The sequence below is a fragment of the Cupressus sempervirens genome, chromosome 8 (assembly GCF_028749045.1).
Source record: "Cupressus sempervirens isolate cs-2001-9-10 chromosome 8, ASM2874904v1, whole genome shotgun sequence".
Lineage (NCBI taxonomy): Eukaryota > Viridiplantae > Streptophyta > Pinopsida > Cupressales > Cupressaceae > Cupressus > Cupressus sempervirens.
The window spans coordinates 501,820,962-502,109,319 of NC_143125.1; the positions used below are offsets into that span (position 1 = coordinate 501,820,962).

General features: G+C 36.7%; 2 protein-coding genes across 3 annotated transcripts; both read right to left on the bottom strand.

Annotated features, from left to right (window-relative positions):
* Positions 1-1,165: 1,165 nt before the first annotated feature.
* On the bottom strand, positions 1,166-241,377 carry LOC149543389 (uncharacterized). Of its 2 annotated transcripts, none has more exons than XR_016355631.1 (7): positions 241,183-241,377; positions 149,049-149,517; positions 148,720-148,839; positions 148,528-148,581; positions 73,106-73,240; positions 1,931-2,131; positions 1,166-1,847 (listed from the first exon to the last, which is right to left on the bottom strand). XR_016355631.1 is itself a non-coding variant. In XM_089798187.1 (7 exons), exons 1-7 carry the CDS (start codon positions 241,185-241,187, stop codon positions 1,622-1,624), a joined length of 1,215 nt encoding a protein of 404 aa, XP_089654313.1. In that variant the 5' UTR covers positions 241,188-241,373; the 3' UTR covers positions 1,166-1,621. The 2 variants fall into 2 exon arrangements, 1 of the variants encoding a protein (XP_089654313.1); XM_089798187.1 differs by having other exon boundaries at positions 1,931-2,107; positions 73,077-73,240; positions 241,183-241,373.
* On the bottom strand, positions 74,395-75,087 carry LOC149543390 (uncharacterized). Its single transcript, XM_089798186.1, has 2 exons — positions 74,898-75,087; positions 74,395-74,792 (listed from the first exon to the last, which is right to left on the bottom strand). The coding sequence occupies exons 1-2, from the start codon at positions 75,081-75,083 to the stop codon at positions 74,466-74,468; spliced, it is 513 nt and encodes a 170-aa protein (XP_089654312.1). The 5' UTR covers positions 75,084-75,087; the 3' UTR covers positions 74,395-74,465.
* Positions 241,378-288,358: the final 46,981 nt, after the last annotated feature.

Below are 288,358 nucleotides of genomic sequence, written 5' to 3' on the forward strand. Positions count from 1 at the left end.
TCTGGTCCTGCTAATATGTGCCATACTATTATTTTCACTCATTTGTTTTCCAAAAGCAGTGTCACTAAATATTTTAGATTTTGCAGTGTTTGTATCTATAAATTTTGCTTCAGTCAATGCATTGCAGCGCTCTTGTCACTGACTCGCTAACTTATTGTAATTATATATCCTGCACATATTGTAAGTTGGGATGGGTTCTAAAATAAAATAAATAGACTAGTTTCTTAATATTATTTCAAGCGAAAAGTGTTCTACAACGTATTTGATTGCAGTATATCTGGCATGGACCAAGAGTAATGGCATTACATTGACTGATAAGGAAAATAATCTCTTACATTTAACTCTATTCAGAGATTTATTCATCAACAATTCAGTTTCGCTATTTTCCATTGTGGATGTCATATTTGTCATATGAGTATTATTCAGGTGTACGAGGTAGGTTAAAATTCTTCACCTGCATGTTGAAAAGGATTTTCTATTTCTGAAAATGGTGATTGCTTGTTCATTCTCTATCCATAAAAGTAAAAACCATGAGGCACTTTGTTGTTTGTGGAAATTACTAAATATGAGAGTGAACAAAACAATGTCTCAAAGCGAGATAGATAGGAATTTTAGTAAGGTCATCACTTTGATTCTCAAATTTAAACTTTTAAGGAAAAATTATGAGCACACCCAAAACATTTTATAGAGAAGAATATTAATGCAAAGTTCAAACAATCTTCATATCAGTCGCACATTCAGCCAATTGGCTAGGGCAAACTATTCACTGGGTAATAAGTGGGACTACTTAATCTTTTAACATTTGCAGGGTTCGTGAACCTCCCTAGAATATCCTGCAATGCCTGAGTCATCACTTTCAAACTTTGGGCAACCGGTGTCCCTCTCCTGTCCAAGAATTTTCGCATTTGGTCTTTGAACCCAGGTTCCCTAAAGCACCAACTATAAAAAATGAAAAGCATACATAGATAGGATTTAATAATTCTTATTCTTTTAATTTAGCTTCATTTAATACATTATTGACATGGTTTCCCAGTAAGGTAAACTGATGGAAGGTGCCATAACTATAGCTACAATAATTTATTCAAGCTAATCCAAAAACTATATTAAATATCTCACGGATCATAACTAATTCAAGCTAATCTAGTAAGTTATAAACTCCAAGGGATTTATCAAGCTAACGAAAAAATTATTAAGTAGTATATTAGTTTTCTTTACATGTAAATTGTCACGAGCAGTCTAGCTCAAAAGTGATCCTGAATCTCAGGGATCATAGGTAATTCAAGATAATCTATTACGTTACAAATTTCGAGGGACTTGTTAGTTAACTGACAAGTTATTAAGTAATATATTATTTTTTGTTCCATTGTAAATTGTCACAAGCATTCTGGCTCAGTGATGTCTGAGATATGTCTTGTTTTATTTTATTGTTAGCTTGAATAAGTCATCAAAAATTTATTATTTTTTGTTGGAACAATGGATTATCTTGAATAGTTTACATTGCTTTCAGAAAGTGATTGAATGGAAAGAATGTCATGTCACATATTAGCAAGTTGAACCGATTGCAATTCAAAATTGACTTGTGAATCGTGACAATGATAAACAAAAGCCTCAGAAATATAGATCAGTCTGGTTTGATCCTCTTATAGAATCTGGCAACCCATGGTGCAAGTTCTATATTCTGTGGATCTCTTTTTTGAGTACGGTAGTATTCAGACCAGTAACTAGGTAACAATTCATTGTACAAACCCCCATTCTCAGAGTCATATATGCAAAATGGCAGCCAATCTTCACCTCCATTCATTCTTCTCTTCCTTTCTCGAGGGTATGCCAAAGGTGCTTGGATATATCTGCAAAATGGTGAAAAGGTAATAATTACAAAACTTGAAATTTCTGTTTGAACACTTCAATGCAGCAAAAAATAAAATGCTACCTGATCCCATCCAACACACAATCCCAGCAAAAATGAGTGTGTCCGAAAACATGGCAAGCTGATTGGTTTCCATTAAGTCCATGTATTTTTCTCACCCAGGCCTCTAGAAAATCTGAACCAATGATCTTTGGAAGATTTGGGTAGAACAGCATTCTTTTCTCTGGGCAAAGTTCTTGCCTGTGTCCATCCCTTTGTCAAATTCTGTAAAATATACTTCTCTATACTATTTTTTTGTAACAGAAAATTCTTGAGAAATTAAAAAAAAAAATTATTGTTGAAAGGCTATTATCCGAATTTCACGATAAAATCAAACTAATTTTAATTGGTGAGTTAAATGGAAGCATGTAGATCTACTTGATTGATTATAAGAGACAGAAATTTGCACTTTTAGATCTAGCAAGTGAAATGATATATTCCTCAATTAAGACTGGAAATTTCAATCTGTAATTTAAAGTGAACTGTAAATTTGATGTGATACTGTCTGAGTTTTCAGATAAATAGACCATCAATATTGTCTGAGTTTTCAGTAAATGGAAATTCTAGGCACCAAACACATTTCTCATATTATTACTGTAACACCAATACTGGGGTATGTCAGGACGCCGGGATGAGTTTCCAAGACAGGGGGACGAAGGACCTCGATTTCGGGACGATAGGGGATGACAAGGGTGGGGGTGTTGTATACCATACATATAGAACTTGAAATGCTAGTTATTATGAAATGACATTTCATTATAACATACCGAATAGAAATACTTGAGCATAGAAAAAATTGCAACATGAACCAGAAGCATTGGACATTCAACATAGTAACATAGTACATACTCAATAGTAACATTGAAAAATAAAAATTCAGATTATCAGAAAATATGATTAAATTAGTTCACTTCTAAAGTTCTATCAAATATCATAAAGATGATTACAATGAGTAGCATGATATGAATCAAATGAGTACAAAATCATGTCAAAATGGAGTGAAGGGAGGTCTCTAATCATTCCCCAAGCCAAAATCCTCATCACTGGAACTAGTAGACTTCTCATGGTCAAGATCCGCCAAAGGAACACCAACCAGCCCTACATCTGTGTTTGTTACAGTCTCGTCCTCATCAAACTAAGATGGCTCCTCTAGCTCTACATCCTATCATGTTGATGGGCTTTCCTTGTACATGTACATTTTTGCGATCCATGATACACAAGGCATCGTGTAGAGGAAGTAGCTTCTTTGCTCTCTTAGAGGTAATTTGTTTCTCATAATAGAGTGGATGAAGCTATAAGTATACCTATTCCTCTTTGCAGCTGAGGACCTAAAAACCTGAGATAACACTCTGTAATGTCTTCTCTTCCAGTCTATACATTTTAACCTTTTAAAGACTATGTATACGTGCAACTCCTAAATATCTTGTTGTTATGCCACAATTATTTTATGAAGAGTTTGTTTATACACACACACACACACATTCAAATGACAAAATCCCTTCCAATAATTAAAGATGCTACGTAAACGAAATCTTAAATAAAGAAGATATATTAAACTTCAGAAGTATGGATTTTTTATGAGTATTAATTTTGATATTGTAAAGATTGTACTGATCTAATAGCAGTCACTATGGATGTGGTTGATTGAATAGCAAGTTATAGTGATCCATCTGGGTATATTAAGGGTTTGTACTTGGTACGATTGCTTTTATAGTGGTATGAGTAAATGAATCTAGATATCAATCTCTTTTTTATGTTTTCATGGCTAAGCTTGTTTGCTGACATCCACTTTATAATATACGAACTCAGTTTGTTAGCTATTTGTAAGCCTTATGTTGATATGAGTTTGTTCTTCTATGTGTGTAGGAATACCTTGTATTTGTGACAGTAAGAGTATGGCAATAGTGAATCCAAGAGGGCAGATTTCTCAAGGACTGCTGTATTTCGTGTTCTGTTTGCTGCTTGTATCCACTACGATCTCTACAAATGTTTTGGTTTGCTCCTTTGAAATATCTCTTCTGTTTTAATGCAATCCTTGAATTATATGCCCACAATTATGGCTAGAGGAGATTTTCTTATAAATATCTGATCCAATCTGCATTAAGTCACCACTAGTAATATCCCCCTTTCCTGAGGGGAAGTGCCAACTTATATCTTGTTCCTAGATTGTGAAGCGTCATTGTCAAGGGGTACATCTTATGCCATAATTGTGCCTCTTCAAGACTAACTGGTTTATTAGCATTGCTAGACTTTAATCACATGTAATATTTATTTTATAATTCTTCATTATTAGTCCCTGCCTTATTTATAAGGCAGGGAACTAATGTTCCTAGTTGTGGTCCACAATTTAATTTGTAAAACTAAAGTAATCCTTTTTCTAAAGTTTAGAAATGATTTATTTTTAAATTAATTTTTACATATTAATTGCTTAATTTTGATTGGCTGACCCCTATTTTCCCAGGGGTAATTTTGATTTATCCATACAAGAAATTCAATAAATTAAATTCTGGAAACTTCGTCGAAATCTGTGGAATGTTGTTCATGGTGCTGGAAGCTTTCCTCTATAACATGACCTCCTCCTCCAATGAAAGGTGTACATTGCTTTTAGATTATACTGAACTGAAAGCAAAGAAAGCTTTGGCATAATAGCCATGAAAGTACGAAGAAAGCCTTGAATATGAGTAAAGCTTAGATCACCGACAATAAAATCACTATTCGTCCCATAATTTCTAGGCACTTGTAGAGAAGTAAATCCATTATGAGACAAAGTTAATTATTGTAGTGACGGATGATTGAAAAACCTTGACTATAAATCGCTGAAAAATTAGTTGCTGCTGAAGTCCACACCCTGAAGCATCTCACGCCCTGTTAAATCTAGCTACCAGGTGTTAGAAATCTAGTTATTTCTCAAGCTAATATCCACTAATGGTGTCCATAAGATTCTACTGTAAACTGTGTGATTTGCCAATTTTTGCACTCAGCTTGAGTGATTTTTCAGAGTCACTTCTTCTCCTCAAAACCATAGTCATCGGTGGAGATTTCTTCCTAAAATCTGAATTACCTTTACTTTTATATTTACCATGTCCTCAGCTTTAACCTCGCAAGCTCTTCCAGGGGCAAATCTGCAGTGCATCAAAAGCAAAGCACTGGGTGGTGGAACGGCCAGTGTTTCACCTTCAACTTTAGGTCCCGCATTCGTTGCTTCTTTTGCACCTACTCCTCTTTCTCGTCTTCCTCTTCATCATCCATTGAAATAGTGGGCACTCCAAAGCATCCAAAATTGACACAAAGATTCCACCTATTGTCCTGCATTTTGTCACCACAAAATGTAGGTAACAGTACGAAACTTTTTCAAATTAATTTCGCATTTCTTTGAGTTTATTTCATTATTTAATTGGTTAGTATTGATCAACCAATTGGTACCAATTAATACAATGAATCTTTTTATTGAAGGCCTTCGTCAAGTCTTTTTTGTTTTGCTTTTTGTCGAGCCTTTGCTTGATTTTTGAAGCCTTCAAAGTTCATTTTTTTCTTTTGAGTTTGTGTTTGTTTTTATTTAGTCCTTTGGTTTTGCTCATGTTATGCCTTTCGATTTTTCCTTCGATTCGGTCTAACTTAGAGGTCAATCGGAGTTATCAGTCAAGAGATATGGTCATTTTAGTGCCTCAAAAGTGGACATTTTAGGTGCAACAGCACGATTTAAAAAAATGATGTTATATTTTCATTTTGACATTCACTTTTTCAAAAATATAACATTTATTCACTTTTTGTTATGTTTTGAAGTTACTTTTCATTTAAATTTATAACTTAAAGTGACTATAGTGCACTTTATGTTATAATTTTAAGTTGAGTTACTTTTTAATTTTTCACTTAAAGTGACTATAGAACTATATAGTTACTTTTTAAATTTTTTATTTTTAAATCAAATACTTATATAAATGTCACTTTAATATAATGTTTAAGTATTATATTGATTAATATGATGTATAAATGTTATTTTTGACTCATATTGATGACATTTTTATAAAATTAAGTGAAATACATAACTTAAATGCCTAAAAGTGGACATTTTATGTGCATATGTATGTAAAAAACTATGAAAAATGGAAACTTTTCATGCTAATGCATATAAAAACTCATTTTGAAGACCTTTTTCATGCCATTACATCAAATGCTTGTAAAAGTGGACCTTTTTGATGCAATGACATGAAAAGTTGAGTTTTTATACTCGTGCATCAAAAAAGTGAAAGATGTTTATAAAATATGTGACTCCAAAAAGTGAGATTTTGGAGACTTGCACATTTTAAAATATGTAATGGGCTTCAAAAAGTGAGATTATGATCAAAGGCATATTTTAAAACATGCATTGGACTCTAAAAAGTCCGATTTTGTCTTATTACATGTTTTAAAATATGTAATGAACATAAAAATGTCCTATTATGTGAAGAAAACATGTTCTTGCTCCAAAAATCTCTAATTTTGCTTATAACTTTTGATTTTCTCCTTGGATTTGGATGAAATCAGTTGTATTCAAAACGTTTTGGAGAAGTGATCATTTTGCCCTCATCAAAAATCAGTTTATTGCACCCAAAAATGTGTTCAAAACTCCCAAGCTAGGGCACAATTTTGCACAAAGACTCCATAAATCTTCAAATTTGGAACATGTTTTTGTTTGGAATCAAATCGTTTTGACCTTATTTGCTGATTCCATTACATTGTCATCATTATTTTGGTGTTAAAACACCAAATCGTTTTTGCTTGGAGAAACACATTTTTGCTTAGAATGCCCGGAAAATTGGAGTTTTAATCCACTTTTGTGTTTTAAAGCAACTTTTGTGCATTTGGATCCATGTATATCCATTTGGGGAAGTCGTTTTTGCATTCACAAGTCAAAAATGACTCAAAAACATGGAGTTTTTGGCCACGTTTTTGCAAAAACGGCCCAGATTTTTGAATTAAAAAGTCATGTTTTTGTTCAAAAAACTCAAAAAATTGCATTTTCAACCCATACATTTGATCAAAAGGGATTGTTTTTGAGTTTTAAATGCATGATATTGTTTTTGGAGACCATTTATTCGGCACTTTCATGTCAAATCCGACCATTGAATTCCATTACATGCAAGTGCAGAAAAAGTCAAAAGGTTGTTTGAAAATCCGGATTTAAGGGAGAATTGGTCTAAATACTATAAAAATTGCTATTTTAGCTCTTTCTCCTTCATTTTTAGCACTTAATCTTCTTGTAAGTGGACCTCTTCTTTCATGCATTTTAATTCATGCTTATATTTGCTGATTTTATGCATGAAATCATTGAATGAATGTCATTTGTAAGAATTTTTGCCTTAAAATGTGCATTTTTCCTTTAAAATATGAATTTCTCCTTCATTTTGATGTTTTTGGTTCTTCCCCAAATTCCAAATTCGAATTTCATCTTTGGAGTGCATTGCATCTTGGCATGTTTTGAGTTGTTTTCAAAGGTATGTTGTTTTTCTTTTGTTTTGGTTTTGTGTTTTTGTTTGCCAATTTTTCTCCATTTGGAGAAGTTGCAAGTTTTTTTCCAAAAACTTGTTTTTCCTTTACTACATGCGAAAGCATTATCTTTTCATTTTTCACATTCCATTTCCATGTCATTATATCTCACATCTCATCTTACAAATGTGATTACATGTTTTTCACCATCATTCGCCATTCACACGTGCATGTAATCCCATTTTCCATTTCCATTTTCATCCATCTCATTTTTCGCTTTTATTCGCACGACACGATTACACGAAATGTCTTAAGTGTAATTGCATCTAAAAGGTCCAATTTTGACTAAAAGTCACTTTTTGAAAAGTCAAAAAGATGTCATTTTCTCCTTTCCATATGCATTCACACCTCCATGAGCAAATGCATGTTTCCGTATCTTTCCATGCTTTCCATCTTAGCCTTCATCCGCATATGCATGTAAAGCGTATCTTTCACTCACACTTGCATCTCATTTCACCCTCCACCTTCCGTTACATGTTGCATTTACATGTAATCCGTTTTCCGTGCAGTGACATCTTGAAAGCCCAAGTAACTTTTTGAAAATCGGCAATCTCCATTTACATGCATTCCCATGCGCCAAACACTTTACTTCAAAAAAAGAAAAAAAGAAAAAAAAAGAGTTAAAGGTGCTAATGGAAAGTTGTTTCGAGTGTACATTCGAACATTGTCAAGAAGGTTTTCAAAGTGTCAAAAACTCCAGTTTGTGCTAATCTACAAAAGAGAATTCACGACAACTTGAGTGAGAAAAGATGGATCACATCAAGTTTCCACATGATAATGGACAATTCATCAAAGAGAGCTAGAAGTTATCAAAAGACACAATACTATGGTTATCAACATGAATGTAGCAGTACAAGGTACAGGAACTCCCAATCCTGTTATCATCTAGGATTGCATCGTCAAGTACAAGGCCTTTTAGAATTGTTCTTTTCTCTTCCGTCTTCTTTCTTCTTCTTTCATGTTTGTAGTTGGAGAAGATGCATTACATGAAAAAGTATAATTACGTGTAATGTGAGTTACATGTGTATGTAAAAGATGTAATGTGAGTTACAGGTGCAGTTGCATGTAACCCTATATTTTCTCTTGTAGTTAGACTTGGTCAAAGTTGGTTGAGTTGCTCCCACTTTTTCCTCCCTTTTTTTCTCAACTTCTTTGCCTATATAAAGGAGTGCTCCCTCATTGTAAAAATTATCTTTTGTTGTATGCAAGAAAGCTCTGCCACATTTGTGCAAGCATAACTTTGATTGTGTAGTACGAATTTGGAAGAAAAGTGAATAAAAGAAGCAATTGGATTCGAAGCTTTGACTAGAAGCAATTGTGATAGAACAAATTAGAAGCTTTCACTATAATTTGTGCCTATTGTCTTGATTCATGTTATTATTGTGTGTTCAATAAAAGAGCATAGAGAGTTAAAAAACAATTGAAGCCCGAGCTTTGACCAGGAACAATTGTGAAAATCCATAGTTAGAAGCTTTGTCTGCGGTTTGTATTTTCATCTTAATTCGCAAAATAGTTAGACTGTTCTTACTTTTAGGAGTCATTGTTCCCTAATTGTAAAACTTTTACTATATAGAAGTACGACCAGACTTAGAGCCAAACCAGTATGTTTTAGCTAGCTTTTGAGTTAGAGAAGATTTATCGGTATCACTATTTCCAACTCTTGATAGAAGTGTATTTAGAGATTTACCTTGCCCATTATTCGTTCTATGAGTAAGTGGATCCTTTCTTGAAAGTTAAGAAGAAAGGATATTAGTAACACCTTGTTTAAGATCTCTCAACTTCTTGCTTACCTTGAGTTGATCCAAGGAGCGGTGAGAAGGGGGAACCTTCCCTTTAAGGTAGGAGAGACTCTGTCTCACACGCTGTGGCTGGTCATCCTATTTTGCGACTGAATTTTTACCCAAAACTGTCGGTTGAAAAATATCCACCCAACACCACCGAGCAATAACGAAAAGGAGAGTATATTTCTTAAAGCCAACAATTTCAGCGAGACTTTCCTGACGATGTTAAAGCCTTATGACTTTGCTTATGACTCTGAAGCTTCTAAATCTCCGCCTTTAAAGGCTTCTAGCTAATGCACTTCTCGCTCAACTTCACTCTCATTGACCCCATGTAGATTCAGTGATGTTGGGTACTCAGAATTATTTTATTTTTTGCAATTGAAAAATGTATAAAAAATAGGATGAAATTAATGTTGTTGTCAGAAACAATTAACTATTGTCAATCACCGAAATAACTTGTCAATATTCACTTTGGTAGCGGCTGGAATATCACCAACATCAAAAAAAAAAAATCTCAAGCACGAGAACTTCAGTTAAGTCATAACTAATAAAGAATTTAGTTTAATGAGCATTCACTCAGGATAATAAATATTGTACTTTTAGAGCTGATCCTGCCTTAAATGAAAAGTTTGGATCATATCTACAATGTATTTGTAGAGATATGGAAAATAGTTTAATATCAAAAATTATATGTACTTATATCTTCCACCAAATTTTTTGCAAAATTTGCCTTTCCTTTAGCATTATCTCTACATGCGGTATAAAAATGAACGAGGTAATTTTAAAAAAAAAGAGATTTGTTCAAGAAATTGGAAAAAAGTCTTTTCATTTATATTTTATTTCAAATAAAACAGATTTGTTCAAATAAATACAAGCAATTGGATTTTTTTTTTCATTTATATTTTGTTTGAAAACTAATGACTTAAAATTAGTTTCTTTGATTTTTTTCTTATATTTTTATACTAAGTAAAATAATAGTCAAAATAATTTTTATTGTTATTCTTAAATATTAAAATTTTTTATTACTAATTTCTTATAATACGAGTAAATGACATAATCAAAATAAAAAATAAATTTATTTTTTACATTTTAAGTTTAATTTTACTTTTACTATAAATAAATAAATAAATGATTTTCATAATTTTTCTGTTATTTATTTTTCAACTTGCTATTTTAATATGATTTTACATTTTCTATTTTAATATGATTTTATTTTTTTCATCTAATTCATGTTAAAATATTTATAAAGTTTAATATTTAATTGATCTTTGCGTCACTTGCAACAACTATGCTAATGATGAAATCTTCTAATACTAGGTTCTTCCATGTAAATATTTCAAATGATCCCAAAAGGTAGGGACTCTAGCGACCCTGTGGAAATTGTATCTGAGTGACTGAAGTCTTATTTTCATCCATTAATGCCTTGGATGATATCAATACTTTCCATATCTCCATCACGATCCAATGTGGACTGTCGTATTATATTATACATGCAATCAATCACTTAAGGATTCGTAAAAAAACTCCATCTGGTAATTTTGGTGCAGTATGACATGATATTACTATGCTGTGAACAACTATGTGGGATAAATCATTTTTTATTATATTCTTATTGAGGGTCTGCATTGTTTTTGAATGGTCGACTCCTTGCGATCGGTTCTGCGTTAGCTATTTTGTTGTATATCAAATCCTTTCTAAGTTTAAGCTTTCATTAGATATTATTTATTTGCCTATCTCAATATTAGAATATATATATTATTTATTATTAATATTATATTTAATAAATATTATGTTATAATTTATAATTATTTATTTATTTATTTTTATTATTCACTTATTAAATCCTACTGTAGAGAAGGGGACATTACAGTTTGCCTTTCCCAAAATTGCTTGTCCTCAAGCAATGCAACCATTTGGTGTGACTCCAATCCTGAAATGACAATTCCAATTTGAGGTTAGAACAACAATATATAAATTTATCAATTTTGAAAATAACAATATTTCATTTAATATACTAAGAATAATTCAAAAAGATAATATTATCTTTATATATTGTAGTAATTCCACGCTCCTTATTATGCATTGCCTTGTCCCACGAAGAGTCCTAATGAGTATACGTTATAATTTCTTGGAGAGACTTTATAATGTCCAGGACTTGATGTATACCCTTTTAAGACGCATCTATCCTTTAATCCATAGGAGAGACTTTATCTCTACCTTGGCCTCTATCAACACCCCTTTAGGATGTGTCCATCTCTATAAACCTTGGGAAAGACTTTATCTCTTCCCAACATTCTATGGATATCCCTTTAGGATGTATCTATCTTATAATCGTTGGGAGAGACTTTATCCCATCCCAGGCCTCTATGGATATCCCTTTAAGACAATCCCTATTTATAATTCTTAAGAGAGACTTTATCTCATCTCAAGCCTCTATGGATATCCCTTTAAGAATATCCATCTCTATTTAATCCTTAGGAGGGACTTTATCTCATCTTAAGGTCTCTTTGTATATCCCTATAGGATTATTCATCTCTATTTAACCCTTGGGAGAGACTTTATCTCGTCTTAAGGTCTCTTTGTATATCCCTATAGGATTATCCATCTCTATTTAACCCTTGGGAGCGACTTTATCTCACCCTAGATCTCTGTAGATACCCCTTTAGGATTATCCATTTTTATAATTCCGGTAGAGACTTTATCTCTTTCCAGGCCACTAGAAATGTATAATCTTTCTTTAGTGTCATACAAGGGATTTTGAGAAGATTTTGAGTGTGATTTCTCGTCCTGCATTTTGTCACCACAAAACATAGGTAACAGTATGAAACTTTTTCAACTTAGTTTTACATTTCACTGAGTTTAGTGCATTATTTAATTGGTTAGTATTGATCAAGCAATCGACCCCAATTGATATAATGATTCCTCTTATTGAAGGCTTTTGTCAAGTCTTTTTAGTTTTTCTTTTGTCGAGCCTATGCTTGTTGAAGCTTTTAACATTTTTTTTTCTCATTTTTGAGTCTGTAATTGTTGGTTTTTGGTCTTTTGGTTTTGCTCAAGTCATTGCTTTTGGTTTTCCCTTCAATTCGATCTATCTTAGGGCTTGATCGGAGTTGGCAATTAAAAGATATGACCATTTTAGTACTCAAAAAGTGGATCTTTTAGGTGCAACTGCACAAACTAAAATATTATGTTATATTTTGAAGTTGACATTCACCTTTTGAAAAATATAACATAAATTCACTTTATGTTATGTTTTTAAGTTACTTTATCATTTCATTTTTTTACTTAAAGTAACTATAGAGCACTTTATGTTATATTTTTAAGTTGAGTTGCTTTTTAATTTTTCACTTAAGTGACTATATTAACTATATAGTTTGATTTAATTTTTGAATTTTAAATCAAACTTCTTAATAAATATTACTTTTTGAATGATATTTGCATATTATATATTTATCTATATAGTGTAAATATTATTTATGACCCGTTTTAGTAATATTTCATCAAAAATTAAATTGACATGTGCTTAATTCATCACTTAAGTTGTACATAGCATGTCTACAAGCACATTTGCATCAAAATATGCACTTGCATCCAAAAGGTGTGATTTTGAATGAAAAGACAATTTTAAAACACAAAACATGTGTTTTAAAATATGCAATGACTCCCAAAAGGTGAGACATGCATAATTGAGTGTTTTTAAAACATGTAGTGACCCCCAAAAGGTGCGATTTTGCACTAAGAGTCATTTGTGAGAAAACTTTAATATGTGCATATGCATCCAAAAGGTGTGATTTTGCTCATGGACTCCATTACACATGTTTTAAAAACATGCACTTGCATCCAAAAGGTGCGATTTGAATGGGGAGACTCTTATACATATTTTAAAACATGTAATCTCTTCCAAAAGGTGCGATTTTCTTTTAATACATGCATATCCCCTCATAGAATCCGAAATTGAAGATTCAAGGGTAAAAAACTTGATGTTTTCCTCCTCCAAGAACACGTTTTTCATAAAAAATGCTTAGATCTACCCATATAATGGCATTTTGATCACTCTTTGGCTCAAATAAAAGTCATTTTGAGATTTCGAATCATATATATACTATTGAAGAACACATTTTTGCCTTTAGATGTCAAAAAAGCTTCATTTCATGCCTTTTATGAATCACGTTTTTACTAAATACGCCCACAAAATTGGGGTTTTAATCCATTTTTATGTGTTTCTAAGTCACATTTTTGCATTTGGGTTCATGTATATGCATTTGGGGAAGACGTTTTTGCATTCACAAGTCAAAAACAATCAATTTACATGTATTTTTTGGCCATGTTTTTGTTAAAAAAACTCAAAAAATGGCATTTACAGCCCGTACATTTGAATCAAGTGGGGCATTTTTGAGTTTTAATGCATGCTATTGCCTTTAGAGACCACGTTTTTGGCATTCTCATGTCAAATTCAACTCTTCATTGCTCATTAATATTTGTTGAATGCAAGTATGGAAGAAGTCAACTTATTGTTTGAGAATTTGGATTTGGAGGAGAATTGGTCTTCAAAGTCTATGATTCTTGCTATTTTGGCTCTTTGATCTCCAAGTAAGTGGACTTTTTCAAACTTGCTCATAAATTCATGCTTATTTTGTTATTTCCATGCATATTTTAGCTTGAAGTTGCACACTTGTCCATATATATGCCCTGAAAAGTGCATTTTGCCTTTAAATATGACGAAAACTCTCATTTTCACTTTTTTGGATTTTTCCCAAACTCCAAATTTGAATTTGCATTTCATAGCAACTTGCTTGTTGACATGTATGAGTTTAAGACCAAAGGTATGTGTTTTTGTTGTTTGTTTGCTTGCTTTCTCATTTTTCTTCATTTGGCAGAAATTGCAAGTTCTTTCCCAAGAACTTGAGCACATTTCACTTCACTCCATTTTCCACCATCTCATGCAAGTGCATCATTTCATTCCATATTCACTATTACATGCCAAGGCACATTGCATCCATTCCTTTCATATGCAATTACATTTCAAGAGCAATTACATGTAATTCCACTTTCCATGTCATGACACACTACATCTCATTCTCCACATACGATTACATGTAATCTCACCCTCCATCCACATTTACATGCAATCTCATCCTTCGTTCCCATTTACACGCATTTCCATCTTCCGAACCTAAATGCATGTCCGTTTTACATGTAATCCACTATTTGTGTAATGACATCCAGATAACCCGTTTTTGACAAAAGGTCACACTTTTAAAGTCAAAAGTTATCATATGCATCCCAACTTGCATTCTTGACCATGCCCTCAAAAGCCCATCATTGCCCACATGCAATCCATCTTTCCAAGTCCGACTTTGGCCCTTTCCATCCAATTACATATGCTTTCCAATTCATTTCGAGCCATCATATGTATTACATAAGTGTCTAATCCATACGTCAAATACCCACCCCTCATGGATTCGTCATTGTAACTCAAATCTCAAAGTTCTCAAGGATTCAATCTCATTGGAAGATGTTATCATCTTCATGTTACGGCATACTCTTCAAGATATGTCAAAACTTCTTCAAAAAACAGAGATATCCTGTCAAGAAGGCATGTTTTGATTCTTAAGCAGTAATTCATTTGATCTTCATTTTCCCAATGGTTGTCCAAGAACTTGAGTTCGTGTGGGAATGCGCCAAGCACTTTGTTTCAAAAAAAAGAGGAAGTTGCAGATGCTTATCGAAAATTTGTTCCAATTTTACCTCCAACCATCATTGAGAAGGTCTTCAAAGTGTCAGAGACTCCAAAATGTGCTAATCTACAAAGGAGAATTCATGACAACTAAAACAAGAAAAAGCTTGATCAAATCAAGTTTGTAAATGACAACAGACAATTCATCAAGCAGAGTCAGAGGCTATCAAAAGATGCAACACCATGGTTATCGAGGTGCATGTAGTGACACAAAATACAGAAACTCCCAATCCTGTTATCATCCGAGATTGCATCATCAAGTACAAGGCCTTTGCCGACAATTTACAGGATTGATTCATTCGGAATCAATAGTTTTAATTCTCTTCTATCTTCTTCCTTCTTTAGTTTCCAAGTTTGTACATGAACAAGATGTATTACATCAAAATGTGTAATTACATGTAATATGATTTAAATGTCCTAATGGCATGTAATCCAATATTTTCTCTTGTTAGTTTGATCGGGTCAAAGTTGGTTGAGTTGCTCCCACATTTCCCTGCATCTTTTTTCTCAACTCCTTTGCCTATATAAAGGAGTGCCTCCTCATTGTAAAAATCATCTATTATTGTATGCAAAAGAGCTCTAGAGAAATTGTGAAAGCATAAATTTGATTGTGTAGCATTATTTTGAAAGAAAAGTGAATACAAAAGAGTCAATTGAAGTTGAACTTTGATTGAGTGCAATTGTTACTTGTGCAAGTTGGAAGCTTTGATTGTGATTTGCATTTGTTGCCTTTGTTTCTTGTGTTTTTTGCATTCTTGATAATTCAGTATAAGAAAGAATTAGGAAGCAATCGGAGCCGAAGCGTTGACTGAGAGCAATTATAGAGATATATAGACTAGAAGCTTTGACTGTAGCTTATATCTCTTTCTTGATTCACAAAATAGTTAGAATCATTTACTTTTGGAAGTCTCTGCACCCCAATAGTAAAGATTATTCTTATATAATAGATTACGACTGGACTTAAAGCCAAATCGGTACACTTTCAGCTAGTCTTTGAGTTAGTGGTAGTTTATTGATATCACCATTTCTAGCTACTAGATAGAAGTCTAGTTAGAGATTTAATCTTGCCCATTACTTGCTCCACGAGTAAGTGGATTCTTTCCTAAAAGCTAAGAGGAAAGAATATTAGTAACATTTCTTACAAAATCTCTCAACTTCTTGCTTACCTTGAGTTGATCCAAGGAATGGTGAGAAGGGGGAGCCTTCCCTTTAAGGTAGGAGAGACTCTATCTCACATGCTATGACTGGTCATCCTATTTTGCAACTAGATTTTACCCAAAACTGTCAGTTGCAAAATATCCACCCAACATGAGTAAATACAATTAAACATTCGCATTAATATGTTTGTAGTTGTTTATTACAAATCTTCATCTTGATTTGATAATCAATTACTTGGTCACCGAGTTACTTGTTGATCCTAATAAAAAAAGGTAGGGATAGTTTCCACTAATTTGAAGTGAATAAATTCCTAATTTATTATTCCATTTTATTTTCCTTCTCTAGTATTGGTTGCTAATTCAAATCTCAAATTTGTGTATCAGGTTGAATTTCTTCAAAATTCCATCGATTTTCCCCTTAATTTTGTGATTGGATGCTATTGAGACCTCTTGTATCATGTCTTGCTTTCTTATGAGACTCTTCTATTTCTCTGTCAAATATTGCTTCCATTCTATGGATTTGGTTCCTTTTGCCACACTTGTGTCCTAATGCCCATGGCTCTTTGCACTTGAAACATAAGCCTCTCTTCATTATATCCTATTTTTGCTTGAGAGTGTCTTTTCCTTGGCATTGATGCCGAAGACTCCACTATTCTTTGCATAAGAAACACTATTTTCCCTTATAATCTTTTCTTGAGTCTTGATGTCTATATTCTGTTTTGGCTGAAAAATTCTTATATCTTTCTTTTGAAGGATTTGATTCAACCTTTCTTTCTTTTCTGATGGTTTCTTCCAAGTTTTAAGGTTCAAACGGTTTTACAAAGCTTCTAGTGGTGTCGTTAAGTCCTTCTATAAACATATGAGTAAGTCCCTTTTGAGAAAGATCTGGGACCATTATTGATAACCCTTGGAATTTGCAGGCAAATTCTTGCACTGCTCTAGTTGTTTGCATTGAGTTAGTTCTTGGAAATACCATTCAAGGTCCTTATCATCAAATCTGCTCACGAGTCATTGGAAGAATTCTCCATAGGATTTTATATTCTGATGCCCTAATGAGATACGTCCATGATGCCACCAATTATGTGTTGCTCCTTCAAGATGGAGTATCACAAATTGGAGAGCATCTTCTACTATCATGTAGCTTAGATTAAAAAATGTGCTTAATTTTTCCAACCATGTGTGGGCTGTAATCTTCCCCAATCCATCAAAATTTGGAACTGCTAACTTTCTCACTATGTTTGAGTTCATTTATATGCCTCCTAGGTGTCTCTATTGTTTTATCTTCACAAAATTTCCTAAATGATACTACTCTAATCTGAGGTTCTAGAGCTGCATAAGCTCTTGCAATTTCTTCAATTCTAGTCATTGGTTGTTTTATTCCTTCTTCTTGTCTTGGCATCTCTCCTCTAGGCAAGAATGGGAGTTGGTATATTGCAGCCCTGGAAGATACATTATTATTTTCTGAGTGTTTTGAGCTAGTGTCGCTTGCATGGGTAGGATGACCTTTTAAATTATTAATTGAACTTACCATATTTTGTAGAGCTTGGAGAAGGGCCTGATTTGACTCGTCAAAGTTTGGTTGGTTTTCTTCATAAAGGATCTCATCTCATTGGCTAGTTCATTCATGGTGGTTCTCTTTGTTCTTCTCTCGTAAGTTCGCATAAGCTTTTACTCACAGGATGGCAGGATTATGCACTGATACAATTGTAAAGTCCCCTCTTCTGCTCTATACTTTTTGTTGAACAAATGGTAGCTTCTATTAGATATAGGAATGATGATCAATTTGATAATATGTGTGTGTAATGATGTCAGTATGTACTGACATATGTATACACACATATATATTTAATTGTATATATATTCATGTCATCATTTGCAATAAATTCTGGAAATTGATAATCAGTCATATAACTGATCGAAATCTACTTTATTCCAAGTATATTACCAATCTGCATTTAGAGGATATTGTGTGCAGCTTATTGGCATTTCATGTTTCATATAGGATCCCAATCAAGAATTATTATCGGTGATCATTTTCATATTGCATATTATTTCTTTGTGCAAGACAAATACAGATCAAACTTGGTAAACATTTATGTTTATTAAGTGACAAACCCCAAGTAGAGATCAGGTGTCTAGTTAAGATGAAAAGGCACGATTCATGGGATGTGTCTCTTCTATGTATACTTAATGCATATCCAATCCACAAAAGGAGACATCAAAATCAATAAATGCTCCTCTTGTAGATCGAATGCCCTTAAGAGAAAATTCAGACTTGTGAATTCATGATCAGTATTTCTCAATATTGATTTAGTATCACCTTCATATTTGTCAAGTTCAATATTCTGGTTATAATCTGCAAGAAAGTATAGTGATTGGTAAGAATCATATTCTGAAAATAGAAAAGAACAGATAGATCACATCTGAAAGAAATTTTATCATATTTAATATGGTATCAGAGCCTTGCTAGGGAAGATCTGATTAAATTTGAGATATTAGATTACTCTAAAAACACATTCTCTCTTGAAATTGCAATCACATTTCATTCTTCATAATGTCAATTGTAACCAGGTTTGAGGATCGTCTTCAAGGAAAACAACTTTACGTCTTGGAAATTTATAATCATAATCATGATGATACTGAGAAAATAAGTTACACTCATTTGTCAAAGAAAACAAAATAGAAACAAAGAATGATCCAAAGAAAACTCAATGGATTGAGAATAGAGAGAAAGCTATGACACTTATAGTAGATACAATTAGGGACCATATATTACCTATATTGTCAAAACATGAGACTGCATACCTAACTTTTAAATTCCTTGAAAGCACTTTGAAATAAACAACACTAGTATGACCTTTGCTCACAAGGGAGAATCCATTAATGCATATTTCATGAGAATCACTAAACTAAGAGATCTACTGTCAATAGTTGGATATCAAATTGATAGAAAGGAGTTAACACTACTTGCTCTAGGTGGCCTACCAAACTCATGGGAGTCATTTGTCCAAGGAATTAGTGCAAGATCAAAACTCCCTAAATTTGACAAGCTAAGAACATAGTGCTCACAGGAAGAATTGAGACTAATAACAAAAGGAAACAATCAAAAACCCATAGATGAGAATATTCATGTATTAAACACAAATTCTCGTAAGAAAGGTAAGAAGAAAAACTTTAAGAGAAGGAGAATACTTATGGAAAGGGATCATCCAAAAAGAGGAAAGACATCTCCCAAATACAATGTTTCAGATTTGATCAATATGGGACACTGTGCAATCAAATGCCCTAATAGAACAAAACAGCAAGCATCCTTTGCTAAAGTTGGAAAGACAAATATAAAACATGATTATGAGAAATTTATTTTCTACTCAGTATCATCAAGTCAAGTATCAAACAAATTCAATACTTGGGTGATTGATACTAGTTCATCAAGACACATCATAGGATTGAGAGAACACTTAGATACTATGGTACAAGAAACTGATGAAGTAGCTATTGAGGATGATTTTGCACATCTAATAAAGGGGGTTGGAACTTGCGCCATAAATTTTAAGTCTAGCATCTCTCTACAACTCACTAGAGTATTGTTTGTACCAGAAATAAAGAGGAACCTAATATCTATTTATGCTTTTGAAGACAATGGATATAGGGTTACCTTTATGGATGGAAAAGTTCTAGCATGGCCAAAGAACTCCACCATAAAGAAAGCACAAACTATAGGTATAAGACAAGGATATCTTTACAAACTTTGCACTAACATGAATTAGGCCCTTATTCATAAGACCTTTGACTCAAATGAAATTTGGCATAGAAGATTAGGACATATTCATTTCCGTGCCCTACCTTCAGTAGAAAAATTGGTAACAAAGTTGCCCAAATTGAAACGAATTCATGAAGGAGCATGCAAAGGGTGTGCCATAGGAAAGAATACAAAGGAGACCTTCCAAAATAGTTTTAGTAAAACCAAAAAAGTATTAGAATTAGTCCACTTTGACTTATGTGGACCCATGTTTGTACCCTCCATGGGAGGATTCTTATATTATGTAATATTTGTGGATGACTTTTCTAGAAAGACTTGGATATATTTTCTTAAGTGTAAAGAGTCAAAGGAAATCCTTAAAAGGTTTAAGGAGTTCAAAGCTCTTACAGAAAAATTTTCCAGGAAGAAAGTCAAAGTACTAAGAACAAATTGTTAGTGGGGTTGTCATTACACCAAAAGACCGATATGTCAATGCCCGATACAACCACTCAACTTATAGTACACATGAGGCGGTTAAGCCCTTGTCACAAATCTCGAGGGGAGCGCTGAACAAATTTCTAACAATCTCCCCCTCAGCATTGCTTGAGGGTCTAAGGATTTGAACCTGTGACCAATCTTTGATACCACTTGTTAGAGTGGGGTTGCTGTTGCACCAAAAGACTGATCTGTCAATGCCCGATACAACCACTCAACTTATAGTACATAGGAGGCAGGTAAGCCCTTGTCACGAATCCCGAGGGGAGCGCTAAAGAAATTTCTACTACAGATAATTGGAAGGAATACACCTCAAAAAAATTGAAGGAATTTTGTATAAATGTCGGGATTAAGAGGGAGTTTACTGTGTCCTAGAATCCACAACAAAATGGTGTTGCCAAGAGGAAAAAAAAAACTATTGTAGAAGCTGCTAGAGCAATATTGTATGACCAAAATATAGAAACATGATTATGGGCAAAAGCCTTTAAGACAACTGTCTAAATTCAAAATAGATGTCCTCACTCACATTTAGATAACAAAACCCCTAAAGAAGCGTTCATCGGTGTGAAAGGATTTTTGATTGCTTTGTCTACATTCATGTGCCTAAAGAAAAGAGGTCTAAATTAGAACCCATTGGAAAGAAATGGATATATGTGAGCTATACTAAAACCTCAAATGCCTACATAAAATACATACCTAGACAAAAACAAATTGAACTCAGCAAAGATGTCATTTTTGAGGAAGACATTGCTTTCAACAGATCAAAGTGTTCTTATAAGATAGAATTTCAAGATTCCCCTCAAGACATGGAGGAGGATCATGTCCCTGAGATTTAGAGGGAATCTCTTGAAGAAACCATAAATGAAAACTAGACTACTCTAGAAGAGAATCCTAATAACAACAACAAAAATGTAATAACCCCAACAGGTTATAACTTCTTCAAACACCAAAAATCTTTATACTTCAGTTGTTTGACATTCCATGAAACACTTTGCAAGCAAGCTCTGATACCACTGTATTGACCCTGCTCAAATCCGACCTTAAAATGCTGATTGAAGGCTCGAAGAATTTTGTCAAACACTTTGCATATAAGGGGTCATATGACTGATATAACTTTTCATATTGCTGCAATGACTCTTGTTTCGATTTGCATCAAAGAGAATGCTTACAAAAAGACTCCAGATTGTCTAAACAATGACCTAATATGAATGTGCAACTAATTTTGGCAATATTCAATACATGTATGAAGCTACAACAACTAGTAATTATGACAAATACTTTGGATGCAACCTAGGATGGCATTAATGCACTTACAACCAAGTGGCATTAATATAAACACTTAGTATGCAAAATTATAACATTATTTATGCCAAAAAGAGAGCTTACAGCCAATTAATATTTTGATAAGTAGGAGATAATTTCCACAGCTAGTCAAATTGTGATATGAATATCAGGATTTAACTGTGTGATTTTGAGTCAAACTCGATGACCCATGTTTCATGAGTAGTGATTCAACATGAATCCATCTCTCATGAGAATAAATGGAACACTTAGCACTCATTGGATCTAGGTGATGCTCACAGGGGTGAAGCACCGGGGCTTCCCGGGAGGTCACCCATCCCAGTACTACTCCAGCCTGAGCGCGCTTAACTACAGAGTTTCCTCCATAGTTAAACCCAAAGCTTGCAACCCCATTTGCAAAACCTTCACCAAGTGTTGTGCCTTATGAACCATTCATTAGAAAGCCCCTTAAGCTCATCAATTGATAAGTAGGAGATAATTTCCACAGCTAGTCAAATTGTGATATGAATATCAGGATTTAACTGTGTGATTTTGAGTCAAACTCGATGACCCATGTTTCATGAGTAGTGATTCAACATGAATCCATCTCTCATGAGAATAAATGGAACACTTAGCACTCATTGGATCTAGGTGATGCTCACAGGGGTGAAGCACCGGGACTTCCCGGGAGGTCACCCATCCCAGTACTACTCCAGCCTGAGTGCGCTTAACTACAGAGTTTCCTCCATAGTTAAACCCAAAGCTTGCAACCCCATTTGCAAAACCTTCACCAAGTGTTGTGCCTTATGAACCATTCATTAGAAAGCCCCTTAAGCTCATCAATTGATAAGTAGGAGATAATTTCCACAGCTAGTCAAATTGTGATATGAATATCAGGATTTAACTGTGTGATTTTGAGTCAAACTCGATGACCCATGTTTCATGAGTAGTGATTCAACATGCATCCATCTCTCATGAGAATAAATGGAACACTTAGCACTCATTGGATCTAGGTGATGCTCATGAGAATTAATATTTTGTCAAACAATTGGCATGCAAACCAATAAGCTGATCATCAAACTCTAGGGTTGCAATATAGATAGTCTAAAAATTACAACGCTCTTTCAATTGCAAAATCCTAGCCTTCCTTTGATACCAATAATGCCAAATGGCAAACAAACACAAGTACAATGTAAAATAGTGAAGTGCTGAAGCTATATTTTGTACTCAGCTAAAAACTTACATTTCTCAGAAAATATGCCAAATGAGAAGTGGAGAACCTGATTGTAGATGGCTGCAATAATTTTTACCAACGCTGAAGATGCCAACACTCAAGCCAAAGTCACTCCAAATCTGAAAATGTACTTCCTTGCAAATTTTTGAAAATGTCTAAGAGTTTTGAAAATTCTGAAAATTGGATCAGACTTGTAGCAAAAACGAACCAGCAAGTATAAATCTTTTCTCCACCACAAATTAAGCCTTTTAAAGATGTCCTACAATCAATTCATGACTGAAAATGAATAGACCTCAGAAAATGCCCTCCTTCTATAATTTCGGGTTTGCTGAAAGAAGCCTCCTAAAATTTCGGATCTGCTAAAAATGGCTTCTTATAATTTCGGACCTGCTAAAAATGACCTTCAATAATTTCGGCCCTGCTAAAATGCCTCCTGAAATGCTGAAATGCTGAAAATGGCCTTAGGCCCAATGATGCCCTAGCTGAAGTGACTGAAGTATCACCTCCAATGTGCAACCCTTCAAAAGATATTTCACCTCCTCAGTTATGCAAAATCCTTGGGAGTTTTCGTTCCCAAAGATCAACTGACTATCTGAAACCACTTGGCTCCACAATAGACTATGTGACTGAATCACAATTTGATGTCAAGAGAGAGATAAACAACTGGATGATTAGAATGAAGCTCAGGGTGCCTATTTATTCTTTTTTCTCCACTTTCTCCAGAAACTTCTAGAACATTATTTTATTTTATCTATTAAGTGACTTTATAAAAAATATTTTAAAATTCAAGTCACTTTATTAAATTAATTAAATATAAAGCTACCTTTTATTATTTATTTATTTGATAACTTTATAAATAATTAACTTAATACCACTTATTTATTTAATTAAAATAATTAATTAGTCATCCTCATAAAATATTCATTATTTTGGACAACCTAATTAATTAAATTAATTAAATCAAATTGCCTCCAAAATGGGGACATGACAAAAAAGAGACCACTTTGGGACAGAAAGATGATTGAGAAAGTTGAGAACTATGCAACACCCAAAGGAACCTTTAGAGAGAGTAGGAGATCCAACAAATTTTCCAGCTATGTTGCCCTAATGAGTGAGATCATTAGTTCAAACCAACTAGTGTTACAAAAGCACTCAAGCATCAAGTACGCTAAGATGCTATAATAGAAGAGTATCAATTCATTTTTTAAAATGATGTATGGGATATAGTATTAAGACCAAAAGAGAAATATGTTGTCTCTTCCAAATGGTTTTTCAAAATCAAACATGTTGCAAATAGTGGTATAGAGAAACACAAAGCTCGTTTTGTTGCCCAAGGTTTCTTACAAAAGGAGGATATTGATTATGAAGAGAAGTTTGCACCTATTGCCTGGTAAACCTTGGTTAGAACAGTAATAACTATTGCAATAGCTAAAGGTTTGAAGATCCACCAAATGGATGTGAAAACTACATTCCTAAATTGAACCATTGAAGAAGTCTAATTAGAGAAACCTAAAGGCTTCAAAATACATAATGCAGATTCGCATGCATGCAAACTGAAGAAAGCCCAATATGGACTTAAATAGGCCCCCAGATCATGGTATGAGAGGATTGGTTGCTATCTCATGGGCCTAGAATTTTCCAAGAATGACGCATATCCAAATCTCTATTTTAAGGTAATTAATGGTGATATGTTAATATATATTTTATATGTTAACGACTTGCTAATCACGGGAGAAGATCTCCTTATCACTCAATGTAAGGACCTGGCCTCTGTATTTGACATGACGAACTTAGGCATTTAAAACTACTTCCTTGGTTTGGAAGTCTGGCATAAATTATATGGTATTATGCTTAACAAGGAAAGAACACAATTAATATCTTGAAGAGATTTGGGATGATGAACTGTAGACCCATGTCTACACCTATGGAAACTAACTTACATAAATTAAAGGAAGCAACAACAGAGTCAGAATTTGTAGATCCTACTCTCTATAGACAAATATTGGATCATTGATGTACTTGGTTAACACGAGACCGGATATTTTCTATGTAATGAATGCTCTAAGCCAGTTTATGTGTGAACCAAAGGAAATACACCTTGTTGTTGCAAAGAATATAGTGAGATACCTGCAAGGCACTATTGGATATGATCTTAAATACAAAAATATAGATCTAGATCTACATGGATACTCTGATTCAAATTGGGTTGGAAGAGTAACAGATCAGAAGAGCACATCAGGATGTTTCAATTTAGGATCAGCTATGATCTCTTAGATTGGTAGGAAACAGTCTTTAGTAGCACAAAGCTCAACAATAGTTAAATATATTGCAACCTCTATGGGAGAAAGAGAAGCAGTATTGGCTCCGAAATTGCTTGTGGGATTATTTGGCGAGTCCCTAAATCCTACTATTATCTACTGTGACAATCAAAGTTGTATGAAGCTTTCAGTGAATTCAATGTTCCATGATAGATCAAAACATATAGGGATTCCTTACCACTACGTAAGAGACATGGTGGAAAGGAATGTGATCTAGTTGGAGTGTATTAGTACAAGTGATCAAACAGTAGACATTCTCACCAAGCCTCTCTCTAGATTGGAAGTTGAATACTTTAGGAAGAAACTTGGTATGGTTGAAATATAAGTTATTTTTGAGATTGAGTCTCAAATTGTTGATTTGTACATACATACATACTTGCATACATACATACATACATACATACATATATATAAAAGATGTTTAATGTGTAAACTCTTTTGTCATGTGTGTGACTCCATGACTTTATGGGCCCCTTATGTACATTATTGAAAGGTGGCAATCTTTCTGATAATGTACACTTGTATTTGACATTGTAAGGTGACAATTTTACAATGATTAGTTTCACTATCATGATGGATATCATGTGACTTGATACCCATGGGCATCTCATGATAGTATCTCTTGGACATTTTGATAAATAACATGAGACTTGATATTAGTTGAAGATCATTATGATCCTTATAAGATAATCATCGTGGATAAGTGTATCTGTGGATATACCATAATCTATTATGGTAGACATCATTAGACTTGATGTCAGCAAACATACCATAATGAAGAATGTTATGTGACTTGACACTCTTAAGAAGCATACCATATCATCTGATATCATGAGTAAGGTGATATCATTGGTTACTTGGTCAAATCTTCATCTTGCCAAGCTAAGAGGAAGTGTTAAACAAATGGTAGGTTATGTCAGATATAGGAATGATGATCAATTTGATAATATGTGTGTGTATATTGATGTCAGAATGAATTGACATGTGTATACAAACACATATATTTAATTGAACATATATTCATGTCATCATTTGCAATAAGGTCTAGAAATCGATGATCACTATATAACTGATCGAAATCTACTATATTCCAAGTACATTACCAATCTGCATTTAGAGGTGATTCCTTGCAGATTATTGGCATTTCATGTTTCATGTAGGATCTCGGTCGAGCATTATTACCGACAATCATTTTTAGATTGGATATTATTTATTTCTGCAAAACAAATATAGATCGAACTTGGTAAACATTTATGTTTATTAACAAACCTTGATTAGAGATCAGGTGTCTAGTTAAGATGAAAAGAGTGAATCCAAGAGGGGAGATTTCTCGATGACTGTTGTTTATATCCACTACGATCTCCACTATATTCTTTGTTTGCTCCCTTGTAATATCTCTTCTGTTTTAATGCAATCCTTGAATTATATGCCCCCGATTATGACTAGAGGAGAGTTTCTTAAATATATCTGATCCAATCTGCATTATGTAACCACCGGTAATATCCCCCTTTCCTGAGATAGAGTGTCAACTTATATCTTGTTCCTAGATTGTGAAGCATCATTGTCAAGGGATATGTCTTGTGTCATGACCGTGCCTCTTGAAGACTAACTGGTTTATTAGCATCAGTAGACTTTAATCACATATAATATTTATTTCGTAATTCTTTGTTATTCATTAGAATAGACCACCATCACTCTTCTTCAAATAATCAATATTGATATCATTTTTTTGAGTAAAGCAAGGTAGGGCAATATGTAACCCCACGGAAATTGTATCTGACTGACTGAAGTCGTATTATCATCCATTCATGCCTTTGATGATATCAATACTTTTCATATCTTTGCCACAATCCAATGTGGATTGTTGTATTACATTATACATGCAATCAATCACTTAAGGATTCACAAAAAAACCCTATATGGTAATTTTGAAGTAGTGTGACATGTTATTACTATGTCGTGAACATCTACGTGGGATAAATTTTTTTAATAATATTCTTATTGATGGTCTATGTTGTTTTTGAATGGTCAACTCCTCATAATCGGTTGTGCATTTTTTGAATGGTTTTCCAATCATTAGAATATATCTTTTATTTATTATTTATTATTATTATTATTTACTTATTAAATCCTACTCTAGAGGAGACATTACATAATCGAATGGCTAGTTTAGTAATCTTTGACCTCTATAATCCATGACGTTTCCTCCACACAATTGAATGCTTTTGTGCCATCATTCTAATATCCATCTTTGCTACATTTGGGTCACTTGTAACATAGCAAAATTCATCATGAACCAAAACCATTGAACATTCAACATTGTATTAGTACCATATTGTCATAAACACACCCAATAGTAACTAAAGTTACTAAACACTAAATAGTAAATAAAGAATACTGGATAATGAATTATTGTAAGAGTGGTGAATTTCATCCACTTGAAGTGAATCTTGCCAATTGTATCAGCATTATACATCTTACCAATGCACCTAAAGAACTCTTCCCTCACCTCATCATCCTAAAGTTGTGTAACTCTAGTAGGCCTAGTCATGTAGCTGAATGTGCTCATTGTAGAATGTTAAAGTGGGGTCCCCTCTCTCTCATAACAACTCTCATCTAGCCAAACATAGAATTGATGCACTCATAAACCTCTCCAAGGGTAGGTGCATCCCCATCACTACCTTTGATCACCTGGAAAACCAAAGTAATAATGAAGACTCTATATTTTGCCTCACTCCAAACCTGATCACTCTTAACTATTTTCTTCACACTCCTCCCTTGCTCTATCTGGCTTGAACCCACCAATTCCATTCTTGTGCATAACCATGAGTTATAGTGGCTCTTGTAACTCAAGAATTTTCTCCAAGAGAATGTAAGACGATGCATATCTAGTTTAAAATGGTTTCAGTAACTCCTTCACAAACCTCCTAAAGAGTGCATGTGAAGTGTGGTAGTTGCAGAAAAAACATTTGCACATCTCTCGCATCGCTGACTAGTCCTCTAATCGATTCAATATTCCTAATGTCCTTGAGTGCATTGTTTATGCCGTGCACACAGCATTTAGTTCACCAAATATGTCTATAGGCTGCCTTAACAAGCTTCTCTATAGCTTTGCACACGTATTACATTTGTCACTACTTGCAACATGTTTTGTGGCCCAACCTCCTCAATAACCTCCCTAAGGATGAGAATCTGAAAATCAATACCTTTGTGATGCTTGAACAATCAACTACCCTTAGAAAGTATGGGCCCTCTGTACATGTAGCCATAATGTTGATGAGTGCACGATGGCTAATGTCCATCCACCCATCCATAACTATGTTGCAACCAAACTCTATCCAACATTCCTTCAGCTGCTCCATCAAAATATTAACCTTGTTATAGTGGTTATCCAAGACCGTGGTCCTCAATTTGTGCTCATAGCATGGCACAAATGATACCCCCCTTTCGCCACCAAAGACATCATCTCTTTATAATAAGGAGATCAAGCTACATGTAATGATATAGCATTGGCAAAGAACCTACCAATGGCATCCCTAACTAATCCTTCATGTGCACACATTAAACAAATCAGCTTTGGGGTTAGTTGTTCTTCTTGCCTTGCATTCCCCCTTGCTCCCCTCCCCTGCTTACCTCTAAATGGATGGTCTTGAAGTTGATTCCGACACAGTTCCTTCTCCTTGAAACATGATATAAGTGTCTTGTTTTTCTTTTGATTGCTAAACTTCTTAAATCTGTTTCCTAGCACCCATAGACTTAGGCACTGGAATGACTCTATTATTAGGAATGTCCCAATGCTTGTTTACATCAATTCTATCCTTGACATTTTTAGCATCCATCAAAAATAGACATGGACTCACACCATATCCTATCCTAAACAACAAGTGGGCATTAGCTCTAGTGATGCTCCCAAGCTATTCTACACCACAAAAATTGCATTTTCAATTTCTTGTGCCACCACTTGTTAATGTTGGGGTTGATAGTCCTCTTGCAAAATGTTTGAAAGGAGACTTCTGATGATAAGGGTCCCTGGAAGAATCTACCAAAATCTGAGAGAGGCAATCTGTAGAAGCTGGCCTTGCTGCAACATAGCTAGAGTTGACTTCTAGATCAGTCCCATGGAAACTTGCCTCGTGCTCAAGTTCATAATTTGATAGACTAGCACCCTCATAATTAATTTCCATCTCATCTTTGCTATATTGTTGACTAGGAGAGGCCACTCTTGACACAGTATTTTACAAAATCAATAAATTTCAGCCTAACTAGTAATTCAAAAAAAAAAAAAAAAATATGAACGAAAATTCATCATTGATTTACACATGCAAATGGTGGGCGAAGAAGCTCTGTCATCAAATTCCGAAGAAGAGGATGAAGGAAAGCAGCGAATGGAACCAGATTAGGAAGGAGTCTACGGTTGGAAGAAGGATCAACGGACAATGATTTGGATTCGGTGGACGGCCTTTTCCACTGGCAGATGGAGGACTATGAGCTATTCTAGAGCTGCAACATACTAACAATAGAGGAAGGACACAACAGAGGCGGATTTCCAAAAGAATTCAGGGAAATAAAAGAGGGAGACACACCGCTAGATGAAACACCGACACATGTATTTGGTGAAGGGAAGCAGATAAAATATGATGAAGCCATGGTAAAAACCATGAATTTGGGAGATGAGGCCGAACCAAAAAACATACTGGTGGGGGATAACTGGAATCCAGTACTGAAAGCAATGACATTTAAAATATTTTTGGAATACAAAGATGTATTCACGTGGACATATAAGGATTTGAAGGGAGTACCGCCAGAGCTGTGTGTTCACCGCATTCTGCTGGTCAAAGGTGCAGTGCCTGTACAGAAGCAGCCTTACAGGATGAATAAAAACTACGCAGCACAAGTTACAGAAGAAATTAACCGAATGCTGGAGGCTGGTATTATTTTTAAGGTTCAAACCAGTGAATGGGTGTCGCCCATAGTCATATCCCTGAAGAAGGATACCACCCAAAACTGGATATGTGTCGACTTCAGATGCCTCAATGCAGTAACAATCAAGGACCCCTTCCCAATTCCATTCACAGATAGTATATTAGAGGAAGTAGCGGGACATGAGATTTATTCCTTTATGGATGGGTTTTCGGGATATAATCAAATTTGCATAGCAAAGGAGGACAAACTGAAAACAACATTTTTCGTAGAAGGCGAGGTGTATACATACAACTAGATGCCATTTGGCTTGTGCAATGTGTTGACGACGTTCCAAAGAATCGTACTCCACATATTCGACAAAATGTCTGTCGAAAATTTCAAAGCATTCTTGGATGACTGATCTGTATTCAGCATCGAAGACAAACATCTGGCAGCGTTGGGCGAATGCATGGACAGATGTCGAAGGGCGCGACTAGCCTTAAATCCAAAGAAATTTAGATTCATGGTTCCACAGGGAAGATTGCTGGGACATATAGTTTGTAAGGAGGGATTGAAAATAGATCTAGCCAAAGTTAGAGTCATAATGGAAATGCAACCATCCACAAATGTAATGGAGGTAAAGTCATTCCTTGGACACATAAGCTATTATAGAGATTCATCAAAAACTTTGCCAAAGTATCATACCCACTAGACAAGTTAACATGCAAAGGGGAATCGTTCAAACGGGACAAAGAACAGGATGAGTCATTTGAAGGGTTGAAAGTAGAATTGGCCACAACACCTATATTGGCGTACCCAGATTGGAACAAGGAATTTCATGTTCACGTAGATGCATCCAACTATGCAATTGGAGCAACTTTGGTGCAAACGGGTAGCCACGAGCTAGATCACCCGATATATTTTGCCAGTTGACTACTATCAAAAGCAGAATAGAATTACAGTACAATAGAACGGGAAGCCTTAGGAATGGTCTACGCCGTGCAAAAGTTTCATCATTACTTGTTGGCGACACCATTCGTGTTTTATGTCGACCATCAAGCTCTATTGTATCTGGTCAATAAACCTATCATCTAAGGAAGAATTAGCCGGTGGCTACTTTTGTTGTAGTTCACCTTCAAGATCATTGTACGGCCCAGGAAGAATCATGTCAAGGCAGACCGTCTATCAGGAATTAAAACAGGTGAACCGATGGATGGAGTGAATGATGATTTCTCTGATGCACAATTATTCAAATTGCAGTATTGCTAAAATGGTACACAAGTATTGGGGAGTACCTTTCCACGGGACAACCACCGAAGGATATGCCACAAAGTGAAAGACGAAAATTAGTAATAAGGAGCCGTACATTTCAATTGATTAATGGATTACTGTACAAAATAGGGCCTAATCACATCTTGCGACCGTGTCTGTTAGAGGAGACCCTGAGGGTGTTGAAGGAAGCACATGAGGGTCTAGCAGGAGGACATATGGGACCTAATACCACAGCACAGAAAATATTACTGGCAGGACTATGGTGGCCAACAACGTACAACGACGTGCACGAATGGGTCGTCGGGTGTGACACTTACCAAGAGGCTGGGAAGCCGCTAAAGAGAGACTTCATGCTGCTTAACCCCTCACACGCATAGGAACTCTTTGAAAGACGGGGATTGAACTTCATCGGACCTCTAAAGGTGAGCAAAACTAGAAGGTGCCAATACATTGTCATAGCGACGGAGTATCTGACCAAGTGGGTGGAAGCATGCGCACTATCGGATAACTCGGCAATAACCACAAGGAGATTTATTTATGAGAAAATTATTACTAGGTACGAGATTCCACTACAGTTGACAAGTGATAAGGGAGGAAAATTATTACCAAGTACGAGATTCCACTACAGTTGACAAGTGATAAGGGAGGACACTTCATTAATCATGTTATCTGACTACTCACTACTAAATTTAAGATCTATCATTCATTATCGAGCCTGTACTACCCAAGAGCAAACAGACAGGCTGAGGCTACGAACAAGATCCTGGTAGCAATCATCTACAAGTCATGTGTGGTTGAAAGTGAAGACTAGGAGGAAAAATTGCCCTTTGCCCTTTGGGCATACCGCACCGCGTACAAGGTGACAACGGGACACACATCGTTCTAGTTGATGTTCGAACAAGAGGCAATGGTACCAGCAGAATTTATGGTATCAAGTCTGAGGATCACGCTGGAGAATAAGTTAGGCGACATGAAAAGCCTGAGGGAAAGGTTGCATAATCTGAACAAACTCAAGGAGAGGCGGCTATTGGCACAATGGGCCATGGAGGTGACATAGAACAGGCACAAGGCATGGCATGATAAAAACCTAAAATTGAACAAGTCGAACTAGGACAGTTGGTGTTGAAGTATGATAGACGAAACGGAATCAAGCTAGGAAAGTTTAAGGTCAGATGGGTGGGACCGTACCAAATATGGGAAGTAGGCAACAATGGAGCAATAAAGTTATGGACATTAGACGGACAAGAAATACTAGAGGCAATCAACGGTTCAAAGCTAAAGATGTACCATGCCAGAACGACACCCTCGTTGTGAGAGAATGACGAAACTCAGAGGGAGAAAAAGATGAACTTTTTTTAAAAAAAATGGATGTATGTCTCGTGGACACCTGTCCCGTGGATAGGGTGCTTTGCGAACTGTTCCGCGAACACCTGTCCCGCGGACGAGGTGTTCCGCGAGGTGTTTCGCGAACTGTTCCCGCAACTTTGCCTTAAAGCCCATGGCTTGTCTATCCTCCATGGCTTATCTCTTTCCGCGGTAAAGATTTCCACAGGCTGCGCCTTAGATCTTTGCAAGTTATGTTTTATATTCCCGCAGACAACATTTTATATCCACGTGCATGTTTTGGCTACCAATTTGTCGGAGGAAGAGCAAAATGTTTGGAAGCAGCCAAATAATTTGGGATATAGGCTCTGGTTAGAGTTCACCAAGGAGTTTGAGGCAAAATCGCTTGTGGTGGTGAGTCGATGGCAGAGGTATTTGATGGTGGTGGTGTTCGGTCAATCAAATGTGAGGTGATGAGAGTAAATTCAGCAACATATTTGCAGTGAATTCAGTAATATATTTCAGCAGCTTGTATTATGTTCTAATCTCCTGTGGCCTCTATTTTTCTCCACGGACGTGTCTTAGATTCCCACAGTTTGTGTTTTTCTCGCGCATGAGATTACTTGTGTTCATGACAGGCTGGGTTGCAAACTCCACTAGTTAAAAGAAAACCGTTAGGAAAAGAGAGAAGTAACGGGGAAAAATAAAATAATATATTGAGGCATATTATCCGCGGGAAGGAAAAAGCGCAAAAAGGAGAAACCCTACATTATAAAGGTAAAGCAAGAAGCCGTTATTATGGAATCCGTAGGGAAAAGGAAGCAATGGAAGAACTAGTTGAAGACAAATATAGAGAAAAATGCCAGAGTCTTGGCTTCCGGAATCCGAGTTGCAAGGCCATCAACATCCACCAGTAAGACGCAAAAAGTAAGAGCTAAACTCTCACACCTTACGGTTCAGTTTGAGGGACTCAATGGTAGCATGTGTTGGAAATGTTGGCAAGAAACTTTGGATATAGAGGTAATCAAACAAATTCTGGTACGAGCTCAGGTGCATTGGGCCATACAACTTCTAGTATTTTCCATTCGATTATTTAAATTGATTTTGCGAACCATGATAGAATCATATAATAGGAACAACAAAACTAGTACATTTTTGTACAAGAAAAACCGCATGACAGTTTCTTTCAAACCGAAGGATTTCGCTAGGGTTTTTGGCATCCTAGGCCAAGGAGGTCGGAAAGTGGAGATTAAGAACCGCAAGCTATCACAAGAACGGAAAGAATATTGGGTGAAATTAGTAGGCTGCGATCTTACGCTAGAAGAAATGGAGTCGGTGGTAAAGGGTGCCAAATGCAGAGGGCTTCGGCGAGATTTTATTCGGGAGGGCCACTGGAGATGCATCATGGATGTCATCAAAAGCAGGTTGACAGGGGCAAGTTGGGCATCGGATATAGCTTTTCCACAAATCGCATTCATGAATGACATAGTGTACGATTGGGCCATGGTCCTCGCCGACAGGATGGAGGAGTTTATGACACTCCAACACCAGGTGTTCTTCATGTTGCACCATGCCATTGGGTTGTTCTTGGAGGCAGTAGTTAATTAGGTAGCACTTGATGATTTTGAGGTTCCATCGAGGGGAAAGTTGGCGCCAGATGAGCCTCCAATATTCTATTGGAGACATTTAGACACGGGTGGTACAGTAATTGGGTAGAGGAAGGTATTCCAAGAATTGGAGACATACAGAGACATGGACAATGGACGGGAGGACACTTCAGAGAGTAGCAGGGCTGAGTTGAGGAAGAGAGTACTTCTGCGAAAGTTGGCAGCGACATAGCGGGTAATGAGTCCACATTCTTCACCCCTCCTCAGTTGCCAACTTCGGCGCACTTGACCACCACCACTTCACTCATTCCTCTGTTTGGCTAGCATCATGCACCGGTCATTATAACTCCATCGATGGTGGCAGATGTTGTCCCATGGGTAGTGGCAGATGTCTCACAGACGACGGCAGATGTTGTTTCACCGATGGCCACTACAGATGTTTTTCTGACGGCCATGGCAGATGTTTCTCCTATGGCCACAACCGAGGGCATGCCTTCCTAGAGTTGTTCGCCACACTCCATTGCACCAACAGAGCTAGCCCTAGAGATGGTAGAGTTACTAGTGCCAGAGCCCGAACCTCAGGTTCGATTAGATGTGATTGGCTCTGATACTGTGGTCACTATTTCGTCCTCCTTGTTGGCGGACACGCAGCCAACACAGTCAGCACAGCCAGCACAGCAAGATGAGAGCATTGAGCCAACACAGACAGAGCAGCTCGAGAAGATGGAGGTGATGGACAAAGCAAGCACATTCTTGTGGCAACAGTTTCGACTCATTCCTGTAGAGGTTGGTCTGTCCATTCAGCCCTTGAGGCATGGAGGGGTCTCTCAAGGACCAGTTGCCGTATCGGAGCCACAGGAGGTGGCAGTTCTACAGTCCAAGGATGTGCCCACGGAGGAGGTGGCACCAGATGTGGACATGGCTACCGCAGGAGTGGCAGAGATGGATAGTGATGGAGAGTGGACAATGGATGATGTGGCGAAGGAGGATTATGGGTCAGATCAGGAGAGATGCAGGGACTACCTCAGAGCCATGCAGGTTGCGTTGAAGAAAGGACACACCATTGCATTATAGGCTTTGACTCGTCGAAGAGAGTTGCATTTGATCCGGGCTTATATACGGGGAGTTTGTCCTAAGCAGTTTCACTCCTGCTTTAAGGATAAGGGTTGGCCAGTTGTTGAGATACTAGAGATGTTGGCTGATTGGGCCACCGAGCCTGAGCTGGGACCATGCAGCACTTCGATGGAGAAGCTAGCGCACGAGATAGTCAGGTTGTACAAAGATGTCTATTATGCTCACAGGTGCGTAGAGCCAAATAGGGCATTAGAAAAGATTACAGCTGAGAGATCTCTGACAGTAGAGAGGGAGACTAGAGAGAAGTTAACTGCGACTTGGCCAGCTAGCAGGCAACGTGGGCAGCTGAGCATGCAGCACTGTTGTGGGACAAGGAAAAGGCCGAGCAGGAATTGCAAATAGTGAAGGCCCAGGCTATGGACACAACACTTCTTCTGAAGGAAGCCGTAGAGGTTAATATGCGGACTCAGAAGGACTTGTGCATCCGAACGGATCAAGTATACGAATTGCGCCGGCACCAAAACTCTTCAGGGACATAGCCTCCTCTTTAGTATATATTATTTCTATATTGTATGTTGTTGTCTCCTATTTTGTTAGTTTTTAAGTTGCCAGGAGACGACTTTTCTTTTTGGGGGGGATGATGTCGTCGGTAGATATTGTAGCCGACGAGTTGATGTCATCGGTAAATATTGTGTAGCCGACGGGTAGATTAGCATGTAGTCATTAATTTTTATGTAGTCGACAGACCCCTTCGGGAAGGTTTTGCTGAAGTATATGTACCCCATCTGAGATCATTGTAATCATCATTGTAAGCATTATGTAATCTCTTTGGCATATGCCAATAATAAAAGGAGTATTGTTGTTCTTGTCTATTGTCTATGTGCATTAATCTATTTACCCCGTACGGTAAATAGTTTGAAGTTTCAACTTAATTTAGAAATTCAAATAACAAAAAAACAAGTTACAAATTGAAAACACAAGAAATCTTGAACAAAATAATGAAAACACTTTCAACAAGAAACAATGAAAAGGAAACAACAATCCATTCAGCATTTAGTTTTCGAAATAAAAATCAGAAAATAAAATTTAAAAAATTGAAAAACCCTACCTTGTGCTCGATGATGGTCACCACCCAAGAATCTTTCCCACCTCAGGGGATTTATGGGCCTATGTGGTTTCTACCAACGCTTTGTGAAAATTATGAACCTCCATCATCATCGAATCTTGAAAATGCTGAAATTTCCAACAAGAAAAGACCATTATGGGCAAGAAAGATGATTGAAGAAAATAATGTGGAACCTAATGAAGTATTTAGAGAAAACAAGAGAACAAGAAATCAAATATGCTATGTTGCACTTATGATTGAGCTTACTAAAACTGAACCATCAAATGTTGAAGAGGCTTTGCATGTGAAGCTTGGAAAGATGCAATGATCGAGGAATAGCAATTCATCCTGAAGAATGATGTTTGGGATGTTGTACCAAGACCTAAAGGAAAATCAGTTGTATCTTCAGAATGGTTATTCAAAATCAAATATGCATCAGATGGTAGCATTGAAAAACACAAAGCTAGATTTGTTGCCAGGGGGTTTTCTCAAAAGACCGGAATTGATTATGAAGAGACCTTTGCTCCAATTGCCCAATATACTTCTATAAGAGCCATTATTGCCATTACAGCATCCAAAGGGTGGAAGATACACCAAATGGATGTCAAGACTACTTTTTTGAATGGTGTTATTGAAGAAGTATATATAGAACAACCTGAAGGATTTGCCACTCTTGACAAAAATCTCTATGTATGCACACTGAAGAAAGCTCTTTACGGTCTTAAGCAGGGTCCCTGGGCTTGGTATGAAGGAATAGACAACTATCTCTCCAAACTAGGATATTTCAAAAATGAAGTTGATCCTAACATATAGTTCAAAATATCTAATGGTGACATGTTAATTCTTGTTCTTTATGTTGATGACTTATTAATAACAGGTGAAGATCATCTTATTGCCAAATGCAAACAAGAACTTGTGGCTGAATTTGATACAAAGGATCTAGGGATTTTGCACTATTTTTTGAGTCTAGAAGCATGGCAAAAGTAGAATTACATTTTCTTAAATCAGGGAAAATACACTTCTGATATCTTGACTAGATTTGGTATGATGGGTTGTAAACCTCTATCTACTCTGATGGAAACAAATCTTAATAAACTTAAAATTGAAGCAGGTGACTCAGAACCTATAGATCCTACCTACTATAGACAAATTCTTGGATCTCGTATGTACTTGGTAAACACTCGCCCTGATATATGTTATGCCACTAATGTGTTGAGTCAATTTATGTGTGAACCTATGAAGATTCACCTAATGGCTGCCAAGCATATTTTGAGATGTTTACGTGGTCCTATTGGACTTGGCCTAAAGTATGAGAATGTTGAGATACAACTTCAAAGGTATTCAAATTCTGACTGGGAAGGCAGTTCCATTGATCGTAAAAGTACTACTGGGTGATGTTTTAGTCTTGGATCGACTATGATATCCTGGTTGAGTAGAAAACAGTTAGCAATTGCTCTAAGTTCCACTGAAGCTGAATATGTGGTTGCTTCCATAGGACCTCGTGAAGCAGTGTGCTTGAGGAAGTTACTAGTTGGACTATTTGGGAAGCCCTTGAATCCCACTGTGATTCACTGTGATAATCAAAGTTGTATCAAACTTTCCATAAATCCAATCTTTCATAATCAATCCAAGCATATAGAAATTTTGTACCATTACATAAGAGATATGGTAGACAGAGATGTTATTAAATTAGTCTACATCAGAACTGAAGCCTCTTGGGAAGTTGAAAGTGGAGTACTTTAGAAGTAAACTTGGTATGATTAAATTGTAATTGAAATTTCTGAGATGTAATTTCTATATTAAGAAATTAATATATTCATGAATATTTTGTTGCAATATTGCATTTATGTGGTATGTCATGAAAGTTGACAATCTTTCATGAAATGTTTGCGTAAGCTCGCTATTTTAAGGTGACGACCTCAACAATAGTGTCACTTGTTATTAACTTGTTCCCCTGAATTGTGCCAGAATTCATGATAACTACTGTATCTAGATTGACTACATTAAGTTGTTGTCCAGAATGTGTCGAATATCTTGATACTGTATATAGTATGTTTAATTGTTATCACTTAGCATCTCTCCAAATTATGTTTGTGATTGTGATAGCATGCATATCATGATTGACTCCTTTAAAAGGTTGTGTCCCGAACTGTGCTGGATATCATGATATTGAGATAAGTTATTTTTTGAAGTTTTTGATCTATGACCATGACTGACTACAACATCTGCTGTCCTGAAATGTGTCGGATGTCATGATCATTTATGTATCAAGATGGTCTATATATGTTTCCAAGATTGTAATACCTGTAATACTGAAGACTTAATTGTCATCAAGGGTGATATCTGATTGACTTCCTTTATTGTTGTCCTGGAGTGCCGTAAATCAGATAACTCAATTTTCTTTGAGATAAAAATGTATTCAATCTGGAAACATTATTGATTTTAAGATGTTGTCCAATCTTCTCTTGCTAAGAGGGAGTGTTGAGGAAGTACTTTCATTCAGATTGAAGAACATAGAAGAGTGACTTAAATAATATGTATAATTAAAGTGACAGATTACATAAATATATATATAATCATATACTTGTATAAAGTTAAATGTAATCTAATACATATTATCTCTGCTTTCAGCAGAGTGAACTTTCTTTAATCCTCCCAATGGCTTACGATATTTAAACTGAAGTTGCCTTTGTTGTTGTCGGTCTAACAACAACTAAAATATCCACATAGGGATATGACCCTACGTGACTCATGCCACGGAAGGGTCATACCCCTATGTGATGGCACCCGTTTGAAATTATATTAATACCATACAATGCCTTGTCTTGAGAAGCGATCGATACACACAGCAATCTCAGTATCAACTCAAAGCATTTGTTAGTGGTTACAGACCGAACAAGCAGCATTACATTGGCTGTGAAAATAATATTCTGAATACTGTCAAGTATTCTCTGTTGCATTCTAATCATATACCATCTGAGTTATCTAAAATCTCAGATTTCACTGAGATCTAGTGGTAATTAAGATTGAAGTCTGAAATACTTGGACTGTAATACAGTCCCTGAGACATATTCAAAATATTAAATTATTATTCTGTCTAGATCAGATCCATTTTCTCAAACATAATTTTGTGTCTCTTCTTTTCCAATCTTTATAAGTTCTTAAAAATGTCGCTTGATTAGATGGGAGTATTTGTCCTTGGGGCATTGAATAGATGATGTTTAAAAACTTGATTTCCCTCCTCCATGGCCATGCAGGACCCTTACATTTCATAGGGGGTCGAATGTATTTTCTTCCTCACTATAGGTGGATTTGGTATATTCCCTTACTTGGTTTGGTAACACTTCCTATGCATTTGCTGATATCATCGTAAGAAGTGCCTTTTTTTGGTTTATTTTTATTACATATTTTCCCTACCTTATGGTCTATCATTTGTGCATTTTTATACTGCTCGTACCAATTGATGTGGCTGATCAACATGGTGCCGACATGCTTAGGTCATCATATTAATACGTTCTACTTTAGTTTAGGATCATAGTTTGATTTGTTTAGATATTAATTATTAAGTATATTAATTTCTTTAGTTATTATTTAGAGTATATACAATGATATTTAATTATTACTTTAACTTCTTTTATTAATTGATTATTCATTCTCTCAAATCATTTAGTTATTATATTAGGCTAATTATTTGATAATATTATTTTAACAACCTAGTTGACAACTTAATCACCTAGTCATTCAATTTTATTCAATTATGTAATTATTTCAATTAGAAATATTTGGCCATTGTGATTTATATCAAATTTTATTATCAAAGGGGATATTACAAGTACCAAGCATCTAGTCCAGATGAATGATAATACTGGACTGATGCCATGACACATTAATTACTCTGCACTACGTGGGGACTGTAATGACCCCAACTGTCCTCTGACTGTAATACTGTTTTGTGAATTATGAATTTTATTGTATTTAATTTCTTTTGGGGTTTTGTGAATTTGGATGCCAGAACTTACAAGAGAATGAACCACAGTTATTTAAAGCCACACCAAAGCAATTGTATTAAACACTTATTTTAGTAATTTGCTTACATAATCCAGAATGAACAGTTTAAAAGAACCTGGCAACTGATGCCAATTGACTGACTTCTTTGTGAAGACCCAAATCGCAAGGTTTAGAGTGCTGAAACAAGCTTCTTGGTAGCAATTTTGAATATCCTCAGCTCGATGTTATTGCCAAAGTTCTGAATGCAAACTGTAGATGATCTGAAACTGAAATACGATTTGTCCTTGCAAATTCATAACACACATTGAACAGGCCGCAGATCTCCTTAGCTGAATCCTATTGCCTAAATTTCCACATGTGGATGTTGGTAGGGTTTCCCACGCTGCTGGCAGAGTACGCTATCCATCGAGCCCTGTGAAAGGTTTAATTGATTCGAAACCCACCAAAGACCACAGCTCAGCCAATGTTATATTCCAGAAGTCAAACTGCTACCTCTAAATGCCACTAATTCGAACTTCCAGACAGCAACACATCAATGTAAGGAAATGTTCGTTTTCTTTATTAATTCCCAGAATGTTTGAATTCAATCTCCAAGCTACAGAATACACAGTAGGAGATTGTGCAAACGTTATACCTCAGCAACGTATTGCAATTACTTCTCAGAATAATTCTCAAAGAACTTCTCAAAAACCCTCAGCCAGATAATCAATAAGAAATATATTTTTCAAGATTATTCTCCTTAGCTACAGGAATATAGTAGGAGAATGTTGGCTAATTGTATACTGCGGCATAATTGCCAAGAACTTCTCAGATGAGACCCTTATACTTCAACAAGGGCTCACAAGTCAAAAATCAGGAAAAAAACCACAAAGGCACCAAAAATATATATATATATATATTCAAGTGTGTTTTCCCAATGAAATAAGCTCTCATTTATAATCCTTCGTTGGCCAAAGTTTCCTAAAAAGTTCCAATTCAGAAATTGTGGAAATTTCTCAAAAGAACTCCAACACTAGAAACTTTCCAACACACTTTTTAGAAATACGATATATCACTTAATATCATTATTCTAATAATATAAACATTATTATAATAATGCAACTTAATAATTAAATAAATAAATAAGAGCTCAAGCAATTATTAACTTTATTTACTACAGGTGACGACCAACTGCCGAAGCCACCCACTGCACTGCCAAAAATAGACCTACTAAAAATAATAAATCTACAGTTGTGACCCCAAAAAAACCTTGTCAGCTTACAAGAGTAGCTATGATGAGCTAACTCCATCAACTGCATAGACCTGCCAAAAATGGGGATATTACAGTCCTCCCTCCCCAAGATTGCTTGTCCTCAAGCAATCCGACATCATACAACAACCTCCACTGGGATTCCATAAGAAGCAAGTGATGTCCCTATCCTCACTGAACCAACAAAATGCCAATACTATCAACATAACCAATAACATGACCTGCAATATAACACTGAACACTTGTGCCCAAGTGTCACTTATAGTCAAATCCATAAAAGATCCCTGTATGTCCTTTGCACTAACCCAATCATTTCGCCAATCATCGGACTTAGGTACAAACAAACTCTACACAACATACGACTCCTACACAAATTTGAAGTAGTACAGACTCCCCATAAAATATACCTCACTAGAATCCTGATCATCTCTAGTAACCCTTGTAAAAGATAAGCCACAGGAGAACTAGGTGTCGTATGTGGTTCTTTGTTGCTCTCAACAAATGCACTCACCTCCATTGTATACACAATGCCCACATCCTCATCAAAATCGGCAAATATAGAAACACCACCAACTGCCACTATAGGAATTTGAATTGTATCTGTAGATGGTGTAAATTGAGCCCAACTCCACTTAGGTGAGTGATCATTGTCAACCTCAAAATCAATAACATGCATACTATCAACAACACACTTGAACATCTAAGGTACTACTGCTAAGTGCCTTGCTAGATGGCTCATTTATCACAGAAGTAGCTATAGATATATCATCACACACACTTACCCCTATTACCACTGCATCCCTAAGCGAAGTACGCCCTTTGCGTGTATAATATCTACTTGGAATGAATCTTCTATCACCATCCATAATGTTGGTAACCAAATCACAAAATCAATCTAAAAATCTTCAAAGTCAGCACCAATAATAACTGAGCCCAATTCCTGCAGGCCAGCAGGAACCCGCTCTGATACCACTCCAATGCCCCCAATTGTCCTCTGACTGTAATATTGTTTTGTGAATTATGAATTTTATTGTATTTAATTTCTTTTGGGGTTTTGTGAATTTGGATGCCAGAACTTGCAAGAGAATGAACCACAATTATTTAAAGCCACACTGAAGCAATTGTATTAAACACTTATTTTAGTAATTTGCTTACATAATCCAAAATGAACAATTTAAAAGAACCTGGTAAATAATTATCCGCAACTGATGCCAATTGACTGACTTCTTGGTGCAGACCCAAATCGCGAGGTTTAGAGTGCTGAAACAAGCTTCTTAGTGGCGATTTTGGACATCCTCAGCTCCACATTATTGCCAAAGTTTTGATTGCAAACCATAGATGATTTGAAACTGAAATATGATTTGTCCTTGCAAATTCATAAAACACATTGAACAAGCCACACATCTCCTTAGTTGAATGTTATTGCCTGAATTTCCACACGTGGATGTTGGCAGGGTTTCGCACATTGCTGGCAGAATACGTTATCCTTGTCACTTATACTGTCTAGCCTTGTGAAGGGTTTAATTGATTCGAAACCGACCAAAGACCATAGCTCAGCCAATATTATATTCTAGAAGTCAAACTACTACCTCTAAATGCCACCAATTCGAACTTCTAGACAGCAACACATCAATGTAAGGAAATGTTTGTTTCCTTTCTTAATTCCAAGAATGTTCGAATTCAATCTCCAAGCTACAGAATACAAAATAGGAGATTGTGCAAACATTATACCTCAACAATGTATTACAATTACTTCTCAGAACAATTCTCAAATAACTTCTCAAAAACCCTCAGTCGGATAATCAATAAGAAATATATTTTTCAAGATTATTCTTCTTAGCTATAGGAATATCGTAGGAAATCAAGGGCTCACAAGTCAAAAATCAAGAAAAAACCACAAAGGTACAAAATAAAATAAAATATTCAAGCATGCTTTTCACAATGAAATAAGCTCTCATTTATAATTCTTCGTTGGCCAAAGTTTCCTAAAAAACTCCACTTCAGAAATTGTGGAAGTTTCCCAAAAGAACTCAACACTAGAAACTTTCCAACACACTTTTTAGAAATATGATATATCACTTAATGTCATTATTATAATAATGCAACTTAATAATTTGTAAGAAATGATAATATTGAGCAAGGAACGAGAAACAATCCAAGTAAGTTAAGTGTGAAACAATGTTACCATAAGATAAGCAAAATCCAAGAGCATACACCAAGATGGTTCAACAATGGAGACAAGGATTTATAAGGGGAAAGCAAAGAAAACCCCTTGTGAGTATTATGAATGAAGGCAAATGCCTAGAGAAGAGAGAGAGAGAGAGAGAGTTGGAGCAAAAATAGCTCAATACAATAACATCAAGTGCTAAGTGTGAAGAGGAAAGAAGTAGGAGCATCTCTTATATAGAGATGAGAAAGGAGTTGCATTTGTAACTCCCATTTCTATGAATGCCACATTCATAATAGGTGTGTGCAAAGTGTCACAATCCTCTTAAGGAGGATAAACTAAATAAAGGAATAAAAAAGAGTTGTCCTTACATGTGGAATAAAGAACAAACAATGACATGTCCTCCACATGTATACAATAGGACAAACTACATTTAGGGATCCTTGGAATATCCTAATTAATATATCCAAGGAAAGATTAACCTTTCTAACACCCCCCTTTAATCTTTACTTGGGGAGTTTACATCAACGGGTTGTAAACCCAAATTTTTACAATGGAACTGAAATCTCTCTTTAGAAAGTGGTTTGGTTAAAATATCAGCCACTTGATCTTCTCCTTTACAATAAAGAAGAGTAATTTGCTTGTCTTCAACTTGTTCTCGAATGAAGTGATGTTGAAGTGAAATATGTTTGGTTCGTGCATGATAAACTGGATTCTTTGCCAAGGCAATAGCACTTTGATTGTCACAATGTATAGGGGTAGGTGATTGTTGAGGTAGACCCAAATCTTCAAGAAGTCTTCTAATCCATAAAGCTTCCTTAGCTGCATTGGTACAACCTTTGTTTTCAGCTTCAGTTGAGCAAAGGGAAATAGAGTGTTCTTTTTTGCTTTTCCAAGAAATTGCACCTGAACCAACAAAGAAACAATAACCACAAGTGGATTTCCCATCATTGAGATCTCCACCTAGATTGGAATCATTATAGCCATGTAAAATAAAGTCAGAATTTGCATCATAAAATAATCCCATATTAATAGTTCCTTTAATGTACCTTAAGATTCGTTTAGCAACTTTAAAATGAGTTTGTTGAGGTTTAGACATAAATCGAGAAACTAAACCAACACTATAAGCAATATCAGGTCTAGTAAGAGTTAAATAATTTAAATTTCCTACCAACTGTCTAAACAAAGTTTCATCAACAAAAGGAGTATTCATATCAGTCATTAATTTAGTTCCTAATTCACATGGAATTGAAACATGGTTAGAGTCATTCATCTTAAATTTTTCTAAAAGATCATAAGCATACTTGCTTTGAGAAAGAAAGATACCCTTAGAAGTTTGGCAAATTTGCATACCTAAGAAGTAATGTAAGATACCTAAATCAGTCATCTGAAATTTCTGTTTAAGTTGAAACTTGATATCAAAAATCAAGGCATCTGAACTAGAAGTGAGAATTAGATCATCTACATAAACAATAACAATGATAATATCATCGTTAGTATGTTTAATATACAAATTAGGATCATTCTTACTTCTAGCAAAACCTTGAGAAATAAAGAAAGAATTAATTTTAGAATACCATTCTCTAGGTGATTGTTTAAGACCATAAATAGATTTGTTCAATTTGCAAACCAGATTTTCACTACCTTTCTTAACAAATCCAGGAGGTTGAGCCATATAGATTTCTTCATGTAAATCACCATTTAAGAAGGCACTTTTAACATCCATTTGATGAATGGGCCAATTCATTTTAGATGCTAAAGCAAGAACTAATTTGATAGTAGGCATTTTAGCAACAGGAGCAAAAGTTTCATTATAGTCTAATCCTTCAATTTGTGAAAAACCTCTAGCAACTAGTCTAGCCTTAAATTTACTAATTTCATTATTAGTATTCAATTTTGTTTTGTATAACCATTTACATGAAACTATATTCTTGCCATGAGGTAACTTGACGAAGTCCCAAGTTTGATTAGCCATTAAAGAATCATATTCCTCTTGCATGGCTTTCTGCCAATGAGGTTGAGAGTTAGCTTGATCAAAAGACTTAGGATCGTTAGAATTCATAATAGTAGTCATCAAAGCATAATTACAATAATTAATCCTTCTATGTTTAATTCCACCAAATCTAGAAATGTAATCATCACCTTCATTGATTAAGTTTTGAGCCCATTTAGGTTTACGTTTAGTTGCAATGGAATTATCACTAGAGAAAGAATCATTAGCAATAAAAGCATCATTAGTAGCTACTTGAATATCATGAGTTGTAGGAGCAGAAATAATAGGTGGTACTTGAGTTGAAGGGTTAAGAGGAGGAGTAGGATTAAGAGAAGGAGGTTGGTCCTCCACCAGCACAATTTTAGTGCCACTGAATTCTGCATCATGTGTAGCAGAACAATCATGGACTCCATTTTCTGCAATACAAACATCTCTAGCAACTTGAACTTTGTTAGTAGTGGAATCATAAACACGATAACCCTTAGTGTTTTCATCATAACCAACAAACATACAAGGAGATGACTTAGCATCTAATTTATGCCTTTTCTGTTTAGGAGTATGAACATAAGCAATAGATCCAAAAATCCGCAAATGATGTAAATTAGGTTTCCTACCAGACCAAGCCTCTTCTGGAGTAATAACCTTGAGAGCTTTGGTAGGAGTCCTATTAAGAATATAAGTTGCACAAAACATGGCTTCAGCCCAAAATTTATAAAGCAGATTCTTAGCATGCAACATGCTTCTAGCCATTTCAACAATGGTTTGATGCTTTCTTTCCACCACACCATTTTGTTGTGGTGTATAAGGAATAGTAAGCTCGTGTTTAATTCCACATGATTTCAAATAAGAATGAAAAGCATTATTCACATATTCCTTTCCATTATCAGTTCTAAGAATTTTAAGTTTAAAACCAGATTGCCTCTCAACATACAACTGAAATTCAATGAATATATCAAGAACTTGATCCTTGCTATGCAAAAAATAGATCCAAGTTCGTCTAGAAAAATCATCAACAAAGGTAAGTGCATACCGAGAACCTCGGATGGAGTTATTCTCCATGGGGCCCAATAGGTCACTATGGACAAGATGCAACTTATGAGTTGCCCGCCATGATTTTCCACTTGGAAATGGCTCCCTATGCATCTTACCACTCATACAACCTGTACAGGCAATCTTAGAAGGAATAATGTGAGGCAAGCCATCAACCATATTGTGCTTTTGCATGAAAGTAATATAATCTGAATTTAAATGGCCAAGTCTTTCATGCCATATATTGAAATCAATAGAAGTATGTAACGAATATCGTGAACTAGCAAATTCATGGAATTTAAACAAATTGTCATTATCCATTTTAGCATGAGCAATCACTTTTTGAGTTTGAGGATCTATGACACAACATGTATCTTTGTAGAATTCAACTTTATAATCCTGACATAACTGTGAAACAGAAAGCAAATTAGTTTTCAAATCAGGTACATACAATACATCATGCAATTTACCATTAGGAATAGTTACATCACCTAAACCTTCAAATTTACAAGTCTGATTATTAGCTAACTGAATAGGAATGTTAGCAATATCAGGTTGTAGAGAATCAAAAATTTCTTTATGAGAAGTTACATGTTGTGATGCACCACTGTCAACAATCCATTCTAAAGGTCTACAAAGATTAAAGCTACAAGTAAAAGCATGACGAGAATTAGTAGAGTTATCTTTTTTATGATTTGATTTTTTATTATTGTTACTATTGTTCATAGGTTTTTTATCATTTTGCTTTTTAAAACAGTTATTGATAATATGACCATCTTTGCCACAATAAGAACAATGAGGTTTGGAATTGGAATGATTCCTTTGATTATTAGTATTATGATTGTTATTAGGATGATTTTTATTATTGTTATATTTCGCATGAAATTTATTGTTGGAATTATTTGAATTAGTATTATATTGTTTGTTGTTATTATTATTATTATTGGAACGAAAATTATTATTTGAATTTCTAGATACAAATGCATGTTCAGTTGATTTAAGAGTACCAAACTGAATTAGTTTAGCTTCTTCCTGTCTTAGTAAAGTTTGAAAAATAACATAAGTTAACTGAGAAGTTAAAGTAGGAATAGCAAGCTGGGCATGAACATTAGTTATAAACTGTTGAAACTGTCTAGGAAGACACTTTTTAAGAATAAGATGAATTAAACGAATGTCCTCTAATTGAACACCTAAGGCAATAATTTGGCTTTTAAGAGAATCAAATTTTAACAGAAATTCATCCATACTCTTAAAATCTGCATACCTGAGATCTTCAAGTTGATTCTGCAACTGTATTTCGCGGTATTCATCTCCACTGTCATACTTGGTTTGCAAGATGGACCATGCATCATGAGCTTTAGAATAGTGAGCAATTAACACATATAAATCTGGAATAATGGAAATACCAATTAAACCTAAAGCTTCTTCATTTTTAGATTTCCAAGTATCTTTCTCGTCTTGGGTAACCGCTGAACCAGGTTCAAGAGAAGGATCAGTGGCTATTTCGAAGAGGTGTTTAAAACGAAAAATGAATGAGATATGAGTTTTCCAGGAATGATAATTAGAATAACTAAGTTTTATTTCTAGAATTAAGGTTGACATGATTACAAGATTGATGAATTTAAAAAAAATTCCTTGATTTGAAAATCAAATTAATTGAAAAAAAAAATCTCGTCTTTTATATATAAAATTAATAATATATTTTTTTCTCAAAGAAAACAAATTAGAGTAAAAAAATTTTATGAAATGAAAAAGTTTTTAAAAAAATTGAATATAAATTTTTTTTTTGTTTTTTATAATAAACTTTGTAAGGTTTAAAGGGTTCTTTAAAAAAACTTCTAAAAAAATAAATTAAACAAAATACTAATGTTGAGATTTTTTAAAAAGGCGTCGGTGAAAAGGCGAGCAGACTGAGCGGAGATTTAAAAAAAACGCGCGGTCTGAGCGCAGTCAGAGGCGGGAGCGGTTGGACTGGCCGCGCAGGCGGCGGGTGACGCGTGGCCTGAACGCAAGCAGCGGCGGGGGTGGTAGGTCTAGCCGTGGAGGCGGTGGGTGACGCGTGGCCAAAGTGCAGACAGCGGCGGGTGACAGGTGGTCTGTGCGCAGGCAGCGGCGGGAGCGGTGGGTCTGGCCGCGTAGGCGGCGGATGACGGGTGGTTTTTTGCGCAGGCAGCGGCGAGAGACGCGTAGGCAGAGCGCAGGCAGCGGCGAGTGACGTGCAGGCTGAGCGCAGGTGTCGCGCAGGTGGCGCGTGGGTGGCACATCCGCCCAACGCAAAGAATTTGAATTAGAAAGACTCGCGCTACACGCGTTTAAAACAATTAAATGCAATTATTCTAAATTTACTAGAATAAATATTTAAAATTAAAAGATTGCACAATAAATTAGTGCTATGAAATAAATGCTCCTTGTTTTGGCGGCACGCCTTCCAAAACAAGAGCAAAATTTTGAAATTTTTTGAAAAGGAAAACCCTTTAGCGGCAAGCCTTCCAAAGAGGGTTAGTAAAAAAAATTTAATATGAAACCTGCACACACAAGAGATGTTAAAATGATCTAAAACCACAACACAAACTTTCAAACTTTCAAACTTCTTCTCTCAATAACGTCTCCAAATAAGGTGTGCTCCAATGAATGGCAACCTTCAACACAAAAACTTAAAACAAGGATTAGTGACCAAGCTCTGATACCATGTAAGAAATGATAATATTGAGCAAGGAACGAGAAACAATCCAAGTAAGTTAAGTGTGAAACAATGTTACCATAAGATAAGCAAAATCCAAGAGCATACACCAAGATGGTTCAACAATGGAGACAAGGATTTATAAGGGGAAAGCAAAGAAAACCCCTTGTGAGTATTATGAATGAAGGCAAATGCCTAGAGAAGAGAGAGAGAGAGAGAGTGTTGGAGCAAAAATAGCTCAATACAATAACATCAAGTGCTAAGAGTGAAGAGGAAAGAAGGAGGAGCATCTCTTATATAGAGATGAGAAAGGAGTTGCATTTGTAACTCCCATCTCTATGAATGCCACATTCATAATAGGTGTGTGCAAAGTGTCACAATCCTCTTAAGGAGGATAAACTAAATAAAGGAATAAAAAAGAGTTGTCCTTACATGTGGAATAAAGGACAAACAATGACATGTCCTCCACATGTATACAATAGGACAAATTACATTTAGGGATCCTTGGAATATCCTAATTAATCTATCCAAGGAAAGATTAACCTTTCTAACATAATTAAATAAATAAATAAGAGCTCAAGCAATTATTAACTTTATTTACTGCAGGTGACGATCAACTGCCGAAGCCACCCACTACACTACCAAAAATAGCAACTGCCAAAAATAGACCTACTGAAAATAGTAAATCTATAGTTGGGACCCCCAAAAGACCTTGTGAGCTCACGAGGGTCGCTATGATGAGCTAACTCCATCAACTATGTAGACTTGCCAAAAACGAGGACATTACAGGGACATTACTCCAAGCATACCTCTGAGATACTCAAAGGTGTCCTTAGCCATTGCTGAGTGAATATATCTGCTATTTTCTCTTTTGTACTTACATACTCCAATCTGATTTTCTTCTCTGCAAGCTTCTCTCTGAAAAAATGATACTTAATTGCAATGTGTTTAGTCTTTGAATGTAAAATAGGATTCTTAGATATGCTAACTGTACTTGTGTTATTACAATGTATAATAGTAGGTTCAGAAAAATTAATAGCAATATCCTTTAGCATTTTCTTCATCTACATTATTTGATTATAATTGTTAGTTGTGGCAACATATTTTGCCTCTGTTGTGGACTAAGAAATACAATCTTGCTTCTTACTTAACTAAGATACTAACCTTCCACCAAGAAAGAATGTTTCTCCACTTGTGCTTTTTCTGTCATCAACATTTCCTACAGAATTAGAATCAATATATGCATACAATGTGAAATCATTAGATCCGTCATTTCATAAGCCAAAATCCAATGCTTCCTTCAAATATCTAAAAATTCTTTTTAACTGTTGCAAAGTGCCTCTTTAGGATCTACTTGAAATCTTTCTACAATTTCAACTGCATTAGCAATATTTGGTCTTGTATGAGTCAAGTATTGTAATCCACCGATCATTGATATGTAACTTGTTTGCATAGCACTAGGTGAATCATCTCTATTGGACAATTTAAGTCCACTTACCATAGGTATTCCGACAGGTTTGCAATTTTCCATACCGAATCTCAACAATAATTCTTTAAGATACTTAGTTTGATATATGAAAAAACCATCTTTAGTTGTGTTATTTGCAACCCCAGAAAATATTTCATCTCACCAATCATAGACATCTCAAATTCATCTTTCATTTCATCACAAAACTTGTTACTTGCCTCATCGTTACCACCCAAAATGATATCATCAACAAATACTTCAATGATTAACAAGCCATCAAAATTAGTTCTGAAGTACATGTTACTATCTACATTTCCTTTCTTAAAACTCGAACTCCATAAATGTTTATCCAATCTAGTATAATAGGCTCTAGTTGCTTGCTTTAATCCATGCAATGCCTTCTTTAGCTTACATACCATGTATTTTTCTTTAGTCAATGGAAATCCATCAGGTTGTTCAATATAGACCTTTTTCTCAAGTTCGTCATTTAAGAAAGCTGACTTAACATCCATCTAATACACTTTCAAAATTTTGTTAGATGCATAACCTAAAAACAATCTTACAACCTCTAATCTTGGTATAGGAGCAAAGTTTACTTCAAAATCTATACCTTCTTATTGTGAATAGCCTTTACATACCAACCTTGCTTTATTTCTTACAACTTCACCTTGCTCATTCATTTTGTTCCTGAAAACCCATTTTGTACCAATTACATTCTTATCTTTAGCTCTAGGGACTGATTCCCATGTCTTGTTCTTTTCTATCTGCTCAAGCTCTTCTTTCATTGCATTTATCTAAAATTCATCCTTACGTGCCTCTGTAAAATCAAACAGATTTCTTCTCTTGCCTTACCTCTTATCATTACTCCTTTGCTAGCATTAGCATTAATCTGATTATCAAGATGGTTCCTTGCAACATATTTGGGTGTTCTTTGTTCTTCTCTAGGTTCTTCAATCTATACATGTATTCCATCGTCCAATTCGAAGAATTGTTCTTGTTCTGTATTTTGATTTAGTGTTGGTTTTTGACATGTACCAGCCTGATTTGAATCATCATCAGAGTCATATTCAAATGTTCTTTCATGTACCTGAACTCTCTCATCAATCCTGACATTTTCGCTCTCAACAATCTTCTTTAGCCTCTGATCATAACATCTATATGCCTTACTCTTAGTAGAATAGCCAAGTAATATATCTTCAACACTACTGGGATTAATTTGCCTACCTCATCTTCTCTTTTGATATAACATTTTCTTCCAAAAATTCTCAAGTATTTAACAATAGGTGTGTGACCAAACAATAGTTCATAAGGGGTTTAACATGTTCTATGCCTGATCTGGACTCTATTCATAGTATATACTGCATTATTAATTGTTTCTCTCCAATGTACATGTGATAACTTTCCCTCAAGCAACATCACTTCAGTTGCTTCACTCACTGTTTTGTTCCTCCATTTTGCTATAACATTTTGATGTGGTGTCTTAGGTGTTGAAACTTGCCCTTGAATACCATTATCTTCACAAAATGCATTGAACTAATTAGAAGTAATCACTCCACCTCTGTCAAACCTCAGACATTTTATCCTTACACCGGATTCATTCTCAACTTTTGCCTTAAATATCTTAAAGTTGTTAAAAGCTTCAAATTTCTCTCTCAAAAATGCAACCCATCTCACTCTAGTGAAATCTTCAATAAAAAGAAACTACCTCTTACCATAGAAAGCTCTTTTTTTTTGTAGAACCACATAGATATGTATGAACAATTTCTAATTTTTTTGAAGTAGTGAGTGTCTTTCTACAAAAAGTGATTTTCTTCTGTTTAGCCATCACACAGTCCTTACACATCATGTCAGTCAATTTCACAATCTTTGGTAGATCTCTTTCGGCATTTGTATTACTTACCTTTATTGTGTTATCAAAATTTATGTGACAAAATCTTCTATCCCACAGCCAACTATCATCAACTTTTGCAACCAAACAACTAATCTCAGTAGGATTCAATTGAAATACATTACCTCTTGTTCTTGTACCTGTGCCAATCAATCTTTCTTGCTTATCCTTGATTGTACATGTCTTATCAGAAAATTGTAAATGATATCCCTTATCAACAAGAGGTCCAACACTCAGCAAGTTATGTTTCAAGCCATCAACAAAGTATACATCTTTAGTGTTAGTTTTACCATCAAGAGTAACAAGTCCCTTTCCCGTAATAGGACAAAGTACAATGTTACCAACTCAGACTACAACTCCATCATAGCTTCTAAACTCAACAAGTTTATCTTTGTCACTTTCCATTGGATGTGAGCATCCATTGTCTATAATCCAGTCTGATTTCTTATCCTCTACATGTGGAATAAGTGTTTTTTTTCTTTAACAGGACTCTTCCTTAACAAAAAAAAAAATCCAATTTCACATTCATCATCACTATCTAGAAAATTAATCTCTTTAACTTCAATTTCATCATCACTCACATACAAACACTCAATAGGAATCTTTGATTTGTGAGGTCTAGTTTTCACCTTAGGTTCTCTCTTAGGACATTTATAAGAAAAGTGACCAATCTGTTTGCAATGCCAACAAACAAAAGGAGCTTTGTTTCTGAAAATACCCTTACCTTTACGTTCTCTTTTGTAATCAATGAATCTTCTTCTCTTCTTCTTGAATATCTTCACAATCACTTGCAAAATCTCCATAGCTTCCACTGGTGCTTGCATTTTTTGTTAGTATACTCTCTTATCCTTGTGTGTACTAGCTCTAAAAGTAGTCTCAACTCTATGCAAAGCATCTTTTCGTATACTGGTTTCAAAAGCTTGTAATTTCCCAATCAATGTTTCTCTATTAAAACCTTTCATAAGAGGAATAACTTCTTCAATAGCATTTACCTTGTTGTAAACAGAAGTCAAGGATCTCAAAATCTTTAAATGGACTTCATCCTCAGATATAGTTCCTTTAGAGCTTTTTAGAGTTCTAGTAATCTTAGTAATTCTTTGCACATATGTTTTAATGGTTTCATGTTCTTGCATTCTAGCATTCTCTTAACTTAGATCTCCAATTTTGCAACCTCGCTTTCTCAGTATGTTCATCACCTTCATACAATCTTTCTAAACCGGTCCAAATATCATAAGCAAGATCAAGACCTTTTTACCTCAATGAATCCAGGCTCTGAAAGTACACTAATTAGAGCTTCCGTTGCAATCATATTACACTAAAAATTCTTCTTTTCATCATTTGTGATTGAAGATAGGTCACTCTCTTTCTTAACCTAAATTTTTTTCTTTGTAATCAACAAGTAGTCAATTCCCATGTAGAGCAAGTGTCATGTTTTATCCTTCGAACAATCATAGTTTTCACCTTCAATCTCCTCAAGCTATAAAGCTTCCTTCCCAAAGAGGACTTGATGGTCTGATACTAATTATTAAGAAGTAAAGTCCATACACAACTAGGGGGGGTGAATCAATTGTGACAAATTAAACTTAAATCCAAACTTATAAATTGTAACTCCAACAATTAAAACAATGATGCACAACAAGAGAAAACAATACACCATAACATAATGATTTGTTTACTGGGGAAACCCTTGATCAGAGGCAAAACCCCAGTGGGGATGGCACCCACAAGATACTGTACTAATAGATATGTTCCTTATGAAAGGATGCAACCCTACTAGGAGCCAATTATAGTGCATTCAATACAATGGTCCTTGTTAGAGGACAAATCCCTATTAAGAGACTTTGAACCCTTGTTAGAAGGTTCTAAACGTATTAAAGGTTACTAACGAAATAAATAGGCCTACTCTCTAAGTGCTCCAGCAGCTGTGAAGATCAAACTTCAGGATAACAAATCCATATCAAGTGAACTAATTGATCTACAACTTACTTGCCATAACAGTTCATTTGAAGTACAACACAATCAACCAATCAATCTATTCTTTGTTTTGATCATCCAGCCTTCCAGATCGCATCAACTAACCACATACATTACATACATGATGATACCCAGCCAAGGAAAACAACTTTCCTTTATACCCTTACAAAGAATTAATTAGATTCGCCAATTAAAGCTTCCCTAATGTACATTTAATTACATAAGACCATACTAAGGCATTCACACCCTCATAAGCATCTTTGTAATCATTACGTTAAGGTTCCCACACATTACAATACAATTATTACATTTTACAATGATAATCAACATGTTTCCTCAACCCAATCGACTATCAGTAAAACATATTGCACGTTTCACAACAGCAATCATCTCTAAACCTTGCTATTATGTGTAATGTCCCCAATTTTTAATAAAGTATTTTAATTCGGGTCATTTATCCCAATTTTTATTAATTATCTGTACATGTTTGTCATGTCGGCGTTCTTTGTAAACCCTCAAAAGTTTTCTTCGAAGGGGTATTTATATGCGACATGTAGGAAGTTGTTATTATGTGATTTGGATTATTTCTTTGTACTGTGAATTCCCGTTAGAATTTAGTATTGATTGCCATTTTGGAAGTGGAAGACCTTCCCTACTTGGTTGTTCTAGTTTCGATGGGATTCAACCCTCACCCTATTCCGTTTATGTATTACTTTGCTCAAATCTGGCAAATCGGAGCACCATCTTCATCTACAACTATATTTATTTCTCGGTGTTAATTAGCGAATTTAACCAGTATTATTTGGCATTCATCTTGTTTGTGTTAATCTAGAGTTATATTGGTTTTGGACATTTAAGCCATTGGTGGTCTATGTGTAAGTCAAATTTGGCGAACTTGTTGGTGGGAAGGTCACTCTGTGCATGAATTGCATACAGTCTAACTTCCTCTTGTTTACACTACATTTTCATACTCCTCGTCGTACTGCCTACACCCATGTTTGTACGAACTTAGCCAACATATTTTGACACTATTCCATATCCATACTGTATGCCAAACTCTAACACCATACGACCTTCAAAAATCACCCGCCATATTGGCTCCAAGAACACTGTACAACAACCACACTCTAGACCGTACGAACCAATTTGTATGTTGTGTGATCATTAGCTGCCACTATACGGACATTGCACTACAGTGTACAACATTGCTCCTTGTCATGTAGGGACACTAATTCCAGCATACAAATAGCTTCCACACATTCTCTGAGTCTCTCAGGTCATGCCAGTCTCTCGGGATAACATACTCTCAGTCTCTCAGATAACATACTCTCAATCTCTCAGGGTCAGGAACATTACAATGGTATCAAAGCACTTCTGGACAAAAAAGACCTCCAAACAAAAAAACCTCCTGACAAAAATCACCTCCGCACAGAGATCTATGAACAGAAATCGATATCAAAACATTAAAGTGGTATCAGCGTTGGCAATCTTGCCATCCTATTGGGATGATTGAGAGATTTTGGGACTTGGATCACGCTATGGCGCCCACTAGCGATGGAGAGTGGTGGTTGATGACATTACAAAGTATTGGCAAAGAGCTCAGCAAGGGTGTCGATCTTCCATTAGATATATTGGAAGTATACTTGTGCAAGGTGAATCAATTACCTTCAAAATTTAAACAGAGAATCCTTTCGCTGATTAAGGATGCCTTAAGTCAACTCAAGCTTTTGAGACACCATGACAAGGGAAAAAGGTTGGGAGTTGCAACATGTCTCAGTGAGGTCTTGAGAATTTTGGCTCCTAGAGCAACATATGATGATAACACAATGATAGAGATCTTGCATTTGATCGTTGACAACTTTCAGAGCCTAGATGGCATCATTGGTGATCCTTTTGGTAGGAAATCTATAATCTTGGAGAATTGTGCAAATGTCAAAGTAGGTAGCCTCCTCTTAGATCTCATGTTGCAAAATTTGGTCCATGATATGTTTCATCACTTCTTGGTCACCATCAAGGAAGATCATGATACTAAGGTTTCAGTTGTTATGGAGAGTCTTATGATTTCGTCTATTGAAGAGATGGATGAAATATCCCAACCTATCACATCTATGTTATGGGTTGTTTGTTATCTAGAATGTGCCCCCTATAACATGTAGATTGGTCAAATGTAATCTAGAATCTATCCCCTATAACAACATGTAGATTGGTCAAATGTATTTTCAAGCATTGTGAAGAAAAACAAATGTCTCATTTGCACAAGTGAGAGAAAATGATGACAACGATAAGGGTGATGCATTAAGTGAGGAGAATGAAGGCGTGATTACAGGGTTGCTCCAAGAGGATTTGCTAAATCTTTCTACTAGAACAACAATGAGAGAACACCTAAAAATGAAGAGCTTGTTTGCATGGATCTTGTGAAGACAACATGGGAAAACAATTTGTGCCCATCACCAAATGTCATGTTGCTTATTTTACCCCTTAGAATTTAATAATAAAGAACAAAATAATGAGTTGATTTAATAATAAATTATATTATAATTTATTATCAAATAGTGTTAATATAATAAAATAAGAATAATAATATAAAAATATAATATATAATTTTAAGATAAAATATTGTTATATTATAATATAGAATTTTATATTTTAATAAGAGCAATTATATAAAATAGATAATTAAATAATTAGTCGAATGAATCATCACCGTCAAATATATCTTACTAATATAATAAAATAAATATATTACAATTAAAATATATTATTAGTAAAATGCACATCACTAATAAAAATAACAATAAATAAGTTATTAATATACTATAATCAACTATTAAATATAACATAATAATATATGCTAAATCAATATCTAATACGATGAATCTATAATTATAAATTAGTATAAATCTAATGCTAAAATAATGAAATAATAAATAATAATAAAAACTTAACATATGAAAATCTATGATTCAGCCGACTATGAATGTTACCTGTGCAAGAGAAGAGACACGACTAGTCAAACTGCTGAAGCCGTGTATAAAGACACAAAGGGAAGTTTTGGAGAGAGGACACGGGGGACAGAACATTATTGGCGGCAAAACAAATACTACCGAGAAAATATTCTGTGCAATATGAGCACAATGCACCTCCAACATACCGGCGGACATAAACAAGGTAGGATATAGTATATAGTCTTCATACAAATCAATACAGGCAACTTCAACGCACATAGGGGATAATATGGATATTCATCAGTGAAGCAGAGAATTTTAGTATAACTCCAGCGACATAGCAAACGGGTATCTTTGAACGCACTCAGAGCAAAAGTCAAGATATAGTCTGATCCATGGAAGAGGAATCCTTAGAGGGTCAAATGCCAGCAAACGGTAACATAACAATACACCCTCCGTAGAAAACCAAAGACATTGCCATCTGAGACACCAATACTAGGAGTCCACACAAACATTAAGAGAATAAGAGCAGAAGGCCGCCACCTAGGAGAAAGAGTTCATAACAGGGAACCATCGAATAGGGAAGAGATTGGGAGAATAGAATTAAGGAAGATGATATAGACTTCAACATAAGATATCAGATGATTATTCACAACATCAAACGTTAATTAAGCTCCTGCCAGTTATACACCAGATTTTGAATACCTCATTCGAATTTATTGAAAGTCAGTTGAGTTGAAGATTTAACTTATTTAATAATCAAAATAGGAATATAATTGCCACATGTGATTATTAGAGAATCTCATCTTTTATATCCTTTCGGTCATACCTGATGCGAAAATAGCTAAATTAGATTGATACAAATCACCTTTAACAACCAACTTGTTAAGATTGCATCCATTTGACCATACTTGAGGAAATAAGGAGCATAAGTATTAGTCCTTTATATATCATCGGGATTATAATTCCAATTCAAAAGTTAATAGTGAAAATCAAGATTATAATTCATAATAAGAATAAGTTGTTATAAGTGTCTCCTAATCCTAAGTATATTCAAACTAGGGTCATTATAGTGGTATTAGAGCATCAATCTTGCCATCCCATGAGTGAAGGCTTATGGAAACTTACAAGAGAAGGACAAATAAAACTACAATGAATGACTTAGCAAATGAAGTGAGAACATATATGGAGCAAACCAACCAAACCAACCGAACTATATTGAATCAAATGGAGAAGTCAAATCAAGCCCTCCTGCAAGCATTACAGAACATGGGGAACTCCATTAATAACCTAAGGAATAACTCTTCCCACAGGAAAGATATGAGTTCAAATGAACCAGATAACGAATCATCATCAACTAGAATTCCGAGACCTCCCTTCTTACCTAGAGAAGAAACTCAAAGGGAAGAGGAGGGAATAAACCAACCTATCAATAGCGCAGTGGAGAATGCAAGAGCCTATGAAAACCTTGAACTCGAAATTAGGGAACTCATAACATTTGCAGAGTTTTGTGAGGGTCAAAAGCACGAAGTTCCTAAAAGAACAAGAAGATATATTAATAAAGATTTGAAACACAAGGTAAACAAAGTGATATTGCCCAACTTTGATGGGTCAAGAAAAATGACAGCCCATGCTTGGCTCCAAAAATTAAACACATATTAGTCCACTGACAGAGGAAGACGCACTACAATTTGCTATACTCCACTTAGAAGGTACGACACATGAATGGTGGCACAATGGGCTTCTCTCCTTAGGACATCCAAACATAAACTCCCAAGAATTGATCAAATGGTTCAACCAAGTTGAACGTGGATGGTACTTCAAAGAACTGATCCATTTAAAGCAATATGAAACGGTGGAAGAATTCTCTAATGAATTCCAAAAACTTGTAGTCATGGTCCCAGATTTATCTCAAAAGAGGCTTACATACTTATTTGTTAAAGGCCTAAAGGATTCTATCAAAAATATAGTTAACCCATTAGAACCTCAAACGGTGGAATAAGCCATTCAGAAGGCTAGAAAAGTGGAATCTAATTCATCAAAAGAAAGGTCTAAGAATTTCTCGACAAAGATGGAGCATAGAAATGAAGACTCGCGCAAAGACTAGAGAGAGAAAGAATGTTATTTCTGCAAAGCGAAATTAAGTAGAGGACACCAATGCCTGAGTAAGGAAGCCCAAAAACAAAAGAGGACACATTGAAGAAAGGCATATGTTTCAGATGCAAAGGCGCTTGGGAACCTAAGTGTGACAAGAAAAGTCAACTCCATAAAATAGAAGCAACACACGAAATAAATAACGAAGAGGTTTCAAAACAAGAGTGTGAACGGTGATCAAGAGAGGGTATGGGACTAGAGAATCATTGAAGCTTCAATGAAGTTCAATGTTGGTTATACTCTGATCTGGAAATGTAATTACCAAACAATACATATATGTACATATTTTTTATAATTATTAATAGAACCTTAAATTTAAAAGAAAGAGTGGCAATTAAGGGAGAACTGCTAAGGACACCCTATTGTTAGCACCTTCCTAAGAGGGCAATTAAGGGAGAATAGCTAGGGCACCCTATTGCAGCAGTATGTAGGGAGAACTGTGGCAAGGACACCCTATTGCTCTGTAAGGGAGAACTGCTAGAGCACCCTATTTGCAGAATTAATTAAGGGAGAATAGTTAGGGCACCCTATTGTAGTAGTATGTAGGGAGAATCGTGATCAGGACACCCTATTGCTCTGTAATGAAGGGAGAATCGCTAGAGCACCCTATTGCAGAAATAGTTGAGGGAGAACCGCTGAGGGCACCCTATCATAGTGATAGTAAAGGGAGAATTGCTAGCAGGGCACCCTACTACACTGTGATTATGGGAGAACTGCTAAGGCACCCCACTACAAAGAAAACATTTTAGAGATCTTAGGATGAGATAAAGTCACACCTAAGTATTATAGAATGGGTAATCCTAATGGGATATCCCCAGTAACTTGGGACGAGATAAAGTCTCTCCTAAGGATTGAATAGAGCCCTGGGGCAAAGACAAAGTCTCTCCCAAGGTACAATTGTCAGGAGTCATTAGGGAGCTCCAATACTTCAAGATAAGTTCTCTTTAAATAGATCTTAGTAATTCAAATTGAATCTTGCAATCTTTAAATTTATATTTATAATGATTTAATCACAAAGTTGAAATTGTTTTTTGCAGGACTATAGTGAGGTGCATCGACTAGATCACAAGGAGAAAAAATTGAATTGCTTGAGGACAAGCAATTTGAGGAAGGGTGGACTGTCATGTCCCCTATTTTACCCCTTAGAATTTAATAATAAAGAACAAAATAATGAGTTGATTTAATAATAAATTATATTATAATTTATTATCAAATAGTGTTAATATAATAAAATAAGAATAAATAATATAATAATATAATATACAATTTTTAGATAAAATATTGTTATATTATAATATAGAATTGTATATTTTAATAAGAGCAATTATATAAAATAGATAATTAAATAATTTGTCAAATGAATCATCACCATCAAACATATCTTACTAATATAATAAAATAAATATATTACAATTAAAATATATTATTAGTAAAATGCACATCACTAATAAAAATAACAATAATAAGTTATTAATATACTATAATCAACTATTAAATATAACATAATAATATATGCTAAATTAGTATCTAATACGATGAATATATAATTATAAATTAGTATAAATCTAATGCTAAAATAATGAAATAATAAATAATAATAAAAACTTAACATACGAAAATCTATGATTCAGCCGACCATGAATGTTACCTGTGCAAGAGAAGAGACACAACTGGTCAAACCGCTGAAGTCGTGTATAAAGACACAAAGGGAAGTTTTGGAGAGAGGACACGGGGGACAAAAGATTATTGGCGGCAACGCAAATATTGTGGAGACAACATTCTGTGCAATACGAGCACAATGCACCTCTAGCATACTTGCGGACATAAACAAGGGAGGATATAGTATACAGTCTTCAGACAAATCAATATTGGCAGCTTTAGTGCGCATAGGGGATAATATGGATATTCATCGGTGAAGCAAAGAATTTTAGTATAACTCCAACGACATAGCAAACGGGTGTCTTTGAATGCACTCAGAGCAAAAGTCAAGATATAGTCTCATCCACGAAAGGGGAATCCTTAGAGGGTCAAACGCTAGTAGACAGTAACATAACTATACACCCTCCATATACAACCAAAGACATTGCCATTTGAGACACCAATACGAGGAGTCCACATAAACATTAAGAGAATAAGAGCACAAGGGCACCACCTAGGAGAAAGAGTTCATAACAGGGAACCATCAGAGAGGGAAGAGATTGGGAGAATAGAATTAAGGGAGATGATATAGACTTCAACATAAGATATTAGATGATTATTCACAACATCAAACATTAATTAAGCTCCTACCATTTATACACCAGATTTTGAATTATCTCATTCGAATTTATTGAAAGTCGGTCAAGTTGAAGATTTAGCTTATTTAATAATCAAAATAGGAATATCATTGCCACATGTGATTATCAGAGAATCTCATCTTTTATATCCTTTCGGTCATACCTAATGTAGAAATAGCTAAATTACATTGATACAAATCACCTTTAACAACCAACTTGTTAAGATTGCATCTATTTGACTATACTTGAGGAAATAAGGAGCATTAGTCCTTTATATATCATCGGGATTATAATTCCAATTCAGAAGTTAATAGTGGAAATAAAGATTATAATTCATAATAAGAATAAGTTGTTATAAGTGTCTCCTAATCCTAAGTATATTTAGACTAGGGTCATTACACCAAAGTTGTGCCTGAGGTCGTCCTTGTCACCTAGGTTGTGCCTGTTGCCAAAGCACTACTAGGCACGAAGGTTTTGTTAGTTGTTGAGGTTGTGTCCATAGTAGAAGTTGTGTATGTTGTTGAGGGTCAATCTGTTACTAAGGCCATGTTAGTCACCGAGGCTCTGTATGTTGTTGTTGTCGAGGTTGTGTTCGTCACTGAGGTCATGTTTGTTGTCGAGGCTATATGTTTGTCACCGAAGCTATGTCCATCGTCATGGTCATGTTCATCAACAAGGTTGCATGTTCATCAACAAGGTTGCATGTTCATCATTGTGGTTGTGTCTAATGCCATCATTGTGTCCATCTTTGTCGTGTTTGTCACCATCGTCGTGTCCATCACCATCGTCGAGTCTGTATCCATTGTTGAGTCTCTACCCATCTCCTTAGTTATGTCCATCGACGTCCGTCACCAAGTTTGTGTCCGTCACCATCATCATAGTTGTTGTCATCACCATGTTCGTTGACAATTTGTGTCCATCATCATTGTTCTGTCAATTCTCATCATTATTGCCATTGTTGTCTTCGTGGCTATGTCTATTATCATCATCATAGTCGTAGTTGGGCCCGTCATCGTTGTGGCTATCTTCGTCACCTTTGTGTGTCCATCATTGTCTATATCTGTTGTAGTGGCTACGTCCGTAGCCGTGTACATCACTAAGGCGTTCATTGTCGAGGCTTTCTCTATCATCAAGGCTTCAATCGAGGTTCTATCCACAGCTGAAATTTTTCTTGCATCCAAGGTCTCGTCTACCATCGAGGTACTCTCCATCAAGGCTCTTTGTGTTGAGGCTCCCTTCACTGGGGACTCATGGCCAAGGTTCCCTTCACCAAGTTACTCTCTATTGAGATTCCCTTCATTGAGGTACTCTTCATTGAGGCTCCTTTCATCAAGGCACCCTGCGTCGAGGCTCCTATCATTGAGGTACTCACAACCGAGGCCCCCTTTGCTAACATACTCTCTACCGAAGCTCCCTTATTTGAGGCACATTGGTTGTTTGACCGTATAACCTACCTATTGTATGAACTACATATCGCCGTCAAGTCTCTCCATCGAGATTCTGTTCAACGAGGTACTCACAGTCGAGGCTCCTTTTGACAAGCTACTCACGACCGAGGTTCTCTTCACTGAGATACTCTTCGTTGAGGCTTTGTCCGCCGAGGTTTTGTCCATTGGGAATATTCTACAAGGTTTATCCAAAGGGCATTTGCAGTCAGTAATATAATAGTAGACATGGTCATATCAATGGCTAAGTTTGTGCCTATCACCATACCCAAAGAGATTTTTGAACATGATGATGTAAAGGATTTCATTGATTGGCATCATTGGCATCGTACTAAAGGGTACGACAATGTTTATATCAGAATGGCACAACAGAAGTTGGATGACTGTGTACGGCAACAGAGGTTTGATTTCAACTCACGTGCTCTACTTACGTGTTTGATTTGGGATTTGAGAGCTGATGGTGTGGATTAGATAGAAAATTGCTTGAGGGCAAGCAATCTTTGAGCGGCAAGGATTTGTAATGTCCCTAATTTTTAATAAAATATCTTTAATAGGTTAATTAATTAAATGCTCCTAAAAACTAAACAAGATCACAAGGACTTATTTAATTAATTGATTTAATTAATAAAGGGGCCCAATTTTTATTAATTATCTGTAGGTGTTTGCTGTGTCGGCATTCTTTCTAAACCCTCGACAGTTTTCTCCGAAGGGGTGATTATGGGTGGCATGTAGGAAGTTGTTAGTATATGATTTGTATTATTTCTTTTTACTACAAATTCCTATTGGAGTTCAATATTGTTTTCCATTTTGGAAGTGGAAGACATTCCCTACTTGGTTGTTTTGGTTTTGGTGGTATTCAACCCTCAACCTATTCCGTTTATTTATTACTTTGCTCAAGTCTGGCAAATCAGAGCACCATCTTTGTCTACAACTATATTTATTTCTTAGTTTAATTGGTGAATCTAATCAATATTATTTTGCATTCATCTTGTTTGTGTTAATTTGGAGTTATACTGGTTTTGGACATTCAAGTCATTGCTGGTCTATGTGTAAGTCAGATTTGGCGAACTTGTTGGCAAGAAGATCACTTCGCACACGAATTGCATAACGTCTAGCTTCCTCTTGATTACACCATACATCCTACACTGCCTACACCCACATCCATACAGACTTACCCAATATCATCTGACACTCTTCCATATCCATACCGTATGCCATACTATAACACCGTATGGACCAAGTTGCATGTCATGTGACTATTACCTGCCACAGTACAAACATTGCATCACACTATATGGCATTGCTCCTTGCTATGTAGGGACACTAGTTCCAACATATGAACAACTTCCACACATACTCTCAGTCTCTCGGGTCACCCTAGTCTCTAAGGATAACATACTGTCAATCTCTCGGTTAACATATTTTCAATCTTTCAAGGTCGGGAACATCACAGTGGTATCAAAGCACCTTCGGACAAAAGACACCTCTGGACAGAAATCACCTACAGATAGAGATCGGCTTCAGAACATTACATCATGATCATAGGTTCACGATCAAGTCTTCTCCCACAATCCAAGCTCGTTGACATTAATTCAACCTCGCTGATGAGATATAACAAATATGCTACCATCTATTACTGACATTATTCTCTGCATATTGGTCTGTTACCAGTCTTCACCAAATGAATTGTAACTCATCCTGACCTCTATATAAAATCCAACGAACACAAATATCATATCTATACTCATCCTTCTACACCAAAATAAGCTCACAAAGCTTAACATGTTATATGCCAACTTCGTCATGCCAACAAATACCTTGTAATATATAGAATCTCTATCTATCATTGATCACATAAACATATGTTGTCATCAATGACAAAACCTATCATCAATAAAACACATAAACAGTACATCCAAGTGCTGACCAAACCTCTATTTCTAACACCAACTCCAACCATAAATACATAAAAGACAGTTAGATTGTAGAATAGAAATAAAGTTTAAACACAAGTTAAATGTGATATGACGTCTCCCTAGACAATGGGCTCTCGTCCACTGTCTTCCGACTAGAGAGCTTTCGTCCTCGAGTTGGTTTAAGTTGGGCTTCCAATTCCTCAAGAGAAGAAATCTGAAACCAAAACCAATATCCAAGCATAGCCCAAATAAAACCAGCTCCCCTCCTTTTAATGTCCAATGCCATGACTCTTTGGCTTCCCCTACCCTCCATGTCTTTTTGCCATTTTGTCTCTTATTAACCCACTTTATAATGTTAAATTAATCTTTTTATAAATCTATATTAAGCTCACATTAGCCAATTTAATATTTCATGAATTTGATTTTAGGTTTCCTAATTCCCAAAAAATGGGACATTACATTTCTAAAATCTGCAGGTAGTACGATCTCCCATTGTTTTTCTTAGTAGGACTCTATCTATCATTGATCACATAAACATATGTTGTCATCAAAGACAAAACCTATAATCAATAAAACACATAAATATTACATCCAAGTGCTAACCAAACCTCTATTTCTAACACCAACTCCAACCGTAAATACAAAAAAGACAGCCAGATTGGAGAATAGAAATAAAGTTTATTAGTGAAATAGGATCTGTAACTTGTAATAGCACTTGTGGATATTTGATGTGTTTTCCAAGTTACTATTCCAATGAATATATATATGATATAAAGAGGCATGCCTCTTGAAGAGACATGTCTCTTTAATATATTAACTTACATTAGTTATAGTTATAACACAATTAATATACTCTCAATATATATATATATATATATATATATATCACTCTTAATATAAGTTAATTATTCCATATATAACATTGTCATATATTATATATCTCATATATATAAAATACAATTTATCCGATAGGATTATAACATTAACACTCCCTCTTAATGAAGAAGGATAAAACACATAGATATTACACTATAGGTAATATTTCAAAAATAATATATATAGGAAATCTTTGATCAAAAGATTTCTAGAATATGATATCATGTAAGTATTGGCCTATCAGAATATCAACATATTATATTTACCAATTACTATTTGATATCATATTTGGTAACATGAGCACTGGCCTATCAGAATATCAATCAAATGATATTCACCAAATACTCTAAGTAATGGCCTATTAGAACATCAACTAAATAATATCCACCAAGTACTCAATGTGATACTGGCCTATCAGAATATCAAGGCAAGATATACACCAAGTACCGAAAATATATCTATACAAGCAACTTGTAGATAATCAAATTAATGATATCAACTGCCTAGTTGTTGATTTATAAGATAAAGCCTTTACATGAAACAATTTCGCAAAATTGAATCATGCTACAAGTTATTGTAAGGATGTCACTTTACAACAACTTCACCTAATACAAGTGATAATCATTTAGAAGTTGTCACTTCTTCATGATGTACACAAGGGACAGGCTCATACATGTATGACATCAAAAGTTCGCATGAAGTCTCCACGAATACTGTCATGTGGTGTTGTCACAACATTCACCATAAAAACATATCAGAGAATAAGATTTCTCCCTCTTAGTTTGATATCAACTTTTCTGACCTTTTAGCACAAGGTTCTTTCTGATGAAGTATCAGACTTCCTCTGAATCTATTATCATCCTTCTAACCTCTTGGTAGCAAGTCATGTCATGCTTCCTTAGTTCAATGGTTATCCTGATAGCATAAAGCCTTCCAGCCTACATACATGAGACTTTATCCCATGAATCATAGTCTTTTAGCTATTATAGTTTCTGACTAGTGTTGAATCCATCAACAAGGTCTACTCCTTCTGAACCAATATCATCAAAAGTTTGATTTAAGCAATTTTATTTTCTGCTCCCTCTCTTTCTCCAAGGTTGCCTCTAATGATCTATCAGACTCCCTCTCATAATTTCAATCAACAAGGATATTTGCTTCAAGAAACTCACATTATTCAACATAAACATCAGATGATTAATGAATCACAGCTTCTTTGGAGCTGCTATCATAAGATTGAGTTTGTACAATGTTCCTATCTTCTTTCTTGCAAGGACATCCTCAGAGACAAAGGAAAAGATTTAGGAAAATGACTCTTTATATCACATATAGAAGTGCAAATAAGAGAGAGACTAAAAAAAATAGGTAAGTGTAATACTGAAAGATGAGAAATACTTATCTGCACATGAAGGTCCATATCCATCAAGTCAGAAAATGCCTCCATATATAATCATTTGTCAAACAATGAGAATGGAACATTGGTTTATATTCCCCCTACAATGTAAAATTCTCACTCTTACATCGTCAAATGATTTTACATTACATCAATTTGTGACAAATCAACTTGATTTAAATTCTTGTAATAAAAAGCAGCCCTCCTTCTATAGAAGCCATTTCACATCATTAATATGGATTGAACACTAATCTCTCACAACTTCTGATAAATGAGAGGAACTTTTGAACTTTGTCCTCCAAAATGTAACATTAGGTGATTCACATATAACATACTTTTATAGCATAAGCATAGTCAGATTTGAAATACATCTCAAACTTGGAACCTCCTACATTGTCACGATATTTCACAAGGGTTTCTTCCTAAGTCCACCATAACACTCTGGATGCCTTAGAAATGAAAGATCTTATGGCACTTCTCTCATCACGACATTCATTGAATCATTGATCGGTATTCCTGAAGGTGGGTGTACATGTATGATAGTCTCATAATTTCTTATTACATCTTCCAAGGAACAAACTAATCAATTGTATTGTTCATGTTTGGACCTTAATTGAATTGTTCATGTTGATGTTTTAAAATCTTGTTTCAAGACATCTGTTATGTGCTCTGGCTATTCCTCTTGTTCCATGCATTGAAATGAGAATAATTGATCCACATCAATGTGAAATCTTATGCACATGGATTGTATGCAGAAAATTAAAATGATTACATTAAGCTTTGATGCATTCATAAAGTCATTGCGAAGATGATTTTGTTCTGGGCGTTCCATTTCGAAACGATCTTGGATAACATTTGCAAGGAACTTTGGATTCCACAAGACCACATTTCACTGCTTCATCTAGCAACCATGATTTGACGAGTGATTGTTCTTCTATCAAGCAGTCGAATTAAGATTCAAATAGAATTTTCTGCTACTTCCTTCGGTAATAGAACACAGCTAGGGATTACCACTGGTTTCAAAAGTTCAAAGCGAGTGAATGATGGCTGACACATGGTTTTCTATTTGTAAAATTCTCAGGCTTTAACAATGAACTTCTTTCACCTGGCTTGACAAAGCACAGAGTTGCTTATGGATAGTCACATTATTTGACTAAAGTTGCATGCTTCATTAATGGCCAAGTTGCTTGATTTGAGAGCATAGGTGTTGCTATTTGTTCCATCCTTTGTGGATGTTGGGTGCCTGGTCTCATTCGAAACCCAAAATGATTACTCATATTTTCCTTTTCACCACCTATTCTACTAATGTATGAGTTTAATGCAGCGCTATTTTCAATATGAAGGGGAGTAAATGGTGTGCTTCGGGTAAGGTTGGTCTAACAAGAACACTGGGGAAGTAATTAATTTCTTCAAGAGTAATGCTCCAGCAATCAAAACTAGTGTAATCAAGCTAGTTGATAAGCAGAGATGAAAATGTTCTGTTGTGCTCAGCAGATACTCTGTTGCTTGTCAGTCATATACAACATTTTATTTTGTTTTTCATTCACCTCCTGTGTGTATGCTTGCCTGATAAAATCCTTATACTGAGAACGTCCAAAATAACGATAAAATTCCCTACTGTGTGTCTACTTGGTAGGATGCTGCTCAACAATACTTATGGGCAATGTTTATCATTAATAAATAAACATATAGACACCATGTCATCCAACTCAACATAGACGTATACCTTTCTTCAATCTTGGCAGCTTGGTTCAGATAATCCTCTAGCTTTGAAACATGAAGAATTATCACTGTCAACTAGGTATCTGCGATTATCAATATGAACTACAAGAGAATGTATATCATCATCTATCAATTCACTGTTCTGATGCATATGAATGAAGCATCCCTGTGAATATCACGAGCATCCTCTTCACTGTGAAATTACAAATATTTTAGACAAATATCTGCATCTGACTATTACTGCCATTTTGACATTAATGACTTCACTGTTCAGCAATTTTATTTTTATTTTTTTTAAAACGACACAAAAAATACCATCTCAAAGGTCACGTGGGTAGAAGATAGCAAAATCACAAGTCCCAGGATCGGAACCTGGCTCTGATACCATGTTAGTGAAATAGGATCTATAACTTGTAATAGCACTTGTGGATATTTGATGTGTTTTCCAAGTTACTATTCCAATGAATATATATATGATATAAAGAGGCAAGCCTCTTGAAGAGACATGTCTCTTTAATATATTAACTTACATTAGTTATAGTTATAACACAATTAATATACTCTCAATATATATATATATATATATATATATATATATATATATATATATATATATATATATATATATATATATATATATATATATAAGTTAATTATTCCATATATAACATTGTCATATATTATATATCTCATATATATAAAATATAATTTATCAGACAGAATTATAACATTAACAAAGTTTAAACACAAGTTAAACGTGATATGATGTCTCCCCAAACAATGGGTTTTCATCCACTGTCTTCCGATTAGAGAGTTTCCGTCCTTGAGTTGGTTTAAGTTGGGCTTCCAATTCCTCAAGAGAAGAAATCTGAAACCAAAACCAATATCCAAGCATAGCCCAAATGAAACCAGCTCTGCTCCTTTTAATGTCCAATGCTATATCTCTTTGGCTTCCCCTGCCCTCCATGTCTTTTTGCCATTTTGTCTCTTATTAATCCACTTTATAATATTAAATTGACCTTTTTATAAATCTATATTAAGCTCACATTAGCCAATTTAATATTTCATGAGTTTGATTTTAGGTTTCCTAATGTCCCAAAAAGGAGACATTACATTTCTAAAATCTGCAGGTAGTACGATCTCCCATTCTTTTTTCTCAGTAAGACTAGGTTAGAAACTCATTCAAAATGCCTAATAGGTTTGATGATATCTCCCTCTTTCAACTTCATTAGTTCCTTTTGTATTTGTGGATCTTTGCTTATGTCTAAAAGGCTTTGCATTTGGCTGGAGGGTAATAGTATGTTTAAGCAGATTTTCCCTCTAAGTTTTGAGCTCGTCATAAGTCAATACAAAACACTTTCTCAACTTTCTCAACAATGCTATTAACAATTTTTTTTCTGACAGCTCCAATCTCTTCCACATATAAATCATTTAGGGATTTGCATGTGCTCCCACGTTTACACCTTCAACATCATTTTTTAAAACTGACTTGCTCATGTTCTTGTAATAACGTCGACAATCAAACATATTTTCTTATGCAACAAGCCTTTTAAAAGGAGCGTTGGTTTCATTCCACTATCTCTTACTAAACAATGTTTCTTTTTCATTCTCAACTTCAGCCATAGGTTTCCTCAAATTTTCACTTAATGAAGCTAACATTTCAAGGCACAAACAATATTGCTGACTATGAAACTTTATTGCTAAAGCTGAACATTTCTCATAGGCATGATATTAGGTCCTTACATACACTTCTAAACTATTCTTTGTAATTATTAAAGTGATACATACAGTTGAGGAAACTATATATTTTTTGGCTATGACAAATTCTTGCCAACAGCAAATATTATATAGAATAGTTGGCCTTGTGAGAGTCTCCATATTGCAATGATATGAGGTAGAAAAAAACTTCCAAATCATATTTATATGCTGCAGCTGCTAGAGCATCAATCTCTACTTTTCTTGACCTATCCACCCATTCGATGGCAAATGCTCAAACAGCTCCAAGCTATCCCAAACAGCATCTTTGTATGCCTAATATATTTCTTCCTTGGCTGCTTCAATGTTCTTTAATTGTTACACTATCAGCTCGTAATCTCCCTTAATTTTTAAGGACCTAACATCATGCCTCTGAGAAGTATTCAGCTCTGGAAATAAAGTTTCATACTCAGCAATATTGTTTGTGCCTTGAAATGTTAGCTTCATTAAGTGAAAAATTGACCAATACACCACTTGGTGGAACTAAGAAAACCTCTGCACCTAAACCATCCTTTCAACAAGCACCATCAATAAAACATGGTCCATGAATCATTCACATTTTTTGTCATCCATAAGGTGGTGAGATCAACCTTCTTATTCTCTTGTTTATCGCAAAAACCAAAGAAATTGTCAATAACAGCATCAAATAAATTTCTATTATTGGTGATTTTGTACCTATCCTGCACATTCTCCATTATCTCTCGTTCTTTGTGTAAGTTGACATTTACCCCATGCATATCTAGAGCTGAACATTTCTCATAGGAATGATATTAGGTCCTTAAGAACTGAGGGAGTTTAAGAGCTAATAGTGCAATAAGTAAAGAACATTTAAGCAGCCAAGGAAGAAATATATTAGGCATACAAAGAACAACAGATAATGGAGAATGTGGAGGATAGGTACAAAATCACCAATAATAGAAATTCAATAAGTGAAAAACTAACCAATACACCACTTGGTGAAACTAAGAAAATCCCTGCACCTAAACCATCCTTTCAACAAGCACCATCAATAAAACATGGTTCATGAATCATTCACATTTTTTGCCATGCATAAGGTGGTGAGATCAACCATCTTATTTTCTTGTTTATCACAAAAACCAAAGAAATTGTCAATAACAGCATCAAATAAATTTCTATTATTGGTGATTTTGTACCCATCCTCCAAATTCTCCATTGTCTCTTGTTCTCTGCGTAAGTTGACATTTACCCCATGCATATGAATGGTAGCATAGAACAGATCTATTTGAAAGCAACCTCCAATAGATGCTACCTGCTTTCTAGACAACAATATACCTATACGAGAGGACAATGCACAATGATTATGTCCATCAAAATAATTTATTTACAAATAGCAAGTTGAATTTAACATTGTCCATACCTTAAGCCAAATGCTTGAGCCCATATGAATTACTCCAACAATGGTGTCCTATTGAATATCTAATCCATATTTATATATCTATTAGGTTAGAAAAACAAGTCACTGATAGAAACTAGAAACATTTACATGAATAAAACAAAAAATCTATATGACATGTACAATGAAGAGCACTACAATGGAAGACCAGGAAAAAGGAACGAAATCCAAAACCAAAATAAGAGAATTTCCATAATCACAATTTAGAGCAGCTGAGAATTCATGAAACATGATTCCTTTCAAAGATACCTTTTACAAATAATAAATTACCTAGGAAGAAAATGAGAGAAGGTAATCACTTGGGAACTTGTTTCCTTTATCTCCTGAATTGTATCAAAATGCTTATAGTTCAGTTCATTGAAGTATCTAGACAGAGAAAGACTGGAAGTTGATAACGTTGATGGCCACTTGCAAGCATGAAAGTCCTTACAAGCCTGCAGACAACAAACATAGCATGCTTCCTAAAAAGCGATAGAACTGCTAAGTAACTTGAAGTTAAAATAAAAATAATTAAAACTAATGAATATTCTTGAATCTCATTGCTAATAATGAACAACACTACATAGCTCATATTGAGATCCATGTGGACTGAAATTATTGAAATGTATTACAATCAAAGAACTTCCACTGATTTCTACTGCAATGCACATTTTATTTAGTTCCAGACATGTTGAGAAGAGTTGTAGTACAGAAAATATAATACAAAGTATAAAAGGAATATCTATAGTAGAATTCATTGAGGAACTGCATTGTGGTTAGTCAAATCCACAAAGCAAGAACTTGATTATAGTGAAATTACTGAACTGCTGCATTTCTAGACCTTTAGGCAGGGGGGTAGCAAGCCCCATTGATTCCCCAATGCATTGTTGAAGGATGACCATGAAATCTTGCTATAAGATCACCTCAATGCACTGCACTTTTCCTTAGGTTGTTTTGCATTCCTTACTTTATATATACTCTTGAAAAAGAGAACAGTTGTGCACTGTTTGATTCATGAATGTGTTATGAACTGCATTCATGGAAAATAAATTGAATGATAGATCTGATTGCATTTGTTAGTAGCATTGTCCAAATTTATCATAGTTACACCGCCCTAGGAGACGGGGGGACGGGGGGACGGGGGGACAAGTTTCCGAGACGGGGGGACAGAGGGTCCTTGATTTGGGGACGGCGAGGGGACGGCGGGGGGACGGCGGCGGGGGACGGGGGGGTGGCGAAGGGAGCAGGGGTGTATGTACTATACATATGATACTTAAAATGCTAGTTATGAAAAGATGTACTACAATTATACAATATAAGATACATAGATGTAAAAAACATTGAACATTGCACTGAAGTTTTCAACTAGAACGTCATGATTCATGATCAAATAAGTTATAACAAACAAACAATGAACATTGAACATTGAACATCAGAAAATATTCGAAATAATAAATATTAGTCTATATATCAGTCTTCAGATCAATAGTATGAGTATCTAGATTCCACTATCTAATAGTAATCAATGATCATATGAGTCATGATTCCTGACATAAAGATGATTACAATTAAGTATCATGTACCATGAACCATGATATCAAAATAAGTATATAAGGCAAACAAAAACTACAAGTCTCCAAGAGTCCATCCAAATCAAAATGCCAAATCAATGATCAATGATCAATGATCATCCCCTGGAGGTTGAAACTCATCACCACTGGAACTATCAGTCTCTCCAAGATCAAGAGCTGAAAAGGGAACACCAACTAGCCCTGTGGTTGGATCTAAAGCATCCTCCTCATCAATCTGCGATGGCTCCTCAGGCTCTACATCCCATCGTGATGCTGGGCTTTCCTTGTACACACTTGTGGTGCGGTCATTGATACGCAACACACTGTGTACAGCCACTAGCTTCTCTGCTCTTTGAGAGGTAAGTCTATTCCTCTTAAGAGAGTGGATGAAGCTATATGTAGACCAATTCCTCTCAGAAGCTGAGGAACTAGAAACCTGAGATGAAAAATAATTGGCTAATGTAAGACTCGGGAATTAGATGTTGAACAATGATCATTGAACAATAAACAATGAAAAGTTAAAAGTTGAGGAACTAAGTACCTGGGACAGCAAACGAATAGCTAGTGTGGTGGTTGTAGATTTCGGTCCATAAGCTGACCACCACAAAATGGGATCCTCTTGTGCCATAGTCTTGATATCCGCCTTTGCCGCTTGTTTGTAACCCCTAAGAGTAGCAAATTTGGTCCACTCAATGCGAACCTTAGCTGCTGTCTCAGGGTCATACATCCTGTCTATGCACTTGAAGAACCCTTCCTTCACCTGAAAAAATTTAAAAAGTACAAATTATTAGCAAATAGAAGAATCAAGATACTAGTAATGTGAATGATTTTAATTCATAAAATGATAAGAATCTAAGTCTTAAAGTGTTATATAATAATAATAATATAAATCACCTCATCATCGTGAAGTGGTGTAACTCTACCAGGCCTAGTCATGTACCACCTCGGATTCAATGCATATGCAGCCATGTGTAAGGGTGTGTTAAGTTTGTCCCATCTACGCTGAATAATAGGCCGAATGTGATCATTGTAGAAGGCTAATGTGGGGTCCTTCTCTCGCACAACTACCCTCATCTGCCCAAGCATAGAATCAATGCACTCATACACCTCTCCAAGTGTGGGTGCATCCCCATCTCCATACCTGATCACCTCAAAGACTGGCCTAATAATAGAAACAATGTATTTTGCATCGCTCCAAAATACATCACTCTTAACTATATCCTTCACCCTTATCCCCTGCTCTGACCTGGAACCATCCCACCTATTCCATTCATTTGTCATAACCATTAGTTGCAGTGGCTCCTGCAAATCAAGCATTCTCTCCAAGAGAATGAAATAGGATGCATATCGTGTCTCAACTGGCTTCAAGAACTCCTTGTTGGCGAAGCTCCTAAATAGTGCATGTGAGGTGTGGTGGTTGCAGATATACATCTGCACATCTCTAGCATCACTCACCACTCCCTTTATCCAACTAATCTTCCCCATGTCCTTTAGAGCATTGTTCATAGCATGCACACAACAAGGAGTCCACCAAATATGCCGATATGTGGCCTCAATAAGCCTCCCTGCAGCTCTGCACACATGAGCTGCATCTGTCACTACTTGGACCACATTTTGTGGCCCAATCTCCTCAATGGCTTCCCGAAGAATCTGAAACTGAAAATCAGCATCTTTTCGATGCCCCGAACAATCAACCGCCCTAAGAAAGAATGGGCCCTCTGTACATGTGACTATGACATTGATGAGTGGACGGTGTCTAATGTCCGTCCACCCATCCATGACAACGCTACACCCCGATTCCTCCCAAACAGCCCTCATGGTCTCCATGGACTCACCAATCTTGGCATACTCATCATCCAAGATTTTAGTCCTCAATTTGTGCTCACCTGGTGGCACATATGATGGTAATCCCGCCTTCGCTACTTTCTGAAATGCCTCCTTAAAATAAGGAGACCGAGCAATGTGAAGTGGAACGCCATTGGCAAATAACATTCTCCCAATGTATGCATCTAACTTCTCTCTCGTTTGGGCTGCAAACAATTCTGCTATAGGGTTGTTGTCACTAGACTGTGCCCTGCGTTTCCCCTTGCTCGTCTCAGCTGCTGCTACACCTATAGAGCTATAAGTAGAGGAAGGTACGGAGGCTGCCCCTGGCAATGAAGTAGATGAAGCTCTATGCTGTGGTCTAGAAGAAGACATGTGTCGGTGTTGTTGCCCCTGTATTTGTTGCTCATGCACCTCCTGTATAGTCTGAATCTGTTGCCTACCAGCCAAAGTAGTAGGCACTGGAAGGCCCAAGTCCTCTGGAACTCCCCAAAGCTTGTTGAATTCAATTCTAATCTTCAAGTTTGTGGATTCACCCAAAAACTTACATGGTTGGACACCTTTACCTGTCCAAAAGAGGAAATGTGCATTCACTCTAGTGATGCTACCATACCAATCTTCACCACAAATATTGCATCTCCACTTTCTTGTGCCACCTGTTCCTTGTCCGCTTGTTATTCTAGTGGCAAATTGTTTTAAAGGAGATTTTGGATCAAACTTACCCCTAGCCCACTGTGCCAAAGCTGGGGAGGGGCAATCAGTAGATGGAGTACCAGATAGTATAAAACCAGTACCCATGGAAGTGGAACTAGTTTGGGCCCCTTGCTGATTTGGCCCAACCGAAATCGCAATGTCACTCTCATGGTCACCCCTCTCAACAGTGTTATCATCATCCTCAACCCCAACCTCAGGCTCAGGCTCATATTCTGATTCACTGCCACTATTTGAATGAAATTCCATCTCATCATCACTATGAGTATTCATTGTGACACTGCATTTCACAAAATGAAAAAACAAAAATTAATAAAGCTAAATTATTGAAATTTATAATTTATAAATGATAAACATAACCGACGACTTCCACTCTCTTAGAACTATATTGAAAAAAATTTATTAAAAAAAAAAAAAAAAGGAAAATTTAAAAAAAAAAAAAAAAAAAAAAAGAGTATAAAATGAAATTTGACTTCCAACGGTTCCGTAGGATTTGGGCTTTTCTGAGCCGATTTCAGTATGTAAGAATTAACAAAAAAAGTTAAAAAAATTTTTTTTTTTTTTTTTCTGGTCTTCTAATATAGTTCGAACAGAGTAGAAGTCATCAGTTTAAACAATCGAAAATAGATATTTCAAAGAGTTCAATGACAACAGAGGTCGTCTAAACAAACAAAAACAATAACATTCATAAACATGCATTTCAAAATCATACAAATTCGTTAGAAAGTTAGAAACCCTACCTTTTGCTTTAAAAACTTCAACAAGATTCGGTGAACAAGAACCTAGAACCACCCTCCTCTTCTTCTTCTTGCTCCTAAGCTCTCCTTTTTCACTTGCAAACACTCTCTTCACTCTTGCACAAACCCTTATCTCAGCTCTTCACTCTTCTTCTTGCTGTTGCAAACAATGAGAAATGCAAATGTGAATCAAAATGAAGAATAGAAGGGTTTTAAACAAAGGAGGAGGAATGGATGGGCCCCACAATCCAATACAATAAATAAAAAACATTAAAACATTTTAAAAATGCGTTGTTTTTTTATGTGTCGTTTTTGCTTGCCGCGGGAGACGTCTAGGCGTCCCCCCGCACCCGTCTCGGAGACGTCTCCCCGTCTCGGAGACGTCTCGCCGTCTCCGGCGGCGGTGGCGCTTTGAGTGGCGCCGCCCGAAACGCCGAGACGCCGTCCCCCCGTCCCGGGGACGTCCCCGTCTCCGAGACGGCCCAGATTTTGGGGGGGGACGCGTCCCCGTGTTACACTGAAATTTATATAACTTACACATCTTTAGTTCTTTGTAATAGGGAAAATTCCTCTGTACCACAATATTGATCATCTACACGATGTTGGATCTCCTTCTTAGTGTAGATTGTATGTACATGCTAATAGTTAGTCTGGATGGCTTCTTGTGTATTTCCTCGTGCATAGCATAATGTGTCTGCTCATATAATACTTGCATACCAACAGTAATCTTTTCTTAATTATATGAGAACTTTAATGAAATGAATGTATGATGAGGTTGTGTCCATGTCTCTGTTCTGAAAGAACCAGTGAAGTCAGAATCATAATAATCTGAGTTCGTTTATGATCTGCCCATATTGGGACACTTTGATCTTTAAATTACTCTTAAGGTAGTCAACCGGGATTTGAGTATGAACAAGGATCCGTGGAACTTGATGATAGAACCTTTTTGTACCTCATTAGACTTGTTAGGTAATAATCCAGTCAAAATGCAGCCCTAAGATGGGTAGTATGCAGACCTGTAACTATCAACACTAGTGAAAGTTAATGCCATCAAGATAGAGATATCCAGTGCATCGGACCAGGAGGTCCATATAACGAGTTCGGTGGTGACACTTGCTACACAGGTTATATGTTGTACTTTTAAAACCTTGGCCAATGTGATACTATTGCTACAAGTACTATATGTCAGTCATTAGGAATAGTGGTGCAACATCTGGCTAGGAAGATCACCTACTAGACAAGGATGTCTTAGGATGACTAGTTATGATGCTTATGGGTTCTACACCAAACCTCAGATGGCAAGAAAATGGAAACCGTGCTTGTGTAATCCTAAGAAGGGTTAGGCTACTTCCACTAGAAGTTGTGCAAGTGACAAACACGACTGAAAGGTTCACAGTTGGGTGCTAAAAACTCCTAATGATACTCGTTTGCCCATGATGGACATATTTCCAGAAAGGACCACTGAAAAAGAACATGTACAGGTTCTAATTTTATTAGGAAGTAATTGAGGAAGTTAGTTTTCAGCTTCATGTGAAAAGTAGTTAGTAGCTATATTACTTTTTTAATGTATAGTTCATTTCAAGCTCCTAGAAAATAAAAGGTGGTTGCCTTTCAGTTTCCCTGTCTGTTATTAAAAGTTTTATTCTATTTTTAATTATGTTAGAAGGTTGTTTGTAACACATGGTATCATAGTGACCAAGTTCGACACTGGACCTAAAGGCTCATCTCATTCACATTTAGTAAACTGAGAAATGTTATTGATGATTCGCAGGATTTTGATCTCACGCACACCTCAAAAGAAAATTTGAGACCCTACTACAGTGCAACTCTGGATTGTTTGAGCCAGATATGATCTTTCTAGAGTGGCATTCTTGGGAGATCATGAGGCCTTGGCACATCATCTCTCCCGTTCAAGAAGGCATCCATCCACCATGGGGACACTTAGCCCTCATGATATGAACAAGTGAGCTCCAGATAATCACTTGTCTATACCATCAATGCTAGTGAGCTGCAAGATGGACTGATGGCTTGATGATTGGTTTTGCAACCATCATCATGTGATCGCCATCATGATATGCATCACAAATCATATCCATTGTCATCCACTCATAATATATACGTTGCCATCCACATAAATGCATCCATCCATAATGTGTCATCACATACATATATTCATGACACCCACACCATTCATAGATACATCCAAGTAGATGTAAATGCATAATTATCATGCATAATCCACATCGTGCTATCATTGTCACATTATTGCATTCCAATCCACATTGCATTAAGCATCATATATCAATGCACATATCCCTACAAAGATGACAGCCAATATTTATATCATTGAGTCTGATACAGTAATCATCATACATCATGAGATTAAAGAAATATATGACGGCATCACTTCCGATTCATACATTGGGCTTATATGTTTACCATTCTGCAATAACATATGTCTATACTATCATCGGGTTGGGAATTAATGATTCATGATTAATAGCATAGCTGGCAACTGTTAACAATAATCACTCATGTTAATGTTGTAGCTTCAGTAAGATTGATTTAATCATTAGATACATTATTATGATTACTAGTTAATCATTTTGATTAGTAATCATTAGACAATTAATGTATACATACACACACACACACACACACATATATAATCATATATAATTAACAATTATCTAATAATTACTAATCATAAATAATGAACCGGTATCTTTAAAGGATTGGTTAAGACATGTCTAAATGAATGGACATGTCCCATGAAGGCACATGTCTCTCCTCGTCTCATTCACAATATAAATACAAGAGATATCACTGCCTTGGGAAAACAGTGAAGTTACAAGCAGTGCTATTACATTTGCAGCAATAATACCTTAACATGGTATCAGAGCCAAATTACAATCTTGAAAGAGATATTTTGACAGACAGATCCACATTAATGGACAATATATATTGTTTCTGCTAGTTGAATATCAGATATGATTGCCATAGGCAATCTCACAGATGACTGCTACAGAACATATATGCTTATAAGAGAACATACAAACAGTGAACAACATGATATATGCACACCATAACATATACAAATTCAAAATATGTAAATGACATATTCAAAGAAACATTGTTTCTTTCAACCTTTCTTTGAACTTTGTTTTATCTATGATATATACGAACGACATGTTCAGGTAAGAAGATATATGCGAATGACGTTCAGGCTAGAAGATATATGCAAATGACATGTTCAAAATCGGTCCATTGAGGATTGTGGGAAGGAGGAAATAATTGAGGGAGAGAATAGGGGAACTATTTTTCATGAAAGAGTCTGTGTTGATTAGTTAGGAGAGATCCCTTCAAGTCACTGTATCTGCGAACAAGATTATCATGTCATACGCCGCACTCTACAATTAAGTGTTGACTCTATCTTCAGCAGCTATCATAACTTTGAAAAGACACGACATTCATATCTACAGACCTTTCCATCATTTAATCATATCCTTGATTTTACTCGATAGAAGCATACTTTGGAAGTCGAACATGATTTACAATGTACAAACTTTCTAATTCACTCACAACAATTAGAACATTTGGAAGGCCCTTTAATCACACAAGTATAGAATTGCGTTTTTGCTATATACTAGGCACAATAAAAATAGAGTGTCAACAAGTATGAAAGAACGACGGTCATGGCACAGCCATATATATATATGAAAGAAAAAAAATGATATGATTTTATAACATATATGCACATCCCAAATCATGGATTCTAGAAGAATATCATATGGACAACATTGAACAAACAATCATTGGATTCAAATATAAAAGGAGATAAAACATCCATCAAGTATAATGGTTGGGAGGTACATAATAAAATAAACTTATACTGAAAGGACCAGAGGGTTAGAGCAGGACCGATCATAAAATTAAGATGAAACGAAGCTCACAGATTGAGCCATACCCATCAAGTCACTGATACATGACTGTTATATAGAAACAACATCACAAGAACTATAAGAAAGAGGGCTGGCTGGAAACAGCTATTCAGAGTTTAATTCAGTTTTGTATGAAGAAACAAAATTTCATCCTAAAATAAATTCTATATATTATAAGTTTTTGACTGAAACAAAGCTATACAGGTATTACTACAAACCACACCAATGATTCATCGATGATCCCATCTGATGAATCAATTGCTTAGGCATTGACGCAAGAAGAGACACCTAGCATTTTGGACTTTGACTGAAGCATGGGCTGGGAGAATCAAAGTATATTAGAAAAAAATACAGGAGCTACAAGTGTCTTCTCAATGTAAATATAAAGCCAATTTTGATTGTGCATACATTCTACCCACAATATCATCCTTAAGACTTACTATTCTTGTTCAATATTCAGGTAGTAGTAGTGACCATTTATTAATAAGACTAAATAAGTCATTGCATAAGAACAATGTAATCGTTGAATCCTAACTATGGATAGAGTCACAACTTCATATCATTGTCAAAGGCTTTGTTTAATCGAGAAAAGAAAAAGAAATTTGTCAATGGTATATGGATCCTTAAGAAATGACGACAATAAACTATAAATGGTCAACTCAATAAGAGTATAATTCTCACATCATACTTGGTGAAGAAATCAGCATGGAGGATAATGATATGGCTGAATTATATGTGAATATTGTTTACCGTATGGGGTAAATAGTTTAATGCATACAGACAATAGACAACAACATGTAACACAACAGTACTCCTTTTATTATTTGCATATATGCCAAAGAGATTACATAGTGCTTCCAATGATGATCCAAAGTTGTACATATGCCATTTTGAAGAACCTTCCCAAAGGGCTCATCTGCTACATGCCGGCTACATGCTAATCTACCCGTCGGCTACACAATATTTACCAACGACATCATCTCATTCCCCCCAAAAGAAAAAAAGTCGTCTCCGAACGACAATTACAAAATATCTGAGACAAATTAACAAAATGGAATACATTAACTATCTAACCACAACAAGATACATTTGTTTCCGTCACACCACTTTCACATTCGTCTCATGCCTGCACCAAACTGGTCTCTAAACCACGTTGCATCTGTAGCCTCTACTAACACAATACTGTCTCCTTAGTCAAGCTAACCTTGATAGCCACCTGTGTTGTTTTCTCTTCCAACTCCTGGGTACACTTAGCTCGGTGTCACTTTACTGCCCTCAACTGGATGATCAGCTCCTCCCAAGCTCTCTATGCATCCACCAAGATAGCTTCACGTCCAACACCTACTCCAAGTGTTTCAAAGCTTATCACCCTTCTCGAAAGGCTTGCTCCATTGTTCTCTCCACCTCTGGCACACAGACACTCCATGCTCGCAGCAGCTCTAGGTCTCATCAACTAGTCACACTTCCCACGACTGATAACTGAACCGACTGGGGGGTCTAGGGGGCATTGCCCCCAACGGGGTCAACAATTTGTCTTTCTCCTTTTCTCTCTTGTCTTCCACGACAATGGTTTTGACAATTTCCACTTTGCTAATTCCCACTTCGCTATCCAGAACTTCCCCGAAAATATCCCTTCCTTACCTTAAGACTTCTTTTTCCCCCACGATGTGGGGAAGGAGTCCACACGATGCCTGTTCTTCTCTTGGCAAGTTTTCCTCCTTGGATAAATTTGCACACACAATGCCTTCTTTCCGTCACCGTTACCCTCCTTTAACACACTCCCACGGCAACATTGAAGAGTTTAACTTCTCCACGCCAGATCTTTCATATGCATTCAATGGTCCTAGAGGGAATACTTCTTGCGACCTAGTCACACTTTGAAAGTGAACAATGGCAGTTCGGTTATCTTAGATGCAATGAAAGCACAACACTCAACATCAGCATCACCACTTAAGCTCTGTCAACAAACCTGGATTCATCATTCAGCAATGTTATAGTGAAACAACAAACTCTACAACCTCTGTGCCTCCATCATTACTTGAGCTCTATGTCCGCGGATTTGGTCAGCGTCGGGAATGAGGCTGCGGGAAGAAATTGGAAGGCTACGAAGCAAGGAAGTTCATGCCGACCAAGGGAAAAGGGAGTCCGCAGAGGCAAGCAACCCGCAGAGCTGGGGTGTCTGCGGCCACATGTTCGCAGAACACCCTCTGCGGGACATGTGTCCACGGGAGTCTCTAGGTCCGCGGAAACTCTCTCTCTCTCTCTCTCTTTTTCTTTTTCTTTTTTCTCTTTTTTATATCTCCCTCCAAGCTTCGTCATTCTTCGTCGACAAGGGAGTTGTTCTCGTATGGTATAGCTTTAACTTTGAACCATTGACTGCTTCTGGTATTTCTTTCCCGTGCAATGTCCATAGCTTGATTGCTCTGTTATCACCTACTTCTCGTATTTGGTATGGTTCGACCCATTTGACTTTAAACTTCCTTGGTTTGATTTCGTTTCATCCGCTATACTTCAACACCAGCTGTCTCGGTTGAAACTTATTTAATTTCAAACGCTTCTCAAGCCATATCTTCTGCCTGTTTTGTGTAACTTTTGTGGCCCATTGTACCTGTAGTCGTCACTCATCTAGTTTATTTAAATTATACCATCCCTCCCTCAGACTTTCCATATCTCCAAACTTGTTCTTGGGACTCGGTACGTGTTTTCCTTGCAGTTGGCAACTTTCTACTAATTTCATGGTACGGTGTAACCTTTTCTTCTCGTGCTGTCCATTCACTGTGTACCGGATGGTGGAATCTTTCCTTTTGCTGCCTTTAGCTTCAGTCGTAATCGCCTTCGTTTCTTCCACTTCTTTGTATTCCCTCAGATATTCATTTTCCTCTCCCTTTTCATCGACCCTTAACATATTACAGCTTGGAAAGAGTTCGTAATCCTCCATCTGCCAATGGAAAAGGTCGTTCATCGAGTCTACGTTGTCCTCATTCGATCCTCCTAATCTTGATACTCCTTCCTCCGATTCCATTCTTCTTTCCTTCATCGTCATTCTCACTTTCACCTTCTGAGTCTAACAACGCTGCCTCCTCACCTACCATTTGTGTGTGCAGTTCAATTATGAATCTTCTGCCTCCGCACTCCATTGATAGGGTATTTCGTTTCCATTCATGTTTTACTTTTGCTTGTACCAACCAACTCCGTCCAAGAATAGTGTCATACCCTCTTCTTTTCAGTGGAATGACCACAAAATCCAATAAAAATGGTTGGGTTCCAATAGTTACCGGCTGCACCATCAAGGTTCCTAACGGTTTGATCCCGTGCTAGTCTGCCGTGAGCAACTGCAATGTTGGTGGCCACAGCGTAGGTTGTCCTAACTTTTTCCATACATCTTCTGGTAACACATTCACGCCTAACCCTTGTTGATGCGAGTTTTGTATCACTTACATAACATATAAGTAATTGAATATCCGATATGGAGTATGAAACATACAATTCCTCTCTTAATAAGTAATTGAATATCCAATATGGAGTATCAAACATACAATTCCTCTCTTGAAAAGTTATTGCTCATGGGATATGAGGATAACTCCAATGTTCCTTACTCTTGTGGATACTCGCTCAGTTTTATCGATGTGATTTGTTGGTAATCATGTAGGCAACCTTACGCAAATTGTTGAGGATGACTTGGACTTTGGTGGGATGATGGAGATGGTGGTTCGGTGTGAATGCTAGATGATGTTGATGGTAAAGTGATGGTGGTGGAGGGTGAATGGTTCTTACGACTGGTGTTTTCTAACTCTCTTCTCCTAAGTTCTAAGTCCTACATTACTTGCTATCCTACTCCTACTCCTATGGATGGAAGAATAGCAAATGGACTGGGACCAAACCTAATGAAAGTTAACCAGTGGCCTCGCTTCCACAGGTGCAATGATTCAAAGGAAAAATAAACTAGTTTGCCACACAAGGCTTCCCAACAAGCCGCTAGGATGCTAGTGGTCTAGTATTGATCCCTATCAAACATCTACTACTGCTACCATACAATTATCCATCTTCTTCACTCCTACTTAGCAACTTGAAATGAAATTTGCTTCAACAACTTGAAAAGAAATCTACTCTAACTTTTCGGAAGTAGAAACCATGCAATAATACCAAAGGCCCTTAATCACCATGCAAGTCACAACAATGAGAAAGAAATAGAAAATTTTGGTATTATCTTATGTAACAATTTTCTCCGACCCTTACAAATGAGAGCAAATGGCCTTTTATAGATGCCAAAATTACAACTGACAATAGAGATCAAAGGCAGAACTGACGATCCAGATTGAATCCTAGAAACCTTAATTAGGGTTGCCACCCCATCGGCCAATGAGAAGATGCCACCTCGTCAATGGACCAATGCAAAAAGTGTAAAAGTGGCAACCAATGAGAAGGCATCAAAATGGCAGCCAATCAGAAATAGACACTTGTCCTATTCTAGAAGAAAGAGAAATTGCCACTTGGGCTTACATTAAATGATCTTCTAATATGACTCTCCCCTTTTGTTTTGTTCTTTTAGCTAAGGCAATGAGCCTAGCTAGCCTTTCATTGATTTCCTCTATAGAGAGAAAGGTGTGTGCTTTATCTTGAGCTCCGCTGATTTCATCACGTTGTTTGCTGCTTGTAGTGTCTTCTCATGATCTTTCTCATATTCCTTTGCGAATCCAATGAAAGCATTTAGGGAGGAAAGGGTGTTCAACTGTTTCTTCTTGATGGCAACCCTTCCTAGCTCATCCAATCTTGATCCAAGTCTTGTCTCATTGATATCTTCTTCTTTGATGTCTTCAAAATCAAGCGCCATCCCAACGTTGCTCATCATGGTTGAAATGGAAGTGTCAATGCTTGGGTTGTGTTGTGCAATTTCCTTCTGTATATCTTCTTTGCCAAGGGGGATTGTCCTTGCTTTAGTCTGTCCTTTACCCATATCATGTCTACTGTACCAATATTGGTGTCAGTTATTCGCTTCATTTTCAAGAAGAAAGGTGTTTTGGGCATCATATCCTTTTTGTCTTTCTTAGTGTTTGTCCCCTTAGGATTCTTGCTTGTACTAACATCCTCCATCTTGTCGCCCTATTACAGGATGGTAAAGTGGTGGACAATTAGACAAGCAGAACCAAGGGAGGCAATCCTTAGACTAGAACGAAAGAAGGAAGTTAACTTAAGGACCCCTTTCAACTCTAAATGAATAAAAGTCACCTCTACCAATAGTCGGATCTTGACTCTTTTGGAATTTAGGTTCAGACCTTGAGAATTTCAAATCCTCTTGCAAATCAGAAATCTAAACACTTGAAACTGTCCACCATTTGTCCATAAAAATTAGACTTTCCTCATGCATCTCCTCCCAAATAAAGTTGCCTAAGTCTAATGTGAAAAATACAATCCCCAAATGGAGAAAATCAAACCTTCATCATAGATCGCCTATGGCACAAAAATCAGGTTTGCCCTCAAAATTTGCCAAGAGTGGAAAGTTCTGCCTTCAAACAAATCTGCCCAAGCATGGAAAGTCTCCAATTTGCCCTCCAAAGTCACCTAGAGCATAAATCACAGCCCTAAGAGAAGGAGAAAAATCACCAAATATTGCAAAAATCTGCCTCCAAGAGAAATCGCCAAGGAAGAGAAGAGCTGCTTCAAGTCTAAATTCGCCCAAAATGGAGAGAGGACTGCTCTTGCTAAAATCGCCAACACCTTGAGGAGGAAAAGTGAGAAGTGAGGAAATGGGAGAGAGGCCTCCTCTTATACCCAACTTTTCCTACTCCCTCCTAGCTAGCTGACTTGGACTCTGGGAGCAAGAAAAACAATAGTTAATGCAAAATTATGGCCCACAATTAAATACTTAGCTAAATATTAACTTTCCCAAAATGAAAATTGCCTTTTTTAAATTGCCAATTAGATCCACATTGCAAAAAGAAATTAAATAATGCCTTGAAGATGTTAAATACTTCCATTTAATGAGGATTTAGTAATTAATACGTCATTAAAATTGGATTTTGGCTAACCAAAAGCCATTTTTCAATATTAAATTACTAATTTCATTAAAAGGCAAAAAGTTTTCAAGGCAATTTTAATCCAATAAAGCCAATTTTTGCAATTTTTTGTCCAAATCGATTTTGCTATGCCATTTAAATTTTTTTGACAAAAATAAAACCAGTTCTAGATTCTAAAATCGATTTTGCAATTTGGCTTCATCGCCACAAAATTAAATTTTTTCACCAAAGAAAAATTTAAGATTTTCTAAAACTCAAATCTAACAAAATTTCCCTTTTGAAAATTAATCAAATTTACACAATTATATCTAGATTTTCAAAAAAAAATGTCTAAGTACAAATTTACAATTTTATCATGCCAAATGTTGTCTCTTAGAATTTTGTCTTGCCTAAGGATGAAATTGGTCGTTCTGGAAAATCAAGCTGAGAGCAGGTGAAAATAAACCTAGCCCTTTCCCCTTCTGGCCTGAAGGTGTCTAAGACTCAAAACTCTAAAAAAAAAATCAAAACTGTTGGACAATCAAAAATTTGCCAAGGAGATTAAAAAAAGGGGGGGTCCCCAAAATTTTGGGGCGATGGTGTGAGAACCTCACAACAACCCTCCGTCCACAACTGTGTCTATCAGAACAATTCCCAAAATCCCCATCTCGACTACTGTCAGATGTCTTCCCGTCATAAGCGCCAATAGCATTGGGTCTGTTGTCGTCGTTCCACTACCATCCTTTCCTATTTCCTCCATCGCCTTCGGAAATGGTGTCATATTCAGAAGGGTCATCCGTAACTGGGCCATTGTGAGAAGGTCACTTAATTTGATCAGAACTTCCATTTGCATCACCTGCCTTATTATGTTTTGCTCAAGGCAGTTCCTCATTGAGGTACCAGTAGTGTTCTTCAATTGTGATTTCTCTGCCTGCGTTGCTTTCTCAATTTCTGCCCGTGCTTCTTCCAATCTCTTCTTTTTCTTCCGTCGGGTCGGGGTACAGTTTTGCTTGTTTATGGGTGATTGCCAAGACTTCTTTATTTGTGCTGATGTTGATTAAATTCACTCCTGATTTTGGGCACTTGGCATCTTCACGATCTCTAAGACCACACCATCGGCATAACAACTTTTGTGTATTCGCTGATGTATTGAATTCGGCTATGGCCTCCATTATTATTGTTGGTATTGTTGTTTTTCCCTCTGCTATTATTTTTGTACCCACCCAAAGTGGCACCATCATTGTTTGTGTTTCTGTTCCCTCCTGATGTGGAAGCTGCCTGTGTCAAGAGCACTTCTTGATGCCCTCTTGTCTTCATATTGAACGGGCATTCCTTTGTGAAATGTGCCATAATTTGGCAGATATTGCAGAATTGGTTTTTTGGACGGGATCCCTTCGTGTGAACTTCTATCTTGCATCCTGTGCACCATAGATCGTTTCCCTTCGTCTCTTTCTGCATATTCTTAAATTCCTTCATCATTCTGATCATATCCTTCTAGAGAGCTCGAACCTTCTTGCTGCCCTTTTTGTCATCACTACTATCTTCTTTTGAAGACACATCATCTGAGTTGGATGAGCTACTTTTCTTCTTCTTTTTCGTTTTCTGTTCACTCTCTAAGTCCATCGCCCAATTGTATGCTTTGGTGTATGATGATGGTGGCACAATCTTCATTTTCTTCCTTAACTCCGAGCGTAGTCCTTCAATGACCCATCGCTTTTCAGCCCATCTGTCGGCTTACTTTCCATTTTATTTATTAATTCTTTTAGCTTTCTGGCATATACACAGATGGTTTCATTTTTCCCTTTCTTTGTGGTGCAAATTTATGCTACAATCTCATTGTCATCTCGTAGCAATTGAAATTCGGTGATAAACTCCTTTTTAACTCCCGCCCATGTAGTTAATTTTTGGGGATATGCGTTGGCAAACCAATCAACTACTACACCCCTTAGGGTTGCTGGAAATTGACGAACCCATTCATTTGTGTCGGTTACGCCATTCGCCGTCCAAATTGTTTTGCATGTTTTACAATGTCTGATTGGATCGGCCATTCCATCACCATCAAACTTTGGCAATTTCTCTTTTGGTCCTGCCATTATTATTTGATTTTGTGTACCAGCGTTGTTCAGTATTGCGACACTGACGCTGTTCGGAACTATGACACCAACGCTATTTTGCACTCTAACACCGGCGCTTTGCACTCCAACACCAGTGTTATTGCAGACAGTCGTCTTATTTCCAACAGCCATGCTATTTGGTGAAGAAGGATTTTCCTCAAGCAAAGTTGTTCCTTCCGAAAGTGTATCGCAAACGAAGAGTTCACTCCACGCTTGTGCTCCCTTAGCACTCCGAGCCGTGCGAATTGATTCCCTTCCATTTGGATTCTCTTCCCTCGGCATATACAAGTTCAAAAATTCCTCCCTTATTTCTTCCACCAAATTCAACCACTATCGAGTCTCTTCTAACAATTCATCGGTGCTTCGGTGTCCGTCAGCAATCTGTTGAAACCTCCGTCTGCGCTCAGCCAATAGTGCCAAAATTAAAATTTCTTGTGTGGTGTGTATTCCATCTTTTCTCTTTATCTTATTTCTATGCTTGTTAAGCCGATTCAACATTAGTCTTCATTCCTCTGCCTTCGTTCCAGGTCCATTAGGCAACGGTGCCAAATGTTTACCGTATGGGATAAATAGTTTAATGCATACAGACAATAAACAAAAACATATAACACAACAATACTCCTTTTATTATTCGCATATATGCCAAAGAGATTACATAGTGCTTCCAATGATGATTACAATGATGATCCAAAGTTGTACATATACCATTCCGAAGAACCTTCCCGAAGGGCTTATCAGCACATGTCGGGCACACAGTAATTACCAGCTACATGCTAATCTACCCGTCGGCTACACAATATTTACAGACAACAAATATTAACAGAAAACCGTGTTCTTTCTTAATCTTCATTTGATTACTACCATTTGTCCTATGAGTTGGTTGGTTGAGCAGTTGGGAGATAGTTGTAACTAAACCTAAATGTACCAAACCTTAGCACCGTGTAGTCCAATATAATTTGGGTCAAATTAAGTTCAGAGAGGGATACATCTTCTAGCCTGGCAAATTCAAAGCACTCATATGCAGACTATTGCTTCTTAATACTAGGAATCACAATCATATTCCAAATGGAAGTAGATGCCTGAACATACAACAAAACAATGGAATAAATAATAAATACTCTGAAAATTGGAATAGGCAAATTGGATGTGTTATTTATTGCTGAGAGCAAACAATTTATATCTGCTAATATTTTGGACTGATTGAGTAGTTGAGGTTTGATGACATGTAATGCTTGCTTTAGATATAGATGTTCATGATTAATAGAGTTAGAGGTTGATATCTTTCATGCATGATTCTCTCTCATTGGACTTAGTGACTAAAACTCCATAAAATGGAGTTAGTGGGAATTTTACATTGTGGAGGGGAATGATAACCAATGTTTCATTATGTGAAGGCATTTTCCTGATTTGTTGCATATGGACCTTCACTAGAGCAACTTGTATCAAAGATGTTGATGTTTTAATAACTATTTATTATCCTTGAGTATTACATTTATCTACTCATTGTATTCTCTCTCTTATTTGTATTTATATAGTACTATAAAGAGCTATTTGCCTTGATCTTTTCCTTTGTCTCGGGGAATGTTTTTGTAAGAAAAGAAGATTGGTACATTAGGCATGCTATCAAATATTGTGCAAGACTCAATCTTATGACAATAGCTCCAAAGAAGTTTTGATCTAGGATTCATTAGTCATTTGATGATCGTACTAGATAAAGTGAGGTTCTTGAAGCAAGATATCTTTGATGATTGAGATTATGCATATCCTTCTATATCAAGAGGGAGCCTGACATTTCATTAGAGGCAATCTTGGATGAAGAGGTTAGGAGGTTGATACATGTACTTAAGAGAACTACATTATCTTAATATCTAATGTTGCCAAACCTAAGGATAATTCCACAATTTAGTACATTCACTCATGTTACTATGCATCATGTAATGTCCCCATTTTTAGCTGGTTCCTGCAGTTGACCAAGTTAGTTCACCATAGCGACCCTCGTGAGCTGACATGGCATTTTGGGAGTCTTAGTTATGGATTTACTATTTTTGTTAAGTCCATTTTTAGTAGTTTCTATTCTTGGCAGTGCAGTGGGTGGCTTGGCAGTTGGTCGTCACCTATGGTTGATTAGGTTAATAATTGCATGAGCTCTTATTTATTTATTATTCATTGAGTTGCATTATTATAATAATGTTTATATTATTATAATAAAGACTTTAAGAGATATTTCTAAAAAGAAAGTTGGAAAGTTTGTAGTGTTGAGTTCTTTTGGGAAACTTCCACGTTTTTTGAAGTGGAGTTTTATGAAAACCAAAGCTTATAAATGAGAATTCATTTCATTGGGAAGGACACACTTGAAAATATATTTGTTTTTTGTGCCTTTGTGGCTTTTCCTGATTTCTAATTTGTGAGCCCTTGCTGAAGTATAAGGGTCTTGTCTGAGAAGTTTTGGGCAATTGTGCTGAAGTATACAATTGACCAACATCTCCTACTATGAATTTTGTGGCTAAGGAGAATAATCTGGAATATTTTATATTGACTGGCTGAGGGTTTCTATGAAGCTTCTCTGAGAATTATTCTAAAGGTTGGCTATGCAAATCGCTGTTGATGTATAGCAATTCGACTTTCACTCCTACTGGTGTTTTCTGTTATTAAGGAGAAATCTATTCAGTGGGTTCACGAGATTTGGTGTGAGAATATTTGCAAAGGTTTGGCATCATTGACTTTGACTGAGGATATTGACTGTGAATTAATTGGCTGTCATCAACCAATTATCCTCAAAGCTGGAAATACAATTGCATTAAGAGAGGCCACATGTTTATAGTGCAATTTGGGTTGGACCAGTAGCCAGCGCTCCAACAGAGATATCAACCACTTTAGAGGGTCTGCAGTTATCACCTAGGCAGGATGTCAACAATAATTCAGACCTGCAATCAGCTAGTACATTGCAGCAGTTTCCTTTGGAAATTTGTGTTCTACGGCAGGTAGGTTTTGCTGATCTTTGAGGGCCGATTTCATGTTAGAAACCTGTGCTGATTGAGCATTATTGATAATGATAATTAGTGATGCTACAGCTAGCCGCCAGTTTCCAATTTAAATGTATTAATTTTTGGTTTTAAAAATTCAGTCTTTGGTAAAAGTTTGGTGAATGTTCTCTATTTCATTTAGAAGAGAATTTGAATCTATAATTGATGTTTTGAAAATCCAAAAAACATATCTTCCAAAACTACAAATAAAAATCAGAGAAACTTTAAAGCAGAATATCAGTTGTGCATCAGCATTTCAGTTAGAAGCTAGTTTGGGTTTTTACACATCAAGGTATGCTTCTGTGATAGAAGAGCGAATAGAGGATTTGCTTCAGTTGATTTTAATCCAAAGGTAGTAGACCATGTCGAGATGGATCCTCTAGTGATCAATAAATTATATCAGTCAGAGGACTATGATTCATAAGATAAAGTTCCATGTATGTAAACAAAAATGCCTGTATGCAATGCCTAACGGTAGATGGATACTTGAAATACTATTCATTTAGAGTACATAATCACCGAAGATCTGACAATCAATATTTTCTCCAAGCCTTTTGCCAAAGCGAAGTTTTTACATTACTAAAGACAAGCTTGGAGTAATGAATTGGAGCCTTTAGTGAGAGGGAGCCTTAGCATCAACGATTACCTGAGATGTACTATAATGCATCCTTCTTTGTGAGACAAAAGTTTGAGGTGAAAGCCTTTGTTCCACCCTCTGGAAAGGTTTGTGGTGGATGTCATGTGAGTTACTACACGACTTTGTGGAAACATCATGGAAGGTGATAATCTTTCATTGATGTTTGTTTTGTTTGTGGTTACTATAGTAAGGTGACAATCTTACAATAGTCTAACCTTCTATCATGATGGATATCATATGGTTGATATCTAAGTAGATCATGATAGATTATATCTTCTAAATAAATATCAACTGAGAGATAGATGTCGTCACATGGATATCTATGAATTGTATTATATAGATATATCATGGTGGATTTAATATCTGTGGACAAGCCATGATTTGGATGTCCCTATGGTAAGTATCACATGGGTGATACAAGTGCACATACCTTATGGACATATTGAGTACTTGGTGAATATCATGAGTCTTGATATGTGTAAGCCATTACTCTGAGTACTTGGTAAATATCATGAGACTTGATATTTGCAGTCCACTACTCCCGATATTATGAGATGATATCATTATGGTGGATATCTCCGAATCAAGATATCTATGAACAATCTCATACAATCTGTTAGTGCATATCTCATAGATAATTTTTGAAGTAATCGTATTGAGATATGGGCATGGTGTATATTATGAGACATAGTTTTGGAGATGCCATTTATAAATATTTTCTTTGGTAGACATCATGAGACTTGATGCCAATACACATACCAAGGAAAATATAAGTATGATGAATATCATATGGCTGATATTCCTTGTTGAATCATACTTCTAATGATATTAAAAGATAACATCTAAATTGGTGGGTATATGTTGATATCTTTAAATGCGCCATTTCCTTAAGAGCACTGTGTGTTAATTCTATAACAATCCTCCCTAGCTAAGAGGGAGTGTTAATGTTGTGGCTTCCATTGGATTGATTTAATCATTAGGTACATTATTATGATTACTAGTTAATCAATCTGATTAGTAATCATTAGACAATTAATGTACACACATACATATATAATCGTATATAATTAACAATTGTCTAATAATTACTAATCATAAATAATAAACTAGTATCAATAAAGGATTGGTTAAGAAGTGTTAATGAATAGACATGTCCCATGAAGGGACATGTCTCTCCTTGTCTCATCCACAATATATATACAAGAGATATCACTGCCTTTAGAACACACAGAAATTACAGGCAGTGCTATTTTACATTTGTAGGGTTATTACCTTAACAACTCATGATTAGTTCACCGAATAATCACATAGTAACACAGGGACACATCCCCCCCCTTTTTGCCCCACGTCCCGGAGACTTCAACACATCGGGGACTTGAGGACTTTGTCCCCCCATCCCCAGCGGTGCCACCAGATTCCACCACCTCCACCAAGGATGGGGGACATCCGAGTGTTGACTATTTGCAGATTTGACTATATATGTTTAATGTTTGATGTTCCAATTCAATGCAATGTTCAAGTATTCACTCCTTTACATCATTATATCTTATATTGCAATACATATTTTCATAACTAGCATTTTAAATACCATATGTATATATATATACCCCCTCCTATCCCCCGCCGCCATCCCCTCGGTATCCCCCCACTGTCCCCAAGTTAAGTCCACTCTGTCCCCCTATCCTGGAAACTTGTCCCCCCGTTCCGCCGTCCCCTCATCCCCCAAGGTAATGTAACTATGAATAATCATGAATGATTATTGGGTGAACAATATAGTTATCAGTTGTAATGAAGGGTGATGCGTTTCCACCTATACCATTTCTTAGTTTGATGCATATATATATAGATAGATAGATAGATAGATAGAGAGAGAGAGAGAGAGAGAGAGAGAGAGAGAGAGAGAGGCCAATCAGCTCTCCAAGAAGCAGTGAAGCATTGATATTTGATAACTTATATGTTTCCTTGTGGAAAGAGCTTGACTTAAGAATGTAAAAGGTTACTACAGAAACCACTAGTGCAAGTTATTTAATTGAATATCAGAGACGACATCCATTAGAGAAGCATAAACCATATTTTCTATATCAGAGATGGCTTCGCAATCCATGAAATCAGAGCATAAGCCATTCAAAGATATATCATAGACAACCTTTATCTCTGCATGTGAACATTATACCAAGCTGTTCATGCAATGTGGATTATATAGAAAGATCAAAGATTCAATTTATTGAGCATATTTTACATTGTTATATCAAACACAACCTTCGCATATTTGCATATTGCTTTCTTAAAAGTATACTATATAGAGATTTAGCATTTGCCTTTGGAATTACCAGTAATAAACATTTCATTGTGATCATAATTGTATATGCATTTGAATATTTGAATCATTTGGATTATTTACTGCTTGTTAATCAAATTTGAATCAATAAAGAGATTATTCAAGTAGGAATTGTATATATTCAATAGTGCCTCATAAATAACAAAAAGGGGACATTACAAAGCACTAGAACTAGCAGAAGAACTACAACTAAACGGAGGCATGGAAGAACCTTCTCTAACAAAACCTATAGATGGGGCTGAATGGGAGCCAATACTAGCCAGCTTATCCCTTTCCCTCTTCTTTGTTTCCTTCAATTGTTCAAAGGTTTCTAGTGTCACATAGCATGCATGAACAGCCTCAAGAGGTGCTTCAAGACATGGCCATGTATCTTGGCAATATGGATTCAAATCTATTGATGCCACCATGATTAATTTATCTAGTATCCTTACATTTCACTTGTCCTTTTGTTCTACCAGAAAGTTCTTCGAGATTTAACCTGCTTTCTTAGCCTTAGCTTTAGGTGGAGTAGGAGTAGATATTTGTGAAAAAATATGGTTTTCAAAACGTTGAGGTCACCACAATAAGACAATTTTACAAAAAAAATTACCATTTTTTCATTGCGTTTTATAAACTAAAATTAAAAAATAGGGTTTTCAAAACTTATCAATTCTTGAATCTCGATTCTTTTCCTTTCAAATTCAAAGTCAAAGTTCAAAGAAAGAAAAATCAGCAAACCTACAATTTTTAAGTGAAAATTGTAAATACATATTTATAATTCTTTTCTATAAAAAGTAGGGTTTTCTAGTGTTCTTTAATTGAAGTTTGAAAGTTGGATTTGAAAGGAAAAGATTCACAAAAAAACCAAAAAAAAATCTAAATTCCACTCTTACCTCTAGCAACAATTTGAAATGAGATGAGAGCTCTTTGCAATTGCATGTATGGACTCTCTGATGCTTCAAATGCAAGTATTACGCTTTCCCAATGTGATTTGTTGAAGATTTTTAGCTCTTTCTCCCTACTAGTTGCATTTCTATAGACTCTTGATTTTCTTCTAATCTTACACTTCTCTTTTCTTGCCAATACAAAGAAATGAAGTCCTTTAAAATTAAACGTTTCTATCGAAACTCCTTGACCAAAATTTTCTGCATTTTGATTTTTCGGGGAATTTCTTCCTCCAAAAAAGTGTAATGCACTATTGTAGGTTCACCCTTTTAGGTTTGCAATGAGAAAATAAAACAAAAAAGCTAAGCATAAAACTTCATATTTTAAGGCGTTTTTCCTTTTTTGAATGGCAACACCAACCAAGTCATATCATCGGACTCATCAAGTCACCCTTCAACTCATTGTCTTGCGAGTTGAAGCAAGTCATGGCCTAGACACAACTGGGTCCGAGTTTGGGCCCTTGGGACTCACCCAGGGTCACCTAGCTTATGACTCGCCAAGTTTAGGCGAATCCTAGCGAGTTTGGGAACTTTCATCATCCCTTCCTGGAATCCTCCTAGGATATCCATTTCAATATTTTCTACCTCCATGACTAAAGTGAATGATTGCTCCTAGATTTCTTTTTGCGCAGGTTCTACAACTTGTTCTTCATAAATTGGTGAAGGAATTTTTATCTCTACATGTGGTTCATTTTCAATAGTTGATATCTTGTTTTCTTCAATCTTCGTCATGGATGAAGTGTTGCCATAAGAATGAGCTTGATTTGACTTCTTTTTCTCATTTTTCAACTTTCTTCATTTCTTATCTAAGTGAACTTTTAGCTGTATCTTTTTTTTCTTCCAATTTCTGCTCTTAGGTTTCTCAACATTGTAGGTTACTACATTACTATTGGAAGAATATTCTTCCATGTCACCCATCAAATCATAGATAAAGTCAACATTTCTTTCCTTCAGTCTATAGACTTGAAGATAACCCACCAATTGGTATATTGTGTAACTGGACTCATTAATGTTGTCAAATTTGCAAGTTCCAAACCAGACCACTTTATTGGAGGAAGATCTTTATTAATTCCTCTTCATAGCGTGGTTGTGTGTTTTCCATCAACTTCTAGGTTGTCGGGCACAAGGAAAAGTTCAAACATCCTAATCAATGATATCCTTGACCATTTTCTCTTGTATCATAGTCCAAAAATATCCAATTTCCACTCTGTGCTTGTATTTCTTTCCATTTAGCATCCCAATGTGGTCATAGGGATCAAAGTTTGTAACTCTACATCTTCTTTTTCTGCTACTTGTGTTGATTGACATGACTCCAACATTTTTCCTATGAAAAGAGTAGAGGTAATTCCAACCTTCTTCGCTCTTGAATTTTGTCAAATGTTTCTTCCATATGACTTCCAACAATATAATAAGAAAAAGCACAAACCTATATCACCTTTTATAAAGAAAAAGGATCACAGAATGCATATTGTTCAACTTAAATGACATAAAAGTGACATTTGTATTTAGAATTTGAAGATAATGTAAACCAATGAAATGTGCAAAATTGGATGAATTTTATGTCTATAATTTTAAAAAAAAATTTAAATTTTTTTGAGAAAGTATTTATTCAATTTTTAATTTTTAAACTCCTTTTTTTAACTGTGAAAAATATAGGGTGTACTTCCCATCAAACAAGTCTATGCAAATAATCATTTTTTGCCCTAATTTTAAAATATGTTATAGATAAAATGTATAGCTAGAGGAAAAAAAACTTGGTTTTTGATGTATATTTTCTTTGTTATAAGTACTCGAGGCCAACCTTATTAGAAATCAATGATTTTTTTCTCTTGTGAAAACTTCCCTATCAAATCTAGACCTTTTGGAAAAAAAATTACATATTCTTGAAGAGGACTCTCTCCTCTAGTGCTAAATATAAATTTTAATTTTTTTATATGATTTACTATTTTTTTCCTTTCTTGAGGTAGCATCTTCTCGATTGTTAACTTATCTACTTATAATATCTTGAAATTATAACATATTATAACTAACCAAAACACTATGAAATTTATATGACAATGATATTCAATCCAAGATCTATAAAAGGGCATGTTTAGCTTTTGAAAAAAGTTGAGTTTTGATAAAGAAATGAGATTTGACCAAAATAGGTTTAGAGGTCCTACAAGGTGACACAGATCTATGCTAAATTGGTCGTCAACACCTCCTTGGGGACTCATGGCATGGCTCAACTCCCTCTTGTGGGTCAGGTTAAATTTGCGATTTGTATGGGCCGTTGATAGTTCGATCTTTGACACAACACAAAATGATTCCAACAATCAATATACGTGCCTCGGATCAAGGGTTCAAGTCTCCCCTTAGTAGGTTTTGAGGAGATTGTTGACTTGGTGGTTAACACCTCTTTGAGGACTCATGACATGGCTTAACTGCCTTTTGTGGGTCGAGTTGAATCTGACTTTTGTATCGAGCATTCACAATTCGAGCTTTTGGTGCAACAACAAATGATTCCAGCATAGTGATGGAATAGACTTGCAATCTATAAGGGCATCCTGCATATTCTTGGATTTTCAGATAGGTGAAGACCCAAATTTTCTTATCAACTTCTTGGCTTAGTATGGTAATCTTTGATGAGTATCTCCCTACAATTTCCTAGTGATATGCATTAAGAATGCATCATTGACTCATTTGAGCTGAGACTTCTCTAAATGCAATTGTAGGTAGCAATCATATACTTTGACATGACCTTTCTTATTTCCCACTTCTCCTACATAATCCAATCTGAGATACTTGTAACATCTTGCCAGCATGTAGATGATGTAGGAACGCCTAATGAAAGCTTTTGAAAGCTCTGACCCCCTTAGCTACTCATCTAAATTATTAATGATAATTGTAGGACAGTTGATATCTTGACTCCAACATTGATTTCTTTGATAAAATAAAACATTCATGTTTCAAATGAGGAGGCCTGAGGACTTCCCATGACTCGGTAAGGAAAAAACAAGGTCTCCATACTTTTCCTTGAAATTTATCCAGAAAAGTTTCTTGGGCATTTTTTTGTGATGAGCTCTTGGTTTTTTTGATTGTTGCTTGTTGATAATTTCTTCATATAGATCAAATTGTGCTTGATGAATTTTCTATAGCCTTTTCTTTAGTCTTGTACACTATAAAATTCTATTTTGGAATACTAAAAGCTTCCTTAATGGCCACTTCTCCAATAAAGAGCAACACTTTTCCACCAGGCACTATGTTTTGTTTATTTTGTAGTGTCTGGCACATTCTACAATTAATTAATTCCACTGAATTACTGGTAGAAATCCAGTTATTTGGACAATTCCATTTCTCATCATTCTTTGTGTTGCAGGTGAAGGGAGGTGTTCATCGAGTCTGTACATTCTATTCTTGAAATCTCTGAGGCCAAAAGGCCAATGTTGCTATATCGAACCTTTATCCATTTCAATGATATCTTGGAATCAAACTGTGTTCCCTTGTTCTAGAACTTCATCTACACTTTCCCTGGAATTCCTCCTTGAGTTGTCATCTACCTCCTGTGAGAATAATCTAAGTTATGAAAGAGGTATTTATATTTACTTGCAAAGTATGGAGATTTCAATTTAACTCTGATTTCACCTTGCATTTCTATGTATGAAATTTGAAATTTTGATTGAGACTTAGGATTGCAATAAGAAAAAGCTTAGTTACTCGGGTTCACTAGTTTGGCCCGAGAACCCTGCCTAGGTTCGAACCAATTCGAAATACTGGTCCAGTTCAGCCAAGGTTCAAACAGGGTTCAGTTTTCCTTGGGCTGGTTTGAACTCGGGTGAATTTGCGCTGATAGACACTTTACAAGTGATTTTTTATAACGAACTTGATATTTTTGAGTTCCAGTTGCCCTAAAAAGTGAATGTAAATAGGCTATTTTGTCTTCTAACATCATTTGTGGTGTGCAAAGAGGAGATTTTGTGAGCAAATAGGTGATTGAGAAAAAATAAGTTTGTGCAAGGTGGAGTTGGAAGATTGGATTGTTAGCTATATTGAAGTGTTTGTGTCTCATTGCTACATCTTTGCAAGCTTATAATGACAGGAAGAGGTAAGTTCTTGTTCTATTTTTCTTTTGTTTCAATGTTTTGTTTAACCTTTTTTCTTTTTACTTTTTCAAATATCTTTCATTGCCAATAAAATCTAGCTATTATATTCCGTAAAGGCTAAAATTTTATTCTCAATAAAAATATGTCAATATGTACACAATTTCTTATCATTGAAAAGGAGCTTCAAAGGGATCTATTGTTGGAATAATTTAGAATAATTGAGAGAGAGGGGGGGGGGGGTGGGGTGAATCAGTTATCCAAGGTCCAAGTGATAGATAAAAAATTTTAGTACTCAGCAAATACATGTGCATGCATTGATTAGATCATCCAATATCTCAAATCTTTGTATATTATTGTCCTAGGTCAAATGAACTTAGCAGAAATGTAAACATGAAATATCAAAAATTCAATCACACAATTTGACACAAGGATAATGTGGAAACTCAATTTGGGAAAAACCACCAATAACATGCTACCAATTTTCACTCTTCTGAAGTGAGCCCTATGAAGAGAAAACCCTGTCAAAGGTTACAATGCACATTGTTAAATGTGACCTTTATTAATGGATTTCAATCACCCTATTGAAAGTGAGCCTTGTTAGAGGACTTTAGAACATTCCATTAGAATGTCACCCGGTTAAAGGATTTACTAATTACTATTAGGTAAGGATTTACTAATGACTGTTAGGTCAACCTTAATCCAAAGGATTTATCCAGACTAATACAATTGCTAGAAAGTAACATTAGGACTTGATCTGAAAACAAAACAACTCACTTGCAGATTTCAGATCTCTCATTCAACTCTCTGTTCTGCTTGGCATTCATTCCCCTTCGTCTCTAATTGCTTGTTCACCCTTCAAGCCTTCACCTCCTTAAGCCTTCTTTCTTAGTATGTCAACTATAGGTTCATTCCTTCAGCCACCATATGAAGCAATACCTCTAGACTCCTCTTTCATGCTCACACTTTGCTTATAGCCTTGTATCTCCTTAAATAGAGAATTTTGATCTTTTGCTGCTTTATCACAATCGTCCATCTTAGGGTTAGGTTAGATTCATCGAATCCTCCCTTCATTCCATTATGTTCCCTCTAGAAACTTCTCTTACAACCCTCTTCAAATTTGACTTCAAACAATTTATCTTGAATTCTATGTCACCAACTCATCAAGCTTATCTTCAACACGCTTCACATAATTTGAGAAATCAACTTATGTCGGCTCAGATTCGTCAAATTTTCATTCAAACTCTTTATACTGTCACTCGGCAATAACATGTTTACTCGACAATAACTAACTTCTGATGGTCATTCAACACAAGGTTTCTCGACATGAACTAAGTCTTCCTCGATCAATAGTGCCATCTCTAATGCTTGGCACAAACTAAATTTGTTGACGCTCGGCAAATACTAAACTTTGCTCAGCTCGGTCATAGCCATCTTTTTGCTCGGTCTGAACTAAATGCTCGCCTTATACTGTTTGCTTAGTCAGGCTTGGCAGACACATTCTTTTTGCTTAGTCTTCTTGTCTTCGCTTAAGTATCCTTTCGTTGTAGCCTTAAGTAGATAAACAATACACTATATCATCAAAGTCTTACTTGGTCTTAGTGCTCATTTTATACACCACATAACTTAACCTTTCTCTAGGTACTTTTGTTATCCTTTCTTTTCAAATCCTCTTCATTAATCAATCAAATGATAGCACTCTAATCAAAGTTAGCAATTGCCTTACCAGCAAGTAACAGGTTTGACATTAGTTACAAAATAATGATTGTTCCCATGATAGGTTTCATAATACAGCAATCTTCTTTTTCAACATCAACATCTTCTTCAGTAGGCAATGCCAATATCCCACAAAGAATAGAACCCCCATCTGATTCTCCTTTGTGGAAGTATGTGGATATTATACAACCTCTTCCAGGAGGTGGTGGCTTCCGCTGGTAATGTTGGGGTTGTGATGTAGAAAGAAACAATTCATATTATCGTGTGGTGGGTCATTTGTGTGGATAACCTAGTAGAGGAATGAAGAAATGTCTTGGAAAAAAAAATACACCTATGCCAAACTCATTAGTATTAAAATATTTTGAAGAGCGCGAGCGAGTTGAAGAGAGAGATGAACTTAGACAAAATGTCATTGATGGCAATAAAAATAAGAAAAGAGCAAAAGGAATGAAATCCACCCTAGATGTTGTGATGGAAAATCACCCTTTCTATATTACCGCATTTGCCCCTGCTTCTCAAAATGAAGTACCCATTCGACACAAAAGAAATGGACCACTTGAAACTAAATTTCACAATCAGAGTAGGGAAATTGTCTACATTGATGTGGCAAGATGTTTGTATGCAAATGGGTTGTCTTTTAATCTTGTTCACTCTCCATATTTCAAGCAGATGTTGAGAAGTGCTAATAAAGCACCTGCAGGGTATTCAAGTCCCAGTTTTGAGAGAGTATGAACCACCTTGTTGGATGATGAGGTCAAGTTGATTGATGAGCAATTAAAGCCCATCAAGGATTCATGGATTGAGACAAGGGTAACAATTGTTTCAGACAGGTGGAAAGATACTAGAAATCATCCATTGATCAATGTTTTGGCAGTGTCCCCTAAAGGGGCAATGTTTTTGAAAGCAGTGGATTATGAGAGGCAAGTAAAAGATGGGTCATTTATTGCTAATATCCTAATTGAGGCCATTGAACAAGTGGGTGCAAGAAACTGTCATGTCCCCATTTTGGAGGCAATTTGATTTAATTAATTTAATTAATTAAGTTGTCCAAAATAATGAATATTTTATGAGGATGACTAATTAATTATTTTAATTAAATAAATAAGTGGTATTAAGTTAATTATTTATAAAGTTATCAGATAAATAAATATTAAAAGGTAACTTTATATTTAATTAATTTAATAAAGTGACTTGAATTATAAAATATTTTTTATAAAATCACTAATAGATAAAATAAAATAATGTTCTAGAAGTTTCTGGAGAAAGTGGAGAAAAAGAATCAATAGGCACCCCAGGCTTCATTCTAATCATCCAGTTGTTTATTTCTCTCTTGACATCAAATTGTGATTCAGTCACATAGTCTATTGTGGAGCCAAGTGGTTTCAGATAGTCAGTTGATCTTTGGGAACGAAAACTCCCTTGGATTAGCATAACTGAGGAAGTGAAATATCTTCTGAAGGGTTGCACAATTGGAGGTGATACTTCAGTCATTTCAGCTAGGGCATCATTGGGCCTAAGGCCATTTTCAGCATTTCAACATTTTAGAAGGCAATTTAGCAGGGCTGAAATTATTGGAGGTCATTTCTAGCAGGTCTGAAATTATAGGAAGCCATTTTAAAGAAGAACCGAAAAAACAGGCCGAAAACGCAGTTCGAAAAAAGCAGGCCGAAAAAGCAGAACCGAAAAAGCAGGCCGAAAAAGCAGTCCGAAAAAAAGCTCCAAAAAAAAGCAATCCGAAAAAGTAGTTCGAAAAAGCAAATCCGGAAAAAGCAAGTGGAAAAAGCAGATCGGAAAAAGAAAGCAAGCAAAAGGAGCAGCATTGAAGAAAATTACTGCAGCCATCTACAATCAGGTTCTTCACTTCTCATTTGGCATATTTCTTGAGAAATGTAGGTTTTCAGCTGAGTATAAAATATAGCTTCAACACTTCATTATTTTACATTGTACTTGTCTTTGTTTGCCATTTGGCATTATTGATATCAAAGGAAGGCTAGGATTTTGCAATTGAAAGAGCATTATAATTTTTAGACTATCTATATTGCAACCCTAGAGTTGATGATCAGCTTATTAGTTTGCATTCCAATTGTTTGACAAAATATCAATTGGCTGTAAGTTCTCTTTTGGCATAAATAATGTTATAATTTTGCATACTAAGTGTTTATATTAATGACACTTGGTTGTAAGTGCATTAATGCCATCCTAGGTTGCATCCAAAGTATTTGTCATAATTACTAATTGCTGTAGCTGCATTTTGCAAGTAGTTTAAGTCACATATATGTATTGAATATTGCCAAAATTAGTTGCACATTCATATTAGGTCATTGTTTAGACAATCTGGAGTCTTTTTGTAAGCATTCTCTTTGATGCAAATCGAAACAAGAGTCATTGCAGCAATCTGAAAAGTTATATCAGTCATATGACCTCTTATATGCAAAGTGTTTGGCACAATTCTTCGAGCCTTCAATCAGCATTTTAAGATCGGATTTGAGCAGGACCATTACAGTGGTATCAGAGTTTGCTTGCAAAGTGTTTGACGAAATGTCAAACCACTGAAGTATAAAGATTTTTGGTGTTTGAAGAAGTTATAACCTATTGGGGTTATTACAGTGGTATCAGAACTATTGACCTGCCATCCTGTTGGGTAGATTGAACATTGAATCAGTTAGTTAATCATGTTTACTTCAAGTACCCAGAAGCAGTGGGACAAGGATATGAAGAAGCTTAAACAAAATTTGAAAAGGTTGGATGAAAGTCAGAAAAGGATGAATGAATTGATGGTTTCCATGTTTAAGTGGACTACATCACAGAACAAAGACAAAGAGGAACAAGAGGTCTCTACAAGTGAGGTATCTAGAAACCTCTACAAGGAGTTTGCAGCAATTGGTGACTAGCATATAGCCGAATCTAGGGAGGACAAAAATCAGACTAGCTTGGAGAAAGATGTTGGGCACACAATACTTCAGAAGGTAGTGGGAATGGATATTATGCAGATTGATAGTAACAGTCAACTTGATACTCAAGTTGAGACAATTGTATATAGGTCGTCAGAGGATGATGTCATAGGTACTAGGGATGGTTTGGTTCCAACAGGCAGTGACTACAACGTAGTGGGTTCAGATGATGATTATGAGGATGTTGTTGTGCATGATGGTGAGATACTTGGTAGAGATGAGCAGACATTGAGCATTCATGACTTTGCTGAGAGAGAGTACCAGGCACAGATAGATGCTTCGTCACATGAGGTTGAGGCTAGTAGTACTTCACATGATTTGTCCAGCCAACTGAAGGTGAGCGAAGACAGTATTAGGACTTCATTATCTCATCATGACAGGATGCGGGATATGATAGAGGATCACATTCGAATGATTCAGTTACAAGGTAGACATAAGGGAGTTCAGGCGAAGTCTTATTGTGTTGACTTACAGGCGATTAGGGAAGGAATGGGAACGATGAAGTTGAGTTATTTACATCTTCTATTAGATCGTGACCATCTTCTTAGCCTTGTTGGAGACTATTCAGATGCCTTGAGGAGGAAGGAGGAGGAAGTTGACAAGCTTTCTCGCGAGCTTGAGGACACTCGAGCTTCTTTGGTGAATACTCCATTGGCATTACAGGACTGGGAGAGACATGGGGATAAGCATGGCATGGAGTTGAGTTTAGTTCCATCTTGCACTCCTGATACTCAGCTTTCTGCAGTAGGCGGATCATATGTGGTCGTTGATAGTGTTGTGAGTTCATCTTGCATTCACATCCAGGATACAGCGACAATATCAGACAGGTATGTGGAGTTAGTTGGTACTAGTCATATTACTCAGGTGAGGAGTTTGCTTGAGTTACCAATTGATTCTATTTTACGGATATGGTCTCGAGATTGTTTCATTAGCGTTTGGGATTCAGTTGACTGGAGATCTTTAACAATTTTTGGTAGCAGTGATTGTTTGGGTGCTATCATGGATTTGATTAGCAGATTGCACAGTGTTGTCTTTTCTTGCGCCAGCAGCTTGTCCGATGTTGGTATTAGTTTTACTCACCGGTGTTGGGCATTGTTCATATATCCAGTCAACCATTCTTGCTGGAATGTGTTGATAATCTTTCATATTTTGCAGTGTGTACAGATGAGTCCCAAGATCATATTGGCGTTGATGACATCCAGGAGGATGCAGTGGACAGTTTTGAAGACTTAGTTTCCTTGGCAGTTCCTTTTGGTACAGAGGAGTTGGACAGCGGTGCTACAGTTTTTGATACTCCGTATGTTGACATGAGCTTTGGAGTTGATTCGCAGGATATGGTTGGTAATACTCTATAGACCAGTAACTTTGAGGATACTCCTTTAGATAGTGCGTCAAAGGAGGTTTATAGGAGACAGTCTAGCCAGTGTCGTCATGTGTCTAGTCAGTTGGGAGTTAGTGAGTGAGATATTGCTATTGCTTGCCAACATTTCGATGCTGCTCGTCAGTTGTTAGCAGTTTATGGATGGGGTTCTCCTACTAGTGATGAGCAGGGAGGCAATTATTTTTCCTTGATAGAGATCCACTCTTTATGGGAGGCTATTCGGATTCTGAGACAAAATTATATGCAATTGGTAGCCGACAAAGATTATCTTATGGAGTGGGGGAGTACAGCATATGATGCATTGTTGGCCAAGGAAGTGGAGGTGAGTGAGCTTACTCAGCAGCTCGAGGTGACTTCTGAGATTCTTGAGAATACACAGTTGGCTTTCGAGGAGTCACAATTTCATTTGGCTAAGGTGACCATGGAGTTAGAGCGACTGCAGTCTTTACCAGATTCTGTACAGTCACAAGCTGTGGTGTCTGGTGATCCGAGGATGTCTATGGTCGAGATTGTCAGAGACAGTGGAAATGGGGATGCATCCATCCTTGATACTAACATTGGCATATCGGGCTCAGTTGAGTTGGGTGCTGCAGCAAATTGTTGTGGTATGCCTGATATGGTGGTGGCCTCTAGTACTAATGGCACGGAGACTAGAGATGTTGTATCAAAGATCATGTGTGATGTGGGTGAGCCGGCAGTTGGCATGGTTCCTGCTAGTAATACTCCCTTGGTGATATCTTCGGAGGTAGTAGTCAGTTCCAACATGGTTAATGATCGATTGCAGTTAGTTTCATCTGGATTGCAGTTTGAGCCACTGACTAAGATTGGCGCATTCTATCGGCATTACACTGTGAGGTATGCTCATCAATTTATCTTTGATGACCATGTTGACGAGATGATGATACAAAGATGTACTTTGGTTCCTAGTGTTTGTCATCAGTTATGGGACGGTTTGACGCCTCGGGATGAGAGTTGTGATGGGCATGACATGGCGATAGATTCTGCGGTTGAAAGCTTGATAATACATGACTTAGAGCAGGAGTTTAGGAGTGATGCTTCAGCGGTTGTTGTTATTGATTCTACTCCTTTGGCTATGACATCTCCTGACTTAGCTGGTGATCAGTCACAGTGGGTTGTATCACTTGTTCATGGTGAGCTGTTGACTGGGGTTGGTTCTTTTTATCAGCATTATACTGCAGGGTATGTACATCAGTTAGCATTTGATCCTTGTGTTGAGGAGTTGATGGCAGGCAGATCTGGTTTGGGTTCCATTTCTTGCTATTTATCTTGTGATGTCTTTTCACCATTAGCAGTGCATGGGAGTTATGGTTATGAGACAGTGGCCGCTGATCTGCAGAGTAGTGTTGACTGCAGGAGTTGTACAGTGTGTGGATTCTCCATACTTGGTACAGTTTTATTCGGGAGCGTTCACCATTGTTGCAAAGTTGGATTGCACATTCCGTATAGGCCAGTGGGATGCGTTGATGGTATTTATTGTGTTGGCAGTTGTGATTTTGGAGTTTGGTTGAGCTGTAATTGTCAGTTTGATTATGGATTCCTCTTGGTTATATTGCAGAGGATATTACAGGAGCCTGTGTTAATTGACAGTAGTATAGTTCATGACTACATTTGGGATCCAGGCGGATTGATTGGTTTATTGTTCAGCCATTGCTTGGGGACAAGCAATTTCAGGAAGGGCGGACTGTCATGTCCCCATTTTGGAGGCAATTTGATTTAATTAATTTAATTAATTAAGTTGTCCAAAATAATGAATATTTTATGAGGATGACTAATTAATTATTTTAATTAAATAAATAAGTGGTATTAAGTTAATTATTTATAAAGTTATCAAATAAAAAAATATTAAAAGGTAACTTTATATTTAATTAATTTAATAAAGTGACTTGAATTATAAAATATTTTTTATAAAGTCACTAATAGATAAAATAAAATAATGTTCTAGAAGTTTCTGGAGAAAGTGAAGAAAAAAAATAAATAGGCACCCCGGGCTTCATTCTAATCATTCAGTTGTTTATTTCTCTCTTGACATCAAATTGTGATTCAATCACATAGTCTATTGTGGAGCCAAGTGGTTTCAGATAGTCAGTTGATCTTTGGGAACGAAAACTCCCTTGGATTAGCATAATTGAGGAAATGAAATATCTTCTGAAGGGTTGCACAATTGGAGGTGATACTTCAGTCACTTCAGTTAGGGCATCATTGGGCCTAAGGCCATTTTCAGCATTTCAGCATTTCAGAAGGCAATTTTAGTAGGGCTGAAATTATTGGAGGTCATTTCTAGCAGGTTTGAAATTATAGGAAGCCATTTTAAAGTAGGCCGAAAAAGCAAGCCGAAAAAGCAGTCCGAAAAAAAAGCTCTGAAAAAAGCAATCCGAAAAAGCAGTTCGAAAAAGTAAAACGAAAAAAGCAAATCCGAAAAAAGCAAGTGGAAAAAGCAGAGCAGAAAAACAAAGCAAGCAGAAGGGGCAGCATTGAAGAAAATTATTGCAGCCATCTACAATCAGGTTCTTCACTTCTCATTTGGCATATTTCTTGAGAAATGTAGGTTTTCAGCTGAGTACAAAATATAGCTTCAGCACTTCATTATTTTACATTGTACTTGTCTTTGTTTGCCATTTGGCATTATTGATATCAAAGGAAGGCTAAGATTTTGCAATTGAAAGAGCATTGTAATTTTTAGACTATCTATATTGCAACCCTAGAGTTGATGATCAGCTTATTAGTTTGCATTCCAATTGTTTGACAAAATATCAATTGGCTGTAAGTTTTCTTTTGGCATAAATAATGTTATAATTTTGCATACTAAGTGTTTATATTAATGACACTTGGTTGTAAGTGCATTAATGCCATCCTAGGTTGCATCCAACGTATTTGTCATAATTACTAATTGCTGTAGCTGCATTTTGCAAGTAGTTTAAGTCACATATATGTATTGAATATTGCCAAAATTAGTTGCACATTCATATTAGGTCATTGTTTAGACAATCTGGAGTCTTTTTGTAAGCATTCTCTTTGATGCAAATCAAAATAAGAGTCATTGTAGCAATCTGAAAAGTTATATCAGTCATATGACCTCTTGTATGCAAAGTGTTTGACACAATTCTTCAAAGCCTTCAATCAGCATTTTAAGATCGGATTTGAGCAGGACCATTACAGTGGTATCAGAGTTTGCTTGCAAAGTGTTTGACGAAATGTCAAACCACTGAAGTATAAAGATTTTTGGTGTTTGAAGAAGTTATAACCTGTTGGGGTTATTACAGAAACATTGTCCAAATCATAACGGACAATGCAAATAATTGTAGAGCTGCTAGTTTGTTGGTTGAAGAGAGATACCAACATATTTTTTGGACACCTTGTGCAGTTTATTCATTCAATCTTATGCTACAAAAGATTGGGAAGAGTATTCAGTGGATCAAGGAGATGTATGCAGAAGCTGAGGACATCCAGATGTTCATCACAAACCACCACATGACTCAAGGTATATTCAAAATGTTCTCATGTTTGGAGTTGCTGAAGGTAAGTAAACTTGAACTCAAGTTAGTTATTTTTAAAAAAAAATAGTTTCTTACAATTTCTGATTTTTTGGTTATGTAATGATGTGTACTCTTTTATCAAGCATGTATCTAACAATTTGTATTGTTTTTGCTCTATTTTATGTTACAGGTTGCTGAGATGCATTTTGCATCAAATGTAATCATCTTAAGACGACTTATGCAAGTATAAGAGGCACTTACCAATATAGTAATCAGCAACAATTGGTCTATATGGAGGCAAAGCAACACTGAGAGGGCAACCAAAATAAGGAAGAGGATATTGGATAAAAGTTGGTGGGAACGTGTGGAATATCTCATAAATCTCACCGCACTCATTATGATCATGCTTAGGCAGGAAAACATCGATAGGCTTTGCCTTGGAGAGATCTATGATGGCATAGACTCAATGCTTGAGAAGGTCAAGCAAATTGTAAATGAAAAGGAACAAGATCCTCAAGAGACCTTCTTCAAACAATTGCGAGCAATTGTTATAGAACGACCACTCCTCTACATTTGATTGCCTATGCATTGACACCCAAATACTATAGCACCCAGTATACTGATCTACCAAGAAGGCTGCCACCCTATAGAGACATAGAAGTGTCTGATGGATACAAGGCAGCATTTGAAAGATTCTTTTTTGATGATGAAAGGTGAGATTTGATTAGGGATGAGTTCATACAGTTTGTGGATGCAAAAACTTTAAGTAATGATGCTCTTCGTCATCGATTTAGGAAGGATTCTCATAGTTGGTGGTATCTCCATGGCCAAAACTTCCAAATGTTGCAGCTCCTTGCAATCAAAGTGATATCACAAGTAATTTAAATTTTTTTTAAATTGTTATTAGTTTGCTTTGCCTAAAAAAATTGTTATTAGTTTCCTTTGTCTTCATAAATTGCTAGAAATTCTGAGATTTTAAAAAAAAAATTTAAATTTTATTTTAATTGTTTACATGTCATGTCTTCGTAGATTGCTAATTCATCCGCTTCAGAGAGAAATTGGAGCACATATTCTTTCATCCATTCAGTGAAGCACAATAGGTTGTAATAAAAAAGAATGGAGAATTGGTGTTTGTGCATTACAAGTTGCATCTCCTCTTGCATAAGCCTAAAGAATACAAAGAATGGGAGACAAAGAGGTGTAATATAGATGCAGAGTTGGAGGACTTGGATGCTTCTACTTCTCAGCTTACAATTGAAGACTTTGAAGATTTTGATGCCCATACTATTGTTGCTGGTGCTGATCCCATTGGCCTTAGCTCTATTGCTGAGTCAACTAATGCAGAAGGACTACGAGAAAAAGAAGAAGAAGAGGAAGTAGGAGAAGAAGAGGAAGATGATGATGATGATGAACAAGAAGATGAATATGAAAATTTTATAAATTATGATTAGTTGAAGCTTGAACTTGAAACAATGATACTTGAACTTGCTGTTATGATTCATGGATCATGATCTACTTTTAATGTTTTGAATCTTTGATGTTGAACTTGAAAATTTTAAATTGATATATATGATAGTATGATCTTGATTCTATAAGAATTTGCCTTAGGGCAAAATCACCCAAGACCATGAAGCTCAATAACTAGCACAAAATAGACCAATAGAGTATGATCAAAATAACAATATGATATTCAATTGATGTAATTGATGTACAAGTACACTAGAAGTGCCTATATATAAAGGCCTCTAGAATGCTTCTAGAATGTCTAGGAGTTAGCAGTATGATAAGCCTCACAGCTAAGCACATGTCCACCAAGAGTGGATTATCTTCCATTAAGCACAGGAATTAGTGCGATGATGAGAGGATAAGCTTACATAGGTGTGTCACATAAAATTATGTTGTAGACACCGTGTGCTTAATTAAAGTGTGAACGCTACATGACAACTTAGTTAATTATGCAAACTCCAATGTTGTAGACACCATGTGCTAAAATAGAGTTGTTAACTCTTATGTTGTCAATATGACAACTCATATGAGTATGGATACTCCTAGGTGTCTAACCTAATAAATAATAAAATAATGCATTTATCCTAAGTAAACTTAAGTAAAGTGTAAATAATAATTATTTACACTAACACCCCCCTTAAGAGCAACTTAGGGAAATGCACTTAAGCTCACAAAAGCTATGATGAAATGCATAATGGGTCTCGGCTACTAGGCCATGTTAGGTACCCAACTACAAATGCAATGCCAAAATGCAATCTCTCTGAAAACGGGGAAAGAGGGAAAACCTCATGGGAAAAACCCTATCCCAAAAAGAGAGATAAGTACAATAAAGAAGATGCATGTATGGATGGAGTAATCAAAACCCCCCCATTATGACATACATCATGCATATACAATAGAGAATCCCTCGATGAAATCCCCCCTTAGTGAAGGATCTCGTGATGATGAGTGCTTGAAGACAAAAGAGAGTCCAATGCCTGCAAACAACATTTCTCGCTTTAGGAAGAAGAAACACCAAGTATAGGTGCAAATATGCTTCCCACTGTGGATAGGAAGATGGAAGAGGGATCCATATGTAGTATGCGGTGGATGCTGCCTTTGAAGTCTGCTCATATGTCGACAAGTCCTTTATGAAGGCAGATGCCACGAACCAATCTGGTGGATTCCCAAAAGAAGGTGACAAACAAGGTAACATGTCCATGTATGAAACTGAATCAAACTCCAAAGACGATGAAGCACCCTAATAGGTAGATAGGTGAAGAGAAGCAACGTCGCCTCCCTTCAATGATGTAGGCACACCCATGAAAGAAGCTCCTCGATGACTGAAGAAGCTGCACCACAAAAGTTGAATGAAGTTCCTTCTTGTAGGAAGAAATGGTGCCATAGATGTAGTAGAGAATGCTCCCCAACTGGTAGGAAGAATCCTTAAAAGATAGAATGTCTGAGGAAATTGGAATACAATCTCCAAAGACTGAGATGTCTCCTTTGAAGTGAAAGAGTCCTTCTCTATTTGCTATAAAGAAGTATCCACAATCAAGTCAGTCTCGAAAAAAAGCTCAAGTAGTTGAGGGTTAGAGTGTGCCCTCGCAACGAGTGAAGAAGTCTCCTCAACAAAGAGAAGATTGATGTCATCGATGATGTCTCCCACATCTTCAATGGTATCAGAGCCATAGAGGCGTCATTTCATACCCATTGGAGACCATTCTTGCTTCACCTCTCTGAAGACACCTCGATTCAGATTCAAAATATCCATAGCTATTGGAAGTATCTAGAGTCAAAGCAGACCTCACCATTGTGTCCAAAGCGTCGATTCGGTGAAAGTTGACTATAAATTCACCTATGTTGGGCCATAGTCAAATTTGAGGCAAATTTTTTTTGCAATCTGGCACCGAAAGGCTAGATTTGCAATATTCGGTATGGTCATTTTTTAGATCTACGAATTTATTTCAGATCTATATTCTCTGCAATTTTTATTCTACAATTTTTTGATTTTTTGAATTTGTATTTTTGAAAAAAAATTCAGCCTATTAGGCCTGCAGAGAAATTTTTTTTGTAGGAACTAGGTGGTGAAATCCCGGCCCCCACAGGTGGAATATTCTATATTGCATCTAGCATATTCCTTACATGCCCGACCGGCATTTTTGAATTTTTCAGTGGACTGCACATTATATTCCATAGCCGGCCACTTTACAAATCTAGCCAAACCATTTTATACCAGCCGCACACATAACGGTGAACACATACAACCCGGCGGCTCTTTGATTTAATGGGGTGGCCTTGTGTTTTTTAAACACAACTTTTCAAACCCGATGCATGTGGGATTAAACCCACTGTGCACCGACCGTCAAAACCCCTCCTCCAGCCCCACTGCAACTTCTCTAGCCACTCCCAACCGCCCAAGACACCTCAGCCATGTGGAGCCACCTCATCCGCGAAGTCACCCTGCCATGCGGTGCCAACGCACGTAGACCCACCTTAGCCACACACCCCAAGACACATGTCACTGACAGTTCAACGATCCAACTCAACAAATTCATACAATCTCTGCCACGATGATAGCTTGGATACAACCAGCTCAACCTGCCATATCAGATCCGTATTGACATGTCAGCTTTTTCCATAAAATTTTACTGACCTGGGAGGCATTTTTTGCTGACATCAACCAGACAGTGCATTAAATTTGACGATCATTTGACCGTCATTCACAGGCCAGATTGCACTGTCGGGACGGCCGTTTGGACGTCAAATTTAACCTTAGTTTGCTGATCAAACCCCTCTATAGATTCAGTTTTGATTTGAAAGTCTAACTTTGGGAGGCCATATCTCAGTCATTCGGGCTCCAAATCAGGTGCAATTTTTTTTATTTTGGCTAGAATTTCCTAAAATTTTCAGTTGTGCTATTATTTTCTGGTTTTAGTACATGGATTTGTTAGAAATTGCAATTTTTTGTGACTATACCTGTCTAATCCTACATTTTGCAACTTCAATTGCTCTGTACGGGCTCATCTAGACTCCAAAACAGGTTCCACTTTTTTTTAAAGTGAATAATTTTTCGTCTACTTTCCAGATCTACAATCAGATTATAGGCTTGTGTGGACAAAAATACCACTTCAGAAATAGGTCTTTTGCGTTGTATTGCTTCAAAATTATTGTATTTATGAGCTACATTGTAAAGTCCCAGATTTGAACTAAAAGAGGAAGTTGTAAACAGAAAAATCAGAAGTCCACTAAGTCCATTTTGACAAAGTAGCCTATTGTAAATGCACTATCTATAAAGTGCCAAAATCATACATTGGGGGGGTTGATTACTTATTTTTGCATTTTGAGGCTCAAAGTGTGCCCTTGCAACTAGTGAAGAAGTCTCCTCAACAAAGAGAAGATTGATGTCATCGACGATATCTCCCACATCTTCAATGTGAGACTCCAAAACAACACTACAATGTCTGGAAGGAAGTCATCCCACGAAGCTAAAATAGGAAGACATGGTAATGCCTACTACACTGAATCAGGAGCATCTGTGGCTAGAACTCGATCAGTAGAAGCAACAGGAGCATCGCAAGGTAGGATCTCCTCTGGAGGTGAAGGTACCATAACTGGAATGACTGAAGATAGAATGTCCTCTGGAAATGGAGGAACTGTAGGATCTCCATATGCTCTCCAAAGACGCATCCAAACGTCATAAGGTTCAATTGCCTTTCCAATGACAACTAAACCATCAACATTGAGACTGAAACAAATGACATCTAAAATTATTTTAACAGGTGTCAGATCATCAAAGGGGAATTCTTTGGAACGCAGATAAGGAAATACTTCCTTATGCTCTCTTTTTAAATGATCAATTATCAAGGCACTCCATTTCTGATAGTTCCTCTTTGTCAACCTCGGTCTAACACTAACATGTGAAACAAAACTCCATGAGATCAATAAATGTATGCACCCCCCAAAATGCACAAAATCAATGAACCCCCCTTACTGTATGATTTTGGCACTTTATACTTAGTGTGACTACAATAGGCCACTTGTCAAAATGGACAAAAGTGAACTTCTGATTTTGTTGTTTACAACCTCCTTGTGGAATTCAAATCTGAAACTTTACAACGTAGCTCAGAAATACAACAATTTTGAAGCAATACAATGCAAAGAAAGGACCTATTTCTAAAAGTGGTATTTTTTGTCCACACAAGCTTATAATTTGATTGCAAATCTAGAAAGGAGACGAAAAAATATGCACTTTCAAAAAAAATAGAACCTAAAAATGTGTCCAAATGAGCCCATACTAAGCATTTGAAGTTACAAAAATCGAGATTTGTGACTTGCAGAAAAATTTAGGAACAGAGATCTCAAACATCCTGCACCTATGTGTAGATCATGAAATTCTACCTCAAAACAAAAAAAATTGCTTGAAAAAATGAGTCTGTATGAGGTAGATATCGTTGTTTGAAAATCACCTCTATAATTATTTTTCCTGAATTGCCACCGTTGCACCTCCAAAAATCAATTAACCCTAAATTTCACCTCAAATGTCCAATTCTGATGAAACAAAAGTCAATTTGGAGGTTTTTTGACCTTCTGAATATGATGCCAATATCTTATTTGCACTAGCAAGCTCCAATCTTGTCCTGCAAAAAATCTCTCCTCTACAGGCCTGATGGCCAAAGATTTTTCGAACAAAATACGCTGATCTGAAAAATAATGCAGAGAAATTGCAGAGACTGAAATAATAAAATATACAGATCTGAAAATTAAATTCAGAGATCTAAAATGATCATACCAAATTCACAAATCGGACCTTCGGATGCTAGTTTGCAAAAAAAATTTGCCTCAATTTTGACTATTGCCCAACATAGGCAAATTTATAGTCAAAATTCACCAAATCGATGCTCCAGACGCAATGGTGAGGTCCGCTTTGGCTTTAGATGCTCTCAATAGCTGCGGATACTCCAGATTTGAATTGGTGGCCCTTCGAGAGGTGAAGCAAGAATGGTCTCCAATGGCTATGAAATGACGCTCCTATGAATCTGATACCATGTAAGAATTTGCCTTAGGGCAAAATCACCTAAGACCAAGAAGCTCAATAACTAGCACAAAATAGACCAATAGAGTTTAATCAGAATATAAATATAATATTCAATTAATGTAATTGATGTACAAGTACACTAGAAGTGCCTATATATAAAGGCCTCTAGAATGCTTCTAGAATGTCTAGGAGTTAGCAATATGATAAGCCTCACAACTAAGCACATGTCCACCAAGAGTGGATTATCCTCCATTAAGCACAAAGGTTAGTGCGATGATGAGAGGATAAGCTTACATAGGCGTGTCACGTAAAATTATGTTGTAGACACTGTATGCTTAATTAAAGTGCGAACAACTCTGTTGTCTACATGACGACTTAGTTAATTATGCAAACTCCAATGTTGTAGACACCATGTGCTAAAATAGAGTTGCCAACTCTTATGTTGTCAATATAACAACTCATATGAGGACACATACTCCTAGGTGTCTAACCTAATAAATAATAAAATAATGCATTTATCCTAAGTAAACTTAAGTGTAAATAATAATTATCTACACTAACAGATTCATGATGCTATGATTACAACTTACATGTTTAAAGTTTATGCCTATGGTATTTCTATTGTTTAAATGATTAACTAAGATTAAATCATATGATTTTATGATACTCTATGCTTCTAGGCTTCATAAATATGTATAATTTTAATTTTACATATTTTTGTATGAACGAACCCAAACGAACCCAAAATCCTTTCCAAAATTTTGCTGAACCGGTGAACTGGTTCTTCGAACCCATATTTTGAATTGAACTCAAACCGGTAACTAGGAGAAAAGGAAAGCATAAGTTTGCTTAATACTTGTTAATAATCTATCTAATTAATGAATTATGCACAAATTGCGAGAACTTGCAAAATGAACTCATGAATTTGGAATGAATACTCTTTTCAAATCTGCAAGAAGTTGTCTTGAATCTACAATCAGATTATAAAACCCTTCAAAAACCTTAGAGAAAATAGGAAATATATCTGAAAATTACCTTTGATTTTCAGAGAATTTAGAATTTAGAATAATTTTTGTTGAAATCTATTATTTCTGTAAACAAATAGTATTCAAAAAGCATGATATTGTCTTCTTGACAATCTGCAAATCATTCTACTTCCTCACCTTGTTCTGAAATCAGTGAAATGTTACTAACTCTAGAGCTGATTTGCAACTTATGAATGAAAAAGTGCCACGCATGCATTTAAAGGAATTGAGAAATCAAAGAAGGGATTCAATTTTCTTTATGTTTTTCTGATTTTTCTTTCCTTAATTTGCCTTGGTTGATTTGCTTGGATAAGGAAAATAAAGTTGCTTTCTTCTACAGCTTGGACAATTTCCTCATTAGATAACTTTGTTAGCTTTAGAGCATGATTATCTTTTCTTGGTTGATTTGCTCTCAAAACAACATTCCTTATTTCTTTCTTTCTACTTTTGGCAACCTCTCTGCTTTAATCTAGAATCTCTCTCTCAAATTCACTTCATTGTTTTTTTGTATAAGTTCCTTATCGAGATTTCATTTTGATTTCTTCTCGGCTTTCTTCTAGAATTGATTTGCTTTCTTTTAGACTTCTAGAACTTCTCTTTCAAGTTGAATTCTTTTCTTCTTTCTTTCCCATATTTATTTCTTCTTTATTTTCTTTTGACTTTCTTACAAATTACTTTCTTCAAATTGAAACTCTGATTTCATTTTTGCCTTCTTTCCCATTGAATTCCTCTTTACTTTCTTTTAGTTTTCTCCAAGTAGATTGTAATGTCCCCGATTTGATTAGGTCTGGAATTAAGAATTATTCCTATGAAGACTTAACAAGTGAGAAGCATACTTCTTCTATGCCCTCAATTTTCAATATAAAAATGATATATTTTGGCAAGATAATGTCTTCAGTGAACAATTTGTGGATAAGAAATAGGTCACTATGAATTATGCAAGTTGATTTATGTTCTTGAATATACTAGCCTTCTCTTACTCAACAGGAATCGAGTTATGAGCTATGATCAATAGCTTCTTGTTCCTAAATTAATATTAGATCTATTCAGTGAATGAATAGAAAGATTGATTATAATAATCAAATTGTTATGTCAAGTATGACTTCCCCTATTGTAATTAGTGATCTGAAATATTGTTTTTTCCTTGATATAGTTTTAGTCACTGATATGGAATTTCTAGATTTCAGTCTTAAACCTCTACAATACGATTATGTTGGTGAGGAGAATTCTCAATAAGAAGAAATCTGAATATCCTCAAATACCAACCCGGTTCTCTTGATGATTTCTATAAGGTCTACGATAGATATGAGGGAAACAAAAATATATATTTTCTCAGATTTTTGTTTGATCTTTCCTTTTAACTGCTTTCTCAGATGAACACTATGTTGAATGGTCTCTATCTATTCTTACTGTTAATTGTATGCCCCAGCTATGCTCTGGTAATTAATTATAATTTATATCTGGTGTGTTATCTCCTAATATGTGGTATTATCTTGAATCTATATCCTTATCCACTATGATCTGGTATATCTGCAGCCTGTACTAGTCACTGCTTGTGATGGATTTGTGTTATTATTTCTGATTTTGATGTTGAGTCTCTTTGACCAGCGATTTCCTATCTATTCTCGTGCAGCGATGGATTTGTTTTAAAACGGATATTCTTGTGTGGTTTTATTAAAAGTTTTCCTTCTGCTGTTTCCATCTTGTATTCCTGAGACTTTGATATAACTCTCCTGGTCGTGCACTTTGCCTGTAGCATTAGATTTTGTTATGTAAGCCCTGTGGTGTTCGTTGTTGTTTGAATATGATCCAACTGCTGACTGATTATCTGATGCCTGTAACTTCTGATTGACCGCCCTGTCGATCCGTCCTCTATCCTCCTCCTTTTAACTCCTTCCGTGAACTCTCCTAAATAGATGTGTTTTGGAGGAGACATGCCTCTTCTTTGATGCATTAATTTTAGTCTTCGTTACTACATCTATATGTTATAATTATCAGATATGGATGATTATTATATCTTAAATTATTATATACAATAATATTTATTAAATATATGGTTTTTTTTCATATTATGATGGTATAGAAATAAAATATTCATATAACTGATTATTGTTTTGCTATGTTACTTATAATATATATATATGAATTATATTATTGTATTCATCATATTAATTATATTATAATCATATAATATATGATATTAAATTATTATAATGTTTATAATAATAAATAATAATATAATTTATTATTATATATTCTATTATTAATTTATTTACTATAAAATAAATATAGGACATACCTATTATATACATAATAATTATAAATTATATATTCTATTATTTCTTTTAGACTTCTAGAACTTCTCTTTCAAGTTGAATTATTTTCTTCTTTCTTTCCCAAATTTATTTCTTCTTTATTTTCTTTAACTTTCTTACAAATTGTTTTCTTCAAATTGAAACTCTGATTTTATTTTTGCCTTCTTTCCCATTGAATTCCTCTTTACTTTCTTTTAGTTTTCTCCAAGTAGATTCCCTCTAGAATGTCTCCAAGTTAATCTCCATAATGCTTTTAAAACTTTCTCTCCTTGTGGGTGATGAGGATTTTATGCTTTTCTCTATGTACTTAAGATTTATGGATTTTTTTATGCATTGAGTGGACTTCATGCAACCCTATGGATTTTCCTTTCTCCTTGTAGATTTGGACACATGTAGGCAATTAATACTTGTTAGTACAAGATTATAATAAATTAGTTGTACCGAAGAGTTATGGCGGTTGGTATTCTTAACCAACTAGGAATACAATATGTAAAGAATTTCAGAAATTGTTTGATTATTACACTAGGGGAGACTTTGATAGTTTCAATGAAAAAAGTATTCTACCATTTGAATGTGTTGCATGTACCACTGTACTGTTCTTCTGTCATTAATGAGTCTTGCTATATGACATTAGTGAATGGTTACTATAGTGGTGTTACATATTTGGCCTAAAACATTTTTGGAGTCCTTGCCTAAAGTTTGAACCTGAAGGTTAAAGTGATGATGGGTGGAAGGATGAAGGCATAATGGGTCGTACTTTTGATCAGCTAGTCCTAATAACTGATAGTGGCATTGAGGAGGAAGTAACCCGAGAGGATCTGTTGACATAGGACCTCATTCAGGGGTGGGATGTAGCAGTAGACGAGTACGTATTGTAGGAGGCAGAGTAGAGGGATCTCCCCACTAGTGCGATATGTACCAACCTCATGGTGAATGAGGTTGTGTACCATCTTCTCAGAAGCCTTTCAAGGTTACTTGCACGTAGATTGGCAAAAGTCAAAAGACAATGAGAAAAGAGAACAATATAGTCAATTGATACTACAATGGTACAAGGAAAGTAATGCAGAGGTGATCAGCAAGAAGTATAGTGTAAGCACTTTCTTCTTCCTAATCCACAAACTCCACTTGTACCCTTCCTAGCTCTTTACTCCTTTTGTATATTATGTTTATCCCCTATCCAAGGTGATATGGTTTCCTTTCAACTCCTCCAATCAAAACTTTGCACCTTTGTGCTTTAGGGACAATAGTCCTATTCTAAGCCAAAAGCTGGAACTCTTCACCAGTGACTTTACCAATCCCAAGTTGCCATTGGGACACCTTTATGTTATAATAACCGAGAATCAACCTTTGGATTGACCCCCCCAACTACCATACAGTACGAAATGCTGACTGTCCTAGAATCCCTTGTAGGCCTCCTCTGGTTTTCTGGACTTAAATTCCTGTTAGGCTGGTATGTAACAAATCTAAGGGTAGATTCAGATACCCTTTTGGAAATTATTGAAGGTTTCAAAACCTAGATTCCCAATCCCACTCTTGCAGCACCTAACCCTTGCAAAGTACACAAACCTAATAGGCCACACTAGGTTTGGTTTTCAAAGCAAGTATTAGATAATGGGTGTATGAAACTAGTGCAGGGCCTCAGACCTCCTCCACTAACCACAAATAACTTAAATCCACCACTAAACTACTTCCATCAATCCAATTCATCCATTTCTACTCCTTTTGCTCTTAATCCTAGCTAAATACACTAAGCTATTCAGCCTAGGGCCTGATGCAAACATGGTGTGTCCTTCGAGCCACTTCCTGAGCTTTAGGAATCCATAAGTGTACCATCCTAACTTGCATTTTCCAGAATCTTAGAGAATTCCACTGGTTTCAATGCAAGTTAGGACTTCATTTGTGGAATGAGCTCTTACAAGCCTCTTCCTGGACTGCTTTTAAAGAACTTGCTTAAAAATACTTGAAACCAAAACTAAACTATCTCAAATCAATTGAAATGTCACAATAACACAAAGGAGCTTCAAAACATCAAATTGGTTTGTAAGAATCACACCAGACCCGGCCGTATAACTCAGGAATGCTCAGAAAAGCTCTTCATCTTCCATCAAAATTGCATCAAGATCATACATCTGAACCTCTTACCACTTGGGCTCGAAGTAACAACTTAAAAACACTTCAAATATGAAGTCAAATCGATTCAAAACCTCCTATGATTCTTGGGTTTCCATCTTGCAACTTTCGAGCAACTTTTACATCTTTTTTGCAACATTTTTGCAACTTTTGGACTCTTGAATGGATGCTGACCTACCCAATTATCAAAATATGATTAAAATGACTAGGATTACATGAATTCCCAACCTAAGGCCTTATTAAGACAAGAAAACACACCTAAAGCAACTTAAAGCTAAAAAGATGATCCTAATGGACTAAGGCATCTCTAGGCTTACAAGATTGCCTAAGAGATCCTTGACCAAACAAATGGATCCGAAACCAAAATAGGATGATCTTCCAAGATCTATCCATTTATTACAAACACAAAGCCAAAAATCAAAGACAGACATGAGTGCACTACACTAGAAAGGAACCGGAGGGAGGAAGAAACATGAAATGCAAGTAAGTGCTACACACCCTGTAACTCCAATAATTAATGTCACTTCTTTTGAATAAAGATAGAAGGCAGAAAAGGGAAGAAGCGTGAACTAAGAAGGAACTGGAAACTGCTCTAAGAAGATCTCTCTAAATTCAAGAACAAACATAGAGACACCAATGGTTACAATAGTTGGCAGAAAGATCTCTTAACCCATCCAAAGATAGTAATGCTAGTAGGGGCATTCAACGCCATCCATGCAATAGGAGTGGGAGGATATTGTACACAAACTAACACTCTCGGTCAGCTTGTAGGCACAGCAAGGAGAAAGTGAGGAGAGCAATTCTCCACCATAAGTATCAGAATATCCAGAGGACAATGACAAAGAAAAGGAAATCAAAGGGATGTGGTGGACCTCTTTGAGAGAACTCTAAGATGTATAGGAAGCCTTTCCATATCAGAGTCAAGGATAGGGGGAACACAACCAGAGACTCTGAAAAGGGGGAAGTATCAACACTATGAGTCAGATCTTTCTTCTAGAGCTTGGACAATTTCCTCATTAAGTAACTTTGTTAGCTTTAGAGCGTGTTCATCTTTTCTTGGTTAATTTTCTCTCAAAACAACTTGCTTTGTTTCTTTCTTTCCGTTTTTAGCAACCTCTCAACTTTAATCTAGAATCTCTTCTTCCATACTTCTCTCAAATTCAATTCATTGTTTTCTTTATAAGTTATCAAGATTTCATTTTGATATCTTCTTGGCTTTCTTCTAGAATTGATTTGCTTTCTTTTAGACTTCTAGAACTTCTATTTCAAGTGGAATTCTTCTCTTATTTCTTTCCCAAATTTTTTTCTTCTTTTGTTTCTTTAACTTTCTTACAAATTACTTTCTCACAATTGACTCTCTTGATTTCATTTTGCCCCCTTCCTTCCCCTTGAATTCCTCTTTACTTTCTTTTAGGTTTCTCCAAGTAGATTTCCTCTAGAATGTCTCCAAGTTAATCTCCATAATGCTTTTAAATTTTTCTCTCCTTGTGGGTGATGAGATTTTATGCTTTTCCCTTTGTACTTAGGATTTATGGATTTTTTAAGCATACAGTGGACTTCATGTGACCTTATGGATTTTCTTTTCTCCTTGTAGATTTGGATGCATGTAGGCGATAAATACTTATTAGTACAAGATTATAATAAATTAGTTATACCGAAGGGTTGTGACGGTTGGTACTCTTAACCAACTAGGAACACGATATGTAAAGAATTTCTAGGATTGTTGGATTGTTATGCTAGGGGAGACTTTGGTACTATCAATGAAAATAATATTCTACCATTTGAATGTGTTGCATGTACCACTATGTTGTGCTTTTGTCATTAACGAGTTTTTCTATATGAGATTAGTGAATGATTACTGTAGTGGTACTACTTACTATGTGGGGGGAATGTGAATCAAGGATACTAACCCTAAGTTCATCACATGACACACACACCTCAAAAGGATGGAATCCAAGGAAAGAGATACTTTCAGACCAACCCTCAAAGGTATCAAATCTTAGTAGGTTAATGCAATCCAAGGGATAAAAGAGCATCAACACAAGCCAATATCTAACAATTATGAAGATAGGGAAAAGATGGCCACTTGCCCTTGAGATCTAAATTAGTTGCTTCTAGATCTATGCAAGATATACAATGTAAAGTAAATCAATGCTTTAATGAAATGCTGAATTGACAAAGAGGAACAAAGGTACTTATCTTGAAAATTAGAACCTTGATTTCTGTGTGTTGTGCTATTGTCAAGAGTGAATAGAACTGGTATGTGGGCATGAAACTAGGAGGCGAACAAAACCCAAAAATCTTTCAGCGATCCGTCAAGGGAAATGGATCTTCAAGGGCGAAACAAATCATTAGGGGTGCAGTGCGCCCCTGATGAACAATGTGCGACACCGATTTTGATTTTGCAGTTTTGATAAATGATGAAAAGGGTACTCTGATCCGTGACTAGTTTTTCCTTCTAAGATCTGCCGATATCTGAATTTTGGGATGTTGGGTGGCTATGTAGGGGTTTGCCTTAGTCAACCCCCCATTTTGGTGATTTCCACCTCCACAGATAGCCGATTTGAAAATGTAGTGTGTGTGATGCTCATGTATGAGCTTTGAATGTGCAAATGGAAGGATCCAAATCCTTAGATTCAAAACCTTAGCATGAAGTATTGTGCTTGAATGTGGATGAAAATAACAATGCATAGATCCGAGGATAACTTAGAATGCCTACTAAGCCCCCAAGGCTAAAGTACTCTAAGCCATATACTCATGATCTGTATTTGCTACTCTATGTTTGGATCTTGAATGCTTGAATAATAGAATGTGAAGAGGAAGATGAAGAATTCTCTTGCTTCAAAAGATGTTTCCAAGCCTCCTTGCTTCCATGTTGCAAATGTGCTAAGACAAATTGGGATGTCCACAATGGCTTGTCTACATAAGAAATGCTTGCTTGATCTTGCTTGAGCGTAAGTATGCTTGCTTGCTTGATAGTCCACATGCATCATCTATATATCCCAAATGAAGCAATTGAGGGTTTTTATATAAGATTCTGATTAATTTCCTCCCACAAGCTCAAAAACCTAACTCCGGAACAAACCCTAAGAAGTAACCATTTCTTAGGACCCAAAATAAGACTCCATCAAGGGCATACAACGCCCTTCATTATCAGGTGCAAAATCCCCCAGGACTATCTCGAGACCCCAAAACAAGTCTGGAATCTAGAAATCAGGTCCAGATTCCAAGGAAATCTCATTTTGGTGCGAAAAGGAGTTATTTTGATTGAAGTGAAAGAAAAGGGGAGGACTTAGATAAATAGATTCTACTTTGAGTTTTGCGTTGTAGAATAGGAATACCAAGGAGGACTCATTCGTTCCTACTTGGATCCATTTAAGAGGAGGATAGGTGAGACTTAAATGCAAATTTATTATTAAATCATATTGAATAGGTGCTAAACTGTCATAAATTGAAGTGCTTCCAATTTAAGACAGTACATTTAATCACAACTTTAGCTGAATATGACACTACGTGTATATGCAAGCTAAAGTAAAGAAAACTTTTTATAAGAAAAATGATATAGCAAAGTCCAAGAGCTATGATCCTGCAAGAAAGTGTTAGTACCCGCACCCTGCAAAACACCTATTAGGGAAAGTCCAAATCACCTAGATCTTACTAGGAATGATTATGTTAGGTTCATAGGTGCCTATATGCTCCCCTGTTTCGGCTCGCTCTTTTCGAAAAGGTGAAACCGGGTGTTGTAGCTAGCATTGATGAAAAAGATCTTTAAGGTTAGTGAGGAAGTTATCAAAATGTCTCTCAACCAACTTCAAAGGGAAGATAACTGAATCACAATTCCAACACTTCTAACGATGAGAGAATTGAAGTTATCCAACTCAAGTTATCATGGAAAGAGTAAATGCCTAAATGCATAGAAAGGAAACCCTAATTGTAACCCTAATTTATGTTGAAAACCCTAATTTATGTTGAAAAACACTATAAATAGAGGGTCTTACCATTCATTTGTTACCTTTTTAGCTTGAAGAAGTGAAGGAGTGCTGAAGATGAAGGAGCTAGAGCCCATGTGGATGGAGATCCTAATTGAGCTGTCGCAGCCGGTGATCCACTTCCTAAGGTGAGTGCTAGTGTAGAGTATTTTTGTCTCGATATGTGTGTTTCTAAGTATTTTGATGCATATTTTTTACTTTTAGAGTAGAGTCTAACTTGCATTATGGGCAAAAAGTAAACCCTGATGAACCAGGTCAACCCTAATGAGGTAGGTTGACCTAGATTTATGGGAGGTCAACCCTAGTAAGGGGAAGTGTGTTGATGTTTGGTAGCTTCAGTCGGATAAATCTATGACTATTTATAATTATATATGAAATATAATTACATATGAGACAAAAAAAATTATATGAGAGAAATTAATATAATATATATAACTGTGATTATATTTCTTATTATATCAATCATCAAATTAATGAATAGACTTGTACCATGAAGGGACATGTCTCCTCATAGCCTTTTCTCATTATAAATAAGAGGTCACTGTCATTTGGAAAATGCATGCCAAACATTATGGCAATGCTAGTACATTTGCAGCGATCCTCGAAAAATCAACATGGTATCAGAGCCTAGTTCGAAGCCCAGGGAATAGTTGAATTTGTTTGCACCAATGATAATCATTTCTGAGATGTCAATCATTGAAAATTCTCATAAAGAAAATGCGTACGTGGTTGTGTTTGATGTGGAGTCCACCATGGGTCTCTGTTGTGTCGAGTGTGTTGCACCAAATATTCTGCTTGGTAGATGGGTTTCCTTCTTTATGAATCCAAGTGGAAAGTGAGTACATCAACTATGCAAGGTGCCACTCTAGGCTATGGGATAGCTGGTGCAAATAAACAGTGGGCTACTTGCGTAAGCAATGCGAATGTTTCATCCATTCTATATGTTCATCAAAACCTGTGTGATGGACCAAACCCAAATGCTTGGCACCTTAAAATTTAATTTGATTATTGTACCTGAAATTATCACATTCCAGTGAGAGCTTCTGTGGTTGTATATGTCTACAAGTAGTGCAATAACTAGTATAAGCCAGCAACAATATCAAATAATGCAATGCAAATGGGTGGCGATGTGAATTCTAATCAGCATATGACAAATATCAACCTACAATAAAGTACTAGTATGCTGCACTAGTAAAAATGGCACCAAATTATACACGTTGAAGAAAGACCGCAAACTCCTTGGCTAGATCTATGATAATGTCTTCATTATTGTCAATGCAAGTGTAGATGCGATCTAACTGTACAACAATGGTATGACGTATGAGTACTATTATAAAGTAATTGGCCCCCAAATCAGAGCAAGTTCCATGCCTTCTTGTGATCATGGATAGATGTTTATAATGGACTCACATCAGTGATGATGTATTTATGGTCCCAAGGTCAAAGGGTTGCCTTCTACCTTGTTCGAGACTACAAGTTTAGACCACACAGACGACATGCACTTTGTATAAGAAACCTCCAGTGAAATCAATTTGGACTGCAAAAAAGGACTAGGCCCAATAAAGGAAATACTGCACATAGGGGTTAGGCCCATTAAAATCACATAGTCACGAGGTATATTCATGAATCATAGTCCTCTTGACTACTACAATTTATTGATCACTAGAATATCCATCTCAACACAGTTTACTCCCTCTAAATCAATATGACTGAGATCACCAAAGGTTGACTGAATCATATCCTCTATTTGCTCCCTCTCTTTCAAGGTTGTCACTAATGAAATCAAGCTCTCTCTGAATCTAACCTCATTTTCCTGCAACATACTCGGAGGAAAAAGATCAAGGCAAGTAGCTCTTATAAAAATAAAAATAAGAGAGAGAAAGACTATAAGAATATTTTAAACATATTATTTCATTATTAATGCCACATATAATCTAAAGTGACCAAAGCTTTTAATACATATATAAACAAATATCTTTGTTAATAGAGAATTTCTCATACCTACCTTACCAAAGGCCCACGATACCCTTTTGACAGTGGATAAATAAGAGCAATTTGAAAACAATGATCTTCACCTTTATTGAACACATTTGACTTGTCAAAGCAGAGCCTCGAGTACTCTCACAAAAGTCAATGCGCAAGGTGTTGAAAGGTCAATAGTTTTCACTGTCCTTCGTACCTTTATTTAGTGTAAGCAATTGTATCATACTTTTATCTTCTTTCCTAATTTATTTGACTTCATTGCTCTTCCTTGTTCCTTTACTCTGCCAAAACCAAATTCCCTCTATGCACGGGATTTCATACCCATAATGAATGATCCATTCATCTATGAGGTTTGAAAGTGAGTTGGGCCAATAATTATTTTGCCCGCAACAAGGTGTGAATGCATTTCAAAGACTTCTTGTTTTATGTGGTTGCCAACTATATGTGCATATCACTAGCATGGCTTTTTGAGGTGAATAATTTTTTGCAATGATTGATTCCCTATGGACCAATACCTGTTCACCCTTGTTGTGAATAATGCAAACACCTTTTATATTTCTTATTTCTCAAATGCATATGTAATCTATATTCCTTCTAAAGTTTCCTTCCAAGTCATGCATCCAAACCATGAATTGTCTTCCTCTAATATTTCTATTGCCTAATACAAGCATCATAGATTGTCGTATTCATGTATTAGATTTTGTATTTTGCACTAATCTTTAAATTTACACTGAGTGGATACATTTGGCTTTGTCCTGAACAAGCACATTGTCGTGTATTGTTTGACCCACATGGTGATCAAGGTGTCTAGACTGATTCCAATATGACTAGGATACAGTCTGCATTTTGAACACTAACTGCTCCTTACATTGATATGTCTTTTACAATACAACTCACTCAAACCCAAGCACGGTCTGCAGATTGCAGTCATCAAGAGTCGAGCTTATTTGACTATAGTGCATATCCAAATGGTGTTTGTAATGCCTCCAATCTCTGTTGTGCACCTCAGATTCTGAAATCACTGAGGCAAATTTAGGGATTGTTTACCTTGCCTCTCCTCTGCTACATTGAAGATCTTCCCTTTCTAACCTAAGCAAGCATGAGCCCATTGGGAGATATTCAGTGAGCTCAGATCAACATTAATTCCAACATTATAACAGAGCATCACATATTGGCACCAAGCCTAGATTATTATCTACATCCAACCTCCTTCTCTATGCTTCAACAAAAGTGTCTTTGGTCTTTCATCTGAGTTAAATTTTAACAATGTTTTGATATCTTCCACATTTGCTGCTAGCTCTGATACCATGTTGATTTTCCGAGATCGCTGCAAATTGTAGTAGCACTGCCTTATTGGTGTGTGTTTTCCAAATGGCAATGATCTCTTATATATATAATGAGAATAAACCCTAAAAAGACATGTGGGACATGTCTATTCATTAATTAGATAATTTAATTATATTAATTTCTCTCATATAACAATAAATTTATATCTCATTTATGATTATATCCAATATATACATAATTTTATCCGACTAAAGCTACCAAACATCATAACCATTAAGCATATGTGAGCTAAGTATGTGTAATGTCCCCATTTTTAGCAAGTTCCTGCAATTGGCCAAGTCAGTTCACCATAGCGACCCTCATGAGCTGACAGGGCGTTTTGGGGGTCTCAATTGTGGATTTACTATTTTTAGTAAGTCTATTTTTAGTAGTTGCTATTTTTGGCAGTGCAGTGGGTGGCTTGGCAGTTGGTCGTCACCTATAGTTAATCAAGTTAATAATTGCATGAGCTCTTATTTATTTATTAATCATTAAGTTGCATTATTATAATAATATTTATATTATTATAATAATGACTTTAAGAGATATTTCTAAAAAGCATATTGTAAAGTTTCTAGTGTTGAGCTATTTTGGGAAACTCCACAATTTCTAAAGTGGAGTTTTAAGGAAACTTTGGCCAACGAAAGCTTATAAATGAGAGCTCATTTCATTGGGAAAGACACGCTTGATTATATATTTTCTTTTTGAGTCTTTGTGGCTTTCTCCCGAGTTCTAAAGTTTGTGCCCTTGCTGTTGTATAAGGGTTTTTGAGTTCTAAAGATTGTTTGAGGTCATTGCTGATGTATAGTGATTTCAACATATTCTGGGTATTCATTTATTCTCCCTTACTGTAATTGTTTGTGGTTGGGAGTTGTTGCGTAGGAGAGAAGTATTACTGGCTGAAGGAAAACGTATATCTCATTGCAATTGTAGGGTTGCAAAATCACTGGATTTCTTATTAGAATTTGGAGTTCGAATACCTAGCTATAGTCCCTTAGTATAGCGTTTTAGATTTGGTAGAAGGTAGCATCCTATCAGTTTAATGTTTGGGTGTTTTCGCAATTTCAAAGTGGCTGCATTTTGTGAATCGATTCTGAAATCAGGGACTATATATACCTGCAATTCTGATTTGGAAGACTGTTGAGTGAATTTTGTGGCTGCTGATTGGTCCTAAGGCAGCATTTAGAATTTCTAGGGACCCTGCAATCACTCATGGTGGCTGGTGATTAATATTTGTGAGCCTGCGTTCCATGAATACTGGAAAGGTCTGTGATTAAAATAATGGAAGCTTGCATTGGAGTTTGGTATCCTTTAAACATGTCTGGGCACACCTGTAATAGACTACTGGGTATTTTTTGCTAGCCATGAGTCATTGTTGGTGCCTGCGTTTGGGATTCATGTGTGAGAGGGAACATTGGCTGTGGACGTGTTTGACCTGCAGTGTGGGCATGTGAGTGGGATTGTAAGCTGCTTGTGGCATTTGGAGGGATATCGATCTGCACCTTTGTGGCATTTTGAACTAAGGTTTGATCTTGGACGTAAGCACTTGTTCCACAATATCAAATTGCCTCTCAAAATCAAGTTCATTCAATTTGTTTTCCTTGGTTGTGCAAACAAGTAATAAACTTTGGTGTACATCATTATGCATTTTTGAGCAATGTGTTATTCCCTTCAAAGCTATTTTTCTATGCATAATCTGAATTTGTAGAAACTGAAATATCATTAATAAAAAGGCAAGAATTTTAAGGTTACGATTCAATAATTTTGACATAGGATAGACTGAATCTTTATAGTGGTATTAGAGCGGTTTCCTACCATCTTGTGGGGTAGGAAAGTTATTTCACTTTCAGATCTGTTTACGGAGTAACCAGCACTTTAATTTCTCCAGCTATGGATAGACATAGGACTGGCAGTTCTAGAAGTTGGTGGAGAAATGAGGAAGTTAGCGTAAAAATGAATGCTTTCTAGGAGAGTATGGAGAAATTTAAGCTTCATCACCAAAGGTTGGCAGAGAGCTTTTCGGATTCAACAAAAATTGAGAGGGCGACGAGGTATATGGTTTCCGCCTTTAAAACAGTGACATCGAGGTTGCAGGGAAGGAAGCTTGAGTTTTCCCTGGACAAGTGTCCATGATGCCGATGTACCTATATTTAGTACAGCACCTGCTAGTCCTATCCGCAGTGTTGGTGATGGACTTGCTTAACAGGGACATGTGGATGTGTTGGTGCCCATGATGGATAGCAGAATTGAGCTTCAACAGGTTGAGGCTCACAAAGTAGTTGCTATGGTTAGATCAGAGGCAATTGATGAAGTAGTTGTCACTGACTTTTCAGACTCACTGGTGGAGGGAGTTTTTATTGGCAACTTATATGCCAGCTACTGTATTGTTGCTCCAGTATAGGAGGCAGTTGCTTCTTTAGGTGGGACTGAGGCGTGTATGGTCACCCAACTATGATGTTGGTGATATGGGTGTTACAACGAAGTCGGGAGATGTGGATGTAGATGGTATGGACACATGTGATGATATACTTAATGATGCTATGAGCTGCACTGGGTATGATACCCCTTATCAGATATTGGGTGATGACTCCAAGGAGGTTTTGGATGAGTCTCAGGATCAATGTTTATATGATCTTATGATTGAGATGGAAGCTGAGACATGCGAAGAGATTGATATTGCGGGGGCTTCCATTTCTTCGGATGTGGAGTTGTGGGAGGATGATAGCACACGTATGAGTGATCTTGTGGTGGGCAGTTTTGATTCAGTTTCCTATCACAATGTAGTTAGTGAGACAGAGAGATTGCATAGGAGTCAAGGGTTACAAAGGTATCATGTGACCAATCAGCTGAAGGTGAGTGATAGTAACATTTCTTTAGCTCTTGGGAATTATGATGTTGTTCGTCAGATGCTAGCTACATCTGTTTGGGGTGCTCCTATGTCTGATGAGTGCAGTGATAGTACTCTTTCTCTAGCAGAGGTTCATGCACTTCCAGAGACTGTCAAGATCTTGAAGCATAATTACTTGCAACTAGTTGCTGACGGATTACCTTCTAGAGTGAGGTAGCACCTGTCATGAGACATTGTTAGAGAAAGAGGAGGTGGTGGAGCTCACCCAAGAGCTTGAGGTGACTGTGGACTCTCTTCAATGTACTTAGTGGGCTCTTTAAGAGTCACATTCATGATTGGATGAGGTAATTGTGGAGTTGGAGCATGTTCAGACCACACCAGCCCTAGATCCAATTTAGTTGCATATTGTGGTTGGTGGTGAGTTCCCTTCTATGGTTGGGGATGATGGATGTGATGATGTGATCGACACATCTACCCAGGATATGGGTGCAGTAGGTATGGATGAGGTGAGAGTATCAGTGGAGTTGGGCTCTCATAATGATTTGCTTCCTTCTCCTAGAAGTGAATCTATTTCTTCATCTCATACAGTTGATAACATTGGATAGTTGGTGGTGCCACATTTTCAGAGGAATCAGTTGTGGGTCATGGGGGAGCAGGTTGATGCTTCCATGTATAAATTCTACTGTATTGAGTCATTCATGGAGTATTTGCTTGAGAGCTCAGATTTGCGGGAGGATTCATATAGAGTTTCTGAGGGTACTCTCATTCGGGGCTCTCATGCTATACAATGTTTGGTGCAAAAGATTTTACAGACCTTGGCTACAATGCTTCCCAATAGGGTTCTTGAGATTGGGTTTGTTGAGAGGATTGCCCACAATCCTAGCTGACTAGCAGTTCAGCGTCAAGGATTGGAGCCATCTTCTAATTCCCAGGCTGACACTGATGAGCCCTTGACACAGATTGGGAGCTTTTATCGACATTGTGAGGAGTGCTCATCACTTTTATTTTGGCCCACAGGTAGAGGATTTGGTTTCATGTCGGTGTGGGTTGGTTCCAGTTTCATACTATCCATTATGGGATGGGTTAGCACCATCCTTTATAGATAGGATTCATAGTTGCAAATTTGACCCCTTGCAGTCTCCACACACCCAAGACAGTTTGCCAGAGGTTGGAGTTGGTGGTAGTGTTTCCGGTACCTATGGTTGTTACCATCTCTACAGTGCGGTTGGGTGTGAGTATCAGTTTGATGGAGACTCAGGTGTTAATAGAGGTGGTATTTCAATTGCATTGAGTTCTGATGGATTGATGCCTTCATCAGCACCTTGGGTCAATTTTCAGATGATTCTGATGTTGACGTTCACTATTTGGGTGTTGGTGCTACAGGAGTTTCTTGTACACAGCAGGGATGATACGCAGTTCTAGCTTTGGGATCTAGGTGGATTGTGTGTTCATTTTGCTCTGGGATTGCTTGGAGACAAGCAATCTTAGGGAGGGAGGACTGTAATGTCCCCATTTATAGCAGGTTCCTACAGTTGGCCAAGTCAGTTCACCATAGCGACACCTGTGAGTTCACAGAGCGTTTGGGGGGTCTCAGTTGTGGATTTTCTATTTTTAGTCGTTGCTATTTTTGGCAGTGCAATGGGTGGCTTAGCAGTTGGTTGTCACCTGCAGTTAATCAGGTTAATAATTGCATGAACTCTTATATATTTATTAGTCATTAAGTTGCATTATTATTATAATATTTATATTATTACAATAATGACTTTAAGAGATATTTCTAAAAAGTGTATTGGAAAGTTTCTAGTGTTGAGTTCTTTTGGGAAACTTCCACAATTTCTGTAGTGGATTTTTAAGGAAACTTTGGCCAACAAAAGCTTATAAATGAGAGCTCAGTTCACTAGGAAAGACACGCTTGATTATAAATTTTCTTTTTGTGCCTTTGTGGCTTTCTTCTAAGTTCCGAACTTTGTGCCCTTGCTATTGTATAAGGGTTTCTAAGTTCTGAAGATTGTTTGAGGTCACTGCTGATGTATAGTGATTTCAATATATTCTGGCTATTCATTTATTCTCCCTTACTGTAATTGTTTGTGGCTGAGAGTTGTTGTGTGGCAGAGAAGTATTACTAGCTGAAGGAAAACGTATATCTCATTGCAATTGTAGGGTCACACAATCACTAGATTTCTTATCAAAATTTGGAGTTTGAATACTTGGTTGTAGTCCCTAAGTATGGAGTTTTAGATTTGGTAGAAGGTAGCATCCTATCAGTTTAATGTTTGGGTGTTTTTGCAATATCAGGGTGGCTGTATTTGGTGAATCGATTCTGAAATCAGGGACTATATATACCTGGGATTCTGATTTGGAAGACTATTGAGTGAATTTTGTGGCTACTGATTGGTCCTAAGGCAACATTTAGAATTTCTGGGGACCCTGCAATCAATCATGGTGGCTGGTGATTAATATTTGTGAGCCTCCGTTCCATGAATATTGGCAAGGTTTGTGATTAAAATAATGGAAGCCTGCATTGGAGTTTGGCAGCCTATAAACATGTCTGGGCACACCCATAACAAACTACTGGGCATTTTTAGCTAGCCGTGAATCATTATCAGTGCGTTTGGGATTCTTGTGTGAGAAGGGGAAATTGGTTGTGGACGTGTTTGACCTACAGTTTGGACATGTGAGGGGGATTGTACGCTGCCTGTGGTATTTGGAGGGATATCAATCTGCACCTTTGTGGCATTTCGAACAAAGGTTTGATCTTGGATGTGAGCACTTGTTCTAGCCTATCGAATTGCCTCTCAAAATCAGGTTCATTCGATTTGTTTTCCTTGGTTGTGCAAACAAGTAATAAACTTTGGCATACATCATTATGCATTTCTGAACAATGTGATATTCTATTCAAAGCTATTTTGCTATGCAATAATCTGAATTTGTAGAAACTGAAATATCATTAATAAAAAGACAAGAATCTTAAGGTTACGATTCAATAATTCTGACATAGGATAGATGGGGTTTTCATAGTATGCCAATCTTTTCCATACTTGTTCACTACTTTCCATAAGATTTTCTCAATGACATTATTAGATGCTTGAGCTTGACCATTAGATTGAGGATAATAAGGAGTAGAAAGTCGCTGATGAATACAGTATTTCTCCATGAATTTCTTAACTTCCTTATTTTTGAAAGAGGTTCCATTATTAGAAATAATAGAAGGAATACCAAATTGAGAGATGATATTCTGAAGGATGAAATCACAAATAACTTCAGTCATAGTAGATCGAAGAAGAACAACTTCAACCCATTTAGTAAAGTAATCCATAGTTGTTAATGTTGATGTTTTGGTAGCTTTAGTAGAATAAACCTATGAGATCAAAGAGAAATGAATATATATATATAGCTATAACTAAGTTTGCCATTATATTAATTATATTGATGAATAGACATGTCTCATGAAGGGATGTGTCTCTTCTCTTGGTTTATTCCTCATACAAATACAAGAGGATGCTACCAGTTGGAAAGTACATACCAAACATTATAGCAGTGCAAATACATTTGCAACGATCCTCAAAACACCAACATGGTATCGAAGCCAATTGCAAATGTAACTAAATGCATGATGGATAGATTGAAGTTTAGAGAGTTAGCAAATAATAACCAAACTTACAGTAGATGAAAAACGGGTATGACTGAATCTATCGATTTTTGCTACAGGCCTGTTAGATTGTATGAATGCCGACTGCAATTGTAGTGTATCAAATGTTGCTAATTCAGATAGATAAGTGTCATTGTCTTCTCATTTAATGAGCAGAATTCATATGCTATATTTGTCACAATGCAATAAAAATAGTAGTTGCAAGATGGCTCACTTTGAAATTCTGCAGAGCAAGGTGGAGACTAGGTTAGAGTTGATGAGTTCCTTAACAGCTTATGCAAGAGTGGTGATATCATTCAACAAAACCGAGGAGTTAGTTCACAGACGAGCAGCATCAAATCATAGACGCGGGGAAGCTTGTCGAGAGTTGCATTATGTGGAGCACTAACATGAATATTTTCCTTTTGAACTCAATCTGAAATAATACGCTATGATCTATTGCATGGACCTCTTTTTTGTTGGTGACTTGTTACATTACTATCTTCTATATTCTCATCCCTTTGGAGTGATATATTTATTGGCATGATGTAGCTACCAATTAGATCATTTCTATGAGTTTGTGGTGACGTGAATAGCTTGCACTCATATCACTATGGCAGAGACTATATTACTTGTAGCACATCCAAGATCTCAAACCACTAGCTATCATACAGGGGTTTTATCAGTATCATGAACTGTCGCTTATTGAAAATATTGGTTCTATGTAAAAATAATTACCAATTACCCCTATTTGAGATTCAATTGAAGATCCCATCTCTGTGACATCTCTGCGGGAAATATTATTGTATGTTGTCTAAGTCATGTATCAGAAAAATTAGAAACAATTTAACCATTGCAAGTGATTGATAAATTCAGTTTGTTGGTCGGGGTTGGTTTGTGGGCATTGGGAACTCTTTGGGAGCTACTTATATCTTGCTAAAGCATACATGTGTCAAGCTCTATTCTGAGATTTGGTCTCTTCATGTGTAAAGCTCTATTTTGAGATAGCCCACATGTGGCTTTGTATTGCCATTTTCTGTTTGTACTCTTGGAGATAAGAGGGAGGCAATGCAAGATAGGGGATAACAAATACAACCAGCGAAAATGGTTGTGCTCAAGAGAGGTCAATATAAAATCGACGGTGATTAGGAAGTAATCAGTGATTAAAAATAGAAGCTTGATAAATTTGAAGACAGCGATGTGATATAGACTCCACTTCACTTGTTAATAAGGTAAGAGCCAAAGGAAGCAATTTACCCAATAGAGGTATGTTTTATTGCTAATGTCTATATTATATGAAATATAAGTTGCAATAAATTATATATATGATTGAATATATATGTTACCCAGATATTTTAATTCGAGAGTTAGCTAAATTAATTCCGAAGAGAGAGAGAGAGAGAGAGAGAGAGGTTATTTCCCAAATATTCAAAATCGTCTCTCACTACATACTACCTCTCTCTACGTACTAAAAACTTTCTCTCTCCCCGTACTAAAAGTTTTCTCTCACCACGTACTCAAACCATCTCTCACAACGTACTATGTATTACCTCCCTCTACATACTCAAACTTCTAGAAAGAGGTTTAGGTTTGGGTTATGTCTTCAATCAAAGTATATAGGTTGGAGGTGATTATTAACCTCTGATTGTGCAAAGAGAAGTTCCAAGATACATAGAGTTGTACTGTCAAGACATCTGAGTGTTTTGTCATGCCTTATAACCGAGATAGCAGACAGAAATGAAAATGTGAACTGTGGCAAGCTGCGGTGGAGTGGTTGAAAAATATGAATGCTTGAATGCTTTTCTCACAAATCCACCAAAATAAGGACATGTTGAAGTTTCCAAATAAGTTTAAAGATCTGCAAATTCCAAGATACATGGATTGTTTTGATAATATCTCTAAAGTAGAATAAGAAGCACTTGTATATGTATGCAGTCATTAACTGCAGAACCAAGGCATGTGAGTTTCTTTGGTAGCAATGTGGGATCCAAGCCCTCAAGTGCAAGCAACAGGTTTGAGAGAATGGTATCGATGAATCTTCAATCCCATGTGTGATGACCCGCAAGAAGACAAGAACTCCCAATATTAAATTATCAACGAAATGTTTGGCATTATGTTCTCAACCCAATACAACCGTAGGTATGAGGCAAGGCACATGAATTATCTGATCAAAGGTCCTCAAAGATCCGCGGCTTTCAGAAGACTTAGACCAGGCACGTGAGCTGTTTGAATAACCATCTTCATTCTTGCAATCTGCGGCATCCAGAATTGTAGAAGTTGTTGAGTAATGTGCAGCTTCATATTCCCAAATTATGCCCTCAATCACAATTCCTAATTTGAAAAGAAAAGAAAAATTTGGAAGTATCTAAGAAGACCCCGATATGTTTGACCAAATGCCAATATACCACCATTCACATACCCTGCGCAAGTTCAAATTATTAGACGTTGGACGTGAGGTGCTACTAAAAAATGCTTTCGTTAAGTAAGACGCCTATAGCTACACAGGATATGCACGATAGAAGGATGTGCGAATTTCCGCGAGGATATACACCCAACGTAGCTTCAACTTGCGATCTTCTTCAAAGTGCATCATTGTCATCATGAGTTGGGAAGCATGTAAGCTAGAAATCTACCTCGGCTCTCCACATTTTCATGAAGTTCGTTTATGGGGTCTCTTTTAAGTTGCACAAGGAGCATATAAGACACTCTATTTGTTTGATGAAATGGATCAGAAGGAGGTGGCTTTTTGCATCATGTATCCACAATGGATCATAGAAACATAATGCTCAAAATAGAAAAATTGAGCTTATGACGCCATCAACTTGTTTGGTCGTTCATTAAAGATGCCAAGTTACATTCAACCCTTCGATAAAAGGAGTGAATCTACATTATAATCAGATGAGAGAAGGAATAACAACGAACACCAATGGATGCATTCCTAAAGGTATTTGACCTCATATATATGGAGGACATAGACGTAGATGATCGCATCGATGATTTTCTAGTATGCATAGTCATCTTGCCTAAACAATATAGCAATAAACCAGTGTGGAGTGGAATGGTGTCTCACGTAATGTGAGTACTTTCTGAAATGTGCAATGGCTTTTAGAAATTTATAATTGATAGATGTAATGCCCATGCAAAAAAATTTATTGATATCCTGTTGGCTTGTGTAATAGCATATAGACACATCTCAAAGCATAGTGAGCCGTTGTGACCCTGATCTGATTAGCATGGTCAAGAAATGCTCTGGTGTATATGCATGTTGTGTGGGAAAACATGTACAAAGACAAAAGAATCATTTGACCAAAGTGCCCATAGTGCAAGATTAGATTCACATGTAATCACGCCTCAAGAAAAAGTCAATGTCATTGGTCTGCAGCAAATCCCACGAAAACAAAGAAAGCTTTAGATGTCATATGTATGGAGCTAATGTCAACTATGATCTATATGAAAAAAATGCATAAGCTCAATATTGATTCTTGCTCAGAGAATTGAAAGTGAGAGATCACTATGTTTTGATAACCATTTAAGGGAGTTCCAGAAAGTTTGAAGAGATTAAGTGGCCACTTAAATCATTATTTTACAAATCAGCATGCCACCAAAACATGTCGTTCCAGCTCAAGCACTCATGATGATGACCATGGTGATAGCAGTTATATTATTGTTCATGGGCGTAGGGTTTTCGTTTTAATTCATCTCTATATAGTTGAAAGGGATTTCGAAAGAACTTTCAACTAAAATAGAGGTGGGGTAGGGTTCCTTCAATTTCTCCTACTTCTTATTCCATTAGTTATGGTTAGACATGAAAAGTTGGAGTTGTAGAAGTTAGAGTTGGTTATGAATCTTCTTCAAAATAGTTCAAACTCTAACTTTTTGAGTATTTATGAACCCGAGAAGGTGGTTATGCTAGAATAGAATATAAATTTTCGAATCTCAATGTAATAGGGGACTTTTTGGAATTGGAGACAAGGGAACACTTATGTTTTGATAACAAGGCAATTTTTTGGAAAGTGTGTACAATTGTTGTTCTTGTAATCAGTCATTTCTTATGTTCTTGGTGCTAAGAAATAAAAAAAAGTACATTTTGCATTCTCTTTTCTACTGAATCTGAATTGTTTAAGTGTTGATTCATTGGTATGAGTATTTTCATGGTATGGTGTAAATATTCATGAGTCATTGAATTAGCATTGTGTTGATGATAGCTCTCAAGTGTAGTTCTTAATTTGTTTTCATTAGCAGCCTACATCAATTTTATGGAAACACTGAAGTCATGTGGTGCATTCGTCATCAATCGTTTCCTTTCTATATTCTAAATTGTAATCATATTTATTTGAAAAATCAAAAAATTATCTTACGAGGGAGCTGCCCCTCTCAAACGCGGAGGAAGATTGTAATCTGGTAATGATCAATTTCAATCTCTCCAATTGTTGGCAGAGTTGTCACTGTTCATAGGGGGAACAAGATTTGTTTCAGAAATAACTATCACAGTGACAAATCTATTTACCAACAATAAAAGAATAGGAAGGTTATATAAATTATATATATATATATATATATATGAGAATATATAAAACATTGTTATAGAAATAATATCTAATTAAGAAATGGTTGATGTTTTTTTAAGATCAAGCAATAAGATTAATATCTGTTAATTTAATAATTTGACATTATTAAATGTAAAAGGATTAATGAATGTGGAGATAAGTATTTTCCTGAAGTACTACATTTATCTATTGTAGTCACTCTCTTATTTTATTTTTATTTCAATACATGCTATGAGAGCTATTTGCCTTGATCTTTTCCTCGAAGATTGTTATTGTAGGAAGAAGTAGATTGAGATTCAGAGGGAGCTTGACATTTCATTAGAGGCAAACTTGAAAGAGAGGGAGGGGATAGAGGATATGATTCAATCAACCTTTGGTGATCTCAATCATATTGATTTAGAGGGAGTAAACTATGTTGAGATGGATTATCCAGTGATCAATAAATAGTAGCAGTCAAGAGGACTATGATTCATGAATATACATCATGACTATGTGATTTTAATGGGCTTACTCCCTATGTACAACTATAATTAAGTTTGTCATTATATTAATTATATTGATGAATAGAAATGTCCCATGAAGGGACATGTCTCTTCTCTTGGTTTATTCCTTGTACAAACACGAGGATGCTACCATTTGGAAAGTACATACCAAACATTATGGTAGTGCAAATACATTTGCAATGATCCTTAGAACACCAATAGTTAAGATATAGGTATGTCCTTGTGAAGGAGGAGATATCATGCCAATAAGATCTAGACCCACTACACTAAAAGGCCAAGAAGTTGGTTGAGTGCGAAGCATAGTAGCACGAGCATGAATACGATTGCCATGTTGTTGACACTGCAAACATATCTTGACAAAAGCAAAAGAATCTTGTTCCATTTTATGCCAATAATATCCCATTCGTAGTAATTTTTTAACCAATGACTTTCCACCAAAATGTCCACCACAAGATCCAACATGAGCTTCTTGTAAAGCAACCAGGATTTCAATGATTACTAGACATCTTAGTAAATGGCCATCATAAGATCTTTTATATGAAGTGTCAGCCAAAATAATATATCAAACAACCAATTTTCTAATACGATTACGAGCATTTCAAGAAGCAGATTCAGGAAAAGTATTGTCTTTCAAGTACTGGAGGATATTGGCAAACCATTCATCAGAACTCGGGTTACAACACTAATCTACTGCAGAATCATTACATGAAATAGCAGGTTCCAAGAGAGAGTGAAAAGTGAATTGAGCACTCTTCTAAAGTATGTCATGTTAGGAGCTTAACATTGTTAGAAGTTTACAAAGACACTGTTAGGTGCCACCTGGTTAAGGGATTTACCTCTAGCCCTGTTAGGGGCTTTACACTATTAAGAGTAGCCTTGTTAGAGAACATAGAACACTAATTGAAGTGTCATCCTATTAAAGGATTTACAATAAAGGAGCTATTAGGATCCACCCAGTTAAGGCATTTAACTGTTGCAACTGTTAGGGAATAATAGGTAGAATGATATGCTAAAATAGGAACTCCTTTGCTTGATCAGATCCAGTGTAATGCGCACATTCACTTTACTTCATTCTAAGCTACCTCTTGGCTTGATCGCACCTTCACATTCATGACCTCTACATAATCAACACTTAATTTTTTCACCTTCATCAAATATATAATGTTAATCAAACCCTAAAGTCTTCCAACACCTTAAACTTTCCCTAACATGTTTCACTTTTAATTTCAAACATAACGGTCGCATATGAGGCACCAAAAACACACATCTTGATGCACAAAACAAATTTCCTATACTACATCATTCCTCAATTAATCTAACATTTGAATTCATGAAGAACACTCAAACACGTTGTGACCAAACAAACCCTTCTAGAATCTTCATGACGTGCTTGCATCGATCACTTAAATGCTAGATCATCAATAATGACCATTAAGATATGTCACCACATCATGAGCAACTCATTTGTACTCACCACATCATCCATATCAGTCACCAGTCCAAGATCTACCACCGGTAACTCAAGAACACAAACACTTTATCCAGAAACCTCCTTTGTCACTGGAATACCTGTTCATCAGTCATCCAAATAAGTTGTGGTCGCAACCATAGCATCTAAGCGCTGTTGTCCACCTACTGTTGTGACCAATCCACTTAATTCATCAGAGATTTGATATGTCAATCAAATCATTTATTGTATGTCACTAACTATTCCAGCAATTGCACTGCTCAAACCATTACATCAAGAGTAGTGGTCATACCTTTGACATTCAGAAACATCCCCAAGTCTCCCATAAGGATAGCTACCATTGAAACTCACTGCAACTCCTTGTTCATCATGTTTATACTCAGCAACATACTAGACCACTAGGTCAATACTTGACATCAATAATAACACAATAACTGATCATCATGCAACCAAATTTGTATCATGATAACACCATACATCACCTAACATCACTGCATCAGTTGTGCTAAAAATTAGCTCAACTCGACCTTTAAATGAATTCCACAATCAAGCAATGATTTCAGCTAGTCTTTCATAGACTCAAGATTGCAAATCACTATCGTACTTCAATGCTTATAAATAACTGAAACCTTGGGCTTCATGACTCAATTCCCAAGAACATTCATTATCAACAATAAATAAACATATGCATTATGAATTCAATTTCCTTCCTTTGGCTTCTATATTTCATCAATATGGTTCGACTCATAAAGCTTCACCATAAAGCCTCTTTAATGACTTTTAATTTTCTTTTGTTGTTGCAACTCAACTCAACAATATATCATTAATGATTGGTAAGTCATTTGATGCATCATTAAAAATGTCCTTTGGCCCCATTCACTTTATAACATTTCTTAAAGTTAAAAAATAACTTTATAATATAACTATTAACTAAAAATATCTTCAATGGCATTATTAATTTAATATATTATTGGATACTCATTATCTCTTTGTCTTGTTTGGAACCATACGGGAACCACTACTTTCATTGCACAACCAACAGTCTTACTAAAAATAGTAAAGATCTGTCTCTATCAACCCCTGACTTACTATGATTAGTAAGCCCCCAAATATCTGCTCAAGCCAAAGGTGCCAGGGCTTTAACACATCAAACACAGTCTGTTCAGGAGCCCTACTATAATTACAAATCTTGACTTTCATGAAATAGTCACTTATTATAAATAGCAAGTGTGCCAAACTATACCAAATGAAGAGCAATCCTGAACATTCCTGACCTCCATAATGGAAATAGGCCTCTAGCACTACCAACTAGGACCCTCTATCTATCAGACTTAGAATACGAGGGTCATTGATTGGCTAAACTAAACATAAACCATATCATTCCAAAACGGAGACATTACAATTGCCCTTCTTCATAAGCCTATATTTCACAACAGAAAAGTTGTCATTCAAAAATTATAAATAATTGTTATTCTCAATATCACAATGAACACCTATGCAAATTTTCAAAGCCATGGCACTCAGCAATTTTTCCAAAATCTATACCCAAACACACTTTATTAATATTTGTTGATTTCACAGTGTCAATATGTGACAGGAAACCCAAGAAGGATTTTAATATCCTTTGATCGGATGATTGTCAAATGGGGCCGATTGATTCTAATGATTCTCTGTAAGATTGTTTACTAGTGTGCAAGTGGTTGAGCCTTACAATTCAAAGGAGTTTATAAGGATTTGTGAACTGTGTTCCAAAAAGCCAGAAGGACCAACTTAGATGATTAATATCTCTTCCATGAAATGAATTCAGAAAAATCCATTTGGCAGGAATGCTTATGATGCCTAAGTGGGCAAGCCCACCCAGAAACAGCTCCTCAAAGTCATGACTGACATTTTTTCGAAAGCGGTTTACTCAGTTTTGGAGTCTGGAAGTAATAGTCAGAAACAAGAATTGAAGGGCAATCCATTCTGTCATTTGGATCTACGGTGCATTTGGCTGAGTCTTAAAACATTTCAGGATGAAAATGGTTTCAGAATGAAAACATTTTGTCAAGCCCACAAGGGGCTTGACATTTATACAGACATCAGAGAATTAATTTTGATTTTGATCAAAGATTTAGTATTATATAAATAATAACATGATTTATATATGAGAGATGATGGTAGAACCCATTTGATTTTGCATTGCCATTAGATTATATTGACACAAAGAGGCTGAAGTTTATTTAAACCATTGTAAGAAGCGTTAAATAATATATAGTTCAATATCATTAACTAAAGTGGTGTCCCTTGCTAAATTGAAATATGAATACAAAATTTTATACAAATTATCACGATATGTGAGCTGTTTTATAGTGATATGGAGACATTCAAAAAATTTCCAGTATGACAAGTTTGAATGGTAAGGAGATTACCAGATTGAAGGCTCTGGCATGCATGAGAAATGTGGAATCACTGAAAATATGCTGAATGGTCTCATAGACCGCCTTGAAAGAGAAAACATTCTGAGGGAATACCATCGGCTTGTGATGTTATATAATCTAGAATCTTCAATGATTTGGATATGTTAGCAATATGTGAATGTGCAGACAAGGCACTTGAATGCTTCGACAGACTACCCCGAAGGAATGTCATCCCACTGAATGTTGTGATCACGGTATCAAAAGACACTCCTATTTATATGCAGATAGCAGAAGCATGATGCGCAACCCATGAACTGTTTGGAAGATGTCCTTGTAGAACAAAAATACCTCAAAGAAATATATTCTTAGAGGATGACATGATGTAATGGAAGGGTGATTTTTCAGATACGACATGCTTTGTTAGATATGTGTGCAAGATAGGAGGTGTACAAAACATATGCAGATTGTTCATCAAGTGTGTGAGACATGAACAAACTTCAATCCTACTAATTGCATTATATACAAATGAGTGATTGGTGTCTATAGTCGACTCCTGTGCTTACAGTGGCTATGTTGAGAACATCCTAAAACTTAAGGCAAGTCTTATAGCTATTGGATTTTGCAGACAACATGTGGGCATACACTCGAAGATGTTTTTCATATATCATTATTAGAAATGCTCAGGCAGGTGTGCTCACACTGTGTGAAATCACAGTTACCCTTGTAAATGTATTGGCGAGGTATTCAAACTGTTTTGTTAAATGCCAAAGGATTTTATCTTTTGTCAATCATCGAAGTGGAGGGAGATGAATTTTATTAGTAAGGACAAGATATTGTGCACAAACTTATTTTTCATTATCATGTATGTTTCATGGGTAGGCAAGAGGGAATTAGACTGAACAAAGAAGTGTAAATGCAATTTGAAGACCAAAATTTGTAATTGTCAACCAATTAGTCACTGTGTCTTTTAGTTTTCTAGAGAATAACTAATTGGCTTTGTATTTTGAAACTGATTATAACCAAGAGTTGTACCCAATCTGAAAGGTTCCCTTGTGTCTATAAAAGGGAAGTGCAGAGTGGATAAAAGGGCACTGGTCTGGAAGATAGAGGGAAGGGAATAGGCTTATGTTCTGATCAAGAAGATTAAAATGTATTTGAAAAAGACTGGATGTACAAATTCATGTTTTATCAATAAAAGTGTTCCAGAATTGTCTACTACTTGTGCTCTTTGGTTTCATATAGATCATTGATATCAAGGATGTTATTGATCTGTCATAAATTCCTTGTAATTGTGATAATCTATACGTGGGTTTCTTCAAGGAAGGATTAAATTCTTAGTATAGGTTGAAATGAATTGGAGAATGCAATTTTAGTATGATTTTATAGCAGCATAAGGGGCTACATTGATGTCAGGCATTGATATTGAAAAGCTCGCTAGTTTGGATATATATTTGACTTGAAAGTACATCCAGATCTTTTGTTAACTCTATGCCCAATTGATCAGACACTGGTCTATGAAACTTTTTTATTCAGTTCAAATACATTCAAATATCTTAATCCCTTTATTTATGTTATTTTCTTTGTATTAGTGCGGATTGGTTAGTTTAATAGAAGAGCAGTAGAGGTTAGATTGATCTATTTTAGATATCCATGCCATTCTGAAGTAGATGATGCTCTTGTTGAATATATGAAGATATAATCTGCTTGAACACAGAAGGGTGCACGCACCTTGGTCTAGCAGAACCAAAAGTGTAGGAGGAATCAATTCGTTTAAAGATTGATCCTCGTCTATTGGCCAGAATCATTGTTAAACTCAATCACAAGGTCTGACATACCTTTGGGGTTTAAAAATCTGCAATTTTGAGCTCCATTACTGAGCTAGTCAACTGTAAGTGTGCTCGAGGATTTTCCTTGTTTTAACTTGGCGGAATAACGATTTCCATACTATTAACTTTGGCAAATTCCATGCTATCCCAAAGTTGAATGGTCTTTGTAATCACTTATTGGATTTCCTGGTTTTACCTTTGGGTAGAATAAGGAATTCTTCCTTTTCTTTGATCAGATTTCACATGGTTTTGAGGATTTTACTCATTTTACCTTGTGTGGATTTGTCATTAAATAGAGGATTCTTCTATGCCTTGTACAAATTCTTCATGTTGGTGCAGACTTCTTTTCCATTTGTGGAATTTCCTCATTTTATTTTTGATGGATTTGATATTGATTTGATAAGTCCTCTCTTGAGATGTCAGACTTCTTGTCTAGTCAAGGAATTTCCAAACACTTAGCATTTTTTTCAATAGTCCTCAAAACCTAGGCAGACTTGGACGTGCAAACCAGAATTTTTCACAAATTTCCAAGAATTCTTGAAGTTCAGAATTTTTACAATTGTCCATGCTTTCACAATTTTCTCTGTAGGCGCCAACTCTACCGATCCCAAAATAGAAAAAGCAAAAAAGCAAAAAATAGCTTTCTAAATTGATAAAAAGGAAAACATAAAAGCAAGATCCTGGATTGGCATTCAAGATCCTGGATTAGCCCCAAAATGCCAAAAAACCAAAACTTTTGAAAAAGAAAAACAAAGCAACTTTTCCTATAAAATAGTTGTCGGAATTAACCTCAAGCAATATCAATCTCCATCCCTTAGCCCTTCTGAACATTGCTATTGTATCAGAATAAACTTCTGATCATACTTCTTCACTTTCACTTTTTTTATGACACTGACTTGGATTAAACTCTCAAAACTCTGAGTCAGAGATCAGAGACTGGAATAAAAACACCTATAAATTAAAAAACAGGGGGTTCCTCATTTGCAATGGTGCAATGTGTGATAATGTCACAACAGAACAGTTGAGGATGGTGGGATGTGTTTCCAGTGAGAGGTACTTTTGGGCCATTTTTATGGGACTGCAGGGCACAGCTATTAAAAAATAGAAAAAATTCAAATATTCATATCACAACATTATTAAAGTATTCATCATAGGCACCTAGAAGCTTAATAAATAACATTAGATTTGAATTGAGATTTCACATGAGCATTGAAAAACAAATTAACAAATTTCAAATGCTTTCATTGTCAATGTGCATACACAATATTAAAGAACTATAAAAAGATGCCCAAAGATTTCAAACTTCAACTATAAAATGACAGAAACATAGAATGGTCATCTCTAACCAGCAAATTGGATTGTTAGATCTGTATCAAAATGAGCCCAAGTTTGAGGTACTGGTAGTATAAGGGGCTGACTTAGGCAATCGAACCTGAGTCCCCAAGTTCCCGAGTTTCCAGATGTTTCAGGGACAGAAATGTATGTAACAAGGAAGGATAGAGGTCCCCATCGAATACAGGTAAAAAAAATTTACAAATTTTTCTTTTACAATAAACTCATTTTCAATAGAAATTTCACTCACAAGTTTACTCTTAGAAAACAGAGAGAAACTAGCTCCTCTACCAAAAAGGGTCCCAGCAAATTTAGGGATGCTTAAATTTTGAGAATTATTTGCCATGTAACCTATAATTGTAAAAAAATTAATGCTGTAAAGAATCTCCAAAATAATCCTACATGAAAGCAAGTGATGTTTTTTCAATCCAGCAATCTAAGCATGTTAGCATAAGGTAAGATAATACCATCTTCAAGGATGGAATTTGGAAACCAGTTACGTCGACCTCCTTGTCAAAACTCTGCAAATGAAATAGAAATTACTTAAGAATAGCTAAACTTATTTGAAGAACAACTTTAATTGCTAATATTTGCTCACAATTTATCTCTATGATTGCAGGAGAAAAAACATTGAAAGAATCAAGGCAGAACATGGATACCTCGTGATACCAAGAGAAAAGGGGAATAATCCCTACTCCATTTATTATCTTTGGTTCAGTAGCCACACCAAGGGCATTGCATGTTTCCATTAATGCACTCAGTTTTTCCACAGAGTCACCCTGGAATATTCATAGCAATTTTCTTAGTAATGCATAGTGCAAACCCAAATTTGTGAACATCAGCTGCAAGAAAGAAACTTTAATATACATGCTAATCCAGGAAGAAATCTTTGAAGTAAACATCTTCTCTCATGTCAATGCACCATTGTTTTCTTTGCAAGGTAGCTTTGATATTTTTTAGTCAACAACCAAGAAGAGAAAACTCTTACATACGCCTCATGTTTCCTGCGACACCAGACATCATGGTTTCCTGGTACAAAGAAAACATGCATAAACCTTCCCTTCAGGGCTGTCATTGTTAAAATAAAATTGTCAAACTTTTCAGCTACATCTCCTGCAACTATAAGAATGTCTCTTTTGTATGCAACAGTTGAAAGTCTTTGTATCCAAGCCATGTTTTCTGGATAGTCTGTATGCAAATCAGAAATTACAAACACCCTCACCCTCAAATCATTTTGTCCTGGAGATAAGTGGTCCACTGCTGGTGATATGTGACGTTGTCTGACCAAATTTGAAGCATTCAGCCTTTTGAGAGGTCGATTTGAGACAATCATATGACCAATATTTTCAGAACACCCTCGGGGACTCCTTGCCTTGAAATAAGGAGATAGTAAACAACCCACATGTGGAGAATTGAGAATATTAACAGAATCACATGACCCGTAAAGCCATATTGACCTAGAAAAAGAGAAATCAGTAACAAGTCAGTACCATATTTACTCATTTATTGGGAAAACTATGTTGAAAATTACAATACTAAACATTTTAGTAACAGATGTGTATGTTGGAGATGATTTGTTTATGAAAAATATCAGGGCCAGTATTTCAAGCCAAGTTTAGGGGAATCTTTAAGAAATAAAACATGAAATGCTATCATCCCTTTCTATATGCTCTGACATCATTATGTTAATCAGCCACCTTTGCAGTAATATGAGCAACCATAGTTATAGGCTATAGCAATGATTTCTTTGGGACAGTAGAAGTTGTTGAGAAGCAAATATAATAATGTGAGATTCATTACTACTTGTTTAAGCAAGATTCTGATTGTAGCTCCCAAAGCTCCATACCAAGATGACAAATTGTGAAAGATATTCCAGCTATTGGTGGATAATTTCAATGATTTGGATGATGTCTAAAGTTTTTATTTTACTAGAGAGCTATCATACTTGAAACATTTGCAAAACTAAGATAGGGTAACATCATATTAGATTTGGAATTGGATGATTTGATTCACCAAATGCTTCACAATTTATTAGTTACACTAAGAAAATATCATTATGATCATGTTACAGCAGCCACACAAATGATTATGATTTTGGATATTAATGAAAGTGATGATATGCCACAATCACTTTTTCTATCCTATCAGCTAACAAGAGGAAGGGTAATCAAGGAATCTTATTAGTTGAACAAGTCTTTACTGGAGTGGGCTCAGTGTGAGAAGATGCTGAAACCTCTCTTGACAAATGACAAGCGTGAGGAAGAAGGATTCAAATCAAAAATTGCGCTAATGACAAAAAAATGTCTTACCACAGGAGGAATGTATGCCAGAGCCCCGTGGCGACTTCTTAGGCATGCATGCCACTACGATTGATGAGATTGTCCATGAGGGAAAATACAAAACAGCAGCCTTGGGCACACATTCAAAGCTATTCAATGAAGTTGATGACACTAGTGATAAGGTTGTTAAAAGAGCATCATGGAGTTAAAGTTTCCAAACCAGCTTATAATGAAGATTTCTTATTTCATTTCATTGGTGATAGATCAGATGATTTATTGTTCAACTTTGAAACCAAACCGATGGAGAGGAATGTTCACAAAACTTCATCTTTTGTCATCTGGAAAATGATTTATTTAGGAAGACAAACAGTCATGAGGGATGGAATAAACTAAAAAATTCAAAACAAAGTAACCACTCTTAAATCGATGGGATCCAAGTGTTTGGCACCTAACTATGATGAGGGATCAATTTGGGACAAATTTCCTTTCAATCAAAGTGCTCTTCTAACTTCAAATCGTAAGTATGCAAAGAAATGCTATAGAGTGAGTTGATTTGACAGGCACAATCTTGTAGGGGAATAATTCAATGCATGGAGCTCAATTCGAGAAAAAGCTGAGTGATGAAGATGGAGCGAGCATTGAAGGAGAGGTATCGAAGACTTGTGGCAGACATAGAAACCCTGCTCAATGGAATGAAGGAAGTTCTGATTTCTACATGTATAATAACAGCAGTTCATTAACCTTGTATGATCTTGATCTTTATGAGCAAGTTAAAGAATCAAGCATTGATGTCTTCTGAAGATGAAGTGCAGCGCACACATTATCTAGGTTGGATGACACGAAGAGCATTGTTGAAAATTTCATCCATAACACCAAGAAATCAGGGTGAAGAAATTGTTTCCCTTGCTGACCAGCCAAATACTATGAGCATGATGGAAGAAATGAAATCAGCCTACTTGCAAATGATCCATGATAGAGATGTGACTAACCAATTTCTTGATGAGGCTTTATTTTTATCCAAGGAAACAAAGGCTAAGATTGATGAGCTACCCTTGACCTTAAATCAATTAGAGACTCGTTGAACAACCGCCAAAGAGAATTAATTGAAGCAGAAAATCAGCTTTATAGGAGGGCCAAGGAGATTGGACAAGTGATTGAAACATTTGATGCCATATAGTGCATTGTCCCCTATTGGAACTTTACTTGATGGCATATAGTGTAATGTCCCCTATTGGAACTTTGTGACCTGTTTTGAGCAATTTGGAAGTCTCCTAAATTTTACAAGGAATTCTTACTTTATATGGATTGACTAGGAGTTGACTGGGATGCATCAAGGGACCTCCATAATCATTTTGAAGATTTTGGTTGTAGTTCCTATTTTTTTGGGAGGATCCCTGCATTTTGGGGAGACTGTCAATTGGCTTGCAGCATTCAAGTATCATCCATGGACATGTGGCTCCAGCCAAATTTCAGTTTTGAGTCCAAGTGATCAATTTACGAGTAAATTGGGAAACACCAAATTTTTCCTAAGTTGGCTTAAATAAAATAATGTTAAAGTAGAATTATATAGTCACTTTATATTACAAAAACATAAAATAAAGGCAACATCTTAATAATAGTATTATCATCACATAATTGGGAAAAAAAAATGGATCTGCTACCATTCTTAATGCGAAATTGTGGAAGCAGCAATTTTTTTCAGATAAAGCCAAAATGCTTGTGAATTGCGAAAAGCTAGGGTTTCATCTGCAATTTTTTCATAGGAGCTGGGTTCCCCCTCCTCAAGCTCATGCTGGTCGAGGATAAGAGACTATCATATCTAGTGTCATGTCCCCAAATTTAAATGTAATAATTAAATTTAATTAATTAATTAACTGGTCCCAGAATTTAAATAATATAAGGACCTTTAATTAGTTACTTTAATTAATTAAGAAGGAGCCCAAGTTAATATTTGTATTTGTGGTTCCGATTGATTTAATATATCTCAGACCCATTTTTATTTTGTTTCTGTAATTTGTATCACCATCAGCTATCTTTGTACACCCTCAGAAAGTTTTCCGACAGGTATTTAAGCAAGGCTTGTAGGTAGTCTTTGGGTATGCTTTTGGATTATTTTCTATTGACTGCGAATTCTTGTTGGAGTTCTTGATCATTCGCCATTTCGGAAGTGAAAGATCTTCCTTATTTGGCTCGTGCGGTTTCGGTGGGATTCAACCCTCACCCTATTCCGTTGTTGCATGTATTACTTCGCTCAGATCTGGCAAATTGGAGCATCACCTTTGGCAAATATTAATTGAAGGATTATTTGTATTCAAGTCTCTATTATTGTCTGGAGTTCATCTAAATTTGTTGTTATATTTGTATAAGCAAAATCGCCGTCATTGTTGTGGCTGTATCACTTCTCACACAAATACTCACTGACGATTGTCCCTCCTCCAAACTTTCGTACTACCCTTCATTTGCAATGCACAGCCTACTAATTCCACCATATAGCCTAAAACATACCATCATCGTATGGTTTGAAACACCTTCACTGTATGGACTTTGATTTGTACCGTACGGAAGTCAACTTGACACACCCACTGTACGGCTCCTGCTTCTTCACTGTATAGCCCTCCTGTGGATACCATACAGCCTCTCCTGCGCCTTGCTCCAGAACTGTACAAACTTCTTGACAGCAACTTTGTACTTTCTCCACCTTCCTCCACCGTACAGACTCCATTGCGTCGTACAACTGATCTTTTCATTCATGTACAGATTATTCAAGCTTCATCTCCGTCAGTTACCCAATCCTCTGTTCTTGGGAACATAACAATGGTATCAGAGCATAAACCATTGGGAGCATCTCCGAAATCGTTTGGGAAAGTGGCCATGCAGCACGGGCAGTAGCCACGCGCACGGGCAACTGAGGCCGCGCAACATAGGCTGAGGCGGCTCAGCATGGGAGCATCTCTGAAATCATTCAGGAAAGTGGTCACACAACACAGGCAGTTGCCACGCAGCACGAGCAATTGGGGCCGCGCAGCACGGGAGCATCTTCGAAACCGTTCGGGAAAGTGGCCGCGCAACATGGGCAATGGTCGCGCAACATGGGCAGTAGCCACGTAGCATGGGCAACTGAGGCCACACAGCATGGGTTGTGACCACACAGTGCGGGCTGTGACCGCGAAGCACGGGAGCATCTCCGAAACCATTCAAGAAATTTTCAAAACTTTCGAGAACATTACCGAAACCGTTCAGGAACATTACAGTGGTATCAGAACTAGTGATATTGCCAGCCTGTTGGGATGATTGAGAGATTTTGGTACTTGGATCACACTATGGCCCCGAATAGCAATGGAGAGTGGTGGTTGAAGGCACTACAAAGGATTGGCAAAGAGCTTAGTGAGGGTGTTGATCTTCCATTAGATATATTAGAAGTATGTTTGTGTCAGGTGAACTAATTACCTTCAAGATTTATATAGAGAATCCTCTCGTCGATTAAGGATGCCTTAAGTCAACCCAGGCTTTTGAGACACCATGACAAGGATAAAAGATTGGCAGCTGCAGCATGTCTTAGCAAGGTCTTGAGAATTTCAGCTCCTAAAGCACTGTACGATGATAACACCCTGATAGAGATATTGCAATTGATAGTTGACAGCTTTCAAAGTCTTGATGACTTCAGTAGTGACCCTTTTGGTAGGAGATCTACAATATTGGAGAATTGTGCAAATGTCAAAGTAAGTAATCTTCTCTTAGATCTCGAATTGCAAAATTTGGTCCATGATATGTTTCATCACTTCTTGGTCACGATCAAGGAAGGTCATGATACTAAGATTCCAATTGCTATGGAGAGTCTTATGATTTCGTGCATTGAAGAGATGGATGAGATATCCCAACCCATCACATATATGTTATGGGTTGTTTGTAATCTAGATTGTATCCCCTCTATAGCAGCATATAGATTGGTCAGTAATGTTTTCAAGCATTATGAAGAAAAACTCATATTTCATTTGCACAAGTGGGAAAAAATGGATGACAACGATAAGGGTGATGCTTTACATGAGGAGAATGAAGACATGATTATAGGGCCGCTCCAGGAGGATTTGCGAAATCTTTCTACGACACCAACATGGGGAGAACACCAAAAAAAATGAAGAGGTTGTTTGCATGGATCTTGTTGTGCCCAAGGTTGTGCCTGTCACCAATGCACTATCCTTTTGAGGAATTTCTATTAGTTGCCGAAGTTGTGTTCATCATAGAAGCAGTATCTGTTGCTAAGGTCCATGTTTGTCATCAAGTTTGTGTCCGACACCATTGTGTCCATCACCGACACCAAGTCTGAGTCTGTGTCCATGTTCGTTGTCAAGTTTGTGTCTGTCGCCATCATTGTGTCTATCACCATCGTGTCCATCACCGTCATGTCCATCATCGACACAGAGTCTGTGTCCGTGTTCATTGTCGAGTTCATGTCCATCCCCATCGTTGTGTGTCACCATCGTCTCCATCACCGTCATGTTCGTCACCGACACAGAGTTCGTGTCCATCATTGAGTTCGTATTCGTCACCGACACTGAGTCCATGTCCATCATCAAGTTTGTGTCCGACATCGTCATGTCCATCACCAATGCCAAGTCCATGTTCGTCATCGAGTTTGTGTCTGACACTTTCGTGTCCATCACCGTCACCAAGTTTGTGTCCATGTCCATCATCAAGTTGGTGTCTGTCACCGTCATTGTGTCTGTCACCGTCGTGTCCATCACCATCATGTCTGTCATCAATGCCAAGTTCATGTTCGTCATCGAGTTCATGCCTGACACCATCATGTCCATCACTGACACCGAGTCTATGTCCATCGTCGAGTTCATGTTCGTCACCATTGTCATGTTTGTCACCATTGTGTCCGTCACCGACGTTAAGTTCATGCTCGTTACCATTGTGTCCATTATTGACGTCGAGTTCATATCTGTCACTGTTGCGTCCGTTACCAACATCGAGTCTGTGTTTGTCATCAAGTTTGTGTCTATCACCGTCATTGTGTCCTTTGTTGTCACTGTCACCATATCCATCATCATCATTGTGTCTGTTGTCATCACTACCACCTTGTCCATTGCCATGTCCGACACTGCCGTCGTCATCATCTATGTCATCTTCATTGTGTCCATTGTCGTCACTGCAGCTGTGTCTATTGCCAAGTCCATCATCATGTTCGTCACCATTGTTGCATCTGTCAACGTTGTTGTGTCTGTCACCAACGTCAAGTCTATATCTGTCATCAAGGGTGTATTCATCATTGTAGTTGTATTCATCGACGATGTCATGGCTGTCTCTGTCATCATTGTGGCTGCATCGATCGTATTAGCTGCGTTTGCCGCCATTGAGACATTGCTCACTGTCGAGGCTCTATCCATCATCGAGGCTTCAACCGAGGTTCTGCGTGTTATTGAGGTTTTATTTGCAGCTAAAATTTTGTTTGTCGTTGAGGTACTCTCCACTGAGGTTTTTTCTACCAAGGTTCCCTTTACTAAGGTACTCTTTGCTGAGGCTTCCATCATCGCGACACCCTTTGTCGAAGCTCTTGTCGCCAAGGTTCTCACAGTGGAGGCCCCCTTCATCAACATTCTCACCACTAAAGCTCTCTTCATCAAGGTTTCATCCGTCAGGAATATAATAGTGATCGTTGTGGTTATGTTAGTGAGTAAGTTTGTGCCAGCATCAGCGTATGTGTGCATGACCATACCCAAAGAGATTTTTGAACACAATGACGTGAAAGATTTCATCAATTTGTATCAATGGGATCTTGGTGAAAGCTACGACAATGTTTATATCAGAGTGGCGCAACAGATGCTTAATGACAGTGTGGTGCAAGGGAGGTTTGATAACAACTCACTCATTTCGCCCACGTGTTTGATTTGGGACCCTGGAGCTGTTGATGTTTCATCAAATGATAGATTGCTTGAGGGCAAGCAATCTTTGGGTAGCGAGGATTTGTCATGTCCCCAAATTTTAATGTAATAATTAAATTAAATTAATTAATTAACTAGTCCCAGAATTTAAATAATATAAAAACCTTTAATTAGTTACCTAATTAATTAAGAAGGGGCCCAAGTTAACATTTGTATTTGTGGTTTCAATTGATTTAATATATCTCGGACCCATTTTTATTTTGTTTCCGTAGTTTGTGTTGCCGCCATCTACCTTTATACACCCTTGGAAAGTTTCCCCACGGGTATTTAAGCATGGCTTGTAGGTAGTCTTTGGGTATGCTTTTGGATTATTTTCTATATACTGCGAATTCCTGTTGGAGTTCTAGATCGTTCACCATTTCAGAAGTAAAAGATCTTCCCTATTTGGCTCATGCGGTTTCAGTGGGATTCAACCCTCACCCTATTCCATTGTTGCATGTATTGCTTCGCTCAGATCTGACAAATTGGAGCATCACCTTTGGAAAATATTAATTGAAGGATTATTTGTATTCAAGTCTCTATTATTGTCTGGAGTTCATCTAAATTTGTTGTTATTTTTGTATGAGCAAAATCGTCGTCATTGTTGTGGCTGTATCACTTCCGACATGAATACTAACTAACGATTGTCCCTCCTCCAAAATTTTGTACTGCCCTTCATTTGCACCGTACGGCCTGCTAATTCCACCATACAGCCTGAAACACCTTCACCATACGGCCTTTGATATCTACCGTATGGCCTTTGATTTGTACCGTACGAAAGCCACCTTGACACACCCACTGTACAGCTCCTGCTTCTTCACTATATGGCCCTCCTGTAGATACCGTACAGCCTCTCCTGCTCCAGCACCTTATGGACTTCTTGACAGCAACTTCGTACTTTCTCCACTTTCCTCCACCGTACGGACCCCATTGCATCGTACAACTGATCTTTTCATTCACATACGGATTATTCAAGCTTCATCTCTACTAGTTGCCTAGTCCTTTGTACTTGGGAACATAACAGTGGTATCAGAGCAAAAACCATCGAGAGCATCTCCAAAACCGTTTAGGAAAGTGGCTGCGCAACACAGGCAACTGGGGCCGCGCAGCACGGGAGCATCTCCGAAATCATTCGGGAAAGTGGCCACGTAACACGGGCAATGGCTATGTAGCATGAGCAATTGGGGCCACACAGCACAAGAGCATCTCCAAAACCATTCGGGAAAGTGGCCACATAGCACGAGCAATAGCCGTGCAACACGAGCAACTGAGGCCGCGCAGCACAGGCTGTGACCGCACATCACAGGAGCATCTCTGAAACCGTTGGAGAAAGTGGCCACACAGCATAGGCTATGACCGTGAAGCATGGGAGCATCTCCGAAACCGTTCGGGAAATTTATGAAACTGTCGGGAACATTATTGAAACTGTTCGGGAACATTACATCTAGGAGGGTTAACAGGCAGAGGCCAAAGGTCTGGTAAATTATTCGAAGAGGAAACCAAAGGTCTTGAACCCTCCCTGGGTATGACAACTCTCTTTAAGCAACAACAACTATAATCTTTTTTAGAAGCTTGAAGAGGGTTCCACAAAACCGGCTCCAAGCAAGGATTTTGGGGATAATGATCCTCTTCATGGAAACCCTAGAAGTTCTCCTAGGGCTTGCAATGATCTCAGGTCAATGTTTCCATCTAAAACCTGGAGGCAACGAAACCAAGAGTCTACCAGACACAATAGGGGCCCCCAATTCTTAGGAAAGAAGGCAACAACAGCATCAGAGATAGTGCAAAACTGTGATTTAGGTAAAAAAATTACTTGTTTCGGCTCTTGATGATAGAGCCAAAAAGAAATAGCAGTTTTATAGAAGAAATGCATAGGTATTATAAGGCCTATGGGGAGTTTGCCAGATGGTGTGGTTACAAGACACTTGGAGAAGTGGTAGTCGAATGGTTTTAGGAAACCTATAAGGGCCAAGTAGGTATAACTATATTAGAGGAAGATTTCATTTATGTTGATTGCTATAATTCTAAATTGAAATATCAATTCTTGTCAGGCAAATCCCCATTCTATAAAGGGCACAATTTTTATTTCTTAAAATGGTATCCGAATTTTGATCCTCATGATCTTGAAAACTTTTGGCTTGAAAGATTGAATATACTTCCTAATCTTCGCATAGAACTTGTGGAAAAAGATATTATTAGAACAATAGGCAATTAGATTGGAGACTTTGTAGGATTTGAGGAAGATTTTTAAGCATATTTTAATTGTGTTGTACTAGTAAAAATGGACATTAATATTAAAAAATTTGGTACGCATAGAACTTAAATTTAAAGATGTTATTTATAATATTAAATATTTAAAGCTATGTTTTATAAGGGTTCATCTAATACTAAAATAACCTTAGATCTTGACAGAGATTCTCCTTGGAAAGAGGATCCATCCTAGGCTCAGTTGCTTAGTATCAGATTCAGCGACCAATTGGGAGGCTTTGCAATATCAAAGAATCCTAGGTATAAAAGTCTATTAGCAGATGCCTCAAAAACCGAGGAAGTGGAAAAAGGAGAGATTGTTGAAACTTTAGAGGGCTATAACAGGGAAGTTTTAGATTTCACAACTCCTTGCAATATTGAAAGATTAGAAGTTAATAGGGCAGAGGTTGAAGAGGAACTAGGCAGAAGTAAAGGGAGAATGTTGGGAGAATCTATAGATGAGTTTGCAAAAGGGAAAAGTTTGGATCAATCATTGAAGGCCATAGAGGAGGAAAGGTAAGGCACATGTTAGAACTTAGAACCCTAATGTTCCTCCTAAATTAGATTTACCCCTGGCTAGAAAAATGCTCTATATGGGACTTCTTTAGAACCCTTCAGCAAAAATGGTAGAATAAGCTCATCAAGAGAATATAAGTATAGCTGAGTACAGGGATTCCTTAAACAATATTTTAGGCCCAATCAAAGCAATGCAAAATGTAGTCACTCAAGAACTTGATAGTCTCGAGAGAGGGATTGTTTTAATTGAATGGGCTTTGAATCCAAAGACTATTTCTAATAGGAAGTATGTAGAATGTAGTAATATAGCTCAGGAAGGGTTGGAGATCACCAAGACGGCTAGGATGGAGTTTGAAGAATTGAACAAATTCTTAGGTCTAGATCTAATCCCTTAAGGCGAGGAAGGAAAGATTTTAAAGGAAAACTAGAACCTGTTGAGTACATTGTGATTTTGTTAAATAAGGATGAGATTGATGCTGAAGTAACTAAGAAAGTTGCTACTAACAAGCAGAGTTTTGTTGAGTCTATTGGTGAGGATGGTAGTATGAGGGGAAAGTTAGGTATCTTGACTAATGGAAGGGAGAAAATCCAGCCTAACTATGTTAAAGAGTTAAGAAAGAGAGGCAGAAAGCCAATGAGTAAATCGGAGGTAGAAAGATGGAGAGGTTGTGGGACAAGCAAAAATTACCTTGGTACTTTATGCAAAGGGGAAGTTCCTTCCCACTTCGTCGTGAGATTGATCACGTGGAATGTTAGGGGCATTACCCCTAACAAACAATGCATTTTTAAGCACTGTATTTTTTCTTTTAATATACATGTTGTAATGTTACAAGAAACCAAGATAGGAGTAGATAAGATAAGGTAATATAAGATAGATTTATTAATGTTCAACAAGAGACTGCTAAAAGGGTATAAGGGACTAAAAGCGTACAAACAAGGAGACAACAAACAACAAGAGCACCAAATTGTGTTTGGAGAAGAGAAAACCAAAAAAAAACAAAGAAAGCAGAAGTAGAAGAAGAAGAAGAAGACCATAGAGGCAAGAACTAGGGGTCCTTCCTCGCAAAAGGAAGTCAGCACCAAAGGATATGGCCCAAAATGGCTAATGGCCCTACTGTCTCTGAGTGTTGCTAGAGGAGCGGCGTTGCCGTGTGAGCCTGCAAAAGGGCCTCACAGACCTAGAGTAGCAGGTGGTGGGACTACTAGGCGACCGCTTCTTACCCTGAGCGGGAGGCAAGGGCGAGAAAAAGGTCGTGACAAGCTGATCCGAGGCCTAGTGTTGCGGGAGGAGCTGCAAAGCGTTGTCATGGAGCAATGACATCTCCCCGAGATAAAGTGCGAGACACCTCTGATTTGAGTATTTGAAAAAGGTGAAGAGGGACCGGCATTCTCCAAATAGACAATGGAATCTCCCTCTAATCTCATAGTAGATGGGGCACCGGAAAACAAAGTGGGTCTCCATCTCAACCTTGGCCATGGTGCACAACCGATAGATATGGTCCTTTCTATCAATGCAGTAATCAATCTCAATCCAAAGCCTATGAAGACCAACCTGGAAGAAACCAAGAGAATTGCGCAGGGCGTGGCTCTAGCACTGAAACAAATAGCCTAGGTGCATAATAATCTCATCTTGGATATCAATAAAGTGCTCAGCATAGAAGACCATCTGTGGACATAACTCAATAGGGGGGTTACACAAGGCTATGGAAATGTAGCATCTGTAAATGTCCAATTTGACAAGCCCATTCAACTCCTGTTGGGAAGGGAAGAGGTGAGTAGGACCATCCAATGAGAACTAAAAGGGGGGAGGCGGTCAATCTCAATTCCAATCAATCTCAACAAAATGGTGGCCTAAGCATACTAGCAACGGGACCTGGTGGTAGTGTCTGAGTCCGCAATAGTAATTGAGGAGCAATAGGCCAGTAATAGTGACAACCATCCGCAAAGTCCGCAAAACCATAAAGGCAGTGGAGAAACTAGATCAAATCAAAGATTGCGCCAAGCCTTAAAGGATGTGCATCAAACCTAGCAAAGATAATATTGTGCAGGGTGAATCGATAACATCTAATGATACGCCAAAGGGAAAGCATCTAAACCTGCTCATGTAATGACCCTACTCAAATCTGACCTTAAAATGCTGATTGAAGGCTCGAAGAATTTTTGTCAAACACTTTGCATACAAGGGTCATATGACTGACATAACTTTTCAGTTTGCTAAAATGACTCTTTTCTTCAACTTGCATCAATAAGAATGCTTGCAAGAAGACTCCAGATTGTCTAAACAATGACCTAACATGAATGTGCAACTAATTTTGGAAATATTCAATACATATATATAATCTAAGCATAAGAAATGAACACCTACAGCCAACTGGCATTTTTACAAATAGTTGGTATGCAAACTAACTAGCTAATAATAAATGATATTGAATTGCTCAAATGACACCAACAACTATTATCTCCTTAATTGCAATGAAATTTCTAATACAATGCTCATGAAATATGGCCAAGACTCTTGGCATTTACATGGATTACAAAATATAATAATCAAGCCCTAGGTTGGCAATATAGATAATGTAAAAATTACAATACTCTTTCACTTGCAAAATCCTAGCCTTCCTTTTGATACCAATAATGTCAAATGGCAAATAAAGACAAGTACAATGTAAAATAGTAAAGTGTTGAAGCTATATTTTGTACTCAGCTGAAAACATACATTTCTCAGAAAATATGTCAAATGCCAAATAGAAGTGAAGAACCTGATTTTAGATGGCTGTAATAATTTTTACCAATTCTGAAGATGCCAACACCCAAGCCAAAGTCACCCCAAATCTGAAAATGTACTTCCTTGCAAATTTTCGAAAATGTCTAGGAGTTTTGAAAAATTCTTTAAAAATAAATCGTGGCATTTTGGAATTCTAAAATGCACCAATCTTTATCTCCTCGACGATAGAAATCCGATGCAAAAATACCTAGAATGATATGATGAGTAATGAGGAAGATATGAACAAAAATGTGGTTCCAAAGCCCTATCCTGAAATTCTGAAAATTCGATCAGACTTGTAGCAAAGCAGAACCAGCAGCTATAAATCTTTCCTCCACCACAATTAAGCCTTCTAAAATTGTCCTGCAATCAATCCATGACTGAAAATGAATAGACCTTAGAAAATGCCCTCCTTCTATAATTTCGGGGTCTGCTGAAAGAAGCCTCCTAAAATTTCGGATCTACTAAAAATGGCTTCCTATAATTTCGAACCTGCTAAAAATGGCTTCCTATAATTTCGGACCTGCTAAAAACAGCCTCCTATAATTTCGGCCCCTACTAAAAATGCCTCCTAAAATGCTGAAATGCTGAAAATGGCCTTAGGCCCAATGATGCCTTAGCTGAAGTGACTACAGTATCACCTCCAAATGTACAACCCTTCAAAGGATATTTCACCTCCTCAGTTATACAAAATCCTTAGGAGACTCCGTTCCCAAAGACCTAGTGACTATTTGAAACCACTTGGCTCCATAATAGACTATGTGACTGAATCACAATCTGATGTCAAGGAAGAAAATACAAACTGGATGATCAAATGCAAGACCCATAGGGTCTATTTATTCACTTTTCAGTAGCTTCCTCTAGAAGTCACTTAAACATTCTAGAAGCATTCAAATATTCTTATGAAATAAAGTGCACTTTTATAAAATATTACTTTATAATAAAAAGTGCATCTCAACATCAAATTATAAAACTAGGCCTGAATAAAGTAACTTTATTTTATAACAAACGTAAGCCCAAATCACTAATCAACTGTAAGGACAAAATACTGCCAAATAGTCGCTAATCGACTCTCTCCACATCACCACCAGTCTACGAGAACCTGTGATAGACTAATCCAGCACGCTAAATGATGTCAGCCAAAATGGGGACATGACAGCTCAATCGAGGCCCAACTGAGTTAAGGAGGGAGGGACCCCTCACCATAGAACGATAGGGCATAGTCGGTCTGACTAAGACGTCTAGGAGGGACAACTTAGAAGAAGTGTCCTAAAAGTGGTGTCTAAAGCACTGACTCTCTAACATGGCAAGGGAGACCAACTCTTTGCTAATCCCAGGCTGAATTGCGGATCTCAAGCTAAAGCAACGTACAGAGAATTTAACCCTGAGGTAAGTATAGGAGGAAGCAATCTCAACCTCCTAAACCTGAAAACCAAGGTTGCATGGGTACTCGTACCCACACCCCTAGTACTCATACCCACTTACCCAAGTATCAAGTACATGTATCCCAAGTACCAGGTACTCGGTGGAGAGCAGCATAGCTAAGGACCTTGATTAAGACTTCTGAATTTTTTTTCAGTTTTTTTGTTTACATGTCATCTTGTTGTTTATCAAGCTTAATTCAATACCTAATCAGTATGAAACCTTGATACAATATTGATTAACAATAAACTTTATCACTATTCAAGTCAGAAGTTTATCATTTGCAATATGCCATTGTCATTTGATAAATGATCTTCTTGTTCATTGATAAGTAGGTGATAATTTCCACAGCAAGTCAAATTATGATATTGCTATCAGGATTTATCTGTGTGATTTTGAGTCAAACTCATTGACCCATGTTTCATGAGTAGTGATTCAACATGAGAATAAATGGAACACTTAGCACCCATTGGATCTAGGTGATGCTCACAAGGGTGAAGCACGGAGACTTCTCGGGAGGTCACCCTTCCCAGTACTACTCCAACCTGAGCGCCCTTAACTATGGAGTTTCCTCCATTATTAAACCCAGAGTTCACAACCCCATTTGCAAAACCTTCACCAATTGTTGTGCCTCATGAACTATTCATTAGAAAGCCCCTTAAGCTCATCAATTGCTAAGTAGGAGCTAATTTCCACAGCAAGTCAAATTGTTATATTGCTATCAGGATTTATCTGTGTCATTTTCAGTCAAACTCATTGACCCATGTTTCATGAGTATCAATTCAATATGAATCCATCTCTCATGAGAATAAATGGAACACTTAGCACTCATTGGATCTAGGTGATGTTCACACTTATCAATTGATGAGCTTAAGGGGCTTTCTAATGAATGGTTCATAAGGCACAACACTTGGTGAAGGTTTTGCAAATGGGGTTGCAAGCTTTGTGTTTAACCATGGAGGAAACTCTGTAGTTAAGTGCACTCAGGCCGGAGTAGTACTCGGATGGGTGACCTCCTGGGAAGTCCCGGTGCTTCACCCCTATGAGCATCACCAAGATCCAATGAGTGCTAAATGTTCAATTTATTCTCATGAGAGATGAATTCATGTTGAATCACTACTCATGAAACATGGGTCAATGAGTTTGACTCAAAATCACAGATAAATCTTGATAGCAATATCACAATTTGACTTGCTATGGAAATTATCTCCTAATTATCAATTGATGAGCTTAAGGGGCTTTCTAATGAATGGTTCATAAGGCACAAAACTTGGTGAAGGTTTTGCAAATGGGGTCACAAGCTTTGGGCTTAACCATGGAGGAAATGCAGTAGTTAAGCGCGATCAAGCTGGAGTAGTACTAGGATGGGTGACCTCCCGGGAAGTTTCAGTGCTTCACCCTTGTGAGCATCACCTAGATCCAATGAGTGCTAACTGTTCCATTTATTCTCATGAGAGATGGATTCATGTTGAATCACTACTCACAAAACATGGGTCAATGAGTTTGATTCAAAATCACACAGATAAATCCTAATAGCAACATCACTTCTTGTTCATGTTTAAAGTTTGCCTTCTCTGTTATGCATCTAAACATTTATCATAAATTATTATTACAAACATACAGTAAATCTGAAACTGAAAACAATGCATTACATTTGCAAACTTTATCAATTCTTGTTTTAAAAAACCATTGTCTTGACTCAACTTCAGATTTTCTATAAATATAAAAGTATAATTACAAATAAAGTTTGACATACCCAAGTACCTGTAATAACCCTGACTAGTTATAGCTAAATCAAGCATCAATTTCTTTCACATTTCAATAATTTGACATTTTGTCAAACACTTGGCAAGCAACCCAATCACCACTGAATATATGATGTCTTAAATTTTCAAACACAATATCAAGATGTTTAAGAAGCTGATCACAAATTTATTTAATTTTGGCCTTATAAGTTTTGCATAAATAAATACCAAATGCCAATAAACAATTCTGAAATGATTCACACCAGCCTCTGAATTCATTCATCGACAAACCATATAGCAATATACTGAAAAGGGAATTTAATTGTTGGCTGATTATAAATCAGAATTTGAAGCCAGCCTATTTACTTTCAAACTATGTAATATTAACTGAATTTTACAAATTAAGAACCTGGTCTTTCCCTTAGAATGTAATTGCAAAGTCAAACTGAAAGCCGCCTAGTCCAATTTCAATTTGGCCGCCTAGTCCAATTTCAATCTAGCGTTCACAGTCTACCCTGACAAATGCTGCCCAAAACAAACTACAATCTACAAACTAAACCCTCGTCCAGCAATTGAGAAATTATAATATTCAATTGTATAAATGCTCCTCAACCATAGTTAATACAGAAAGAGGAGACGATAATAAAACTCAAAAGTTCACAATACCTCAGCTATGGATTCTCATAATTAAATCTACAATACTTCAGTTGTAGATCCCAAACCCTTATACTTCAGCAAGGGCACAAACTTCAGACTCAGAAATGTCACAAAGACAACAAGAGCAAAATACGATAATCAAATAATTGGATGCTTTACTCATCAAATAGGCTCATATTTATAACCTCCAATGGCACAAAGTTTCCCAAATGAACTTCACTTAAGAAGCTTCCCGCACACAACATTAAAATATAATAAAGTGCCATTATAAACTAATTTATTAATTGGTTTTGGCTCCGAAAATGACATTTTCCACCATAACTTAAAATTTTGACACGTAAGGCCGTTGTTTCTTGTTCCCATGATTTAGAACTTTTCGTCCCAATTCCAACAAGCTATGATACTGAGGTGACCAATTAAAAACACTATCAAAAATAGCAACCTCAGCATATTTATATGAATAATAATAATAATAATTCACCCGTCTTGCGAAAACAACTAAAGAGGCATCATAATCAAAATCTAACAACACCAAAGTGATCCTGATGATGAAAGATGATGAATGAACCTGACGGGGTGACTTACTATAAATAGACGCTCCCTCCAAGATTCTTGGAGCTCAAACTGGAAGCTCGAAATAAAAATTGAGAGCATCCTCCAACTCATCTAACTCAACTGAGCTCATCGAAACCAACAAATTGACTTACTATAAATAGTAAATCCCTCAAACAGAGCCAAAACACACCCTAGGCTATTGGAAAGGCTATAAACACACAACTGAGACCCTCAAATCCCACTGTCAGCTCACAAGGGTCGCAATGGTGAACTGACCTGGCCTAAAAATGGGGACATTACAATCCTCCCTCCCTAAGATTGCTTGTCTCCGAGCAATACCGGAGCAAAATGAACATCACAATCCCCCTGGATCCCAAAGGTAGAACTGCATACTATCCCTGTTGTGTACAAGAAACTCCTATAGCATTAGCACCCAGATAATTGATATGAATGACAGAGTCATTTGGAAACTGATTGTAGACACTAATGGTGATGACAACCCATCGAAACTCAATCCAACTGAAATACCAACTCTTTCCACACTTGAGTCCCCATCAAACTGATACTCACACCCAATTGCAATGTGGAGATGGTAACAACCATAGGTAACTAAAACACTACCACCAACTCCAACTTCTGCCAAATTGTCCCGGGTGCGTAGATACTGCAAAGGGTCTAACTTGCAGTTGTCAATCCCATCTACAAAAGATGGTGCTAACCCATCCCATAATGGATGGTATGAAACTAGAGCCAACCCACACCAACATGAAACCAAGTCCTCTACCTGTCAATCAAAAGAAAGTGATGAGCACTCCTCACAGCTAAGTCACAGGGTTCGCCAAATTTTCGGCTCTCGGTTCGAAATTCAGCGAACCCTAATTTTTTTATAAAATTCGGAAAAATTCGCCCAAAATTTGTATGGTTTGTCATTTTGCAAATATACTATTTTTTATCCCCTTTTCTAGGTTTTCAAGCATTTCTTTTTCATAAATAACAACATCTACATTTTGAAAATCCATGGCACTTTGAGAGCATCGGCAACTAGGGCAGTTTGTGAGTTTTCAGCAACAAATCTCTGCAAGTCGTGGCCATCTACTCTACAGTGATACTATGATCTCTACAAGTCATTGTTATTTATTATTTACATTGCCTTAGTGTCTATAGATTCTCATAATTAAATCTACAATACTTCAGTTGTAGATCCCAAACGCTTATACTTCAGCAAGGGTACAAACTTCAGACTTAGAAATGACACAAAGACAACAAGAGCAAAACAAGATCATCAAATAATTGGATGCTTTACTCATCAAATGGGCTCATATCTATAACCTCCAAATGGCACAAAGTTTCCCAAATGAACTTCACTTAAGAAGCTTCCCACACACAACATTAAAATATAATAAAGTGTCATTATAATCTGATTTATTAATTGCTTTTGGCTCCAAAAATGACATTTTCCACCATAACTTAAAATTCTGAAACGTAAGACCACTATTTCTTGTTCCCATGATTTAAAAAAATTTATCCCAATTCCAACGAGCTATGATACTGAGGTGACCAACCAACAACACTATCAAAAATAGCAATCTCAGTGTATTTATATGAATAATAATAATAATTCACCCGTCTTACGAAAACAACTGAAGAGGCATCAAAATCAAAATCTGACAACAACAAAGTGATCCTAATGATGAAAGATGATGAATGAACTTGACGGGGTGACTTACTATAAATAGACACTCCCTCCAAGATTCTTGGAGCTCAAACTGGAAGCCTGAAATTAAAGTTGAGAGCATCATCTAACTCAATTGAGCTCATTGGAACCAATAGATTAACTTACTATAAACAGTAAGTCCCTCAAACAGAGCCAAAACACACTCTAGGCTACTGCAAAGCCTATAACCACACAACTAAGACACTCAAATCCCATTGTCAACTCACGACGGTCACGATGGTGAACTGATCTAGCCAACTGCAGGAACTTGCTAAAAATGGGGACATTACAGTACCCCCATCCCCTATTATAAAAAAATTCATGCCCATACCGGTACTAGTACCCTAAGTACCTCAAGCACCCCCGTCCCCGTGTAACCTTGCTGAAAACTAAAATGGAGATGCAATGTCTTGAAACAGTTGAAGACCTTGACCCAAGTCTTACTCGGGTTCACAACAAGCTAGCGCAAGTCACAAAAAGAAGCAAGCCCATCAAGAAGCCTCTACAGACCCTCTGGAGAGGAGGCCATGACAACCACATCATCCATGAAGAGAAGGATGGAGATCAACACCTGGTGCAAGTAGTAGTCATCATCGGGGAGTGAGGATTCTGTATGAAATGTCTCAAGCTAATCAATATATATGCCGAATAAAGTAGGCAAAAGAGGGCAATCGTGCTTCACATCAATGGTGCTCTGGATAGGATCAGAGAAAACCTCAGGAGTTTTGAATCTGCCCACCACAATCTCATAAAGTCTCATAATAGCTATAAGTAAAGCCTCTGGAATCCTGATGGCCCTAAGCCACTAGAATAGGGCCACCTCGGGCATGGAATTAAGGGCCTTGTGAAAGTCTACAAAACTAATAGTAGACTTTTGTCGAGCGGTGTTGAGCCTCCTCAATAATAGCCAGTAGTGTCAAGATATGGTTCATAGTTTGATAGTTTCTCTAAAACCCTACTTGCCCCTTGGCCCAACAAAGTCTTCTATCGAGCTCTCTGGCTAAGATGGTGTTTGGAACAGTGGCATACAGCTTGGCAAAGGTGTGGCCAATTATAGTGGTCCTATAGTTAATAGGGTCAGAAGCCACCCCAGATGTATCGAATAGTCACATGTCTCAACAAAGAAGCAGGAAAACTAGCAAACACCACTCTATTAAAGAGTGTGGTAAGAAAGGAACCCAAAACAGAACTACTGAGCTTGATGAGTTTAGCCTGCTCATTCATCGCTTTGTTGTATCTCATGAATCTAATAGCCTCGTAGATCCTAGTGGGAGTGAATAAGAGGCAATGGGGAGGGAGGGCGAGGTGGATAGAGGGCTGGCCGGGAATATTGTTAAGAGAGGAGGCATGGGTGGTGAGGGAGCGGAGGTCAAGGGTGGAAGGACAGCGGGTAGCGAGGGAATAGGGTGCACTAGAAGAACTTGGGGTTGTGAATAAGCAATTCACGAAAGGATCTACACTGTGAAATTATGAGCAGTTGTTTCTTATGGCAAAGGAAGTAGTGGTAGGAGAGATGCAGCCAAATAAAAGTGGGGGAGTCCGTGGTAAAGGCACGCCACAGGGAGCAATAGGTGGTCTTGCAGTCATCATTGTACCATTGGTTCATAGGGCAGGTGTTCCAGTGCTTAGTGCTATGTAAGGAGGGAGTGACGCAATACGGGATGGAGAGGACAGCCAACTCTCTAATTGTAATGGCTAATAAGTCGAACATGGAATACACCTGGCTAGAATTGGAGAAGTGATCAAGGGGGAGGAGTCATCTAAGATGCAAGATGAAGAGCTCAAGGTCACTCTTAGGGAAGTGGAAGAGGATAAGGGAGTGGATTGCCAAAGAAGGGGGAAGGAGTGCAAAAATGCGAAGGGTGGGGGGAGAAACAGATCACAAGGCTGAGGAGGGCATGGTTGGCCAATAGAAGGCTGGTGATAGTAAAATTGCAGACAGAGTGGACGAAGGAGGCGTCGATGAGAGCATAACCCACAATGCTCGCACCACCATAATGAGGATAGCAAGTAAAGGGCTCATAACCAGGAAAGCACAAAAGATCGATCAAAATAACCAACCTAGAAGACTCACAAAGCTAGAGGAAGTGGCGAGAGAGGACCACAGGCATCGTCAGAGAGGCGTTGTAGGCCCAAACTGACAAGATCAGTCTCAGTAGAGTAAGTCAAATCAAATCCGCGGATGATGATATCACCCATAGCCACAAACTTGGAGATGCACTCATGTAACTCCATAAAAGGGTCACCGTCCTCAATACTGTGAAGAGTTGCATATGTTGGAGAAAAAGCTTGGCATTTGGTAATCGATAGGTGAACCATTCGAAGGTGTGTTTGTTGCATTAGGAGTTTTATGGAACCTAGCCTGACTATACTAAATAGTTAAGAAAGAGAGGCAGAAAGTCAATGAGTGAATTGAGGTAGAAAGATGGAGACATCGTGGAACAGGCAAAAATTACCTTGCTACTTTATGCAAGGAAGGGGAAGTTCCTTCCCACTTTGTCGTGAGGATGATCAGGTGGAATGAAAGGGGCATTGCTCCAAACAAATATCACATTTTTAAGCATTGTATTTTTCTTTTAATATAGATGTTGTAATGTTACAAAAAACCAAGTTAGGAGTAGAAGAGTTACACGTTGGATAAAAGCTTGGCATTTGGAAATTGATAGGTGAACCAATCGAAGGTGCTATCACGACCCCCCTAGGCTACTACTTACAAATCTTTATATACTTATAGATAATTTATTAAGTGTGACTTGTGATCTTATTATTGAGAATTTTTTTTTTTTTTTTTAATTTCTTAGATGCAACTTCTTTAAATATTTCCTAAAATATTTAATGTGCTTCCTTCGAAGTAATTGGTATAAATGATAGTGGGTTTCTTTTCAAAATGATTATTTAATATTTTACGAATAATTTAGTTCCTAAAATATTTAAATATTTCATAATTATTTAATTGAGATGATCTTTTGCTTCTTTGAAGACATTTATTTGATTATCCGGCAATTATTAAATTTATCTGATTTTCGAAGTTGTTAAAAATTATCTAGTCAACTCCTTGGAAATTATTTAATTATCTTGCAATTAGCTAGTGGAGAAGATTTTTTTATAAATTTATTATTACTTCTGTGAATATTTAAATTAGTAATGTATTTTTAGATGTTTCTTTCTTTGGTGTTATTTATATTGTGATATTGCTATCAGGATTAAACTATGTGATTTTTTGAGTTAAACTCATTGACCCATGTTTCACGAATAGTGATTCAACATGAATCCATCTCTCATGAGAATAAATGGAACACTTAGCACTCATTGGATCTAGGTGATGCTCACAGGGGTCAAGCACTGTCCCATTGAGTATCACCTAGATCCAATGAGTGCTAAGTGTTCCATTTATTCTCATGAGAGATGGATTCATGTTGAATCACTACTAGTGAAACATGGGTCAATGAGTTTGACTCAAAAAATCACAGAGTTTAATCCTGATAGCAATATCACAATTTGACTGGCTGTGGAAATTATCTCCTACTTATCAAGTTATTTATATTGTTTATAAAAAAAAATTAAGGAATAAGAAGTTTATAAATTCAGAATGGAGTAATTTCCTCCATTTTTTTTTTCTTCACGCTCACGCACAGGTCTGAAATCTGAGGTCTAGGCTGCATACGTGACCGTGTCTGAGAGGAGGAATGAGGCAAGAAGAAATGTGGCCAAAGCTGGGCATGGCATCAATGTATACAGCCACATGTTCATTGGGGTATGCTTTTAAATCTGATTTACAAACTGCCATAAACTCCACCGCTTGTTACAGGCACCGCCAAGAGCAGATATAAAAGAGGATGCTCATGTATGAAAGAGGTGAGGATTTTCATAGGAGAAAGGGAACATTCGTTGGTAAGAAGAAAAGATATTTATTCCTTCTCCCTGCTTCTTGGAAATAAATAAATCAGTATTTGGAACCTCTAAAGGAGCTGTAAAAAGGTTATTTACACATTTTACAAGCACAAGACCAGGTATGCACCAGTTTCAGATTTGAGTTATTTCCTTGCTTTGAAAATCAGTGATATCACTGTTTATTTCAGTATCTGAAAATTTTGGAAAAGATTGTTTAGATACATTTTCTTCTTTCTATGGAATTTTTCTTTTAAAAGCCTTCTAGTTTCATTAGCTTCAAAAGTTTTGGAAAAGTAATGGCCATCTCTGTTTACTTCATTTCCTTCTCTCAGCATATAAAAATAAATGAAAGATTATTGGTGTATAGCTATACAAGATCTATCTGATAATTATTCTTATACCAATCTACTTTCTATTAATTCTGGACTGACATAAATAAATTGCTTTATTCTCTTTCAGCCTGTATAAAAGTTTGAATACCAACTGTTTGAGATAATGCCTTGCTATAGCAGTGAATGCTTAATTACTGTTTTGGGCAAATTTATTCTATGGAATGGTAGTGAAAGAATACCAACTGTTTGACATAATGCCATATTGTTATAACTATTGTCTGGGGGGAAATAAAAACAAAAAAAACAATACTATTCATTCTTACATCGTATTTATGAGTTACAGAATTATTTAGGAATGATCTATGCATTCAATACCATGACAGTATGACTCTAATTGTGGGAAAAGAAGGGTTTTATGACAATCCCTCTTAAGTTGAAAGAAATTCTGAAAATGATAATTGATTATTAGCTTTCATGAAGTTTTTTTTAATTTCATAGAGAAGTAAATAGCTTGCTTGAAGTTCTAGTTATATTATTTACCTTACTTTGTTTGTGGACCATATAAATTATAGGACTGATTTTATCTAATACTAAATCAGTTGGTAGAAGGAAAATCTGAAAGTAGAAACTGCAAACAAGAGTCTGGCTTTGAAAATAATTAAACTAGTCTTGACTGAACTATCTATGCTTCAAAATTTTGTTTGGAAACTTTTGAAAGTAACTAAAGAATGGGTGAGCTAGGACGTACATAGGTTAACCATACACCTAACTTAAATGCTAACCTCAATCCAAGAATTCACCATGATATTATAGAGTGGTTAATATAGTAACTGTCTAATTCACTCAAGTAGATGTATGACAGCGAAGAGATATTTTGGTGAGTAAAGCTCACCAATGGTCATAGGGAAAATAGCTACATCAAACAAATAGAAAACTAGAACTACATATCGTTAGCGAGTGCACATTCCATTGGTGTCTTGATCCCATGGATACGAGTATGTAGGCAGCCTAGTAGGTGAAGGATACCTCCAGAGCACAGATGCCATGGACATAGGATTTGGTAACTATTTAGCCTCCATTAAATAAAAACAAAAAGAAGAAAGAAAAGGAAAAAAAAACTATAACAACTTAAAATAAAAGGGATTCTCAAGAAGGTACCTATACCTGGTCGAATGCCCGAAAACCCGAGAGGGGGTATAGGACTTAAGAAACTCTCAGTAGTCTAGCACATGACCGGATGCCCAAAACCCAAGGAAGGGTGCAGATTTTCTTTTGTTAACCTTGGTTAAAACCTTGGCACACCGTAGGGCTGGATGTGGAATTCTAGCAAGTGACCCTGGACCCGGACGGTCCTGAAGGGTGAATAAAAACTCTAATCAGAGTACAATGATATTCCTATCCACATAAGAATCCATCCCGAATGGATGGAAGAAAGTCATTTAAAACAATTGTTTATTTATATTTCTATCCAAAGGCTAAGATGGTCCAACTGACCAATTTGTTGCCCTAAACAGAAGAGCCCGGGTGGCTAATGAAATTTTGTTCCGTATGGACTCATCTCCTGAGTAATCAATAATTGAACACAAAAAAGAAAATGGTCTGATTTTCTTGTTGAATCGTCATGAGCATTCTTCCGGTAATCAGTTTTTCTTTCTAAGGATAGGATGGTCCTTACATGTGGTATCAGAGCCCCAAGTTCAACACTTGGCCTAAAGGCCTACTACTTAGTATATTTTGGGTTGAAAAATAAATAAATAGATAAGTCTTAAGTAATAATAAGAATCCTAATATTGTGATTCGCTGTTCTAGAATGGAAACTAAAGTCTATGTGCGCAAGAGTCGTAAGCCCTCCTCTAGAAAACAAGCTTCCAATCAAGACCCTCAAGGTGGGACCCTATCATCCTCACAAAAAGATGGTAGGGAACTAAAGGAAGGAAAAGGAGCTCCACAAGAGAAAGCAAAAAGGCCTTCTGCACTGAGAGACTTCCCTTTTGGCTGTGGGCGCAACGCCCCAATCATTACTAAAGAAATATTTGAACACTACGAACAAGTGCATCCAAGTGGTACACCAAGAAATCCGGATTCCAAGGAGAAGCCGGAGGAGGAAGAGGAAGCAAAGTAGGTCTCTAAATGTAATTTGTGTAAACAAAAAAAAAACTCTGTACAATGTAAAGAAATGATGTGAACATAATCCTGTAACAATTTTTGTACAAAAATAAAAGATTGTTTCTTTTTTTTTAAGTTCTACTGCAATGTGTATGTATTGACTAAGTTAATAAAAGAGTTTAACATGAATATTAAGTTTTATACTATTAAATTTAATTAATTGTTTATAAAATCCAAGAACATAATGGCTCAAACTAGAGGGCCTCGAGGAGGAAGAAGGGCTAGTACTGTTATAACAAATCAAGATGAGAATGGTATAGCAGTCATTATCAACTTATTAATAGAACAAAGAGACCAAATTCATAACTTAGAACAAACTGTTAAAGGTTTAAGGGATAGACAAGAGCAACTAGAGGATATTTTAAAAAACCCTAGGAGAAATCAAGGGCAAAATTCACAAGGGTTTAGACAGAGGGGCATACCAAATGTGCCTTTATCACCTCCAAGAAACACTTTGGGCGGCCCTTCTCCAAATGGACTTCATTTTGATCCTTCTAAGGATATCCAAAAAATTGCCCCACCCAAATTTGATGGAAAACATGTTGAGGATGTTGCTAAAGATTGGTTGACAGAAATGGAGAAGTGCTTTGAATTGAAAGACTACCCCAAAAATATGAAAGCAATTTGGGGAGCATATCAGTTAACTGGGGAAGCGGCTAGCTGGTGGACCAATACAAAAGAACAGTATAGTTACACTAAGATAACTTTGAGCTAGGAACAATTTGTGGAACACTTTCGTGAAAGGTGGCTTCCATAGTTATATTATGATGAAAAGATGACAGAACTTTTGAATTTAAAACAAGGACATTTATCAGTCCAACAGTATTGGGATCGTTTTGCTAAGCTAATGAAATTTGTTCCTATCTACCAAAAGGACGAGAGGGCCCAGGCAAGAAAATTCATTCTAGGGCTGAATAAAGAAATTAGAGCTGAGGTAGATATGTTCATTCTCAAGGGTTTGAACCAAGTTTTGGAACAAGCCCGCAAGCAGGAAAAGAAACTTCATTCCTTAGCAGCAACTAAGCAACCTTTTCAGGATAAAAGGCAATCTTTCAAAAGAAAAGCGGAACATAAAGACTCCATGGAACAAAGTAATAATAGGAGAGGTCTCCCAGAATCAACCACAACACCAAACCACTACCAACGAAACAATTTTAACAGGAATACATCAAGGACTGGTTGGAATACGCAACCTCGGGAAACTAAAGGACCTACGAAAGGATGTTTCATGTGTGGGGGTAACCACTATGCTCGAGATTGTACAAGGGTACAAGGAACAGGTCATAAACCGCTTCCACCTCAGTGCCAAATTTATGCTGCAGTAAGAAACCAACAAACTGGCACCAAAACACCCCCCTGGAAACAAGAGGTACGCTTTTTGGTAAATCCATTTCCGTTTTGATTGACACTGGCTCATCAGAAAATTTCATTTCACCAGAATTGGTACAAAAAATGCTTTTACCCACAAGGGAAATGGATACATCATGGGCAGTCCAGTATGGTGATAAGGCTATTAAAACAGTTAGCAAATACCTTGAGGATGCTCTTGTTGAATTTCCTGGAATGACAACTAGAGTTGACTTATATGTTGCCCCTTCTGGAACATATAATGTTATACTCGGAATCAATTGGTTAATTGAGCACAAAGCCATTGTTGATTGCCTCCATAAGATAGTGCAGTGCATAGATGATAAGGGATATAGAGCTGAAATCTACAGAATATATAAACCTATAACTATAGGAACCATCTCAGCTATGCAACTAAGGAAAGCAAGGTGAAAGCGGGGAAATCAAATATTTATGGTAGCCCTGAGTGAGAACGAAGATAAGGAACCTCCAACTTTTGAGAAGAGCCCCTTCCTTCAAGAATTTTGAGATGTATTCCCTGAAGAGTTACCAAGTTTACCACCCAAGAGAGAATTCGACTTTTCCATTGACTTATTGCCAGGAACTGCACCTGTATCTAAAGTTCCATACAGGATGAACACTACTAAGCTTCAAGAATTGAAAATACAATTACAAGAATTGTTAGAAAAGGAATTGGTTAGACCTAGTGTCTCCCCTTGGGGTGCCCCAGCAATATTTGTGAAAAAGAAAGATGGAACCTTAAGGTCGTGCATTGATTATAGAATGCTAAACAAGGTAACTATCAAAAATCGATATCCACTATCTCGAATTGATAATTTATTTGATCAGATGAAAGGGGCAACAGTGTTCTCCAAGATTGACCTTCGATCAACGTACCATCAGTTAAGAATAAAAGAATGGAAACTAAATTCTATGTGCACAAGAGGCGTAAGCCCTCCTCTGGAAAACAAGCCTCCAATCAAGACCCTCAAGGTGGGACCCCATCATCCTCACAAAAAGATGGTAGGGAACTAAAGGAAGGAAAAGGAGCTCCACAAGAGAAAGCAAAAAGGCCTTCTGCACTCAGCGACTTCCCTTTCAGCTGTGGGTGCAACACCTGCCCCAATCATTAGTAAAGAAATATTTGAACACTGCGTACAAGTGCATTTGAGTGGTACACCAAGAAATCCGGATTCCGAGGAGGAACCGAAAGAGGAAGAGGAAGTAGAGTAGGTCTCTAAATGCAATTTGTGTTAAAAAAAAAACACTCTATACAATGTAAAGAAATGATGTGAACATAATCCTGTAACAATTTTTGTACAAAAATAAAAGATTGTTTCTTTCTTTTTAGTTCTACTGCAATGTGTATGTATTGACTAAGTTAATAAAAGAGTTTAACATGAATATTAAGTTTTATATTATTAAATTTAATTAATTGTTTATAAAATCCAGGAACATAATGGCTCAAACTAGAGGGCATCAGGGAGGAAGAAGGGATAGTACTGTTATAACAGATCAAGAACCATTGGAACAAAATCAAGAATTACTAGAACATAATCAAGAGCTAGAAGGATAGAATCCATAAAATGCAGAACAAAACCAAGACACAGCAAATCAAGATGAAAATGGTATAGCGGTCATTATCAACTTATTAACAGAACAAAGAGACCAAATTCATAACTTAGAACAAATTGTTAAAGGTTTAAGGGACAGACAAGGGCAACTGGAGGATATTTTAGAAAAACTTGGGAGAAATCAAGGGCAAAATTCACAAGGGTTTACACAAAGGGGCATACCAAATGTGCCTTTATCACCTCCAAGAAACACTTTAGGCGGCCCTTCTCCAAAAGCACTTCATTTTGATCCTTCTTAGGATATCCAGAAAATTGCCCCACCCAAATTTGATGGAAAACATGTTGGGGATGTTGCTGAAGATTGGTTGATAGAAATGGAGTACTTTGAATTGAAAGACTACCCCAAAAATATGAAAGCAATTTGGGGAGCATATCAGTTAACTGGAGAAGCGGCTAGCTGGTGGACCAATACAAAAGAACAATATAGTTACACTAAGACAACTTTGAGCTGGAAAGTTATGATGGGTAGGAAATTAACTCTAAAATGCCTGAATTATATTAACATAGAATTGGTTACTTTTTACGATTTACTAATGAATCTGTACATGCAATTTTGAAACCTTGATTTGATGATTACCTCTAGATGTTATGAAATAGCTTTTATGCATCAGGACAATGCATTCTCAAGGGGGGAAGGATGTCACAACCCCTCTAGGCTACTACTTACAAATCTTTATATACTTATAGATAATTTGTTAAGTGTGACTTGTGATCTTATTATCAAGATTTAACTAAATTTTTTTAACTTCTTAGATGCAACTTCTTTAAATATTTCGTAAAATATTTAATGTGCTTCCTTTGAAGTAATTGGTATAAATGATAGTGGGTTTCTTTTCAAAATGATTGTTTAATATTTTATGAATAATTTAGTTCTTAAAATATTTAAATATTTCACAATTATTTAATTGAGATGATCTATTGCTTCTTCGAAAATATTTATTTGATTATCCGGCAATTATTAAATTTAATTGATTTTCGAAGTTCTTAAAAATTATTTAGTCAACTCTTTGGAAATTATTTAATTATCTCGCAATTAGCTAGTGGAGAAGATTTTTTTTTATTTATTGTTAATTTTGTGATTATTTAAATTAGTAATGTATTTTTAGATGTTTCTTTCTTTGGTGGTATTTATATTGTTTCGCAATGAAATCTATAATGCTTAATAGCATTATTTATAATTATAAATATTTTAACTACAAATTTAAAACTAGGTGTTTAATAACTATTAAGCAAATCAAATAAATATTAAGATAATAAAGGAAATGATCTTATAAAATACTAAATGTCATTATTAAATAATAAAGGAAACTGGTTGATTAATTAATTAAATAAACCATAAAATTATTTCAGATGAATAACAAAGTTTTGAAAAAAAAAAAACAAATTATAAATACATATCCTAAGCAACTATATAACTTAGGAGATTAAAAAAAATTAAGGAATAAGAAGTTTATATATTCAGAATGGAGTAATTTCCTCCATTTTTTTTTCCTTCACGCTCACGCACAAGTCTGAAATCTGAGGTTTGGGCTGCATATGTGCCCGTGTCTGAGAGGAGGAATGAGGCAGGAAGAAACGTGACCAAAGCTGGGCATGGCATCAATGTATACAGCCACATGTTCATTCGGGGATGCTTTTAAATCTGATTTACAAACTGCCATAAACTCCACCGCTTGTTACAAGCACCACCAAGAGCAGATATAAAAGACGATGCTCATGTACGAAAGAGGTGAGGATTTTCACAGGAGAAAGGGAACATTCGTTGGTAAGAAGAAAAGATATTTATCCCTTCTCCCTGCTTCTTGGAAATAAATAAATTAGTATTTGGAACCTCTGAAGGAGCTGTAAAAAGGTTATTTACACATTTTACAAGCATTCACAAGACCAAGTACGCACCAATTTCAGATTTGAGTTATTTCCTTGCTTTGAAAATCAGTGATATCACTGTTTATTTCGATATCTGAAAATTCTAGAAAAGATTATTTAGATACATTTTCTTCTTTCTATGGAATTTTTTTTTAAAAGCCTTAAGTCTTTCATTAGCTTCAAAAGTTTTGGAAAAGTAATGGCCATCTCTGTTTACTTCATTTCCTTCTCTCAACAAATAAAAATAAATGAAAGATTATTGGTGTATAGCTGTACAAGATCTATCTGATAATTATTCTTATACCAATCTACTTTCTATTAATTTTGGACTGACATAAATAAGTTGTTTTATTCTCTTTCAGCCTGTATAAAGTTCTGAATACCAATTGTTTGACATAATGCCTTGTTGTAGCAGTGAATGCTTAAAAACTGCTTTGGGCAAATTTATTCTATGGAATGGTAGTGAAAGAATACCAACTGTTTAACATAATGTCATATTGTTATAACTATTGTCTAGGGGAAAACAAAAACAAAAAAAACAAAACAGTTCATTCTTACATCGTATTTATGAGTTACAGAATTATTTAAGAATGATTTGTGCATTCAATACCATGACAATATGACTCTAATTGTGGGAAAAGAAGGGTTTTATGAAAATCCCTCTTAAGTTGAAAGAAATTCTGAAAATGATACTTGATTATTAGCTTTCATTAAGTTTTTTTTTTATTTCATAGAGAAGTAAATAGCTTGCTTGAAGTTTTAGTTATATTATTTACTTTACTTTGTTTGTGGACCATATAAATTACAGGACTGATTTTATCTAATACTAAGTCAGTTGGTAGAAGGAAAATCTAAAAGTAGGAACTGCAAACAAGAGTCTAGCTTTGAAAATAATTAAACTAGTGTTGACTGAACTATCTATGCTTCAAAATTTTATTCGGAAACTTCTGAAAGTAATTGCAGAATGGGTGAGCTAGGACGTACATAGGTTAACCATACACCTAACTTAAATGCTAACCTCAATCCAAGAATTCACCATGATATTATAGAGTGGTTAATATAGTAACCGCCTAATTCGCTCAAGTGGGTGTATGACAGCGAAGAGCTATTTTGGTGAGTAAAGCTCACCAGTGGTCATAGGGAAAATAGCTACATCAAACAAATAGAAAACTAGAACTACATATCATTAGCGAGTGCGTGTTCCATTGGTGTCTTGATCCCGTGGATATGGGTATGTAGGCAGCTTGGTAGGTGAAAGATACCTCTAGAGCACAGATGCCATGGACATAGGATTTGGTAACTATTTAGCCTCCATTAAATAAAAACAAGAAGAAGAAAAAAAAAAAAAAAAAAACTATAACTTAAATAGAAGGGATTCTCAGGAAGGTACCTATACCTGGCTGAATGCCCGAAAACCTGGGAGTGGGTATAGGACTTAAGAAACTCTCAGTAGTCTAGCACCTGGCCGGATGCCTGAAACCCAAGGAAGGGTGCAGATTTCTTTTTGTTAACCTTACTTAGAACCTTGGCACACCATAGGGCTAGATGTGGAATTCTAGCAAGTGACCCTGGCCCCAAATGATCTTGAAGGGTGAATAAAAACTCTGATCAAAGTACAATGATGTTCCTGTCCACATAAGAACCCTTCCCGAATGAATGGAAGAAAGTCATTTAAAACAATTGTTTATTTACATTTCTACCCAAAGGCGAAGATGGTCCGATTGACCAATTTGTTGCCCTAGACAGAAGAGCTCGGGTGGTTAACGAAATTTTGTTCCATATGGACTCATCTCTTGAGTAATCAATAATTGAACACAAAAAAAAATGGTGTGATTTTCTTTGTTGATTGTCATGAGCAATCTTCCAGTAATCAGTTTTTCTTTCTAAGGATAGGATGGTGCTTATAGGTGCAGCTGTTGGATTAGGAGTTCTATGAAACCCAAGGACAATACTTTTTGAAAAAAATTGGTAGTAGGAATTTTGGATTGGCAGAAGAATCAAAAGCATAAATAGTGGTCTGAATTTTATATTAATAAATATATATGGGCCTACTCCGCTCCAGGATAAGAGGGAGATATGGGCTGAAATCAAAAAACAAATTCTCTGCATCCCAAAATGAGCACTTTATAATAGGGGATGATTTCAATTCAGTTCTTAGTTTGCAAGAAAAGAGGGGGGTTGGGCTAGCAAGGGAACCACAAACATCCATAGAATTTAAAGAATGGGTCTATAGAAATGGATTGATGGATATAAGGACAGTTAATGGAGAATATACATGGAGCATTAAACACCTTGGATTCAGCAATATTGCTGAAAAACTGGATAGATTCCTCTATAATGGTAATATGGTAAATTTTGAATTCAACTTAGAATCCTCTATCCTTTCAACCTTTGGGTCTGATCATTTCCCAATTTTGTTGTCAATTGAAGAAACAAAGGAACCAAGAAAATGCCCGTTTAAATTTGGAAGATTTGGTTCAAAGAGGATAATTTTGTAGAAACATATGAAAAATGGTAGAAAGAAGAACAATTTGCAGGGTCAAAAGGCTTTGTTTTTATGGAAAAATTAAAAGCAGTAAAGCAAAGACTTAAACAATAGAATAAGGAGCATTTTGGAAACATCTTTGACAATAAATACAATTTGTTAAAGGAAATTCAAGGATTGAACAAGAAGGTAATCAAGGAAGGAATGAATTGGGAAAATTATTTAAGGGTCCGTTTGGTTGGTGGAAGATGACGAGAATTGGCTTTTTCATGATCTGGATTTGAAATTTTTTGCGTTTGTTTCAAAATTGGCAAAATGGAATTAGAATACCAAACTTCTAATTTTGTTTCAAAACCAGGTTATCAGACTTCCCACTAGCAACTAGGAATTGAAAATCAAAACTTGGTTATGCTTTTGAGTGTAAAAAAATTAGATTGGACTATTTTTTGGAGTTTGCCTTCAACTCCAAGCTTATGCATAAAAATGTATCTTTCCACTCATCTTCCATCTGAAACAAACCATACAAGTAAAATCCCCAAAGTAGGAATGAAGATCTGCAAAACCTTGATTTGGCTAAATCGAGATTTGTAAAAAATGTGATTTCTACAATTCCACGAACCAAACAGGCCCTAAAGGAAAAGGAATTGCTTAATATGTATGAGGATATTCTAGCTAAGGAGGAGATTTCTGGCATCAGAAGTCAAGAGAGACTACAAAATTTTCTCACAATAGTACTAAAATCTGGAGATATCTAAACTGAATTTTGAAAATCAAGAAATTGGATGGAGTTTTACTTGAGGATACAGTTGAGATTTTGCATGATCTTGTAACCTATTTTGAGAATGTGTTGAATAATATAGAAGGCTCAAGGTGGGGTGTGCAAGAGACCATCCTTAAAACAATCTGATCTTGACTAGTAGAGATCAGAATAAGATGCTAAATGGGAAATTCTCTAAGGAAGAAGGAGAAATATTCTATTAAACAACTACACCCTACAAAACTCCCCATGGCTTCATGGTTTTTCATCCTTCGGGTGATGAGATCACAGAGGTTATGGAAATTATTAGAAACTCAAAGAAGACTTTTAAGGAAATGAATAACACTTTCATTGCCTTGATACTTAAGCAGGAGAATGCAACTAATTTGGATGATTTCAGACCTATTTACTATTTCTAAAATATTAAGTAAAACCTTGGTTGTAGGTTGGAAAAACTGCTCCCGACAATTATATGGATAAACAAATTGGCTTTGTTCCTGGAAGATCAATTCTAGATAGAGTAGTCATAGCTCAAGATGTTATGCACTATGTCCAACAAACCCGAGCACCAAGTATGCTTGTTAAGTTTGACATAAAAAGGGCCTATGATAAAGTAGATTGGTCGTTGTTATGCAAATGCATGAGAGCTTTCAGGTTCTCGAATCAATGGGTCAACCTTATGTTCAAATACATCTATACTCTTAAGATGACAATTTTGGTCGATGGGTCCCTAGAGGGCTTCTTTGAAATATCTAGAGGATTAAGGAAAGGGGAACCCATTTCACCTTTTCTATTCATAATTATGCTTGAAGCTTTAGGTAGGTCGTTGTCTAAGGAAAGTGAGCAAAAGAGGTATCAAGATCACTAGTCAACTAGAGTCTATTATCCACCAACAATTTGTGGATGTTACTACGTTAGATGGGATAGCCGAAGTAGAAGAGGCAAAAGGTATCAAAAGAATTATGGATGCCTATTTAGAAGCATCAAGACAACTTATAAATAAGGAAAAATCAGACATTTTCTTCTTTAACACAAGTTTTAGCACCGAAAATAGGATTTGTAATATCCTAGATTTTAAAAAAGGGGAATTACCAAGAAAATACTTGGGGCTCTCCTTGGAGAAAGGTAATAGGACAACTAACTTATGGGATAATATTCTGAATAAGGTGGATAAGACAGTAGAATCATAGTAAGGTAATTAATTATCTACTGTAGTAGAGTTACTATGTTAAAATCAGTGCTCTCTGCAATACCTACATACCAAATAGCATGTTAAAATCTGCCTGTGGAGGTAAGAAAGAAGTTAATCCAAAAATTTAGGAATTTTTTGGCAAGGTACATCACAGAAGGCAAGGATGGCACTAATTGCTTGGAATCAAATCAGCAGAACTAGAGAAGAAGGTGGGATCAACCTAAAAACGTAAGGACCAGATTATAGCTCTATGCGCTAAACTTGTCTGGAAAATTTTAAAATTCCCTGAACTTAAATGGGTAAAGATTATTAGATACAAATATTTGGATGGACAGGATTTCCTAAACATTTTTCATCATGAAAATCCCCCTAATGTATCTAGAGTATGGAATTTCATAAAGGAATACAGAAGCCTTACAAAAGATGGAATATCATGGGTCATAGGGAATGGAGGTTTTGCTTTGTTTTGGGATGATTCATGGGGTGGTTACCCTACTCTTAATTCTTGTTTAGAGGACCAGCATGAAATAGAAACCCTTAAAAATTGTAAAGGTCTCTATGTGAGAGATTATATAGAAATTCTAAAAGGTAATGCGGCTTTGGTTTCCATTTAGAACCAGATCTACTTATAGGTTTTCAGGACATATAGGCAGAAATCTTGAAGGGAAGAAAGATTACTCCTAATATGCAAGAGGATAAGATTGTTTGGCATTTAGCCAAGCATGGGGAATATAATGTTAAGGACAGCTAAACAAGTCTTCAGAAGAGAAACCAATTTGCAAAAACAACTTTACCAATTGACTTATGCTAGGATAGTAATTGCTTACTAAAAGCAAGGATACTTGCTAGGGGTGCCCTCCAAAACAGGCTAGTTACTACGGAATGGTTGTGTAAGATAGGGTACCATGGCCCATCTAGGTGTACTCTATGTAAGGAGGAAGAGTCGGTAGATCATATTCTTTTAAATTGTGAATACTCTAATAAGTGTTGGTAATGGCTTCTGAATAAACAAGGGCGGAGGACAGAATTCCCAAATAAATTGCCTAATCTCTTTCAGAGTTGGCCTAGGAAAAGAAACCAGGACTTGCATTGCAACATATGAACTAAAGCACCAAACTTACTAATTTGGAAAGTATGGAAAGAAAGAAATAGAAGAATATTTAGGGCTAAGGAGATGGCTATTGAGCAATTAACAAACAAGCTTAAAGCTCCCATACTTGATATATATAGATAGATAATCCCTTATATTAGTTTAGCATTATTATCATAGAAATATATATAGATAATCCCCTATATTAATAGCGTGATATTTATGCGTAGTGCCTTTTTTTTATTTGATTTATATAGAGATAGGTTCTTTGGCTCTTAGGCTTTCTCTATAAGGTATGCTTTGAGTGTTGATTTAATGTGATGACCTCTTTTGAAGATACAATAAATAAGTAAATAATAATAAGATAGATGTAAATGTGAAGTTCATAAATAATGAAATTACAATAACATAATAACATTAAATAGATATAAAAATGGCGAAAACTTATAGAGCAGCAAAAAAAGTAGGGCAGTCATATTGTCAAAGAATTTGAAGCAAAAATCCTAGGTTGCCTCATTCGAATGGCAATCCTCCACGAATTCATCCAAACGATCATAGCAAAACATGGTCTGCTTTGGCCACCCAAGATTTGCATAAATACACAGTCGCAACGGCCAACAACTTCTCCGTTTTGGAGAAATTTGAAGGTAAGCATCAAAGTCATCGAAGGCATCAGGGGGCATGTTTGATGCAAAAGACAGTTAAAGGGCAGAGATTTGCAACCGAAATTCCTCCTTTTTTGTCAAGTCTATCAGGTAGCCCCACACCTCATGCGATATTCACCATTGATAACCTAGATAATCAATTTAGGGTTTTCAAGTTAACCAAATATGTCCATCCTCAATTTCGCGGAAAACCACAAAACTCAGTAGATTTAGAATTTCATCCGCCCTTTGATTCACCCCATTCCAATAGGTCTAGGATGCCTTCTTCACCTGATACTTCTGCTCCAAATTCATATATCCCCCCTCATCGTCGTCAAGCAATGACAAATGCCTTTTCTCCGCCAAACCCTAAAAGTCTACATGGTTCACAGTCTCCGGCAAAAACTGTAGATAATGCTATAACTATCTCCAATAAGGAAGTCAAAGAGACTTGACTTGAATGTCAAAAGGGAGGAATTTTCGCGGTTTGGAATGGTCCTCAAAAAGATCTCCCCCTTCTCTCTGAGTGGCTAGAAGAAAATTGCGATGACCAGGTAAGTATTTCTCACTTCTCAGATAGGATTCTATATTTATATTGCTTGGATGATTCTGTTGAGAAAGAATTTATTTCAATATCTGAGTGCTTCTTTAAAGGTCATGTGGTTAAATTCGTCGAATGGTCTCATGATTTTAGAGTAGAAGGGCTAGACTTTATAATTCAACCTTGGTTTAATATCCAATCTTTACTTCCGAAGCTTCTCCAAATAGAAATTCTCAAATCTATAGGATTTTCTCTAGGAGAGCTAATTGGTATCGATTCCTCCTTTCAGTGTTGTAACAATGTTAAAATGCTCATCAAAACCAAGTTTAAACAATCAACTCAGATGCAAAGGGAAGTAATAACTAACAAAGCTACTTATGATCTAAAACTACAAATCTATGAAGGCAAAATAGCAGAGATTATAAGATTAGATGGCACTAACAAAATCAGATTCAAGACTCTACCTCTCACTTCATATTTCATCAGTAAATTCCCATGGTTAAGAATCATGAAGAAAAGAAGTTGTCAAAGGTATATAGATCATAACATCTCTGCAACTTCCCATGAGGAGTTTGAGTTCCAAATAGAGCCATTTTCTACAGAAGGGACAATTAGTAGATGGATAGAGGATTCTCTATTAGACAAAGTTAAGCTAAAATCAGTCATAGTGGTTGACCATAAGGAGAAACAAGAATTAACAAATGATTTCAATTCTATAAAGGATGGGAAATCTAGAGGAAAGAAGAAATCATCAAAAAGTAGCAGGGGTCAAAGTAAGATAGTAGAAAAGGGCATAGTCAAGAAAAAAAATGAAGACAAAGAATCACAACATCTGTAGGAACAGCTGAGACATAAAGAAAAAGAAAAAGAAAAATCCAATACCACCACAACAAAACTTAAGGAGACAGAGGTCCAACTTGATGATAAGTACACAGAGATTAAGTCACAAAAGTGAAGGTACCAAACACAGAGTGAATCCAGAATTATAGCAAGCAGAGGCTACATGGGACAATAAAAAGGGAAATATAGAGGACATAGAGAACTCGTTATTTGATCCAGATGGGAAAAATGAAGAGGAACATAAAATCCAGAAGGAAAAGAGACAAATGGAGCATTGTCAGCAACAGAAGCATGAGGATAAAATAGTAACTCCGGTTACTAATAGTCTATACAAGTTTTGGCAAACTCTAGGTGCTGTAATAAATTCACCATTTACCCTAATCAGCAGCCAAAAGGACACGGAAATGGATACAAAGAAAACAAACAAATTTCCAATAAAGGAATTTCATGATTTCTTGAACAGGGATAGTATCTCGGATCCAGTGGTGGAAAATATGAGCATTTCAAAACCAGAAGAAGATAGCCTCAATCAATTAACTAATGAATTAGTTCAATTTTTTTGCTTAGAGAATATTGATAAAACCACTGATGCTCAGAAGGAGGATTTAATTCAGAGAATCCTCAAATTAGGTGGGAACAATTATACCTGTGAAGATCTAAGAAAAGATCTATTAAACATTGAGAACGAGGATAATAATATGAACCAATCTCAGATGAAAGAGCAAGGAATAGTTGCGGAACAAAAGGACAAAGATATGAGCAATGACAGCCAAGTAGGTTCAGAGTGACAGCAAAGTAGGTTCAGAGTCAGATCTAGGGAAGCATTCTGGTCTCATAAAACAGATATTAAGAGAACTCGAAGATGAAGAAACCGAAAAGAACACTTGTGATAAGATTGTTGTTGTATAGAAGGCGCAAATGAATTTAGACCAACTTGGGATTCATATGAATCAAGGTGGTCTTAAATCACCTATTTGTGGCAAATTGAAAGGCAAAAGAGGAAGAAGATCATTAAAGGAACTAAGGGAAGCAGATGGGCACAACAGAGAACAACAAAAGATAGACCAGCTATTTAACAATGGGAAGGGGAAGTGCCTTCCCGAAGAGGTATGAAGATCACTACTTGAAATGCTAGGGGTCTTAATGTCCCTAGCAAAAAGAGGTTATTAAAACATAACCTCAAATCTTTTGAATCTGATATTGTGCTAATTTAGGAAACTAAATTAGATAAGATGCTAGGTCTTTGGAATTTTGTTTTTCAAGAATAATCAGGAGCTTCAAGGGGTTTAGGAATCTTTTGGAACCTTGTTTACCGTACCGGTAAAGCAATCAACGCATACAGACAATGGAACAAAATAGCCGAATTATATTCGCATATGCCAGACATACATTATGCTTCATAAGATTAACGATAGTAGATTATTGATGCTTTACAATGATCCCAGACGGGATATAAATACTACCGCCGAACCTTCTCGAAGGAGTCCATCGACCACAATATTACATCCACTACAAACTATTTACCCGTCGGCTACAAAAACACCGCCGGAACCATCCAATCGGCTAACAAACCTCAAGAAGGTTTCCATAGATATTCTAAACATCAATAACTACTGGATTAGTGGTAGTGTTCAGAGTTTAAAATCAGATATTAAGTTTATCCTCATTAATGTCTACGGTCCAATTAGTAATCTTGGTAAAAAATCAGTTTGGGAAGATATTAGCCTCTTTATGAATAATCTCAAGGGCAGCTTATTTTTATTAGGGGGAGACTTTAATACAATTCTAGATATTAATGAAAAAGTAAGTGGAAATCTACATTTATCTCAAGCACCCAAAGACTTCAAAGAATGGTGTGATTCTCATAACACGATTGATATTCCAATCAGTAATGGGACTTTCACATGGAATAATAGGAGGAAGGATCTAAATGTTTTGAAAGTCCCAATATAGACTTGACAATATTCTAAATGTTCCATGATGCCCATTTAGAACATTGTCAAGGATCTAGAAGGACAAAATCCAGAAATTCCTCCTTTTTTGGAACATCTTAAACAATTATGAAGGATCAAGTAGAATAGCACAAGATAATCTTCTCAAAGTTATCCCTAAAATCGTCACTACCGAAGATAATAAGGCTCTAAATAAACCTATCACCTTAGAAGAAGTGAGGATGGTAGTCTTTGACATGAATCCGGATAAATCCCCTGGCCCAGATGGCTTTTAGACCTTCTTTTTTCAAAAATGTTGGGATATTATAGGTATAGATCTATAGAAAGCAATTGAAGCTTCAAGAAATGGAGGTGCTCTTCTATCGGAAATCAACCATTCCTTTCTCACCTTGATTCCCAAGAAATCAGAACCTGAGACTCCGAGAGACTTCAGACTGATCGCACTTTGTAACACTGTTTACAAAGTTTTTTCCAAGATATTAGCAAATAGACTTAAGGGTATTTTCTCTAAAATAATATTGGAGGAACAAACAAGATTTGTACCAGGCAGATTCATTCTTGATGGCATCATTACCATTGAAGAGACAATACATTTTTCTTGTACGAACAAAGAGGCATGCATGTTTATGAAATTGGACATTCAAAAAGCATACGACATGGTTGATTGGAGGTTTCTTTGTAAGGTTCTTGAAGCCTTCGGGTTCTCTAATCAATGGATCAATCTCATTTACAAATTCATATCCACCCCCAAAATCTCAATTCTCGTTAGTAGAATGCCAGAAGGTTTCTTTGATATATCAAGGGGTATCAGACAAGGAGACACATTATCTCCCTCACTTTACATCATCATGGCAAAAGCATTTGGGAGAGTAGTGGCTGATGCGCATAGAAATCAAAAAAATTTAGGCATCATGGTTACTAGAAATATGCCCAACATTACTCATCAACAATATGCAGATGATACAATCTTGCCTGGCAAAAGCACAGTTGAAGAGGCTCTTGGCCTAAAAACCATCATTAAAGCTTATATGGAAGCCTCAGGACAGAAAGTAATTGAGCTCAAATCTGAGATTTAATTTATAAATACAAGATCTAATATAGAACAGAAAATATGCAAGATCATGGGTTACAAAAAAGGCTTGTTCCCCTGTAAGTATTTGGGAATTGCCTTAGAAAAAGGGTCGAGATCAAGTAAGGTATGGTGCAATACCTTGGAAAAAATGGATGCAAAGCTTAGTTGTTGGAAGGATAAATCACAGACAAAGGCAAGAAAAAGTAGTAAGATCAGATCAGTCCTATCTGCCATTCCAACCTTCCCTCTATCTTGTCTCCCTTTATCTAAGCGGAACCTACTTAAATTTGAATCTAAACTTCGGAATTTTCTTTGGAAGGATTGTGAAGAAGATAAAAAATTGGCGCTCATCAAATGGGAGAACATTTGTAAACCTAAGGATTTGGGTGGGCTAGGAATCAAGAATTTACAATGGCAAAATGAAGCCCTAGGTGCAAAACTTATCTGGCGTCTCTATAAGGAAAGAGAGCACAAATGGGCCAAGATCCTATACAATAAATATCTTAATGTGGAGGACCCCCTATCAATTTTTAGGATGAAAAACCCGCCAAGAGGTTCTAAGAGCTGGAACTTCATGATAATGTGTCGTCATTTGGTTTGTAAGTATTTGACATGGGATGTAGGCAAGGGCGATGAGGCCCTCTTCTGGGAGGATTCTTGGGATGGACACCCACCTTTACTACATAGCTCTATCCCTAAGGATTTCAAAGACAAATTAATCAATGTATGGGGAAATAAAGTCCATGACTACAAGGCTATGGTTCATGTAGAAGGTGAATCTAAATCAGTGTGGAAATCTCCGGTTGGTTCGGATGTGGATGCTGAGACGATTAAAAATTATGATAAATTATTAGTAGATAGGAGGATTAAGCAATTAGAGAAGAAAGATGAACTTATTTGGGCAGCCTCAAATGATGGGAAGTATAGCGTAAAAAATGGATATAGGGCACTTTTAGATTCTAAAAAATGGGATAAAGTGGATATTTTGCTTAAGCACTGCTGGGATTCTACTAGCCTTCCAAAAGCGAGATTATTTCTATGGTTGGCTTACCAAAATAGAATTCTAACCATGGACAGGCTACATAAACTTGGTTTTCATGGTCCATCTAGATGTGTTTTATGTAAACAAAATAGTGAAGACACTAATCATATTTTATTTAACTATTCCTATTCCCAAACATGTTGGGAATGGCTCAGGCTCTGTTGGGGTGGTCAACGCCTTTCCCGAAATCCTTTTCTGAACTCCTCAAGGGATGGCCTACCAACCTGACCAAGGGCGTTTATAATAAATTATGGAACATCTGCCCTTCCATCTTGGCATGGGAAATCTGGAAGGAAAGGAATCGATGTATTTTTCGTAACTTAGAATTGAAACCTGAAGAGTTATTAATAAAAATGGAAGCTAGCATAGTGGAAACAACCAATTCACATCTTAGGAATACTTGAAAAGAAGAAGGCTCCTTCTCTATTTGGGATGGGCAAATGAAGAAGAATTGGTCTAGCTTGATTAATCCTCCTTTGTTCTATGTAAAGACTAGTAAGGAGGCAAGGGAAAATTGTAGATGGGGTCCTCCGCCGAAAGGATGGGCCAAACTCAACTTTGACGGTGCGGCTAGAGGTAACCCAAGTACAGCAAGTATTGGGTGCATCATTAATGATGATTTAGGTCACTGGGTAGCCAAAAAAGCCATGTCTATTCAACCAACTTCCAACAATTTGGCAAAATTAGAGGCTTTGAACCAAGGACTTCAGTTGTGCCATAAGTTAAGTTTATCTAAAGTTATCATAGAAGGAGACTCACAGATAATCTTAAATGCGATTAGAAAACGAACAACCCCTAATTGGTTACTTAATTCTAAGTTAGAAGAAGTTCTTGCTCTTCTAGATAAGTTTGCATATAGTAGGATCTGTCATATTTTTCGGGAAAGTAATCTGAAAGTAGATTACTTAGCAAATTTGGGGGCGGATGGGGTCAATTCCTTGATCATCAAAGATATATCAACTATTCTAGGTTAATTATGGCTATTTGTGTCCCTCAACATCCACCTTTATTTGTATTAATAAATATTTAGATTTTCTAATTCAATCTTATATATATATAACATATATCCTCCTATATTAATATTTAATACCTTTTTTATTGATTTTCAATTTACTTACGATGGCTTTTGCTGAAGTTTCTAATCATTAGATCTCATTCTATCTTTAGTGGTGACATTTTAATCGATCCTCAATCTGATTGTTTCTCATCATGAAGTAGTGAGGGATAGTTATTCGCACCTATCTACTCTGTTGGTTTTAGCCTTTTTCGTGATCATATCATGATGTAACAGTTAAGGCTAGCTCATGTTTAGATAGTGAGGGTGACATCATTTGATGTCGTCACGGCAGAATAGGTTTCTAGGACCTTCTTTTGCCTTTGTTTTTTCTTGGGTGTCGCCTTCCATCACTGTCATTTGGTTATCTCGTCCCCTGAATATGGAGTCGAATATTAGTGTTTATCATGCTACCAAAAACCGAACAATGGCATTCTATGGAAATGTTAAACCGGAGAGATGGAATAGGATTCTCTATCTGATGGATGATATGTCTAGGATTGCCATTAGCAGAGCCATCGGGGAAAGGGTTTTTGACTACCAGTATACATGGAGGACTAACAGTGATATCATCGGCTCTTTCACCGGTTGCATGGCAAGAGCAAAGGTTGAGGCGGGGGACATTATCAGACGCTACCGCAACATATTTGATCCAGTATGGAGGAAGGGTCTGGAGCAAGCAGTTAATAGCATAGATGACAAGCTTTGAATCCGTCTGTTAGAGAAATATATGAATCTTCCTCTGAGGTCCCCTAAATTAGAAACAGCTTATCAATGTCCTTCATTGGTAATTCGCAAGAACTATGCCTTTTACCGTGAATGGCCCAAGATGGAGGCAAGCATTCGATTTCTACTTCACTGGAGAGGAATTATTGCGAACGAAAGCAGAGCTTAGTTAACTAATTACCTCAATCTGTTCAATGCATATATCCAATCGAGAGTGGTCTTTGACAATCTTGATGCCCTAAATTTCTACATTCTGAACTCGGAGAAAACCAACAGGGCTAAATCTGACTTTGAATTCCCTCCGAACTTCTATGTGGAGAACCGTAATGATATTCCTAAAGTTATCATGGTGTACTGGAAGTAAGTTGCTATCGCTGGTGTCCTCTCAGGAATTTTGCTCTGTTTTTGTGATAGGATTAGTAATATGGCAATAGATAGATCTCATAGAAATCGTTGTTTATTTGACGGGTATATGTAATGAGTAATAGGTTATGACATCCCCTATATGAACTTTAATCTCAGATGTAAGAAGATTATAGATTTAGACGAATGGAAAATGAACTCAGTTATATCATGTATATATACTATATGGAATACAAAAGTCTGGTTATTAATTTTGCCTCTTTGAAGTGATTTGGATTCAGACATCTGCGGGGATTAAGATATTTTAGGCATTTTATGCATATCTTCTGATTTTTAGGGTTTGTATGCTCTATTTATGGCAAGATCCACAACTATATTAGATTTCAAGGATTTTCAGTGGATGTCAAAAAGTTCCTTTTTTCTTGTCCTCAAATCAGATATTATACTCCACGCTTGTTAAATGGCTTTATTTCCTTTAATCTCTCAAATGAATGAGATAGATCAAACACGCTAGCTACAATATAGGTCATTTTTGTATCTAGGGCAACTAATGGTAATGCAATAACAAGAATAAGCACAATGACAGCAAGTAATAAATTCTAAATGATGCATGTTGTTTAGCAGGAATTCATCTTTGTTCTAAGTTCGTTCGAGCTCATCCAGGGTGATATTTGATTCACTTATTAGTATTACTTAAACAGATATTTATCATGATGGATAATTGTTTGAGTATTGTTTAATTGATATTGGTAAGGGCTTATTTTATGCTTGGTTGTTAAAGTATTTGTTGACATGTTTTAGTATGACAGAATAGACATTTGGATATCATAAAACCCCCCTGGTTGGGCTTTATCAAAGGATGGTTTGTAACAGCTAAGGGGCCTAATTTTGATGGCCTGATATCAAAAGTGAGAATGGGTGGTAGGAGCGTTCCCATACCGCCTAGTATCCCTTTGATACAGGATAGATCTTGACAATATGTAGATAGGTGATTTTGGCATGATCGCCTCTTTCTTTCAGTTGGTTTTTATCTGCGGATATGCAGAGATGGTAATTTTAATTTTAGTTCAGTTCTTGATTTGTACTCATAGTGGAGGCTTTTATAAAAAGTTCATTTTTGGCTTTCAGTTTGGTTTAGGGCTGGTTTTATTATGGTATATATCTTGACAAGTTTAAGGAAGTATTTTAGTTTATTCTTGTTATAGTGTAGAGCTTCGGTATTTTAGATGATTTTTATATAAATATAGAGTTAATAGTGTAGGTGTTTTAGATACTTTGCAAGTTGTATGATTAACCAGGTTGATTGGCAAGATGATTAGACAAGAAAGCTCGAATCTGGCAACTATGCAAGAATGTAAAGAATATGATTGATCTTCGTTAAGTAAACATGTAATGTTTCAAAGAGCTTACGCTCCAAGAATTGTTTGTAAATTTGAATTTACAATAGATGAGATAGGAATAATTTGACTGGGGTATGCCCTTTTTATGGTGTAATAATATAGGACCATGGTCTTGGGCTACACTGGAGGTTTTCTTTCCCCGTTCTTTCCTACCAGTGCCTGTTTGAACGATGGAACGCTATTGTATATATTTATTTTAGTAATAATCAATTATCATGGCCATTAGCCGTATACTAATAAAATAAAAAAACATTAAATAGATATAAATGATTAACTATAATATATATTAAGTGACATGGAATCCCTTGTCATAGACTAGTTAAGAAATAAGAATAGTTTGATATAATTCTGACTATATGAAAAAGACACATATAATATTATATAATATATATCATATAGAAGATCTAGAATCTCTTTTATATATATATAGTTATGATCTATACCTTAATTATATCCTAATTGATAAGAATAATATATAAGTTTATATTAATATAAGAAAATGGTTAATGAAAAGTGGCAACCAACAAACACGACTTATCCCTCCATGGCATATATAGTTTGAAGGATGATGGAGGACAAAGATATAAAAAAAGACAAATATTTTGTAGTAGACAAAATTCAAAGAAGGATATCGATGGAAACCTATCTAACACAGACAACCAGATATCAAAGGAATTTGACTGGTATAAGGAGCCTCCATGCTGTAGACAAATCTTTGCATAATGACAACACAATTGCCTCTAAAGCGGACGTAACCAGAACAATGATTATGACAAATACTATGCCAATATTGAGGACTAATGATGTACATGTAGCCAAAGGAACAAGAACATAAGAACGTGGGAGAAAGAAAGGACAAGAACTTATAGATGCAGGGATTAAAATTATAATAATATATCAACGACAGAAGAGATATGCGATAGAGTGCATCAAAATGAGTAAATTTAGATTTCTCACGAGAGAATAATATCAATATTGGAAAATAAACGAGAGAAATAGTAGGGATGGAGCAATTGGTAAGTAATAGCTATCATCTGAGGCATTGACAAAGAAATTGTTCATCCAGTTCCAATTATGAGGATCCAAGATAGACATGTCAATATAGTTTCAATTCATTGGCACCAAATAGAGAAGCTATGTTCCATGCAAGTTGTGGCAGCACCAAGGATTGAAGACTTATCCATCATCCAGCCTTTGTGTTTTGAAGATGTCAATAACAAGAGTGATTAGTAATAACCATTGGAAGCAGACGTGAATTCATGACTTGTTAGGAGAATAGAACTCACAACTAATGAGAAATAATAGAGGGAAGTAATATTAGAAAAGGAATATCAAACTCACGTGCAATCTGAAATAAGGGAAACATATTATCCATTGTCATCATAGTGAAGAATTATAATTAGAGGGACAGTTACATGAAACACCATCTTTTGAAATAATTAATACATGTATTGGGTGTTGAAGGTTTAAAACAGAGAATCCAATGAAATAGGACCCATATAGTCATTGAATATTAGGATCACAAGCTAAGTAACAGTGAGAATTGAATCACAACCATGAAATAGAGTCAACAATGATTGTGATAGCCTATGCAACATACATACACATAAAACTAAGAGTAATTGATACAAGATAGATAAGAAGTATCTAAAGACAAAGATTCAAATATACCAAAGAAATATATATAATTATCAGTTGCAAAGAACTCTAAGTGTTTGTTTGGCTGCCGGAATAAGAATATGGGAATAGGAATACACATCTTGGAATTGTTATTCTAGAATAGAAAATACGAATACGTATTCCTATTCTTGTTTGGTTCAATTGGAATTTGATGGAGAATTCACGGACCCATAAATTTATATTTTCTAAAATAAATAAAACTAGAATAGAAATATGTATTCCTATTCCACCTATTTAGATGGAATTGCAAATGTTCATTTTGAGCCAAAATTGGAATACGTATTTCTATTCACAATTCCGATCTGGTGCACCCAAATGGAGAATTTAAAATTTTAAGAATTTACATATGCCTATTCCACTCATACTCCCGCTGCCAAACAGACCCTAAAGGTATGTCATATTGAAATGTTGACATACCTCTTATTGGGAGAATTTATCAATCATATATGTAAGAGAACTCCATAGTTCTCAAAGAGACCAAGTAGAATCTTGGTAGAGAACACTCCAATTGAACATCGAGTTTTTATTAGAATGAAGCTTAGAATCTAGAGGGCATTCAAATGAATGTTAAGGTTCCAAATAGGAACCCATGGAAGGATTTGTTATGAATCCTTAGAGGCAATATATATATTGTTGTGGTCAAACATGTGCATATGTCAGAGACTAGAGACTTGGTAGAGGCGGGATCTCTACAAAGTAATTAATCAGAGATCCCGAAAGAGGCCTTACAAAGATGCTCTTATATGACGATTGCCTAATCGGGAAGCAATTCTCACTAGAGGGTTAAGTGATTTGAGAAGAGTGTCAGCTGACTAGATGGTTCCGGCGGTGTTTTTGTAGTCGACGGATTGACTGTCGTCGGTGTTTTGTATTTTGTAGCCGACGAGTAAATAGTTTGTAGCAGATGTAATGTTGTGGCCGACGGACTCCTTTGGGAAGGTTCGGCGGTAGTATTTATATCCCGTCTGGGATCATTGTAAATCATCATCTACTATTACAGATGTTATGAAGCATAATGTATGTCTGGCATATGCGAATATAATTCTGCTATTCTGTTCCATTGTCTATATGCGTTGATTTCTTTACCAGTACGGTAAAAATTTGGCGTCGTTGCCTTATGAATCTGGAAGGTGGGAGGAATGAAGATTAATGCCAATCAGCTTAACAAAGATCGGAATAAGGTCAAGGAAAAAGATGGAACCCGTACTGCGCAAGAGAATTTAATTCTGGCACAGCAAGCCGAACGCCGACGGAGATTTCAGAAGATTGCCGACGGAAACCGGAGCGCCGAAGAATTGTTGGAGGAGACTCGGCAGCGGGTGGAATTGGTGGAAGAAGCACGAGAGGAGTTCTTGAATTTGTGTTCGCCAAGGGAGGAAAATTCAGACGGAAGAGCATCAACTCGCATGGCTCGCAGTGCCGAGGGAGCACAAGTGTGGAGTGACCTCTTCGTCTAGGATAGACTTCCACAGGAAACAACTTTAGCAGATCCTTCTTCTTCACCAAGGTTCGCAACTGTCGACACCTCCGGTGTGGGAGTGCAAACCGCCGGTGTGGGAGTTCAAATTGCCGGTGTGGGAGTGCACACCGCCGGTGTGGGAGTTCAAACTGTCGGTGTGGGAGTGCCGACCGCCGGTGTGGGAGTGCAAACCTCCAGTGTTGTGATGGAGGGACCCAAAGAAAAGTTGCTGAAGTTTGAGGGCAATGGTACAACCGACCCCATCCGACATTGTAAGACATGTGAGACGATCTGGCAGGCAAATGGAATCACAGATGCCAACGAATGGGTCAGGCAATTTCCGACAACCCTATGGGATGTGGCGATTGATTGGTTTTCGGATACGGATCCACAAAAGCTGAATACCTGGGATAACATTAAAAAGGAGTTCCTGGCGGAATTTAAACTCTTGCGGGATGATAAAAAAATCGTAGCAGAGATTTTCAATACCAAACAGGGGAAGCACGAAACTGTCCGCGTCTACGCCAGGAGATTAAAAGACTTAATAAACAAAATGGAAAGCAAGCCAACAGACGGATTGCAGAAAAGATGGTTCGTGGATGGCCTACGCTCGAAGTTGCGAAGGAAAATGAAAATTGTGCCACCGTCGTCATATGTGGACGCGTATAACAGAGTACTGGACCTTGAAAATGAACTAAAGACAAAGAAGAAGAAAACTAGCTCCTCTGATTCTAATGACGACGAGCCTGCCGGAGATGATAGTAGCGATGATGAAGGCAGCAGCAAGAAGGTTCGTGCCCTACAGAAGGATATGGTTCACATGATGAAGGAGTTTAAAAACATGCAAAAGGAGTCAAAAGGCAGTGAACTATGGTGCACGGAGTGTAAGACCGACGGTCATACTAAAGGATCGTGTCCAAAGAACCAATTTTGTGACATTTGTCAGATCATGGGCCATTCGACAAAAGACTGCCCCTTTAACATGAAGACAAGAGGATCTCCGCAGGTGCTTCTCACACAGGAGGCTTCCCCGTCAGGTAGTAGCGGAAACACGAATACCGCCGGTGCTACATCCGGAGGATACAGGAATAATCGGCGTGGACAAAATAATAACAACAACAATAACAATACCAATACGAGCAGAAGTTGGATCCCGTATGATGCAAACGGACGGCCGATTATTCAGTGCCGCAAATGTAACTTGTGGGGGCATTTTGCGCGGGAGTGTTCAACAGCGAATACACCCAACTATTGTGCCAATGGTGTGGACCCGACGATCACGACGACTCAAAGTGTCCAAAATCCAGAGTGAACTTGATCACTGTCGAGGCGGATGAGGAAGAAGTTCTGGCAATTATGCGGCAACAAGCAAAAAAATACCCAGACCCCACCGAAGAAAAGAGGAAATTTGCAGAAGCACGGGCGGAGGTTGGAAAAGTATCCCAAGCAGCAACACCTTTGGACACTGCCGGCACTTCAGCGAGGAATTCCACAAAACAAAACATAGTACAACAAATTTTGCAAACGGAGGTGCGAGTAAAGGTAAATGATTTGCTTCTCACCATGCCTCAACTTCGATCTGCTCTTTCAAATATTGCAGGAGAACCAGGTTGAGGGAAGGAAAAGGAAATTGCTATAGGAGGAGAAGATCAGATGTTGCTAGCACTGACATCTGAACGGCACCCTGCAGTCGTCGAGATGGGGATACTTGGACATGTTCTCACAGACACCATAGTTGACGGAGGGTCCGGTGTAAATGTATTGCCAGAAGAAACCTGGAGGAAACTTGGACAGCCAACATTGTGGCCTCCGAGATTTCAGCTACTGACCGCCAATCAACATGGCATTAAACCACTGGGCATTCTCATGGCACAACCGGTAACCATTGGCACTCAGTCGTTCCTAATGGATTTCCTGGTGATTCCATTGAAGAGGAAAGGCTATGATGCCATCCTGGACCGTGGGTGGCTTATCGAAGCAAGAGCCCGACACAACTGGAAGAAGAACACCTTATCACTGGAAAGTAAAGGCCACCGATTCGTCATTGATCTGCATACCCAAATGGTAGGGGAAGAGGCCCTGTCGTCAGATTCTGAGGTAGAGGAGTATGAAGGTAGACAATGGATGGAACTGGATCAGGAGGGCGTCCTTCGATTGGACGGGGGATCAACGGATGACGACTTGGATTCCATCAACAGTCTCTACCACTGGCAAATGGAGGACTATGAATTATTTCACAGCTGCAATGTTCTGTCGATTGAGAACGAATATCCAAAGGAGTTTAGTGAAGTAAAGGAGGGGGAGGCACCGTTGGATGTTACACCCGCCCCTGCATTCAGTGAAGGAGAGACAATCAAGTATAATGAAGCTACGCTGCAAACGATGAATTTGGGGGACGAGGCAGAGCCGAAGTACATACTAGTCGGAGATAATTGGGATCCAGTACTCAAGACCGCAGCATTCAAGATATTTATGGGCTGCAAGGATGTGTTTGCATAGACATACAAGGACCTCAAGGGAGTACCGCCAGAATTGTGTGTGCACTACATCCCGCTGGTGGAAGGAGTTGTACCTGTACGAAAGCAACCCTACGGGATGAACAAGAACTATGCGGCACGGGTTACGGAGGAAATCAACCGGATGCTGGAAGCTGGCATTATCTTCAAGGTACAGACTAGCGAATGGGTGTTGCCGATAGTCATCTCATTGAAGAAGGATACTACTCAGATCCAGATATGCGTCGATTTCAGATATAATCAGATTTCTATAGCGGAGGAGGATAAGTTGAAGACAACGTTTGTCGTTGAAGATGGGGTCTACGCATACAACCGGATGCCATTTGGGTTGTGTAACACGCTGGCCACATTCCAGCAGATTATACTGCATATCTTCGACAGGATGTCCGTAGGAAACTTCAAAGCCTTCCTCGACGATTGGTCAATATTTAGCACGGAGGACGGACACCTGGCAGCACTTGGTCAATGCATGGAGAGATGTCGCAGAGCCCGGCTACCGTTAAATCCCAAGAAGTGCAGATTCATGGTTTCGCACGGAAGATTGCTCGGACACATTGTCTGTAAGGGAGGGTTAAAGACGGATCCCGACAAGGTGAGAGCCATTCTTGAAATGCAGCCATCTACTAATGCGACGGAGGTAAAATCTTTTCTCGGGCATATAGGTTATTACAGGAGATTTATTAAAAATTTTGCCAAGCTGTCCCAACCGTTAGATAAGTTAACCTGCAAGGAAGAATCATTTAGATGGGATAAAGAGCAGGACGAGGCATTTGAAGGGCTAAAGGTACGATTGGCTACGGCACCCATCCTGGCATATCCGAACTGGAATAAAGAGTTTCATGTTCATGTGGATGCCTCCAACTATGCGATCGGCGTGACCCTAGCACAGACAGGTAATCACGGACTGGATCATTCAATATACTTTGCCAACCGTTTGCTATCCAAGGCTGAGCAAAACTACAGCACGACTGAAAGAGAAGCGTTGGGAATGGTCTATGCTGTGCAAAAATTCTGTCATTATTTGCTTGCTACACCGTTTGTGTTCAATGTTGATCACTAGGCCCTGTTATACTTGATTAATAAACCTGTCATCCAAGGGAGGATCAATAGTTGGCTACTCCTGTTGCAAGAATTTACCTTCAAAATCATTGTCCGGCCAGGAAAGAAACATGTCAGTGTCGACCACTTGTCGCGGATCAAAATAGGGGAACCAGCGAAGGGTGTGAATGACGACTTCCCTGACGCGCAGCTGTTTCAGATTGGGGTACTGCTGAAATGGTACAGGAGTATTGGGGCGTACCTGTCAACAGGACAGTTTCCCACTGAGATGTCACCAAATGATAGGCGCAAGTTGATAATCAGGAGTCGCATGTTTCAATTGATCAATGGATTGCTCTACAAAATGGGGCCGGATCATATTCTTCGGCGGTGTGTGTTGGAAGAGGAGATACCGCAGGTGTTAAAAGAAGCACATGAGGGTCCCGCAAGAGGACACATGGGGCCCGACACCACTACACGAAAGATATTGCTCGCAAGTCTTTGGTGGCCGACGATGTACAATGATGTGCGGGAATGGGTCGTCAGATGTGACACTTGCCAATGGGTCGGGAAGCCGCTGAAGAGAGATTTCATGCCACTTCACCCCTCACACATGCAGGAACTTTTTGAGAGATGGGGATTAGATTTCATTGGACCACTGAAGGTGAGCAAGACTCGACGGTGCCGATACATCATTGTTGCAACGAAGTACCTGACCAAGTGGGTGGAGGCACGTGCGCTACCAGATAACTCGGCGGTCAGCACTGCAAAATTTATTTATGAACAAATCATTACCAGGTATGGAATCCCGTTACAATTAACAAGTGATAGGGGAGGTCATTTTGTTAATCATGTTATTCGACTGCTCACCACTCAATTTAAGATTTATCATTCATTGTCGAGTCCGTACTATCCAAGAGCAAACGGACAGGCGGAGGCCACCAATAAAATCCTAGTATCCATCATCTACAAATTCAGCACAGTTGAAGGTGCTGATTGGGAGGAAAACTTACCTGCTGCCCTATGGGCTTACCGCACGGCATACAAGGTGACGACAGCGCACACACCATTACAGTTAATGTTTGGATAGGAAGCAATAGTCCAGCGGAATTCATGATCCCGAGTCTCCGAATAGCATTGGAAAGCAAGTTGGATGACAACGGAAGCTTACAAGAGCGGTTAAATAATTTGAATAAGCTGGAGAAGAAACGGTTGTTGGCACAGTGGGCGACGGAAGTGGCACAGAACAGACGCAAGGTCTGGCATGATAAGCATCTGAAACATAGCAGATTCCAGCCGGGACAGTTAGTATTGAAGTACGATGGCTGCAATGAAATCAAGCCGGAAAAATTCAAGGTGCGGTGGGTTGGACCATACCAGATCCGGGAGGTTGGCGACAATGTAGCAATCAAATTGGCGACCTTGGACGGACAGGAGATGGCTCAGTCAGTTAACGGATCTAAATTGAAAATATACCACGCAAGAAGGATGTCGTCGTCGCCCAGTACTCACATGAATCCTCCGTCGTCATCAGTAAAGGACTGTGAGGTGACGACGCCAACTGGAGGTACCTCTGTTATCTAATTTGTTGAAAAAAAATATAAAAAATAAAAAACAAATAAATAAATAAAATAAAATAATTTTAAAAAAATAGGGGGGGGCCCGCGGGCAGTCTGTCCGCGGGTGTAAAAAGAAGCAAAGGTCCGCGGACAGTCTGTCCATGGGTAAATAAAAAGCCCCACGGGCAGCCTGTCCGCGGGCTCCAATTTTTTAAAAAACTCCTCCGTCGGATTCCTGCTGGTCAATTCCCTCCTCCAGCCGGTCGTGCCGCGGAAGACTTCTCTACGGGGAGGTTATCGAAACAGAACCAAATAAAACAAGCGGTGTTATTACATGATAGTTACCGAGTTGTATATGTCTGTAACAAGAGTTGCGATAATGAGAACTTGTGACAATAAAGGAAGTGAGGACCAAGAATTGGAATGATACAGTGTTAAGCGTCCACATTAAAGCAACGACCACGGTTCCATTGTACCATGCTCGAGTTGGAACCCGACCCACGTTGCAATAAACGAAGTGAGTGCAAATGACAGGCTCGCGGAAAGGGATGATCCATGAGGGACCAAAGCTGCGATCATTTGTATTAGAACCAGAATGTGGAGGACCCGGATGAACATGTAATTACTGCACTGTGGGAATTCGACTGTGACATTCGAGTTGTTCATACGGAGAAACTGTTGCTTGTTCGAAGGCGCCATTTGACTAGCAGCAATTGCCAAGAGTTTCGAGAAGCACACTAATTTCGTCAGGGAGGAGAAATTGCAAAGAAAAAGCTCTACTTGGTTCAATTCGGGTTGATATTTCTGGCGGTTATCGTCATGATTGACGGTAGAGAAGTTTCAGTGAAAGATTGATTGGGTTTTGTGTTTCTTTAAGGAGGAGGGATTGAGATTTTTCTGGAAGTTACTAGCTACCTTATAGGAGTGCTGGTGTCGTCGGATTGGCTACGACACGTTCTTTTACCTCCTCCAAGGGGTGAGATTGCATTTGTAACAGACGGAGAAAACCTATATAAGGAGAAATAAGCCATTTTTGCATGGAGTCAGCGGGCAAGCTGAAGCCGTGGAAGAGTCAGTTGGCAGCTAATATGGAAAAGAATTCAAGAGTTTTGGCATCGGGGATTCGAGTTGCAGGCCCCTCCGGTTCCAGTAGCAAGAAACAGAAGACCAAGGAGGAACTCACTTATCTCACCGTCCAGTTTGAGAGTCTTAGTGGGAGCGAATGCCGAAAGTGGTGGTAGGAGACCCCGGAGGCAGACCAGATTAAACAGATTTTGATGCGGGCACAGGTGCATTGGGCCATCTAGCTTCCCATCTTTTCCATCTGGTTGTTCGAATCAGTATTGCGCACCATGATAAAGACATATAGCGCCCGGAGCAAAACAAGTACATTCCTATACAAGCAGCAACAGATGACGGTGTCCTTTAAACCTAGGGATTTCACTAGGGTTTTCGGCATCCCTGGCCCCGATGGGAGGAAAGTGGAAATCAAGAACCATAAACTCTCACAGGAACGGAAGGAGCATTGGATAGATCTAGTGTGCCGGGATCTTACACCCATCGAGAGGGAGGCAGCAGTTCAGGGGACAAAGTGCAGAGGGCTTCGCAGGGACTTTATTCGGGAGGGTCACTGGCGGTGTATCATGGACGTCATCAAGAGCAAGATGACAGGCGCCACTCGAGCTTCAGATATAGCATTGTCACAAATTGTGTTTATGAATGGTATCATGCAGGGATTGGTAAATGATTGGACCTCAATGCTTGCCGACAAGATGGAGGAATTCATGACGCTTCAGCACCGAACATTTTTTATGCCGCACCATGCTATCGGGCTGTTTCTGGAGGCTGCAGCTAGCCAGATTCCACTGGATGATTTTGAGGCTCCTCCAAGGGGCAAGTTGGCAAACGAGGAGCCTCCCATATTCTATTGGCGACACTTGGATACAGGAGGATCAGCAGCAGACCACAAGAAAGTACTCCGTGGACTGGCTGCTTCCAAAGAGACAGATAGCAGACGGGAGGGCACTTCGGTGAGTGACGGGGCTGAGTCCGTGGAAGAAGAGGTGAGCACATCGGCGGAAGTTGACGGTGAGGCAGCGGGTAGTGGGCCCACATTCTTTACCCCTCCTCAACTGTCAACTTCGGCGCACTTGACTACCTTTCCGACAGTCATTCCGCCATTTGGTCAGCGCCATGCCCTGATCCTTATGACTCCTCCAGCGGAGACAAATGTCCCACGGACAATGACGGAGATAGTCCCACAGACAGCGATAGATGTTGCCCCACGGATAGTCGCCAAGATATTGCCAATGGCTGTAGCAGAGGTGATTCCAGTTGTACCAGCAGATGTCACCATCGCAATCTCACAGAGGGCACAGTTGCCACTACCGGAGCCTGAGCCGCAGGTTCAGTTGGAGGTCATTGATTGTGACGCAATTGTCACTGTTTCATCATCTTTTTTAGCAGAGGCCGAGTCAGCCCAGCCAGTACCGGAGGAGAACATGGAGCTCGCGCAGTCGGACCAACCGGAGGTGATGTATAGAACTAGTATGTTTTTGAGGCAGCAGTTCCGACTCACTCTGGCCAAGTGAGGTCCATCCATTCAGTCTCCTACGCATTCAGGAACATCATCGGCGGTACCAAAGCCTCAGCTTCAGGAGGAGGGAATGCCACATGCCGTGGTTGCGCCAACAGTAGAGAAGGCGGCACCAAATGTGGGCATGGCTCCCGCTGATGAGGAGGAGAACAGTGATGTGGAATGGTCATTGGAGGACTTCGCGAAAGAGGATTACGGGTCAGATGAGGATAGGTGCCGGGATTACATCAGGACTATGAAGTCTGCGTTGAAGAAGGGACACGATGTGGCAATTTAGGCCCTGACTCGGCGGAGGGAGTGGCATTTGATCAGAGCATATATTCGTGGGATCTGTCCTCGACGATTTCAAACTTGTTTTGTAGACAGCGGCTGGCCGGCGGTGGAGACAGCTGAGATGTTGGCAGGTTGGGCTACTGAGCCGGAGTTGGGACCTAGTGACACTCCTCTGATGAAGCTGGCACATGAGATTGTGGGATTGTACAAGGATGTTTACTATGGTCGTCAGCGTGCGGAGGCGGACAAGGTTGCAGCAGAGAGATCATTGGCAGCTGAGAGTGAGGCTAAAAAGAAGCTAGCCGCTGACTTGGCCGACCAACAGGCAGCATGGGCCACAGAGCGGGCAGCACTACTGGCAGATATGGCAGCAGCAGTGCAGGAGAGGGACGTGGCTAGGCAAGGTACAGAGGCGACAATCCAAGATAAGGATGCGGCTAAGCACTAGATGCAGTTAGCTAGGAGGCAGGCTATGGATGCGGCGCTTCTTCTAAAGGAGGCCGTCGAGGTTAATTCTCAGATTCAGACAGATCTCCGCATTAGGACAGAGCAGGTGTATGAGTTACGTCGCCAGTAGCACACTTCTGCGACGCCCCCTTCTCTCTAGTATTTCTTCTGTTGTCTATAAGTTGTCTCCTAATTTTGTTAGTCATCAGGAGACGACTGTTTCTTTGGGGGGATGGTGTCAGCTGATTGGATGGTTCCAGCGGTGTTTTTGTAGCCAACAGATTGACTGTCGTCAATGTTTTGTATTTTGTAGCCAACAGGTAAATAGTTTGTAGCGGATGTAATGTTGTGGCCGACGGACTCCTTCAGGAAGGTTCGGCGGTAGTATTTATATCTCGTCTGGGATCATTGTAAATCATCATCTACTATTACGGATGTTATGAAGCATAATATATGTCTGGCATATGCGAATATAATTCTGCTATTCTATTCCATTGTCTGTATGCGTTGATTTCTTTACCAGTACGGTAAACAAAGAGTTTCTTCCGAAGGATTAGAAAGGGTTAGACGAGGTAGCATTTATACTATTAGTTCAATATTTCTAACATAATTTTTATACATTTTCTATTGTACTAACGATTTGTTATAGGTTTCAACATTCAATTCAGGATCCAAATGAAGGGATATTTCAATGGTATCCAAGCCAAGTTCTTGACATCCTGTAGGGTGAATATGATCATAAGTATTTGAATCAATAAAAAAATCAAACTATAAATATAGCAAAGAGACATGGTTATATAAATGATGAATATGTAATGGCCCTTACCAATAGGCCACTAAAAACCACTAATACTGAACTATGGAATTTCGTCAAACACTTGGTGTGCAAACTAAATACACCGCTGAAAGTAAAATGTTGAATAAAGGAAATTGTTGTGCAACAAATCTACTCAAATAACTGATGCAAAAATAGTGCCAATATATTCATTCATTGATAACCAAATGCTTTTACATATGAATATGCGATTTTCATCTCAAGGCATTACAACATGGCACATTACAAATAAACCCTTACTGGCTGAATACAACTGAGAATTTCTTGCAATTACAAACTGAAATGAAAGAACCTGGATTGTGCAAATGCTGGAGACTGAATGCTGAAGGCGAATTAATGAAAATGCAACTCCCAATTGCCCTCCGATTTGCTGACCGTACGGCTTGCAGGTACAGGCGTACATGTACGGACTGATACAGCAGCCACCAAAAATAAATGTTGGGATGAAGGATGCCGAAATTGGTATTGAAATAATCGCCAGGCTCCAAGGAAAATTCTCCCAGAAAATAAAAATCAAACTCCCAGCCAACAATGAGATATGAGCAAAAATGTATGTCCTGGCTAATAATCGAACCCTGCTGGAAATGTCCAAATAAGCCCAACTTGAAGTAGCTGAATACCACTTCCAAAGTGCAACCCTTTAAAGGATATTTCACCTCCTCAGTTATGCAAATCCTTAGGAGACTCCGTTCCCAAAGATCAAATGACAATCTGCAGACCAAGATGGTGCCACAAATGCTCAAAGAGGAAAATAGTGTAAACTCAAAACTTCAGATGTCCAAATGAGAGGCCAAGCACCCTATTTATTCACTTTCCTAAGAAGCCTCTAAGAACTTCTAAAAGTACCCATAAAATATTCTTATGAAATCCCTTTATAATGCACTTTTATAAAAAGTAACTTTATAAAATAAAAGTGCAACTCAACTCAAAATTATAATATTTTGGCCCTGCATAACACGTAAAATAAAAATATAATAAACTCCATCTCTCCAAGAGCAAATAAGACCATCCAATCCCCAAATAATCATCAGAATGACTCTCACCAAAAACATCTGCCTACGAGAGTCCATGATAGGCAAATTCACTAAAAAATAACATGTCACTAAAAAGGGGACATGACAGAATATAAGTTCATGAATAAAACTAATTTCTCATTAAAATGGGAAAAGTAGAGTAAATCCTCATGAGATAGCTAGGTTTCAAGATAGGGACATGGGTTCCAATACCTTGAGGAAATGTACCAAGAGAGTTGCAGACATGCAATCCTAATGCATTCAAGGAACCTACCCATAGACTTGGTGATATTCAGATTTCCATGTAAGAAGAAAGAGGACTTGAGTTCAATATGCTAACTATTAACCTATTAAGGGTTATTAATCATCACCTTATAACTATTTCATTTTAGAAGCATATTAATGTATATCAACCTTTGAAGTAAACGGTTTTCATATAGGAGACAATCTTCAAAGAGATCATTAAGGAAATTATCAACTACAACAAAAGATATTCAAACCATGAAGATCTACTAGAGAACATCTTTTAATTATGAAGTTATCAATTAAATTATGTTTGGTATCATTGAGATAAATCTCCAACTTCGATATATGAGATCTACTAATCAACCTACGAATTGTTATGGGGTGTCATCCAATCATCAAACCTAATAAAGTGATCACCAATCACTATATATATATATATCAAAGCTAAATTACTCGTAGCATGTATTCATAGATCCACCCTAACTCTTGATTATCACTCAACTCAAACAAAGGAAACTGATGAAGTTGTTTATCAAAGGCTAGGGGTTCATTGAGGAAGTTGTAATTCTTGCATAGGTCAATATGCAAGAATTTGCTCAAAAAAGTTCTTCTAGCCGAATTTGACATCGTCTTGGACAATATTGATGACAATCTATGCATTCCAAAGAGGAGTGAATATGGGGTAAGAAATTGCTATGTGTCAGTGTATCCCATTCTAGTTATTAATGACTATCCAGCCTTTGCAAAGAGAATCCTAACTATCTAAAGGAACTGCCATTTTCTTTTGACCATTATGCATATTCACTCTAGGAAGGATTGGAAGGGACTGGCATAGTTCTTGGAGGTGGATAAAGTAGAGCACAGCGATGAAGACTTTGAGGTAGATACCACCAAAGGGGAAATGCCCAAGGCCTTAAGCAAAGACAAGGCCCATGTTTGAACTAGACTTATAGGCTAGATCTTAAGTATAGACAACTTGCGATAAATAATTTCTTTTATCTAGACTCTATTCACCCTTTCTGTATGGGCAGATGAAATGTTTATAACATATTTAGCTTAAGATTGTGGCTTTCTACATAATACTAGTATTGTATAAAGTTCAAACTCTTAATAGAAACTTCCCTTAAATATTAGTATAGGCTCTTTTATGCATTTCTTATCATGGATTTCCACACTGATGGTCTCATTACTGAAGCAAGAGAAGCTTTTATTAACATTGTGCTTAACTAGTTAAGGTGGATGGCTAGTTTGCTTCGAAGGATGGTTCAATTTGTTCTTTACGTATGTGGGCCCAATTTCAAGTATGGGGTTGGATCAAGTGGTTGCTTTTCGGATTCATTATCTTTGGTTGTGGGTAATCTCTCTATGTTTTTTTTAGTGTGTATATATGTATATATATACACATGTTTTTAATTTTATTTTGTTTTAGTTTTTTCTCTACAACTATGCTTACTATCATATGTTTGGTCACCTTTTCTTTCTTCCCCCCTTTTTGTTAAAACCCGTGTTTTAGTCTAGGCAGATTTTTGAGCCATTGATTGGCTTGGTTTTTTGGGGTGTTATTGTTTATGATCCTTGGTAGCCCTTTTTCTAAGCGAGGCTGCTCCCGTACTTAATTGATTTGGTGGTCTTTTTGCTCTTTTAGGTAATCTTTCATTATGTGCTTTATTGGTGTTTTGTCTTGTTTTCGGGGTTGTGGGCTTGTCTCCTTTAGGATCCATGTTGACCTTGTCTTCTTCGGAATTTGTTCGTTGTTCATTATGTGGTTGGTTGTTCTTAGCCTTTCATTCTCCAAAGGCTAAGAGGAGAAACAAGGGAGAAATCGATTTATTATTTGTACGGTTATCAATTATATGAATATTAATAGATAAACTTATATTTAATCAATGTTATAAAGAAACAAAATAAAATGTCTCTAGACGGATCCACCTCCTCATGTTCCTAGAAGCTTCTCCTCATGGTTCTAGAAGCTTCTTAGAAGAGCCACCTCCTTGTGTCTCTAGAAGCTTCTTTAAAGATCCACCTCCTCATGTTCCTAGAAGCTGCCCCTTATGTTTCTAGAAGTTTCTTGAAGGACCCACCTTCTCATGTCTCTAGAAGATTCTTGAAATAACCACCTCATCATGTTCCTAGAAGCTTCTTGAAGGATCCACCTCCTCTTGGAGAAAAAGTATAAATAAGGGGACAATTAAGATTTTGACCATCGAGTTCTTGAGAATTGCTTTGATATGTTCTTTTGTGGACACAAGTGTGGTTAATAGATATTGTGTAGCCGATAGGTTGACGTCGTCAGTAGATATTGTGTAGCCAACGGGTTGACGCCGTCGGTAGATATTGTGTAGCCAATGGGTTGATGTCGTCGGTAAGTGTTATGTAGCCGACAGACCCCTTCGGAAAGGTTCTTCGGAATGGTATATGTACACCATGGGAAATCATTGTAATCATGATCATAAGCTTTATGTAATCTCTTGGCATATGCGAATAATAAAGGAGTTCTGCTATTCTTGTTCATTGTCTGTATGCATTAATCTATTTACCCATGTGGTAAACATTTGGCATCGTTGCCTAATGGACCTGGAACAAAGGTAGAGGAATGCAAACTAATGCCAAATCAGCTTAACAAGGATAGAAATAAGCGAACGGGAAAAGATGGAATACACACCGCACAAGAAAATTTAATTTTGGCACAATAGGCTGAACGCAGATGGAGATTTCAGCAACTTACCGACGGATACCGAAGCACTAAGGAATTGTTGGAGGAGACTCGACAGCAGGTGGAATTGGTGGAAGAAGCAAGGGAGGAATTTTTGAACCCATATTCACCGAGGGAAGAGAATCTAGACGGAAGGGAATTAACTCGCACGACTCGGAGTGCCGAAGGAGCACGAGCGTGGAGTGAACTCTTCGTCTGTGATATACTTCCGGAACGAGAAGACCCTTCTCCACCAAAGGACACAATTGTTGGAAATAAGACAACTGTCAAAGAGAGCGCCAATGTGGGAGTGCAGAGCGCCGTTGTAGGAGTGCAAAGCACCGATGAGGAGTGCAGAGCGCCGATGTGGGAGTGTAAAGCGCCGGCGTGGGAGTGCAAAATAGCACCGGTGTGGGAGTGCTGAACAATGCCCGTACATCCAATCAAGTAATAATGGTTGGACCGAAGGAAAAGTTGCCAAAGTTTGATGGTGATGGAATAGCCGATCCAATCCGACACTGTAAAACATGCAAAACAGGGCAAATGGCATAACAGATACAAATGAATGGGTCCAACAATTTTCAGCAACCCTAAGGGGGGTAGCAATTGATTAGTTCACCGATACAGATCCCCAAAAATCAACCAATTGAGACAACATTAAAAAGAAGTTTATCAGCGAATTTCAACTGTTGCACGACAACAATGAGATTGTAGCAGAGATATACAACACGAAGGAAGGAAAAAACAAAACAATTCGAGTGTATGCCATAAAATTAAAAGACTTAATAAACAAGATGGAGAGTAAGTCGGCAGATGGGTTGCAAAAGAGATGGTCCATTGAAGGACTACACCTGAAGTTGAAGAAAAAAATGAAGATTGTGCCGCCATCGTCATACACTGAAGCATGCAATCGGGCGATGAACTTGGAAAGTGAGCAGAAAACAAAGAAGAAGAAGAAGAGTAGCTCATCCGAGTCAAACGACAATGTGTCTTCAGAAGAAGAGAGCAGCGATAACGAAAAAGGTAGCAAGAAGGTCTGAGCTCTCCACAAAGATATGATCCGAATGATGAAAGAATTTAAGAACATGCAGAAAGAGACGAAGGGAAACGACCTCTAGTGCACAGGATGCAAGACGTAAGGACACACGAAAGGATCCTATCCGAAGACCCAGTTCTATGAGATTTGCTAAATTATGGGACATTCCTTAAAAGAATGCCCGTTCAACATGAAAGCAAGAGGACCTCAGCAAGTACTTCTCACACAGGAGGCTTCTGTGGCAGGAGGGAGCAGAAACACCAGCAACAAGGGTGCCACGTCGAGAGGGTACAAAAATAATAGGCGAGGTCAAAACAACAACAATGCTAACAATAATAATGGAAGCCACAGCCGAATTCAATATGACGCGAATGGGTGCCTGATGGTACAATGCCGCGCATTCAATTTGTGAGGCCACTTTGTCCGAGACTGTACAATGGAAAATGCACCGAAGTTGTTATGCAAATGATGCGGTCCTGGAGATCATGAGGATGCCAAGTGCCCGAAGTCAAGAGTGAGTTTAATCACCATCGGGACAGACGAAGAGGAGGTTCTGGCAATCACACGGAAGCAAGCAAAACTATACCCCGACCCAACGGAAGAAAAGAAGAGGCTGGAGGAAGTGCGAACGAAAATTGAGAAAGCAACGCAAGCGAAGAAAGCACACTTGAAGGACACTGCCGATACCTCAGCAAGGAATTGCGCGGAACAGAACATCATACGACAGATATTACAAACTGAAGTACCAGTCAAAATAAACGATCTATTACTCAGAATGCCTCAACTCCGATCGACACACAAACATCGCTCCGGCTACTAATTACCAGGAGAATGTGGAAGGGAGAAGGAAAGTGGAGCAAGTATGGCAAACGGAAGGGAGAAGGAAAGCGGAGCAAGTGTAGTGGACCCAATGCTGCTAGCCCTCACATCTGGACGGCATCCGACGGTCATCAAAATGGGAATTCTAGGAACTATTCTGACAGACACAATTGTGGACGGAGGGTCCAGCGTGAATGTGTTACCCGAGGATACCTGGAAGAGGTTGGGACAACCGACGTTGTGGCCACCTACATTCCAATTGCTAACAACGGACCAAGACGACATTAAACCTCTTGGCGTCCTGATGGCACAACCAGTGACTATTGGAACACAGCCATTCCTACTCGACTTCATCGTCATCCCACTAAAAAGGAGAGGATACGACACCATTCTGGGTCATGGATGGCTCATGCAAGCAAAGGTCAAACATGACTAGAAGAAGAACACACTATCAATGGAAAGCAGGGGACGACGATTCATTATTGATTTACACACACAAATGGTGGGCAAAAAAGTCATATCATCTAATTCCGAAGAAGAGGATGAAGGAAAGTAGCGATTGGAACCCAATAAAGAGGGAGTCCTACGGTTGGAAGGTGGGTCGACGAATGATTATTTGGATTCGGTGAATGGCCTTTTCCATTGGCAAATGGAGGATTACGAGCTCTTTCCGAGCTGTAATATGTTAAGGGTCAACGAATGTGAGAAAGAAGAGGAAAATGAATGTTCGAAGGAATATAGAGAAGTGGAAGAAGGAAAGGCAGTTACGGCTGAAGCTGTGGGAAAAAACATACAGTACGAACTCAGAAAAAGGAAAGATCCCACCATCTGATACACGGTGAACGAACTGCGCAAAAAGAAAAGAATACACCACGCCACGAAATTAGTAGAAAGGTGCCAACAACAAGGAAATAAACTAGATGAGCGATGACTGCAGGCACAATGGGCCATGAAAGTTACACAAAACAGGCGTAAGACTTCTTTTCTAAGAAGTACAAACCAAGTTGGAGGCAAGAGTTCTTCTCAAAAAAGTTGTACCACAGGTATGGGATCCGGATCAAAAGATAAATATGTTGGGATGTGCTCCACAGGGGGGGAGAGTAGGCATAATTTTAGTAAATTTGGGTACACATCAGCATCTAATGCCATCTCTTCAAATGGTTCATCTAGTTCTCGGTTCTCTAAGCATTTGGCCAATGAGGACGGATTCAGGTAGGAGAGTCCCTAATGGTCGTGATTCAGTAAGGACTCAACATAAGGGGAAGGTGTCGATGGCAAGCAATACAGTTACTCCAGTTTCGCAAAGAAGTTCCGTGGACGGGGTGTTTGGCGAACTGTTCCATGGACACTAAGTGTCCTGCGGAAGCATGGTCGCGGACACAGTGTCCCACAAATGCGTGTTCGCAGACACCTACACCCCGCGAGAAGATTTTTGCGGACTATGTTAGATCTTCGTGGGCTATGCTTTACTTTTCCACGGACGATGTTTTCAATATCCACGGGAGGTGCTTTAGTCTTCCGTGGGCTGTGATTTAATCTTCGTGGGGTGTTTCCGTGACTTATGCATTAAACTTCCATGGCTGGTGTTTTGAAGTCCCATGGGTGGGCTTTCAACCTTCCGTGGTTATATTTTAAACTCGAGCAGACATCCTTTCCTCCACGGACTTCTATTTGGCTTCTGCAACTTCCCTTCTCCTCCGCAGGTGGTTCCTTGTCTCCCGTGGATTGTTTTTTTTGTCTTCCGTGGCTCTACATTCCACATCAAACAAATGCAAGGGGTGTTTTCTGTGAAGTTTTAGCGAAAAGAGGCATAGCAACGGACGAGCAAAGGAAGGAGCAACAAAAAAAAAAACTCAAAGATGTTTGGAATGAATAATGTATGATGTCGAGGGGAAGGGAAAGATATAAACAGGTAGGAAACATAAGCAATTGCCAGAAAGAGTGTGGGATTAGAAGAAAATCACAAAAATGGTGTATTCCAGAGTTTTGTGTGGCCCCCTAGACCACTAGTCAGTTCAGTTATCAGTCGTGGGAAGTGTGACCAGTTGATGAGACCTGGAGTTGCTGCAGGCATGGAGTGGTTGCATACTAGAGGTGGAGAGAGCACTGGAGCAAGCCCTTCGAGAGGGATGTTACGCTTTGAGGCACTTGGAGTAGGTGTTGGACGTGAAGCTGTCTTGGTGGATACATAGAGAGCTCGGGAGGAGCTGATCATCTAGTTGAAGGCAATATAGGGACACTTGGCTCAGGGTACCTGGGAGTTGGAAGCAGAGAAAGCAGCACGGGTGGCTATCAAGGTCAACTTGATTAAGGAAATAGTATTGTGTTAGCAGAGGCTATAGATGCAACGTGGGTTAGAGACCAGTTTGGTGCAGGCATGGGACGAATGTGAAAATGGTGCGACAGAAACAGATCTATCTTGTTGTAATTAGTGAGTTAATGTATTCTGTTTGTTAATTTGTCTCGGATATTTTGTAATTGTCGTCCAGAGAGGACTTTTTCTTTGGGGGGGATAATGTCATCAGTAGATATTGTATAGCCGGCGGGTTGACGTCATTGGTAGATATTGTGTAGCCGACGGGTTGACATCGTCGGTAGATATTGTGTAGCCGACGGGTTGATGTCGTCGGTAAGTGTTATGTAGCTAACGAACCCCTTTGGGAAGGTTCTTCGGAACGGTATATGTACATCATGAGAAATCATTGTAATCATGATCATAAACTTTATGTAATCTCTTGGTATATGCGAATAATAAAAGGAGTTCTGTTGTTCTTGTTCATTGTCTGTATGCATTAATCTATTTATCCATGCGGTAAACACCAAGGTTTTCTACAAAGTTACATCATTATTCATTGGGAACGATCACTCCCCTTGATAAGCATAACTGAGGTGGTGAAACATCCTCTGAAGTGTTGCAGCTGTTTGGGCGAGAGATATTCAATCTTTCACATTGGTATAATTATGTTCAGACTTCATGGAGCTCTACTTGGTATGAGAGAGCTTCTAAAGAACATTCCTTTTTAAGCCAAGAGTCTTGGCCATCACTCAATGATTGTAATCAGTCATTTGCATTTTCATTCTAATACAATGATTAGATGTTTTTTAAGACTTTTGCAAGCATTTCTATTGTTACCAATTGAAGTGAAGCATATTAGAAGCAATTCGCGAGATATCCCTATGTGTAAAGTGTTTGATAAAGTCAAAAATCATAAAATTGGAATCAGAATTAGTAAAAGATATTGCAGTGGTATTAGAGAAAAGTTCCTGCCATCCTGTGATCCAGCTGATCGATGAGTGAGAGAGAAAATCAGATACTATAGTTGAGAACCAAGAAGGCAGCAGTACAACATTCCACTAGTACCAAAGAAAAGCACACTTTCAGGGGCAATTAGGGGAAAGAACATGGCAGAAGAACAAAGACTTTCAACTGAGGACAAAGATGCAAAGGCTGAAAGGAAATTTGATACAATGCTTGACATGAGGTCGCGCTTATTGGCAAAAATGGTCCAACAAACAACTCAGTATCAGCAGCCACCACATCACAACAATGGAAGGGAAAGAACTGTTCAAAGTGCTACAATCACTAGAGGATCAGCCTCTTGACCCCTCTTTCCTAGCTTTACACCAAGAGAAGAACAACACATTGCAACTGCTGTACCTTTTGATGATGAAGGTAGGCAAGCCTATTTAGAGTATAGCACATTACCTTCTGATTTGAGAGAGCAATGGACCTTTGATCAGTTCATGAATCCAAGGGATGGGAAAAATAATGGAAGAAATGGGCAACATGCTCCGGCAAGAACGGATTATCAGCAAGCTCTTGGGTAAGATTACATTAGCCCCTTTTAATGGGAGTAACAAGAGTACAGCTAGGTCGTGGGTACAAAAACTTGATAACTACCTTTCATTGAGACCAATGCCTGAAGAAAATGCCATCAAATTTGCGACACTACACTCGGAGGGAGCTACTCATGAATGGTGGTACCATGGTTTGGTCACTCTTGGTCATATTCTCATTATGACTTATGATGAATACACTAATAGATTGATTGAGAGATCTGATGTTAAGGATCCTAAAGTGAGTTTTCGAGAGTTGGCACAATTGAAACAACATGGAACTCTTGAAACATATGTTGCTGATTTTCAGAGGTTATCAGCCATGGTTCCTGATATGAGTGAGAGGCGATTAGTGGCCTGTTCACTAAGGGGTTGATGGAGCCCTTGAAGGGATGGCTATGTTGGTGTTTTGTCTTGTTTTCAGGGTTGTGGGATTGTCTCCTTTAGGATCCATGTTGACCTTGTCTTCTTCGGATGTTTGTTGCCCTACATCAGTGGTGGTTGTTCGTTATGCGGTCAATTGTTCTTAGACTTTCATGCTCCAAAGGCTAAGAGGAGAAACAAGGGAGAAATCAATTAATTATTTGTAAAGTTATCAATTATATGAATATTAAAAGATTACCTTATACTTAATTAATGTTATAAAGAAACAAAATAAAATGTCTCTAGAAGGATCCACCCCCTCATGTTCCTAGAAGTTTCTTAAAAGAGCCACCTCCTCATGTCTCTAGAAGCTTCTTGAAGGATCCACCTCCTCATGTTCCTAGAAGCTTCTCCTTATGTTTATAATAGCTTCTTGAAGGACACACCTCCTCGTGTCTTTAGAAGCTCCTTGAAAGAACCACCTCCTCATGTTCCTAGAAGCTTCTTTAAAGATCCGCCTCCTCTTGCAGAAAAAGTATAAATAGGGGGTCAATCAAGATTTTGACCATCGAGTTCTTGACAATTGCTTTGATATGTTCTTTTGTGGAGCCAAAGGTTTCTACAAAGTTACATCATTAGTCATTGGGAACGATCACTTCCATTGATAAGAATAACTGAGGAGGTGAAAGATCCTCTAAAGGGTTGCAGCTGTTTGGTGAGAGATATTCAATCTTTCACATTGGTACAATTATGTTCAGATTTCATGGAGGTCAACTTGGTATGAGAGAGCTTCAAAAGAACACTTCTTTGTAAGCCAAGAGTCTTGGCTCACTAAATGATTCTAATCACTCATTTGCATTTTCATTCTAATACGATGATCAGATGTTTTTGAAGACTTTTGCAAGCATTTCTATTGTTACCAATTGAAGTAAGCATATTAGAAGCAATCCACAAGATATCCCTTTGTGTAAAGTGTTTGATAAGGTCAAAAATCATAAAATTCGAATCAGAATTAGTAAATTACAAACCAGGAATGGCAGTTGTATGATATTAGTTTTAGGTAGTTATGTGTGTATATTGTTATTCTGTGACATTTTGGGTTTGAATGCATTGGCCTAATTGTATTGAAAATAGTTTTCGAACCTACATATTGAAGGTGGGTGATGTAATTGATGAAATTATTTTCGAGATGTTATAAAGGACTTTGGGTTCTCTTGTCAAGACCCACAATTTATAAAGCGGGTTTTATATGTTGATCTGGACTGTATAAGTCTCAGGCTAAACTAAAAATTTCCTTAATTCTGCTCTTTCCTACCAGTGCCTGCACCAAATGGAGTTGTACTTTTAAAAAAATACCAGCATCAACCTCTTACTTATATAAAAAAACATAAAATAAAGGCCATGGCACTTTTTCCTTGGCAAATTAAGTTATAAGTTACTAAAAAAGAGGGCCATTTATAATCATGGGAAAAAGGCCTTGAGGTTTGAACTTAGGAGAAGAAATAAAAATTTATTAAATAAAACATTGAAACCTTAATAAAGTTCGAAACATTTGGAAGAAGAATAGAAAAAGTTAAAAAGGAAAGTTGGGCTTCATTTTGGGGAACTCCAGATTATTATTTTCATCAACTATTTGATATTCTAGGTAGAGTTTGAGCAGTATTTTGGCTTCCAAGAACAAAAAAACTTTGAAGTAGAGGGGGCTGAATAAAACTGCAGCCTTCCAAGTATCGATTTTCATCACAAATCAGATCTATTCTCAGAGACAAATTGAATTATTGAGAAGTATTGAATCAGAACTGCAGAAATCAAATTGTTTGTGTTCAAAAGAGCAGATTTGAAAATTGGCAGCAAATTTATATTATTCCTTCATCTCCTAGCCTAGCCATACACTTCTAGGCAAGGCTGACATCATTTATGGTGGAGAATCACATTGAATCATGTTGTCTTTCATTTTGTCATCAAAAAATAGAGGCAACACTACAAAACTTTGCTAATTAAGTTTCATATTTCTCTAACTCACTATATGGTTGGCGAACATTGGTCAATTTATCCTTCCCGATTCATATTATGAGTCTTTTTATTGAAGGTTCTCGTCAAATCGCTTTTGTTTTTGGAAGCTTGTTTGGAATTGTCAAATCTAGTAACATATACTTGATTTTTAAGGCCTTCAAAGTCCTTTTTTGCATTTTTATGAGTTTGTTTGGATTGTTTTAATCTTTTTGTTTCCTTCAATCTCTTGCTTGCAGTCACGCCCTCGTTTCGAGCTATTTTGGGACTTAATAGGAGTTATTAATCAAAAGTTATAAATATTTAAGTGCATGTGTAACCACACTTCAGAATCCCAATTGCACATTTTGAATATTGATGTTATTTTGCACTTTTTGAAATTTATAACTTAAAATCACTTTACCATATGTTTTTAAGTTATATACTTGCACTTTTTGATCTTTTAAGTTACAACTTAGGTCACTTAAGTTATAAAGTGCACCTTTTAATCTAATTTGATGTTATGCTTGCACTTTATTGTTATTACTTAAATCACTTAAGTGAAAAATCTCACTTTTTCAACCCATTTACACATGACACACAAAAATGTTGTGTAATTTGTAATGGACCCCAAAATTCACTTAAGTGAATCAATTAGACATGTGCAAATTAGATATAACAAATTCCTATAAGTCATTTACATATGTAGTTGGGGAAATATGTAATTGCACCCAAAAAGTCAGATTTTGCTTGTTTTTCCTCATTCCAAGAAGGAAATCACACCTTTTTAGGCCAAATGCATAGTGCATATGACATCTTAAAATATGCAATGTGTATTTCTTCTCCAAAACCACAATTGGCTTATAAAAACCACCTGTTTTCTACCAAAACCACTTAGTTGGGTGATTTGTATAAGCATTTTAAATATGCTTTTCATTGTGAAAACATCGATTTTCTTACTTACATGTAAATGCACTATGCAATCTCCTCCAAGAAGTGTGACTAACTCCATACTTGGCATTTTATGCAATAGGGCAACATGCAAATGAGTTTAAAAAGTTTGATCATGCATTTAAGAGTAATATACTAATATGCAATGTGTAAAATGGCTGGAAAAGCCCAACTTGCCTTTCTATTGCCATTTACTCAACAATTTTAAATATGCAAGTCACTTGGAAAAGTGCGATTTGCATATTGCCTCCAACTCCAATGTGTATTTGCAAGGGAAAAGTGTGATTTGCACTCAAATGGCCAAAATGGAATGTCTAAATGATCTCAAAAAGTGTGATCTGCACTTTGCATTTGTATAGTGTCATTCCTGATCTATGACTTCGTATGACTTTATTCCTTCTATAGGAGTGCATTCATAGGGTTCGTACGGATGTGACAAGTCAAATGTGCCAAGGGCGTACGACCTGAGCATGGAATGGTGTCGTATGATGGTCTTTATGAACAATACGGTGGTAGGAGTGTGTGTATGGGCTTATATGTCCGTATAGTGAAACCATGATAGACTACGATTATGTTTGTATGGTGAGGCAATGCAGCTTGTGGGTCATACAGTGGTACGATGGAGGGAAGAGTGGATGTGTTGTGCGAAGGAGGATGACATACAGAGGTATGGAGTAGGATTGTCGTACTATGATTTGGTGTGACGATGAGAAATGAGGGAGTCGATGTAATGCCTTCGAGGTAGGCAAGCCATACGGCTAGATGTCAGAACAAATGTGCACTATTAATTGGATGCCAAATATAAACAAGATATTCACCAACAACAATATCCACCAAGGAAAAGAAATATATGCAAATTGTCACCGAACATAGAATTTATATTAGCAAACAAAGATGGCGCTCCAAATGTGCCAAATCCGAAGCAAAGTAGTATAGAGACGAAATAGGATGAGGGCTGAATCCCACTGAAAAAACGAATAGCCAAGTAGGGAAGATCTTCCACTTCCAAAATAGCGAACAATACTGAACTCCAACAAGATTTTGCAATACAATAAAATAATCCCTCTCACATACCTACAACAACTAACCCGGTGGAAATATATACCCCATCGGAGGAAAACTCTCAAGAGAAAAACAACGTGCTGACACATGACATAACAAACACCTACACCTATGGAAAATTAAAGGTAATCCTAAGATATACATAAATCAATCGGGCCCCCAAATAAAAGTTATTATTTTATTTTTATTTAATGACGGGGATATTACAGCATTAAAATGCAATATGCATTTCAATGCCAAAACTGCAATTTCACATGGAAAGGGCATATGTGTAATGTGCAATAAGGCTAGAAAAGCCCAATTTACATAAGATATCTTTTTCCAATGTGCAAGGCATCTTAAAAGGAGTGATTTGCTTGAGCATTTAACCTACATGCTCTTGGTCATTGCATTTCAACTATGTAAATGCTGATGTAAACCACAATTTGCATCAAGAAGAGGAGAACAAAATATGCAATGAGGCTAGAAAAGCCCAAGTTGAACTAAGACTCTCATTTCACATATGCAAAGCACTCCAAAAAGTGTGTTTTATTTGGGCATTTGAGTTTGCATGCCATTAGTGTCTTCATTTACCTCATTTTTTAAATATGCAAATGCTTTCAAAAACCATGATTTACATTGAAAGGCCATTTCCAACATACAAACAAGATGGAAAAATGTGATTTGCACTTAGGGAGCACATTTGCATCATTTAAAATATGCAATAGCACATGAAAAGTGTGATTTAGGGCTGGGAGAGTATTTCCAAAGGCATTGATCATCATATGCAAACATATTCAAAAATCTCGATTTTAGAGAAGAGAGTTTTATACCACCTTCTTCTTGCTCCAAGTTTTTCTCTTTGCTCTCCGAGTAAGTGTAAGATTTGGGTTTTGTTGCATTTATTGTTCTTGTTGCTTATTTGATGCATTCTTTTGTTCTTTGCTTTCCATTTGTTTAGTTGCAGCCCTGGATTTTTTATCTAATTTGATAGATAAGTTCAAAACTCGCATTCTTTGTAATGCAAAAAGCTTCATCTTCCAAAAATGAAATTGCTTACAAAGATTGAAGTATTATAAGTTATCAAGTTCTATCAAAGCAAGAGGTATGATTTCTTTTCATTTCTTTGTTTTGTGTATACTTTGTGTGCTTCTTGTTGTTTGTTTTTGGTTTGCTTATGAAGAAAAAGTTGAAATTTCTCCCAAAGATTGCATGTATCTTTCCATATTTCCAGCCTTCGTATTCATTCCATTTCCAATTTTTGCCCAACTCCACACTTCCCAAATATGTAATTGGATTTCTAAAACCCGATTACACATTTGTATATATTGAAAATAGCTATGTTCCCCCAAGTTTCCAAAACGGGGACGATGAGGGACAGCAGGACGGGTTTCCAGGACAGCAAACTTTTTTGCCAATTTTGGGGAAGAGGGGGGACGGCAAACGAGGACAGCAAAAGTGACATTTTTGCTTCTTCTTCTTTTTTAAAAAATTTTGTGTTAAAAAATTGGGGACAGATGCAAGTCCCCAATGAAGTCCCCGAGACGGGGATGTCCCCGTCCCCAAAACGCTGGCTTTTTTGGGGAGGACGCGTCCTCGAGGAACATAGGAAAATAGTGATGCAAGTCCCCAATGAAGTCCCCGAGACGGGGATGTCCCCATCCCCAAAACGCTGGCTTTTTTGGGGAGGACGCGTCCTCGAGGAACATAGGAAAATAGTGAGTTTTTCATCACATGTAAATGCATTCCTATAACCTGATTTTGGGGAAAGCTCACATTTTAAAAACACAAAACTCTTATCCATATTCACCCACTTGCATTCTCATCCACTCAGCCAAGAGGCCATATTTTGTCCATATGCAATCCACCTTCAAAACCCCGATTTTGGCCATTCTTGCCCAAAATACAAGTTGTTTGAAGTTCGAACCATTATCAGACTTCCTAAGTGTTCCAAAAGTATCTAAATCATACTTTGAATACTTATCCCTCATAGATCCGTCTTCGTTATTCAAATCTCAAATTCCCTCATGGATCCAATCTCATTAGAATATGTTTTCACCCTTTGGAACTTTTGTGTTGCGGAAAATTCTCCAAGTCACGACATGCCTAAGGAATCCACACATTCAAAAGGAAAAAGGCAAGATGAAGTATCAATTTGATAAAGAGTTGGCACATACTTCTCTGTCTCAAGTTTCATCTTCATACAATGGAATCACAGATGTAGAAATCGGTCATGTTGATATGACAGCTTTTATACAGAGAATTGATACATCCAATTAGGAAAATATGTTGTGAATCAAAAGAAGTAACATTCACTTAGATTCTACCTTTCCAATGGCAGCCCTAGAACCTGAATTTGTGTGGGAATGTGCCACGCATTTTGACACAAAAACAAAGTCAATCAAGGATGCAGATGAGAAAGTCATCCTTAGTTTACACCTAGATATTACAAGAAAGTTTTTCAAAGTACTAGAGACTTCGGAATGTGTAGACTTGACAAAGGAGAACTCTCAGCAAATGTGGAATGAAAACAAGCTTGATTACATAAAGTATTCTAATGAGAGTTGGCTAATTAACAAGAGAATAAACTTCTCTCGATGGCCAAAGGTGATGCATACAACTAATTTCTCTCAAGAAGTGATTACTCTTCTTAGCCGAGTTCGTGATCTCGAAGAATCCAACCATTTCGGACCATAGATGTACAAGTTCATTTATCAAATCCTTGAAAGAGCACATCTATTGGGGAGAAATCTTAAGTATGGCAATATGTGAGCAGTTAGTTTATGTAAAGAGCTCCCTCTCTTTCCACATGAATTCCTACCTTGTCTACATTGCTGCAACTATAGGGACTTTCTCAAGGCTCTCTACCAAGGGAGATAGGGCCTTAGGTCTAGTCTGGAGCTATTATGAACAGCTCACTCTTACACAAAGCAAGAACCATCATATAAGAGTACCAAATGCCTTCCATCGACATTTCAAGTGTCACTTTCATTAAGAGTTGGCAAAAAATAGAGTATCTGATGAGGCATGGAAAAAGGTGAGTCGGTATGTGTGCTTGTTTCTAGAATTCCCAGTTTTCACATACATGAGAGTTGGTTGCTTCAAAGGAGAACCCTACACTCTACCAAGGCATCCCACTGACAGAATCATTCTAATGGACTTGGCTAGACAGCTCATGATTGTGCAAGCACATAAGACCACTCAGCGCAAGCCAAGTTTTGGGATCTCTTCTATAAATCCTTTGCAAATTGGCAAGTATGCGATCACCATAGTACACAAGGCCAAGTTTATGGAATTTGAACTACAGATAATCACATTGAAAAAGTTCAAATCAAGAGAAGATTTTGACTACAAAGGGATGAACTCTAAGATGAAGGGAACATTCACCCATATTCATCGCGTGGAAGATGTCTAGAAAGATCTTTGGACAGAAACAAATGGACTATTGTTGACTCTCATTGCAGCTGATCATAGATCTTAAATTAGCTCTTATTCCAATAGGAGTTGAGGATGATGATATGATTTTAGATCCAGAATACCATAGCAGTCAAACTACCAAGCTTCCTCCTGCTCCTATTCAATGGCAACAAAAGAAATATACTTCCATATTTGACCGATTTCAGGCCATCCTCATGAATACCAATTCATGGCTGAAAGGTAAGGGTCTAAAAAGGATAAAACTAAAAGCCGACATTGATTGCAACCATTTTGGTCCTATGGGCTGAAAATCACAAGTTAAGGGTAAGAAGAAAGATGGTTCCTCTACTTCAAAACCAAAGAAGGGCTCTAAACTGAAGACTAAGCAAGGAAAGGGTATTTTTCAAGCATCTCATTCTTCTCCAACTTCACCAGAAGCACAGGATTAAGATAAAGAATAAGAGGTAGTCATCCTTTCACCTCCACAGCGGTCAAAAGCCAAAGAATCACCTATCCCAAATGAGCCTTTCTTGTCTACATTGGACACTGATGTGGGTTCCTTTTCTAGAGTCTTTGTACCCATCATTCCTATCTCAAAGGTGAATGTTTCAACAGTACCTATCTCTTCTGCAGCTCCTCATGCCCTCATAGCAAAACAATGAGAGAATTTGAAAAATGTCTTTGAGACCTCTACTTTCCTACTCTCACAGAAGGTCAAATTTCCCAACTTGATACTTCAGCCACCGGGTTCGAACTATTCATGTCAAAATCATCTCAACAAGCACCCATGATACCAGCTATGTAGACGGATGCATACATCACAACGACAAAGATACAATTAGGATCAATGTCTATAGTAGCGACTATCCCAATCTCTACTGAGGAAGATCTCAGCTTACCAGCATGGCTAAGTAGTGTTACTGTGAAAAGGAGGAATATAGAATTGGCGCCTGATAATCTTTTTCCTAAAAAGAATAAATCCAAGCTGCTAGTACATAGAGCTAAGACTATCTCACGAATCTTTGTTGACTCTAAGAAAACCAAATATGTTAAGATCGCAAAACCCTTGCTAGACAAACTGTCTGAAGAGCTTCTTGCTACAAATTACAAGTTCGCCAAAATTGAACTTGGAAAGCAGTTGCAGTTGGGATGCCAGAAGATGCTCAGGGCATAGTTTCTACCTTGTCCAGACACAATGATGAACTCTAGGAAAGAAATAATCAGCTCAAGCTAGAGAATACTCACCTTCATGAGAATATTCTTTAGAATTCTTCAAAATCCATTGCCACCACACCTCATTCTGAATAGCTGAAGCGGGAAAGAGTTGGTTTGAGCAAATTGTCACAAAGGGCGTTCAGGCCATAATGGACGCACATAAGGTTCTTGGATGCCTTAAAGATATTATAACGAAGCTCAAAAGTACATACTCTTCCTTCAACCAAGAACTAAAAGCCTTGGACGAAGATTTGAGCATCTGGGACAAAATGCCAGAGGAGGCAAACTTGGATGTCTTGACCACATATGAGATCCTCCCATCTTCAAAAATGTTCTATGAATATCAGGGGCTCATGGTCAACAAAGTGAGGCTAATGGAAGGGTTGGTAACAGAAGTGCAAGAAGTACTTAGAAGTTACAGTGTTGTGGAGACTGACATAATAGATTATCTTGAGCAAATGGGATGCAAAGTGTTCACTAAAGATAATAACTTGCCAACAAAGGAAACCATAACCTCATAGTAGACCAAGAGGATCACCCCAGAATTTGAAGCGGATGATTTTGGGGTTCATATGAATAAATTCTCAGCCTATAAGTCCTAAGCAAAGCACCTATGGCAGTTTATTGAAGAGAAATATCAAGCTGTTAAGAAATGCAGTGCTATAGGTATCAAGGAGAATATGGTAGCGTGGAACACAAGAACTCCTAATCTTTCAGTCATCCATGGTTGCATCATTAAGTACAAGGCCTTCGCTGATAATCTACAAGATTAATTCACCATTTTCAACTTTTTCTTCAAGTTCCCTTAAGTGTGTTTTTAGCTTTGTATTCAGAAGATGTGTGTAATCCATTTGCATGCGACCCAATTACACATACTTTCAGTTATGTAATCCAATAAGTCTTCTTTCTTTCTTTGACTTAGTCAAGGAGGTTGAATTTCTCCCACCTTTTTCTTCTTTTTTCTCTCACTCCTTGGCCTATATAAGGGAGTGACCTTCATTGCAAATAATCATATTTTTATATGCAAGAAAGCTCTACAAAATTTGTACAAGCATAACTGTGATTTGTTTTACAAGTTTGAACAAGAGTGAATAGAAGAAACAATTTGTTTTGAAGATGTGTCTGGAAATTGTTGTGGTAGTACAAATTGGAAGCTATGACTGCTATTTGTATTGCTATCTTTAGTTTATGTTAATCTTGTTTGTATTCAGAGCAAAGTGAGTAGAAGAATCAATATGTTTTCAAATTGTGTCTAGAAACGATTGTGGTGATACAAGTTGGAAGTTGTGACTACAATTTGTGTTGCTTTCTTTAGTTCACAAATTTAATTAGAATCAGTTACTTTCATGTTTGTGTGCCAAAATAACTTATAGGTTTAGAATTTAAAAATCAACTACTTCTAGAAGTTTCTGTGCCCCAATAGTAGAGATTTATCTTTAAAGAATTGCATAATAAATTCAAATTCATAGATTGTGTATCAGGCATTGCATGATTAATTCAAATTGATAGATGTTCTTGTTTCATCTTCTCGGCCAATGCCCTGGTACAGTTTTGACAGAAATTATATGGGTGAAATTAAATCAGATTCTAGTCTTAATTTGGAGTTACCCATTGCCATTAATTTCTTTCATGTATTTCTTTATGTCTTCAAGTATTGTATTTTCTATTATCAAAAAATTAGAAATATTGAAAAAGAAACAGAAAAAACCACAGTTCAAAAATCCAAAAACAATAGATAATTGCTGGTCAAAGACAAGGAAACAAACAAAATTCAGAGATTTGCCTTAGAAATCCGGTAGGGGATCTTTCAGTATAAGAATAAGGCATGAGTCATAGACATGAATACATGAAGAGCATGAAGTATGCACACAAATACACATAGGACATAAAGCACATGAATACTCATAAGGCATGAAGCATATACAAAAAATTATGCAGCGTATAACTATGAATTCACTTCAGTCACAAAGCATGCACATCAACACATGTAGTGCATAAAGCATGAAGTATACACATGAATTCACTTAAGTCATGAAGCAAACATGTAAATACACAGTGCACAAAGCATAAAGTATACAAGTGAATGATACACAGAAAAACATGTAACGCATGAATCACACACATGAATACATCCAAGGCACAAATCTCACACATGAATGCATGTAAAGAGTGAATCATACACAAGAATACACTTTAAGGCATGAATCATACATAAGGCATGAAGTCATATAAATGCACATAAGGCGTGAAGTATACATGTTAGTTATGAAGCAATAATTATTTCAAACACGTAAAGCATGATAATATATACTTAATTGCATGCCAATGTAAAGCATGAGAAGTACATAAATACACGTTAGACATCTAAGGCACGAAGCAATACATAAATACACGTCTGACATGTAAGCCATGAAGCAAAACATAAATACACATCAAACATGTGAGGCATGAAGCAATAGATAAATACACATCATACTTGTAAGGCATGAAGCAATGCATAAATACATGTCAGACATATAAGTATGAGGCAAACTAGACATTAGACATGTTAGAAAGTAAAGTCCACCAATATAACTAAGAGGGGAAGGGGGTGAATCAGTTATCCAACTATTATAACAATTTTCAACCTTATTAATCCTTAACCATATAAGCAATATAATCAGCAACCATAACAAGATACTCATACGCAATAACACCAGATATGTTAACTAGGGAAACCCTTAACCAAAGAGAAAACCCCGGTGGGGATGGTACCCACAAAATGTACTAATATAAATGTTCCTTGTTAGAGGATGGACCCTATTAGGAGTCAATAAGATACATTCAGTACATATCAATCCCTGTTAGGAGACTTTGAATCCTATTAGGAGTTGTAGAAGGCAAATGGACCCATTGTCCAAACAGCTTCAGGGGCAAGATCACTGAACTCACTGTTCAACAAATCTTCGTATTATTTCTTGCAGAATAATAGAAATGAACTGTACTTGTACTTCCTCTTCCTCTACCCTGTTAATTGGACTCCCTCTTCTTCTAATCTCGATACTAGATCACCAATTTCACATCCAATAATCCCTTGGATCACTTTCTTGCATTTACTAAATACTCTGCTCGCTTGATCTCAATTACAATGCATACTAATCACAATACATACTTACAATCAAGGAAAATATCCTTCCTTTATACCATGTCCTCAAAACAATTCCTTGAGTTGGCCTTAAGGCTTTCCCAATTAATTATAATAGGACCACATTAATATAATTAATTATATTACAATTACACAACACTATTGGCTCATGGTCTTTACAACTTCTCACACGTGCGACTCCAGACCTTGCGCACTCACTGGCGTCATCATCTGACTATCCACTGTCACTACCTAACCTCACATATCACGATTCTATCATTGTTAGGAGATACAATCCATTCATCAAAAATGCTTCTCAAGAACTTTGTTTGTATATTGTTTGTTGTAAATCAAGCATATCTTTGACTTACTTCATGCACACTTAACCTCGTCATCACAACACAATGCAAAACACGTCCTTAACCATGCTTGACCTGACCATCAATTTTGTCTGTACGACCTCGTTCTTTGTCTATTACTCTGTCAGTCTTCACAGAATTACTGCTATGTTGACATCAATAACAAACACAGTCATGAATGCAACATGTCAATCATGCTAGCAATCTCCACATGCTCTAGCAATGCTTAGGATGCTCCCCCAACCAAATACCATCAACATTCATGCTAACAATCTCCCCCTTTGGCATTGATGGCAACATAGATGAAAAACATCTAAGTTCCAAGAATACCAGAACAACACTCTGTTGTTGCAGCTACTATTCTCTTCTTTTCAAATCCTCTTCATCAATCAAAACTGAAATCCTCTATGACACTGCTTTGTTCTGCATCTCTTTCTGTAGGATCGGCATCAGTTGTTCACACTTTGCTTCTCAGGAACAACTCTCAACTTCTCCCTCATTCAATGTTTCTCCCCATTGACATCAACAACTCAATCTTTCCCTTATTCATACATAGGAGATCTCAATCTCTCCCCCATTAGTCAATCTCTCTTCCATTAGAGGATCTTTTCCCCCATTCATGGTACTACTCTATGCAATCTCTCCCCCATTCACACAATTTCTCCCCCATACAGACATAGGAGATGTTTTTCATGCATACTCTCCCCCATTGACATCAATGACAAAGGCTTCATTATGTCAATCATCTACTTCAAATCTTCAATCAGCTCAAGTGTCCAAAGACACTGCTTTAAATCAACTATCAAGAGTTCTAGACAACTCTGCTCATCTCAGATACTCCCCCATACAGGAAGCATCAGCATTCAATCCAATCAAACAATAGTGCTCTGTTCCACTGGACTGATGCAATCTCTGCATCATCTACTCATAAGTAGGCAGGGGCATAACCCCAAGCATACCTCGCAAATACTCAAATGTATCTTAGGCAAAGGCTTCGTAAAGATATCTAAAATTTGATCTCTTGTACTCACATATTCCAATCTGATTTCTTTCTCTGCAACTTTCTCTCTCAAAACATGATACTTAATGGATATATGCTTAGACTTATAATGCAATACAGGATTCTTAGACATGCTCACTGTACTTGTGTTATCACAATGTATAGTAATAGGATCTGAAAATTCTATCCCAATGCCCTTCAACATCTACTTCATCCACATGATCTGACTACAATTGTTTGTTGCTGCCACATTCTCTACTTCAACTGTACTCTGTGAAATACAATCTTGTTTCTTGCTCAATTAAGAAACCAATCTTCCTCCAAGGAGAAATGCTCTACCACTAGTGTTTTTTCTGTCTTCCATACCGCCTGCCCAATCCACATCAGTATAAGCCATAAAGCGAAATCACTTGATCTATCATACCATAATCCATAATCAGGTGTACCCTTCAAATATTTGAATATCCTCTTTACTGCTGCATAATAAGATTCCTTAGGATCAACTTGAAATCTTGCTACTATCCCAACTGCATTTGCTATATCTGATCTAGTGTGAGTCAAATATTGCAAACCTCCAATCATAGATCTATACTTCTTTTGCTCAATTGTAGGTGTCTCATCTTTGCTAGATAATTTGTGACCAGTTACTATTGGTGTAGCAACAAGCTTACAACTTTCCAAGCCAAATCTTTTCAACAAATCTTTTAAATATTTAGCTGGTGATATGAAAATACCATCACTGTTTTACACAATCTGTAAATCCAAGAAAAACTCTATCTCACCAATCATGTTCATCTCAAACTCATTCTTCATCTCTTCAGCAAACTTATCACTTGCTTCATCATTACCTCTAAAAATTATGTCATCAACAAATATCACAATGATCAACAAACCATTTTCAATTTCTTTCAAATACAAGTTGCTATCTGACGTACCTTTAGCAAATCTAAGTTTTACCAAATACTTATCCAATCTCGCATACTAGGTTCTAGGCGTTTGCTTTAGACCATATAGTACTTTCTTCAATCTACATACCATGTCTTTTTCTTATATTAAAGGAAATCCTTCAAGCTACTCAATATAGACTTCTTCAAAATCTCCATTCAAAAAGGTTGACTTGACATCCCTCTAATACAGTTTAAACTTCCTATTTGTTGCATAAGCCAAGAACATTCTTACTGCTTCCATTCTGGCTACAAGGGCAAATGTTTCTTCATAGTCTATACCTTCTTGCTGTGAATATTCTTTGCATACCAATCTAGCTTTGTTCCTCACAACTTCACCTTGATCATTCATCTTATTTCTGAATACCCATTTAATTCCTATAACATTCTTGTCTTTAGGTTTGGAAACCAATTTCCATGTATCATTCTTCACAATTTGATCTAGTTCTTCCTTCATTGCTTGAATCCAATGATCATCCTTGCATGCCTCATCTGCACTCTTAAGTTCAACTTGAGAAATCAAACATAGTTCCTCATGTACTATGTTTCTTGTTGTCACTCCTTTGTCTTTACTTCCAATAATTTGTCTGTAGGGTAATTCTTTGTCAAATTCCTGTTAGGTGTAGGACTTGCTATCTCAACTCTTATTTCTTCTTTAGGTTTAGTTCTCTGTTGTCCTCTTTGCTCAACAATTTGTCCATCATTCTGCAAATCATTGTTAGTCTCAAAGCAAACTTCTACATTTTCTTTAACATATTTAGGATTATCTTCTTCGTCATCAGAATTATAATCCATCATTCTTTCTTTAACTCCAAACTTTTCATCCACTTTCGCATTTGCACACTCAACAATTGTCTCAATTCTATGATTAAAACATATGTAAGCTTTGATTTTCAATGGGTAACCAAGGAACATACCTTCATTGCTTCTTGGATCGAACTTACCAATATCATCATCTCTCTTTATGTAACACTTCCAAAAATTCTCAAATACTTCACTAAAGGTATATGACCAAACATAATTCATAAGGGGTCTTGTTTGTACCTTTTCTAATCTGCACTATTTTCATGGTGTATATTGTTGTATGGACTGCTTCCCTCCAAAATGTCTTGGATACATTATTCTCAAACATCATTGCTCTTGATGCCTTCGATACAGATCTATTCCTCCTTTTTGCTATCCCATTTTGCTCAGGAGTCTTGGGTGATGATAATTGTCTCTTAATTCCATTTTCTTCACAAAACATGTTAAACTCTCTACAAATAAACTCTCCACCTCTATTTGATCCCAAACACTTAATCTTTACACTAGATTTATTTTCAACTCTTTTCTTAAATATCTTAAACTTCTCAAACGCCTTAGATTTTTCTTTAAGAAATGCTACCCACATCATTCTAGTGAAATCATCAACAAAAATCATAAAGTACCTTTCTCCATAGAATCTTCTTGTTTTAGTAGGGTCACTCAAGTCTATATGAACAATCTCCAACTTCTTTGTAATAGTGAACTTTTTGCTAGGAAATGAAACCTTCTTCTGTTTAGCCATTATACATTCCTTGCAAACAACATTAGTAGGCCTCATGATCTTAGGCAAATCTCTGACTGCAAATGTACTGCTAGCCCTCACAATATTATCAAAGTTTATATTACGAAACCTTCTATGCCACAACCAACTATTATCCACTTTTGCAACCAAACAAGTCATCTCAATAGGATTCAATTGAAACACATTACTTATGGATATTGTACCTATTCCAATCAGCTTACCATCCTTATCTTTGATAATGCAGGTCTTTTCTATAAACTGCAACTGATAACCTTCATCAACCAACTGTCCAACACTCAACAAGTTATGCTTCAAACCATCAATAAAATAAACATCACCAGTGTTAGTCTTTCCATCAAGAATAATAGATCCTATCCCTGTGATGTGACAAATTACATTGTTACCAACTCCAACAATTCCTCCATCATGATTTCTAAATTTAACAAACTTGTTCATATCACCAGTCATATGATGTGAACAACCACTCTCTATAATCCAATCAGATTTCTTTTCAACTTGAGAAACTAGGGTTTTTTCTTCTCTAATTTCAATTTCAGAACTCTCTTCTTTATAGACACGAATCCTAACTCATCATCACTTTCACTCTGAACTCTTTCCTCAGAGTCATCATCTTCATTTGCATACAAACAATCTCTAGGTCTTCTAGACTTGAAGTTTCTCTTATACTTTTTCTCTCTTTTAGGACACTTAGAAGCATAATGACCAAATTCATTACAAGTCCAACATTTGAAAAGTTTTTTACCATCTAGTTCTCTTCTAAAAAGCAAGGCTATCCCTTCTTCAACCTTTTTGTCTTCTTCATATCTGGATCTGTTGTTGCTAGCATAGTCTCCATGGGTGCTTGCACTTCTGGATAAACAAGGACGAACACTTAATGCACTAAAAGTCATCTCCACTCTTGTCAATTCTCCAAACTGCCTCAAACTTGATTCTGCTACTTCCAATCTTCCAAGCAAAGTTTCTCTAGTGAACTTCTTAGTACAGGGTATCAAAAGTTCAATCATCTGTGCTACTTGTTTGAATGGTGGTGTCAAAGTTTTCAAAATCTTCCATACAATCTCATCTTCCTCTTTAGATCCTTCACAAGACTTAATTCCTACAACAATCTCAAATATTCTACCAATATAGCTTCTCACAGATTCATCTTCCATCAATTTAGCATCTTGAAACAAACATATCCAATTCTATAATCTTACTCTTTTAGCATTCTTATCTCCTTCAAAAGTATTTTCCAAAGCCTTCAAAATTTTATAAGATGTTTCCAAATATCTTATCTAACTATATTCATTTTTAAGAAGAGTTGTCAATAATGCTTCTTTGGCTCGCATATTGCACATAAACAGATCTCTTTCTGCTTCACCGCATTTCTCAAGCTTGCTTTCTTCCACAATTGCTTTGTCATTCTTTATCAAAAGCCAATATCCTAGACCCATACATCGCAAATGAGTCTTCATCTTTTCCTTCCAACTGTCATAGTTAACTCCATCAAACTTAGGATTTTCTTTTCTGAAGTGACTCGCCATTGATCTCCCAAAGTTGTTAAGCTTTCTCTTCAACAATCTGATGCTCTGAATCATATATCCAACTATTATAACAATTTTCAACCTTATTAATCCTTAACCATATGAGCAATATAATCAACAACCATAACAAGATACTCATACACAATAACAACAGATATGTTAACTAGGGAAACCCTTGATCAGAGGGAAAACCCCAGTGGGGATAGTACCCACAAAATGATGTACTAATATAGATGTTCCTTGTTAGAGGATGGACCCTATTAGGAGTCAATGAAATACATTCAGTACATATTAGTCCCTGTTAGGAGACTTTGAATCCCTATTAGGAGATTCCAACCCTGTTAGGAGTTGTAGAAGGCAGATGGACCCACTGTCCAAACAGCTTCAGCGGCAAGATCATTGAACTCACTATCCAACAGATCTTCGTATTATTCCTTGTAGAATAATAGAAATGAAATGTACTTGTACTTCCTCTTCCTCTGTCCTGTCAACCGAACTCCCTCTTCTTCTGATCTCAATACCAGATCACCAACTTCGCATACAATAATCTCGTGGATCGCTTACTCACATTTACCAAATACTCTACTCCTTCTCACTTGATCTCAATCACAGTGCATACTTACAATCAAGGAAAATATCCTTCCTTTATACCATGTCCTCAAAACAATTCCTTGAGTTGGCCTTGAAGCTTTCCCACTTAATTTTAATAGGGCCACATTAAGATATTAATTATATTACAATTACACAACACTGTCGGCTCACAGCCTTTACAACTTCTCACATGTGTGACTCCAGACCTTGTGCATTCGCTGACGTCATCATCTGACTGTCCACTGTCACTGTCTAACCTTGCATATCACGATTTTCTCTGTTAGGAGATACAATCCATTCATCAAAAACTGCTTCTCAAGAACTCTATCTATATATTGTTCTGTGTAAATCAAGCATATCTTCGACTTACTTCATGCACACTCAACCTCGTCATCACGACACAATGTAGAACATGTCCTTAACCATGCTTGACCTGATCATCAATTCTTTGTCCGTACAACCTTGTCTTTGTTTACTACTCTGCCAGTCTTCATAGAATTACTGCTATGTTAACATCAATGAAAAACACAGTCATAAATGCAACATGTCAATCATGCGAGCAATCCCCACATGCTCTGGCAATGCTTAGGATACTCCCCCAAAGGAATACCATCAGCATTCATGCTAACAAGACATGTTAAGGCATGAAGCAATACCCAAACGTACAAACAAACATGAGGAATGTTCTCATAAAGTAAATATGTTGTAGTCCATCAATCGTGAAGCAAACCAAGGCATGCATAAAAAAATACACATGGAGTAAGAATGCTTATATTGACATGTAGTTAATAGCACATACATATAGAAATACAATGTTGAAATATTTGATTTGATTTATGACCTACTTAAGAAAACTAGCTAAATAGTTAACCTTGAAGTAGATAACTATTAAAACAGGTTTGTCCCACATGCTAGTAGGATTATTGGTCTAATACCATTTGTAATGTCCCCTTCCTAATTTTCCCTAAAATCACAATTGCAACAAATTGGGGTGGGGGTTATATCTTATCAATTAAATATCTCAGTAATAATATGCCCAAGGCCTGAACCTTGCATTACAAATACACACACACACACACACAGAAAAATGACATCATATCGTAGAATAATGATTCACAAACATGTAAGGGTTTGGAGGAAGAGACATGATGAGTTCACCCAAAGCCATTTCTACATCAAGTCCAAGCGAGATGTTTACCCCAGCTTTGGTGGTTTGTACTCGCTTTTTTCATCTGGCCTTGTCTTTCAAAAAACACATAACCATCTTGTGGAGTTGGGTGAAGGTCGTAAGTGGATTCCTCATGAAGGAGCATCCAAGGTGTAAGAGCAATCTTGAATCATTCATTGTCTAGTTTTCCAATAAGGACTATCTTTGTGCAGAGTTACTATTCTAGAAAATTACTATTTTTAGTAAGTTGTTCATTTAAACACTAAATGTTCAAATTTCTTCCCTAGAGGTTCACTTTGGTTATATAAGTTTGTCACTGAAGTTTCATTGCAAGATTAATTCTAGTTTTTAAGATATTGAGAAAATTTGGTTTTGGTTGGGGGTAAAAAAACTTTGAACGCAATTTTGAAGGTTTTAAAAGCTCCAAAAAGGGGTCAAACCTTGGCTGACCAATTCTTCGCTTGCCAAGTGCTATAGAGCACTTCGAGAGGTTTCTGACAAGTGGTTATAATAGCCAATTGACTCAGCAAGTCAACAGTTATGGCTTCTAGAAATTGCACTATCATGGACAGAAAAAGAAAATTCCTTCTAAGAAACCGGATTCGTCCCCTATTGCCCGAATTCAGGTCCGGGTCCACACAGGTCCGGATTCACCCTTGGGTTTGCTACAGGTCCGGGTAGGGTCCTTAGTTTAGATTATGGGTTCGTCCGGGTCCTCGCTGGAGCAAACCTGGACGAACCCGGGGCTAAAACAACTTTAAAGAGTGTGTTTTTTTAATTGTTTTCTTATGTAACTCTAAAAGGAACTTAATAAAAAACATTTTACTCATCTAATCTCTTATGTTGAGGAGGAGAATGATGATATAGCAGCATATGGGACTAGTGGAATCAGTTTGGGTTCCAATGATGAGGATCTAGATATAGTTGCAGTTGAGGATGAAGCCATTGATCCCTCATTTTATGATGATCCAGTTGACCCTTGAAGGGCATTTGATACTATGATTATTGATAAGCTGCTAAACACTTGTCATCTATCATCATGTTTCAAACTTTATTATTTCATGAACTAGTCTTTGTTTTGCAGTTTCATTTTGCAATTTAGTAATTCAATGTATTATTTGATGAACTAGTCTATGTTTTGCAATTTAGTAATTCAATGTATAATTTTCTTTACAATCATGAAGATAGATTAATGAGCGAGTATTTAATGTTTATCGTTGACATTTGGCATTGATCAATGATCAAGCAACAATTGTTCATATTGTGAAATGACTTTGTTTTGCAACTATGCATGTTTCTCTTGTGTGTGTGTGTGTATTATATATAGATATACTCACGAACCCACCCACAAACCCAAATGGGGAAAAAAAAATTTGCTCGAGCCCATGAACCCGAATCTGTCCCTGAACCTGAATTGGCAACTTCAAATTCCTTCAAACACTCATTTGAGTTCCAAAAACCATTGGGGTGTATTCTTTTCATTTTCCAATGTGAAGAAAAATAATTTAAGGATGGTCGGAGTAGGCTAAGCTAGTCATCTTAATTATGGTTTTGTAGTTCAAGGTCAAAAGGTGACCCAGAAAAACTAGGGTCAAAATGGGGTATAGAAAATAGCTCGAGCCAATGTTAGAGTTCCAACATGGCGTAAAAAGACAAACAACACACTAAGCAGGACCAAGGTCGAGGAGCAATGGAGCTTCAATATTCCTAGTTCATCTCTGGGCGCCTTTTTTTACCTTCTTCACCATAGTAGACATCTATTAAGCAGGGCAAATGGGGATTATAGGCAGGGAGGACCCCTACTATTCCATGACAGAGGACAAACTATCATTTTTTGAAGCAATGGAGGCAAGCGAGATTCTATACGTAACATGTCAATTATATTATACTTAAGCATTATCTATGATTAATACAGCAGATTGATGTTACATCATGTTACATTCCAAATTTTGCCTAATTTAAAAATAATCTTATAGCCATTGAGATTTCATGTGAAGTCAGTTGACTGGTAAAATTAGTTAAACAATATGATCATGTGAAATAAAAATATGGTCATTTGATATAATTTCATATGAAGTTGACATGTTAGTTAATCGTTATGATACTATTATGATTATTTGATATCTTGAAAAGTTGGCTACTCGTTATAAATTCATGGCAAGTGAAATGGTGGTTAGCCGTTATAGTGTTTTATAAAGATGATAACTTGTTAAAGTAACTTTGATTTATATTGAGGAATATGTTATTATCGTGGAAAATTCTCTTTTGCAGGAGCACATCAAAGGGGGGAAGCATTGCCAAAGAGGGAATTGGGTAAGGGACACCAATCCGCTTATGGGTCGACAAGTATGAATTCTAACCACTAGGGCTAAGGGGTGATGTTTTATAAAGATGATAACTTATTAAAGTAACTTTGATTTATATTGAGGAATATGTTATTATCATGGATAATTCTCTTTTGTAGGAGCACATCAAGTGGGGAAGCATTGCCAAAGAGGGAATTGGGTAAGGGACACCAATCCGCCTATAGATCAACGGGTATGAATTCTAACCACTAGGGCCAAGGGGTAAATTGCTAGGCAAGCAAGAGTATACTATAGATTACCATGAGCTAACAGGTCAATAAATATGTATTATTAAAGCGAAGATCACTAAGCAATAAATTAAAACCTAAGAACTAATGTGTTACCTTATAAATTGGATGATCTTAGAGCTTCATGCGATCTTGTCATATCTTAATATAACAATACCATAGTATCTACATATGCTTGCATATGTATACGTACATATATGTATGTGTAAATTCGAATGAGACGTACGTATATGCCCACTTGATATAAGACATATATGTTAGATACATGGTTGGAATATCATGGATATATTTACATGTGTACATGCATACACAAGTATAGATAGGTATAGTATGATATTTTTTAATTTGAGATATTAGCATGAATTATTAAATTATTATTACTCCTTGGCAATAGTTTTATTATTTCATGTTGAGCAGCCATATTTCTCTATTATTTCATTGGGCCTTATAATGTTTGGTGGCCATTTTAATATTATTGCCACACTTGTGTTGAAGGATTTTGTTTGTAACTCCCTGCCACCTTCACACTTCTTGCTTGTAACTAGGCATGCAGCCAAGGTGGTAAAGATCTATTTGTGCGATGGTTCATATTGAGCAACCGACATCATCGGCAAAGTGATTACCATCTCATATGGCCTACATTATTTCTTTTCACATTGCTTCACATATTCTCTGCAAGTCCTACACATTTCTTGTAGTCGCATACTAGCTGCTATTACCATATTGTCATGGATAGTTCTTCCGCCTTAATCGGGCATCACTAATTCATATGTGAAATACGGCGCAGACTTCCTACACCAAGCATCAGAAATTAATTGCAATACTTTTTGCACTATGACAACCTTGGTCCTGTGTTACCAGCATTGCTCAAAGACCAACCGAGCACTTCAAGAGGCGACATTACAATCAGGTCATGAAAATATCTCTACTAAATTATGCTCTGTAAATTTGATATAATGAGGCTCGTAGTTTTAGCTTGGAATTAGAAGGAAACATTAACATTGTTAGACCCTTGATCTCAAATGATTTAATGTTTCTTTCATTTGTATAAAAATTGTAAATATGCTCCAGATTGAGCAAAATTGTGGCACTTTGCATACATGCATTTTTCTATTCAGAACTATAATTAACTAAAGTAATATCTGAAAGTGCAAGCATATATAGACGTATATGATATATGCTCTCTGAGATAAGAGACATCACCATTATGAAGTCAAGAATAAATCGCAAGAATTATAAATCTTTTGTAAAGTCATAGGCCTAGGTCGGGTAGAATTCAATGGCTGTGATTATATAATGCTTATACAACCACCCCAGAAATTCATCAAGGAAGACCAACATGGTCAAGATGAAGGGTGTGAATTGATAACCACTAAACTACGAGATATCCCTACATGATAAGAGAAAGAACAATCAGTAACAAAAAGCAAGTCATAAAATATGTTTTAAATTGTGTCAACTCATGGTAGTCCATTGTATAGGTCTTGTTGTCAAGTCGAGCAGTGGGTGATCGGGTAAATAGTGCCCACACAAATCCCTGGCCAAGGTAGGTTAGTGGCATGCTTGTTGATGTGATCACTAGATATCAAGGTTACTAGCAATTGGCAGATAGGTGCATGGAAGGTATCCTAAGCCTAGTTGGTTGTCTAGCTGACACTTTAACACCAGGATGCTCAGTGGCTGGATAGTGGTGTCTCAAGCCTAATCCCAGGGTAGGGAGGGCCTTTCTCTGTAGAGATTGTGTGGGAATACTTAAGGTTCTGCAGTTGAGAGGTTAAGCCCTTGGCAATGCTTCTCCTATTTTCTGGATGTCAAGGCTTGCACAACTCAAAGATAAGATTTGCATGCAAGATAACTACATTGCGAGTATTTTACTTTTATGTTTCTCTGCATTCTAATTTATGTATTGTAGATGGTTATATAGTTAAGTTTGTTTCTCTTTCATGGGATTAGGAATAAGTTAAATTTGTTATTTGTTTTTCTTGAATATATAAATTGAGATGAAACAGTATTTCATGTGTAAATGATGGTATGATTGTTATAAATGTCTGTGTGAATCTGAAAGTTAGTGTTATTTTGTTATTTTAATCCATTTAAATAGGTTGGAAAATTTAACATGTAACACATCAGATCTTTAAAGACAATTTCTTTACTAGATTAATCTTGGATGTCTTTAAACAACTTAAACAAAATTGAACTTAACCAATGTTTACGAGGTCTCTTGTATGCATCTGTAACTTTATTCAATTTTTTTCTCACCATAACCATTATAAATAAAATGTCACTCTATTAAGGCAAGAGCCTACAACACAACAGTAAATTGTGAGCCCCTTATCTAGAAGGTCTTGGGTTCGAGTCTATTTAAGCTTAACAAATAATAATAATAATTAACCACAACACATAATAATTAAATGGACTTAATATGGATAAGATAGGCTTACAGCCGAAACTAAGTAAATTTGAACATTGCTTGAAATTTGCAATTTTATCAGGTTTTAGAACATAAATAAACAGTTGAACAAAAATAATTCAAAGTTTTATACTGTGATGTTAATGGATATAGTACCCAGAGAAACAAAGACGGATCCAAGCGACCGAGAGAGCATCTCACGCATACGAACTATCAAATTATGGATAATACGTGTGTCAGGTATACAGCATTTATAATTTAACATTGAATGTTAAATATACAGAGCTGTTTAAGTGATTAGGTACTTATTGTGGAGATCAAGAAATCTCTGAAGTCACATAAGTTCGAATTCTAAAATGAATTTTTTAGTAATTAACATTGATCTTCTAGTGATTAACTTCCTGTTACAATTTCTAAATTATTGTGTTTTACCCTATTACTCATGGGAAATTGTGCATCGGTATCAATTGAATCGAATACTGCTTCCAACCATATTGGCTGACTCAAATACTCTGTCTAAATTACATTCTTTGAGAGTTTTAAAAATGCAGAAAACAATAGAGAGCTATTTTATATAATATTGATAAACAAAACAGACGCTTACCGCATTTTAATCAGGTTCTCTTAACCTCGTAAGCCTTCTTCGCACTACAAAATGCAAATGGGGACCTTACGAAAACTTTCATGGATCAAACAAAAATTCTCAAAAATCAAATTGATGCAACGAGCTAAACTATTTAACGTTCTGAACTTTGTATTTACGAAGTCCCGGCGCTTGCCTTAATAAATAAATTATGTGGGCCTACGATACCAGTGACGGTTGATTTTATTTCTTGGCGTGGGAGTTCTATTATTAATTTTCTAAGAAAATTGAAATTTATTTTTTACTCGATCGGGGAAAAAAAATTGGAAAATTGTCCGTCATTAATTTTATTTTCATTTCATTTTAACTCTTGTTTGTAACATATTTACTTAGTTTAATTAGTTGTTTCACTTTTTATTTAGCTCACTCCACTTTTAACTCTTTCATTTTTTCCTATTTATTTTGCTTAATATCATCTATGATGTTTTTAATTTTAGTTTGATTTTTTAAATTGCTTTAAGTTTTACTTGTTAAATTATTTTAATTCATTTTTTAAATTAGTTTAGTTTTTAACTTTAAATTTTATTTTTTAAATAAAAGGTCGAAGGTATATATAGGAAAGAATTTTACGTTTGACAATACAAAATGATGTTATATATAGCTGACCATAATAGACTACTAAAAACTAGCCATAAACTAAAAGACTATAATTAAAGCATATTATGAAGCATGGCCAACAACAAATTGAAAATCCAACTGTGAATCATCAAAAAACTTGACTTTTGCAGAGATTACAACATAATGTGAACCCAAATCTAAAATTCAAAATTCTCACAAAACCCGACAACAAGCAGATGACAGCCCTAAGACCATGCACATAAAATAACCCAAAAAAACTTACCAAGGCAGTCGATTACCAGGTCAAAACAACCAAAAGCAAAAAGAAGCAAAGCATTTTCATACCTAATTAGTCCTCCAACATGCTGAAGTAGTCATCCACAGGTGTTATATATAGCCAACCATAATAGACTACTAAGTTGAAAATCAAATTAAATCAACCAACTGCCTTATACACTAAAACTAACCATAAACTAAAAGACTATAATCAAAGCATATTATGAAGGTTGGCTAGCAACAAACTGAAAATCCACCTGTGAATCATCCAAAAACTTGACTTTTGCAAAGATTACAACATAGTGTGAGCCCAAATTTGAAACCCAAATTTCTCACAAAATCCGACAATAAGGAGATGTGATGCAGGAGTATCCTAGGGTTGTTTGCAATCCTGCATGTTGGAGGTATTTGGTTTAGAAGTTGTGGACTCTGTCACCAAAGGAGTGGTGCTTGGTCGCTATTGGGCACGGTTTATGCATGGGAGCTCGGCATACACTATGATGCTCGGCGGTGCTTGGGAGCTCAACATGATCTTGGAGCTTGGCAAGGTCTTGGAACTTGGTAATGTCTATAGAGCTCAGTAGTGCTTGTGAATTTACCGATGCTTGGCTTGGTCTTTTTGACACTCAGCTTGATCTTGGTTCCTATGGTGTCAAGTTGTCTATGAGCCAACTTTTGGCATTTAATTTATATATGGGTATTTAATTTTTGTTGTAGCCGACTTATAGCTCAACATATATTTAATGTGAGGGATATAATTTAGTTTGTAAAGAATTGGGCCGACTTGTGGTTTAGTTGGGTATAAGTAGGGGGTTTTGAGGAATCTTTAGGCATGGTTAGGAGGATCTGTCTTAGAGAAGAGGATGCAAAATTTGAAGAGCTAGTAGTTGTGGCTTGAGAACCAGAAGATTGCTTGGTGGACCTGAGGGTACAAGTGTGGATTCTTCTTGGTGTTCTTGTCCAGTTGTGAATCTAGACTAGTTGGGATTGATATTGTGAGTTGGATCTTGTGGGATCTTGCAGGACTGATATTGTAATTGTTGTTTTTATTTGGCCCTAATCTGAAAGGCCTTACAATCGGGCATATTGCATGTAATTAGTTATTTATGAATAAAGAGTTGTGATTTGGTATCAGATCTTGCATTATGGTTGCTTTGTTATTGTGTGATTATTTGCTGGGGGTTAGGACATCTCCTTTGGGGATTCTCTTGCCTTGCTCTACGTCAAGTGGTATCAAAGCAAAGGTTTTTCTGAGTGTGTAGACAGATCACTGAAGCTATGGTAGTTTGCACTAGGATCTTGGGTTGGAGAATTAGGTTAGTCTCGTGGAGCTAATTGATCTTCTGGATTGGTAGATCTATTGCTTCTGATTTGCAAAATTTTGGAAGATGCCTTCAAGAAGATTGGACCCTAGGGAAATTGATGATATTAGTGATTTTGTGGAAGAAAGGATCTCAGAGAATATTAGAGCAAAATTTAGATCTGAGATTGCATTAATGAAGAGTGACATGTTTGCTTAAATTGTGAGTGCTTTAGGTGGTGTACCTAGGCATGTGGGTACTAAAGATTGCTATGAGGAAGTTGTTGAAGACTTTGAAGTTGTTGGATCTAGTGGTGAGGACAGAACTGATCGTGTGGAGAGACCTATTGGAACTAGGGCTGGTCAGTTTGCTAGACCTAGATCTCAGTTGAAGCTGAAGCATAAGATGGAGGTTTCTAATTTCTCAGATACTTTGACTCCCAAAGACCTGATTGATTGGATTGGTGAATTGGAAGACTACTTTGAGCTTGAGGATTGGTGAATTGGAAGACTAAGTTGAAAGGACATGCTTCTCTTTGGTGGAAGGAATTGCAGAGAGACAGAGAAGAAGAAGGTGAAAGGAAGATCACTAGATGGAGATTGATGGTGATTAAGTTGAAGGCTAAGTTCATTCTTGCTGATTATGAACTTGAGTTGTTTAAGAGATTGCAAAATTTGAAATAGAAAGATATGACTGTGAAAGATTATACTGAGGAATTCTACAAGTTGATTATTTGGTCTTATCATAGAGAATTGTCAAAGGAAAAGGTAGCTTAGTACATTAATGGTTTGAGATTCAATAAAAAGGATGAGGTTGGTATGTTGAATATTTCTTCAGTTGAGGATTATTATTAGTATGCTCTGAAGGAAGAAGATAAGTTGAAGAGGAAATGTCAAGGTAATGCTAGAGGGAAGGAGAAACGAGATAGCTCAGCACAAGCTAAACTAAGTGCAAAAGGTGAACCAAAACTTGTTGATCAAAAGAAAAGGACAAGTAGAGGTGAGTTTAAAGGTAATTGTTTTAGATGTGGGAAAGAAGGGCACGGATATTTTGAATGCTTGCATGGTAGGACAATTGTTGTTGTGAATGAGGTTGTAGTCCAAGATAGTCAACCTGAGCAAGGGGAGAATTTACTGGCTCAGTGAGTACTGGTTGGTTAGAGGACACCAGATTCTTTTCAAAGGACTAATTTGTTTAGGACTTGTTGCAAGTATGGTGGTAAAGTCTACAAGGTGATTGTGGATGGTGGTAGTATTGATAACCTTGTTGCTGAGGAGATGGTTCAAAAACTTGGTTTGAAGAGAGTGAGACATCCTTATCCTTATAGGATTGGTTGGTTGCAAGGTGAGCGTGCTTTGGAAGTGAGGGAGCAATGCCTTGTTGACTTCTAGATTGGGTTGTATAAGGATCAAGTGTTGTGTGACATTGTGGACATGAACAGTTGCCATGTGTTGCTTGGTAGACCTTGGCAGTATGATTGCAGGGTTGTGCATGATTGTGTCAAGAATGTGTTTATTGCTAAGAAAGGTGGTAGAAATTTTTCCCTGATTCCTTTACATAATGAAGAGCTTGATAGGAGGAACCTAAGTATTGGTAGTCGAGTTGAGTTGGCAGATTCTGAGAAGGTTGGAGACCAGTATGGAAAGCAAACCTATAGCACATCGAGGATGGATATGAAGAAGCAGAAGAAGAACAAGGGAAGGCAAGCACGACTTGGAGGATATGTATGTGAAGAACCAATTTGGGATTTATGTGCTAAATCCCAGAATATGTTCTTCTAGCTACTAAGAACATCTTTTCAAACTTGGGGTGTCTAATGTAGGAGCATCCTAGGGTTGTTTGCAATCCTACATGTTGGAGTTATTTGGTTTAGAAGTTGTGGACTCGGTCACCAAAGGAGTGGTGTTTGGTCATTATTGGGCACGGTTTATGTGTAGGAGCTCAATATACTTTGGGAGCTTGGCATACACTATGATGCTCGGCGATGCTTGGGAGCTTGGCATGGTCTTGGAGCTTGGCATGGTCTTGGAGCTCAGCAAGGTCTTGGATCTCGGTAATGTTTGTGGAGCTTAATAGTGCTTGTGAATTTATTGGTGCTCGACTTGGTCTTTCTGACACTTAGCTTTGTCTTGATTCATGTTGGTGTCGATTTGTCTGTGAGCCAACTTTTGGCATATAATTTATGTATGGGTATTTAATTTGTATTGTAGTTGACTTGTGGCTCAACATATATTTAATGTGAGGGATTTAATTTAGTTTGTAAAGAACTGGGCCAACTTGTGGCTTAGTTGGGTATAAGCAGGGGGTTTTGAGGAGTCTTTAGGCATGGTTAGGAGGATCTACCTTGGAGAAGAGGATGCAAATTTTGAAGAGCTAGTAGTTGTGGCTTGAGAACTATAAGATTGCTTAATGGAGCTAAGGGTACAAGTGTGGATTTTTATTGGTGTTCTTATCTAGTTGTGAATCTATACTAGCTAAAATTGAGATTGTGAGTTGGATCTTATGGGATCTTGTAGGACTGATATTGTAATTATTGTTTGTATTTGGCCCTAACTTGGAAGGCCTTACAACTGGACATATTGCATGTAATCAATTATTTATGAATAAAGAGTTGTGATTTGGTATCAGATATTGCATTGTGGTTGCTTTGTTGTTGTGTTTCCATTGTGTGGTTATTTGTTGGAGGCTAGGAAATATCCTTTGGGAATTCTCTTGCCTTGCACTGCATCAAGATGACAGGCCTAAGACCATATACATGAGATAATCCAAAAAATATTGCCAAGGCAATCGCTTAACATGTCAAAACAACTAGAAGAAAAAAGAAGCAAAGGATTTTCAAGCCCAATTAGGCCTCTGACATGTTGATGTAGTTGTCCATAAGATGGTCAAGCTCTTGAAGACCTTATAAGAAAGGTTGAGGGACACAAGCACCATCATCATTGCCATCAAAGAAAATTTCCTAAGCAGGAGTCATCATGTTAAGAGGAACTTCAAGATGAATGAGAACCACCACCATGTCCACACCAAAACCACCACCCAGAGGAGGAATCATGTTTAAATTTGGCACATGAATAGGTGGAATAAGAGGAACCACATGGTTGTCCTAATGTTAAAAGAGAAGGGGGAAAATAGCAATAGCCTATCACACACCTGATTAGTAAAGGAGAAGCTAAAAGTACCACATTGTCAAATCAGGAAATTGGTGGTATAACAAAAATTGTTGAACTTAAAAGATAGCTTGATGTTGTTAAAAGTTGACCCATAAATAGACTAGTGAAGAAGAAGATGATGAGAAAATAACCCCCCCACAAAACCATCACCTAGGTATAGGTTATATTTCAGTAAAGCTTCTCTCATAACATTCGTCGAGACAAGACCAAGAAAAAAACATTAGAACAACACGACACAATATTTACATGATTCTGGGTTAGGTCATAAACATTAGAAGCAAAAATGGATGTTAAATAATAATAACAATGTTAGTATTTCAATGATATCAACTCTCAAATTACTCTCTTTCATAATAATTCATGTTGAAATCCTATGAGAAATCTTGCTGGGAAATATTATAGTGATGAGGTGCTTGGATGTGTTTTCAATTCATCTGCACTTGCCTTCATATCATCACTCACCTTTTGCAATTTTTTCTAAACTTCACTTGTAAGAAGGGGAATATTACACAATTTATGAAACAATATTAAAGCATTCTGCACAATGCTCTCCAACTTGCTAATATGAGTTGACAATGCCACTTATTGTTTCTAAATTTCACAAGAATTTTTCTCCAAAACTCTTTGTTCAAATTTCTTCTTTTCTCTCTCCAAAAGCTTTGATTGGGTATCAATTTCTTGTGCATTAAGCTTGTCAACAATGTGTACTATTTACTTTAAAATCAATGTCTTCTCATTCAATACAATATTTGTTATAGCATCCAAAAATATGTCCTTTACATTATGTCATACTAAATTTTTCTTATGCTCCTTCTTTAGTCTTTCTTGCACAGTCTTCTAGTTACATAGAGAAGTATAGATTTTAATAGCATCAAAATCTAGATTATCCAGATCCCAGTTGGGTATGATTATGACTTCATCTAGTGTCACCAGATTTGACTTTGTAGTTGGTGCACTCTCCTTTTTCTTCTTTGATTTCTTTCCCGTGGAATCTATAACATTGGTGATCGGTGATACATTTTGCGGCACGAGAACATGTACTTCCATATTTCTCGATTTGGTTTCAACTTCTTTCTTTGTTCAATCTCTCTTATTTTGTGGATCAACAGTAGAGATTGTCATGTGTTGTACAAAGGAAACTAGAGCCATGTTTGGTAAAGTACTAACAACCTCATCTTTCTTAAGTTCTTCACTTGGTTTCTCCTCTTTCTTCAATTCTAGTAGCCCTAGGATAGTAGAATATAGCAACATGGGATTGAATATGTAATTTTGTGTACAACCTCATAGTGGCAAGTCCTCAAACTTCTTCTTCTTTGCAATTACTAGTTGGTCTTGCCCAATAATTCCCTCACTCGGATGTCTATGAGTTGGTGCTTCTTCACGTATAACAAAATCATTTTCTTTGTGCTTCGTGGAGTCTCCAACAATTTGAGCATGTCTAGCATCAACATTTTTATTTACTTGTTTAACGTTTGTAGTTCTAGTAGTTTTTCCCCATTGCGTTTCTTGATCATGTCACTCAATATCTATTGTTTAGGGGGAAATAGGAGACACTTAAACAAGGTTGTAGATCTCCCAATTCTGAGATCTACCAAGCCATTCAAATATGTGTGTGAGGGAAAGAGAGGAATTTTCAAATATGATTCCATCTATGATCCCAATTAGATTAGCTAGAACCCAAAGGAAGAATGGTGTTAACTCTATATTTGAATTATAAAGAAGAATGAAATATAAGGAAATATACTCCCTTTGGCCCTTGATAGGATAATGTGAATGTGAAATTGAACTAATTTCTTAAATAATGTAAATCTAGATGATGTGTGAAGACACTTAACCCAATTAAGATATAAATCTAGGGTAAATATATGAAAGAAAATAAAATATAAATGAATCACCCTGAAATGCATAGAGGAAGATGTAATTTCTCTCCAAAACTTGTAGATCTAAATTGTATATGAATATTCATTCATGGATCTTGGAATAAAATGGCAAAAGGAACAAACCCTAGAAATCTTCTTGAAAATGGGGACTAAAGAACTAGGTCAACTTGGAAAGATTTCCTACAACCAAGTTGACATAGTTTGATGATCTAAAACTAACTTCTCAAGAAAGATCCCAAAAAGTAGGTTCCAAATCCACAATCCTTTCATCAATAACCTGGAAATCGACACATAAAAGAAAGGTTTTGGGGTTGGAGTTTGATGAGGGATTGCCTTGGTCAAGCCCTAGGTTAATGAATTAATTGTAATTGAGAAGTGTAAATTTAAATGACTAGAAGATAAGATAAATGTTAGGATTCACCTTGCTTGAAACCCTTTTTTGTAAGGATTTTGTATCTAAATGCATTATAGATCTTGAATTAGTAATATAAGGTATCTCCAATCTTTGCAATGGAGCTACCATAATCCTATCATGGGTCCATGAATTTAAAAGTGTATCAATAAAGAAGATGATAAATGCATCAATGTAGATCTCCTCCATTAATGGCTAACAATAAGATATATCTTGAAGATTAAATGCTCACAAAGTGTCCTTCAATGCTAGATAGAAATCCCCTTGCTTAAATTCTTGAAATTCTTGAATACTTGAACTTCTTGAATGCAAAAGATAGAAATTTTCACTTGAGAGAAAGAGCTTGAGTACTTGAATGAATGAGATGTTTGAGATATGAAAATTATGTCTCCAAGTCTCCTTATATATGAGTTTTCATATGGGAAAACAATATAGGCCGACTGGATAATGGTAAAAACTAGGCGAACCCTCGAGGCCATTAGGGCCTCGAGCCCCAAAACCTTTAGGGACTAGGTCGACCTGGGTTGACCTAGTTCAAAACAAGTTAACCTGAGTCAATCTGGTCTTAGAGATTAGGTCAAAGAAGCCATAGAGAGAAGGGGTAGATACCATAAGGAATAAGGTGGAAATAGAAAGAAAAGGAGGGAAAAGGAGATTGAGCAAAAACATATCCATGGTTCGAAGAGGGTATTATGAAGAGGGAGATAAAAGGTCTTAAAATGCAAGTGTGTACACTTTAAAATGATACATTTAGTCCCCACTTTAGAGGAAGTATGAGTTTCCTCAAACTTAGGGTAAAGTATATCAAGAGCAAAAGAGAAAATCTTATCATGATTTAGGAGGAAAAGAAATCATCAAGCCCCCAATAGACTTGAGTCTTTGTCACATCCATAATCATAATAAGAGGGATAAGCACTATAAAAAAGGGGTGTAGTTACTTTCTCGATAAGGTTTGTGTGCATTATTGTGAACTGCTTAGGAAAAAAGGAAAAAGAGGGGGAAATGTCTCCACAAAAGAAAAAAGGGGATAGTGTTGAATGGTTTAGCAAGTGTGTGTGGCATGCTAGTCAACCCATCAAAGATGAACCAAATGGTCTAGCAAGTGTGTATGACATGCTAGTTCTCCAATCGAGGGATTCAACTTCAAGGGGTCCCCATGTCCCAAAATGAATAATCAAAAAGTGACCCAAGCATAAAGATGTGTGTGTCCTTAAGGGATTAGAACAAGACCGAGCTTCCCAAACTATTAGTATTCAAAAGAAGGACCAGAGCAAGGATCAAGCCTCCCAAATTGTCAATATTTTAGAGAGAGAGATCCAAAAGGAAAAGAGACCAAGCCCCTAGGAATGATTCCTAGAAATTAGAAGGGAAAAGCGAGATAGGGGATAAACATGAAATAACAATGCATAAATTTGGGCATACCTTAGAAATCATACCAAGCACCAAAGGCTGAAGTACTTCAAGTGATACACATAATTTGTATTTGTATTCCATGGAAAAACCATGAGTGGAGTGTATGCCCCCACATTAAAGCGATTGCAAACACCTTAATAGGAGAAATTGCTTTAATGAAAGTGTACATGCATTTATTGAGTAATGTTTCCACTATGACATGCCCCCAAGAAGATAAACATATCAAGTGAATATAGCACATAACAAAAAAGAGCACAAAAGTGATCTACTAATTTTGAGGTCAATAAGATCATATGATAGCATGCAATATTATATCAAGTATGAAAATATCATAATGACAAAATGGAGGAAAAACAGAGAAGAACTATGAAGAAGAGTCTTTTTGGGCTAATAACATGAAGATCAAAAAGAATCAGTGCTACCATATCATAAGAAACCAAGAATACTATAAAAGATCATTGGTATGAATAATATTACAAGCATGACATAACACATAACAACATATAGAAGAAGAGAGATACAAATAAAAGAATGTATATGAAAGGGTGATTACTTTATCCTCTTAAGCTCAATGAAGCAACAAGGATCATCTAAAGCAATCAAAACACAAAACATAAAACACAACACAAGACCACAAAGAATACTATGATGAATGAATTCCATTTCAACCATTTTATGTGCCCCCCTCCCCCAATCACAAATATTAGGGGAAGGATGGTGACTCGTGAGAGGAACAATATCCAGTATAGTAGGAATCACATTGAATTATAAGAAAGTACTTTGAGAGTCACTATGATAATTACTAGGAGAGATTGTATATTGCATAGAAAGCATGTTAGGAAAATCACTATCCATATCAATTAATTCATCATCACTACTATTTAGAGTATCTTCCATATCTAGATTAATAGAATCTAAAATATGAACATAATCATCATGTTTATCCAAATGCATAATATTGCATTATTTAACCTCCTCCAAAGATGCACACATGGTTTGATCAAAAGAAGATAAAATTTGAATGAAGATGTAGGTTGAGAAGCAAGAGAATGAGTTGTAGCCTTAGCTTTAGCTTGATGATTCTTGCAATGCCGATGAGCACGTTCATTATGAATAGTCTTATGGGATATCATAGAAGGATTAGGATCAACTACCATAGGTTCCAAAAAAGGAACATCAATGGGTTCAATAGATGTAGATGGAAGAATAGGTTTAAATGTAGAAGGAGAAGTAGGCAATATAGGTTTAGATGAACAACCCTTAGGAAGACTCAACTCCATGATCATGGATACTTTCTATCTTTGACAGTTTCTATAGAGATGATTAAGATAGATAGGTGGTTTTTTAGGATAAGATGGTCAATAGGAATCAATCTCAGCATAATCTCTAGGATGCAATGGTTTATAAAGAGAATGATTAATAGTAATAATGTTTGCATCACGAGGAAATTTAAGGTATTTATGAATAGGAGAAGCTATGGATTGCATGGAAAAAAGCCATGGAATACCAAGGTTAACTTGAAATTGATCAGAAGTAGGAATAACAATGAAGTTAGTTAAAAAAGGTTTCCCTGAGAAAGTAACATGTAAAGTGATAGAACCTTGAGGATGATAGAGAAAACCATTACAAGTTTGAATCCATGTAGGAGTATTATCGTAAGTATCTCTATATATACCTTTAATAAAAAAAATTTCTTCAATGATAGCATTCACAAAAGAGGAAGGATCAACCCAAGTACCACGAGGAGTATGAGGAACTCTAGCACTGATGTAAAGAGGACCATTAGGTACCTTAAACATATCAAACTAACTAAAGCTAATAATAGGTGTCTATTGAGGTTCAAGTGGAGGAGAAATTGAAGGTTGAGGTGCTAACTCAACATGATTAACCACATGACTTTATTCTTGTATCTTCTCACCATAATCAATATGGTGATCAGAAGAAGGAGGTTGATTACTAACATTCATTGAGTGAGAAGGTAGAGGACTAGTGTAAATCTAAAAATTCTAATTAGGTGGCACAAAATACTTATTCATGTTATTAAGTTGAGTATCAACATATATAACCTTAGAATCAATAAGGTCATAAATATTACTCTTCAAACCATAACACTTTTGAGTATCACGACTTGGTTGACAGTGATATTAACATAAATCATTTGAATCAAACAACTTAGGCAATGGTTTACCAGTATTAGTAGGATGAATATGAGGAAGATTAAGGACACAAAAATGAATCAAATTAGTCATGACCTCAAACAAAGGCTCAGATAAAGGAGTGTACTGATGATTTGGATGAAATACATAGGAAAAAGTAGCCATACCTTGGGATATAGTAGCCATTTGATCATCAACTATATTTATAGACTTGATTTTGATTAATTGTTTTGTTTAGAGAACTTATTTGAACTTTTGATAGCATTACTCTTATCACTAGAAACATGAGCCATTAGAGTAAAGCTCTCGAGTTGACTCACTTGTAACTGATAATGGTGAAGCACTGCACATAGATGTGAAAAGAAGGTATACTTAGTAAGGAGAATATTATCCCTAATGTATTTTTGTAAATTAAAAGTAAAGATAAATTGAATATCATGATCATGCATGGCATAAGAAATATGAGTATACAAATGTTTAAATCTACCAATAAATTTAGTAACTTTCTCTTTAACATTCTTCTTACAATGCATTAAATTAGTTAAAGAAATTTGAGGACCAATATTATTTTGAAATTGTTGAATGAAAGCATTAGCAAAAATTTGAAAAGAATTAATATAATAAGGTGGTAGAGAGAATTACCATTGCAAGGCTCTATCCATAAAAGTACACGGTAACAAATTAGCCATAAGCCTATAGTAGTGAGAAAAATCACTACATGTAGTTTGGAAAGTTTTAACATGAATTACATTATCTCCCTTACCATTATGAGACTCAACACGAGGTACCTCAACATGTTGTAGAATAACAACATGAAGTATATCTAAGGAAAAGGGGATAACAACATCACATATAGGAATATTGTACTTAGATTGAGTTAATTGAGCAAGTTTTTGTTGTAAAGTGATAATTGTTTGAGCCAATTTACTAACGGTAGGATCGAAATAAATGCTAGTAGGCATACATATGCTAGATGGATTAATAAAATTATAAGAAGCGGAAGGAATATGTAAAGATTTTAACAGAGGGTTAGAAGGAATGGGTAAAGGGTTTGAATAAGTAAAAGGAATCACACTATATGAAGGTAATGAAGAAGGAATGGAAGTAGGAGGAACACTCATGGGAAGTGAAAGGCTAGGAAGACTAACACTGAAAGGAGTAGACACTTAGGTAGAAGTAGTCTGACACAGGCAAGAGGGTGAATAACAAGGGCCAAAGGTTCACCCAGCTATCCAAACCACCCTACAATAGTTAACACAATGGAAGAAAACACAAGGAACAACAACCAAAGGAGAGAGGAGAAAATACTTTTATTGATTTGTCAAATATTCAGCATACATGCCCAACTATAAGGCCTTCTGGGTTACGACCAGATATAAAATACAACTTCCAGATCCATGATCCAGCTTTAAATTCGCATTTCCAAACACATGCATTCCCTTTCTCCACTCTCTCAGTTCTACCTTTAATCTAAGCCTAAGCACTCTATTTATACTTTCCAAAATGGCTTACAGAAGATTCTAGATCATTACACAATAGAAAGGCCAACATAAGATCCTATCATTAAATTCACGATCAAAATTAAATACAAAAGTTAGCTCTCACTAAGAACCAAAACACATACAACTCGGCAGCCACTAGGAAATTGGCACTCGAAATCAACTAGAAACTAGCACTCGGCATCACTCAACATCAACTAGAAACTGGCGCTCGACATCAACTAGAAGCTAGCAACTCGGCATCAACTAGAAACTAGCACTTGGCATCAACTGGAAATTGGTAACTCGACATCAATTGGAAACTACTCACTCAGCATCAACTGGAAACTGGTCACTCAACACCAACTAGAAACTGGTCACTCAACATCAACTAGAAACTGGTCACTCGACATCAACTGGAAACTGGTCACTCGACATCAACTGGCAGAATGAACAAAAGAATGAGCAAGATAACAAGGCAACCCAGGATGCTCCTACATCAGACAACCAAGGTTGAAAGAAATGATTCTCCTAAATCATTGAGATGTCACAATCTGAGTGGAATCCAACTCAGATTGCGAAATCCATGAAGCATCTTCAATAGGCCTGTTCTTCCACTTTACCAAATATTCATAGTAATCTTTTTCTCTTGTTCTTCTGCCAACTCTCTAATCCAATATCTATTCAACTTCTTCAATCTGCTTCTTAGGATAATCATCTAGTATAACAACTTCATCCTCTGACTCATGATACTTATACAAATCAGCAATATTAAATATAGGAGATATATCCATATCATCGGGTAACTCAACTTCATAAGCATTACCACTGTCAAACTTCTTTAGGATCTTACAAGGTCCAAATTTCTTCATCTTCAACTTACTATATGTTCTAACTGGGAATCTTCCTTTCTTTAGATGAACCATCACCTCATCACCAACTTGAAAATTATTGTGTCTTCTAGACTAATCAGCATTCCCCTTATACTTATGATTGCTTTGTTCCAAACTCAACTTCACTTCTTTATGCAAAGACTCCATAAAATCTACAAATTCTTCTCCTGCAGTGCTTTTCTTTCCTTCACTAGCAACATCTCTCAAATCTGATATACCTCTAGGATGCATTCCACTAACAATCTCAAAAGGTGTCTTCCCTGTACTCCTATTCACAAAATTGTTATATGCAAATTCAGCTTGTGCCAATACCATCTCCCAATTACTTGACTTATTCCCAACTAAACATCTCAGCAAATTACCCAAGCTTCTATTCACAACCTCTGTCTATCCATCTGTTTGTGGATGGAATGTAGAACTAAACTTCAATTCAGTACCCATCTTCTTCCACAAAGTCTTCCAAAAATAACCAACAAACTTACTGTCTCTATCTGAAATAATGCTTCTTGGTAATCCATGCAATCTCACAATCTCTTTAAAGAAAAGTTCAGCAACATGCTCAGCATCTAATGTCTTCTTACATGGTATAAAATGAGCCATCTTAGAAAATCTATCCACTACAACAAATATAGAATCATACCCCTTCATTGTTTTAGGCAATCCAAGAACAAAATCCATACTAATGTCAGTCCAAGGTTTCTTGGTGTATACAATCCAATATTTTGACTCACTCCTTTTGCAACTTGACAAACTCCACATCTCTTTACAAATTTCTAAACATCCTTATACATTTATGGCCAATAATATTTCTCCTTTAGCAAACTCAATGTCTTATCAATTCCAAAATGTCCAGCTAATCCACCACTATGCTTTTCCTTAATCAAATTCAACCTCATAGAACTTCTAGGAATACACAACTGAATGCCTTTGAACAATATACCTTCTTGAATGAAATACTCATCATACTTACTTATGTGATCTATCAGATTTGGTGCTCTGCACTCTCTCCATGCCTCAGAAAAATTAGGATCAACATCATACAATTCTTTCATCTCATCAAAACCAAGAACTTCAACCTTCATTTCAGTCAGCAAAGAACGTCTTCTACTCAATGCATCAACAACTTTGTTAGTAACCCCACTCTTATGCTTGATCACAAATGTAAAATTCTACAAATACTCAACCCACTTCATATGTCTTTGATTCAATTTATGTTGACTTCCCAAGTATTGTAAAGCTTTATGATCAGTATACAACACAAACTCCTTAGGCATCAAATAATGTCTCCATTTCTTCAATGCTTGAACAATGGCATAAAATTCTTGATCATACACAAAATATTTCCTTTTAGCATCATTCAACTTTTCACTAAAGAAAGCAATAGGCTTACCTTCTTGACTTAATATAGCTCCTATTGCATTACCACTTGCATCACATTCAACTTGAAATACTTTGCTGAAATCAGGTAAAGCCAATACAGGTAATTCAACAACCTTTTGTTTCAAAGTCTCAAAACTCTTATCAGCTCCATGTGTCCACTTGAATTCTTTTTTATCTCCCCTCATTGTTTCAATCATAGCATTACAAAAAACAATGAAATTCTTTATAAACTTTTTGTAAAAACTAGCCAAACCATGAAATGATCTTATCTCACTCACATTCTCAGGTGTAGGCCATTCCAAATTTTCTTTAACCTTCTCATGATCCATCTTCAAACCATCAGCTGAAATCACAAATCCCAAATACACAATCTCCTTTTGCATAAAAGAACACTTTTTCAGATTAATCAGCAACTTTTCCTCTTTCAACCTCTGCAATACTTGTCTAATATGCTCAAGATGTTCTTCCTTAGTCTTTCTGAATATTAGAATATCATTCAAATAAATAATCACAAATTTACCCAAGAACCTTTTCAGAACTTCATTCATCAACCTCATGAAAGTACTAGGTGCATTAGTCAAACCAAAAGGCATAACCAACCATTCATACAAACCATCTTTTGTCTTGAAAGAAATATTCCATTCATCACCTTCTCTAATTCTAATCTAATGATAGCCACTCTTCAAATAAATCTTGGTAAAATACTTTGCTCCACTCAAACAATCCATTATGTCATCCATCCTCGGCATAGGAAACCTATATTTCACTGTTATGTTGTTAATGGCTCTAGAATCAATACACATTCTCCATTCTCCATTCTTTTTAGGCACTAATGCAGTAGGTACAACACATGGACTCAAGCTTTCTCTTATCAAACCTTTCTACAACAACTCATGCACTTGTCTGTTAAGTTCTTCATTCTCTGTAGGTGTCAATCTATATGGTTCTTTGTTTGGCTACCTAGCTCTAGGGATCATATCCATACAATGACTTATGCTTCTTATTGAAGGTAAACCATTAGGAATATCATCAGCAATAATTTCTTTATATTCATTCAACAACTCTGCAATTTCTTCTGGCACTCGGTCAATACTACCATCTATCATTTAGTCACCACTGACTGGCACTCGGTTAACACTATTTTCTTGTAGTTGGTCTCCATTGACAAAACTCGATTTTCTTGGAATTATAGCAAAACAGACTTGATTCTTTTTCATTTCCTTTTCAAATTGTTTCCCATTAACCATGCAAATTTTTATAGCAGTACAATTAACCTCATTTGGACTTTCGATCAAAGGCAACAATGTTTGTTTCTTCCCATTTACCCAAAGAGTATATTGATTCAATCTTCCATCATGTACAACATATCTATCATATTTCCAAGGTCTACCAAACAAAATATGACAACAATCCATGGGGATAATATCACACAAAACTTCATCAAAATAATGTCCAATTTTGAACTTCACAAGGCATTACTCACTTACCAATATCTTATGCTCATCTTTGATCCATGAAACATGATAAGGTTTGGGATGTTTCAGCCTCTGCAACTAGAACTTTGTAACTAGCTCTTCTAATGCCAGATTTGTAGAACTTCTACTGTCAATGATCACTTTACAGCATTTTCCAGCCATCTTACATCTTGTCTTGAAAAGACTTCTCCTTAAAACAAGTTCCTCATCACCTCCCTTATTACATAAGGTTCTTCTCACCATCAAATTTTCTCCAGCCTTAGGTCCACTTGGTGAACTCTCAATGTCTTCTTGAATTATAGCATTTCTATTATTTTTCCCACCTTCAGAAGATCTACATTCAAAGGATCTATGCCCTTCTTTGCCACATCTAAAATAATTACCATGAAATCCACCTCTAGAATAAGAATTACCTCTTCCTTGGTAAGAATTAGTGCCTCCTCAGTAAGAATTACCACTTTTCCATTTGGTCTTGCCTTTGTCATCATTCTTCCATTCAGATTTGCCTTTATCCTACATAGAACTGTCAAATCTGCCACTTTCTACATAAGATCTACCTCTACCTCTCTGGAATCTACCACCTCTACCTCTCTATCTTTGTTCATGATTCTTTGTCAAGATCTCCTCAGCTTTCAAGGCATATTGATATGCTTCTTCCACACTTTCCAACTTCACAAAACTTTTTTCATCTTGTATTCCAGATCTCAATCCATTAATGTACCTTGCAATTTTCTCAACATCATCATCCACATGTCCAAATCTGATGTCTAGTCTATAGAATTCCTCTGTATATTCTTTTACAGTCATGTCTTTTTGCTTCAAATTTTGCATCTTTCTCAACAAGCTAACTTGGTAATTAGTAGGAAGGAATTTGTTCTTTACCTTGTTCACCATCTTTAGCCAAGTTCTGATCTTCTCCTTTCCTCTCCTTTGTTTATCAGTTTGCAAGTGCTCCCACCATAGTGATGCATGACCTTTCAACCTAGTGACTACAATCTTCACCTTTCTATTATCAGGAGTGTTTTCATACTCTAATAACTTCTCCATATCAGAGATCCAATCCAACATAGCATTGGTGTCCAATTTTCCATCATAAGTAACAATCTCTACAGTAGGTTTTGAATTCGCTCTAGATGATACTCTCAAAAATCTTTCCTCATCTTGATCTTCTTCAGGTTCTGGATTATGGTTTGGTGTTGCTGCTTCATCATCACTTACATCATCAAGATGTGCTCCTCTCCTCTAGGCTATCTCCACAGCATCTAATTTGGCTGCAATTTGTCTTAATTGATCCAATATAGCATTATCAACATTATTTCCTCTACCACAAACCATCTTTACAAATTAGGTTCCTACAAGATCGTAACCCTCTGCAAGTTATAGGTCAAATTCGCAGATGTGCCACCCTACAACCAAATCCAAATTAAGGTTCTACATGATCCAATCTCCACAAGGATGAACCTCAAGCTCTAATACCAATTCACATAGGCAAGAGGGTGAATAACTAGGGCCAAAGGCTCACCCAACTATCCAAACCACCCTAAAATAGTTAACACAATGAAGGAAAACACAAGGAACAACAACCAAAAGAGAGAGAAGAGCAAATAATTTTATTGATTTGTCAAATATTCAACATACATGCCCAGCTATAAGGCCTTCTAGGTTACGGCCAGATATAAAATACAACTTCTTGATCCACGATCGAGCTTTAAATTCGCATTTCTAGACACATATGCATTCCCTTTCTCCACTCTCTAAGTTCTACCTTTAATCTAAGCCTAAGCACTCTATTTATACTTGGCAAAATGGCTTACAAAAGATTCTAGATCATTACATAATAGAAAGGACGACACAAGATCCTATCATTAAATTCATGATTGAAATTAAATATGCAAGTCAACTCTCACTAAGAACCAAAACATAGACAACTCGACACCCAGTGGATAACTCAACACCCACTAGGAAACTGGCACTCGGTATCACTTGGCATCAACTGGAAACTGGTGTTGGGTATCAACTAGAAACTAGCAACTCAACATCACTCGACATCAACTAGAAACTAGTGCTTGGCATCAACTAGAAACTGGTAACTCGACATCAACTGGGAACTGGTCACTCGGCATCAACTGGAAATTGGTCACTCGGCATCAACTAGAAACAGGTCACTCGGCGTCAACTAGAAACTGGTCACTCGACATCAACTAACAGAATGAACAAAAGAATGAGCATGATAACAAGGCAACCCAGGATGCTCTTGCATCATAGTCATAAGAGGTAGAACGTATGTAGGTATGCTGGAAAGAGTGGTAGAAATTGGGTTGGAAGGTTTAACAATTGTGGAGGGAGGAGGATATCGTATCTCTTGAGAACATTTCATCAAAGACTTAGCATGAGTATTAATAAGGTGAGATATGTGACATGAAAGATTATTATCATCATTATTAATAAGATTCATAAGAGCTTCAATAGCAACAACACTATCGAGATTTTTATTTTCTTGAGCAAGCCAAGTTTTCAATTTATCAAATTCACTAGAAAGCATATCAATTTGTGAAGGAGGAACTCTTAACACATCATCTTCATCATGGGATGAGAGATAAGAGTTATGCTCCATTATAGGATTAAGATCATGAGTAAAAATGTGAGTATCATCATGAGTCCTAGGAAGAAAAGAGGAATCATGATCAAAGGAGCCCATAAGTCTATGACTTTGCCTAACAAGAATTCTATAGGTTGGACTTTGTGTAATTAAGTTCATAAAAGATGAGATCACAAAAGGAAACCCTAATGAGATCTAACCATTCAAATGTAACAAAGAGCATAAAAGAAATATCTAGCCACACACAAGATAGTTAAATATAACTAAAGCAACTCAAAATAAATGATCTAACTCTGAAAAGAAAAGGGCACAAGTCAGGTTCACCAAAAGAAGGCAAACACCCAATAAAATGAAAATGAGTGATCTAACACCAAAAAAGACACAGTTAATGGAATCAAGTTTACCAAAATGTTTTAGGGGGAAATGAGAGACACTTTAAATAGAATTGTAGATCTCCCAAATATGAGGTTCACTAAGCCATTCAAATATGTGTGTGAGGGAAAGAGGGCAATTTCCAAATATGATTCAACTTATGATCCCAATTAGACTAGCTAGAACCTAAAGGAAGAAGGGTGCTAATACTAAATTCAAATTATAAAGAGGAACGAAAAATAAGGAAATTTACTCTCTTTGGCCCTTGATATAATAATGTGAATGTAAATTGAAGTAATTGCTTAAATAATGTAAATCTAGATGTTATGTGAAGACAAATAGCCCAGTTAAGATATAAATCTAGGTAAAGATATGAAAAGAAATAAAATATAAATGACTCACCTTAAAATGTGTAGAGGAAGATGTACTTTATCTCCAAAACTCATAGATCTTAACTTTATTTGAGTATCCATCCGTGAATCTTGGAATAAAATGACAAAAGGAACGAAACCCATAAATCTCCCTAAAAACTAAGAATGGAGGACTAGGTTGACTTGGGAAGATATCCTACAACTAGATTGAAATAGTCCAATGATCTAAAATTGAATTCTCTAGAAAACTCCTAAAAATTAGGTTCCAAATTCATAATCATTTTGCTGATAACCTACAAATCAATACATAAAAGAAAGGTTTTGGGGTTGAGATTTGATGAGAGCTTGCCTTGGTCAAACCCTAGGTTAAGGAATTAACCATAATTAAGAAATGTAAATGTAAATGTAAATGAATGAAAGATAAGATAAATATTAGGACTCATCTTTCTTGAAACCCTTATTTGTAAGGATTTTGTATTTAAATGTATTGTAGATCTTGAATTAGGAATGTAGAGTATGTGCAATCTTTGCAACAAATCTACTATCATCCCATCATGGTGCCATGGATATAAAAGTGCATCAATGAAGAAGATGATGAATGATTTGATGTAGATCTCCCCCCTTGGTGGCCAACAATAAGGTAGATCTTGATGAGGAAATGCTCACAAAGGATCCTTCAATGCTAGATAGAAATATCCTTGCTTAAATGCTTGAAAATATTGAATACTTGAACTTCTTGAATGCAAAAGATAGAAATGTTCACTTGAGAGCAAGAGCTCGAGTGCTTGAATGAATTAGATGCTTAAGATATGAAAATGAAGCCTCCAAGTCTCCTTATATATGAGTTTTTGGGAAAGAAAATAATACAAGCTGACTAGATAACACTAAAAAACTAATTAAACCCTAAGGACTTTTGAGCCTCGAGCCCCAAAACATCTAAGGACTAGGTTGATCTGAGTTGACCTAGTCTTGGACTAGGTCAACCCAATTAGACCTAGTCTAGAACAAGTCACTTGAGTTGACCTGGTCTTTGAGATCAGGTCTGGGAAGCCATAAAGAGAAAGGGTAGATACCTAAAGGAATAAGGTGTAAAGAGGAAGAAAATGAGGGAAAAGGAGATCAATCACATGCATATCCATGGTCCAAGAAGGGTATTATCAAGAGGGAGTTAAAAATTCTTAAAAGGAAAGTGCATCCATTTTAAGATGGTACATCTATATCCTTATTTTTTCCTTTAGTTTCCAAAGGAATAATATATGCTAAAATAAAGAGTCAATAGGAATATCAATTTTAGTTTGTTCTTGTAGCTTGGAAAATTATTTGATCTATTCAATTATAGGTGCAAATCTTGATATGTGCACATGAGTTGGCTTGATAAGTGTTGAACCTTTGGTGATTAGCTCAGTTACTACTATAACACCTTCATCTTTTTGTAGCTCCTTGGCTAGATCAACTTCTATCAAATCTTCAATAATGACATTCTCATTTCTCCTTATTATATCTTCAACCATTTTGTGTATAGAATTTGCCATCTCTTGTAGGGAAATACTAATATACTCTTCCTCTTTGTTGTCAAGTTCAATGTTTTGATCGATCTTAGTGTTGTAAACTTGAATGATTTCTTTCAGATATTTATGTTAAATATTTATTTCTAGATCATATGAGAGTCTTCATCCATGTATTCCAAGTGTCCTGACAAATCATAGAGTGCTCTCCTCTTTTGTATAAACCTATTTTTGTGTTTCTTCACTACCTCATGTATTTCATCCTTTGTGAATTCACACATTAATCTTGCAAGCAAGCTTCCTGTCATTTCTTTCTTGGTCTATCATGTATACTTCCATCTATAATCAATTCTTTGATGCATCTCTTCTACTATTAAGTCTCCAATCCCAAGTGATGTATATTTGATTTTCATCATCATGACTATTGTGGTATCTTCAAATTTCTTCTTGTTCTCATCATTCATATTATCATACTTGAAATATTTGAAAGTAGATAGACCTTTGCTCTCTCTAATAGATTCAACAATTTCATCAATAGTTTCTGGTTTCTTGTGCACATCAATTCTAAAGTGATCTCATTCATCTAATTTGTTAGGAATGAGGTGTCTCAACCTTGGATAATTCTTATTCTTATTATTATTTTTTTAAATGTATTTTTTTGCAAATAATATAATTAAGTGTGAGTGTACATGTCTAGTTGGCATATTGATGTGTCACTCCACTTGTATGTGTCAGCATCTTGAATTATGTGTAAGGAGATCATGGCTAAAACAATTATGACAGATTCCTATAATGCGTAAGAGCTATCTCTAGAAGATTTGATGATGGGTGAAGATGTAAAGACATGTGGCAATTGTTCATTGAGTACTGTACACTCGAATCTCCATCTAATTTTTTTTGGGTTCCTACTTTTTTGGAGAATGGTAAAACCTTATTATGGTTTTTCTTTTGAAGTTACCCTAAAATGGAAAGCGTGTGATATAAGCATTTTTAGGATTGCAGATAGGAGAGTGTGAAAAGTGTATTTGTTGGTTGCTACTAGATTTGTCTTTTGTGTCCTAAAAGAACTTGCATTGCAAGTGTGTTGTAACCTTTTTTGTTGAAGATAACACATTGTGCAGGTTTTGGAGGGGTGGGGTTGTTTTACCAAAAGGTTTTTCCCCACTGGCATAGCTTTGTGTTTATGTATTTTCTTTATCTTTCTATTTTTTGTATTCATGGTTGACCATAATATTATTGTTTACATAATATCAAATCTAAAATTATAAGGATTTAATAGGAATTTGCACAATACTTTCCTTAAGGGATTAGTGTTGGAAGTTGTTTTCACACCTAAGTTTCCTTACATAATTTAGTTCTTTCATTGTCCTTAACCTCTTTATCATCTTCTTTGATAACTACCCTTCTTTTCTTTTTTTTTAGGTTTCTTGGTTGGATTACTTGATGATGCAAATGCATCCTTCCTCTTTTGATATGTTTTCACTTGTGATGGCTTTACCATTCTCACTATTAGTTTGTGGTGATTGATCAGGGAAGTAATATACATACTTCATAAATTCTTCTCAAATTTTTTTTGGTACTATTCACCAATTTTCCACTAAAGTTTGGGCTAGTATTCACCAATTTATGGTTGACATGTTGTAACCCTAAATCAAAAAAATACTTGTATAAAAGGGCTTAGGGTTAGGGATTGTTTCATTGTGAGTGATGCAAAAATTGGTTCTTGCAATGGTATTGAAATATAAGGGATTACAGATTGTAATCAGGTTGTAATCATTGGATCATAAAATATTGGACTTGTTGTTTGGTGGACATAGCCCGAGGATTGGGTGAACCATGTTAAATCTTGGTGTCTTGTGTTCTTTTATGCGATCTATTATTTTTTGATATTGTTTATATTTGCATGTAATTGTTATTTTTATTTGAGGTTTACTCCTAACAAGTGGTATCAAAGCATAGTTTTTTTTTTTCAATTACCCTCTATAGGAAAGTCTCACAGTTGAGTGGGAGCAATGGTAGATGAGGGTAAGCTAAAGGTGGAGAAGTTTAATGGGCAGAACTTTCAATTATGGAAGATGCAAATGCAGGACTATCTTTATTAGAAGGACTTATGGAAGCTGTTGGAAGGAAAATCCAAAAAATAAGGAACTATGTCAGATGAGGTCTGAGAGATTTTAGATAGAAAGGCACTTGGAAGCATTCAATTATGCTTGGCACCATTAGTGACATTTAACATTACAAAAGAAAAGATGATGGAAGAGTCGATGGAAACCCCAACAAAATTGTATGAAAAGCCCTCCGATTCAAACAAGGTATTTCTTATGAAGTGTTTATTTAATATGAAAATGGCAAAAGGTAGATCTATTGCAAATCATTTAAATGAGTTTAATACTATTACTAGTCAGTTATCTTTCATGGGTATTAATTTTGATGAAGAAATTAGGGCTCTCTTGATTTTGTGTTCTTTGCCTGAAAGTTGGAATGGCTTGGTAATGGTTGTGAGTAATTCTATTTCTAGATCTATTACCCTAAAATTTGATGATGTGATCAGTGTTATTTTGAGTGAGGAAACTCATAGGAAATCATTAGGTGGATCTACATCAGGAAGTGCTTTGAATGCACAAAGTAGAGGTAGAACGATTGAGAGAGCAAGTAATTCTAGAAATTGTGGGAAATCAAGAGAAAAGTCAAAGGGGAGGAGGTCTCAATCAAGACGACCAAATGATTATTGGTATTGTGGGAAACCAGGGCATAAAAAAAAGATTGTTGGAGTCAAAAGAAAAATGAAGGAGATAGACAAGATGGAGACAAGGAGGCAAATATGGTAAGTAACAAATCCAAAGAGGATGCTTTGCTTCTGTCTTTAGAAAGTGTTGATGATTAATGAGTTTTAGATTTTGGTGCTTCATTTCATGCTACACTTGATAGAGGTTATTTCATTGATTATGTCCAAGGGGATTTTGGACTTGTTTATTTGGGGGATAATGAACCCTATTAGATTGTTGGAAAGGGAAAAGTTAAGATTAAGTTGTAGGATGGGAATCATTTCCTAATACATGAGGTAAGACATGTTCCAAGGCTGAGTAGGAATTTAATTTTAGTAGGGAAACTCGATGATGAGGGTTGTGTAGTTACTTTTAATGATAAAAATTGGAAGGTTTCAAAAGGTTCCCTTGTAGTAGCAAAATGTGTGAAAATAGGCACCTTATATCTTTATATAGGTCATATTGTTGCTTTTGCTTTTATTGTTTCAAAGAAAAATGAATGTTCAGGAATAGGTGCTATAGTTGAGTAGGGAGAACAAAGAGCTATTGTAGATTCTGATACAACATTGTGGCAGAACAGACTTGGGCACATGAGTGAGAAAGGTATGAAAGTACTTCATTCAAAAAAAATTTTACTAGGTCTGAAATGTGTTAATATGGATTTTTGTGAAAGTTGTGTGTATGGAAAGCAAAAGAGAGTGAGTTTTGTGAAGACTAGGAAGGAAAATAAAAAGGAGAAATTAGAGCTTGTGCATACAAATGTATGGTGACCAGCTTATGTATCTTCCATCGGTGGCTCTCATTATTATGTTACATTTATTGATGATACAACTAGAAAAGTATGGATTTATTTCCTTAGGCATAAATTTGATGTATTTCAAACTTTTAAGAAATGGAAATGCTTGGTTGAAAATGAGACTAGTAAAAAATTAAAATGTCTCAGATTTGATAATGGTGGTGAGTATTGCAGTCATGAATTTGAAGATTATTGCTCCACTAATGGTATTCATAGATAGAAAAATATTCCAAGGACTCCATAGGAAAATAGAGTGGCTGAATGCATGAACAAGACTATAATGGAGTGTGCAAGGAGCATGAGGTTGCATGTTGGGTTTCCCTTACACATGTGGGCAGAGGTTGTCAATACTATTATATATTTGATTAATAGAGGTCCCTCTACTCCTTTAGGTTATGGTATTCCAGAGGAAGCATGGACTGGTAAGAACGTGAGTTATTCTTTTCTCAAAACCTTCCGTTCTGAAGCATTTTCTCACATAGATTCTAAAAATAGAACCAAGCTAGAAGCTAAGTCAAAAAAATGTGTATTTTTTGGATATGGAATTAATGAATTTGGTTATAGGCTTTGGGATTTTGAAAACTGTAAAATTGTAAGAAGCAGGGATGTCATATTCAATGAGAAAGTGTTGTACAAAGATCTGTTGCAGCAACATGAGAAGAGAGAAGATGATTATGTAGTGTTGGATGATACTCCAAAAGATAAAGTTCCAACCATTCCTCATGATGTGCAACAATCGCAACAACAAATACCACACACACCAGTGAATGTTAGACGGTCAACAAGGTAAATTAGACCTCTAGAAAAAATTTCTCCCTCTTTGTATTCTATTTTACTAATGGATGCTAGTGAACCTGAATGTTATGATGAAGCTGTGTAGGTGGATACAATGATTCAGTGGGAGTCTACAATGAAAGATGAAATGGACTCTTTGCTAAAGAATAAGACATGGGATTTATGCAAGTTGCCTATAGGTAAAAGAGCTTTACAGAATAAGTGGGTTTATAGGTTAAAAGAAGAGGATGGAGGTAAGAAAAGATTTAAAGTCAGGTTAGTTGTAAAAGGATTTGCATAGAAAAAGGGCATTGATTTTGATGAGATATTTTCTCTTGTTGTTAAAATGACTTTTATCCATACTGTTTTAAGTATTGTGGCTATTGAAGATTTGCATTTAGAGTAGCTTGATGTTAAAACAACCTTCCTTCATGGTGATTTGGATGAAAAGATATATATGGCTTAGCCATGGGGATTTGAGGTCAAAGGTAAGGAGAACTTAGTGTGCAGATTGAAGAAAAGTTTATATGGCTTGAAACAAGCACCTCAACAATGGTATCCAAAATTTGACAGTTTTATACATGAGCATGGATATAGTAGGTGTCATTCAAATCATTGTGTTTACTTTAAGAGGTCGGATGATGATAGCTACATTATTTTATGTTTATATGTTTATGATATGCTTGTAGCTGTGTCTAACATGGATCATATTAAGGGGCTGAAATGCAGTTAGCACATGCATTTACTATGAAGGATTTGGGGGCAACAAAAAAAATCCTTGGTATGAATATTTGAAGAGATAGGAAGAACAAGAAATTGACGCTATCTTGGGCTTATTACGTTGAGAAGGGGTTGCAACATTTCTCTATGGAGAATGCTAAAGATGTCAGCACAACTTTACCTAGTCATTTGAAGTTGACTAAGGAGATGTGTCCTAAGACACAAGAAGAGGTGGATAAGATGTCCAAGGTACCCTATGCTTTAGCTGTAGGAAGCTTGATGTATGGTATTGTATGTAAATGACCAGATATTGCACATGTAGTGGGAGTCGTTAGCAGGTATATGAGTCATACAAGAATTAAGCATTGGAATGCAATAAAATGGATTCTCAGATATTTGAGAGGAACATCCAATAAGTGTTTACATTTTGGGGGCTCTACTACTAATTTACAAGGCTATGTTGACTCAGATTTGGCAGGGGATATTGATACCAGGTGAAGTACTATAGTTTATGTATTTACTATTGGTGGGGTAGTCATGAGCTAGGTTTCTAGGTTATAGAAGGCTAATGTTTTATCCACTATAGAGGTAGAGTATGTTGCTACTACAGAGGTAGCCAAGGAGATGATATGGCTTCAGTTCTTCTTGGAAGAATTGGGACACCCTTAGAGGGATAATTATTTGTTTACAGATAGTCAGAGTGCTATTCATCTTGCAAAGAATTCAATTCTACATTCAAAGACAAAACACATTTAGTTGATGTACCATTTCATTGAGTTAGTTTTGGATGATGGATAGTTAAAGCTCGATAAGATACATACAGATGACAATCTAATGGATATGTTTACAAAGGTAGTGACAAGGGAGAAGCTGAATTCCTCTTTAGCTTTGGTTGGTCTTCTAGACTGAATAGGAATAAAAGAACAACAGAGTCTAGTGTGGTTTGATCTAGTGGGAGCCTCATGGACTAGCGGCATAGCTATAAGATTAGTCTCCAAGTGGGAGATTGTTGTATCGTGTGGAGTCTGATCAGTTCCCAAGTGGGAGATTGTTAGTTTGTGGTGACTAATTAGGGAAGTACTATTCATACTTTATAAATTCTTCTCAAATTTTGTTTGGTACTATTAGCCAATTCACCACTAAAGTTCGAGCTAGTATTTGCCAATTTATGGCCAAAATGTTGTATCCCTAAAGTGGAAAAAAATACTTGTATAAAAGGGCTTAGGGTTAGGGATTTTTTCATTGTGAGTGATGCAAAAATTTGTCCTTGTGGCGATAATGAGCTGTATGGGATTACAGATTGTAATCAGGTTGTAATCACTGGATCTTAATAATATTAGACTTGCTATTTGGTGGATGTAGCCTAGGGATTGGGTAAACCATGTTAAATCTTGGTGTCTTGTGTTCTTTTCTGTGATCTATTATATTCTGATATTGTTTATATTTTCTTGTAATTGTTATTTCTGTCTGAGGTTTAATCCTAGCACTTATTGTGCCCTTTCTCAATGGTGATGCAATCTCTTGTGCAACTCAAGTTCTTGATCTAGTATTGTTTGGGATTATTGGGGTGGTAAAAGGTCTTTTCTTTCCTTTATTTTTGTGTGTTTTTACAACAAAAATTGCTTTACCCTTATCTTCTTCTCTAGCAACATCTTCTCCCCTACCTTCTATAATCATTAAGGATTGATTTTCTTCTCTTGCACTGAGTGCACTTTCCAAAGTGTCAACCATTTTCTTGGATTTCTTCTTAATCTTGTGGGCAATAATGTCCATTCTTATTTTCTCTTTATCATGTTCATATGTTTCAAATGGTTGAGCTTCCTTATCAACCAACTCATTTAGTTGAGCTTCAATAGCATTGGTGGCCTAATCTATGTTTATTTCTTAATCTATGGTTTCAATCCATGCAACCCTGAGATTCATCACTTTCACAAGTGTATTTTCAGTATCAATAAGAAAAAATGTCATCATGATATTTCTCAACTAACTATGTGGGAATTTGTACCTTTGATTCATTATCTCCTTGAAATTTTCAAAGTATTCATTCATAACACTTTCAAATTTGTTACCTAACTATTGAATAAACTCATTGGTTTGATTAATAATAGGAATATTTTTCCTCCAATTTACTTGACCAATTGATGGGAAATAATTTATCATATAAAAGAAAATGCATATTAGTAATGAACCAAATTTGCATGTATTTGTTCTAGCAATCTTGATTGTTCTCATGTTCTCAGTTAGTTGCCTTAGCTGTAGGTCAACTAGGTCATATTTGTAACCTTTCTTAACAATCTTATACCCCATTTGTCAATTTCTATACATGATACACTATTGGTTCTTGACTGAAAAAATTTGTAGGCAATGTCATAAACTCCAAATTCTTCTTCCAAATATCCTATCATAGAAATCCTCAAAATCACGTCCATCCCATCAAACTTGGGTGTTAGCTTCAATTTTTTTCTTTGAGGTCATACAAATGGATTTTTCCTTCTCTATAATCAGATAACCTATGACCATGTGAATTAAATCCTTCACAATTTTGATTAGTTCATCTAGCCACGTGTGCATGTTGTCTACTCTTCTTAACACCATGCAAATCCAATTTTCTTTTAATTATTTTTGAAAATTTAGGGCGTGGATGAGACCTTTCCTCTCTAAATGTTTAGGTTCCTCTTTTAGTTTTCCATCAACACAACTTTTCATAAACCTCATGTAATTTGCGCTCTCCAACTTCTACAATTTGGCAATCATAGAATGAACAAATATCATTTACTAGTAAAACCCTAAGTGGTGTCAATGATAATACACCCACCTTGTTAGTTTTCACTTTGACTTCATGATATAACATGTACTTTAGCTCTTAACATACTTCATTTCAAATCAATTTCATAGAATTTACCTTTGTCTTTTTTTTTGGTTGCAGAACTGGAAGCCATTGTTGTATATTAGGGTTTCAATAAACACTCACACTTTGCTTAGTTAGCTTTAAATTCACCTTTTCAATTGAAAAATCTCAATATATTTGCACTCACAAGCTCTCAAATTCAATTTCATTCATAGAAAGCTCAAATTTTCTTTTACACTCTAAAAATAGATGCAGGTGTTGGTGAACATATTTGTCTTTAATATTGTTTCCCTTTGGACTACTCTATTTCCCCTTTCGAAAGAAAAAAAGATTCACAAAAGTTGGGTAGGTCTAGAAAATGGCCTCCCTCTGAATTTTAAGGTACAATTCCCTTATAAACATTTACAATGAATCTCCTAGATTACCACACAAATTGCTTTTTACCAGAAAGCACTAAGGCAACCCTCACTACACTTAGGCAAGGGGCTAGGAGATAACTTTAGATTAAATTTATGAAATGAGAATGGATTCCAAATAAATACACAACTTTCATGAATCCAAAAGGAAAAGAATTTGAAATTGTATGTGCACTTATCAAAGAGATATATCATGAAAAAATCAATCATTTGTCATAAAGCATATTCACTAAGTAATGTGACTCCTAGGTAATTCAACATACAATTTGAACTACTATAAAATGATTAACCATAAACATTAACACAATCAACACCATACTATAATTGTCAGAAACTTGACTCAAAATTTAGAAATGCCTTATATGAAATGATTGTTATCATCTTTCATTCGCAGTTGCTAGATGTAAAATCAATATCATATACTATAAGTTCAAAATATGATAAGTTTAGAATGCCATTTTCGAAAAAAAGTAATCAACACAACTATTCTAGATCTTCCTACTTGTTCTAACCACTAAATCATCATCAAGTTCCAAATATATAGTTTGTCAACTCAAGGATCTCCCTAAAAACTCAACCCTCGAGTAATTTCAACGAAACAATTAATAAAACTAAATGTGTCAAAACAATACATTTTTGCACAAATTTTGAAAATATGCAAAGAAATAAAATAAGGAAATTTGAGCTCAAGTGGAAGCTCCAAGCTCGAAATCCTCAATAGGTTCTTCTTTTCTGGTGGACAATCCCACAATTCTCCATGGATTGAAGGCGTTTGAGAATTCCTTCATGGCATTGAAATTTGGGTTCTTTAAGCTCAACAATCTTACATGCCAAACCTCTTTATCTCACTTCATTCTTTCAAGCTATGTTACATATCCCAAGAAGTGATCAAAGAAAAAGAGAGAGCATTAGTTCAACATGGGCAACTATGGTGAAATCCTATGCCAAATGGGTTTCTAGTTCTTTAATTGCCTGCAGATTATCCTTGAACCCCTTTAACATCTGCTCAAAATCTAGGCTTGGTTCTTCAACCTGTTGCACATAGGTCGAGCATATGATCTTCATATCTTTTAGAATCCCACTATACATTTCCTTTATTTCTCCTTTCATAGACTAAGCTTTAAGTACAATAGACTTGGTGATAAGGACTCTCCAGTTCAACTTCTTTTTAAGGACATAAATTGCACAAGCATCCACTAATTTTAGCAAATTTTCAAATAAGAACTTAGTGGTGCCATACTTCTCAAGTTAACTAATCTGCATTATAATGGCAGACCACTTTCCTTCTTCTGCTTCCCAAGCAAGCAATTGTGTCTAAACCTTGCTCAATAGGGTTTTAGCCTTGTTGAATATCCCACTTGACTAAGAGATGAACTTCCTTCCCTTTTCAATAATTCCATCAACCCATTTATTCATTGCTAGTCACATTGACTTGCCCTTTTGAAGTTGGTTCATCAAGTTTTCACTATTAGGAGAAGTGGGATCAAAGTTTTGTGAAGACTGAACTAAATGTAAGGTTTCTTTACTAGCTAGGGATTTAATGTATTTGATCATCATAGAAATAATTTGCTTCAATTCTCTCTTTTCCTTTCCATCTTTTTGATATTGCATGAGCATATGTTTGGTGGAATGTTCCAACATGAGTACCTTGGACTCATGGTTCAATATATGCAAATCTACTTCAGTGACCTAAAAAATCACCAATGCTCAAATCACTTGATTCTTCCTTTTGTTTGAACAGAGCTAGTTTAGCTGTTACTTCCTCTATTTTTGGGTTGGTGGTCAGGCGAGAAACATTCTTACCCTTCTGATGCATAATTCTCCCTTATACCAAAAAAAATGATGCGGTGTGGCCTTGAACTAATTCAAACACCCCAAAATGGAGTCAAGAGAGGGGCTCTACACCTTCAAAACAAACTTACTCAAAAACATGGCCTAGGCACCCAAAAGAGCACCAGGTCTTAAAGCACAAAATCTCCAGATATTTGGTTTATGCTTGAAGTGGAAACCTATGAGTTTATAGGGGAGTGGATATATTCCTTAACTTTCAATAAACTCAAACTAGTGGGTTTTTTTAGCCTATCTTGCTCCCAAAGATCATAGATAACAAAATTGCCTTTTAGACCTAGGAGCCCCAATTAGTCCTATCAACAAGGTAATTAGGTTTTAGTTTGACATTGCTCCAAAGGATCCAAAGAAAAAACTTCATATATGGATACCCTTTTGGAAGAAGCTTTTGGTTCCAAACTTTCAAACTCCCAACTTGTCAAATGACCCCCTTACCAAAAATATAACAATTACCCTTGTTAGGCCTAATTGCTAAGAATTGAGAAGGAAGACCAAAATAGGTGATTGACCAGGTTAGGATATTAATTGGGAAACATGTAGAGATATATAATAGATCATTATCCACCTTTAGATTGGTTTCATCCATCCCCAAAGTGTTTGCAACACTTTAATACCTCTTGTCTTGCACCGAACACATTGAGATATTTGGCCTAGGGCTTGCTAGCAAAATTTGTAGCCTTGCTTTCCATCTCTCGTCCTTTAGGGAACTTATTTTATATCTTACTAACTTGAATTTTACCAAGTGGCATGAAGTTTCAATAGTGGAAATGCAAGATAGGCCATTTTTACTAAAACTAGTCACCAAATGGAGGGTTTTGGTGCACCCAAGAAAGAAGTTTAGATAAATTTAGTTATAGGGAACTTCAAACCATTAAACCACTTGCATTATTCTACTAATATGTTCAAGATTTCAAATCAATAATTCATTCACATGTGTTGATCCATACCAATCTGTACACTATGAAAATGCATTACTTTACAAGGAAAAATGAGATCTTTTATTGATTCAAATGGAAAATTCACATTCTCTCTATCTATGTGTCTTCCACCTACTTGAAAGGTCTATTTGAAAACCTTTCCCAACTAATCCAACCAATTTTCAAAGGTTGTGACCATTGGGAGTGATTAAGTGAAAGTTTGTTAACTATAACGAGAAACTATCAACCTTTATCGAGTAGTCGGTGTTAACCGAGCTCACTCGGACATTGAAGGAAGTTACCCAATATGTGTTGAGCGTCCAATGTTAACCAAGTTTAGAGATAGTGTTACCATAAACTTTATACTAACCGAGTTGGGTCAATTAACAAAGGAATTCCCTATGTTAACCGAGTACATAGTTTAGAAACTTAAGCACACACCTACCCTATCTTAAAGCTAAGATGTGCCTAATAACCATAGTAAAAAAAACCCATGGTTTATAGATCATGAAATGGGGACTAGGTATTACAAATAGGCTTAATTTATTAGATAACTATTTATACCCATTACAAATGTCTCTTAAGCATAGATGCCCTTAAGTACAACTCATGAAGAGTTAGAAATGATAGGTGCTCTGGAGAGTGGAGGGTTAGATGCTCTCCCACCGTACTTCTTTGCTTGAAAATCAAGTCCCACTTGAGGATGGTTGTTGAATAGAGGTGCCATTCTTGGCAATGCATTCTTCACTCATCCATGTAGCATCTATGTCTGAAAGACCCTTCTACTTGACCAAGTAGTTTTTATAGGTCTTCTTTCTTGTCTTCTTGACCACCTTAGAATCCAAAATCTTCTCCAACTAAAGTGGTTGGCTAGGTGGTAGATCCTTGATCCATTCTTCTTGTTCATCAATATCCTACATTACATCATTAGTACCTACATCACCTTTTAAAAGGGTGAGATTAGAAACATTAAAGATAGGAGAAATTGATATGGTAGGAGGAAATGAAATTTCATATGCATTTTCTCCAAATTTGTGCAATATCTGACAGGGTCCAATCTTCCTCATCTGTAATTTTGTGTTTCCCCTTGGTAGTCTTGCTTTGTTAAGATAATCCCATACTTGATCTCCTTCCTTGAATGAAACATGTCTCTTTTTCTTTTTTGCCTATTGTTTGTATCTTGCAATGTATAGATTCAGAGTGTCTCTAACCTGATCATGAATTTTTTTGATACATGCTGAGAATTCTTCACCTTTTACACTAGTTTTGAACTCACTTGGTAAGTCTATTAGTTTCATGACTCCTCTAGGATGGAATCCATTGTTTACTTGGAATGATGTCTTCCCTATTGACCCATTGATTGAGTCATTGAAGGAAAACTCTGCTTGAGGGAGGATCACATCCCATGTCTACTCATATTACTTTTTTAGAAACCTTAAAAGGTATCCTAATGATCTATTGGCTACTTTAGTCTGCCCATCTATTTGTGGATGTTAGGCACAACTGAAGGATAGATTTATGCCCAACTTTTTCCATAAGGTCCTCCAAAAGTGACCTCAGAATTTCACATCTCTATCTAAGATAATGAATGTTGGTAATCCATGAATCTTGACTACTTCCTTAAAAAATAGGTTAGCAATGTGTGAAGCACCATTAGAGCTTTTACAAGGAACAAAATGAGCCATTTACTAAATTTTTCTACAATAACAAAAATGCTATCAAAACCTTGTCTTGTCGTTGGAAGACCTCAGAAAAATTTCATGCTCACACTGTCCCATGGCTTGGTTGGAATAGGTAAGGGATGATAAATACCTTGATTTTTCCTTACTCCCTTGGCTCTTTGGTATATTGTGCAAGTCTCAACAAATCTTCTAACATCAGTAGGTAACTTGGGCCAATGATAGTTTCTCCTAAGGAGCTCTAGAGTTTTGTCGATCCTGAGGTGACCTCCTAATGTGCCACAATGCTTCTCTGTGATCAAGTTTTCCCTCATGGATCATCTAGGAATGCAAAGTTTTCCTCCTTTGAACAATAGACCATTTTGCAACAAATATTCAGAATATATTGTGTTATATGCATAAGATAATGTAGAGAAAACCTTATGAATTTCCCCAAAATTTGGATCATCTTTATATAACTGCTTAAGGGCATCAATCCCCATGCTTTGAACTTGGACTTCTTCCACCAAGGTGAGTCTCCCATTGAGAGCATTTGCTACTTCATATGTAGTACCTTTCTTATGTTTGATTGAAAATGTGAAGGCTTGGAGTTGCTCTACCCACTTCATGTGTTTGCAAGTCAACTTGTGTTGGCTATTTAGGAAGCTTAGTGCATGATTGTTTGTATAAACAATAAATTCCTTAGGAAGAAAGTAGTGCCTCTATTTCTTTAGGGCTTAAACTATAACTTATAGTTCTAGGTCATATGTGTTGGTGTTTTAAAACTACTGAACCACAAAACCCTCAATACCAAATTGATATTACACACACAATCTAAGGATTAGCCAATTCCTATTAACAATTACATGTGCAAACCATTTGGAGCCAACTTCAACAAAATGAAAGATGGTTTTCTACTCTTTAGGCTTTGTAAAACCAAGGTGGGTATACCTAGGGGATGATTCAAGCTGGAAGATACTATATGAGAATTATTTTAGTTTCATTCTGATTCTCATCTTATATCCTCAGAAACATGCATAATTTGACATTTTTTAGATAAAATAAATCCCACATAGTAGATTTGGTCACAATTCTTCTATAGATTTGCAAGTATCCCCAGCAATAGTGGCTAACTAAGGCTAAAACATTCCATGCAAACAAGTGCTGACCATCTTTGAAAATATTCAAGAAAAGTAAAATGAAATTGATTGTGATTTTATACTTGATGCTTACTTATGATCTATCTATCTTCAGACTGAATTAAGGTGATCAGTGCCTATTCCATTGGGACTTAGAGTCTACTGCAATTTTATGGATTTGATTTGTTGGCTTACAACAAATATTATCAGCAATTCTTATTGGAATTCATCCTTACAGACATCCTTTCTATCACCACAAAAATCTCATCAAATTCATCAGCGCTTTTACTTAATTCATTGAATTAATAGCAGTAATGAATTGACATACAACCTAAATAAACAACATTCAATTGAGCAAGCTTTACTCACATAATCTCAAAATAACCAGGTAACAGTAAGGAGACAAAATTCAATAAGAACTGATATGGGGATAGCTAAAAATTTTCATTAATTTTCCTTGAAAATTGTATACAATTGTAGTAAACTCAGAATGACCCTAGAAAGAAACACAAAGATCACTCCATATTAATGTATTCTTAGAAAATTTGCAGAGAAGATACATCATAAAGTTTGCTCAAAGACTGGACCGAAAACATCCTAAGTGTAATACTAGAATGCATTAGAAATCATACCCTTCTCTAGCCCTAGAATCTCACTTATATACAACAAGCTTCAGGCATAGAGAACTGACAACTATCCTAAATAAAAGATATTTACAAGCAACTATCACAAAAAGACAAAAATGTGTGTAACAAAAAAACTTATACATCAAACATTCTTTTGGTAGGTCCCTTTTCTATTAAAACTCTTGGAACGATAAAAGCACTATGATTTGATTCTTCTATCATTCTAATTCCTCAGAGTAAGTGGCTATCAAGCTTTAAAGTGATGAATCATCTTCAATTACCTACAAATTCACTTTAACCTAGGGATTCTCTTTGTCTTCATCATTGACTATAAAGGTAACAATTACTTTAGCATCTTCTATCTTGTTATCTGCTACCATTTTCTCTATAGACATGAATTTTTCCTTCCATTCATTGTAGGTAGTGTCATCAGGCCAATCAAAAATTAGGACTTCCCTTTTTATAGTTATTAAAGAATTTCTAATTGCCTCTATATCAACAAAATCTTTTCTGATGGCACTATAGAATAGCTGTACTTTAACTAACTCCTCATTAGTCATTGCCCATAATAAATGCCTAGTTTCATTTATGACATTATTCATCCTTTGACTAAATATCTCATCCAACTCTTTTTTCCAATCTTTCTTTTCCTTTATTTTATCAATAGTTTTTAGAGCACTAGGAAATAAATCAAACCTTTCAACTATATACTTGGAAAAGAAAATTTTCACTCTTTTCTGAAAAGAATCCTATTTGTCATCAAAACCTTCCAATTTAGTCAAAAAATAAAAAATCTTCTCTATTTGATGATAAGGCAACTGGATGATAGATATGCACATAGCTGTGATATCATTATTTCTTTCTATCCACTTCTGTGCAAGAGGTCTTAAGTTAACTTCATCTCTTTTTAATTCATCCCTGATGGCTGTAATCCTTGCCAACTAATCAGAAAATGTTGGCCATTCTATCCTATCTGTTAAATACATTACACCCTGCCTTATTTTCTCTTCATACTGATTGTTCAACTCTACATGCAATGCATACAATTTATTCTTTTCTTCTTCAAAATCCTCTGTAGTGTAGAATTGAGGCCTTTCTGGGGTGTTTGGTATCTCAATAATGGGAGTTGATTTGAATGGTTCAACAAGTGGCTCGGGAGGGTATACAATCATGGGTCTGCTAGATTCTCCCACTTTACTTTTCCCAAGTTGCTTCTCCATTTGAGATACTTGGTTTTCCAATGATTGTATTTGTTTACCCCTATCTTCATATGCTTTCAAAACTTCCTCAAATCTAGCATTGAGTTGCACAAAACTATCATCTTCTTATCTAGACACCACAGTGCCAAATTTCATCATTTTTGAAGCCATTCCAAAAATTTGTGTGCTACCAACCTCACCAGTCTTGAATACTGTTAGTGCACCAGTATGCTCTGCAGTGGAGATTTCCTGCATTTTGATTTTGTCTCTCTTTTCAATTGACCATATCACTAGGGCTTGGTGGTCATCACTAAATTTGACTCCCTTGTGGGCCTATAATACTTCTTCCTCTATTTTTTATTGTACATCTTTTTCCTTTCTTATTGAATAAAAAATCATAGCATTAGCTATGTCCCACTCTGGAAAAATTAAGACCCCTAAATGTTTAACTATTTGCCTTCTAGCCTCAGGTGTAAATTGGGAAAAATCATTCAAAAACTTAGATTTCACCTCCTCCCTGATAACAAAGTTTGGTTTATCAGGTTTCTTTTCTTTTATCTTCTCACATGTTCTCTCAAAATTTCCTATGTTTTTCCTCCAAAAAAATTGTGCAAAGGCCCTAGATTTAACAAAATTTTCATCATTTATAAACTTCTTAGAAGCTTGGGCAACTATTGGATCTATCTCCTTACCTTGATAATCAGCAACTATAAGATCCAAAGAGGGTGCAGGAAGCTCCTGTGGTTCTCCACTTTCCAGGTCTGTGGTAGTAACAATAACATCCCCTTCTCCACCAATTTTTCTCAATTGCTCCCTTAAAGATGCTTCATCATCTATTTGGATTGGAGTTTGGCTTAGGGAGTATTGTTTTACATGAGAGGAAGATCCTTGCTCCAACTTCTGCACTACAGATGGACTCTCTGGCATTGGTCTTTAATGAGGGGGAGCTTGTTGTACATGCTACGCCATCACATATCTTGCCCTCTTTTGTAAAGCATATTGAGCAGGAGCTACTATGTTTCTGTTGTTTATTGTTCTTTGTACTTCTTCAACTCTATCTGGATAGGTTTTAACATAAGTATCTTTTTTATCATTCATTAATGGCTCTGGGGTGCTAACAATAATCCCAGATAATGTACCAATTTTGGTAGAATATTCTTGCAGTGGCCCTATCCTTAAATATATTCTCTGTGCATCATACCTTGCCTGAAGGTCATCCATATCAATTGTCTCATGCACAACATGGTTAGGGTTTAAATTGAAAAGTATCACTAATCAATTTAGGGCAAACCTTAAAAATATTTACTCCAGCGTGGTTCTTTACCCACCCCGTAATAGGATCATACTTCTTAGCCATATCAATTAGAAGATCACTATCAAAGAAAACTGCAGGGACTTTTAATTTCCCAATTTCAAATTCCAAAACATTGCTCATAGGGGTATCTAGTTTTCATTCTGAAAAATAGTTCTAAAATAATTCTAATCCTCCTATAGAGACCTGGGCATCTCTTACCTAGTTGGCCCTACCATAGAAACCCTCAGCTACAACTACCCTAGGGTTCTTAGGAATAAGCTCTCTCCCCTTAGTGATTTCATTCACAGACAGTGGGAATTTTTCAAGGAAATCATCATGCATAGCCCTCTTTAGGTAATCATTTTTCCTATAGAATTCCTTTAATGGAGGCATTTTTAAAGATTTTAAAATTTCACAACACCAAATTCTTGATTTTTAGAAGTTGCAGAGTACTTGCTAAATTTGTGCTTCTCTTCTATATAATTTTTGCTGCAATTTATTAAATCACCTATAATAGAATTTCTATGCCCTAGGTCCAAAAATTCTTTATGCTCTAATAACTTTTTTCACTTTTGTGGTTCAATAATGGTGAAATCGTGAATTTTATTCATGCATTAAGATCACACGAATGAACTCTGAGCAATATTAATTTCCATTAGCCATTATTTGCATATTGCACTTAGATTTGAATCTTACTTGTTGATTTCAATAGATCAGATAGTCCTAATTGAAAAAAGAAAACTTTCTTTATTGCTTTAATAATTTTGCCACATTTCAAACATTCACTTGCTTGCAATGCTTAAATTTCTTGCATTTTGAAATTGCAGGCAAGTGCTAACCCTTGATCATGATTGAATCGACGATCATGGAATTTGATACTTTGATGATACCCAATTAGCTGCATTGACCAATAAGAACTCTCCATGTGAATCTGTGCCTTCTAACAAACTTCCACACAAGCAAGTCCCATTTTATCTTCTAGGAAAGTGGGTCCTTGACATCACCTTTGCCATGCATCAGGCTAGTGCTTCCTCGCTTTGTTTAACCACTGAGCATTTTCATGATGTGGGCAAGTGCCAGCCATCGATCTCTGTAAGATCAACAATGGCACAACTTAAACCATTTTTACAGTCTGAGATAGTGAAGCTAGCATTACCATGGACATGTGTCTTCATGGCGCTTACTTTCTTTGCTTAAAATTCTTGCAGGTTCTTAATGCGGGCAAGCGCCCTTCGTTGATCTGACCAAGATCGACGGTGGGTCAAAACCCTTGTCTTTTATGGTCCAATCACCCAATTTGACCAATAAAATAATGCCTTTTAAACATCGTGCTTTGACAAATCCAATTGTCATATTAACTGTTAAAGTATCTGTGCCCATGACATCATCACTTCTAGCTTGGCATACACGTCACATTTGACCAATGAGTGTGTTTGATATATTACAGTTTTACAACATAGCATGACTCAGTGATCTTTCCAAAACTTGGTCCCACCTGGTCACATGGAACAAGGGTGCTTTCCTGCATTATTTAAAAGTATAATAATTTCTTATTATGGGTAAGCATTGGCCACTCAGTTTTAATAGATCCATGATCATGAATGTTCAATGCATCTTTGGCAAACAATCCTTTTGAATGGCCCAACTAGTAGTACACATCAACAAATTTTTTTATAGCTTGGCACAATTGAATACAATACCCTATGCAGCTGGTTCCACTTTTGCCATGTGTCAAATTTTCACTTTCCCACATTGCTTAATATTCATGCAACTTCATAATGCGAGCATGTGCTAACCATAGATCTTACATAGATCAACAATCAAAAATCTTGAACCTTGAGTAATACCTTCACTTAAAAGATCAATCAATGACATTGTGGGATTTTTAGAACGTGCACTAATGGTACTGACAGGTTTGCAAAAAGGTTCTGACAACTCTGACAAGTCATAATCTTTGTGGCACACTATTATTCTAACACAAGCAAGGGCTACGTGGTGCAAAGGCGCTTGCCTGCAATAGTTAAAAACCTTGTATTTCAATGATGCAAGGAAGTGCCCTTTGTCGATTTGACCAAGATCGAAGGTGGGTTGTAAAGGTGCTATAGTATAGTCTTTCAAGTGGAATATTCATAATGACTATAATCAAAACAAAGATATAAAAGGTTTAACCAAAATTTATGAAGTGATCCTTGCACAATTTTAAAACTTAGGGTAAAATGTCCCACCTAAAGTCATTTTGAAATTTTTTTCAATTTTTTTTGAAAAGCTAGGTTAAAACAAGATAAAGCACTAGGGATTTTTAATGAATTTTACCTGGGATTTGACCTAATTTTAAATTTTCAACTCACATAGTCAGGGTTTTTCATTGCTGAATACACAAAATAGGAATGGTGAAAAACCAGACCAACAATATGTATTATATTTTTTCTTGGCATCATTTAGCTTTTCAGAGAAGAAAGCCGCTAGTCTTCCCTCTTGACTGAGAACTGCTCCTATGACAAGGTTGTTTGCATTAGTTTCTACTATGAATAGTTTTTTGAAGGTAGGTAGTGCTAAGATTGGATATTGTGCCACCCTACCTTTCAAGTATTCAAATGATTCATCTACTTGAGTAGTCCATTGAAACTTTTTCTTCTTACCTCCCCTTATGGTATCCAAAAGAGATGCACATACGTGACTGAAGTTTTTGACAAATCTCCTATAGAATGTTGCCAATCCATGGAAACTTTTGACTTCCCCTACTATCTTAGGTGTTGGCCAATTAAGGATAGCCTCAACCTTTTTAGTATCTATGTTCAAAGTACTCTTTGAGATGATAAAATCCAAGAAGGTCAATTCTATTTGCATGAATGCACACTTTTCAAAGTTGTTTTACAACTTGTTTTCATGTAGCCTCTGAAGGAATAGCTCCAAATTTTTCATGTATTCTTCCTTGGACCTATTGAAGATCAATATGTCATCAAGATAGACCACTACAAACTTACCTATGAATTCATGAAGCACTTCATTCATCAGCCTCATTAAGGTGCTAGGGGCATTTCTTAGACCAAATGGCATGACAAGTCATTCATATAACCCTTTAGTGGTTTTAGATGTTGTTTTCCACTCATATCCAACTCTAATCCTTATCTGATGGTAGCCTGACTTAAGGTTTATTTTAGAAAAGTAGCATCCTCCTCCAAGTTGGTTTAGAAGATCTTTAATCCTATGTATAGGGAACCTATATCTTATGGTTATTTTGTTGATTTCCCTAGAGTTAGCACAAAGTTTCCATTTTCCAGCCTTTTTAGGGGCCAAAACACTAGGGACTACATAAGGGATGAGACTCTTCTGAATGAGTCCTTTGGCCAACAAATTACTGATCTATTTGGATACATCTGCATTCTGATTAGGGGTGATTTTATATGCAGCCTTGTTGGTTACAAAAGCACCTAGTATGAAGTCAATCTGGTGCGAGATGTCCCTCAATGGTGGGAGTTCATTTGGAGTATCTCCTCCAAGTATCCTTTTGTACTTCTGTAGTAGATCCTTTACTTCTTTAGGCACTTCTTGGGTGATTGCTTTTATCTTAGGTTTGAGGAATAGGGCATACCCTATTTGAGATTCTTTGATGGTATTCAACATCTCTTATTCACCTGCCATGCAACTAACTATTCTTTGGGTTTCTCTTGGTGAGGGTCAGGGTTGGGAAGAAGATATTATATTTATGTCTATCTTTGGTGATTTGGTATTTGTTGGTCACACCATCATGTTTGGCTTTAAGGTTATACTACCATGGACAACCTAGTAAAAGGTGACAAATGTCCATGTCTACAATGTCACAAAGGATTCTATCCTTATAATCTTTTATTTAAAAATCTACCCAAGCCTATTCATTTATCAATGTTTGTTGCCTTTTGGTTAACCAAGATACATGGGTGGGATTAGGGTGGGGTATTCTTTCTAGATTCAACTTATCTACCATTTCTTTAGAGACAATATTTTTAGTAGAACCAGAATCAATAACTACCTTACATACCTTTCCATGGCTTTTGTAGTTGGTCCTAAAGAGAGTCTTCTTTTGTGGAGGCTTCACTAGTATAGGTGCTTGGATCAATGTCCTCTTCATCATAAGAGTAGCCCCTTCTTCACTAGTACAATCTTTAACACTTCTGAGAACAAGGTTAGTTATTCTTTCTCCTCGGTTTTTTTTCTTCTTAGGACATTTTTTTGTATAGTGGCCCATATGGTTACAATTGTAGCATTTGATCTACCCATTATTTCTTCCACCATTTTTGCCTCTGTCATTTCCTCTCCTTCCTCTATAGCCACCTCTTGAACTGTTCTCACCTTGGGAATTCCCCTTATTAGAATCTCCTTGAGGTTTGTTGCCTTGAGTTCCTTTACCCCCAAAGTTTCCTTTTCCTCTATCATTATTTCCCTTGTTTCTACCACTTTGTTTATTCCTCCTCTTGAACTTTTTTTCAACTTTGAGTGCCAATTGATAATACTGGTAGGGCTTGTCAAACTTAATTAATCTTGAATGGCAAGCCTTAGTACTTGCATATACTTGGAAATTTTCACACTTTTAGGTTCAACAAGTTTGGGTTTCATCACCAACTTCTGAAATTCCTCAATGTAGGTAGGGATGTCCATCTCTTTCTACCTCAAATTCATTCTCTTCTTGTGAAGTTGAACTTCATAATTCTCAGGGACTTAGGTCTCTTTGAGTAGAGCCACCATATTCTTCCATGTGAATTGGATTATTTTCATTCTTCACCCTATCATCTTGAGTGAAGTTTCACCATTTGAGTGCAAAAACCTTGAGTTTAGACTTGGCAATCTTCACTCTCTAGTTCTCAAGGATGTCTTCACAATCAAAGAAACTGGTTAGGGCATCTACCCAATCCATTGCATCCTTTGGGTCCATCTTCCTATTATATGTGGGCAAGTCAAGATTAGCATCCACAGTTCTCCTCTCCATAGATTTCAAAGTCCTCACAAGTAGCCTCTAGTCGGCAGGACATTCTTCTTCCTCCTACTAAAGGGGTTCTTCATCACTCCCTTGTTTGAATTATTTAGAGTTTTCACTACTTCTATTATGAAGCTCTTCTTTAAGCTTATCCATCTTTTTCCTTATTAATTGCATCTCCTTATCTCTTTGTTCATCTTGCCATATTTTTTGGTCTATGAAGTATTTCACAATCTCTACATTGGTCATCCTTAAGATAACCCTCCTTCATCTTATCCTTCCATGGTATTGTCAAATTTCTTATCCTAAGGGATCTCAGGTTGCTCTGATACCTATTGATGTAGAGCTCTCCCTTAAACTAGAAACAATGATGTGGTGTGGCCTTGAAATAATTCAAACACCCCAAAATGGAGTCAAGAGAGGGCTCTACACCTTCAAAATAAACTTACTCAAAAACATGGTCTAGGCACCCAAAAGAGAACAACTAGGTCTTAAAGAACAAAATCTCCAGATATTTGGTTTATGCTTTAAGTGAGAACCTATGATTTTATAGGGGAGTGGATAGGTTCCTTAACTTTCAAAAAACTCAAACTGGTGGGTTTGGTTAGCCTATCTTGCTCCCAAAGATCATAGATAGCAAAATGCCCTTTTAGGCCTAGGAGCCCCAATTAGTCCTATCAATGAGGTAATTAGGTTTTAGTTTTAAATATCTCCAAATGATCTAGAGAAAAAACTTTATATATGGATACCCTTTTGGAATAATCTTCTAGTTCCAAAATTTTAGACTCCCAACTGGTCAAATGACCCCCTTACCAAAAATACAACAATTACCCTTGTTAGGCCTAATTGCTAGGGTTTGAGAAGGAAGAACAAAATAGGTGATTGACCAGGTTAGGATATCAATTGGGAAACATGTAGGGATCTATAAGTGATCATTAATCACCTTTATATTGGTTTCATCCATCCCCCAAGTGTTTGCATCACTTTAATACCCATTGTGATGGGGACACAACCCAGGCACAGAATGGGCACAACAAGAAAGGGAAATTTTATTAAGTTTTTAGATAAGCTAATACATTCAGTACAGAGAAAATAGACTTCAAAACATGCCCTAAGGGCTTACAATAACATAAATTTGGAGATAATTTCTCCTTTCAGTACCTCCTCTCAAACTCCAATCCGAATTGCCTTTTACAATGCCAGAAATGTCCTTAAATAAACCCTGGAGGGTTAAGGACTAGGAATACATTCTAGAAAGTGCTATTAGGCATCCACCGACCAAATAGAAGGCTCCAAAAGCTGCGTTAGAAGTCGACACAAATCTAGAAGAATCCAAAAATGGTAACCGAACTTTCGAGAGGCATAATTTTTGAGCCGTAGCTTCGATTGACGAACTATTTACATTTCCGAAAAGCTCTCGAAGTTCTCTGTAGCCATATGGACCAGCTTCACTCGTCCCCCATTTTTTGACGCTTTTTGAGGTCATTTAATGCCCCTAACCTGAATTTGAAGCATTCTTAGGAGGTCTCCAAAAATTGAAAAACTGCGATAACTTTCAAACCGTGGGGCCTTTTGACCTGATTCTTTTTCTGGAATGTTCTAAATTACAATTTCATTCATCTGGCCAATTTACACCTCCTAGTTCACCAAAATGATGGGTCAATTACATACTCTTATTTTTTTGGCATTTACACGTATCCCAAGGTGTTCAAATACTCTATCCTAGAACACTGATAGTGGAACTGTGAGAGTTGGAACCTTTATTTGACCCAAATGGGTATCCAAAAATGAAAACACATGAAACAAAAACTAAGTCTAAGTACATTTTTTTTAAGGTGACACAGGATTGCCCTTATACCTCTGGATGCTCCTGCATCACATTGTCCTGCACCAAACACATTGAAATGTTTGGCCTAGGGATTGCTAGCAAAATTGGTAGCCTCACTTTCCATATCCCATCTTTTAGGGACCTTATTTTACATCTTCCTAACTTTCATTTTACCAAGTGGCATGAAGTTTCCACACTGGAAATGCAAGATAGGCCATTTTTACTAAAACTAGTCACCGAATGGAGGGTTTTGGTGCACCCGAGAAAGAAGTTTAAATAAATTTACTTATAGGGAACTTCAAAACCTTAAACCACTTGCATTATTCTACAAATATTTTTAAGATTCCAAATCAATTATTCATTCGCATGTTCCAATCTGTACCAATTTGTATACTATAAAAATGCAATGTTTTAGAAGGAAAAATGGGATATTTTATTGATTCAAATGGAGAAATTACATTCTCTCTATCTATGTTTCTTCCACCCACTTGAAAGGAGTTTTTGAAGACCTTTCCCAACTAATCCAACTAATTTTCAAAGGTTGTGACCATTGGGAGTGATTAAGTGAAAGTTTGTTAAATTAACAATAAACTATCAACCTTTATCGAGCAGTCAGTGTTAACCAAGCTCACTTGGACATTGAAGACAATTCCCCTATATGTTTCAAGTGCCCAATGTTAACCAAATTTAGAGATAGTGTTAACTGAGTTGGGTTGGTTAACAAAGGAATGCCAACTTAAACTTTATACTAATTGAGTTGGGGTGGTTAACAAAGGGATTCCCTATATTAACCGAGTACACAATTTAGAAACTTAAGCACACACCTACCCTATTCTAGGACTAAGATTTTTCTAATGACCATAGTAAAAAATAGATGGTTTTTAGATCACCAAATGGGGACTAGGTCTTACAAATAGGCTTGATTTATTAGATAACTATTTCTACCCATTACAAATGTCTCTTAGGCACAGATGCCTTTGAGTACAATACATGAAGAGTTAGAAATGAGATATGCTCTTGAGAGTGAAGGGTTAGGTGCTCTTACACCACCTTCCTTTTTAAATGATTCTTAGCTGTGTATCTACTAATCACATCTTTGGTTGGCATAAAAAATGGTGTGAAGTTCCTTTTCTTACTCATTGAGTTTGTAAGCTAATTAGGTACAACCAGTGAAGAACTCACTATTTTCCCTTCTCTCACATGAGTCTCAAAAGCCTAAACCACTTGTGGAACACTATCCAGGACCCCTTGAATCTAAGGTTCCTCAACATTGGATTCTGCTTCTTTCTCTTTATCCTTTTGAAAGTCCACCTCAACCACTTCCTGTGATGCCATTTCCTCATGCCTTTTGTGTGGATCCTCAACCTTGTTCTTAGAATCTTTGGCTGAATATCTACTATGAATGAGATGAATTTCTCTCCAAACTTACTTGAATAACCAATAGGAAGAATAGTGTCAACAGGGAAGGATGATGTGTACAAGGTGTAGACTTTGATATCTATACTTGATCTATTCCTTCTAGTTTCTTTCTCAAGACCCAAGATTCGATTCATTCAATAACAATATTATTCCTTTGAATTATGTCATCTTCCTCCTCTTTTGACTAGTTAAGGACATGCAACTCTCATATCTCTTGTTCTAGAAACAATGATTCAATCAGTTCTAAACTATCATATTGTATTCCCTTTACATTGATCTTCAACTAAAAAGAGGTGATATGAGATATTGACATTCAAGAGTGTTCTCTCTTTTGAATTTCCTTTTCATTCGAACAATCCTCCCAAAAATCTTGAAGGTGAGGAGAAGGGTTAATTACATCTTCTAATTCTAACATCTTTCTCATTAAATCTTTATTGTCAAAGTCCTTCCTTGCTATATGGAATTGGAAATTAAAATTGCATAAATCACAACCCACACTCACCGCATGAGCCAAATTTTTCCAAGACAACTTTCCTAGCTTGAGTTGAAATACATTGTTCTATTTTTCTTCTAAAGATGCCTTTAAACTACCATGTCTAGTTGTTTACAAATTTTAGCTAGCACAAAATAATCAAAGGCATACCTGGGAAACTTTACTGACTCTTCTTAAAAACATCCTACCCTAATATATGAAAACTTA

What these genes read in the sequence shown, in the direction of transcription:
- LOC149543389 (XM_089798187.1), bottom strand. An exon ending in TTCTCTCATTTTCTTCCTAG is followed by an intron (nt 2,108 to 73,076) that starts GTAATTTATTAT and finishes GGATGGACACAG; the next exon opens with GCAAGAACTTTGCCCAGAGA. An exon ending in TGTGTGTTGGATGGGATCAG is followed by an intron (nt 1,848 to 1,930) that starts GTAGCATTTTAT and finishes ACCATTTTGCAG; the next exon opens with ATATATCCAAGCACCTTTGG.
- LOC149543390 (XM_089798186.1), bottom strand. Translation starts at nt 75,083, where the DNA reads ATGTATGACCCTGAGACAGCAGCTAAGGTTCGCATTGAGTGGACCAAA. An exon ending in CTATTCGTTTGCTGTCCCAG is followed by an intron (nt 74,793 to 74,897) that starts GTACTTAGTTCC and finishes TTTTCATCTCAG; the next exon opens with GTTTCTAGTTCCTCAGCTTC.